At 34.4% G+C, this 288,358-nt stretch overlaps 1 protein-coding gene across 1 annotated transcript; it reads right to left on the bottom strand.

Annotated features, from left to right (window-relative positions):
- Window positions 1-124,429: 124,429 nt before the first annotated feature.
- Window positions 124,430-244,864, bottom strand: LOC127230448 (transcription factor IIIB 50 kDa subunit-like). Its single transcript, XM_051195757.1, has 2 exons — window positions 244,795-244,864; window positions 124,430-124,941 (listed from the first exon to the last, which is right to left on the bottom strand). The coding sequence occupies exons 1-2, from the start codon at window positions 244,862-244,864 to the stop codon at window positions 124,430-124,432; spliced, it is 582 nt and encodes a 193-aa protein (XP_051051714.1).
- Window positions 244,865-288,358: the final 43,494 nt, after the last annotated feature.

Genomic DNA, 288,358 nt, shown 5'->3' with positions numbered 1-288,358 from the left:
CAGGACCCGGCAATCCTCCTCTTAGGCATATATCCAAATGATCCACATCCATGCAACATAGACATGTGCTAAACTATGTTCATAGTAGCATTATTTGTAATAGCAAGAACCTTGTCAGATTTTCTTGATCCCTCCTCGAAGGCATCACCCTCCCTGTGGAGTGGGGGGTGAGGGGATGGGATGGGAGGTAGGGTCGGACTGCATGACAGGGAGGGAGAGAGGGAGAGTGTACGAGGATCTATACATAAAATAAGAAAAAAAAAGATTATTTTTTTGAAACAACCTTGTTTTGCTTCTGTGACAATGGACATGTCTGTCTTTCAATCTCTGCAAAATCATGGCCATCATCTGTCTTCTTAGCAGCTTTTGAGTTTCTTAAGTTAAACAAAGACCCCATTCTTGTTATTCTATGGACAACTTCATCGACTCAAATGGCTTCATTAACAGATACTCACAAAATTTGTCTCTGATTACACTTCTGTCCCACAGACACCCCATAATGCCAGTCCCAGAATTTAACATCTTCTCTGCCTTATTATCTAGGGGTAGGTCAAACACAAGTCTCTGAAAAATAGCCCATGAATTTTCTGTCAAACCAAACTCCTCAACATCTTGACATTGATGTAATTCTTATAAATAAATATGTAATGTCTTACACAGGTTCCTGTGTTTGACCCTTTTCTCCCCAATTAGTGACACTGTACTGGGAAGTTGATGAAGTCACACTGAACCTGGTTGGATGGTGTTGGTTACTAGTGACAAGATTTGAGGTTCTGTAGTCCTTCTGTTTTCATCTTGCTCCATGATGACAAAGGTAATGTGACCAACTACTCCATACTGCTGCTGGTAAGACTTCTCTACCCTAATGAGGTATAATCCTTCAAACTGTGGGTTAAAATAGATATTATGTCTTTTGAGTATTTTTTTAACTTGAAATTTAGTCACAGCAACAAAATAATCGACTAATAAAAATAGATAACATGTTAATGTGTCATATCAATATTTAACATAAATGGCAATAGGATATAGCCAGTAAATATTGAGAATACTTCTGGAAAAACACTTTTATGTATGGCTGTTTTAGGTGAATATGTATTGTGGTCACAATGTACAAATTTTGAAAATGCAGAGATTTTAAATATTCCTAGTTTAATAGGTATAAAGTTAATGTGATAAAGTATTGACCCAAGTTAAGCTTCCTGAGCTCTTGCTAAATTTCCCTTTGTTACATATCATTAGTACACACGACAAAGCAATTGTCTAGGCCTGTGGCTTATATATTGTATTCATTAAATATCAATGTCATTGACATTATTTATAATGTTGTAACAAATGGTCTCTTGATGAAATAAACACTGATTAATGAGAAGAATGTGGGGGTAAATATGCCCTACCTACATTCTTGAGTTATTTCGGATACCAGGTCATACTGTAGCTCCTCAAATAATATTCCTCAGACCTCATTCCATAGACTGAACCCAACTGAAAAAAAGAGCTGTAGACTACATCTTTTTCAACACAGTTTTTTTATATATCACTGTGTTTATTTTTCACATATAGACTACTATCTTGTCTGTTTCCACTTTTGCCTAAATTTTTCATTTTATCTTCTCCTTTTGACACGATTTGATATGGTCAAATTGCCTAAACATCATCTGTATTACTTGTGAGAAAAACTAAAAGCTACATAAGTGTTCAGTCTCATCACAATTAATGACCCCTTTTCAGAGTGTCAAGCATTCTGACTATCCTCCAATTTTCCAAATGCATTCCATCCAGACATATGCTGGCTTACCTCCCTGGCAGGCCATCTCTTTTCTCTTTCTGGGTAATTTTGATATTGATTATACCTAAGGACTAATACATGTTAAGCTCATGCTGTATCATGAGCTCTGCAATCAGCTCCTCTTATATAAATTTCTGAGCTGTGTTCATTATATGTGCAGCTCATGTTTATGGAGTGTTTGGATTGTTCAAATGCAGTAAGTAAATGACCCCTATGAAGAGCACATAAACATATTTACAATTAATAAACCTATGAAGACCATGTAAGTTTTCTAGTTCTTTTGAACAAGAAAAGTGTTTTAAGTATTACCTAAAAGTTCATATATAAGATATCCTTATTTTAGGAGGCAATTGATACTTTCCTTCATAAATTTAAGACATTCTTGAGTATCCTTTATTAAGTATTTATGGCATACTAAGAAGTTTTAAAGGTTATTTATATAGTACAAAATGCAATTTTGTAATAAAATGATTGACACTACTTTATGAGAAAAGTAGAGAGAAGTTGAATAACCACCCAGAATACATAGAGTTACTTATTCCATAATCCAGTGTTCTAAGGAATTCCCTGGTGTACACATTCCAAGGATATCTCCTCCTTGAATTGAATAACTATATGATTCACTTTCTATGAATGGCAAAATCAATGGAACTGAAACCATGTATCATTAATATCAGAAGACATCATCATCCACATTTTTTTTTCTTTCTTCCCCCTTGCCATAAAGTGAGTGACAAAATGACTCTGACTTGGTTGGAATCTAACCCTAAGACACCCGAGAAATTCAAATTCAAATTCTTATCTGAGTGTTGCAACACCTTCATGAATGAATTCTGGCAGCTCATATGAAATAATCAGTCCCCAGCAAGATCCTGATGAAATCCTTTGGATCTAAATGATGTGCCCATGAGAAAAAAAGGGAAAGACACTTGGTTGAATTTTGTTTGTTTGTTTGTTGTTAGTGGTTCTTACTTGACCTTGTAAAAGACAAGAAATTTTACAGTGCACCTAAAAGTTCATGTCCACTTTGGCAATGAAGATACTGAAATATCTGTGGTACAAGGACAACGTTGGATGTGATCTTTACTTTAAAAATATAAGATAAAGGAAAGAAACTACTCCATATGAATGTATTTTGTATACCAATATTCAAAACATAGGGTGTTGCTAACACCATTACCATGACATAAACAAGACTCAGTACAGCCTACAATATGTCTGATGTGTGCATGGTTCTTACTTTGAATCTTAGTTAAGTTAATCATATGGTTTATGCAAATAAACATGTTTTCCTTATTTGTCTTATTTATTTTGCAATCTACTAACATATAAACTGAGTACATGATTGTGAAATGCATATAGGATGGCAAGATGTCTGTAATCTCTGACTCCTCAATTAGCACTCTTTCTCATTAGGACATTTCCAGAGATAGAAAGCAAATGTAGAAGAAAAGTCTTCTAATTTTCATGTCAAAATAATTTCTGTAAATACCCAAAGCATTAATCCATGTCTCTTTCCTATTAAATTCTGAGCTTCCAAAAGATGCTCAAACTCCAGAAATTAAAATGATAAACTCGATGCCTTTCAACTGCATTTCTTAGCAAGTAGGAGAACCACTTTGCAAAAGTGGGGATTTTTCATATGACTAAAGGTGAAAGTGACTGTAGAAGAAAGTCCCAAGCAGTTGTTGAAGGATGAGATGAACTCAGAAAGCCACAGGCATTTGGACAGAAGGTGCTCCTAGCACAACACAAAACAATTTCACATAGTCACGGGTGTTTGGAAAGTGAAAGCAGCAGACAGACCACCCTGTGTGTGATCATCTGAAATGCATTGGCTCAATTTCAGCAAAACTGCCATGCTGCCTCAGGGAAAGATCCATAAAAGTGGAGGCTGAAAGTAGGAGATAGGTTATAGCTAACCAAATCCTGTCTGGAAAGCAGGAGAAAAACATGGACAAAGTCATACATATGTCGGTACAAGGGGTTGTCTAATGGGCTTGTTAAAACAGGTATAAAAATGAGTGTGACATCTTTTAAGAAAAGCTATCGTTAAATCAGTTTTGACAGAGAACGGTGCTGACCATTTGTCTTTTAATCTTGCTCAAAGCTTGTTGCCAATTGCGCAACTGATAAAGCAGGGACATGGATGTTTTGAGTTGACATTGTTCTAGAATGAATGTCACTAATTTTTTCAGTGGTCTTCAAACACCTTTCTGGCTTTTCCCCATCATAGAACAATGAAATACTCTGTTGCTGGGCCATAGCTCCCAGCCTTCAGTGGACTTTTTTAAACTTCTATTTCCCAAGTCACTTTGTCAGTTTTAATTTAACAATGTCTTGTAAGTGCTCTGAAACCATATGAGGCTGTGTGTGAGCTTGTACACCTATGTGTGTCTGTGATGTGTGTGTGTATGTGTCTTTGTCTGTGTGAGTGTGTGCCTGTGTGTATTCTTGCATGCATGCACAATATTTGGTATCCGAGTAAGAGAATAAGTAAATTATGAATTTAAAATGTATGTGCATATATATGAATATGTTCAATATAATTATTGCATTTTATGATTTACATATTTGTATTTATGTTTTTAAGTCCACCTCATGCCTACAGTGTGCAGTACCATGAGAAGGTAGCAGAAGTTAGTGGTACCTGTTACGAGTATGTTTTTTCCCCCACCAGTCTGGTCCCACCGCCTCACTAGTCCCAGTTAACACACACAGACTGCATTTGATATTATGCTATTGGCCAGTTATTTGTTTCTTATCAGCTAGCTCTGTGTTAAGTATTAACCCAATTCTATTAATCTAAGTACTTCCACGTGGTTTATGAAGCAGGAACTGTGTAGCAATGCACATCCTGAATCAGCAGTCACTTTTCTGTGGGTCCTGCATGTTCAGTTTATACAGCATGAAGTCAAAGAGTCTGGACAAGAGCAGTATCTTGCTCAGATAGCTAGTCTTGCCATATTGAAAGCAAACTCCATAACGAGTTTCTTCGATGTTCATCTTCCATTCTGATGCAGGTGGTATTTTCAGGAGCAGTTATGTCTCACTATAAAGAAAATCCCTAAACCATTTTAAATGGCATATCCTGTAGGTCTTTGAATGGTTTGAAGAATGCCTATTCAACTCATATACATCTTTGTATATCTATAAATCCTAAGTAATTTAAATATAAGACTATTATAGGTAACTATAATCTGTACTAAGTTATACATTTTTAAATGAGCTACATAAACACAATACCTAAACATATCACAAAATTGACTTTAAATTTGTATCAACAAATAAATTCCATTCCAAAACGAAGTATTCATATCTATACCGTAGTTCCCTTTTTACCTTTAAAAAGAATTGGTTGTGATCATTAACCATTTATAACCAAACCCATATAAATGAGAACAAACATTTATAGACAATATTGGGAATTTGGGTGTCGTTCTTTCCAAACTGCTTCCTGCTGGTAGGGGGAGCTGTCATGGGATCCTAAGAAGATAAAGAAATCTTGGTTGTAGTCTGCAAGGCTAGCTTCGCCCAACTCTTTTGAATGTTGTATCACCTGGGACGCTGTTTCAGGGGGTCTTGCTTGACAAACCATATTATTCTGGAAAGAATCCACAGCTTTAAATTTTCTATGGAAACAAAAATAGAAATCCTTTTCCCCAGCATGGACTTAAATTTTGAAATCAAGGCATTTTTAAAATATATATGTTGAATTAATCCAGCAGCATTTCTTTTAACAGTTGTTATTTTCTCAGCAGTCAAATAATTTAAAGATAACAGAACAGCATATAATATCCAAAGTTTCTCTGTACTTTCCATCTTTATGTGGCTTTTTTATTACTCTATTTCTTCTACTTCTGTTTTTACATATTTTGAGACAGGGTTCTCTGTATATCTTTTATCTGTCCTGGAATTCATGCTGCATACCAGGTTTACTTTGAAATCACAGAGATCTGCTTTCCTCTGTGTCCCAAGTGTTGGGATTAAAGGTGTGTGCCATCACACCCAGCTCCTCTCTGTCTTTTTAAAACCATTTTATTCTTTTTCTCTCCCAAGCTTATGTATATTCCAAAACACACTGTAAACTTTTTGTGGTTTTTCTTAATGTGAATCTATCTTTACTGCAAATCTTTATCTTTTTCTGTCCAAGAGTCTTTTATCTGCTAAACAACAACATTGCTAAAATGAAATCCACAGCTGTATTAGCCACGGTCTATCCAAGATGGTGGAGGGTACTTTTACTGTCTGCACTGAGAGCTGTGCTCACTACCTTGGTCTAAGCTGCCATCAGGCAGCATGCTGCCAGCTTGGAGATGTGGTCACTGCCATTGCCAGCTCTCCTACACACCAGTAAGTTGTTAGCAGAGCTCTTTAAAAGCCTTGTGGTCTTTGCTGCTTATGCTGAGTCAGGAAATCTCCCTTAAAGGAGCCTCACAAGTCTCATCTTCTCACTCACAAAACAGAGTCCAAACCAGAAAAATGCTGTTAGCAAGCAGCCTTGTTTGTCTTTGTTCTTTTATTTCTAAAACCCTTTTTTTAAGCTTTTATTAAGTTTTAAATGAAAGTTCTTTGGTCCACATTGGTGCCATTATGTTATGAGTAAGGTTTTTCCTGCTGGTCTGGGCCCATTGCCAGGCCAGCCACAGGACAAGAGGAGAGCATCCGGTGGAACTTGCTGGTGTTCATCTGTCTAGGTTGTAAGTTATTTCTCCCTGAATAAACACCTATTCAGCCTATTTGTTTATCCTGATTCTTATTAAACTGCAATAGGTACCCTACCATGAGGGTGCATGAAATCAAACATAACTCCTCTCAAGGAGGTATGTACTTTTAACTGTTGAGCCAACTCTCCCATCGATAACTAAATTATTTTAATTTAATTTTTTATTTTTAATTTGTGTGTGCATGTGTTAGAAGTAGGAAGGCAGAGAGAGAGAGAGAGAGAGAGAGAGAGAGAGAGAGAGAGAGAGAGAGAGAGAGAGAAGGGGGAAGCAACAGTGTGGGGTTCTTACATGTAGGACTCTGTATGAATCCCCAAGGCACCTTGAGCAAGCCTGAAGCTGTTGGCTGGAACATCTTGGTACTCTACTTAATTTGCCTGAGAACTTCCATGCTTGACTCTTGATTGTTTTCCACTGTGAGTCAGTACTCAAGCCTAATCCTTCCTCTCAATAAATGGCATTCAGCATCTGGCTCTCCAGCATTCCTGATGCATGAATGACCTTTAGTCTTATCTTTTATTTGAACCTCCTTTAATGGAAAAATGAATAGAAAAGATGACATAAAGGAAGGGAAGATATAAAGATGAGCAGCCAGGTGGTGGTGGCACATGCATTTAATCCCAGCAGGCAGATCTCTAGTCTATAAGAGCTAGTTCCAGGACAGACTCCAAAGCCACAGAGAAACCCTTTCTCGAGAAAACAAAAAAAAAGATATAAAGATGAGAGAAAGAAAATGTTTTTTTCTTTCTTTTTTTTTTAATAAATTAATTTTCAGAGATGCACTGCCAAGTCCCTAGCTAAATAGAATTATGGAGGCCTACTTGGTCCCAAGAAGAATTACCCCAGTTTTCCTTCCAAGTATAAAAGCACCCAATCACATCTCTTCTTTTCAACACAAATGTTGCTTTCACAAGATTCATGGGATTAAAGGATGAAACCTAGAAGGTATGTGCTTCAGTGGTCTAAAGAACCATTTCTTACTTTCAATGAGGGTAGGCCTTTCAAGGTTCTGGAACTCCTAAAGACAAAACTCTAGCACATATATTTTAAGAGAAGCATTTCAGTCCTTTGGGGATATACAGCCTAAGTCTCCTTGAGCTCAGATAACAGTAAAGTGCTACTGTTCTAAGTGATATTCCTCAACGAGAGGAAAGATCTCCCAGATGCAAAATGTTGCTTATATTCAAATATCAACTTAAAGTAAAAATTTTAAGAAGTTGATTTTTCAATAAGAGGAATTAGTGATATGTCAGTATGATTTCATATGTATATATGAACATTATGACTGATAAATTTTGTAAGAAAATGTCCTTATTATCTTAACCATATAGTGTCTATTTAACTAATGGCACTTACATTTGGATCACAATGAACTTTGATTGACTGACAAAATCATACTAGATTTTTTTGTATAAAGTACTTTGATATATGTATAACTAGTAGGACATACAAATTCAAGATATTTATCATGTGAGTGACATCAAATAATTACTTTTGATTTTTATTATATGTACATGGCACTTTGCCATGGGTGTCAGATCCCCAGGAACTGGAATTACAGACAGTTGTGAGCTACCATGTGGGTACTGGGAATTGAAGTCAGGTGCTCTGGAAGAACAGTAAGTGCTCTTAACCACTGAGCCATCTCTGCAGCCCAAAATAATTATTTTTGGTGAAAGCATTGAAACTATTGCAATATTGAAAGTATTATCACAGAAACTGGCATAGAATTAATTTATTAATATTATTTTAAGCAAATTGATGAAAAGCAATCTATAATCTACAAAACGTGAAATCCAGAAGAAATTTTACATACCATCTCCAAAATTTTATAAAGTGTTCTGTATATTTTTTCAGCATATATCTCTTCAATTACATTTCTTATCTAACCACTCGTGTAATTTATTTTATCGAATATAAAAAGCATGTGCCTGGTGTGACAATACCATTTGTAATCCTAACAAGCCAAGAAGAACAATACATGTACAAAGGCTGCCTTGCTGTGCAGTAGAGGACCCAGTGAGACCTTGTATCAAAAATGTATCATAATTTCCAGAAAAAGAAATGAGTGGCATAAGAGTTACTTTTGTTACTTTCCCAATTACAAATTTTAAAATATAGTTGTTCACAAATACATGCACAGTTTATACATTCAGTATTTTATCTCTATACTACTGAGTGTTATTTTTGTATTGATATCCTAAAAGTTGTTTATCTATTTGCCTATTTATGGACATATGGGCTATAGTCAGTGTTTGGGTAGTACAAAATCCTTGCTGGACAATTTTATGCAAATCTTGTTATGGACATATGCTTTTATTAATCTTGGATGGATTATAGATGCAGAATGCCAAGATTTGTTTTCCAACGTGATTCTATCATTTGAAATCACAACAGAAATCTGTGAAAATTCAAGCATTCATCTGCCTCCCATGCCGTTTGCAACAGTAGCCATTTTACTTTCCATAATTCCAATGTGTGTAGGTAGTAATGTTTCTTTGTGCTTTTCTTTTTTCTTTTCTTTCTTTTTTGGGGTGTTATATTTATCTTGTGACTTCTGAAGTTAAAATTCTTCATATATGATAATTATTGATGTATTTTTTTCTAAGCAAAATATTTTCTCATAGCATTTTTTGATATTATTGATTAAATTTTATAATAAAATGTACATTTAAAGTGTTTAACATAAATACACATGTATCTTGAAATGAATACCTTGTTTAAGCTAATGAACAAGTTAATCTCTCTTGCTGATTATTTTTTTGATGATGTTGTTCATTTGGCCTCTTACTGTAAATTATCTTTCCATGCTGTACACTTCAGTGTCTTGTACATACACATCCTACATAGCTAAATCATCTTAGCCTTGAACAATCATCTTCTCAGTTACTCTATGCTCAATCTCTTAGTATCTATCATTTTATATTTAAGGTCTGTTCATTTTACAATGTAGGATATGTACACACACACACATGTTTATATATTTATGATGGTATACTTCCTTTTCAAGTTTATTTACTTGAAGTTTGTGCATAGTAGTGATTTCCCTTTGTGTTTGTGTGTTTGTACATGTGTGCGTGCGTGCGTGCGTGCATGCGTGTGTGTGTGTGTGTGTGTGTGTGTGTGTGTGTGTGCGTGTGTGTGTGTGTATCATGTGTGTATGTCATGCTTGTAGAAACCAGAGAGAATATCAGATTACCTGAACTGGAACATAGAGGTGGATGTAAACAGTCAAGTGAGTTCTGGGAACTGAACACAGATCCTTTGCAAAAACAGCAAGTGCACTTATCCTATGAGCTATCGTTCTAGCTAACATTCTTCCTAGATATGGATTACTTCGTTTTACATAATTTTAATGACATAAATCTGTGTTATTAATGATTTGATAAGGACCTATTACACATTATATGTATCACCTTTTTGTTCAAAATATTTTCAGAGTGGCCACAGCCTGCCCTTTGTCCTTCTCCTTTGTATGCAATTCTTATACTTTTGAAAAATATTTAATTTTTTGACTTGTCTAAGCAAAAAATGAGTAAGATTTCCTGGTAAGTTTTCTACTTCATTTTGTTCTTCTTTGGTAAGTGTTATACAATTATGATTAGCATTTCAATGTGTTATAAAATGCTGGCACTACAATTATTGTATGTGTGGTTTTAAATCTTTTCCAGCCTAATTGACAAATCTCTAATTGCTTTAACATATATTTTTAAGTAGTTGTTTTGTCACATATCTGCTGGGATATATATTTGTTCACAGCATCTTTGAATTTTTGTAAGGTGCATGCAGGTATTATCAATATAGTTTGCAGTACTTGTAAAACTTTATTATCCTTTTTCAAAATTTTTTACTTCATTTACATGACTTTTCCATAAAACCTTTTGAATTAACTTTGTAAGAAGCATAGGTAAGTGTGTGCTGTTTAGTTTGGAATTAAGTTAAAAATGTCCTTCAGTTTGAATGCTAATGACATCTAGATCATTTGAGTAATCTGACCCACTTGCATTTATGATGTTCAATGTTTAATTTCCTGAGGAATTTTGAGTATGTTCAATATGCAAGATTGGAGTGCCCTTTGTCAATATACCTCTCTATATTTATTTAATATAACCTAAGAAATTACAAAGCTCTCATTGATAGTTTATTTCCTTTCAATTTTCAACTCAATTTTCTCCCACAAAATGGTATTCATTTTAAGTTCTTTTCATTGTGACAAAAGAGTAAGTTGCTAAAGTTTGCACTCTGTGTAGTCAGCTCTTTAATCAGAGCCTCAAAGCCTGATTATATAATTTAAATCCTGTTTCCTCTGTAGTGCTGATATCTCAGAGGTTTGCAAAAAATTCAGGCTCCCTTACTTATGTTGACACTATTTTTTAACAAACATTTTTTTTTTTGATGTAAAATTTTCCATGACCTTGTTCTACATTTTTTTCTTGTTTCTGCTCAGAATCTCAAGTAACTTTACTTGTTCCTACATCACTAAGTGATGAGGATGATATTTTTGCCGTCCACTGCTGTAGCTGAAGCATTATGCATTTGAATTTTAGAGGTTGTGCTGTTCACATTGTATTTTTGAGAGATGTTTCCCTCTGGATATAGTATTTCAAATTCATAGTTCTACTAAATTGAAATTTTGATTCATTGTCTTCTGATACATGTTTTTGAAAATTTAAATTATTTAACTCATTTTGATCCTGTAAATTGTCTAATTCAAAATTATTTCCTATCAATATAATTCTTCATTTTTTTCTCCAAACTTCTATTCAACATGTTCTCTCTCTTACACATTTTTAAAAATGTAATACTTTGAAATGCCTTAGTCATCATTTCATCTATTTCCTACACTCTATACAGTAATTTAAAACCAACGTTTTGTCCCACCATTTGATGTAGATCTGTAATCATGCCTACCTATGAGCTTGAAAGAGCAGCATTGTTAAAGGCTAAGCTGGGCTAATGGATGCATTCAAGGCAAATATGGAAAACTGAGATGATGATTGAAAATAAAGTGGAACTTTGCCATTGCATGATACCTTGAGTTCAATTAACAGAACCTCCAAATAACTGTATTTTTTATGTTGTTAATTAAATGTTTAATTCATTACCATTCCACTTCTGGATTACGTATTGCTGTTCAGATCTACAGCTGTGAAGTAGCATTATTTGTCCTTTAAACTAGCTGCCTTATGGTATTCTGTTTAAGGTTTCTTATTAGTTACGGTATTCTTTCATTTTGGATTGAATAATATGTGTTTTCAACATTGTATACTCGATCATTTTTTACTTCTTCTATATATGGTGTTGAATATCAGTTGAATGATAATCAAATAAACTAAAAGAACTTATTTTGGCCAGGCTACCTTATACATTGGACCAAGAGAAGCATGATTGCCCTTAAATCTGAGACAAATTTCCCTCTACTGTGGCAATATATTTTGAAGTATACTATCTGATGCCCTGTGAATTTTTAAATTTTTTCACTAAGCTTGAAATTAGTATTAACAATATATTTTCTTCAATGAAATTTCAATATTTTTCTATTTAAAAGATTATTTTTCTAGATCTGTGTAATTTCCCCTCATGCATATGCTAAGCAATGTAAGAGACTCGGTAGGCTCCAAATGAGTATTGTGTATATATATGTTATTTATATATTAATTACTTACTATAATATATTATATATATTATTTTTAATTTAAATTTGAAACATTTCTCTAAAATAAGCAAGCTATATTCTTCTAGACAAGTATTAAATATGATATTTATGCAATACAATACATTGTATTGAGTACATTTACACATTTGGTGGGACTAACCCTATACATATGTTCTATAATTCTATAATTACAGTTCTATAATTACAGAGCTCCTGCAATTATCAAATCAAAAAGGTAAATGGGAATGTTTTGATTTTTGTCTAGAATCTATAGGTTGATGTCTTTTATATATGACAGTGATAATACATTGTTAAATCTTGATGTATGATGAGATTATAAGAAATGGATACAAACTGAAAACAAATGAAATGTAATGGCATGACTTTTGTAAAACTAAAGTATACAGGTGCCAATTAGGAAGTGAATCATGTAAAAAAAAAAATAGAATGAGATAATGTTTCTAAAGTTTTATTTTATTATTGAATTAAGTAAAGAAAATTGAAAGTCATTCTACTAAAGTAGAATAAGAAAAGGAAATGACAGATCTTTGATGTCATGAAATATTTAAGGGGTTTAGCTCAGTCTAGACAATGACTAAATTTAATAGCTAATAATCAAATACCTTTTATAATGTAGTCACTGTTCTAAAGACTAAGATATATCAGTGAATAAAGAAAAACAGTATCTCTAAACTGATTTTTGGAATAAACTTTAATTCCAAAGACTTAATGAAAATATCGAATTTGTGTATTAAAAATGCCAATACAATGGCAGTATATCATTAAAATAAGCAATTGCACATGCTTTTATTTGTTTATGTAAATATTAGAAATTCATACGTGAGTACAATGTATTTTGAGTATCTCTATCCTTGTCACCTACTCTTGCAAGAACTGTTTGGTCACCCACATGCATCTCTCCTCTCAAATTCTTCCTTTCTGCCTTTTCTTATGTAATCTATGGAGTTCAATTAATGAAGCCATCATGCCTATTGAGTCAGGGCTAATAATGCATGAGGAAGGCTCTAGGATAGCATTTCAGGTAGTCATCAATCTCATTACCAAGAAGGGCATTTAAGGTAGCATCTCCAGCATTGCTTAAATTGTTAGTTAGGGGTAATCTTTGTAGGTGTCTGGACATTTCCTTGGTGCCAGATTTCTCCTTAAATTTATAATAGCTCACTCTATTATGGTATGTCTTTTCTTGTTTCTCTCTATTCTTCCCCAGACTCAATCTTCCTGGTCCCTCATGTTCTCTTTCCCCTCATTTTTTCCCCTTCTCTTTCTCCTAACTTCTCACTGGTCAATATTTTAACTTTAAGAATTTACAGTAAACGACTACTGATAACTATCCTCTCTGACACTGCATAACACCTTTCAATACTCTAAGAGGTAGACTTTAGAAAGGATTCCAGAACAGTAGCAGCTTGATTCCTCCAATTTCTAACCAATGTTTTTTTTCAATGTCTTCAGCAATATCTCAAATAGTGGCAGGAGTAAAGAATGATGACCATAGCCTCCTTTTGTGTGTTTGTTCATTTGTTTGTTTGTTTGGATCTACAGACCCTTCCTTACAAGCATGTCAAAGAAAGACTTCTATGACTGACACATTTTGTCTGATAGCTATTAGACCTCTGTAGAAAGCATTAGATTAGCAAGTGAGATAATCAGAATTAATGTGTGTGTGTGTGTGTGTGTGTTAAATTGTTCATAAAACAGGTTTCTACATAGCTATAGCTATGTTAAATGTACTTTGTGCTATTTTATCACTATCCAAAATTCTATCCAGATTATACTATCCCCTTCCCTTCTCCATTGAGATTGTTTTTCTCTTTGCCACATTTGTTCATTAACATCACTTGTCTATCTTAACAAAGTACACCAAATCTCTACTTGTATAGGACTGATGCTTCTGAAAACAGCTTAGTTTGCAATGCTATTGTGAACTCTTTGACCTTAAGTCATGATGAAGCAGAACCATTTTTATGGGTCCTGACACATAAGCTGTCACTGTGAAGTATAATGTGGTACAAAGACTCAACACTCTGTAATGGTCATACAATTCACACATCAGAAATATTTCTGATTTTTTACATATATAATTTTTAAATACTAATTAATTGTTTTAGGTGCAGAAAACCTCTTTACTGATAATAAATCTTTACCTGTAACTATTCAATTGAAAAAGCTGAATATGTATGTACTACCCACCTCTACTGCCCCCACCATCCAAGTCCAATATTAGAAAGCCTGGAGGTTCTACAGAGACTCATTGGAATAGAGGATCATTGAGAGGCTAAATTAGTAATTCCAGTGATATCATTATATGACAGCATCGGAAAAAAAAAAAAAAAACCAGCATGCAGCAGTTATGTTGACCTATTGGTAGTTACCAAATAACCGGAGAGCTTCAGCTTTAAGTTAATAAGAAAACATCCTGACAGAACAACTCTGAGGTGCATTTATTTCCTAGGAGATTCTAAATTTAGGCAAGTTGACAATCAAAACCAACTTTGACAAATTTCCTTTGCATACAATTATACATTTAAAAGGTTTTAGGACTCTTTCATATTTTCATTGTATATAATCGGTAATTTCCTTAATATTGAAGAAGCTAATACTTATGATGGGCCACTTAATTTAGGTTTTGCTACTTTCAAACTGCAGGTTCTCCATATTAAGTTTGAACTTCCACATTTTCATTGTGAAGAGAATATGATATAAAATAGTTTAATCCCAGTACTTGCCATATACAGCTGATTATAGATTAAACATACATATGCACATATATATGTATCCATATATATGCATGTGTGTATGTTTTTATAAAATATTTTTCTCACATATCAGACTCAACTCACATGCATGATTCCCTAAACCTATTTTCTGAGTAGTGGCATACAACTTGAACCATCACCCACAGCTTGCTTAGGTTTGGCTGAGAAACTGTAACAATTGTATTCCTGGTGCACTAGAAATGTACTGTTTTCCATTCATTTGCTTTGTTATTCTTTCCTCAACTTTATGCATACTGTGCTGTGATTTCAACTGTGACAAAAGATGTCTCATTAAAGGAGAAAATTGAAAACGCAGAAGATAGTACTATCTTCTCTCCCTGTTTGACAGCTCTCAAGACTGAATCTTTCATGCTATTGAATTGTGAACCTTTTACAAAGAAAGACATTGTTCTAGTGAATCTGGAATGAAAAGATTGGCAGAATAAATACTTAAACTCACTGAACTCAAGTCTTATTGCCAGTGATCTGAATTACACAACAATCGGGAATTAAAATGTAAAGTGTTTAAAACAACTCGTACATATTCTAGACAACAAAGTAAGGCAAAAAAGTCAGTAACACTATTTCTGAAAGACCTTGAAATCATTACCTATCTTGACAGAAAAATAAGTCTCTGAAATGATAAAAATTTATTACAATAAAGAGAGAAGTGTAAGAATTATTGAATCTTATAAGTAAGACTGACACTAGATAAAAAGGAGGTAGCTGTAGTGTCCCAAAATAAGTTAAGGAAAATAAAAGGAAGCTAAATCATAATATTAACAGTGTTAATAGTTAATTTAAGATATGAACTGAGAACTAGTAGGTTTAGTATATTCTGGTCTTGAGAAGAGTTTGAGTGGAGTCTGAGAAAATGTGTGTACAGAGCATTACTAACAGAGGGCTGATTTCTAAAATATACAAAGAATTTAAAAAGCTAGTAACCAAATCAATGAATAATTCAGTTAAAAATGGGGTACAGAATTAAACAGAGAATTTTCAATAGAGGAATCTAAAATGGCTAAAAGAATCTTAAATTGTTCAACATCCTTAGGGAAATTCAAATCAAAACACATCTGAGCTACCATAGTACATCCATCAGAATGAAAAAAAAAAAACAAAGAAACACCAATGTTGCTGGAGAGGATATAAAGGGGGACACTCTTCCATTGCTGGTGGGAGTGCAAATTTGTACAACCACTATGGAAATCAATATGGCCATTTCTCAGGATAATGGGAATTATCTACCTCAAGACCCAATAATTCCATTCTTAGCCATATGTCCAAAAAATGCACATTCATTCTACAAGGTCTTCAGTTCAACTATGGTCATAGTAGCATTATTTGTAATATCCTGAACCTGGACGCAAACTAGATGCCCCTAAATCAAAGAATAGATGAAGAAAATGTGGTGTACTACTCAGAGGTACTTTAAATCTTGGAATTTGCAGGCAAATGGATGTGACTATAAGAAACCATCCTGAGTGAGGTAACCCAGGTATGTACTCACTCATATATGGATATTAGACATGGGGCAAAGGATTACTAGACTACAATCCATACCTCCAGAGAAGCTAGGAAACAAGGAGGGCCTTAAGAGAGTCATAAATGGTCCCCTGGTGGAGGGGAAAGGGACAAGAGCACCTGAGCAAATTGGGAGCATGGGAAGAGGGGGAAAGAGGTTGGAGAAAGAGGAAGGCAGAATAAGAGTGGGAAGAAGAACATGAGGTAGCAGGAAGATTGAGTAGTATGAAGAATAGAGGAGGGCAAAAAAATAGAGATACCTTAGTAGAGAGAGCCATTATAGATTTAAAAATAAATCTGACACTAGGAAAATGTACAGAGATCAACAAGAATGAAATGAATAAGAATCTAAGCAATAATAGAGAGGCTACCTTAAATGCCCTTCCTCCATAATGAGATTGATGACTACCTTAAGTGCCATCCCAGAGCCTTCATCCAGTAGCTGAAGGAAGAAGAATCAGACATGCACAGCTAATCACTGAACCTAACTCCTGGAATCTACTGTTAAAAAAGGGAGGAGAGATGAGCAAAGGATTCAAGACCATGTTGGGGAAATCCACAAAAACACCTGACCTGAAGAGGTGGGAGCTCACAGACCACAATCAGACAGCAGAGGGGCCAGCATAGGACGGAACCAAGCCTGATGAATGTGGATGTCAGGTAGGAGGCAGGGACAGTCTATGGGAACTCTGACAGTGGAACCAGTGTTGTCCCTAGTGCACAACTGGATTTTCAGAGCCCATTCCTCTTGGATGAATATTCTCTAAGCCTACATAAAAAAGAGAGTTCCTAGGTCCTGTCCCAAGATGTTACATTACACAATTTGATGATCCCCCATTGAAGGCCTCACCCTCCCTGAAGAGTGGATAGTGGCTGGGATAGGGAGGTCAGTGGGAACATGGGAGAAAGGGAGGGAGATTGTATCTAAATTAAATAAAAATATATAATTAAATCTATGAAGAATAGATTTTTAATGCATAATGGAGTATGTACAGAAAGGATGCAACATTGAGACTGTAAGTCATATAATTATAGATTTGTGCATTGGTCATAAGTGGGGGATGGAAATCAGTTTGCCACTGAAAATCCAAGCCTTCATTGGGGAGATGTTTGATAATTACTTTTCACGTGTAGTGGAGATCTGAATTTATTTTCCAGAATCCATGTGAAAAGTCCAAGTGGTCTTCTAGAGAATTGATAAATGTTTATGTTTATTCATGGGACATCTTCAAAGTAAGGTAAAGCATGGGATAGGTCACATTTTTCCAGGTGTTGGTGCCACCTACCTTTAATCCCAACATTCAGGAGGCAGAGGTAGGTGGATCTCCCCTTTTCATTTGACACAGAATGCAAATAATTCTTTCAAAAAAAATTTTTTTTTCACATCATGTCCAAATCCTAGTGTATTCTGCTTCTCATTAGAATCAGTAGTGAGTATTAAAGATTCCTATTGGGCCTCTCATGCAAGCATTTTCTGATCAGTACAAAACCAATACTAGACTCTAAGGGCAGTTCACACATGTAAATCATCTTGAATCAACTCCAGTGGCAGAAATGCTATGGAAATATATTTTCAGTTGTCAATGAGGAAAGAATATTACTTAAAAAAGCAGTCTTAAGTATACTAGTGTTAATGCTTATACACATAACCAATAGGAGAACAAAGAGGTAAACATGTTGATGGTAATGCTGGATTATAATCTGAAAGTAGTTTGGAATAGAGTCAAAATATAATGAGTTGAAAATGAAATTGTTAACAGGCTTTGAGATGATGCTGACAGAGTTTTAAAAAATAGAATAAGGAGTCGTGAAAGTGAGCAATTAAATAAAAGACCTGGATTAAATGAATGAGATAGGCTAAGTAATAAGAACACTAATGGATAGTTCATGTAACTCAAAGATGAGAGTTTGGAACAGATTATCCAAACTCTCATACACACCACAGTCACAAAATATTTTTAGACTGGACAGGACTGGATAATTAATGGTAGGACAGGGTCAACACTGAACATGAAGAAAAGCAGTTAAGATCACTCACCTGATACATAACTATATTGGTTATTCCTCTAGTGTTACTATGTGTGTTTGGATTTTAATTATAAGCCAGAAGAGACCAGTGATATAGAATAGAAGCACAGACATTGAAAAAAGATGCAGAGAAAATACACAGTTTTTTATTTTAGTCCTTTACATTCATTAGCAATAATATAATTGACATTGCATGACATAAGAAAAGATAAACACTATGTTAAATAATTTACTACATGAACAGTAAGTGAGCATGACTGTCAAATAGCAAGTCTTTCACATATCACTAATTAATAGTCCTGCTTCCATTTATTCAAGTGCTTTGTATATATATTTAAAATTAATAAAGAATTTATATGTATATATCATCAATTAAAGTTGATTCAATGTATTTTTTTAATTAATGTCTCTTTTCAATATTTCTGATGCAAATTCATTTAACACCTGCATTATTTTCCCTTTGGAAGATTTTTTTAATTTTGCCTACATAGATAAAGGCAACACTAAAAATATTTGATGTGATCTTTGATTCTTATCCACTTTATATTAATTCTTGGATCAAATACTAGTGTGAAGATCATCAATATATAGTGTACTTTGCTTATAGTATAAAAACATTAGAAGGTACATAAACACTGCTCATCTGGTAGAAACTGAGGAAAGTTTCAGGGAAAGCAGTTGATTCCTAATGATATCATTTTTAACTGTTCCTCTGCCTTCTTTTGAGATTGTAGTGATGATCAGTGGTAGTTATGAAGGAAGAGGGAGAAGGAGGGAATGGGACGTGTAAGGAGTAAGGTTTTTCCCTGCTGGCCGTGACACACCATGGCGCCAGCCCCAATTAACACACCGAGACTCTGTATTAGATATAATTGTGTTGTACAGTTACTTGTTTCTTATCGGCTAGCTCTGTCTTATTTATCAACCCATTTCTATTTATCTAAGTATTTCCACATGGTCTCATGTTGCTGAGTAATGCTCACATATATACATAAACAATATTGACTTAAACAACTTGTTAGAATAGTGAAAACATATGTGTAAGTACCATTGTTTCATTAATGCACTTTGGAACTATGTGCTTGTGTGTTAAAAAGCATTTACTCAATAATGCTATTACTATGGTTCATCCTCATTAGCATAGTGAGGCGTATACCTGCCTGTAAATAATGCTATTACATGTGTGTGGATGTATATAAACACCATTAATACTGTTTTGAGCTTTATGTTCATGTGTATGAATACCAATGGCTTAGTATTGTAGTTATAGAGTTTGTACATAAAATTAGCTAACAGTTTTAGTCTTTAAAAATTATCAATAACAATAGATGACAAATATATATTGTCTTTTTTTACACATAGAACTATTTTGGAAGGAAACATAAGTGAAAAATTAGTATTTAAGTTTAAATAGAAAATACCTATGGATGTCCAAAGGATTCCTTCCTGTTTTATGTAGAGGAAATCAAACGCTCTAAAAAAAAAAAAAAAAGTGTACTGCATTTGTTCATAGAATAAGAAACTAACTATTTCAAACAATGGAACATTTTAAAAAAGAAAAAAACAAAAGAAATCTCCAAAACAATCTCAAAAATCAGATTTATGCTTTCTTAAGCTCTTCCATTGTTCAAATTAAATTTATTTTACTTTCATATTTCAATTTACATGAATGTATAAAAATCACAAGAATGAGTATAATTTAAGAACATTATAACACTGTTAATACTTTAAACTAAACAAAACTTACTTTTCTATTCTACATATTATCAAAAATAAATTTAACATACCAAATATAAAGAACAACAATCAATTAAAACTCTATACAATGAGCTTCCAGTAATTAATTATAATGGTAATGAGACTATACATTAATCACAGTTAAAATGTAATTTTTTGTCATTTTTTTAATAGTTGGATGTGGTTCAAGATTTCCTTATAATTCATATTGTAATATTAATAATATACATGTGCACATATCTTTTTCAAAAAGTAGAAATCACATAAAAGTTATAAGATTACATAGAGGCTATGAAGAGCAAAAGTAAATACTTTTCAAAATGATATGAAGATGTTATAATGAGTAATTGAGGAATCAGAAGGCATTACTGAGTCATACATCTCAAGAGTTGACTTTCATTATTTCAACTTTTAAAAATTATTATGCAAAAAGATCATGCAGTAGAAAAGAATACAATGTCAGTCAGAAGAGTTGAAAATGTTGACGTAAATCACATTATGGAGAAAGAAATTAAGACAGAACATCTAAGTAAATTTCTGAAAGATAGTAAATGGAGATTCAGAAGAGAACAATCACATTTCAACCAGTTTTCAGATTCAACAAATGACTTTCCTTCTATGCAAAAATCTTATGAAGGCAAAACTATGCTGAACATTTTTGGAGCTCCATTTGGAATACAGGATGAATCTGTAGTTATCCATATCAGAAAATAGAAGTGAGAAATGATGTAATATTATAATCATTAAAATTTAAAATATTATTTCAAATTTCCTAATTCTTTTTATATATACTTTTGATTTAAATTAGAAACAAGTTTTTATTTTTATATAAATCCCAGTTCCTGCACCCTCTCATGCTCTCCTATTCCCCCCACTGACTCCCATCCCATTCCCTTCTGTTCCCCAAGGAGGGTGAGGCCTTCCATGAGGGGTGTTCAAAGCCTGTCATATCATTTGGAGCAGGACCCAAGCTCTCCCCCCAACCATGTGTCTAGGCTGAGAAATTATCCATGTGGAATGGGCTCCATAAATACTGATCCATTACTAGAGGACCAATAGAATGCCCACTCCTCCCAACTAATATCACATTCAGGGAATTTGGGTCGGTCCTTGCTGGTTTCCCAGCTACCAGATGGGAGTCCATGAGCACCCCCTTATTCATGTCAGCAGTCAGCAGTTTCTATGGATTTCTCCAGCCAGGTCTTGTCCCCTTTGTTCATCACTCCTCCCTCCCTGCAACTGTATTCTATGAGTTCACCTCAATGTTTAGCTGTGGGTGTCTGTTTCTGCTTCTGTCAGCTACTAGATTAAGGCTTTAAGATGGCATATAAGGTAGTCATCAATCTCATTATCAGGGAAGGGCATTTAAGGTAGCCTCTCCACTGTTGCTTAGAGTGTTAGATGGGGTGATTATTGTACATCTCTGGACATTTCCCTAGTGCCAGATTTCTCTTAAAACCTGTAATGGCTCCCTCTATTATATCTCTTTTATTGTTCTCTTCTATTCTTTCCCTGACTCAATCTTACTACCCAACTCTCCCTTCATTTTCATTCTGACTCCCCCCCCCCAATGCTTCTAATTTGCTTGGGAGATATTGACCCTTTCCTCTTCTCCAAAGGACCATGTATATCTCTCTGAGCATCCTCCTTGTTTCCTAGCTTTTCTAGCAGTATGGATTGTAAGCTGGTAATCCTTTACTAAAAGTCTAAAAGGTATATACGAGTAAGTACCTAACCTTTTTATCTTTTTTGTGACTGGGTTATCTCACTCAGGATGGTTTTTCTAATGTTCCATCCATTTCATTGTTTTTGTCCACTGAGTAGTAAGTACTCCATTATGTAAATGTACCACATTTTCTCTATCCATTCTTCATTTGAGGGGCATTTAGGTTGCTTCTAGTTTCTGGCTATTACAAATAATGCTGCTATGAACATAGTTGAAAAGATATTCTTGTATGAATGGGCATCGTTTTGATATATACCTAAGAGTGGAATTATTGGATCATAATTCTTATATAAATATTGCATGATATGCATTGAACTTTTTCTTTAAACCTTCCCATATATCCTACCTTGCTCTTTTAAGTACCTTTTCTCTTTTATTATTAAGATTTTTATATCTATACATGAAAACACATATATATTCATAAAATCATGCTACTCAGATTTTATAGCCACACATACACTATACAATTTTAATCAGGTATTTAATGATATCTGAAGTAAAAATCCATTCAATCAAGCACTGTCCTTCACCATACTAAGACTAGAATTTCTAAATTTGAAATTCTTTACAAAACATTAGCCATAGAAAAATTTCAATCCTGCTTTCATGGATCCCGCTGTATAGAGCCCACTGATCTCAAATTCACTATATATATATATATATATATATATATATATATATATATATATGCCCTCTGGAAACACATTCACTGCAATGTGCTAAGTGCAAAGATTCTATTGCATGTGCTAATACATTAGCAGAAACTAATGATGATATATCAACAACCTGAGATTACTGGAAATAATGATAAAAATGTGCCAATGCTTATGGACTCAGTATGACAGCATCTGTTGGGAATGAGTAAATGTAATAATAATTAAATCCTTACTTGTGTGTGTGTATGTTTATCATCAACGAATCGGCAATAAGAGATTGTTACCAGATAAAAGAAGACTTAGGTTAAACATAGAAGTAGATCTGGTGAAAGAATTGGTCTACATAAATGGGGTGGTTTGAAGAGGTATGCGTGTGGCGCTCACAGACTCATGCAGGTTTTGAGGTTTTATAAGCTCATCTGGCCGGTGTGACACAGAGGTTCCTTCTTCTGCCTATGGAACAAGATATAGAATTCTCATCTCCTCCAGTACCATATCCACCTGTACATTGTCATGCTTCCCATTGTCATAACATTGGAATAAAACTCTAAAACTGTAAGTCAGGCCCAATGAAATATTTTTCCTTTATAAGAGTTTCTATGCTTATGTTGTCTCTTCACAGCAAAAACTCACACAACCAGTCAACATTTCACCTGAGTTCTCATTGTTTTTGAATTTTCAACTGATAGGTTTGTTCACCTCATCATACATTTGTTCATCTCAGGCAGTCAGACATTATTTTGTCTTCTCTCTGAGGGCTGAACTGAGCCATCACAATAGATGCCTGACCACTAAAATACTCATTGAGTATAATGTCTTTATTAGGTTAATGATCTGTGACCAGAAATGTCATCTAAACCTATGTTGACAACCTTGAGCACTATTTTCTTGTCATGATAAAGAACAGAAGAAAATGCAACATCTTTTCAAAGCTTTACTTATACTGTAATTATTGGATAGGCTATAAAATAAAAAATTACTCATTTACTGAAAGTCATTAGGTCATAATGATACACCAATTAATTTCAGGTCACGGAGTACACCAAACTGGTAATTTCCTAGATTTTCAGTACAATATAACTGCTTAGAAGTACATACACAAAGACATTGTGTAATGATTGAGAGAATTCCAAGTAAATCAAATTTTATGACAGTTTATTCAGGTTTGTGGAGCTGTGCCTTTATTCTAAAGCAGGGTACATGAGGAAATATTGAGAAAAGGCATCATGACATACTTCAGTTTTTATTCTTCTAAACTTCTTCAGTGCTGAAGATCAGATAGGAAAATACTAGTCAATTTACTGCTGAGTAAAGAAAGGCCTTTTAATTAGGTTATTTCAAAATCTATTTTTGAAAATAGCACATATTTTTGACATTGCACATAATGTGATTTGAGCAATTTTTAATGAAAAATATAGATTCTAAATGCTTGGTATAGGTAAACACTGAATCAGAATGTAATAAAGTACTACCCAGAGATAGTAGAGTATAAACTTGAATATCTTGAGTTCTTCTTGAGGAAAATATGGATGTGTTTATCCATATCATTTTTGTGTGAGAGTTTACACATATATCAAATATGGATGAGAGTTTAGGAACAGAGTTCAGTTAGTGAAACTGATGCTTAAATAAGACCTCACCTCACATTCCATAACGCATGTGAAAAAAAAAAAAAAAAAAAAAAAAAAGGCAGTTACAGTAGTGTTTGCTTGTAACCCAAATGCAAGGGAATTGAATATGGGAGAATCCCTAGGCCAGGCAGCTATCCATTTTAAATTCCTAGTTGAGTTTCAAGTTACTGAGAGACACTGGCTCCAAAAATAATGGAGGACAACACATGAGAAATGATAGTTGAATATGTATATCAAAAACATTATGGTTTGTCCACAAATCTTTCACTCAGAATTTGAAAAGAGATAATTGTAGGATATAAGCCTGAGGGCTAAGGAAAATAATATTCTCACACACTTTCTTTCTATAAATCTGCTTTTTATTGTTCTCTCTTTACTGTTCTGTATGGAAAACTTTTGTCCTAATTTTCTATAACTTCATAGATCTAGTTCTTTGTCTCAATTCCAATTCCAATTTTTCTTTCAATCTTTATTCTTCATTTTCCTACTTACAAATACTTCCTACATTCTTATCCTTTTACATTTCTGCTAATTTCTTCCAGATTCTCCCTCAAGCTCTTACCTCTCTAGTCTCTTCTTCCCAAATCTCTCTGTCGCCAGTAGCTTGAAGCAAAAGATATAGAGTTAGCTTTCCATTGGTCAGCAGCACATTCCTAGCCTAAGTGCTAAAGGCAGAGCCATTGCCATGGCAATATATGGTCCCAAAGCCATAGCAGCAAAACTAAGACCAGGCAGGAAGGGCGCATTGCCCACTGAAAACCTTAAGACACAGATCTATTGTTAGAAGACTGGCAATAGAAGGATATGCATGCTTTAAGATTAATATGAGATTAGCTTGAGAAGTACTTTCCCATCTGCTGGCAGAGTGAATTTAGGACACTCTTGTCTTCTCTCTCTCTGAGAGCTATGGCTCAACAACTTTATATATACCATAATTCTTGCCCTTGGGCATCTGTGAATGTGTCAATAGTGGTCTCTTTATTGGGAAGCTAACACTGACCAACTGTTTACCCAGGAAGATACCTGCAGCTTGGCAGACTTCTAAGTTTATACAAAGATTTGAGAGAGTAATAATATTAACTCTGATTATTTTCTTGCAAGAATGACACATTGCTGGGGGAGTCATCCAATATATGAAAAGCATAACGGAAAATGTGCCTAATAAACAATGAATACAGTGCTCGAGTTTTGGGGATAAATCTAACATAGAAAGGAAGTGCTATGGCTTAAACTGAATTTACAGAAAAGCAGTGGCTATTCATAAACAAATACTCCCACTGCCCTCCATGTCGGCCTCTTCCATCATACTATGTAATTCTAGTGGGTAGGCTTGGTGATTTGTCAGCTGGGCTCTCACTGCATAACTCTGTAGTAAATGGTACACATATATTCATTAACCAGAACATATTTTTCACCATGTACATGAATACACAATTCACATGTTAAAAGATAATATTTTGTTGTTTATTTTCAAGACAAGACTTCTCTGTGTATCCCTGGCTTACATAGAACTCACTTTGTAGGCAAGGTTGGTCTTGAACTCAGAGATGCACCTGGGTGATGGTATTTAGTAGATATCACCTAATTACAGGTGTAAATTATGGCACTGTTGAATATGCTGTATTACAAGACAGAAGAAACGTTCTTCATATAAATCGCAAGGTTTTCTCTATGTAATCCTGGCTTTCTGAGAATGCACTTTGCTAGCCTCTAACTCAGAGAACTGCCTGCCCCTGACTCTCTAGTGCTGCACTTAAATCTGTGCACCACCACTACTAAGCTTATCAAATAATCTATATTTAAAGTAATTTATTTAGTTATATATTCATTTAATTTTATGTGTATTGGCAGTTGGCCTGCATGTGTATCTGTGTAATTTAGTTGCATCTACTAGAAGTTGAGTTACAGACAGTTGTGGGATGCCATAATCACATGAATTCTTAAAAGGAAATGTTGAGACAGAATCAAAACTGTACTCATGCTGGCTAAAACATAAAGGAGCATATGGAGTGAAATGGATAGTTTCAAAACCTGAAAATAATCCCTGAATGGTGTGGTAATCTTATTATTATCATCACACTAAATAGAATTACGATAATAGATGAAAATGAGTAAAAAATAGATACTTCCACTTCAGGACACAGATCACTCCTGATACTCCATCTAACCATGACTTTGGCATTATTCAGAGACTCAAAGCACATACCAGAGAGCCCCACACTATTGATCTAAAGAGATTCAAGGTGAAAAGCAAATAGTATTTTGACCAAAAGCTTGGGAGTAGAATTACTCTTTAGTAAGAGGGATGATAGTAGCAACAAGGGAAAAAAGTAGAATTACTCTTTAGTAAGAGGGATGATAGTATCAACAAGGGAAAAAAACATGGAGTTAGAGTGAATAGGATCAGAGTATATTATATTTGTTAAAATACAATAAAAGCCATCAGTGCATAAAAATGCAGTAATAATTTATCAAAGTGGGTTTTTTTGAGTAATTAGAGTTTTGGGAAATTCATGCAGTAGTGTAATATAAACAGTAGTACATTAAACTTGAAATGATATTACATATAAATGTACACATTTAGGAAAAATCTCAGAAACCTCACGATTAAATACAGTTAAATTTAACTATGCAAATTAGCACATTAATATTAAATATTACTATTGTAACTATGACCAGAGATAAAGAACATATCAGTGCTTCTGTCTAATGGGCACTATTTCATATCCATACTTGTAGTCAGATGACCATTCATAAAAACTAGAAGTACTCCCAAAGGAAATGATTCATTCTCATTAATAAAACTTAAGCTTTTTCAAAATAGCACACTTTGGTTTTCATGTTTCACATAAACATCATAATAAGTGGTACATATAAAATCAGATGCTTTATACAATGAATCAAATGAACATGGCTGTAATGTCATCTCGCTGTCCCTTGTCCTGTGTCAAGGAGAACTACAATGTAAGTATTGGTAAGCATTCTGAACATGAATCACATATATCAACTATGATCCTTGAGTAGTAGGGTAAACTTTTCAACTCTTGAACACTGTATATTTGTAAATTTTTGTTATGTGACTCACATTTCTCCATTTATCATCAAACCCTGACTCTAATAAGGAAATATTTTTATATTTAATTACATGAGTATTCTGTAGATATATTTTCCACCCTTGATTCTGTCTTAAATTTATAGCCTCTTCTTATTCAATTATTATTATTATTATTATTATTACACATATACATACAGCGATTTGCATATAAAAACCACCTGACCTGATTAGTACATTTGGTGTTTTTCCTATTTGTTTAGTCTTGACATTCTTTAACTGGGTAACTTATCAGGGTAGGAGATGATCTTTTCTGAAGAAAGATCCTCTTCCCTTTTTTAAAAATTAGTTTTTATTTAAATTCAATCTTATTTTAAATACCAGTCCCCGCTCCCTCTCCCTCCAGTCCTCCCATTTGCCAACCCCATCTTCTTCTCAGTGAGAGTGAAGCCTCTGATGGGGGATCATCAAAGTCAGTCACATCATTTAGGGCAGGACCTAGGCCCTCCCCCATGTGCCTAAGCTAAGAGAGTGTCCCTCTATATGGAATAGGCTCCCAAAGTCCAATGGTGCATTAGGGATAAATACTGGTTCCACCCCAGAGGCCCCATAAGTCTGCATTTTGCTCATTTCTCAGAATTCCTTCACCACTACTCACTGTTAGAGGTCATTTGTTTTCTTGCATCATTATACCTCTTTAATAGCCATTAATTGATTTGTAGCTTTTGCTTTATGCGTGGAAGCCCCATGTGAGAATTTCTTCACTCACTATGGTATGCAACTAGTTGTATAAGTACATAGGCATTGTTTATGCGCCTACATTGTTAAGACGTCATGACATGAGTGCAATCCCTTGTTATATATAAAAGGCATTAACTCTAGGAGATTTCATGGTCCTTTGGATCTTCCCTTCTTTTCACAGATTTTTCACAGATACAGTTGTATTTTTGACCTCTGTGTACTTAGTTTCTTTTTCAGATTCCAAATCTAAGTGAGAGCATGCACTGTTTTTCTTTCTGTGTCAGCCTTACATGTCTCAGAATAATATCTTTCTATAGGAACATGCTTACAGCATCAAGAAACAAAATTTTGAGAAGAAAATCTTTCTCTACCGTGCTTTCAGACAGTTGTCTACACTTAACTTCATTAAAGGTCTTTATTGCTATGAATTGGCTTTCCAGCCTGTGTAATAAGCTTGAAATGTGAGAGCTTAGGCTGTATAACAACCCATAACAAGGACTGTAAAATTTTTCTAAAGCATCTTTCATTTTGTTTGTCAGAAAATTGCATCAAGTTTCTGGGATGTGTTTTAAAGGATAGTACAAATGTTCACAGTAAAGAAAACAATTGTCTGTGCTATTACCTTCATTATAATGTTAAATGAAGAACTTTCATTGGCAAAGCAGAGTGATTAGTTGTTGAAAGTTCTGCCATTATTTGGGTACTAGAGTTAAGGTCAAGAGGGAAATGCAAATCAAAACAACTCTGAGATACCATCTTACCCCTATCAGAATGGCTAAAATCAAAATCAACAAAATCAGATTATGATGCAGAGGATGTGAAGAAAGGGGCACACTTCTCTACCTCTGGTGGGAATGCAAGCTCTTACAGTCACTATGGAAATCAGTATGGTGGTTCCTCAGGAAAATGGAAATGAGTCTACCTCAAGATTCAATAATTCCACTCAGGCATATACCCAAAATGTGCGCATTTATACAACAAGGCCATCTGTTCAACTATGCTCATAGTAGCATTATTTATACTAGCCAGAGCCTGAAAGCAAACTAGATGACCCTTGATTAAAGAATGGATAGAGAAAATGTAGTACATTTACACAATGGAGTACTACTCAGCATAAAAACACAGTGGAATCCTGTAATTCACAGGGAAATGGATGGAACTAGAAGAAACCATACTGAACGAGATAAACCAGTCACAAAAAGACAAACACAAATATTATGTACTCACTCATAAATGGATTTTAGACATAGAGCAAAGGATTACCAGCCTATGATTCATATTGCCAGAAAAGTTAGAAAACGAGGAGGACCCTACGAGAGAGAGACGTACATGGTGCCCTGGAGATGAAGAAAGGGACAAGATATCCCTAGCAAATTGGGCACATGGAGGGAGGAGAGAGGGATTTAGGTGAAAGAGAAGGGGAGAAGAGGAGGTGAGAGGTGGGCATAATGGAAAAGGAAGATTGAGACAGGGAAAGAATAGAGGGAGAAAAGCAGATACCACAATAGAAGGAGTCATTATAAATTTAAAGAGAAATCTGCCACTATGGAAATGCACAGAGATCTACAAGGATGAATGCATCTAGCAACCTAAGCAATAGTGAAGAGGCTACCTTTAATGTCCATCCACAATAATGAGATTGATGACTAGCTTATATGCCATCTGAGAGCCTTCATCAAATAGCTAATGGAAGAAGTTTCAGGCACCCAGAGCTAAACATTAGTCAATCCAGTTACAGAGAAGAAAGAGTGATGCTCAAAGAGGTCAAGACCAGGCTGAAGAAACCTGCAGTTTCAGCTCACCTGAAAAAGGGGGAGGTCATGCATCCCAGTCTGATAGCTAGGAAACCAGCATAGGACTGAAACAGATCCCCTGAATGTGGGTGTTAATTAGGAGGACTGGGAAGTCTATGAGGCCTCTAGTAATGGAACAGTATTTATCCCTAGTAAATGAGTGGACTTTGGGTGCACATTTCACATAGAGAGATACTTTATCAGCCTAGACATATGGGGTTGGGCCTGAGCCCTGCTCCAAATGATCTGACAGAATTTGAAGACTTCCCATGAAAGGAAGGCCTCCTCCATGGAGAGCAGAAAGGAGATGAGCTGGGGTTTAGTGGGGGGTGATAGGAGAGGAGGGTGAGGGAATGGGGATTGGCTTGTAAATCAACCATGTTTCAAATTTAAATACAAAAAGGAAAAAAAAACAAAAAAGAAAGATTACATCTTTCAAATCTTTTACTTCACATCTTTCACTAAGGTGAGAACTCATGGTGAGCAGTGTGATTTAAGTTTCCAAAACAAAAAGGTTTTTCCTGTAATATTATCAGTATCAATGATAGATATAAATATATACATTATGCTATTACAAAATATTTATTTGTCAATTCTTAAGCATTCAACAATAATTAGTTTTCTTTGGGAAAAATGAAAGACTAGCTTTTCAGATCTCTGATAATTTTAACTAATTTAAAAAATCTTTTATAATTTTAATTCAAGAAAATTGAAAATATAATTAAAGTGATAATTAGTTTAGCTAGTAAGTATTCAGCTAGGGAATGACTTCTAAATCTAAAATTTATTTGTCTGGAAATTGGTGGTTAATATTATAAACCATAGTAATATATAAAAGTATACCTAATATTTCTGTCCACCAGAAAATTTAGTAGAGAAAGTAAATAAAAATTAGTTTTTATTACCATTTGGATTATTTTCATGAAAAATAACTATATTCATTTAGAAAACAATTAGAATAGATTAGGAAAGAGTATTCAAAGAGGCTCCATATAAACAATGAATTCTAAACTCCTTAGTGTATTCTCTAATTTTTTTGTGTGCCTACATTTTTGTTATATGTATTGTTTGTTTGTTTGCTTGTGCTTTTGTTGTATGTATTATGCTGCTGCATTGTTTTGATCTGAAATTGTGGGATGTGCTAGCTATCTATGGAAAATTGTTTTTAAGACATTAAAATAAATAATAGAGCATAAAAAGGAATCACAGGCTTTAGAACAAAGCAAACTTAGGTGGAAATCTTGACTATCCCACTTAGTAGTAACAGTAGTTAGGCAAATAAATTACTCAAAAAGAGGCACAGTGATGAACAATTTACCAGATCTTAAAAGTGAATCTTGAAGTTTACCTATAATGCAATAAGACTAAGAAAAATATATAATGTATTAGAGCACAGAAGAATATATAATGAATTAGAGCACAGTAGAATGAATATTCTACTATATGTGAGTTTTCATTCCTGATGTATTAGTTGTTAATGTTAGCAACATGATGATTATGAAGGCCAATGTTTCTTGTCTTGTTCAATATAAATAGCAATTACATAGAATATTAGACAAACCCATAGATGATCAGTTTCTAATACACTGACTATTTCAGACATGATGTCTATCACCATGGTTATGGACATTTATGTGCTTTGTTTTTACTTTGTTTCCATGGAATGTAAGAATGTAACTAGAATAAAGGAATGTGGATGAATATGTCAGAAAGTACAAAATTCTGCAAAGCAGAGATGTTCAATTGGAAAACTTATTAACAAGAAGAGAGTAGAGCTGTGATTCAGAAACTCTCACAAATTCACAGTTTCTCATTAAGCTTTCTTGAAGTATGAAAAGTTTGGGTTTTCATTAAGAGAAGCCTCAGAAATTATATATAGTACACTAACTTGTATGTAGTATATTCAATTGTGTAATATTGTGTAAAGTCTCAGCAGGGCAGTGATGGCACATTCCTTTAATCCCAGCACTCAGGAGGCAGAGGTGACAAAATCTCTGAGTTGAAGGTCAGCCTTGTCTACAGAGTGTGTTCCAGGAGAACCAGGGCTACCCAGAGAAACATTGTCTCAAAAAAGAAAAAGAGAAACAGAGAAAGAACAAAACCAATAAGTATTAATGTTCATATAATTCTACATTATTATGGCTAGTTACATTAAACATTTCACACATACATACATACATACATATTCTACATATATTCTTCAGTGATAATTTATTAGTGACCAATGAGTCACTTATTTTTGGTAACTCTATTTGTAAGACTAAGTAGAACATGAATCAGCATCAAGGGAAGATCACCTGAGCTATATCAAAGAGTACAGAGCATTTTATCTTTCACTTCATCATCTTCTTCTAACTGAATATTTTTTAAAAAAGGGAACAGATACAATTAAAAGTTTACTGTGGATAATATCACAATACTTATATTTAAAACACCACATATGATCATGAGGTCAAACATTAATTTATATTCCTATTGATTCAATTTTACTATAAATCTATATATCTTGTTAACATACAGATATATCCTGACATCAAGTATACCAAAGTAGCTTTTCTTTAAAATTTAATCTTAAGCTGTGTCAATTAGAAACTTCCTAAATAATTACCATTATAGTAGAGTAAATGACAATAAACATGGTAGTTTTGGCAATTAATTGATATCCAATCAACTCACTAATAGTTTTTGGTTAAATACCAGTTAATTGCCTGAAATCTTTTCAAGTTTAACATATTAACTAGGGCAATAAAACACATTTATTGTGTCCTTGTTGACATAATTATATGACAACTAAATGAACTCATTTTTATTCATTTAAGTTTATTACAATATCATGTATTTAGTGTACAATAACTGTGTAATCTAATTAAAATACTGAAAATGTGTTAGTGTTTGTTATTCTAGAGTAGATAAGAATAGTCACATTAAAAACTTTCCTAGAAAGAATGCTGTATTTTTTCATTGCTTACTTAGTTCAATTCATCTATACGTAGATAAATTCAAATTAATGTTTTATATTATCTCAGATTTTAAATTGATTTTAATTTTTTAATCATAAAATTGAAAATATCATCCCAATCTATGAATAACTTTAGGAAAGCAACCATGAAATAGATATCCTTAGCTTCCTCATAACATTCTCTTACATAAATGAACTTCAATTAGCTATGCGTTGTTCTACAGTTTCAATCTAAATGGTGAATAAAGTTTAAAAGCCAGGCATAGTTGCATGTATCTGTAATCCCAGCATAGTTGCATGTGTCTGTAATTCCAGCAGTGAGGGTGGAGACAGACACATTTCCAGAGTTTACTCATCAGCCAGTCAAGCTGAGTCAGTGAGGTCTAGTTTCACTGAAGGATTTCATATCAAGAAAATGAGAAAGTAATATAGAAAAGCTGGTCTTAGTCTCTGGCCTCTACTCATAAAGACACTGTTATGAATGCATACACACATATGCATCATATATAAAAAAAGCCTTAGCTGACAAATAAATAACCAGTATTAAAGGAATATTTTCTTATTTAATTTCTAAATATATATTTGGAAATACTTTTAGAAAAGGTTTTTTGTTGCATCATCTTTATTTTTTAAATTTCTAAACATTTATCCCTAATATCAAATAGGCTAGTAAGGATTTTAGGTTTTTTTTCAATTTTATGTAGAAATGTTTATTTTAAAATTATAAAATATAAAAATGGATCATGAATTCAAATGTGAAAATCTTGTTTCTGTTATTTTTTCTTTTCTTCATAGTTTTTTAATTTAAATTTGAAACAAGCTTGTTTTTCATGTCAATCCCAGTTTCTGCACCCTCCTGTCCTCCCCTGTTCCCCCCAACAACCCCAATCCCATCCCCTTTCTGCTCCCAGAGAGGGTGTAGCCTTCCATGGGAAGTCTTCAAAGTCTTGTTATATCATTTGTAGCAGGGTCTAGACCCTCCCCCATGTGTCTAGGCTGAGGAGTATCCCTCCATGTGGAAAGGGCTCCCAAAGTCCATTCCTATATTAGGGATAAATACAGATCAATTACTGGAGGCCCCATAGAAAGCCTAATCATCCCAACTAACACCCACATTCAGGGAATCTTAGCCAACAGTAAATGCAAATCAATACAACTCTGTGATACCATCTTATTCCATCAGAAAGGTTAAAATCAAAAACTCCAATGGCAATTCATGCTGGAGAGGATGTGGAGAAAATGGTACACTCCTCCACTGCTGGTAGGAGTGCAAATCTTACAGCCACTTTGGAAATCAGTATGGCATTTCCCCAAGAAAATGGGAATCAGTCCACTTCAAGATCCTGTAATTCCATTCTCAGGCATATACCCAAAGGATGTACACTCATACAACAAGGCCATCTGTTCAACTATGTTCTCGGAAGCATTATTTGTAATAGCCAGAACTCAGAAGATGCTCCTCACCAGAAGGATGGAAGAAGAAAATGTGGTACATTTACACAATGGAGTACTACTCAGAGGAAAAACAAAAAAACAAACAAACAATAAATAAATAAATAAAATGTTATTTTGAAATTTGCAGGGGAAAGGATGGAACTACAAGACACCATCCAGAGTGAGGTAACCCAGTCACAAAAAAGATAAACAGGATATGTACTCACTCATATATGTATTTTAGACATAGAGCTAAGGTTTATCAGCCTACAATCTACACTGCTGGAAAAGCTAGGATACAAGGAGGACCCTAAGAGAGAGAGAGACATACATGGTTTCCCTCGAGAAGTGGATAGGGTCTCCCAAGCAAATTGGGAGCATAGGGGGAGGGAAGAGGGAGTTAAAGATTTTGGAATGATTGCTTTTGAAGTATTAGTTCATTTATGCCTGCAACTGTCCCCAAGCGCCAATGTACGTGGTTAGTGCAACAGGTGAGGTTGGGATGGATATCTCACTACAAAGGCCCTAACAATGACACAGCCCCTTCAATGTCATTCTGTGTTAATATCATTTAATCAATGAAAGCCCATATAATTTGTATCATAAATTTTAAAGAAAAAATATTAATTTTACAAATTTAAAAGTTTATCTGAATTTACTAAGAGTCCACATCAGTAGCTGCAAAGATAGCTAAGCAGTTTAAAACAAGTACTACTCTTAAAGATCATAGTTACGTTCCTATCACTAGCTTTTACCATTCACAATCACCTTCATTCCAGCTTCAGGAGATTTGACATCCTCTTCTGGCCTCTGGAGACAAAGCACTGATGTAAAGCTGCCAGAGAGAGATGAGAAGCAGGAAAAGCACAAATGCATCCTTCTTCCATGTCCTTTTCTTTGGACTGGGAGTAGAAAGTGCAGCTCAGATTTAAGGTAGATCTTCCTGCCTCAATGATCCTGTCAAGAAAAATCCCTCACAGATGCGTCTAGCTGCTCAGATTTTAGTCAACTCCTGAGCAGTCAAGTTGATTAATCACACAATACCTTGTGAATTAAAACAAAATTCTTTATTTATTGGATGAATATATACATTTTATTGATTTCCTTTACTGCCATTGGCTATTGTTGTGCTTTGATTTCTTTTGCTGTGTTAAACTACCGTGACCAAACCCACCTAAGTAGGAAAGTATTTATTTCATTTTACAGATTATAGTTCACCACAGAAAGAAATTAGGGCAGGAACTCAAGACAGGAATATCAAATCTGGAATCTGAAAGCAGGAACTGAAGCAAAGACAACAGCAGGATGTTTTTTGCAATGTTGTTTGCTCATATCATCCAGGGTCACTTGATTACTTGTGGCACTTACTCCAAACATCCTGATATTCTTAGAATTGTCTTCAATGGTAGAGTCTTTCATTCCAGGAGTTACTAAAGAATGAATGCTGAACTTTTCTACACAAGTGATCTGGGGATCTGTTACGAGCACTTTCCCAACAGCCAGGTCCCACAGCCACATCAGCCTCAACTAACACACAGAGATGCTATATAATCATAAAACTGTTGGTGTTTCTTATTGAAGAGCTCTGTCTTAAATAGTATCCATTTCCGTCAAGCTATGTGTTTCCACATTGTCTTAGCTTACCAGAGAGAGGGTATGGATATCTTACTTTTCTCAGGGCCTACATCTAGATTTCTTCCTATTCTATCTCCCAGAATCCTCCCTGTCTCCTAGCCCAGCCTATCTTGCTTTCCTACAGTCCAACAGGGCTTTATTCATTAACCTTGAAGAAATGAAGAATGACGAAAACAAGAACCTCAGTAACATTAAACCTTTGTCACTGGCCAGTTCCTGGGAACAAATAGGAACACAAGAACATAAATTATTAATAAGACATGACCACACTATGTATTAAAATACACTATCTATGTGGTTACAGGAGAGAATAAAAAGGGTGCACTTGGCATATTTCAATTCTAATGTTAAACCAAGACAGGAAACTCATGCATGTGTTGATTTAGACATAAAATTGAAAAATATTGATTGAGAGAAAATCATATTGTGATATATTGATATTAACTCTTAGAACTGTGATATAGAGACTTGCTTCATTTAAATCTTGATTGTGTTTTCTCATGAAGATTATTTTAACTATTATATACAATAAGCTAACAATCTATCAAAAACAAGTTAATAGCTGACCCTTTAAAATAAGTTATTTGGAATATTTAGGAAAATTTAACTGTAGTGGAGCTAGATTGACTGCTCTTAAAACATGAAGCTGGGGTATGAAAATTGTACAGTCCTAAAATTTTACAATGAACCTGAATCACTCATTCAACTGTCTGAAGATGTGAAGCATTTTGGAAGGTGATTACATGCAGGAAATATGGGTATCTGCAATGGATTTAAAATAGCAAATACATGCAAGTGCTATCAGTTAAATTTAGAGCTTCCTTGCTTACCTACTTTCTTTAATATGAAAATAAAGGCAAAAGTAGCATGGGCATATACAAAGCTTCATTCATAGGTAATCTTAACTATTTCCATTAAGTATTGCTTTCTACAAAATTCAGCTCACAATTACTTACAAAGTAAAATAGCTATATGAACAATATAACAATTGTATTCTGGTTTCTCTTCTACCTCAAAAGTCTCAGTATATATACATTCTTTTAAAAATCAATTACTAAAAAGATATTCTTTCTGAATTAGTTTCTTACTTATCTTGTTATTTTATGGTGTAATTCCTAGAATATGACAGTAGATTGACAACTGTGCATTAATGCCATTAATTACCTAATACTTAAGTGTATGTATTAAGTGCATAATTAAGTGTAAGAACAAAGTTCTGTGTGTGTGGGGGGGTGAAATTATTTTACACTTTAATTTGTGGAAGCACTAAGATTGTTAACGCAACCTAGTGCAAAGATCAACTGTCAAATGTTTTAACACTCAACCCAAAAACAGAAACATGAAACCAGAATTTGTAATTATACCTGATTTTATTCACCTAATTCAAAATTGTCATTATATTTTCCTTTAATTGAAAACATTAAATGTACTTAGTTAAGAAAAAACAGCACTATAAGTAAAATTCAAATAAAAATTTCAGTGCTATATAGCTGAAAAAATTAGCTATAACACAAAGCAAACACTCATAGACCTGTTAGGATTGCTGGTGCCTATAAAATACTAAATCCCAAACCAAATCATTTAAAATTAAATAAGAGGGGAAATAACTATATGAACATTAGATAGTTTATTAACTCATCACAAAAGTATTGGGTTTATAGTATTGATCTAATTAGGAAAGCCTTCCTTAGAAAATGCTGGATACATTTTTTAAAATATAAATTCTGTTATAATTTTTAATTGAGAATAGTATCTTAATAATATATTCAATATGCTAATATTTCAGGAAGAAACACAAATTTGCAATAAGATAAAAATTTGGGCATAAATTATATATATATATATATATATACTATAAAAAATCAATAAAATTACTAATTGTGTAAAGAGTTAATAGAGAAACAGATGTCAAATTATCAACTTAATGCATCTGTGTGAACTACATTACCACTATCATATTTAGTAAATTGATGGGAGATGTCATTCTATAAATATGTTTCTCATACTGGTTAATGAATAAAGCACTTTTGGCCAATAGGAAAGCAAGATAGGCAGGGCTAGGAGACAAGGAGGATTTGAGGAAGTACTAGGGAGGAGTCAGCATGTAGAGACTGGAGAACAGAAGTGTGGGCCCACTCTCCAGTAAGATGAGACCACGTGGAAATACTTAGATTAATAGAAATGGGTTAATAATTAAGACAGAGCTAGACAATAAGAAACTAGTAACTAGCCAACAGCATTATATCAAATACCTATTTGTATTTACCTATTTGTATTATTAACTTATTTAAATACACAAATTAAAAAAAGTAGAAAAAAAGATGAACAGAATCAAAGAAAGCTGTACTTTAATACATGAAATAATGACATTTTGTCATTTTTTAATCTGTACATTGTACTATTTATTTTCATTTTTTTAAAAAAAAGTCTTCATTGTGACATTTCATATGATTTTCATACACATTGTTATAGCCCAGTTTTCTCAGCCATGCCCCCTCCATCCAAATAGTGTTCTTTCTTTCTTTCTTTCTTTCTTCCTTCCTTCCTTCCTTCCTTCCTTCCTTCCTTCCTTTCTTTCTTTCCTTTTTCTCTTTCTTCCTTGCTTTCTCTTTCTCTTTCTTTCTGTTTCTTATTTTACATATTGATCCTAGTTCCCTCCTGCCCTCTCTCTCTCTCACCCTCCCATGCCCCCCGACCACCCTCTCATCCCATTCTCTTCCTTCCCACTCCACAGGGTAGGTAATGCCTTCCAGGAGGAGTCAACAAAATCTGTCATGTCATTTGGAGTAGGAACAAGGCCCCCATCCTATCTCTAGGTTAAGGGAATATCTCTCCATGGGGAATATATTCCCAAAGTGCACCAGGGATACATCCTGGTTGCACTGTCAGTGATCTCTTAGACATCTTAGGCCCTCTAACTGAGACCCATGTTTAGGGGTCTGAGTCATTCCAATGCTGGATTTCCAGCTATCATTCTGTGGGCCCATTAGCTCCCCTTTGTTCAGGTCAGCTGATTCTGTGGGTTTCTGTAGCCTGTTCTTGTCCTCCTTCTCTGCATCTGAATTCCAGTTCAGCTCCATGTTTAGCTGTGGGTGTCGGCTTCAGTTTCCATCAGATACTAAATGAGGGCTCTATGATGGTGGATAAGTTAGTCACTAATTTCATTATCAGGGGATGGCATTTAAGGTAGCCTTTCCACTGTTGCTCAAGTTGTTAGTTGGGGTCAGTTTATAGGTCTCTGAACATTTCACTAGAGTCAGTTTTCTCTTCAAACCTATAATGGCTCCCTCTTGTATGGTCTCTCTCTCTCTCTCTCCTCCTACCCTGACTCAATATTCCTAGTCCCACTAGCTTTCCTCTCCTCCTCTTCTCTTTCTCCTAGCTCCCTCTCCATTCACTGCCCCCTCCTCCACATTTGCTCAGGAGATCATTTACCTTTCCCCTTCTGTGTGGGACCTTTTATGAATCTCTTAGATTCCTCCTTGTATCCTAGTCTAGTTTCTCTGGAGGTGTGAATTATAGGCTGGTGATCCTTTGCTGTAAGTCTAAACTCCATGTGTGAGTGAAAGTGAGTATACACCATGTTCCTCTTTTTGTGACTGGGTTAGCTCACTCAGGATGTTTTTTTTCCATCTGTTTGCCTGAGAATTTCAAGATTCCATCTTTTATTATTATTATTATTATTATTATTATTATTATTATTATTATTTCATTGAGGAAGTATGGCACATCTTCTTTATCTATTCTTCAGATGAGGGGCATCTGGGTTGCTTCCAGGTTCTTGCTATTACAAATAATGCTATGAACATAGTTGAACAGATGTCTTTGTTGCATGGATGTGGATCATTTGGGTATATGCCTACGAGAGTGATTGCCCCGTCCTGTGGTATACTGATTCCCATTTTCCTGAGAAATAGCCATACTGATCTCCAAAATGGCTGTACAAGTTTGCCTTCCTACCCGCAGTGAAGTAATGTTCCTCTTTCTCCTCATCCTCTTCAGTATGTGGATATTATTTGTGAAGTAGTAAGGAATAATATTGTTCTAACATATACCAGTAGTAGAATATTGCTAATGTCCATGTGCTCACTAATGCTAGGAAGTTGGTTAGGTTTTCAGTATCAGGCAGGGTTTCCCTACTGTTGAGAGTTACTTACAGCTTTGCTTGTTAACAACAAGTGAGTACAAATTATGGCTCATCTATAGCTCTCTAATATAGAATGGTCATTCCCTAAAATCACATATAAAAACAACTAGAACACATTTTGCAGATTGTACTTATATATTTGCTCATGTGCATGTGCTTGTGCATGTGTGTGTGCGTGTATGTGTGTGTTGTGTGTGTGCGTGTGTGTGTAAACAATCAAAGGAAAAGAAACTATCAACTTTAGAATAGGGAGATAAGGAGGGGTTAGAGGAACAGTAACTGGGAAGGGTTGGAGGCTGAAATGGAGAGGGGGAGATGCTGTAACTCTATTTCAATTAAAAACACATTTAAAAACATGTTGCAAAGTACCCCAATGAATTTTGATTCTGAAAGCATGAAATAATTTTTACGGTGCTATGTTCCTCTAGTGCTCATTGTTGTAATTTAGGAAGAGCAGCAGTGAAAGAAGGACATCAAGTGACTGGGTTCAAGCAGAGGGGTTTTTATTAGAGTAAATTGCTGAAGAACTCAATATATTACCAAATATTAAGCCAATATTTAAACATATATGTAAAAATAAAATAAATATTCATATAATTACTAAAATTTATCTTTCTTAATTAATAAAGAAAAAAGCATTTATTTATCAATGTTTTAAAATTGTCATATTTATTATCAGTAATATGTAATCTATATTCCAATTTCATATAAGAGAAGTTTCTTAAAGTATTCTTGGGTATAAAACATTCATATTTGAAAATATTTTAAGCATTTGATCTAGAAATGCTGCATTGTCAAAATAGTGGTAAGATCGTTGTGATATTTAAATTACTGTTATTCAAATTTCCTCATAAAAATACCTCTATAACATGTTTCATTTATTTTTCACAGATAAAAATACAGTAATATATGTTAATTTAATAACTTGTCATGAAGGAATTTTAGTGTTGCTTTTTCTCAGCAGCCAAAAATAAACAGATCCAAATTCTAAAGTGATGTACATCATACAAAAAAGCCTCAGAGTCACATTCCCTGCATTACCTAGAGTTTAATTCACTCTCCTCTTTCCTTCATATTTTTTTCTAGAGATATGTTCTTTCTATATAGCTCAAGTGGACGTTGAGCTTGATCACTGCAACTCTTTCGCTAGGACCATTTCTTGGAGAGAGAGAGACAGAGAGAGAGAGAGAGAGAGAGAGAGAGAGAGAGAGAGAGAGAGAGAGAGAGGTTAGAGGCAGAGCAGAACCTCCAAAGAGCAGGGCCTCCTAACAGGGGATGTCAGTGCCTCAATGCCTGTATCTGTATCTCTGTCAACTTCCACCACTGTCTGTAAAATCTATATCTTTCTATCTTTGGAAGTCAATATGTTTTCCTTACTTAGAGAAATGGAAAATTCTTTAAGGAATAACACCTATAGAAAAGCCATCCATAGTATGCAATCTATAGGAATGAATTCTTAAATTTTAGAAATGTAGATAATGGCAACCAGTGATGAAGGACAGGGTGACATGTTAGTAAGCACAAGAGAGAATGAAGCTAATGCTAAGCACATTGAGTTTATTTAAGGCAATTTTTTGATTGCTGTTATTGTATAAATTTGTTTTGAGAACACACATGAAAATAATAAACTTTCAGAAATTAGACTTAAAACAATAAAGATCATTCTCTTTTATTTTCTACTTCAGTTTGTATAAATTCTTGCCTGCATCACTAATTAGGAAACACATTTGAAAATGGCATATCAAAATTAAGCCTAACTTTGGGAACAATGACAGTATAATTGCTTACAAGCATATCTAAAAGCACATATTCTTAAATAGAATTCCCTATGTCATGCCTGTTAACTTTTCTATCTTTGAACTGTCTCTGATGAATTATTTCTCATATATCTCATATATTTTCTCATATACTTATATGAGAAAATATATTTCTCATATATTTATAATAATAAAAAAATCTTTCTGACACTATAAAATGTACAAAGGTAAACACAGTATAATGACTGTAACACTTAATGAACTGTAGCAGTGTTACCATATTTCTTTTAATGCTCTGCACATGTCACTGCTAGCACATTCACAGCTGAATCCAATTTACTTTAAGATATCATTTTACTAGAATCTTTCTTGTCATTTTTCTGAGTTGATTGTCTCTCTTCCACAATATTCCCTATCCCCTTTCTTCTCCTACATTTATGGCAGTTAATTTTCAGTTGAGCCCCTTTTGATGTATCATAAACTGAAACTTGGTGCTCTTTCAGGGTTGTTCATACGGCTCTTAGATATTTTTTCTCCCAACATCCAATATTCTTTCTAAGATATTTTATTATATATTTCCTTGATCATGTCTCAAAATTTTTCAGAATCTTTTCTGCCTTAAACATATGATAAATTTGTTTTTTTCTTTGTTAATATCAATGAAGTGATTACAAATTATATCCTGCTCTACTCATAAGTGTTGCTTGACCCAATTGTCATCAGAGACACTACTAGGTGAATCCTATGGAAGGTGGGGAGGGAGGATTGTAGGAGCCAGAGAGGTAAAGTTCTCTGAAAACCCAGAGAATCAACCAACCAGGGCTCACCACGGGGCCTCTCAGAGACTGAACCTCCAACAAGAGAGCTTGAACTGGACTGACCTAGGTACTCTGCTCATTTGTGTAGCTTGGTCTTTCTGTGGGACTCCTAAAAGTAGGATAGGGGCTTTCTCTGTGACTGTTACGTTCTTTGGGGGACTGTTTCCTTCTACTGAGTAGCCTTGTCCAGCCGTCATAGGAAAGAAGGTGCCTAGTCTTACTGCCACATGATATGCCATGGCTGACTGGTATATAGGGGAGTTTTGCCCTTTTCTGAAGAGAAAGGAGGAGAAATGGATGGAGGGGGCTGTGGGAGGGACAGAGAAAAGGAGGGAGGGGGAAACTGTGATTATCCTAGAATAAAATAAGTCAATAACAATAAAGAAATATTTATCAGACAGAGGAGAAAAATCAAGCCTTCTCAAAGACTGAACCTAGTTTTACCTGTCTGTATTACAAGTCTAGGTCCTAAAGCAGATAAAAACAAACAAACAAAAAATAATAAAAACAACAATAACAAAAACAGTTGCATTAGAAAAAAATCAAACATCATTTGTACTTTCTAATATAAAAATGATGCATATTGCTTTCCCACTTTAATTTTACAGCATCTTATATTACCAGGATTGAAAATGATCCATGCAAGATAGTTATGGAACCATGGGTGATTAAACCAGTTAAAAATACATAAGTCCTCTTGTAAGAAGGCCACCTGGTTCATGACCCAGAGTCAGGACACAGCATCTTCTTGATACTGAAGGTCGGATACAGGATTTTAAAAGACAAAACCACAACTATAATACTGTATGAATTGGGGTAGTGTTAGAACTTAGAATTTTGTCAGGATACAACATGACAATTACTTTTGATTTATACTTCCTTTTTTTTTTGGTTTTGCTTTATTCTTTACCCTGAACAATCATCACTTATTTATATATGTTTTTAATGTCTGGACCAATGTCAGGGTCATGGACAGTCCCAAAACTCTTGTTCAGGCAGATGATGCTGTTGGGGGGGTTAGGGAGACACTGGAGTATCTAGCTAGATATGAAATAAAATCAGGACAAAATCAAGATTTCAGAAATTGCTATGCCTTGATGTCTAAGGATGTCTTAAGGCCCTTCTGTTATTTCACTCAAGACTGTATTTCTGCCTTAACTTCCCTTTCTATCCAATTCCCCTCTCAGCAACTGCACTGAATGACTCTTACCAAATAGGAAAATGTCTGTCATGTTTTGGTCATCACTTGCATAAAGTGAATGACCCGGAAAGTTCTTATAATGTGGCTAGGACTACTGAGAAACTGAATCTCTCATGCTATTATATTTAACTTTTTACAAGTTTACAAGTATTGAATAGTGTTACACATCTTTAATGCCAGGACTGGGGGTTGAGGGGACAGGGGCAGGCAGCTTTCTTGCTAGACAATCCTATCAAGATACAGGCTAGTCAGGTCTGTTTAAGTGATATCCCATGTCCAAAGAATTTTTAAATAGAACAGTTCTAAAACTTCCATTCAGTAGAGAGTAAAGAATAACAAGGAGATTATACATATGTGATAAAGGTGTTTTTTCTATATATATTAACTTTCCCCCCCAAGTATTTTTGTGTTTATTTTGTTATAGCACAGAGAGTAAAGGATACTACAATTATAATTCAATTAAAACCCCTCCTCATGCCATTTCTAAAGCAACCCAATTTATCTTCAGTATTTGCACATTTCTGAACTCACTAGATTTTTTTTTAACACCTGAATAACCATTTAAACTTTGGCTGCTTGAACATTAATTTATCTTTAGAGACACATATCAGTGGTCACTTATTTTATACATGTGTCTTAAGGACACCTTAAGTAAAGACACCTTAAGTATCATTTTAAAACATGTGAGATTTTCTTCAACATCCCTTGCTTCTCTGCAATTGCAACTATGTATTCCACTAAAATCACACTGTATTCTCTCCATTTCAATATTATAATTTCCTTTAGTTAACTCGGATAATTATGTTATTATAGTTATTTTAGGAAAAAATGAATGTTAATCACTTCTGTAAAATTATTTCATAATGGTTGTTCCAAATACATGAAAACAATTTGCTATCCAACATCTTGAATGTCTCCTCCAAGAAAATGTTTTGTTTCTAATTTCTGAAATTGCCCATATTGTTTTATGTCACTTCATAGAAAGAATGCTGACCCATAAGAAATATGATAAGTTGAAACATATAAAAATTAACAGTTTTATATGTAAGAATTTCATGGTATCATATAATTTATTTTCATTAATGATTATTAAGCCCAATCCAAGAGTTTTTGCTTAGTTTTACATGTACAGTTTTTACAAGGGCTTAGAGAATGACAATATTTACATGAATTAATTGCTCTGCAATTGCTAGCTAAATTTGTGCTGTTTTATTTTCATGTTTTCTATATGTCAGTTTGCCTTCGATTTTCATCATCCCATTCTTTAAGCTACATTTGAACTAGGATATCTTTCTTGTCCTTACTTAAATATTGTAAAATTAATATTTATTCTCTCAAGAATAGTTTCAATGTACATCCCACATCTGTAACCTCCTTCATTAGTAAGATCTTCATACTAAACATGTGGGTGACTTTGGGAGAGATCTAAATTAAAGAAGGTCATACTGTTCTGTCCTTGAAAGACTTTGGCAGCAGAATTTTGCATTTTCTCCTTGTTCTTCCTGTACTTCATCCAACTATTTTTCAAAATGCATAACTACATTACTGAGTCTAGGATGGTATCCATGGAAGCAATTTTGCCCTACTTTTCAATGACTTTTCATTTATTTCTTCTTAAAGGGCATCTATTTCTTTGTTGATGAAGCTAATGAGCTACTGGTATCAGAGCCCTTGTTCCTAGGTGCCAAAAACAGCATTTTGCAAAGCTGCAAGACATATGACCTTGAGGGGGGTTGTCTCCTTGAATAATTTTGTATTTGAAATATATCTAATAATGTCCTGTATTAACATTTTCTAAAAAATCATATACTGAAGTGAATTTCTACTGAATATATCATTATTAAAACAAAATATATGCTTCTTTTATTCTATCAATATTTTAACAATTATGTAATTTTTGAAAAGTCATGTATGTATAGCATCACCTGGATAGAGGATGCTGATGAGAACTCATATTTATGGTCAAGAAGATTGTGACAATTTACTAAATTCCAATGTGATTTCATAGCCTTTGGTAAGTGTAATCTCCAATAATGATGAGTAAATAATAAGCTTATAAAATTCAGTATTTCTACAGGGGAAATTAATTTTTGAAATGTTTGAAGTGAGCTAGGAGTCCTGGGCAGTCTATGGGACCTCTGGCAGTGGAACCAGGATGTACCCCCTACTGCAGGAACAGACTTCAAGAGCCCATTCCCCATGGAGGGATACTCTATTAGCATTGAGACAAAGGGGAGGGCCTAGGCCCTATGCCAAATGACTTGATAGATTTTGATGATCCTTCATGGAAGATCTCCCCCTCCCTGGGGAGTGGATGGGAGATGAGATGAGGGGGTTGGTGGGGGGTATTGGAGGATGGGAGGGAGAAAGAACTGGGGTTGATACATAAAATAAAGATTGTTTCTAATTTAAATAAAATGTATTAATAAAAATTCACAAGCTGACTCTCATGGAAATGCACAGGACATGAGAAGCTTAAATAAAAAGTTAAAATCTAAAACTAAAAAAGAAAATAAAATTGAAGTAGCAATAAATATCATTAGTTACCAAAAAGGAGACATGGTGAGTTGATGTTGTACCCTTAACTAAATTCTATTTACTAATAGTTAGCTTAGCTTCATGGCTTCATGTAAAAAAAAAAAAATGTAGCGATTTAATTCCCATTAGTTGTTCTCATGTTTCTTACAAACTAGAGAAAATAACCACAGTATCATTTTACCTTTAGAACAGAAATACTAACATAATGGTATACCTGAAAACTCTAGACTGAAAAAAAGAAATTATATGTTAAAAAAGTTAGATAATAAAAAAAAATTAAAATCAGGGCTCTGTATGATAGAAAGAAAAATAACTTAAATAATCAGTGAAATGAAGTATTGGTTCTTGAAGAAAATCAATGTCGACAAGCCCTTTGGCCAAGTTAACTAAAGATGGGGAGAAGATCTGAGTTAAATAGTTAGAGGCTTAAAGGGAGACATTATGACAGACACAAACATTTCAGAGATCCATGAACACATATTCAAAACCTATACTCAAATGGAATATATAAAAATGGATAATTACATTGATATATACTCGTACTAAAGTTAACTCACATTTAGCTAAACAATTTAAGCCAAGCTATGACCCCAGTGAAATACAAACAGTAAAAGTCTCCAAACCAAAAAAAAAAAAAAAAAAAAAAAAGGCTCAGGGACAGATGGTTTCAACATTTCAACAGAGACATCTAGACACCTACCTGAAATTCAAAAATTAATGCCAAAACACCTCAAATTATTCTATAAAGTTGAAGCAGAAGGAATATGGCTCAGTACTTTTTACAAAGCCCATTACCATGTAGCTAAACTACATAAAGATTAAAAATAAAAGACAATTGCAGGCTACTTTCTTTCATAAATAGGGATGCAAAAAATTCATAAGATAATATATGCAAACTGAACAAAAGACACAATAAATATATCATATACTTTGATTAACCTGGCTTTATTCCAGCTTGCAGAGCTGTTTCAACTTCTGTAACTCAATAAATGTTATCCAACACATAAAAAAATTGAAAGACCAAAACCACATGATCATCTCATTATATGAAGATAAGCCTTAACAAAACCCAACATCCCTTTAGTATGATAGTACTGAAGAGATTATAGATACAAGGGACAAAACCCAATAAAACCTAAATGGAGCCAAAGTCATAGCATTTCCACTGAATCCGGAGTAAGAAATGCTTGACCAGTCCCTGTATGTCTATTCAATATAATAAATTAATATTAGAGCAAAGAAATACAAATGGGAAGAGAATAATCAAAGTTTATTTGTAGATGTTTTGAATATATACATAAGAGACTTTTTAAAAGGCACACAAGGAAATACATACAGCTGACAAATACTTTCAGCAAATTAACAGGATACAAAATTGCTACACAAAATAAATAGCCTTACTAAATAAAAATTACAAATAGACTGAAAAAGAATCCAAAAGACAGTGTGTATCATACTAGTATATGTGTGTATACATGTATATGTTTATACATACTCATATAGATGGGTACCTCTAATCAAATAAGTGAAAAGCTTATAATACTTTAAGACACTGGAGAAAGCAATTGAAGGAGAAATCACAAGATGGAAATATCTCCCATGCTCATTGATCTGTAGGATTTAAATAATACAATGCCAACCATACCAAAATCAATTTACAGATTCAATGCAAACTCCATCAAAATTCCAACACGAATATTCATGGAACATGAAAAATTAATTTTGAGTATCATGTAGGAACACAAAAAGCCCAGGACAGTTAAAATAATTTTCACTATAAATGAATTGCTGGAGGCCTCACCATCCCTAACATCAAGTAGTACTACAATGCTCTGGTGATAAAAACAGAGTAGTATAACTGTAAAAACAAACATCTTTAATCCCTGGAATCAAACTGAAGACTCAAGCATAACTGCAGATAATTAAGGAGGCTGAGTAGTACTCCATTGTATAAATGTACCACATTTTCTCAATCCATTCTTTAGTTGAGGGGCATCTAGATTGCTTTTAGATTCTGGCTAATAAAAATAATGTTGCTATGAACATAGTTGTACAGATTTCCTTGTTGTATGAATGTGTATCTTTTGGGTAAATGCCTAAGAGTGAAAATATTGAACCTTGAGGTAGACTAATTCCCATTTTCCTGAAGAACCACGATACTGATTTCCAAAATGGCTGTAAGAGTTTGCACTCCCACCAGCAGTAGAGGAGTATGACCCTTTCTCCATATCCTGTTCACCATAAACTATCTTTGGTGTTTTATATTCTAGCCTTTCTGACAGGATTAAGATGGTATCTCAGAGTTGTTTTGATTTGCATTTCCGTGTTGGCTAAGGATGTTGAGCACAATGGAATGGATACTGAAATTCACAGGAAAATGGATGGATCTAGAAGAAACCATCCCGAATGAGGTAACCCAGTCACAAAAAGATAAACATGGTATGTACTCACTCATACATCGATTTGAGACATAGAGCAAAGGATTACCATCCTACAATCCACACCTCCAGAAAAGCAAGGAAACAAGGAGGACCCTAAGAGAGACATACATGGCCTTCCAGAGAAGGAGAAAGGGAGCAAATTGGAAGCATGGAGGGAGAAATCTAAGCAATAGTGGAGAGGCTATCTTTAATGCCTTTCCATGATAATGAGATTGATTATTGATGTTTATATGCCATCCTAAATCCTTCATGTAGTAACTGATGGAAGCATCAGCAGACAACCACAGCTAAACAGTAGCCAAACTCCTGGAATCCAGTTACAGAGAGGGAACAATGATGAGCAAAGGTGTCAAGACCAGGCTGGAGAAATCCACAGAATCAGTTGACCCGAACAAGGGGAACTCATTTATTCCAGTATGATAGATGAGAAACCAGCATAGGACCGACCCAGTCAGTGTCAGTATTAGTTTGCAGGACTGGGAAATATATAGGGCCTCTAGTAATGGATCAGTATTTATCCCTAGTATATGAATGGACTTTGGGAGCCCATTCCACATAGAGGGATACTTTCTAAGCTTAGACACATGGAGGAGGGCCTAGACCCTGACCTCAATGATATGACAGATTTGAAGACTCCCCATGGATCTATTTTCAGTCTGCTACATACAGCCATTAAGCTTGGCCAGGAATATAACTGAAGTTGCTGCATTTTAAATTCATTGCACATTTCCAACCTCTATCTTTTTTTTTATTCCTTTTTTTAATTGCAATTTTAAACAAGGTTGTTTTACATGTCAATCCCAGTTCCCTCACCCTCCCTTTCTCCCCTATCACTCCCTTCAAACCCTAGGCTATTCCCTTTCTGCTTCCCAGGGAGGGTGAGACCTTCTATGGCTAACTAGTGTGGCTGCTGGAATTAAAGCTGTATACCAATATTTCCTGGCCTCTATGGCTAGGACCGGCATTGCCTTCTGATCTTCAGGCTAGATTTATTATATCATAAACAAAATATCACCACATAGTAAGGCACTGCCACTGAATATAACATCAACACAACTCATTGAATATAAATCAGTTTAGCTGTTGTCTTCCTTGAGGATTCCTCCGAATATCTAGTGCTCATGGTACTGAAAGGTATACTACATAATACCAAAGGAGGAAGATTAACATCAATGCAACCTACACCCTCTTGATCTACAGTGGTAATGTACATACAAGATAAAATAGTGTAATAGTTTCACAAAACTTGTGGGAGTCACCAACCACTACCTCATTCAATTTAATGTTGACTGCATGATGTTTAACCCATTGGCAACACTAGTTGAGTGGGTAATAACCAGAGACAAGATAGCTCAGGGACTGATGGGAAAACTAAATACTACTGTTCTGCTATAGGAACTTAGAAATAAAATGATCTTTGATGACATTCTGCTATATTTACATATCAGTGTCTGATCAGCCAGCATCAGACCCTTCCTGCTGTTGTAGATGACATAAGTACAGAGATGCATAGCTGGACAATATTCAGAGAGGGATAAACATTGGAACTCTCAATCCTAAATGAATGGCTCTATCATTCTGCTAACTTGGATTTCAGGGAACTCTGCAGGAGGAAGAGAATAATTGCAAGAACCAGAGACCTTTAGGTACAGAATGAGTACAGTCATATGTTCTCAAAGAGACATTGTCAACATGCACAGGACTTGCACAGGTCTGGGCCAGATGGGCTTTAAGAGCTGATAATGATAGTCTCCTCAAGCACCCATTCTCATCCAGGAGTTAACTCCATTTGTTAGCCACTCATAAGTAAAAGTTAGTTTTCTCTAACAGAGTTACACTGGAGATATAAACCACTCTTATGGAAAGTCCCATGCCCAGCAGATGATGACCAACACAAAACAAACTTCATATCATTTTTGGAGTTTTGGATGCTTTAAAGGGGGTTAAAAAGTTATAGGCTTTGTGTATATATTATGGTTTCTGCTTTTGTGCTTTTATGGGATTTCTGTCTGTATGGACATGTATGTGGCTATGTCTATATGTGTTTGTTGGCCTTTTTCTATGTCTCTTTTCCTTCTGATTGTTTTGTCGTATTCTGGTGTGTTTGTTTTTATTTTATCATTATTATGCTTTAGATACCTTTTTACATTCTAATGAGGGAAAGAAAGAAATGGCAGGTTTTTTGTTGGGTAGGAAGTGGGAAGTATCTGGGTGGAGATTGGGGAGAAGAAATGATCATCAGATTAGATTAGATGAAAAAAAAAACATATTTTCCATACCAATTTTGACTCTAAAAAAGACACCATTTCCAATTTGCTCTCTCTGCTCTATTATTGGCAATGAAGATGATGCAACCTTGTAGTTTACATTTCCAGGTATTAAGCCTAGTAACTGTTAGGTCTCTGTGTGGCATTGTGGACTCTTAACAGTCTTGGAAAATAATAACTCAGTCCCTTCAATAATGATGTTATATGGTTTTTCAGATATTCAGTAATCTTCCAATATTTTTCAAGAGAAAAAATGTTACTAAAAACCTTATGTGCTTTACTTTGTAGTTAGGGATAAACACAAATAAGTAGAAGACAAAATATGTGTGCAAACATGAATTATGATGCCTTTATTTTAGTTTATCCATGGTAATTTTTATGAGATTTTCTTATGATATTCTAAAAAAAAGCCAAGGTGTTTAATAAATAAATGCCTTTTCTTCTACTAATACTATATATGTTTAATGACACAAAAATATTATATATAAAAAACATACTTTCTCATTATTTTTACCAAATAGAGTCTATATTTGACATTCTGGAAATCCAATATTGCCATAGCAATATTGTGCATATAGAAATTTTCTGAAATAATTGTTACTTACCATAGAGTATGGTATACTTGATAAGAACTGATATTTATTTTTAAGTGATAAAAAGAAGAGTTAAATATTTCATTCTTTTAAATACTCCCCAAAAGTAATATGAGATCAGAAAATATCAGTAAGTTAATTTTCTAGAATGAAAGCAACTTAAATTTTAGTGTGAATAAAATTTTCCTGATTTGAATGATATTTTTAAACCATAATCTCATCATTTCTATCAGGTAACGTGGAGGAAGCAAGTCTAGTACACTTAATAATGAGATTTGTCTCAAATGTAATAGGAGGGTAATATCTTTAGCAGAATAAATTTAAAGAGTATTTTTAGACTAATTATGCAATTGATGCATTAAAGCTAACTAGCAATCAAAGAAGGAAAAAAATAGTGATAAGAGAGAAAAGGAGTATATTCTGACATAAAGCTATGAAGAACTAAGTTTCAAAGAAAGTTAATTGTCGAGTTAAAGATAAAATACTTCATAAAACTTTGGACAAGATAGTTAAAATTATATCTGTAAAGTGAATGCATAAAACTGTAATTGTTAAGATAATTTCTAGGCGACAGGATGTGAACATGACAGGAATAATCCTGGAGCTGACATACTTCTATTCGTAGTATCAAACAGTAAACCTAGACTCCTTTGGTAAATATGTTTCAGGTAAGTTTTTAACCAATTAGATCAATTTGCAACTCAAATCTTGGCAGGTCCTTCTGTCTTTCAGGTGGGAAGTCACTAGGGACATCATGCATGTGAGCTTTCCCTGAACTCTCAAAGACAAAAGCAAGTGGACCATTCATTTAACTAGGGAACATCAACTTCTGTACGACTTCTGTAGCCACTTAAACTTCCTATTGTATGCAGGCTAGTTTTTAAATATTGTTCCTCCAAGTTAATTATTCTTCAATTTTGGAATTTATTTCTGGGTGCTTTCACTTTTTATTTTAAAGTAGACACTCACTTTTTAGCACAGTCTGTGCAGAAACTTACTAGCTAGCCCTGGGGCTTGAAATTCCACCTGCCTTGGACCCCTAATCCTAGGATTATTGGAATGAACAACCAAGCCTACCTTTTACATTAACTTTTAAAACTCATGCTATGTTGAGGAATAATATTTGAAATCCATGGTCTCATTTTTCCCATTACATGCACAAATGTCTATACATATATATCCCTAAGTATAACTTGTTGAGTCTGTACGTTACTTATATAAATGTTTTCAGGGTTGAGCACCAGTTGAAGTGCTTATCCCTGGGAAAAGGCTATTTATCCCAGAAAAGATACATAAAAGTAATACAAACACATTCCTACAATCCATATTCCCTTACACATGGCATCTTTTCATTTATATGTATATACACAAACATGAATATAACAAAAATTACTGAAAGGGGACCATGAATTTGAAAGATAGTAAGGGAGAACAGGAAGGAGCATGATTTAATAATGTTATGATATTAATAATAAAACAAAATAAAATTCTGATTAACTTTATTGGGTCACATACATAAGATAAAGAAGCCATGAACATAGAAGGCAAAATTCTTTTTCTTTCCCATATAATAGTTTTATTTATTCTTTGGGAATTTCACATCATGTACCCCAATCACACTTCCCAGTCATTCCATATCTGTCCCCCATCTCATGACCTTGCCCCCCAAGATTACAATTAAAATAAAAGACAAACAAGTCCAATTGTATCGTCTCCATACTCATTGGAGCAAATAAAACATATTCCTTCCTCTCCTGTAACACAATCAGAAGCAATCAATTGTAGAGGGCTACACTTCAGCCACAGTGGTCTTTAAGGTGGTCTGTCAGCCCTCTTTTACAACTAACACCAGTGTAACACCTACAGATCCATCTCTCAACAGTGCACGTACTGCTTTGTTTCTCTTTCCCACATCTCCATCACGTATACATTTATCTTACTGGTGACCAACTTTAGAGGCAGACTAGCCTGGCTGGCTTCTACTGCCCCTAGGGACATTTCATGAGAATTAAGAATAGGCCAGGAGGTAGTGTCATGCATCTTTATCCTAGCTCTCAGGAGGCAGAGGCTCCAAAGCTACACAGAGAAACCCTGTCTCAAAAATAAAATAAAATAAAATAAAATAAAATGAAATAAAAATTAAGAATGACAGGAGCAAGAAGTCAATAGAGGATGTGAAATAACCAAGTTTAGTCACTTGAATAAATACAAATATCAAATAATTAACATTCTATAAGAGAGCAGTTAAAACTCATTGGATATTCCAAAAAAGGGAGTCCCTTTTAAAAATAACTATTTCTTGAAATATAACTAAACAATTCAAGAAACAATTTTATGCCCTCTAAATCATTTAAATAATAAAAATATTTTAGATATATGTATTGATAATTCAAATATCTCTCTACAAGTGCAATTAAGTATTTCTATATCTACATGTATTTCCATTAACATAAAAAAGTTTATAGTCAATGCAGTTATATCTGTATTTGCATTATAAAATAATCAATCCCTTGCATTAACTTCCTAATCAGTCCCTAATACTCATTATGCTTAATTAGCACTGGATATTCTAAATACATGCTTATATAATTTCAAGCATCTAGTTAATTTTAAGTATTTTCATTAGACATTCTTAGATATGGAGATAGTCTTCTAACTTTTGTGTATGCCTCTTAATTTACAGCACTGATACATGAATACAAAACACTTAGGCTGATGTTTCTATAACTTTGTAATGCTTCTTTCTAGTTTCCATGGGCCTGCTTGTGATTCTTTATTAAATATTTCCAATAAAAGCAGTAAGGTCACAATAAAATCATGTAAAAGATAAAATTATAGGGATTGAGATGCCTAAAAATAATAAAAAGGTAAATAAAGTAAATCAAAATCTGTATGTTAAGTTTACTGACACAACCTATTTCAACATAGAAGCTGAAATAACTAAAGTTTAATGGAAAGCAACTACACACACACACACACACACACACATACACAATAGCCTTAGGATTATGTACAAGACTTAATTTTGTTCCTTTTGAAGTATTTCAACAATTATTTCTACTTTTGTTTAAATTAAAATTTTGATAATAAGCAATTTTGCTTAGTAGCTAACTACTCCTTTTGGTTTTATCTGAATTTTTGTATACAATTCTTCCTCATTTCACTTCTTCAATGTTTCATGCTATTATTTATTTAGTGATTCTTCTCTTAATGTGTTTTTTACATGTTTTCCTGACTGACACTTTGTTATTTATAGAGAACAAGAAAACTATGCCCCAGATGTGGTTTAATCCCACATTGTGATTTAAACTCATACCACTAGCAGTATATCTAACTGTTGAATTTTTCACCATGTAATGACAAAGTCTATCCTGTGTCCATAGCTCTTCTATGTTGTGGTTCTATCACTGCTGTTCATCTGGGTGCTTATCGCCCCTTTATCTCACTGCACATGCATACATCTCAAATAATAATGTGCCTAACTTCATGGTTCATTTATGCATATACACGCTGGATGTTTCTGGACGAGAACAAATGATTACAAATCTCTCCAATGCAAAAAGGAGTTTGCTTGAAATTCCAATTTAAGTTTGCTTCTACCTTTTCTAACAAATATGCTAACGCTGACTTAAGAAACCTTTTGCCCATTCTATTAATTTTCAGATCTTATTGATTTTTTAATCTTCAAACATTGTATTTGCTTTTCCTCCCAATTCTGAACCATCTGTTCTCAGTACTGTATCCAGATTGTTAATCAATATGTTAAATAACTAAAGGCCCGAGACTTATCCTAGAGGGCCTTACCCAATATGTTCTATTAATAACACCTATGCTTTTTAATAAGGTTCTCTTTGTGATATCCACCATAAAATTTTTAAAATATGAATGTTAATAAACTTTATACATACTCTACTTTAAAATTCGTATTAAGTCAGTTTCAAAACAATGGCAACAACATGCCCATATCAAATATAACGTATGAATGTAATCTTGCCTAAACCTATTTTACACAAATATAACAGGGGAAAAAAGTTACAGTGATATAAAATTATTGAGTAGGAAATCTTTTGATTATATACAGCAGATTACAAAATGGTTTGAGTTGTACTTGAGGTAGCTCACTTTGAATAAGAAGGGCTTTGAATGTTTAAATCTATTAAGTTGAGACTGAGTTTAGAGGCATCAGAGGGTGATTATATATATATATATATATATATATATATATATATATATATACACATATACATATATATATGTGTGTGTGTGTGTGTGTGTGTGTGTGTGTGTGTGTATGTGTGTGTGTAATTTCTTATCTCAAGAAAACCCACAGGGCTTAACACAAGCCATGCCACAAAGGGCACTCAAGAAAGAAATACTCTTAAAACATAGTTTCCTGTAGCAGAAAGTGCTGGATGTTTTAGAGGTAAACACCATGAAAAATCCTATCTGTGTATTGACATGATTTTTCTCTTACATCGTCATCTTTTTTTTTTTTTTTTTGTATTTTGAAAACATAAACAACCTTGATTTTTCAGTAATTGTCCTTTTTAATATACAGATATAATATATAACTATAAATTAGTCATTCTTTTCATGAAGAGACACAGATGAACAATTTGATGGAACAGAATACTCAAAAGACTTACACTCTGCAATAAAAAGGAATGTCTTTTTCTATTTTTAATTATTTTTGTTACTTTTTTGGGATTTCTATACTTGAAAACATAAAATATATGTAGTTGTAACACACTATATAGTCCAAAGTAAAAGCAGAATTACAAGAAAAATTTTATTACCAATGTTTGTTCATTTTCATTAATATATCTCTCAAGTACATAAATGCTAATAATCCAGTCATTATTTAATTGTAAAATAAAACACTTAAATCATTTTTCCTTAAAATATATTTCACGTCTTCATTCAAATCAAACATAACATAAACAGAGGGGCAGATTGAAGTCCTCATGACTTTCTCACCCCTCTTTATAAACCCTTTTCCACTTGGCTCCTCCTTACAGCTTCTAGTCAGCTAGTTGCTGACACAGCTTCCTGACTACAGGTGAATTTATTTAATCAAACACATCTTTGCATAATTAAACAAATATTCCAAAGCATAATAAAGAAACACATCTTAAAATGATATTCTGCAATAGTGATAAAATTTAGTTCTAAGTTTTCTGTATCACCTGTGTAAAACCAAAAATAAATATTCAAGCCAGTAACACTACATGGAGACAGTAATTACCATATAAGCAAATGCCCATTTTGAGTCACTTTTGGGCTTCAGAGACAGGAGTTGATAAGAAAACAAAAATATCTGTACATGAACTAAGAGGAAGCCTTTTAATTCCATCCATTTAAAAAAAAATGGAAGAGGCCAAGAAGAACTTTCCTGAAAGTTATTTCATTTTTGAGATTATAACATAATTAAAAAATTTCCCCCATCTCTTTACTACATCTATAATCTCTTATATTACTCTCCCCTCTCTCCTTCAAACTCATAATCTATCCTTTTTTCGCTAATTGTTATTGAATGCATATATTCCTAAATAAATTCGGTTTGAGTGATACCTGTTTGCCACTATACAACCAGTTGGTGTGTTAACACTGTGGAAGACCACCTCTACTTCTTCCAACATTCCTTCATTGTCTGTAGTTCTTTGTGTAAAGTTGAGGGCTGGTGGGTTTTTCCAAGTCTACTCTGCCATGTCCATTGGTGTAGTTCCTGTTCAACTAATGCATATTGTCATGTTACTGAGACTTTATTGTTGTAGATTCTGATATTACTAGGCCAACAAGAGGGAAAACATTCCTGTTACTGGAAAGTAGCTTCTGGGTGCCAGTGAAATCATGGTTATTGCAGGAGAATCTACAATCTCTAATTTACTTAGCCATCATAACCACCACTACCAATCTATAAATATTTGCCTTAAAGCCATAAGCAAATGCAGTCTTTTCTTCTCACAAATGGAACTCATAGAGACCAGAATAGGAAATCACAAACTGTCGAAAGGCAGAGGTGTGAAGCCCCAATTTCAAGGGACACATCTATAAAACATTCTAGCACCTGAGGCTCAGGGAACACTGTGGAAGAGGGGGCAAAAAGATTCTAAGAGCCAGGGAATCAGGGGGTTTGCTGTGAGATTCTGTCTCTTACTTCATTAAATAATTGCTGGATTCCTATCCAATTGATTATATATACCATAGCCCACATAACTATTTATTCATGATAGAAATGTGGGTTGTGTTTTTTGCCCTAGCTCATGTATATAATGGCACTATAAACAGTAATGTACACATGTGAACACATACTCTCATTCCGTTTGGGTGTACAGTAAGGGTAGATTTGCTGTTAGGTTTTGGGATAATTTGATTTATCTTTTGAAGGAATATATTATTTTCCATAGAAACACCACATTATAGAAACCATAAAATGTTTTTTTTGCCCAGTTTCTTAACATCAATTGCTTTCCATCTCCAAATCATTTTGGTGGATTTAAAGTGGCATCATATTCTTGATTTGGGGTTTGATTTCTTTAATGACAGATAATATTGTTCATTTTTAAAATGTTTGTTGTTCATTTAAATATTTTGCCAGAGAAATATTAGATTAATATTTTGCCTATGTTAAAATTAATTGTTCATCTTCTTTTTTATGTTATATGAATGAGATCTTTACATATTCTGGATATTAATACATTAAGCAAAACAAAAATAGATGAAAGAAGTAATGTACTAAAATATGTACCATAATGCAACAATATATTTTAACAAGGAAAACAGAATACAGTTTTAAAGAAATTAAGTTCACTTAGGAGTCTTCATGAAATAAATATAATGGCAGACTTATTAAAATTTTCTCACTCATCATGTCTTTTTAGCCTGATAAAAGTTTATGAAATTCTAGGCATATAGCATTCGAGGTAGGTATATTAAATGCAACATCTTATGATAATATATCTAAGTAAATTTATTTTTCAAGTATTTAGTATAAGCATAATCTCACAATTTTATAACTTATAAAAGATAATAATGAATATAAGTGTTAATAACATGTGTGTGATCATTTATTTCTACTTTAATAATTGAACACTTAATGAATAATTGATATTTTAGGACAGTGTTTTAGTAAGAGCTTCTGTTGCTATGATGAAACACCATGACAAATCAACTTAGGGAGGAAAAGGTTTATTTTCCTTTATTTTCTGAATCATAGACTGTTGAGTAAAGCTAAGACTGGAACTCAAACTTGTGGGGAAACTACGCAAAACTGAGATTGTTAGCTATTAGTAAGTATCATTAGTGTATTTTGCATTAACTCTTTCATTATGCCTTAGGTTACATTTATTTGTCCGTCATTAGTATGGCATCTTCAGTCTAGAACGCTGGTTCTCAACCTGTGGGTAACAATCCATTTGGCAAACTTCATTTCCAAAATATTTAATTTGATATAATTAGAAACAATCCATACTTATGAAGTAGCAATGAAAGTAATTTTATGGTAGGAGGTCTCTACAGTGTGAAAAACTGTTTTAAAGTATGAAAGCATTAGGAATGTTGAGAAGAACTGTTCTGAAAAAATAATACTGTACTTAGCACTATTTTCTATCCCTTTCTTTCAAAACAAATAATTTAAACATATGTACAGCTTAATGAAGCTGAATCATGAAACACCAATACCACATTGATCATATTATCTACATATCAATGTATTTGTATGCAAATGTTGTCACTTTGTTGTAGATTTAGTATTTGAAGGGTCAAAAGCCTCATTTAATTCATATATATAAATACTCTTCCAATTGTTTTCTCAACACAACAGAATAATATTAGCTAGACTTTTTTATATACAATCTTATTTTGCTTAGTTCATTTTCTGAGTTGGTATAAAAGAAAAATATAGTATTCATTATCCTTAAGTGGTCTTATTGGCATTTAACATATAGTTTTTTATCTATAGGTTAACAGATAAAAAAGATTCATTTTTCTTCATTAAATTTAGAGCTAAATACAATTCTAAAATAATTAGCTTATTTAACCTCTAAACCCACAGTTATTTATTATCTCCTTGAAGAGTGATAACATAAAGTGCTCTTGAACTGCAGGACATTGATATTTTTAAGGAAGAAATATGATAGATAAGATTTGAATGAACAAGGTTCCTCTTTATGCTTGACATAAAATATTTAAGAGTCTGCATTTTATTTAAAACATATGAAAAAAAATTCTTACCCCTTATTGATAGATTTTTTGTAAATTAATTTTGATATAAACCTTTTATAAACCTGTATTATAAAATCTTAAAGTTGTAAATGAAGACTTCAAATAATTGTAAAATTCTTTTATACCAAAATAATAAAATATGAAGGGGAAAATTTAATTCTAAGCTATTACAATTCTTATGATATACAAATTTACATTTTATATGTGAATGTGAACTAATGAAAGTTATGCATCACTCACTTTTTTTATCATTTTACATATCCAACATTTGCAAATCAAAATTCTACCCTTATTACAGCAATTTTAATGTCTTTGAAATTTTTGAATTGGTCAGTTTCATTAGGCCATTAGTGTATTTCTGGGCAATAATACTTGTCATTGGTAGTGTTGTATATATAAACCGACAAGATAAGTGTATACTTTTCACAATTTCAATATTCAAACTTCTAGTTGGCAAGAAAAGCATTTTAAATAATGGCTTTCAAATCTGTAAAGGAAAAAAGAAAACCATAAAATGTGTGTGGAAATAGCCACTTAGAAGACAAGAATAAATAGATTAATAATGGGTATTTTAAAGTTATTAACATTAATAATGTTTGCAATGATTACAAATAAGTATGCATCAGTGTAATGTGAACATATACTTGTAACACAAATGAGAGATTAGTAGTTTCCAGGTATATGCTTCAACCCATTAAAAGATTTAGACTCGTAGATGACATAAAAATAAATAAATAAATAAATAAATAAATAAATAAATAAATAAAAATCAGGGCCATGGGAAAAAAAAAAAGACATTGTATTCAATTGTGTTAAGCCATAGCATGCAAAAGACGTGAACTCTACTTCAGATACAGAAAATGGGAGAGGAAAATTAGTTTTTATTCAAATTAATATTCTTTATTGAGATTTGAAAGTCTTCATCATGGTTTAAAAGAAGATTTCTTGAAAAAAAAAAAACCTTGCCCTGAGGTTTGTAAAAATAACACTTGACAGAAAGTATGATGTGATTATTATGGACATTTTTGTGTATTTTATTTTTCCTACAAAATTTATGTCCAAATTTGCTATTCTGTTAGACATTATGCTTTACAGTAAAGCAGAAGTGTATGGTTTGGTGGCTGTTGAAATATGTTCTGTGAATATACAAAGATGGATTAAAATTGAAATGATAGAAGGTAGAACAGTACAAGTCATTGATTTGTAGCTCAGCTTTGCAGAATGTTAACCAATATTCATCAGAGGAAAATATCAAAATTTTAGTTATTTTGCTCACTTGTGAGTTTTTGTTGCAATAATTTCTGCTCTTTTCAAGTTACACTTATCTTTGCAGCAAAAAATTTCAATATCTGTTATAAACAAAAGGTATATATTCAAGCAGTTGCATATTGTTCCTGTCATTAAACTTACTTCATTAATAACTGAGTTAGTATTATGGCATAAGGGAGATTTAAATGTATTAACTAAGGCACTTATATATGTACAGAATTTCAGTTAATCAAGGTATATATACTATCCTGAGCTGTGATTTACATAAAAACAACTTACTGGAATAACAGATACCTATATTTATAGGTAATATTGATTGATTGCTTGCTTTATTGATGGGTGGATGGATTGATGGAAGGATCAGTTATATACATTTTGTTAAAGGGATCTAGGTTGTTTAAGAATCATCATTATTCTCTGGGATCCTGCAGGCCATTCAGGCTAGGCAAGAAGATAGGCTAACTACAGATCTTCACCTGTCCCACCCATCTTCTAGACTCTAGTCTCATCTCTAGCTTGGTAGAAAACCACCTCCTGTGACCTTTCCTCCATTTCTGCTCAATTTCCAGGGAACTAAGAAGATTCTAGTGGCACATCCAACTTTTCTCCCACCTTTGGTCATTCTCAGTTGCCCCTTTTTAACCACTGCAAATTCTATGTGTTAGCTCCAAATTCCCAGAAACAGATTCTATCCAGAAACTTCCATGGCCACACTTGACAGGAAGCATTCTGAAGTATTCCATACCTTGCAGCCTCGAGCCACTACATTGTCCTAAGAACCAGAGAGGGTAACAAAAACTAAAGAATATAATACCCACCTAACAAAGACCAGGCCAGAATGTCACATACAGCCTTACAATCATCCCAAAGCTAAATGTCTAGATACCAATGTAAAACACAATCAGTAATCCCACACAACTAATTGAATACGAAGAACCTTTGTCTCCCTAGTTCCTTTACCACAAAGGGCTATTGTTCTTGATACCAGAAGGTACTCTGCATGCCACCAAAAGAAAAAGGTAAATAACTAGCAGGTAGAAATCCTTCAATCTATAGTAGTTTCCTATTTACAAGATATGTTAGTGTACTGGTAACAAAATCTAGAGGAAATAACTGTGGTAGTTTGAATAAGAGTGGCCATTATAGATTCATACATGTGAATATTTTGTCATGAAAGAATGTTGCTACTTGACAGGGACTAGGATCTGTGAACTTATTAGAGGAAATGTTTCAATGGAGGTGGACCTTGGCATTTCAAATGTTCAATTCATGGCTATTATCTTTCTTGCTCTATTCCTTCACCTACCCGTCCAAATAAAGAAATCTTAACTACCTCTCAGATCCTGTGTCTGTCTGCATGGCGCCATGTTACCTACCATGAAGATTATGGAGTATGCCTCTGAAAACAACATATATATATATATATATATATATATATATATATATATATATATATGGCCCATAGCTAAGATAAAATTTGATACTATGTACTAGAATATTGCAATATTGCTATGAAAGGCCAGACCATGCTCTTGTCTGGAATTCCTCTTGTAGAGGAATATAGTAGAGTTTGGGATTTTGGAGTAGAAATGTGATTAGATGTTTTACGAGGGGCTTCATGAGGGAAGGGGCTTAACTGTCAGGGAAGGCAGTGGTACTGAAAGCAATGTATATTAAAGATGCTTCAGAGGAAAAAACTATTAGTAGCCTAAAGATCAGTTTAGGGTATTTTTGCAAAAATGTAGCTGATTTTCGCTCTTTTCTGAAAATTCTGCCTAATTCTGGATTGAAAGTTTTTAGATTAATTGAGTTGGCAGAGGATATTTTAGAACAGTCTAATACTGAATTTGTTGCTCACTTATAGGTAACCAGTCTAATGCAGTTCTATTATGAAAAGAAGCAAGCTGAGCAGGGAAAATATATATAATGTATAGTTTGAGGAGAAAGGGGGCACCAGGAAGTAAAATGGAGCTAAATCCAATGTTCTGTGATATGAACAGATTAAAGCAGTAGTTCTCAATCTGTGGTTCACTACCTTTTGGAGGTCATGTATTACATGTCTTTCATTTCAGATATTTATGTTATGGTTCATAATAGTAACCAAACTACAGTTATGAAGTAATAGTGAAATAATTTTATGGTTGGGGGTTACCAAAACAAGAGGAACTGTATTAAAGGGTCTCAGCATTGGGAAGGTTCAGAACCAATGGATGAAAGAAAAGCCTCATGCTAAATTGATTAAAGGTTGAAATGCATGAAAATGCAGAATTTAAAGTTTGCCCTAAAAGTTTTTGATCTTGATTTGCTCCCATATTTCCTCACTATGCTCCCTCTCTACCTTTTTCAAATGAAAAGTATATTATGTATCATTAAATTTTGAAAGTGCATGATCCACTGATTTAGATTTTACAGAGATTACATTTAAGGGATTGCCACGAGTCTCAAAAAAGAAATTGAACTTTTGACATTTAAACAGTGTTAAGGCTGTGGTAAACTATGGTGACTTTTAAAGTTGGACTGAATGCATGAATGTACTTTTGCATTATGATATGGCTACAAACTTATCGGGGAGCCAGGGGGTAAAATGTCATGGTTTGAATAAGAATGCTTCCTATAGGTTCATATATTTTAATTCTTGGTCATTAGAGAGTAGCAGATTTAGGAGGCCTCTTTTAGAGTGAATGTGGCCTTGTTGTGGAAGTGTTTTACTAGGGATGTGCTTAGGATTTCAAATGTTCAAACTGGTAAAGTCTCTCTCTCTCTCTCTCTCTCAAATATGTATGTAGAACTCTCAGCTATTTCTACACCTCCATGTTTAACTTGGTATCACCATGCTTTCTTCCATGAAGGTAGTGAATGAAACCTCTAAAAACCTCTGAAATTGTAAACCAGACCAAGTAAAATGTTTTCATTTGTTAGACTTGCTGTAATGGTCATGCTGTTTCATCATGGCAACAGTAACCCTAACTAAACAGAAACCAAATATTTCCTCATTTGATTTAAAGCCCACTCCATGAAATGGAACCCATACCCAATGCTCCATTGGTACCAAGGACTTGATACAAGACAGGCCAGGAATTTAACAGAAAACCAAATGCTACTCTTTAAAACAAACAAACAAAAAATATGTTCTCATATATAAGTGCCTTGCCAGCCCATCACCAGAAACAACTCTCTCTGTGGTAGATGGAAACATACAGAGATCCATAGCAAGAGAATATGCTGAGAATGAGAGATTCAGGAATACTCAGATCCAAAATGATGTCACAATCAAATTCCTCCTGTCTGAAGAGTCAGAATGGATGGAAGCCTAAGGAAATGCCTCCTAAAGACATCAAGAGTGATGTATTCATGCTGGGTATTGGTGGTGCATGCCTTTAATCCAAGCACTCAGGAGGAAGAGGCAGGTGGATCTCTGGGGTTTTGAGGCCAGCCCCGTCTACAGAGTGAGTTCCAGTCTACATCCTGGTTCCCATTAAGATGACCACTTGAAATGCAATTTTGGTTTTCTACAAAGGAGTCTCACTGGGGAAAGTAATTATTCTAAAGGGTAATCTGTATGTCCAGAAGTATATGACTAATTGAGCATCTTTGCAGGTACTTTGTCTTTAGCTTTGTATGGGGTTTTGTTTGTTTGTTTGTTTTGTTTTTAAACTTTTTAGGGCATTTGCATTGAAAGTGTTGCTTCTAGTTTTGTGGTTTTATGGGTTTTTCTGTATGTGGACATATGTGTTTCTGTACCTATATGTGTTTCTTGTCCTTTTTCTTTGGATCTTTTCATTCCTTTTGTTTGTTTGTGCCATTTGGATTCCTTCTTTTGTTTGTTTGATTTACTTGTATTATTGTTTCCCAGAAACCTGTTTGTTTTCAGATGAGAGACAGAATGGGAAGTTACCAAGATTGGGAGATAAGTGGGGAGGGAAGAACTGGGAGGAGGAGAAGGCAGAAGAAACTATGATTTGAATGTACTGTGTTTAAAAGAATACTATTTTCAATATTAAAAAAAAAATACTAACACATTTACAGAAACATGCCAGACAATAAAAGGTGACTGAAAGCACACTAAAATTTATCTTCCATTTGAAAAACCAATAATCACTTACCTTTATGCAACATTCAAAATCTTACTTTGCAGTGGTGATTACACTGAGAGGAAAGCTTCCCTGAACCTATACATTTGAGAGTAAAAGGAATTCCAGATGAGAACCTTGCTCAGAAAATAGTAGTTTAATTACAAAAATAACACTGGAAAGAAGTGATGCGGCAATGGTGTTCTTTTCACATCATCAAGTTAAGGGAAATAGTACACAAACTCATACCAAACCCAGTGATACCATTTTAACATTTCCTTTTAAAAGTATGAGTACATTTCCCTTAAAGCACCAAAATGATCTTTCCAAGCTTACTTCTTAGTGCAATTTGTTTCATCTTTTTAGCAAAACAGAATATGAGTCATTACACTTTGTTTTGCTACTATTTGTTCGTGTCTCTTTATTCTACAGGTCTCAGTAATTTCTCCAAAGAATTTTAAGAAAGCAGTATAGAGCATAGGAGATCTGATGAAGAGGATGAAGAGGATGCCTGATGGATGCACAGCATCCATCCATTAAATACCAAGGTCCATTAAATACCAAGGTCAGACTTGTAAGATACTAACCACAATTGTTGTTTTGCAGTATTCAGAAGTTTATAGCAAAAAAAATCAATATATTAGTCAATCTTGAGATCTTATAACTGATGGATAATGCTCTACCTATTATTTATACAAGTTTTCTTTATGTGTTCTAAGGAATTAATACTTACTTGCTGGCTTTTAAAATGGAAATTCAAAACTTTGTAGTTTCTATTAAAAATATAAAAAAATTCTTTGGAAATTTTCTTGCAAGGTAACTTTAATCCTTCAATAAATATCAGGTAACAAAAAGGACTATTCCATGTGTTCTTCCTTTCTCCCCTTATTCAAATCAAATTTTACTGTGTGAACAGCAATGTTTTTGGAATAATTCAAGATCCATTTGCAAATTTATATTATATTTTCCAAACTAACAAACAACTATAAAATAAGCATGTACTGCCAAGCTTCAGAGATACTTAGGAAAAGTTCAAACAGGCAAAAACAATGGAATTGACTGGAACTGGCTGCATCTACCTGGCTTCTACTTAACATGGATTGTTGGAGATATTTTAATGGTACATGGGCTCAAGTCAACAATCTGTCCTGGAATAAAAGCCTTATTGACTGCTTTTACTATAATTTCACGTGAAATATGTATACAATCCATACATATATAACTATCCTCAGATATTATGTTGACACACTCTACTGATGTCTGTAGCTATGGGCTGGATTTGTTTCTAGAATGGCATCTGTAGTCAAATTTTCAAGTTTAGTTGCTTGCCCAGAACTACTTGTTTATTTAATTTCAAATTTATACTCATACTGCTTTATACTTAGATTTCCATATGTTGTGCCATTCTGTTACTGAGTACAGTATGTTGAGTACAAGGTGTCATATATTTATCACATTTCCATAATTTTCTCATATTTTATTAGACTGAATGCCTAAAGTTTGGGACTTTCTGTATAATTAAAACTGCAATAATTTGATACATTATAAAACAAATTTAGAACAATTAAAAAAGTGTTTTCACTCCTAACTTTTAAAACAGTTAAGTCTTTCAAAAGGACACTGTTCAGAAATAAGGTATTTGCAACTCAATAGAGCAGATATAAGTGATTATTACTTCCAACTAAAGAAGTTTAGATCAGGCTACAGAAACCTACACAGACAGCTGACCTGGACAAAGAGGAGCTAAATGGGCCCCGGACTGAGAATCCAGCAATGGACCAACTCAGACCCCCTGAACATGGGTCTCAATTAGAAGGCCTGGGTCTAAGGAACCTCTGATAGTGCAACCAGGATATATCCCTGGTACATAAAAGGACTTTGGGGGCACATTCCCCATGGAAGGATACTCCCTTAGCCTAGAGGTAAGGGTAAGTGCCTAGTCTCTACTGCAAATGACTTGACAGATTTTGTGGACCCCTCCTGGAAGGCATCACCTTCCCTGTCGAGTGGGAGGGGATGGGACGTGAGGGTCTTGGGGGGACATGGGCTTGAAATAGAGAAGGAAGAAGGGATGGAGAGGGAACTGGGATCTATATGTAAAATAAATTTTAAAAAGTAAATACAAAAATTAAAAAGATGTTTAGAACTCAGTGTGATTGATTGAAGAACATTTTATAATTTAAAACATATGTATATGTAGAACTATGTCATTATTATGCATGCAAAAGAATAAAATAAGGAAATAAACATTAAAATGTATATAGTATGTTAAAAAATATTTTTATCATTGTCAAATTTCATTAATGCATCTTTTCTATTGTATAATCTGCATTCTAGACATTGTGTCCTCCTATGTGGTGTGGATACTTTAATTTTAACCTATACCAACATTCCTCCTAATTTTGTTTTTAAAACTTTAAACACAAGCTCTCATAAAAATATTTCACAGAATTCCCTCAAATGAACAGAAATACCTATCATTTTGGTTTGAAAGTAAGCAAAGTTATCTATGGAAAACTGATCATTTAAATTAATTATCTGTCACTAATTATATCATCTATAATTATTAAGGGGTAATAAAAGAATGAAGCTTACTGGAGATTCATAGCGAGGAAAAATAAGAAAAAAATCAGAGTTGCTTAATGGAAGGATGTGTAATTAGGGAGTGAAGGCATGGGTTTATTCCAGACCCGAGAAAAAGAAACATTTAACAAATTCTAAATTAATAACAACAAATGTCAAAAAATTAAATCCATCAGGAGGATTCCAGTACAAAAAATATTTTCTTAACTGCAAAAAAATCCATATGAATATCAGTTTCAAGGGCTTTTTTTTTTCTTTTTACCATTTCAAACAGGGTTTCCTTGTGTAACAGTCCTAGCTTTCCTAGAACTATTTATCTAAACCAAGGTAACCTTGAACTCAAAAATTCCACCTGCCTCTGCTTTCTGATTGCTGGGAATCAAGGCATGTGCCACCACAACCTAGATGAAAAGCTGTTTAGACACCACTTTTCCAATAATCTGCATATCCAAATTGTGAATAGCATTACAAAGACTCATCAGAAGCCTGGAAGGAACCTGAGTTAACAAATGATTTCTTCCACAAAAGAAGATAGAATATGTGAGGTGATTTGGACATAATATTCAGAAGAGGCAGCAAGAAAGTCAATGGGAATTACCAAATGAGACCAGATCTCAGAGGAACTGTTTGTTCAGTCTGGTTTTGTTCAGCTTATAAAGAGAGTACCCATCCCATTTAATCTAACTCTACTAGGAGTGTCAGGATGTGCATCTTTATGGATTGATGAACATAATTTAGGTCTAAAGCCTTTAAGCCTTCTGTCCAAAGTCACAAAGAGATTAAGATGTGTGGAAGAAAACCGAGATTTGTGTATGGTTTTACTAATCTTACAAAGACTTTTTTTTCCCTACCTTTCACAATTTCATTGGCGATCTCTCCTTAAATTTACCCCAGTGATATAGGTATACATAGGTACTTATTAATCAAAACTTGCCTTATTTTCTTGAGGGGAAAAAATCCTTACCCTTTATGGCAAAGTTTGCCTGATTTGTCTCTACTTTGATCATGGTATAATGGAAATGCATAATATTACAGTGGTTTGTGACTGATGAACTGTGGAAATTCCTTTTTATGCCTCAGTAGTTTTTAATTTCACTATTTCAATTTCCCAAATTGTATTTGGTTTAGTAATATACCATATTGTTTACTGTTCTATGGCCTCTATTAGTTTCTTCAATGTTGTAACATTTGATTGTTTCCACACTTCTCATTTGGCCACTCTCACCCTTGAATAAAGAGAATGGATTTCATACGAATACTGCTTTATAGACCGTAAAAGACTAAAACTTCAGTTCCTATAAATGCTGGCTTACAGATAATAATGGGCTAAAACTTAGCATGTACACATACACTTACTATGTTAGGAGACAATATTTAAGAAATAATAAAGGCGAATATCAGTGATTAAATTGATCATCCTAGATTACATATTTAATTACATGAGTTGCTGCTGCAAGTACTATAAACTTAAAATATACTATATAGTTATATCTTAATGGTCTTGGGAACCAGTTACCTAACAAGGCCTGTGTATATTCCAGTGAGATATTTAAAAATAAACAAATACATAGATAAAAGAGAGGAACTGAGCAACTGAAGAACAATAACCACAGCAGAAAAAAATATCCAGGGACTCAACATTGAAATTGTATCCTAGAATTATCAAAAGCTACACCTGTAAAATATCAACAAAATGGCTACCTAAACATTATTTGAACAAGGACTAATTATGGACTATGAACAGGGATATCTCAGGAGACCTCTTACATATAACTATGGAATGCTGAGAGCAGAAAATCCAATCAATTGGTTATTCAACATGAAATGGTCAGCCCTGAAAATAAATATGCTTATAATATTATATAGATAAAGCAGCTTGGGACTGATAAATTGAGGAAATGTGAAAGTGTGTGTGTGTGTATGAGTGTATGTGTGTGTGTTGTGTCTAAGTTACTTTTCTACTGCTGTTACATAACACCATGTCCAAAGATTTAATTTGTGGGATCATGGTCCCATTGTGGATGTATGATTGGTAACATGGTGGTTGACAGGCAGGCATGATGCTGAAGAAATAGCTAAGAGCTTTCTTCTGATCCACAAGCAAAGATAACTGGGAGTAGCATGTTTTTTTTTTTTTTTTTTTTTTTTTTTTTTGACACTTCAAAGCCAACCACCAGTGATATACTTCTTCCAGCTAAGTTAAACCTCCTATTCTTGTCCAGTTTCACCAACTGGGGACCAAGTATTCCAGTATAAGGGCCTATGGCATGGAGCATTTCGTTTAAACCACCACAACATGTAATAATAACTAAAGAAATAGAGGGCATGAATTTGAAAGAGAACAAATAGTTACTTGGGAGTGTTTGGAGAAAGGAAATAGAAGATGGGAAATGGTGTGATTATATTACAATCTAAAAGTATATATTTTTAAATCTTTAAATTCATTATTTAAGGACCCATTGAAACACAGTAACATGGCTCCAGGACACTTTTCATACAGAACATAGAGAAATCTACTTACACTAACCACAAAATTCTCTCCTTGTTGTCTGTCTTTAATAGTGCTAAGCAGGCTCTAAGGAGCCAAAATACATCAATGATCTGATCAAGCTTTGAACCCTGCATACTAATACCCCAAGCAACCAGTGGACATGTACCCACTAGTGTAATGGTGGCTAGGAGTAGCTAATTCATCTGTTTATTGAATTTGAAACTTGTTCTACAAATAAAATTCATGGCTGGTACTATGAAAATGGTAAAAACTCAGAACATAGTCCCAAAGAGAGCACCTCTTGATATTGTTTCTCTAAATGACCATCCTCTCATTCTGGGTGCATAGGAGTGGGGTGGGGGGATTGTGGGGATAGCTGAAGGATGGAAGGGGCAGGGAACTGGGATCAGTATGTAAAATAAGATTGTTTTAAAAAATAATAATAGTAACAAAAAAACAAACACACAAAAAATTGTTGCTGTCACAAGACCTGCAGTATATCCGACCAGTAACAAATCTCAAGCATGGAGGTTGAAGGGGCTTCAGATGCCCCAGCTCTGGCAGAAAAATATTAACAGGTTTTTGACAGTCACTTTTCTTTACATTAGTGGTCTCTATCAGGTTTCCCATTCTCAATCCCACTCTCATCCACTGAAGGTATGAAGCACTACTTAGACTCAGTGATCCATTTAAGCCAAGGAAAGCAACAACAAAACATGACATGAAATTGAAAGGGAAATATATAGCAGTAGGACTTGGAAGGATGGAATGGGTACAGTTGTAATTGTTAGTTTTCAGGCATCTGGACTGGCCTGTCCTTTTAGTTCTCACAGGATGCGCCGCCAGCTATAGACAGTAAGAACACCACCTGTGCACATTCATTATGTTCCCTTCTAAAAGGGCGCTGCCCGCCTCCCATCCTTCTCTCGCTCTATTTTTCTCTCTCTCCCTCTCCCTCTATCCCCATTTCCCCCTCCCTTCCCCTCTTTCCTCTCTCCTGCTGCTCCTGTCCCCAGAGGCCAGTCTCCCCACTCCCTTTTCGCCTTTACATGATCCCTTTACCTAATAAGAAGTCTCTCTGCTTGAACCATGTCACATGGTATCTTTGCCAAGCGGCTTTTCTTAAAGTACAACAGTAATTAAGATGTATTTATGGGTTAATATTGAAGACAGAGCTAGACAATAAGTAATGCTAATAACAGGCCAACAGCATTACATCTAAAAAAAAAATGTACTTATGAAATTTCAAAGAATAAATGAAGAAAAAGAATAGCACAGAATAAATCTTTATGTCTGTTTCCAACCTATAGATTGTTTTCAATGAATATTAAAATTTTGTAGGTACTCCAATAATGGTTTGCAGTTGAGAAATCTCTCCCAGTAATTTTTGAAGATCATTAAGAGTCGGGTAGCGATCTCTCCTGATCTGTACTTTTTGTGGTCTAATTTTCTGTAGACCTAGTTTATATTCTAAGTAGTCGATAGACTCTCCTTTTTGCATTTTTTAGGTGCAATTTGTAATCCCCAGTGAGGTAAAACTTTCTTTACTTTCTCAAATATTTTTTTTAATATTTTCCCTTTAGAGTCAACAAACAATATGTCATCCATGTAATGATAGATTATGGACTGTGGAAACTGTTTACAAATTATTTCTAGTGGTTTTTGTACAAAATATTGGCACAGGATGGGGCTATTTAGCATTCCCTGTGGCAAAAACCTTCCATTGATATCTCTTCACCGGTTGAGAATTATTGTAATTAGGTACCATGAAAGCAAATTTCTCTTTATCTTGTTCTTGTAAAGTTGTAGTGAAGAAGCAATCCTTTAAATCGATAACTATAATAGGACATTCTTTGGGTATCAAAGAAGGCAAGTGCATTCCAGGCTGTAGAGAGCCCATTGGCTGGATAACTTTATTGATGGCTCTCAGGTTTGTAAGTATTTTCCATTTACCAGATTTCTTTTAGATAACAAATACAGGAGAATTCCAAGGGCTGGTTGATTCCTTGATATGTCCAGCATTTAGCTATTCCTGAACCAGGCTTTCTAAAGCTTCTAACTTCTCAGAGGTCATAGGCCATTGTCCTACCCAGACAGATTCCTCTGTTAGACATTTTAAAGGTAGGGCTTTTGGTTCCTCTGTTTGTTTAGCACATGTATTCTGTTTTTGTACAGCCTGGATATTTGGTATCTGTCTTGTATAGTACTTTATAATATTTTTTCCACAATCATGAGGTCGTTTATGGTTCCTATTTAATACTGGGGGAATATTAATCTGTATAATTCATTTCTATAATAGATAATGATGTAATTTATCATTATATCAGCCATATATGTTCTCAACCTTCTTCTCTGTCCTTTTGGTCATATACATTCAATCCATCTCGTGCTCTGTTTTACCTAAGACAGGGTTCCAATCCCTAAGAATTGAACATTTACCTCATGCAGGGGACATCATCAGGGCCAAGATTTATTAGTTATGATAGTTATGTCCACCCCTGTGCCAAGTATCCCATCAAACAGTCTGTTATTTATCTCAACTCTCAATCTAGGCCTTTGACTATTTATAGAGGTTTGCCAAAATACACATATTTGATTTCTGTCATGTTTGATTCAACTTTCCTCATTAGTTTGTTATCCAGAACGGTATGATTTTTTTCATAATAGGCACAGAACTTTCTAATTGTCTTGTGGGAGATTGTCCTCTACTGTGACTGGAAATGTTCAGACCACCTGTGATGTGGGGGCCTTCAAGAGGGCCCCCAAGGAGTTTCCTGATGGTAAAGGGTTTCCTTTCTTGTCTCTGGTCAATCTACACTCATTTGTCCAGTGTCTGCCTTTGCCACACCTACATAACCCAGGAGGCTGAGGCCTTCTGGTGGTTTCATTTCTGGGAGTGTTATTTCTAGGAATGCTTTACCTACAATTTCATTTTAGATGTCCTATCTTACCACAGTTATAACATCTGACATGTTGATATCTCTTTAAACCTTTAGAGATGGCTTCTCTTACCCAAGCTTCTATGTCACCATAGTTAAGAACTTTGTTATCTTGATGTCTTCTCAGACCTTTAGATATGGCTTCTCATACCCATGCTTCAGTGGTATTGTCATTATACTCAATGCTGGCTGTATATAGGAACCATTCATCCAAGGGTGCTGATAACATTTTTAAAGGTCAAAGCACCTATTTGCATTGAGGATTAGCATTCTCATAAGCTAAAGATTCTATGACATTTTGCCTGGAGTCTATGTCTGTTACCACTAATTGCACTGCCCTAGATAATCTTTCTAGAAACACACTAGTGTCCTCTAGGTTCTTGCCTTATCTTGGTATAGGATTCTATCCTCTCCCCTAATTCATGAACCTTATCCCAAGCACTCAGAGCTGCTGTACTGCAAAGAGACAAGATATGTCCATCATAGGCAGCTTGGGTTTCTGGGTCAGCATAAAGACACTCACCAAGAATTTTATCTTGGGGAGCTTTATAACCTTTCTTTAAGCCCTGAAGTTCAAGAGCTTTTGCTTCCTCTCTCCATAAAGCCCTCCAGTCTAATTGAGAGGAGTTTTCAAGGACAGCTGATATTAATTGATCCCAATCCTTAGGGTTTACCTTGTTATTTCTTGCCCATGATTCTACTAATTGCTTCACATATGGTGAGTGCATGCCGTAAGAAACTACTGCTTCCTTTATACCTTTTAAATCTTTCATACATATTGGTTCCCACTGATATGCAACGCCACCTTTTGGGTGTTTTTTGGTGCTGGTTTTTCATTAATAGATACAGGAAAAACTCCCCTGACCCTAAATGGTCTGGAAAATTTTAAGTCTTTCTCATTCTCTGTTACCTGTAGTTCTTCATGTGATGTATCAGACTGAAGGTCTTCTAATGCCTGAAATCTATACACTATTGTTTCTTTGAGTGCCTGAACTTCTTGAATCAAATAACTTTCTAGAGACTTTATTGCATCAGTCAGTTTCTTTCTCCAACTACAAATTATTCCATGTTTTTAATAAGCTCATCCTTAGATATTATCTGAATGGCATGTAAACTACATTCCAGAAACAATGTTCTATCTGCTAGCTTGCCATGATCCTCAGACATGGAAGAGATTCTATCATCTAGTCTTTCTATCTGATGTTCTAGTTTTTTAAACTTATTAGTAGCTTCCTCTGACCAGGAATGAGCAGTTTCTGCTAGCATGTTAATGCATTGCATTGTTTCTGTTCTGGTTATTGAGGCATTGGACATGGAACAAATTTTGTTTTCTATTTGGTTATTTTTATGTTCCATGTTTTTTATTCTACTTGTTAGTTCTCTATTGCCATCTTTAATATTTTGAATCTTTGTTACTAAGTCTCCTATAGTTTGTACAAGTTCCTTTTTGTTTGCTGTAATCTCAAACCATTTTTTAAGAATATCATGTTAATGATGAAACTCATTGTTATTACAAAATAAATGTACATGTTGGTCCAGTCATAATTTTCTTCTGCTAAAATTCCTTCTATATATGAAATAAAAGAACTCCTAAATCCCTGCATTGTAAAATTATCTGCCATAGGTATTGAACAACTGATCTCAGATATTATATCAGCTTAAATTGTAAAGGATGTTACAATCACCTTAGGTGTAATTCTGCTGTCCTGGAACTTTGATGCTTTTAGTTGAAGATCTCAGCTGGTGGTAGTTACGCCTGGAGGTGTACCACCAAATAGTGTCTGGAAGTGTACCGCCAAATAGCGTCTGGCAGCAGACCATTCTTCTGATCCAGGTCCCTGTAGAATACCTCTTAACAAACAATGGCAAGCTAAATTTTGTTAGACAAATGAGTAAAAGGAGCCTTGTGGGAATTGCTGGGACTGCAGGGCTAACCGTGGGAAAAGCACAAGCAAGGCGGGCACCAAGCAGCTCTGAGTGAATGCAAAGTGGAGAAATGGGAAAAAAAATGAGAATCAATGAGTGCCATCTCAGGCCTGTTGTGGAGGCAAAGGAGTTGTAGGGCAGAGACAGATGTTCCAAAGCTGTGATGAGTTAGGCAAGGTACCCTGCCCATTGGGGAATGATGTTTGCCACCTGGGTGAAACACAGGTCCAGTGAAAATCCTGATTCTGCTTCTGACACCAGATATTGTGGTTAAATAAGGATCAGGATAAACAATAGATGTTTATTCAGGGAGAAATAACTTACAACCTAGACAGATGAACACCAGCAAGTTCCACGGGTTGCCCTCCTCTCCATGACTGCCAGCAAGAGAGCTCCTCCCCACACCTCCTTCCACAGGTCATTTCCGCCCCTGGCTCCACCTCCAATGAGCGTGGTCAGTGCCACAGAAGGAGACAAAGTGAATATCCCACTACAGTGAAAGATTTATACAATCTGAAAGTTAATGGAAGCAGAAGCAAACAACCATAGCTAAACATTGAGCTGAACTCCTGGAATCCAGCTGCAGAGAGGGAGGAGTGATGTGCAAAGGGGTCAAGACCAGGCTGGAAAAACCCACAGAGACAGCTGAGCTGAACAAGAGGGAGCTCATGGTCTCTTGTCTGATATCTGGGAAACCAGCATAGGACCGACCCAGACCCCCTGAACATGGGTCTCTATTAGAAGGCCTGGACAGTCTAAGTACCTCTGACAATGGAACCAGGATGTTTCCCTGGTGCATGAAAGGACTGCTGGAGCACATTCCCTATGGAGAGATACTCCCTCAGCCTAGAGGCAGAAGGGAGGGCCTAGGTCCTACCCCAAATGACTTGACAGATTTTGATGATCCCTCCTGGAAGACCTCACCCTCCCTGGGCACTGGACGAGGAATGGGAGAGCATCAGGGGGGCATGGTAGCGTGGGAGGGAGAGGGAACTGGGATCAAAATGTAAAATAAGAAAAAAATATTTAACATGAAACATTTAGAACAATGATATATAAATAGTAAATACTAAGTAATTTCTTTTTCTTTTGCTATGTTATAAGATGATTTCTATGTGTAAATTTATTTAACACTCTATATATTATTGGAGAAATATGTATAAAACTAAAATGAGGAAAATACAAAGAACAAAGTTGTAAAAGTTAGGTCAACATCAAATCATTAAATTAAATTGAATTAAATCAGGATGCTATTGTAACCTGTAGCTAAAAGTATGTCAGAAAATAACTCTACACCGATACTCTCTCCCAGCCTCCATCAGGCTTGACCCTGGACCTGTTGCTTATGTCTTGGAGGATGGTCATCACATGCATTTTTCTGCATCAAGTCAGGAATTTCAATATCAAATCTATCAACACAAGCACTTGTAGAAATAAAAACCAAGCTACTCTCATATGTACAGGATGTCATGGACATGTAAAGAAATGTAAAGGCAGGAGGATTTCTGAAAGTCTTACAACAGCTGCATGGAAAGGTCTAGGATACGAGAAGTATACAGTAAAACTTTGTCTCAATACATAACAAAAACAACGAATAAAGAAATAACATGGCACCCAGATTCAGACTTTATTTTAGTTTATGAACTACACATATTTGCTAACAGTTGAATTATATAATTATGGACAGTGATTGTATTCGTTGCACTTTTTATTTTCCCATTCAAATGCAATTCCTTTGAAGAGATACAGAGTTAAAGCAAATTTCTGATTTTAATAAATTCTTAAACTTTTATAAAGAATATAATACTTCATTATGCCCTATGTTAAAGTACATTATATATACACTGAAATTATTAACAAGATGAAAATGACAATAAAAATGCTTCAGGTAAAATTTTGATTAATTAATTTTTAGAAATATCTATTACTGTCAAGTCTCATGTGTTATATTTTACCATATCTTTCTAAAAATTGCAACGAATTCATAAAAATGTTTACAATCATTATATTTGTTTAATATAGTTCTAAATGGAATATTAGGTGTTGATTTTTAACTTTTAGTTACTTCTAGGAACTAATTATGTCAATTATAACTAACAAAGAGGCATTTATCTTTGTACTTAAGCATGTGTTTATAATTACTCTACAACACAATCATTTGTATGTATGTCTGAGATACATATACACATGTAAAACATAGAAAATCAATTTTCTCATCCAATATTTTTCATAGAGACAGAGTTTCTGTCACCATTTGACATCTGATTTATATATAAGAGTCTTTACTTTCAATCTATGTATGATTTTTAATTATAATTTTACCACTCAATGAACTTCACAATGGCAACATTTTAGCATCTATCTACCACAGCAGATGGCAAACTAATGAGGCTTGTTCTACTTGCATACTGATATCATTTCTGGAGAGCTTTTCTCTGATCCATGGGAAGGTCAAAGAGCAGTATTTATTTATCTTCTTTGTTTTTTTTTTTTTTGGCCCTTAAAATTATAAAAATGATGATCAGAGAATATACATGTTACACTTCTTAATTATACACAGTCTGTTTTATACTGATACAATTGAAAAAATAAATTAGTCAGCACTTGAAATGTATGTTAACAATTTGAAATGCAAAATACAGGGCTAACTTCAGTCACTTTTTGCAAACTAAAATTATGTCTTATTTCTGTAAAAGAGAAGCCAATTAAATTTGTACACACACACACACACACACACACACACACACACGTATATAGACTTGAGTTTATGTGTGAAGAGATAAGCACATTTAAATGCATACATATGAAAATTTTCATAATGGCTTATTGAAAATATATTTTATTAATAACTTGTAAGTGCCTAAGATCTTCCCTGAGGTCTATGCAAGCTCTCTCACATTTTAAAGACCAATCCATTAGGACTCATTTTAGTCTGAAGATAGTCTAAAATTTATCTCTATAGTTAGTGAATATCCATTCTCAGGGGCAAGTCATCATTAAATGAAATGAATTACTTGTGAGGAAAAGCCTTATCAGAGTTGTCTATCACTAATCTTTACAATGGTTGCCATAGAGCAGCTGTTCATTATGTAATGAAATAAAGTAATCGCCTTAATATTCACTTTATCTTGATTCAGTTTCATTTCTTTCAAATGTTGGTCAAAGGAATAATTTTGTACAATGAAAGGTCATAAGAAGGGTTCAATATTACTTTTAAAGATTTTAAAGCTTTGGAATGAGCATAATTTAAGTCAGAATTACAGATGCTAAATAAATCTGAATAGTTTAAACACTGTGTATCAAATCACGTTTGATTTTATAGCACAATTAAATATGATAATCCATATAAGATTGCAATTTCAAGCCCCAGACTTTTAGCTTGTTGATAAGTCATTAACACACATTATTTCTAAATATATATTTGCTCAATAAATTTTCCCATTAATTTTCTGCTACCTGTTTTCTATACTCATGCCTATTATTCTCTTTATAATAGTTGAGATATATGAACTATTTGCTTGGATTTCTTATCTGTCTGCATTCTATATGTTCAAGCACATATCACTGGATAAACAAAATGCTGCCTAAAATTAGTCACCATTGAACAAGACATTCATAAACCTAATGCAGTTTATCACAGCTATACCATAAACAATGCTTCCAACACCTCAAGTGTGTAGGGTGTAAGTTCTAATATTCAATTACTAAAATAAATTATGGTTACCTCAACCTAATCTACCTATTATTTCTCTACTAGGCAATAACAAACTTGCATAATATCTACACAATATACTGATACAAAAAATGACCTTAATATTCACAAACATTTTGAAAAGTTGGCTGGATATTCCTGAAGATATTTCATTTACTCTCCCTCTTTTTAATTTCTTTATTTGAAACTTATTTCATTCAATATTTTGTTATGTTTTCCACATCTGCTCTACTTGAGGTCCTATACATCTTCATACACAGCTAACTTTATGTCCCTCTCTCTTCAAAATAAAAAGACAAAATATTAAAACAAATACACAAAACATAAAATTACCAAAACAACAACAGGAAAAGCCCCATTACACAATTACACACTTACACGCACGCACACACACACGCACACACACACACACACACACACACACACACACACACACACACGATGGAGTTTATTTTTTATTGGATAAGGCTTTTTTGGTTTGTGGGCTGCTCTGGGTTATGTTTGATATAATTAGTAATATTTCATTGGAGAAAACTGTTTTTCCCTTCCATAGCAGGTATCATTTGCAATCAGATTCTTGGCTAGTAGCACTTTGTGTCTATACATACTTCTCTTTGCTGGAGGATTTTCTTTTTTGAACATGTAAAGGGATTATTGTCTTGTGTGTGTAGTCTGTTGAAGTTTGTATACATTCATGTGTGAACTCATCCGGTTTTGCCTGGAAGACACTGTTTTCTTGGAGTTGCCTACCACCTTAGGTTTTTTGCAATCTTTCCTCCTCCCTTCTTCATAGCTGCACAAGCCTTGAACTGACAGGTTTGATGACAACAGCATACCTAGAACTGAGAGCTGCAGTGCCTCTCATTCTTTGTACAGTGTCCAGTTGTGGGTATACATGCTAGTTACCATCTTCTACAAGAATCTTGTCTAATAAAGGTTCAGGAAATAAGAGTTCACTTTTCTTCATGACAAGATAGTGTAAACATAAGAATTTTGAACCTACTTCTGTGATTAGGCAAACATCATTAGGAAAAATCCATAGAAAAGACAATGAACTTATAAGGTTAACAGAATAACGATAAGATAAAAGGTTATATTAACAGATTTTTATTGAGAAAAGGAAATTCAGATGGGACATAGGGATAAATGATGGCTGAAGAATTTTTAATACAAAGAGAACAAATCACACTGTAGCTTCTACTAAAAAAACTAATTGTCTATTAAGTTGTTCCAATATTAACCTCAAATAACTGCAGTTGTCTTCAGGTAAACAACTCTGTATTTCATGAGGCTGAATATAATAAATGCCATTGAGATGGCTTATCAAATTTATCTGTCTCCTTAGTCTGTAAATATTGTGATTTATTCATAAGTATAAATACAAACTGTATAGTATAATTGACATGCAATTATGATTTGTCATTATGTGATTAAAGAAAGATACTAATGAAAACTTGGTGACTATATATAGTAAAATAAGATGTACAAGTACATTTTTGCCATCTAAGTATTTGCTTGTATATGCATTAACCAATTCTGAAGAAAATATGACTGTGCATCAAATTAATTTTTAAAAGTTATATAAGATTTCATACTTTTCTCAATAAAAGGTATATTATGATTTTCCAGAGAAACTTTTAGTTTTGTAATAGTATCAGTGTCATTAAAATAAGTAGAATCTAGGGAAAATTACATCAAATATAAGAAAAAACTTATACTTCAATACAGCAATTTTCAAATTCCTGAAATCCCTTGTGTTCTAGAAAATCTAAAAAGCTGTTTTAATAATTATGCCTATCATCATTTTACTGAACTTAGTAAATCAATGTAACTCATATCTTTTATTATTTTGGTGGAATGAAATCAAATATATTAACACCTATTTCACATTAAGACTTGGAGAAAAAATATGTAGAATATTGTACATAGGCATATATAAAGAAATTTACAATGAAGATCTGCTTATTAAATTTACTAATTATAAGTGAATCCAATTTGGAAGTGGATATAAAGGTCAAGGAAATATTATCCTGGTGAAAATGTTTGGAATCACAAGAAAATTTTTAAATGTTTCCAGTAATGAAACATCTAATTCATGAATTATAGAGGCAGCATTTTTTTAATCTACTCATTAGAATGAAAAAGTTTGTTGTAAAATAAAACCTACAATAAGTCTATAATCTGGCAACATAGCAGAACAAAAAGAGGAAATGAGGAAAAGATGTCTTTATTGTGAGATATCTCTCTAAAATGAATACATATCAGGTTTACTTTTCACTCAACTCATTTCTTTTAGACATAGCCTGTGACAATGGGAAGCAAGCTGCCATGGGGATCTATTTCCTAGTTCTGCTAAGCTAGGGGCTTGTAAAAGGCTCTAGTGACCTGAGATACTTGAAGGTAAGCTTACATTTGAAATGAACAGAAGCTTAATGGAGACCCTGGCTGGTTTGCAGAGCACTACCTCTCCAAGTTCAGTCTAACATCGTCTGAGGCTGGCCTTCAGTTTAAAGGCTAAAACATCAGCTTTGCCAGCAAATATCCTTGGAGTGAAAAATCTGAGAGATGGATTCTTGTTAGCTAACATTACATAAAGTAGGGAAATTGAGAAATATAGTTGAACCTGGAAAAGAGGAGTAGTCTAAGTGGAGTTTTCACTTGAAATACTACAGGAAGGATGGCCTAAATAGAATGCAGCATGGTGTGATGAGTGGTTTACTGTATTATTTAATTTAACTACCCAGTAATTGTATGAGGAATATATTGTTGGTTCTCCATTTCACACATGACAAATCTAAAATGTTTCTGTACACTTTGCTCCAGACAAGTTCAATAACTTAGGAGGATGGTCATATGAAGTTGGTACCAGAAGAAATTGTGACCACCTCTTCTTATTCAAAAAAATGGCCTCAGGTAGCCTTGGCTGTTTTAATTTATTTACAATCAGTTTTTACTTTGTAAGATTCTAAAAATGCCTACAATAATTATCAGTTTGTTCATTGCATCTTTCCCTCTTTGTCCCCCAGCTTTCCCACCAGTACTCATTACCTTTTTTTAATCTATAACATTACTGTTAGAAACACAAGAAGTCATTCAAGCTACAAGGGAAGAATAGCATCATACAGGGTGAAAAACAGTTTTGTCTCTAGTGGTTAATATTTATATCTTGTAGGGTCTGGGTCCTCACAATCAACTTGCCAGCTGAAACTGAATAAATCCATTCTACATGCTGTTATCCTCTGGGGATATACCAAGTTTTTTCCATTTATCTTGTAGGCAACATAAATTGGAAACTTCTTAATAGTTGGCACTGTTTATCTCTAGTCCTTATTTGTCCATCTCTCTTAACTTCATAGAGTATTGGTACAATTACTAGAAATGAGGGAACCGTGGGTTTCTATGATGCTATTTCATCCTCTATCTCTAGAAAATTCACATTAACTCCTGCTATTATCTATTTAATAAGATTTCTCAAAGACTATCATGGTTAAAATCATTTCCCCAAAACAGTTATGCAAATATACAATATAATACATCATGAGCTATGGTGATTAATTCAGGCCAGCTGTATCGCTAGCATGGTGAAAGCAGGAAGAGCAGGTAGCAATATGATCCCAGAATTATGCCAAGAATTATATACCAAACTATCCAACAGTTCTTGCCAAATTGGTCAGAGATCCCAGGGCCTTGCTACAGGGAGAGCTATTCCTGCTTTCCAGGCCTTGTTCCCCAAAGAAGTCAGATGGCTCCCACAAAAAAGGTAACGAGGTTAAGTCACTACCAATCAAACAGTTGAATAGAGAAGTCAGAATTTAAATCTAAACTAATCCAGTCAGTAATAAAGACTTTATGTAATATATTATACTGGTTGTGTTGTAAATAAGTGTGATTTGACATCTTTATATCTGGCTTGATGTTAATTTGTTAATATGAATGATACATGTGCAACCAGATACATCCAACATCAAAATCTGAAATCTTTTTTCCTTGTCAAAATTCTGAGTTAGTGCTATGAATGCCTATGGTAGTGACTCTGTATTTTATGACTTTTCATCAGCATTATATAGTCCCTTTAATTATATAAGTATAATAATCAACTTCTAGTCCAAGTCTAATTTTAAAAGCTTCAGAAACAATACCTTGTTCGCTTTTATATCATTTCTTTGACTAATGTAATGCTATTTTTGTGGTTTAACTTTTAGACAGTTCTATTCATTGTAAATTATTTGGAAAACAATCCTGAAATTTTCCTTTTACTCCTAAGTCAAGATCTTTAGGGGCTTCTTCTCAGCAAGGAAAAATAAGTAACTTGCCATTTCTCTCCATCTATAATAAAAAAGATGAGTAAAAGAGCATTTTCCCTGGGACTTTTCAATATTCTATAGTGACAGTAAAACCAATATGATAAACAATCAGAGTTCCAGACTTACTCATTACTATAGCCTCTAAGGGAAATTCTGTTTGAGGATTTTCAATTCATAATTGGCAAAGTACAATTTGACCTTGTCTGGAATCATGTCTAATTGCATAAAATTCTAATTTAAAACACATCCTCTAGGGGTCTGTCTGAATACCAGACGTCACCACCCTGCTGTGCACATATACACATCCACTCCACACACAGACACACACACACACACACACACACACACACACACACACACACAGTAGTTCTTACTGCTATTGTGACCTCAATTTCATTATATTTTAAGAATAGGTTCAGGAAAAATCCTGTATCTACATGGACTATATCTATCACACCAAGAGCTATATTATTCTTTTTATCTATAAATAGACCATATCATTCTTAAACTAAAAGATGAACAAAGAAACCATAGAGGAGTAGAATTATGTAATAAATTCACAATTTTAGAGCTTTAAAATTCTGTGTATCTTATCTTTTGGTCCAAAATTTAATTGGATAAATTTTACTGTCATTTGACATGAATATATAGGTCACATGTTATTTTTCAATAAATGTATATAAAATCTGATTTATTAAAATGTATCAAAATGATGAGTGATTGAGATTTTTCTGTCTTTCTAATTTTCTATTTATTAACTCGTGTTCATACATAGTTCAATGGCATCACCAGTAAGAATACTAAGAGTAAGCAAAATTATAAATATCAAGTAACACCTGTATTAGATTTTCTCTGTTTCTGTAAGTGTATTGTTATGACAAATATGTTTGTTAAAACATTGTACATCATGCTACAGAATAAAAATCTACAAAGATTTAAATACTCAGATTCAACATTGCATTTTTATAAAATTTTCACATATTTCTGGCTGTTTGATGCCCTTAGTGTTGTTTGAATATTCTGAAAGTAATGACAGTCTAGAAGTGTAAAACTTACCAAGGAAAGTGCTATCTTTTAAATAGATGTTAGCTAGATCCTGAGTATGTAGTAACTGAAGGAGTTATAAGAAAAATTGTCTAAAATTCTGGGTTACATTAGAAAAAATTCCTTAATATGACAGTATAATATCTTCCTATATAATTTTGATGAGAGAAAAACCAGTTAAGGTATTTTTGTGAATAACACAGATAGGTCTATATTTAGTGGAGCCTATGAAAAGAACATGATGGTGTTGGAGAACCTTGGTGCAGCAGTGTATTAGACTCATGCATCTCCTGTGGTCAGGTGTACACATTTATAAAAGTTACTTCTCTCTTTTGTATCTACATCCTATCAAGGAGAGAAGGTATATTCCCCAAAGTGTTTTCCTAGGGACAGTTATTCTTTTAGGTACTCCAATGTGACTACATAATCTATAGAACTATGTGCACCGATTCAAGGCTTGATTCCCAAGACCAAGATAATTTGAGGGACCTTCAATCTATTTAATTTTCCACTGTAACAATTTAGATTTTAATAATACATTTTTGTTATCAATAATTACAATATGAATTGTAAATTGTAAATATGAAAAATAAATTAGAGGTTCAGTTGCTAACCTCTCTTTTATAGGTTGGCATGATATAAAAAAATTCAGCAGCTTTCAGAAAACCCAGTAATTCTAACACTCTCAATTTGTGTGATGGTTTTTTTAGAGTGTTTAATTTTATGTATTCCTTAGGACTTTGTTCTCATCAGTAATGAAAATTGAAAATAAACTAACTTAAAAGCCAGATATATTTAGATTAGATTCACATGTCTCTTATTTCAATAGCTTAATTTACATATTTATGAAAGAAGAACTTATTTCATCTTTTTAAATTTATAAGAGGCAATATCTAAGACAAAGTAGATACACATAAATTGGTGACCAAAAAACTATCAGCTCATATTGTCATCTATAATCCTAAGTAAAAACGAGCACTACTTGAGCAATTTTGGAAACAAAAGCAAGTTTTAAAAAAAATCTTGAAATGTCAAAATTAGATAAATATTGTTTTGCTTGGACCAAAGTCTATTACGTTGAAGATAATACTTTTAAATGTCAACATTTTTCACTTAGTAATTTACATGAGATAAACATGTGATCATCTATGTTTCCATTAACCATGAAAAAATAGCAATATCATAGTTCATCACATCGATCAGAAATCAAGTTGTTTAGATAATCAGTGAAATAAATTAATTACAACTCCTTAATTTTCTATCACAAGGTGTTATTTACATTCACTCACTTAGACTATACTTCTATATTTAGTTAGCAAAATATATATTCATATGTGATAATGAATTTAAAGCTTCAGGAGATTCTTCATTTCTATTTTGTTTTCTATATATTTTATGATTATAAGGGTAGAATTTTATGTGTTTTTTCATTTTATCCACTCAACATAAGAGTTTTTATGAATATGATTAAATATACTATAATCAATTCATTATCTTAATTATTTGCACAGAATGCAAATTATAGTTTGAAGCTATTCAATCAATGTATTTTTGGAAGAGTCATGCAAAGAATCAACATTAAACATGTATTTGCTTTCAATTAGGAACTTGTGACTGTCTTAGAGCCAATCATTTGAAAAACCAATCTGCAAACTAATTGTAAATTGCAAAGTCATCTGCCAGCTACATAGCATTTTGGTATTTTTTTTTAAATGTTAATTGTAGCTTTTCATCTCTAGATGGTGCTCTAAGTACCTGCATCACCAAGAGCCCAATTCACTTTAGTGTGAAAGAGGAAAAGCAAAGTGGAAAACAGAAAATACAAGAGAACTAACTATAATTTAAGGAAAACAAACTAACCAAAACTCAGCCATGCACAAAAACAAACAAACAAACAAAAAAAGAATTAATAAGGGTTAAATGAAATACTTTATAGAATTTTTCTGTAAATGACTATTTACCCAGAACCAAAGTAATATATCAAAATTTTCAAAATTCAACCAAAGTCATCATAGGCCAGACAACAGCATTGCCAACCCAATAGAATTTTCAGTTATAAATGGATTATATGGATCTTGCATGTAGACTAAATTGTATCCTATTTTTACCCAGTGTGACACTTGTGCATTATTGAGAATTATTTCCCTCTGAACTATATTAGTTTTCATTAACTGTTCCCAAAACAGCATTGTGTGAAAAGAATTAGAGCAGATTGCTGTTGCTGGTGTGTGTTTCAGTCTTGTGACTGGCCTTTAGAATCTCCATGACCTTGTCATAATTGTGCTATCTGTATCTTGTTTGCAAGAGAGAGAAATACAAGTTGAAAACTAAGCCTGGCTGGGGTTGGGAGAAATAGAGGTAGAAGTAGCAGAGGAAGGAAGCAGGAGTGGCGTCCAGAGGGGAGGTGAGAGGCAAGAAAGAAAAGACAAAGGAATTCTTAAACTGCAGTGAGCGCTTTTGTAATGCAGGTTAGAAGTCTCTATGTGGTGCAATACTGATAAATACATTTTAGGAGTTGCTTAAGCTACAAGGAGCACACAGAAGAAAAAGGTCCTAAAGCAAAGGATGCTCCATTCCCAACCTCTCCACTAAAGTCTCTGTGCCACCCTGGATAGTGAGGTTCTCATACAAGTTACAGACATGTCATATTTACTAATGACACAAGTTTTCACTCCCTTTGCTAACACCAATTTTCATGTTGGGATTGAAACAGTCAAAATTACAGAAGTGTTATGCATTATCTCAACAAAATTACAAGAAGATATGATTGAATCAAAACAGACTAGGAAACTTCACATTAGATTTTTTGGCCTCCAGTGATTTTATCTGACTTCAGTGCGAAGTACTAATTTAAATACACCTTAAAAGTTAACATGTACTACTAGTTGACATATACTAGAATTCTACTCTATGTAGAAATCCTACTTTCATTAACAGGAAGTCTAATGCATCTTGTATAAATGTATCACAATATATTGCCTTTATTGACACCACCTACTTCTACATAAAATAACAGAAACAGAGAATATCTGTTCAACACATTCCTTTGGCTAAGCGGCTATTTGGTTTGCCCCACAGTCAATATGATTGACTGAGTTGTAATTAATTGACAATTAACATGGACTCTACAAAAATAACTATGAACTATTTGATGGTTAAATACTGAAAGGACCAAAGATTTTAAAACAATGCTGCCCAGGAGAAATGCATACTTGTCCTGTAAAGATTCTGCTAATCTATACTCACAAGGAATGCAGCAGCAAAAGACCAATCCACTTGCCTTCATATTGTGCTTTAGAAATTATTTTTGATTCAATTTCTCATTATCCAAGTATAATTCATATCTTTATATATATTTAAAGCAACATTTCTACAAGTTCTAGCTAAGATAATTCTATACTTCCCCCTTTCTTTCCCGCATTCTAAGTCCTTGATCTAGGTCAAGTCCAATTATACCATGATTTTTTTTAATTTCTGATTATGTACTGTTCAAATGCTGTTTTACAGCCTTCTCTACCTGTCTGCCAAAGATAAAAGTACAGATAAGCTGACATATCTCCTCCTAATAGGAACACAGTCCTATTGTTACATTTGACAGATACAATAGAGATTCTACCACTTATGTAGTGGCAAATTCCAAAAACTTTGTGTCTCATTTAGTAGCACCATGACAAGTTTGCGAGTGTGGTATAGATAGGTTGTCCATTTCTTGTACATTATTCTGTTTACAATGTTTGTTTTGAATACTGGTAAAAGGCTTAAAAAAGGTTGCATACTTTACATAGCCATAATGATTTCAAACCATATTAAAACCACTGTAATTACTTAAACATTAGTCATAAAAACTGTAATAGTTAGCTATACTGTTGCTATGATAAGACACTATGACCAAAACAACTTGTGAGTTTATTTGTAAAAACTTCAATATCACTGTTCATCATTTAAGGAAGCCAGAACAGGAAGTTAAACTGGGCAGGAGCCTGGAGGCTGTAGCAGATGCAGAGGTTATAGAGAAGTGCTGCTTACTGGCTTGCTCCTCAAGATTGCTCAGCTGGCTCTCTAGTAGACACTAGGACCACCATCCAAGAGAAGGTACATCCATAATGTGCTGAGCCTCCCACAACAAATGCTAATCAAGAAAATGCCCTACAGGTCTGTGTATTAGTTGCTATCATAAAGGTGTTTCCTCAACTGTGGCTCCATTCTTGTAAAGACTCTAACTTGTGTCAAGTTGACATAAAATTAGCCTTTGAAGAAATAGAAATCAAATAAAGATCTTGGATGCTTTCCTGACATCAAACTCAAAATTTAAGTCAAATTCTATTTCATATTTAAATCTTAGACCTGGAAAATAAATATAAAATCATATCAAAAAAAATGTGTTTTGTGTGTATGTGTGTGTGTGTGTGTGTGTGTGTGTATTTAAGTATTTTAATTTGTTTTGATTAGTTTTGAGATAGGGTGAAGCTTTGAAGACCAAGTTGGTCTGGAAATTAATATATAGCCCAGGTCAATTTCAAATTTACAAGCCTCTAGATGTTAGTTTTCTAATGATTTCTTCTTGACACAAGTGTGTTTTATTTGTGTTTTTTGGTTTTTGGTTTTTGTTGTTGTTGTTATTCATTTTTAATGATTTTGGTTACTTATTGTAAAAGTACAATCCATTAAAGTGAAAAAGATACACAATGGAGATGATATTAAAATATTTTCTGCAGAACAAAGGGACAGTAATCAGTGTATAAAGACAGATTCTAGCTGAAATAAAATGTGTCCAACTCATGTATATGACAAGGAGATAATTTCAAAACACATAAAATGTTGTCACATCTAGTAGAAACAATAATAGTTGGAAAAGGTTGTAAACAAACATTTCCATAAAAAAGACATATGCCTACAACAGGCAAATTAACTGGGCTCAATTTCATGCAATCAGGGAAAGTCAAACACATCTGGAAGGTGAACATTATCAAAAATATGGAAAATAAATTAAATATGAACAAGGCTGTGAAGAGCCTTATGTGTAATGTGATATTCACCTTGTCTGCATCTGTGGCACTGACTACGACCATCATGGTTTATTAAGAATCAGGATAATTTTGTCCTTATATACCAATGGTGGGAAAGAAATTTGTATAGACAGACACTATGGAAAATAAGTGAAGTTCGCTCCAAACCTGAAAAGTAGAGCTGATACAATTCCAGACAATTCCATTTCTGCGCATCTACATGAAAGAATTAATATAGAAACTGTTTTATCCCCCAACTATGTCCATATCAATGTCATTTACAATAGTAGCAAATATGTTTTATGGAGGAAAATTAGGTGTACATATTGCCAATGGACTATTGTGAAGCCTTAAAGATGAAGAAAGTTCTGATAATGTGTTGCAACATAGATAAATCTAAAATATTTTACTGATTGAAAACATATTCTCAAAGAAGGGTAAATTGAGCATGAAAAAACATCACATGACCTCCTGAATGTGATCTATAACAGAGAAGCAGCAAGTTGAAGAGGTAGCCAACAGTAGTGGAGTGGACCCTGGGGATATGCTATTCAAAAAATAGAGTTTCATTCATTTAGCATTAAAGCTTTGCGGAAATCTGCATCCTAACAAAGAATAGATCACATTATGTGTCTTTCCTCATAATTTAAATAAGCCATTAAATAAACAATGGTATGTTAAGTATTAGAGAGGACAAGTCAGATAGTTTTTAATATTAAATAGTCTAATTGTAGTAAAAATAAAATGATTTAAGCATTAATCATTCCAACTTCGTGGGAAGCTATCTATCAGTTTGTTTACAGAGTTCACATATTAAACAAACCTAAAGAATATTGCTTTCTTGCTGCTTGGCAGTTAATATCTGTTTCTACACATTCATAAATGTTCACTCTTCTGTATTTGAAAAGCTTCCATTTCAACTCTGAATACCATTTCATCTTACTCTTTCAGTGTAGTCTCCTCCTGTTCTCTCCTGCTCCTTCTCTACCCCATCTCTCTGTCTCTCTCTGTCTCTCTCTCTCTGTGAATATGTATATGTTCCTTGGTGTTTATTCCTGTTAAGTGTACATTTCTATGCAAATATTAAAGTTACAGATCCAGTATCTTCCTCAGATGTTTTCAAACTTATTTTTGAGACTGGTTACATTATGGATCCTGGGGCTCACCTGTTCAGTTAAGCTGGCCAATTACTGGTCTCTCATTACTTACTGGTCTCTACCTATCAAGTTCTTGGGCGGGTCTTTACATGGGTGCAAGATATCTGAACCTAGGTCCTTATGCTTGCATGATAACCATTTTGCTGACTGAGCAATCAGACCAGATCCGATCATCTTTTATGTGCCTCTGTGATATGTCTAGAAATGCCAATTCTATAATAGCTTTTCTAAGACAAACTCTGATCAGGGGCAAGGATAAAATGACAGTTGAGCAACATTCTTCACCTACCTTATGTGAACAAATGTAAAAGGCTTGGATTAGTACCCACCTGGCATCAATAAGTGTTAACAATGGAGTGAGTCCTAAAAACAATTCATCACTCTTTTAAAAATAAATGTCTATAATACTTTTCAAAGATACCATTTCAAAATATGGTCACTTTTAATGGAGAAACTGTCTAATAATGGACAATGTGATGCTTCAAAGAGATCTTTCATGGTCTCTAAAGCTTGGTTCCCACTGACTGAGAATTCTGGTGTGCTCTTCACAATTCAGTTTTCCTGGCAGGCTTTTATTAAATATTATGTCATTGTTTCACACAGAGAAGAAGCTAGCTGTTACCATTTACATAAAACATATATATGTCTTTGCACATATCTTAATGTTTAACCTCAAGTTGGTCAGATCCCACATACATAATTATAGAAAGAAGCAAAAATATTTCTGGTTTTTTGTTTTATTTTTATATCACTGAAAATTCCACTTCAAATCAAGCGTATCATATACCAGGATTAAGATAAATACAACATTTAAAATATAAGTTCCTAATGTCAGTCAAACAAATGCATAGCAATCCTGTAATTTTATTTTTTTTATTAAAAAAGTGTTGAGATATTTATTAATTATTGGCTGGTGGGAATATATATGGCAGATTTTATCCCCAAAAGATTTAATCCTGAACCTAGATCTGGTCACCATTACCCAAATAATACATTAAAAAAGAAGATGAAAAGAAAAGGAAAAAAACACTCAAATTCCCCAATAGTCTTGTTCTGAATAAAAGACATCATGCCCCTTTAGGATAATGCTATGGTTTAGTGTATTCTCAAAATGAATTAGAATAATTAGACTAATTCTAATGCCAAAGCTTTCCTAGAAGTGACTCTGTGCTTCAGTCTGCATTTCCCAAATGCTGGTTTATTTTGGTCACTTTACTTCAGATTAAATATCAGAATTCATCCAGAATAGTAAAAGCATTAAAACCATTCACATGTTGTTATAAAAGTTGAAAGCTGAAAGCAAAAACCTGTGCTGGAAAGGAAGGCTGTTTGTTTTTCATTTAATAAAGTTAATGGAATACCTTGTAAATTCAATGCCTGTAAAATGAAAATTAATTCCTTGTCTTCAGGGGTTTGACTAAGTTATTTAATGCAAAAGTTTGTATTGCATGAAGTTTCTTTAGTTTTGTAGTACCTAATAGTATACGTTCTTTCTTTCATATATTTTAGTACCAGACCTCCACAATTGTACACATCTGGGAATGGGAAAGAAAATGAGGGGGAAAGTGAATGTGGACTGATGTTTTACAAACATTCTAGCAAGAAGCAAGGCTCAAGCTAAGAAAAGCATGTTTCCAACTCTCTTCTACTCATCAGGAAAAAAAATGGGTTAGAGAAATAGACTTGCCAAGAGTACCATAAAATAATGAAGAGAGTTTGATATATATGAATATACAATTATTTCCAAATGTACTGTTTTTATTTATACAGAGTCCTAACCAGGTCAGTTGTCAGTTACACAAGTGTCTATCTTCAATCCAGGAGCCTCAATGATGTCGGTTTGTTGTTGTCAAACTCAGGCAAATCATACATTTTAAAAAATTTGTAATATAGGAAAAAATAACAAAATTCTATTTCCATTTAAAATGGTACAAATTGTTTTTTGCAGAAGGATGAAGCTTTGAAACAATTAATATATTTCTTAAGGCACAGATCTAACATATCATAGAAGCTGAATTTGCTCTTTAAAAATCAGTGTTTCCACAAATTGTTATTCTGACTGAAGAGAAATAATGATGTACTTTTTGAGGTGCATGACCAAAAATTTGAAATACTGTCAGTGACCATCATTTTCACCTCACATCAAAACAGTCTACACAGTGATTTTGACTGGCATTTGGAAATGTGCTTGTGAATAAAACAGAGAGAAAATGGCAAGTCTCACATTCAAATGCCCACACAGAGATAATAATGGAAGCAATGTTTTATGGGTCATTGGGGAAGGCAATCCCATCTGAATGTTTGTTCCCGAGGATGATAAGAGTGAGTGAATATTCTTCTGCATCATATCACTCAGACTAGAGCAAAGACTGATGGATGATGATTGATTTAATACAGAAAGCCTGAGCAACAGAGGGTGGAGAAAATAGGAAACAAAAAAAAAAAAAAAAAAAAAAAAAATGAACAGGAGTTATTCTAGATTCTTTGATACTGTGATAAATTCAAAGCCCCAGAGTCCTGAACCGACCCCCGAGAGTGCATATCTAGCTTTGTCCTCTCCAATGCCCTTGGGTGTAAAAGGATAATGGAATTAGAGAGCAGAGGCAGAAAAGATTTGATGACACATTGTGTTTCGTTTTGTTTCCCGTGACTAGAATGAGCTCTTCCTCTTGAACTTTCCAAACAGATGGTTTTCTGTTCTGGGATGAAAGATTAGCAGTGAAGGAAATACCTCATCCTCACTGAGGAGCAGACAGTCTGTGCTGACAGGCGGTAATCATAAAGAAAATGTCCCACTTGAAGCAAAGATTTCAGGAATTCTTGGATTTAAGACATTATGTGGTAGGAGGATTATACTTTTTTTTTTTTTTTTTTTTTTTTTTTTTTTTTGCTGAGTACTGGAGTTACGAAGCTAATGTGTGTTTCACCTGAGTTTTCAATGAGTTCTGAGGCTCCAAACTCAGGTCACATGTTTGTGCAGTAAAAACCACGCTGGTAGCCATTTTGTCAGTCCCTTCATGTTCTCTAATTAATGGATAGTTTTATTATATTGTGGTACAGGTGCACCTTTAGATCTGTTATGTATGTAGGCTCATTGAGATGGTTGTGTGCCAGAAAATAAGTTGTTTTTTTTTTTTTTTCTTAGGAACATAAATCCAGGCTGGGATTTATGAAGGATGTGAGGCTCACTGTCCCGCCCATGCTAACTGTTAAGTACACACTTTGACAGAATGATGTCATTCTGGTTTATTTTATTTCTCCTGTTTTAGTGTACTCACAACTATTAGAATGATAAGTCTCACAAAGTGAATCAACTAGATGGCAGGACTATCACAACTACCTTCTGAAAGGTCGCACAATGGTTTGGAAATGTCAGATTTTGCTTCATTCCCAGACGTAGCTTTCACTGTTGTTTTGTAAAGTGGGTAATAATGAAATGATATGTGTGTTTATAAAGCTTTTAAAGACACAGAGACCTTTTTCTAACTTTATGTTAAATAAGTAGGAGCTGTGCTGTTTAACACTCATTTTCTACTATTTAATTTATATCCAGTGTTTAGTAATCCTGCAGGTTCTTAAAGAAATAGAAAAGCTTGGGTCTTCCAGAGACATACCTTAAATGATGCATTTTATTGAGACATTTTGCAATTGAGAAAAGGTTGAATATACTAAGGATTTGTTGTCATCCATTTTGAATAATTGCTTGGGTGACAGAAGACAGCCCAGCAGACAATGCCTCTTTGAGTAAAGGGTTTTGCTGCCATGCATGATCTGAGTCTAGTCCCCAGAACCCCATATGGAAGAAGAAAAAAAACATATGTAATACAGGAACACACTGGCACAATATCACAAATAAAAAAGTAATAAAATGTAATACAGTTTTTAAAAAGTACAAAACTAAGTATTTGCACTATTTTAATAAAATTCTTTTATTATATGCTGAATAATAACTACTTCTTATTGATCATATCTAACCATATCTTATTTTATATCATACCTATAAAAATGAAAGCAGAAAAACGATTGGTTAAGAGTTAGTGTTTCAGAAAATTCAAGATTAAATTAAGAGTGGCAAAACATAATCAAGTCACCAATTCAAAAGCTCTAAAGTTGAGAGGTCATGTATCATTAAATTTCCTTCCTACACAAAACACAATGAGAAGGTAAATCCATACTTTTATCAGTCTCAAACTTGAGGAAACTTGCTGACTAGGCCTTGATATGCATTTATTACCATTGTTCATTTACATAAATCATATGATACAAAAAGGTCAACACAGTGACAGCTTCTCCTGATGAAAATGGAAATCACCAGAAAGGAATTCCTCCTGCTGCATGCTTAAGTACCTCGTTGAAACACGTTTGGAAAAAAAAATGTTACACCTCCCTCCTTCATAACAATGGAGTAGTTCATTTAATAACGTAATATTAGATCAAGCACAACAAGACACATAAAGAATCCCTACACTACCAGTTTGACAGCCTGGAGGGAAATATAGATTTAAAAAAATGAAAGAAATAATGGCAAAGAAACAATAGTAATAAAGATGCAGGTGCCATACTCAAAGATGAAAGAACTGTAAAGGCTGTGCAGGAGCATAAAGCTCTAAGGAAGACTAAAAGACTCTGGCTTTGCCTGAATGTTTCTGGCTCTGATGCAGGTTTGCTCTCTCAGAGCAGGACTGCCTGCTGAATGAGCTCTGAGAGCAAATTATGTTAAGACCCTAGGAAAATAACATGGAGATTGTTTGAAAAGGCCCATGGCATCATTTACAGAGGAGGCCAGGAGGACAGTAAATAAAAGAGTTTATATCAACCAGCCACAGGCTTTGAACTGACTTGGGAAATGGGGATGTTTCCCTTTGCTTTTAATTGTTGTTTCTGACTGGAATAGTTAAACATTTTTGGAATTTCCTACTGATAAAGGTGTTTAAGATAAAGAACGTTATTATTTTCTTCTTTATGTTACTTAATTCAACATCATGAAAACAAACCCTCGAATTCACATTCTTCCTGCTCTTCTTCGAATTAGCTGAGCAGATCTCACTACATGTGAGTTTGCACAGCTAGCACAGAATGCTGTGTGGCTGTTTCTCTTGAATCGTGGTGTGTGATTCCTTGCCATTTTAATGGAATAGGTGCTAGCAGAATAAGACTGGGAGACAATCAAATTCTGTAACTTCTTTTCTTCTTTTCTTTGGATGCTACAGCATTTGGTCTTGAAGTTCAAACCTCACATTTTGAGGAAAATGCTACCACACTCCATGAAGAGAGTACATGTACAGGTCGTGGGGCCACATAGAGAAAAAATGTTGTCATCCAACCCAAAAGCGGCCTTGGCCTTCAGTTCCAATGCTCGACTCATTGAACTCTTGTCCTGTTTGCCTTCAGCAGATTCCAGAGTTGACATTTTGCAAAATGGTTGAGCTATGAGTTGTTATGCTTCTAAGTTCCTTCCGATTCATTCTGTTTTTTTTTTTTTTTTTTATTTTAAAACAATCTTTACTCATTTTGCATAAAAATCCCAGATCCCATTCCCTTCCCTCCTCCTGCTCTTCCAACCTTCCCAAGCCCAATTCTGTGCTTTAGACAGGGTAAGGATTCCCAGTTAAAAAAAGTCTGGCACATCACTTTGAGGCAGGACCAAGCCCCTCCCATATCTAGGCAGAACAAGGTATCCCTCCAAAGAAATGGGCTCCAAAAAGCCAGCGCAAGCATTAGAGATAAAACCTGGTCCTACTGCCAATGGCCCCACAGGTTGCCCATACCACACTACTCTCATCCTCATTCAGAGTAGCTAGTTGAGTCTTATACAGGTTTCCCTCCTGTCAGTCAGTGGCCAGTGAGCTCCCACTAGCTCAGGTTAGCTATTTCTGTGGGTTCCCCCCAAAATGGTCTTGAACGCTTTGCTTATACTATCTCCCTTCCCTCCTTTCCCTGGCCTCTGCTCAGCCAGTACTTAGCTGTGGATCTCTGCATCTGCTTCCATCAGTTGCTGAAGGCTGTATGATGATGATTATGATAGGCATCTACTTGATTACAGGACGCTAGTTCAGGCACCCTCTCCACTAATGTTTAGGGTCTTAGCTGGGGTCATCTCATAGATTTCTGGGAATTTCTTTAGTGCCAGGTTTCTCACTATCCCCATAATGGCAATGTCATCTAAGATACAGCTGTCCTTACTCTCCATCTCTGTCATTCCCTCAGGCATTATATACATAATTTCTTCATTGATTCTTTGGGAATTTCACAAGGACCCCAATTCTGCTCAATTCCCAGTGCCCCATATCCCTCTTTCAACGTTGCACTATCCCTTCACCAAAAAATAAGTTAAGAAAATTAAATCCACATAAGACAAACAACAAAAAACTGTTTTATAAACAGACATATAAATTTGTGATATCAATAATTATGTTAATCCTTAAAAGAGTTGAGAAGTCTAATTCTTCTAAAATATTAAATGGGTATGAAATATTGATTTATCCTTTTAGTTTAGCATTACAATTTATTTAGCTTTTATTTGCCCACATGTTTATCTGACACAACTTAAAATTAGGTTTATTTTTAATTTAAAGAATGACTTTGAAGTATGTTTGTTCACTGACTACATAATTTTCTTACTTATTCAGGCCAGTACATAGGTGTGGAAATGCATCAAACTTGCTATAATAATGTGCCATTTATTCAAAAGTTAAATAAGATGAACATTGACAGTGTGGTTGTCACTTTTATCCACATTGTGTGTATGTGTTCAAAAGGTGAATAAGATAAACAGAAAGAGTAGATGTCATATTGTTTTACTCACAGTGTGTGTGTGTGTGTGTTTGTGTGTGTGTATTTGTCCATGAACATGTGTGCAAGTGTAAGTATCATTGAGTACATGAAGGAAACTTGTATGACTCATTACTGTCTATCATATGAGTTCCATGATTGAAATCAGGCTGTGGTGCTCAGTGTCTCTTCTTGCTGAGTTCTTGCTGGCCCCACAATACCAGGTCTGGTATTATGGTATAAGAACATATTGTTGATGCATTCATGCATAAACTTCATAGTCACTCAGTTCCAAGAAGAGAGATAAAACAATGTATGTGCATATATATATATATATATATATATATATATATGTGCTTGCATATGGTATATATGTAGGATTAGATTATGTAGGATAATCTAAATATATAAAACAAATGAGATATGTTCATAATATATGTATGTGTAGACACAAACATTTTCTTTAAATTATATTTGTATTAAGTGATAAATGTAATATATGTATTCCAAGTTAGGTAACCTTTCATTTAGAAAACTAAGGAAAAAGAAGTTTGTCATTTTGAGGGACCTAGTGAAGAATCTGGAAGAAACACCGAAGTTCATACGAATGAATAAAGTTATTGGAGCCTTGATAATATATTTTATATACCCTGACAGTTATTCCAGTTTTCAACCCTGTATCCCTGATAGATTGATTATGGTGCTAAATTATCATATTATATCTAGTTGCCATGAATATGCATTGATATATCTGGTTTGTCTTTACCAAGATAAACCAGGCACAACTAACTTTGTATTTATTTTCATTCAAGACCACAGAAGCTTCCAAATTGAATGGAACATGGGTACACTTTAGCCAACTACTTAGGGTTCACAAGTTTTTGAAAAGCTTTGTCATATTTTACAAAGAAAAGTGAAGATAAACTCAAGTGAAATCACAGAATCCCATGAATTCTGAGGAATTTGCAGTAAACCTCAGTGGTTCAACTAAATTGAAATAGTGAACAAAGGTCTCAGCTAATCTAGAAACAATGAAATATTTCATTTCAAATCCTGACCAGGGTCTAGACAAACTCGACTCCTTCTAAAATTGAACTCCCAAATGGTTGAGTTCTCATGCACTTACGTTTGCAGGAAATTTGATTACAATTTCTTTTTATAGTTTTTTGTTCAAATAGGGGTTATGTTTCAACTTGCTTAAAAAAGCACCTATCTTATGACTTATGAATGCTACATATTGAAATTAATATTTGTCAATTTGTTGAGACTGTTTCTTACAATGTCTGGCTACATATTGAAATTAATGTTTGTTAATTTGTTCAGACTGATTCTTCCAATGTCTGGCAAGCCCTGAGTCCTGGATTTTAGAACATTTGTGATTAAACCCTTGATTCATCACATGAAAAACACATGGAAGATATGGACCATTAAAATTGTAGAAGGAAATTCTCAGTGAAGAAGCTTTACAAATATTCCTGCCAAGGTTCCTGAAATCAGAGAAAAGAGTGATCAGAACTAATTGGAATTTAAATCATTTGCTCTAATGATAATGCAAACCCTTGTCAGACATAAATTCCTTATGATTTCCATTTCACAAAATTTGGGAGTGCATTATAACAAATGCAACAAGCTATGTACCTGAATCAATCTACTTCTTCTAAAATGAAGTATATATTTTATTACCTTGTAATTTCAACAGTTTTATGTAGTTGAACTGGAAGCCACTTTCTTTAAACAGAATGCTTATGAAGCTAACCAATTTCCTAGTTTTCAAATCAATCCACCCTAAAGAGTAGCACTGTCTTTTTCTTTCTACTTTGTGTTTTTAATTTTTATAAGGTACATGTGAGTAAGGGAGGACAAATCACAGAGAAGTGTGTTCGATGATAAAGGAAATCTCATGTATCTGAATTCTTTCCTTCCATCAAATATGTCCTGAGAATGACTCTCAGGCTTTATGGTACATCCTTTACTGACTAAAATATCTCATCTCAGTGATTCCCATCTTATAGCCTCCAAATATAACCTCATATGTTTAAATATTTAAAATAAGAAAGAATAACTTAAAATACCTAAAGGTCTAAAGTACATAAGTAGTTGTTTGAATTGTTTTTTAGAGTATATTCAAATGAGCTGTCTTAATCTTTTATGAATTCCCTCAAAAGACTAATAGCTTTAACATCAGGTGTGTTTCAATTGTACCTGACTTTTGCAATATAAATGGCCAGTTTTCACACCATTCATTCAACTTGTCACATAGTCAAAACACACTAGAGAAAACTGTGAAGAACAGTTTTTAAAAATGTTTTAAATTAAATCATGAAAGCAACTTGCTTATTCCATGAACAGTATCAATTTTTATCTTTTTATTAAACCACCAAGCTTTATGATGTCAGTGTCTTCAGGACTAATGAACATTATATAAAGCAACATTAATATAAAACAAATAAATAAAAGGCTGTAGCAAATATATTAAAAACACCAAAAATAATAAAGTATTAAATGAAATGTCCTTCTTTGCTCTCTGGTGTGATAAAATACTGACCAAAAGTGACTTGAGAGTGAAAGGGGTTATTTTAGATTGTATTTCCACATCACAGTCCATCATTTGTAGACGTCAAGGCAAGTTCCTGAAGCAAAGATGACGAAGGAATGATGCCTGCTAGCATGTATTTCAGCTCTCTCTTAGCCACTCAAACGTTTTCCTGACACAACTCATGTTGCCTGGGCTCTTCTAAATGTATTATTCATCAAGAAAACATCCCATAGACATGCCTCCAGACTAGTCTGAATAAGATGATTCCTCAATACAGTTTCCCTCTTCTTAAGTGCCTTTAGTGTTTTGTCATGTTGACAAAAGCTAATGAGCATATTAAATAAAGTAAAATCAATTTTTCTGAGTCTAACTCAGAAAACTTGGTACATTACACATTTAAAAACTTGCAGTGGAGTATGGTGAGATATTTAAGTCATTCTGTTTAATATTGTGCTTGCCATCTATAAGATACAATGACAACTACTGGTCACATGGTCTAAAGGCTATTAGATTTTCAGATTTCAATACTTTAGTGTATTTTTTTTTCTTTTTGAGAATACATTTTCCTCTTATAATACATCCTGATTTACAGTTTCCCCTCCGTCTACTCCGCCAAATTCCTTCCCACTTTGCCTTCTATCTAGCTCCATCCCTGTCTGTTACTTATTAGAAAACAAATAGGCCCCTCGAGAATAAATTTAAAATAATGTAAGAAAAGAAAGATCTATTTAGGCCAAAATAAATACACAGAAGGGAAGAGCCCAAGAGAAGGCATAAGAATAAGACACAAAAGATCCCTTTATAAACACAAACCTGAAATCCATAATATATAATATGCAGAGAACCCATAAGGTTAAAAAGAGAGAAAGAAATTAAAGGGTGATCTTTTAAAAAAGAAAAAAAAAATTAAAGACCTGATGAAACATTGAGAAATAGAACTTTCAAAAAAAGGTAGGTTTCTTATTTTGATTTAGAGATTTTGTTTGTTTGTCTTTTTTCCATTACTCACAAACTATCCAGATGGAATACTTTTGTACTTTTCATTTTATCCTATAGTCCATACATCAGTCCCTTTTATAATTGCCAAGGAAAGGCAGTGAGGGGATACTTAATCTAATCCTTAATCCCTGAAGCCGTTCTTTAGACAGCTCTGAAATCAAATATGTATTCTTTACTAAATTTTGAAGAAATGCAATTATTTTTCACTTGCATCCCTTGGTATTTTAGTCCTGGCATATATGGACATTTTCTTCATCTTTCTGGCTTCATTTCTTTAAGACAATCATATTTACCACTCGACAAAGCATAAAACAGTGCACCATCATATGTCTCTTTTAAATTTCTTCTTGAAGCTGATGGACCATAATTAAGGATAATATATTATAATATATAAATAGTCTTTATTATATAAGAATTATATGTTTTATCATTTAATTAGACAATGAGCATTTTTCAAATCTTGAAATTACTACCTATTGTCCTAATGATAGAAAATGAATGTGAATATATCAGAAACTTGACTCATAAAAAGGATATATATAGTACATATGGCACTGTATAAATGTGGGTAGGATGCTATAGGATCAAAGCAAAAACAGAAGTAGGGGTATGAACAAAGGAGGTGGTATGAATATATTTGTAGAAAAAGTTTTCTTAAAAGTTCTCTAAAATATGAAGGTTGTTGAAAACTAGATAATGACAACCATTTGAAAAGATTAGCATGTTATTCTAGACAATCTGTGTTATTGTTTAATTTTTATTTTGTAATTAATCAATAATCATATATTTTCAGGTATATTTATGTGGTGTTGTCTTTTATGATTTGTTATTTATATACTGTGTGAGATGACCAAATTATTTTAACTGAATTTCTCTTTCTTTAAGTACTTATCACTTATTTGCTTTGAGAAGATTCAAAGACTTTTTTTCTTGAATTTTATGTAGTAAGTTGCCATGAATAATAGTCTCTTAATATCAGTAGAGCATAAGAATTTATCATATATTATATTTTAATATTGTATAATGCATATATTGCTGTTTCTATGTTATAGTTTTTAATATTTTCCCTTTGTTTCTTCTTTTTTTTTAACCTTTCTTTAGTTGGTTTTTATCTTTATATACTGTCAGATACAATTTAAAATTTCTGTCAGAGTTTTGTCATTTCTAAATTTTGTGCTGGCCATTATTTCTTTTTTATCCTTATCTATACTAATTCTGATTTATGGAATAAGAAAATATAAAATCTCTACTGCTTATCAAATGTGTTATAATGCTTTTTCTATATAGGAAAAGTCATTTTAGTAGATTTTTAATGTTTTTAAAGATGTATTTTTTTTTAACTTTATTTTATTGTGTGACTGCTTTCATGGGAACTTGGTGAGTACACACTTAAAATAGGGCATAAGAGGAAATTAGGTGTCCTGGAACTGGCATTAACAGCTGGTTATAAATTTCCTAGCTATGTTGGTGCTCAGTATCAAACTCAGATCCTCTACAGGGAAAAATATTACATAGAGTTCTCTAAATGGATATCTAAGTATATAAATTTGTTGTACTGGCTTACAGGGTTCAGTACAGGTTATCAAACAATGTCTGTATTGGCAAGGCCTAGAATCTTGTAGTTGCTCAACCCTTGAAGCTGGATGTCTCAACAGCTTGAATGTGGTGAGCTATTGATCTTCCATGCATGTTCAAATCCCGCAAAAGCTGCTTCTAAAATCTGAAGAAATTCCATAGCAAGATGTTAGTTAGATAGACTTGCAGACACTCAGTGGTTGATACATCTAATTATCCAGTTGTTGATTATTCAAAAGACACAAGGTCTCTATTGCACAATTAGGAATATCTTGCCAGAATGAATATTATGATTTGTAGAGTTTAGCAGCTGGGTAAGAATATTTCTCGCTTGGCAGATTCCATGATACCTCTGACTGCTCTGAGAGCTAATCACTATAGAAATGGTTTCCAAGTAGGTTCAAGTTGATTTTCTCTAAGCACTTTGTCCAAAGTATGTTTTATATTCAGCAATGGTTCTTACCTTCAAGGTCCTGAAAAAATCAAGGATCATGGACAGTGGGAGAAAGTCATATTATTTGGGTGCCTCTTGGATTTTTGTGACTACAAACTTCAAGTGAAGATTCTTATTCCTTGGAGTTTTTGTTATGTTGGATAATATGTGTCTCTTGAGTAATAAATAATATATATGTAGAGTAATTTTACTTAAATGATTTAACTATTTCCATATTCATATATATATATATGTGTGTGTGTATGTGTGTGTGTGTATGTGTGTATGTGTGTGTATGTATACACATATATGTATATGTGTGTGTGTTTTAAATAAATATGTGTGTGTGTGTGTGCATTTTAAGTAAACATAGAATGATGTTTTCCTACGACTATTTCAAACATCCTAATTATCCATTATCCCTGTCCTTTTGTATTGCCCTCACATTTCTCTCCTAGTTAAAATGTTCCCCCACTATTTTTCATATTTGTTTTTATAGTAATTCATAAAACCACATTCCATCTAGAATTTCTACCAAAATCAATGGTCCATTTTACTTTACTGGTACCTTTGATTACTCTGTGTTATAGAATCACTTCTAAATTCAGAACTAGGATTCATAAGCAAGAGTGAACATGTGGATTTATCTTTCTGAGTCTCAGTTACTTCACTTATTATAATATTATCTAGTTCTATTCATTTACCTTCAAATGTGTATATGGACCACACTTTCTTTATTCAGTCATCGTTTGAAGGACTTTTAACTTGTTTCTATCATTAGCTATTGTGGATAGGGTGGAAATTAAAATAGCTGAGAAGTATCTGTGGAATAGAATAATCAATCCTAGGCTTAATCCTTAAACCACTGTTACGACCTTCGTATATGATGCCTAGAAAACTTTGCTCCCAGAAGCACTCCACTCTTCAATTTTGTGGTATGTAATATATGACATAGAACTGAGCATACCAAAACATTTATCTAGCTAAACATATGACAAAAACTTGATCTTACATAAATGTAAGCTTACATGAGTATACATGTGTATTATGAAACATGCACATACATATGCACGTATATGAGACATACATATGTCTCGATAAAATCTCACTTTCTTTGTTCATGAAGACATTACATGTGAATTATAATATATCCATTGCATACCTTACTTCCTGAAAATGAAAAGTAATAAACATTTTCTCTTGCTTTATGGTGTGCCAGAACTTATCAATTTGAGTTTTGTCAAGTGTGAACCCAGTGATTTTGCTCAACAGATGTCATTGGAGACCATTGTTTTTTTAATTGTGTGTATACTAGATTAGTTTACACAGATTGTGAATATTTTATGAGTGATAAAACATTTGCTGTGTCAATTCTGCTTAAATAATCCTGATCAGAACGATCTTGCACAGACAGACTCCTTACTTTGTTGCTCTGTGGAAATCTAACTACAGGGGCTTGTTTTAAAAAAAATAGTGAGCTTTAAGAACAAGTGCTCTACAGTATTTTTGGCAATGACTGATAGGTGCTGAAGAAGCCAGTTTTGAGAACAAAAGCTCATATAATTCAAATACGGTATGTTACAAATGGTATCAAAGCATCTAAGGTGCCCTATCTGCTCAACAACATTGCTTAGAGCTACCCTGTTTACATCCTATTTTGACAAGGAAGGATTTTTCAGTATGATGGAAAACAATCTCATCTGTTGTGAAAGTCCTGCAAGATGAACTGAGTCTGTGAACCCAGCAGTGCTGATAACCAAAAATGAATGAGTGGCTTTGAGAAGCTATTAATCTTGGCTAACTTAATGAGGTTATGTATTATTGTTCTCTTCTTATTTACATACATAAATTTGTCATTGGGTGGTATCTATATTTTATTTTTTCTTTGATCCTGTAGACCCCTTAAAGTTTCCAATGCTTCTCATTTTAATTATTAAGCACAGTATTTATGTATTCACTATTGTAGTTCAGAACTTTTTAAACAAATTACAATCCAACTATAAATGATGTAAGTTAATGTCGTCATCTTGCTATGTTATTGCCATGATACACTGGCATTTAAGATATAGATAGGGACAACAGTTTTATAGGTTCAAAATGTTAATGTTACTTCTCCCCTTCAAGGTTTACATTCCATATGGAGGAGTGAGTATATGGTTGAAAAGACACATCACACCATGGGCACACTTCCTAACCACACTAATAAACTCATAAAATAAGTTGTCTGAGAAGTAAATAGGAGGAATGGGTGAAATGTCAGCTTTCCTTACAGAGCTGCCATGCTCCTCAGAACCTTAATCTCACTGTTTCTTTACTCAGAGTAAAATAAAATTTACTAAATATGTTTTAATTATTCTTCTGCAGGCCATGATTGGGAATATTTTAAGGCTGGAACATTTATCTTGTATTATCAAAGAATAAAAATGTATAAACAGATATACACACTGTTACAAATTTAAACATATATGTAATCTTGGAAATGAAAAAAAGTAAAAGTTTTTAGAGAGAAAATATTTAAGAAAATACTGTGTTAGCACTCCCAAATGAAAAAAAAATCCTTATACTGAGAATCCTAAATCAGAATATGGAATGTTGAAAGTATTGTTTATTATTTTGCAGCAAATTTCTGCAATTTTCATTCACCTATACAATTTCAGTTTGTGCTACAAAAGAAGGGATGAAAGGGAAAACTGGTTAAGACTCTGGGTCCTGGAAATAATTATGGGCACTACAAAACAAGTAACAGAAATAAGAAAACAAATAGAAATGGACAAAGTCCAGAAAAAAATATGTCAGAAACATAAAGAAGATTTATTTTTCAAAAATCTCCCATTTTAAATAAACTCTATTTGAATTGAAAGGAATTATGCTGAAGCAAATTTGAGAGGAAATAATAATTAATGAATACCTTCAGGAAATATATGTAGTTGAACCTATGCAAAAGGGTTAAGATGTAGGCTTTAGACTAGGCTAGCAAAGCTGTCACTGAAATGAACTGCTTTTGAATTTGAGTTTTTGTGACAAGGTGAATTGAGTGCCAAGAAAAGGACCAAAGGGTTCAGAAAATGAGAAGTATGATCTAGGAGAACTTTTTAGACTGAAAACAGAAAAACAGAGAACTGGTAAGGGAGGAAAATTCATTATTGATGCTGAACTTGATGCACAAGACCAGATTCTTGGATCAATTCTGAATTAAGAAAAATTTCCTAAAATCTTATCATCATACAATATTTTTTCTGTTTTATAACAAGTGAGGTGTTGATTGTTTGACATCTAGAATATCATATAGTTTGTGCTTTTGAACTTTTTGAAAGGATCAGCAGCACAAACAGTGAAAGTAAGTGTCTTGACCCTCACAGATGCACTTATTTATACAAACAATTCAATGGCTTCAGAGTAGGCTTCTTAGGAGCAGTGTCAATAAAATTCAAGACTTTGTCAGTCATTTTAATGTGATTTTTAAAAATTTATTATTTTTGTATTTTACATGTGGATCCCAGTTCCCTCTCCCTCTCTCCCTCTTTCCCTCCCTCACTCCCTCCCTCTCTGTCCCCTCACATGCACCCTGACCACCCTCCCCTCCCATCCCCCACTCCAATTCCACATGTAGGGCAATGCCATCCAGGTGGGGTCATGTGGATCTGTCAAGTCACTTGAAGCAGGGACTAGGACTTATCTCCGATCTCTAGGTTAAGGCAGTATCTCTCCATGAGGGATGTGTCCACAAGGTCATTTTCTGCACCAGGAATACATCCTGGTTCCACTGTCTGAGGTCCTGTAGACTGCTCAGTCTTCCTGGCTGAGACCCATATTCAGGGGGGGGCCTGAATCAGTCCCATGAAAACTAACATCTTTATATTCTGCTCCTTGAAATTATATCTTAGGATTTAATTAATCTTCTCAAATCCATTTGTAAGTTTAAAAATATCTTGATTATTTTTAGCAGGAAAATTCAAAGAAACTTGATGTTTATAAGTTCAATATAGATTTTCCTTATCATTTAAAGTCAAGAAAATACAGTTAAGTATGCACCCAAAATTGTGTAGAAATATACCAGTGTCTTTTTATTCCCCATTCCTTGTTTATATTTTGTCCTATTAAAAAATGACTTAATAGCAACCTTTTAGTGCCAAATTCACATACACACTCACACACACACACACACACACGAAATGTAAAGGTCACTGGAACCTTCAAATTGAGATTTCAGAGTATTTATTGCATATATTTTCATGGCATGTTGCCTAATGGGAATCAACAATTAGTATGGACTCAATGATAAGTTTCATCTTTTGATAATGAAACATTCTCTTTGATAAAATTTTTCCTGGAAATAAAATGCTCATAGATTGTCTATACTTGAAAATATAGCGATATTTTTGAAAATTACTACCACTCTCCTCCCATTTATTTTGTAAGGAGCAAATACCAAGTAGAATTAAAAGGTAGCTTCATTAGCTATTTATCATTGTTGACTTTCTGACAATCAAACAGTTTTCTTCCAACAGGCCCTAGATGAAGGCTCCATGGTGGTGGATAAGTTAGTTGTTGATCTCACTATCAAGAAAGGGCATTTATTGTAGCCTTTCCACAGTTACAAGTGTAAAAGGGAGGAAGGGATGAAGGGAGAGGGAACTGGGATCGACATGTAAAATAAAATAATAATAATAATAATGATAATAAAGTTTTCTTAAGATACTTAATTTTTTTCCTCCAATGCCTTGCATAAATAAATCATTTAATATATATCTGCTTTAGGAGAGAAGTCTGTGTGTTACATACTCTGGTAGAACTTGTGTAAGGCATTAGATTGAAATTATCGTTTGCAATAATAATCACAACAGAGGTTTCTGTTATATGTGAAGGTCACTAATGCTTCCAAAGTCAAGATGAAATTAGTCTAAACCAAGAAAGCCATGGTATTATGAACCAGAGGAATGGAAGCTGGTGGGGACTGGTCAGTCATCTCAGGACTCCCTGACATTTTGTAATTGTTAGAAATGCATAGTAATATCGTTGCTCTCTTCCAGAACACAAACTCTAATGTTGCTTTGATTTTTCACTCTGTCTCTACCCTGTCTCCCTCTTTCTTCCTTTGAGTGGCAATAGAAAATGAATACAGAATTGTATGAGTATCAAGGTGGTGAAGACCTAGGAGGAGAAAGTGTGATCAAAATTGTATTGTCTGAAAAGAAGTTAAAATGGAGGGAAAATTAGACAAGATTCAGCATGTGTTTTTGGTGGTGTAACCTGAAACTTGAGTTCACATCATTCCTATTCTCCATAAAAATGCAAGGATATACCCAAATTCCCAATCACTTATTAGGAACATCTTCTGTCACATTTTCATATGAGGAGTTTTGAAAAAAAAATATATAATCAAGATATATTGCCAAGAGCATATATATTTGTAGACTAAAGAGCAAACAGGATTTTTCATATAATAACCCATATGGTTAGCATGCCATTGTACGCTTAACTTCATCTCAGCACTTTGGAAGTGGAAGCAGGGGGACTGTCATAGCAAGTCTGGACTACTTAGCAGGATTTCAGTACAGAGAGTTTTACATAGCAAAAGTCAGAACAAATAAACAAACAGAAAGAACTGGTTGGCACATGACATGGCTTGGAAGATAAATACATTTGCTGAGAAGCCTTGCTCTCTGGATTTAATCCCTGAGTATCATTTTCTAGGGGAGAACCAACTCACCAACTCCCATGTTATATTCTGACCCACTCACCCACACTGTGACATATGTATTCATATACATCAGTACTAAATGAATGGATAAATATGAATACAAAATATTTTTAAATTAAAATCATTTAAGTGCAAAATAAACCTCAACCCAGGTACATTAGTACACACCTGCTATTCAAGGATTTGGGAGCTTGAAGAAGGAGGATGAAGAGATTGATGATATCTTTTTACCACAAAAATTCATGGACAGGCTAATTTATAAGGTATAATCTTCAAACATAAAAAATGAAAAAAAATATAGATTTGAAAATAATATAACAAAACCTCAGGATTTGATTAGGTTTTAAAGCTGTAAGTGATAAACGGAAGCATACCACATGGTCAGGTACCAAATAGCAAAGCTGAGAAGTACATCATTATCTGCATGATGAAAAGATTTGATTCTACATAAGATAGAAAATTACTATAGATTTTATTTGTCATGTCACAGAAGCTCATTTGCTTTTAGGGTAGTTATGGCAAACAGCTCTGTGATGAAAAGAATATGAGTAAAAATAAAGAAAATTGACTTATGGCATTAAAGTACAACAAAGTAAATGCACTAGTTTAACACAGAGGGAAGATTGATGAGAATACCATGAAATCGAAAGACTTATTGAAATTCATTGACTGTAACGGATGTAAAAATAGGAAGAACCTAAGTGTTATGACAGGTTCTCCTTTGAATTACTTGGATAATGGAGATATCTCCAGTCAAAACACATAGCAGGAAGATTCTCTAAAGGGCTATTAGAAGAGATCCATCATGTTACGGTGAGTGCAAACTTGTACTGCCACTTAGGAAGTCAGCAAGTATGTATTTTTTTGGGTATTTTTTTTTTTCCAGAAAACTGGGAACCAACCTAAAAGGCGAAGCTACACCATTTTTGGACACATACTAAAAGGATGTCAAACATTAAGTAGAGTTTGGGAATCCTAAGGAAGACAAGAAGAAAGGAATGAAGGAGCCATGGGGGTCAAGGGCATCAAAGAAAGGTTCACAAATCAACTAAACTGGGCTCATAGGGGTTCACAGACACTAGACAACCAGAGAACCTACATTAGAGGGACCAACGCATTCTACATATATGTTACAGTTGTGTAGCATGGTCTTCTTGTGGAACACCAAACAGTGGGAGTAGGGGCTATCTCTGGCTCTTCTACTGGTTTTTGGGACCATACTTCAGGTATTGGGTCATCTTGCTCTGCCTTAATACATGCGGAAGTGCTTAGTCTTACTGCAAATTGATATCCCATGTTCTATAGGTATTCATAGGAGACCTATGGAAGAGGTAGAGATTGAGGGTAGGAGGAAGGTGCTGGAGGATTGGGAGGGGAAGATGAGGGAGGCTGCAGTTGGGATGTAATAGATGAATTTAATGAAAGGATCATCAGGGGTTAGAAATGCAGCCTAGTTTTAAAGTACACACCGGATGGACAGAGCTATGGTATCAATCCTCATATCCCCCAAATGAGGATGTAAATGGCTATTTTAACTATTGATTTTATAGCTCCTGCAAAATTTCAAATGTAGATAGCTATACACTAATAAAACCACTAGTGTAGCTTTGGTACTAAATTGCTTTAGGAGGCCAAAATGCCATTCTAAGTTATTTTCAGCCATTTTAAAAATTATAATTAATATAAACTAGATAAACAGGAATGTTAAATTTATATTTATAGACATGTATGTGGGGGCCCTGAAGAAAAAATCCAAGGCAAGAAGCCTGTTTTGTCTTTTAATCAAAGAAACATTGCATATGTGTTAAAACAAGCTGGTTTGGCTTAGGTACCATGAATTTAATGACAGTGGAAGACACAGATGTCTATCATAAAGTTTGTGGAGGGTAATATTTGTTGGGTATGATCATTTCTACAAATCAATTCATTTCCATTTTTGGTGAGAAGAATTAATTTCTCATTTTAATGTAGGAAGTGTCTCTTCTCAGTTGATTTTCATTGCTTATTATTAACAGACGAGAACAATCTAACCAATTTCAAAAGGTATTGTTATTCAAGTGCCCTCAGCTCAAAGTAATCAATCTACAGTTTTCATATATGTTTGGGATGATGGATTCTTAGCATTTTTAAATGAGACAAGAATAGACACAAAGCATATGAAAGCCTAATGGATAGAAGTATAAATCCCAAATAAAAATACCACTAAGTTGTTGCAGAATAAACTCATAAAGATGTAATAAAATGTAGCTAATCTCAGCCAGTCTTTCTTTGTTCCAAATCACAACATAGAGCCTCATTATTAGTTATGAAATCTCAGTCGAAAGCTTGGGCTTATTTCTCCCTAGCTCTTACAATTTATATTATCCCATTTCTACTAATCTATGTGTTTCCAGGTGTCTACAGGCATTTATCTGTGCTCCTGCATGTGTGGCCCTCATTTCAGTCTGGTGACTCTGCTCTTCTTCCAAGCAACCTCTCTGCCTCCAAAATTCCTGTCTAGCTATTGGCCATTCAGCTTTTTATTAAATGAATTCAAGTGACACGGTGTACAAAAAATAGTATTACACAACAATAACATCGGAGTAATATATAAGAGAGAAGAAGTGTGGTATCACTCTACCTGCCAAGGGCAGATACTTTATAAAGTGATCATTGCTTAGCAGAGATCAATAAGAAAGATGGGACAAACAATATATTTAGTAGCTTAGGGTGCACTATTACTGATAATATTGAAAGAAATACATTGAATTGTAAGATGAGTTACTTGAACAGCAAATAAAGGGATGAATAAAAGGAAGTTTAGAGGAGAATTAAATATACTTAGAAAGGTTTAAGACTAATAAAGAAGTGTGAGTACAGGATATTTTCATAGGATTTCTAAAAACAAAGATAAATATATGTCTCGTCATATATAGTTAAATATATTTTCCTTAACTGTTTATAATAGCAGTAGCCATGTAACACACTTTAGAGGAAAATAAATTGTTATATATTTATTCAAGGTACAATTTGGGTCAATAAATCTGACGTTCAGAAACACAGTAGAATAAATAACTATTTTAGTTACAACAATTTCTAAAAAAAAAAATTCTTAAGTGTGTAAAGGAAGAAAAATTAAAAAAAAAAATCCTCGAGTGGAAATACCTTTTGGGGAACAAGATGATAATATAGTAATTCATGTAGACAGCAGCTGACTAATGTAACCCACTCAGGTTTGACAGCAGCTTAACATCCTTCCTTCTCTCCACTCCTGACTGCACTAACACCTGCTTTACTCAATCCTGAAATAAAATGCACATCAGATTTTCTTAGAGAATTGTAAACATGTTCAAAGACAGTCCAGGGCAAGGATGTGTTTCTGGTGCAAATTGCTTTTTAATATTCCTAGGCATAAAAGCCTCCCCTCAGCTGTCCCCATCACACAACTTCAGATTAACCTAATGATCTGACTATAACAAATTGTCGAACTGCATTTTGCTGCCAAGATGTTTTACAGTTAAGCTGTTGCTTTCTGCTTGCCCCTTTTTGTTTAGCCAAATGATGTGCTGCTCAGTTCCATGGCGCAGTAAAACATGATACACAGGGATTTGGAATGAACGTAATCATGTACACAGCAAGACAAACACCATTAATTTATTTCAAGTGCAATCTACAGTGCATATGTAGTGTTTACTAGTAGAATTACATCTTTATTGAGAAAACATAACTGGAGAGATTTATTTTATTGGTGCTTACCATTCTCAAAATAATATTTGTTAGTATATTGTGATAATTTCCAATAATAAATATTGGATAGTGTTTCTGTAATCAAGAAGTGTTTTGTATCTCCTAATTTCACTGTTAGATGAACAACTTATAATTATGTGGTAGTAATATTTGTCTTCTATGTACCTCAAATACAATTTTTAACTAAGATTTAAGTGGCATTTGATTATTACAAGGATATAATATTAGTTTCCTAAGAAGGAGAAGCAAAGCTCCAGGCATATTGCTACAGTGCCAGTAAAGCACCAATAATGATAGTCATTTGCCATTTTTTTTTTTTTGCAGTCTTTATTTTAAGAGCTATTCATTTTCAGGATCACTACAACCATGTAATTATACAATGTTTCATTCAGTAGGTAATATATAATATTGAATTTGTAACCTTGCACCTTTTACCACATGGGCTTAAATTTTACAGTTCTTGAATTATGTTTAAATTCATTATCAATACACATCCCCATAATATGAGGAATTCAGATTTAAAAGCATATCCAGTTTTTAATTTATTAAAAATTAATAAAAATCTACTGTTTCTGAAAATCAAGAAGACTGTAAAGACTGGTTAGAAGTTCCTGGTATAGGTTATTTTCAGTGCAGCCTAAGACTAGATATGAAATAGTTTTTTTTTTTTTGAGGAGATAAGTATTATATTATTTAATTTCATGTGAATAAATTTAAACTAAAATATATAATTTGTTTTAGTACCGTTCACTGATCTAATGGAGATAAAATATAAAAACAAATGCAAAGAAAAATATGAGATAACAGTAATAATAAAACTATTTCAAATGTCATATTTCCCATATGAATTAATGAAAAAATCATCTATCATAACCATAATAATAAAATTCTACTGTCCCTATACATCATAGTTTTTATCTATTTATCCATTTATTGACATTCATGTTTTATTTTTCATTTATCAGGAGATATGTAAATTGTACTCTCTGTCTCAATCATTATGTCAATATGCACTTAAGAAGAAATAATCATATATAAGAGCAAACTATAGAAAGCACTGACATATATGACAACCTAACAACATCATTAATTAAACTTAATAACAAATAAGTGAAAAGAAGAACAAAATATACTCAGAAATAAAGTTCACTTCAAATACATAAAAAGAAACTAAAAAAAAAAAAAAATACTTTTAAAACTTCCTGTATTTATTCATTGGTAAATGCCAACCACTTGAACTTGCCATGTCATCTCAAGCTTTTATCCCAACTTCTTAGCACATGCAAATACTGTTGTTTATTTCTTAAATGAAAATATCTGATAACATGATAAATTAATGCCCAATGACGTTTTTGAATTACTAGATTCCTTTACATTTTCCCCTTGTGTCTTCCTTCCTCTCTTCTTCCATTGTTTTTTTTTTTTACCATTCTCTTTGTGATGCTAGATTTATCAGAGCTTTGCATATGTGAGGCAAGTATTCAAGTATTGAGTCAAATGCCGATCCTCAAGAATTTTGTCTTCTAAAATGATATTAAACTTCATTATCAATGATGTCTTCTTAACATTTCTGCTCTATTGTGCTATCAAGCAGTTCTCCCCATAGCTCTAAAAAGGAATTGTCATGCACATCAGATTTCCCTCTTCTTTTTCCTACCTCCCTTTTCCCTCCCCCCATGCTCCCATTTTGTTCAGTGACTCTTGTCCCTTTCCCCTTTACTGGGGAGGAGTTTTAGACCTGACATAGATGGCAATGAGAATTATTTGGGAAATAGGTTGCTTGTAGAATTTGAGGTTCCTGAATATCTATAAAAATATAAAATCTAGGCTACATAGCTGTCTTTAGTTTGATTTAGTGTTTGTGTTACAGATGCAATGTAAGACCTCATATTGCTGGATATGTGCTCTATCATGTAGCTGGATCCCCAGCCAGTATATAATGATCTGCATCAAAAAGAGTACTTGGAATGAGGCAGTAGTTAAGCAGTATGCATTAATAATAAAGCTTACATTTCCATTTTAATATGCATGCTCTAAATTTATGTATTAGATTTTCATGGTAGAGATGTTACTAAGGATTTCAGAAACTTCACATGGTGACATGACAAATTGTGAAGTTTTGAATATGTAATTTATACTTCAAAGAAAAATATAAACAGAGACATTCTGAATTCTTGTTCAGAGATTTCAATCCTATTAATATTTCATTCTATTAATATCTTTTAAAGAAAATAGCTGATATGATGAGACTTTGAGAATTTTGATGGCATTGGCAGAAAATTCTTAACACCAGGGATTGATAAAAATCATTGTAATATATAAAATGATATAGGCACCATTCAGTTTGGTAAATAGGCAGCAGTACAGTAAAATCTGTACTATGTAATTCACTTGTTTGACGTCATTGAAATAGATGGCTTCTTTGAGACTATGTTACAGTGATTAAAGTAGTTGAAAAGATGTTGGAAAAGGAACAACAACACTTACACCAAAACCTTCTATTTAGAGATTACTATAATGTTAAGTCATTTAAATACTACAAAAATAATTGTGTTTTGTAGATGATTTATGATCTAAAGTGAACAATATAGAATTTTTCGTACTAAAAATATGTGAAAATGGTACTTTCTAATTATAGAAGATATTCTACATGATCCCATAAGTATTATTAAATCTGATATATTTCCTTGGGATGCAGTACAGAATTACTCATTGTTAGCAACTAGATTATGAAAAAGCATAATATGAACTTAATCATTTTTTATTGAGTCATATTTTAGTTTTGCATGTAAATGAGATGATGAAATCATTCATGATTATCCTTAGGAGAATAAAATTATCTTGAATTTACTTTTTAAGTAATGCTATTTCTGATGATACAATGGGAAGGTTGGAGTTCTTTGCTGTTGCATAGAAAGACTTCAGTTTGTTTGAACATGCAACTCAGCTCAAGTCTAGCAATCTTTCCTTAATGCACTGTCCTTCCACTCGAGAGTCATCGTGCAATGAAAGTGAATATGAGGAGGCCAAGGTATCTCATGTACATATTTATACATGCTTAGTTGTTATAAAACTGTTTCCTGGAGATTTTTCTGATATCTTTGCAGGGCAGTGAATAATGGGTTAGAATAGGAGGTGCATAAAAATTGAATACCAAATAGGAGAGTTATTTTTATGTTTCAATTGTAAAAACTTGCACTTTTTATTTAGATTAGAATGGGAAAAATAAAGATTGACTCACCAACATGATTCATTCTAGATATTTCATCAGAAATTGAAAATGTACATTTTTTTTGTAAACTAAGAGAAAATCTTTCATCTAACTTTCCATTAGAAACAGAATGCTGAATTGTTTTCAAGAACAAAGACAAAATCAAAATGAAAATTTCATAAACATTGTCACATTATCTTATACAGAGAAAAGATGGGAAAATTACTTTCTTATTTTACAGCTTTGCTAGTTTGAAGATTAAAAAGTAGCAACTTATTGAGGAAGCAAGAAAAAAGTCTTTGTGAACCAGAGAGAAAGGAAAATGCTAAAATGCCCTCATTTATTACTATGAGGGTAAGGTGTCTCCTACTGTTATTAAATGTTTAATGTAGCTGTTGGCAGGTGTGTATAATGAGCTATGTTTCATGTCTGGGAGGCTGCTAATGGAACTGTTTCTTATTCACCTATTGCACAATGTGGAAGTCATCCCTGCACTTCTGAAAATTCATTACCATCCTGTTCCCTTTAAGTAAAGATTGTCCCTGGCATACAATGGTTTGAAATTTCATTCAATTTTATTTGCTTTGAATAAAATGGACATTTTTGCTTGTTAAGGAAACATAAAGCTGAGACACCAGGAGATTTTACTGTGTAAAAAATTGTTTGATTATCAAAGGTCAAGTGTGGTGGAAAGTACTAGTTGTGTAAAAACATTTTGCAGGACTTACTTAAGCTAAGAATCCCTTCTAATGATATAGCCTGCTGCTTTGTAACATACTGAATTAACAAATTTGTTTTGGGTCTTCAAGTTTAACAATTGATTTAATTGTTTTAAATTGTGGTATAACAACACACATTGTACTTGATGAAAATTTGTAAAATATTTAAATTGAAATAGAAAAAACTAATACACACTAATAAATTGAATAATCTCCATGTCTAACATGTAAATACAGAAACAATGCCTATTGTGAAAAAAATCAGAGCAATAATTCTAGAAGATTTATTCCTGATAATAAATATAACATGTAGTTTATAAAGCATGTTAAATGAATTTGATGCACATGATAGACCATCTGAAGAGAGAGACACAGCTAAAAAATGAACCTAAAGAATTAAAAGCAGATATTGAGAACATGCTTAAAAATGTCTCTGTGAGTAAAAGAGATTAATATTTCTGTATAAGATATAAACTCCCTAAAAGGAGAGTTTATATTATAATATAGATGCTACAGGTTTCTACTCTTTTTTTTTCTGTAAAAAAGAACAGTCTGCTTTCAATGAAAAAGTATATTATTTGGACATTTGAAATATGGATATTACATCAGATATTCATTGCCATCATTTTCAAAGATGTGTGTTTATGTTAAAAGTTATTTATAGCCGCCTATGTCAACTTTTTAGGTTCCCTATTTAAAATATTTAGTGTTGGAGAGGAGAATGAATGTAATGTAGATATAGATTATATATAAATATATCTTTGTTGTAATGATTCTGATAAAACACAAGAAGCTTGCTTTCTAATAATTATATAAAATTTCCTTAACACAACTTATTTTGTATCACTTCTTAAGAACATTGATTATGGAAACAAGATTCTAAATGATAAAAATTACCAAATATGGAGGCATTTTAATCTTTTTTAATATTGCAATAGGATGGTAACTACCTACAGTCCTCATGTATACATTCTTCAATAGATACTCAGTTTCTCATTGCATATCCTATAAGATGTTTTATCTGAATCTCAGATGTATTTATATGTATATATGTATGTAAGTATGTATGTATGCATGTGTGTATGTGAATGATGGGGAGAAACATGCTATGATGTGCTGTGGAGTTTAAGAGACAATGCTGAGAAGTTTGGTCACTGCTCCCAACCTTACCTGTGCTTCAATGATTGACCTCAGCACATCTGGCTTGCTCATGAACACCCTTTACTCAGTGAGTCATCTCACCGATGCCTCAGATATATTTAAATGACTATTCAGCGATCATTAAAGCCCATCTACTATAGAAATTTCAGATCAACTTGCAGCCAGGTAACCACTGTAGATCATAGGGTTTGTTCTGGAAATGGGAATTACTTTTTTCCTGCTGTATTATGCAGAATAACAGGAACATGACAGTAGACGGGAAGGTTCTAGGTAGACCACAAATTAATTTCTTCCTTTTTTTGATGAGATGTGTATGTGGTGTCTTCATCAATAGGACCTCACCATCAATTCAAGGTAAGCAACCAATAGCCTTGGCAATAGCCTGGGTTATTTGTGTTATCACATGGCATCCATATGTTTACTAGCTGGATTAGATGTAACTTGTTCCTAGAAAAACAGGTTTCATTTGGTGATGAAAGATATTCAGTTGGAGCTTCACCTACCCCAGTATTTGATGACATAATTGAGATCACTTTTAGATATGCCTATATTTTGTGCATTATTAGGTTTACATATGACCCCTCAAATGTCCCTGAGTTTTAGATCTCCTCTCACATATTCACTCACGTAACTCATCTTTCCCCATATACTCATTCACCCACTTCCAAATATAACTATATTTTTCTATTTACCCTCCCTAGGGTGGTTCAACTCTCCTACCTGGTACTTTACTCTATACATAACTACTGTGGTTATCTGGATTGTAGGTTACTAATCTGAGACTTAACTTGTAAGTTTCCATGTAAGAGAAGACACACATATAAGTGAATACATACATAATTTAGGTTTGGGGGGATCTGAATTACTTCATTTAGGGTTATTTTTTTTTTCTAGCTATAACTATTTACCTATGAATTTCATTATTTCATTTGTTTAACACGTGAGTACAATTGCATTGTGTAATGGCACAAAGCTTATAAGATTAACCAACTAATATTTGACTGAATTTAAAACCCACTGCAAGAGATGGAAGACACCCCCATCAGAGCTCTGATGGCCAAGAACTTGAAACCAAATAGGCCATAGGGGAAAAGCAAACACTATTGTTTTGCTAAAGGAATATAGCAATAGAATGACTCCTAATGACATTCTTCTCTTTTCATATATTTGTGTTTTGCTCAGCACCATTTGGGAAGGTTTTTCTTGAAGTAGATGAGACCAAAGTGATAGACCCACAACTGGACAATGTGTAGAGAGCGAGAGACATTGGAATATTAAGTCCTAAATGGGAATCTCTATCAATAAATCCTTTCCTTTAGGGATTAGGAAACTCTGAGAAGAGAAAGAATACAAATTTTAAGAACCAGACAGAATAGAGGGCACCAACAGTTAAAGGTCTTATAAACAAAGCAAGATTGATGGGTATAAAAACTCATAAACTATGGAAGCATGCATGGGTCTGGACCTGATAATGTCCTAGCACCAAGAGCAGTGGACTAACCTAGAAACTATCTCCTGTTGATAATGGCTTGCAAATCAAATCTAGTTTTCCAAATTCAATTGTATGACTCGATTTTAGCTAGTCAAAACAAGTCTTCAGTATTTTCTAAACCACTGTGACTTCTTCTGTGAGTACAGAGTGACAGAAGAAAGGCAAACATGATTTCAAGTGACTCTTCATTGTTGGAGAGACACTGACTGTTCCATCACCTGCTAGTACTCTGCCATATTCAGAAAACATCCCAGAATATGACACCATATTAGTATTTTGAGGAAGAAGCTGATTGTTACAAAAGTATCTTTCTAACTGGAATGAAGGGTGACTATGTTTCCATTTAAAAATATTTTTCTACAAATAATATCATAAGTAAAATATCAGGCATAGGATAAAAAATCAAAAGTTAGTCATTGAGATCCAGCAGATTATTTTAAAGACCAGCAAAGGAAAATTACAGGAAATCATACCCTCAAATTACCTGTATGGTGCCTATTAATAACATTCATGATCAAAGAGTTAGACAAAAATCTGAGAATGTTTATAAATTAAATACCAGTATGTTTAACAAAAGGAAAAGAAAGATTTAGAAAGTTGAAGACTCAAATTACAGTTATCAGTGAATTATCTTTCTGGTTTTTGTTGTTGTTGTTTGGCACATTGAAGTATCTTATGTTATAATATGATGCATTTCTCCAACTGTGCCAAATTTATTTCAAAACTCAATTTTGTATATTCATAAAGTTCAGTTAGTTGTGTTGATAACATACTAATTTTTAATTATTGAATTTATTTTGTAAAACTTAATGAACAGTCTTTTTTGTTTACTGGGTATCAAGAGGAAATTGCAAGTATTCAGTTTAGTATTTTTGTATTTATTATTTCAGATTTACAGATTCCACTGTGTATTATTATTAATATTAAATCAATTTTGTAAATTTGGAAAAATTTAGTTGCCACACAATAACTTGTACAGTTAATCTTGGGCTTAGACTTCAACCATACACATAGGATCTATGGAAAATTTTATAATTCTATATTTTTCTCTTTGTTTTATCTTTAAAAATGTTTTTTAAATAGGTAACAAGAGGAATCTATATTTATAAGTCACTATGAGTATTGGATGAAATAATTTCAACCCAGAAACATATATGTCAAGGTCATCCTCCTCTCTAAGCCTGGGAGTACAATGCCTGAATATAAATGTTCAATTAATTTCTGAACTCAGTTTCTTTTAAAAAATGTAAGCACACTGGTAAGCTTCTTATATTTATTCTTTGCTTGAAATTCCTTCTGTCCAGGATAAGCTCCCGTTTCCTTATCAGGCTTTATAGATAAGTCTCAAAACTGTGTTCTCCCACAAGTCATGACCCTCCAAGCTGCCTCTGAATGTCCTTTCCCTCCCCTCAACTCTCAAATGCTCTCTGCAGCTGAATTGCTCCTTCCTTTCTCTTCTGTTTCATAAATGCCTGGTCATCATTTCTCACGCACCTGATATCCTCTTCTCTCCATACTTTTGCTTTTATACTCCCTTCCATATTCTATAAGACATTAAGCTATGAATTTTAGTAAGAATAAGTAAAACCTAGAAACAGATATTAGGGTTCAAGCTGAAGATCAGAAAAGCAAAGCAGCCAAGCAACCAAAGATCTCTTACTTCTATCAAGGCTAGAGCGATCCTGTCCTCAACATGTCTGGAGACTAATTTGCCTGGTCTGAGACCTTGCTCCTGGTTTATATAGCTCTCCAGTGCTAGGATAAAAGGCATAAACCACCACCACCCAGCTTCTATGGCTATCTAGTTTGGCTCCTGGAATTAAAGGTGTGTGTACCACCACTTCCTGGCATCTATGGCTGTAGCTAGCTTTGCATTCTGATATCCTGGCAAGCTTTATTAGATCATAAATAATGTATCACCACATTGAATTTGTTTTGTATTTCATAGACATCTTTGTATAAGTCTGGAGGAAATGTTGCATTTTACGTTCATTGGTGCTTAGATTGTTTACTATTCAAGTTGTAGAAATCTCTTACATTTCCATAGGAATGATATTATTCTTTTCTTGACAGTCCAAGAAAGTATAGAGAAGAAATAGAAAATGCAATGACTACAAGTTTATGTTCTTTATATTCCATACTTATTTCCACCATAATGTACACATTGTGGTAACTCTCTCAAGCATCTCCTTGTCTGTAAGGGGTGACACACCCAAGAGTTACAGTTGTGTCAATGGGTTTTCAGGAGAAATAATGAAGAAGAAGAGGAGGACAAGGAGGAGGAACTGGGATTTCTATCACTGAACTTGAAGGCATCTAATGATATTTTCTGATAGAAAAGAAAGGAAACAGATCAGAGAGAAGTAGGGAGGTGTCTCCATCACATTGCCCATCTCTCAGTTACCATGAAAGTACATTCTTCAAGAGTCAATCCTAATGTCTACTGCTTCTATCTCTCTGCCCTCCACTCCCTTCTGAATTTCACTATTGCTTACTAGAAAAGTCCTTTCATCCTATTATATGATACTAGAAGTTTTAACTGTCTTTGAAACCTGCCTGCTGAGCAGTCCCTCAGGAGAACTGAAGAGATATTTCCCATGATTAATCTTCTCCCAGTACAAACAGCCCATGCATTTATTATAAAAATGAAGTGCCATTACAAACTATGATTTTGTGAGTGAAATTTGGAAACCTTTTTAGATATGTAAAGTATTTTATGAATCTAATCATTAACATGCCTGAAGCATTTCTCTCAAACGTTGCATTCCCATAGACTTTTTTTTTTTAATTGAAGTTCAGTTTCAGCTAATTTACAAGATGATTGCTTATCTCATATAAATACACACCTGGGACACACAATTGAAATGTGGATTCCTTGTATCATCAAAAAAAATTATATATATATATATATATATATATATATATATATATATATATATATCCCACATCATTCTACAATTTCAAGAAAGCACAAAAAGTCATTTTTAGACTCTTTCTTTTACAATTCTTTTAAGCTTTACTTATTTTATATGAACAGATGTTTTGCTGCATGAGTCTGTGAATCACATTCCTGTACTGAGACCAAAGATGGTGATGGTCAGTATATAACTACAATTACTGACAGCTGTGTGTTGCCTTCTTGTATATGAGAATTGAAACAAGATCCTCTGGAAGAGCATCCAGTCATCTTAACGACCTCATCAGTTCTCTAGTATATACACTTTTGCATCATATTAGATTCAGGTCTTTTAGCTAGATTTTCCTTATTTGAGAATCTGATAATATCTACCATTTGTGAAACTTATTATTATTTTGAAAACTGGCACAAAGGAGGGAGATGTCGTATATTTTTGAAAGATTTTTTTTCCTGAGATCTTGTTGGCCTGCTAGTGCTACCATATCAAAAATAGGTGACTTGTAAAAACTAGTCTTCTTTATATAAACCTGTAATGTGTTTCCTCACAGTTTTTTGTGTTAACAAGTACAAGGCAAATATGCTGGAAACTAAACTAGACGCTCTGAATGTGGGTAACAGTTGTGTGACTTAGGCATTCTCTGAGGCAACTCACAGTGGGACCAGGACTTATCCCTAGTGCTTGAACTGGCTATTTGAAGCCTGTTCTCTTTAGAAGGATACTTTGCTCAGTCTAGATCTTGGAGGGAGGGGAGGAGTTCTGATCCTGCCTCAAAGAGATGTGCCTGATTTCATTGACTTCCATACAAAACTTTATCCTCTCTGGAGTGAATGGGGTAGAATGAGCTTCAGGTGGGGAGAGCTCTAGGATGGGAGATACTGGGAACTGGGAATGATATGTAAAGTATGTAAAATGAGAAAAAGATTTAATAAAATAAAAGACACATGTTTACATGACACAATGTTGTCTTTGTGCAATACATAAATAAATTTAGGAGATGGAGAAAGACATAGAGACTGATATGGACAAACAGGGAAACATAGACAGGAAGACAGAGAAAGATGGACAGAGATACACAAAGTGACAGCCTACCAGAGAAAAGACAGAGAAAGAGGATCTGATGTTTTTATTTTATCTTGTAACGCCTCACAATTATCATCCTTTAATTAATTCACTAAAATTTTATCATTAAATATAGATATGAATTATTGTGAATTTTTCTAGCCCATATTTTAGAACATTAAATACACTTTCCATTCCTTACCAAATTATTACTTATCTAAAAGATTAACTTTGTAGACTATTATACTTAACTAGTACATGTGTTTTGTGTTTAGTTCATCAAGAAACACTGATAATTGAAGTAAATGTCAAAGTATTTTTTCTTCCTCAACAATTTAACACCCTAGAGTTAACATTATGTAAGAAAAAAAAAAAAAAAAAGCTAAGTTCCTCATTGGTAGTTATCCTCTACTTCTGAAAGTATTATTATTTTTGTTTATCATTATGTTTTAAAAGTATATTGTTTGAATTTCAGGTTTACATTATTCATCCTTCTCCAGATTAATCTGTGGTTATCGGGAGCAATTCTTTAATTAATACTTGTAATATATCAATTATGTGTGAGCTAATATGTCTCAATGGGGAAAAGTGCTTCATTTTAAGCTTAATAAAATGAGCTCAACAAACTGATACTAAAGAGTGGCAAGAGATTGCTCACACCTGAGAATTGTCCTCTGTCTACCTGATATATGTTTTGCCATGCATGGGTCTTCAAACGCACACTATTTTCTTTTTTTTAAGTATGTCCTATTCTTGCTATCATCAATGACATAAAATTATATCATATGTAATATAAAATTTACACAAATTAATGAACATTTAATAATTTCTATATTTGGACCACAAATTGATTAGCCTTACTAGGATATGGGAATTTTATTTGAGGAAAATTATCTTCATCTCATTACATTATCATATATACTGCAACAAGATTGGCACATCCTTAGCAGATGTTTCTATCTCATGAGTTTAATTTAACAAGTCCTACTTTAAGCTCTTAAAAGCTTCTAAACACAAAAGGAATGATCATTAAAACATTACCAGTCCAATGAGGTGGGGGGGGAGGTATCTCATTGGATAACTTTAATGACTTGTTTACAATTCTCGAGAGGCACTGGAGAAGGCAAGTAAAATCAAATAGAGCCTGGACACATGCAAACATAAATTCTCTAAATAGCAAAGTTCTTAAGTTGTTTTCCAAGAAATGCTTCCCAAATCCAGTTAAAAAACTCTTTGAGAAATGTCAGAGAAAGGATGGGCATGAGAGCAAATTGCCAGTAAAACCAGCCAATGCTACCTGGATCTAAATCTTACCTGGGTATGAAAAACTTACTACACAGTTTGGGAGTAATACAATCACTGAGCTAGCAGAAATAAGGATGTCTGCAAGTGCTGTATTTGAAGTCCAGAGCTATAACATGACAAGGGAGAAATTAAAGAAGCAGAGAACAGTAACTGAGAATTATGTTCAAGAATGTATGAAACAGAATATATTGAGAGGGCATTCCTGTTTGCGCACACCTTTCAGTTTTTCCAATTCACATGATTGAGGTCCCTTACATTTTACACGTGTCAATATGTTAGTCTGTGTTAAATAACTAGTATCACTGTATTTTTTTTTATTTTTAGAATTAAGCAAATGTGTAATGATAATTTCCTATGGTACTTGTGTTCATCCGTAAGAAATCATTGAAACTAATTTATATTACATTTTATTAAGAGACTTTAAGCCTGATAATACTGGACCCAAATATACATGTTAGAGCATCTATTTTTTCCATTGTTACATTTCTATATAACAATTGTTTTGAGGTATGAAGATTAATTCCAACGCCTCCTCCTGCAGACGAGAGGCGGCTGGGTAGGGCAGGTCCACATTGGCCAATTTACAAAACTGGGCAAGAGAGCATGTCAGTCGGTCAGAAGGCAGCAGAGACTGCCATGCCAGGAAGGTGGCAGCAGTGATGACAGGCAAGGGATGCCGCCCAGTCACTAGCCAAGTCTCATTTGCCAGCTCCACCAGCAGCAAGGTGCGGGAAAGCATCTTGTCTTTGTCTTCCACATATTTAACCGGTATAGATGGGGAAGCTTGGAACAGTGCGAAGCTGCTGCAGTAAGACTTCACCAGGTCTGCCAGGCACAGAGCGGGCACATCCAGCCCCAGAAGCTTCACTAGCTGCATGTAGGTGCCTGAAAACACATCCAGATCCGCATACAACAGGGTGCAGATGGTTCCCATGGTGAGGGGCCAGTTATGTTGTCGGCAGGTGATTAGAACACAGCATCCAACTAACACTTCGGGTGACCAGGCAGTGAGTTGTTTCTGTCATTTCTAGAGTTTATATATTATCCTTCTGTGGTCTTTGAAGGAGTTAAAGACAGATAGTTATGGTTATAGTTTTCATTAGTTAAGATTAAAGATAAGTTACTTAGACTTTAGACACACAAAGATAAAATAAATGATAAAATATTTTCTTCAAATCTTGCTAAATGTTAATGGACTAAATATTGTTAACTGTGATTCTTACTTGATAACTGTTGTATAATATATTTTGCTATGTTAAGGTTAAAACCCTTCTTTTTATTTAGACAGAAAAGAGGAGATGATGGGAGATGTCATTCTGTATATGTTTCTCATACTGGTTAATAATAAAGCACTGTTGGCCAATAGAAAAGGAAGATAGGAGGAACTAGGAGACAAGGAGAAAATAGAAAGTAGTAAGGAGGAGTCAAGATGGAGAGTCTGAAGAAAGCAGTATGCCGCCGGCTCCCCGGTAAGAGAAATATGTAGATCAACGGAAATGGGTTAATAATTTAGGCAGAGCTAGCCAATAAGAAACAAGTACCTGGCCAACAATATAATATCAAATACAGAGTCTCTGTGTGTTATTTGGGGCTGGCGCAATGGCAGGACAAGACCAGGTGGCGGCAGGCGGAAAAAACTGTACTCCTTACAGCCTCCTACATGGTCAGCAAGCATCAGACCACGACACTACACCCGAAACCTCTTTTCTTTTTTCTAGGCTCAGTTTCTCACTAAATGTTCTTAGTCTAGGCTGACCTTAAACATACACTTCCTAACACAGCCTCTCAAACATTGGGAATATAGGCAAGTGTCACCAAGTTCAGAAGGATATAGATATGTTCCAAAGTTTATGCTTCATCATTTCTGAAATATTACTTAATATGTGATTACAACAGTGCTTATGTTGTAATGTCTAACACTCAGATTCTTTGCCTCTGTATGGCTATATGGAATCTATCTTTATTTCATTGGGTTCAATGTACTAACACTACTATTTTCTTTGTCAGTCATCTTTCAGACTTGCTGTGCCTTTCTTGACAGTATTTTATAGTTTTCATTACTTTCCAGAAATGCATCACTACTACTTATTCAAGTACCCTTTTCTTCTTCAAAAATTTTACCCAGCATAGTATCAATAGCTTTTCTTAGAGATAAATATCAGTTACTTTCATTTTGTATGTTGATCATCTTTCTTTATTGCAGCCAAAATATTAGACAAAGTATAAAAAGACCTATTTTGCCTTGTGGCTTCTCAAAGTCTTAGTTGGTTGAGGAAGAAAGGCTGAGCGTCAGAAGAATCATGGTTTCAACACAACATAGCAAACTAGGAAGCAAATAGCAGACATCAAACCACTGCCAGTATAACACAAACATAAAGGTATGTCCTTTCCATCTTCTTCTGCTAACTGCGTGTTTCCTCCTGAAGGTTCCACAACCTCCCTAACACCACTCCCTAGAAACAAGCATTGGAAGGTGAGAGAATGAAAGAAACATCAGGTAAGTCATAAATTTCCTTAGCAAAAGAAAGGCCCAAAGGAGAAAGGCATAACAAATAGGTTTAGTCAAACTATTGCTTTAAAAAGAATACTTTGGAAGTAAAAACAAAAGACCCAGAAGAAATCTTGTTACATTTCGATTCCAGGGAACATGGGCTGCCAAAACAAAGTGAGATTCAACAAAAGGAACTAATGTAAGAATAAAAGAATAAGTGGATTACTTCATATTTCCATTCTAAAGCAGGGCACCTTTGTATAAGGATGTCATGGTGTGCTGTGAGAACACAGTGCAGTGTTGTGATATAATCTGGAATGTTCTCAGAAAACTCAATGAATTTGCATTGGGTTCTAATTCCTACATATAGCTACAACCTCCCAAATTATGACAAAATAAATCATTCTGCTTTTTTAAATTTACTCTGTGTGTGCATGCATATGCCCGTGCGCGCACGCACTTGTGGTGTGTGTGTATGTGTGTGTGTGTGTGTGTGTGTGTGTGTGTGTGTGTGTGTGTACACAGGTGTGCATGAGTTTCCACTAACAAAAGCTGTCCCATACATAAAAGTTCATTATGGCAGTTTTATTTTTCATGGACAGGTTCTGGAGATAGAGGAAATGTAATGATATTTCTTTAGGAATTCTAGTTTCCATACAATTATATCCATACAATTATGGATCTCTTAGAAAACTCTGTTTTTGAGTCTTCCTTCCCTAGAAGAAATATCACATAGAGCATAAAAGGGACCTAACCCCCAAACTCATGATCTTGGAGCCTTGAGAGAACTTATTTCTGAGATTGTCTTCTCTGCTGGGGCATAGGACCACAGTAATGCACGTGACATATATCCCAGAATTTGCTCTGTCCTTCAATAACTTACAACACTGGCATGAGACAGATGGGAAGAAAAGTATCTCTCTGCAGCTTTATTCAAATAATCAATCAACCCATTTTCCCAATATATATTGGAAATATATGATACTAATTAAATATATTTCCCAGATTATATAAAATGGTTTTTTGTATTGTTAATGCAGACAAACATAGAGTCAGGCCTTACAGCTAGGTGATACTGTAACTGAATTTGGCAGATATATTCCAATACCTCATGTTGTTATTTGGGACTGAGGCAGTTACTCTAAAGCTTGCTAGCTCTGGGTGAATGGGGAGAATGGATGGATTTCTTGCATCAGATACATTTAATTGCACTTCCACATACTCCTTTTCTTTCCCTGATAGCCAGCCTTCATAGTCCTTGTTCTACCTGTGATGAAGAAAAACAAAATGGATACTTTGGAATCTGTATACCTAAAGTTGTTTCTTTGGTGAGTGAACATTGGTAATGCACAATGAACCTTGTTATTTGTTTCCTTTTTTTGTTTGTGAATTTTAGCCAACTAATAGTGTCTTACCAGCCTTCTGGTGATCTTTCTTAACCAAAATTATGTTTCCTGTTGAACAATTTGTTAGACAAGGAAGGTTAGTCATTTGTTTTTGTTTTTGGCTCCAGTTTGTAGAAACATTAGCAGGCACAGAAAAACAGGCATATTTGAAGGCCACTCATTCCTTTTATCTGAATGGAAAAAGATAATTCTGCTTTGCTTTGGAACTCCCTAGTGAAAATTTTATTGTGAATTAAATAATGGTGATTTGGGAGGGGGAGGAGGAGCAAACTGCATGAGATGTAGAAAAAAAAAATCCACTACTCTGATTAGATTCAATGATTTTCCTTGAAGTAACTACCTAGAATAACTGCATACCGTGAAATTTTGGGGGTAGTATTTTCTTTCGGGTAAGCTAAATTGTCATCTCTCTCTCTCTCTCTCTCTCTCTCTCTTTCTGTGTGTGTGTGTGTGTGTGTGTATGTGTGTGTGTGTGTGAGTGTGTGTGTTCGTTCAAAACAGGGTTTAGCCTGCTCAGTCCTTCTGGCTGAGACCCATATTCAGGGGGGCCTGAGTCAGTACCATGCTGGCTTCCCAGCTATCAGTCTAGTGGCCATTAGCTCCTTCTTGTTCAGGTAAGTTGTCTATATGTGTTTCTGCTGCCTGGTCTTGTCCTCTCCATCTGCATCTGGGTTCTACTTCAACTCAGTTTATGTATGGGTGTTTGCTCCTGTTTCCAACAGGCATTAATTGAGGGCTCCATGGATAAGCCAGGATGTATCCCTGGTGCACAAAAGGACTTTGTGAACACATCCCCCATGGAGGGATAACTGCCTTAATCTAGAGACAGGAGATAAGCCCTAGTCCCTACTTCACATGACCTGTCAGATCTACATGACCCCAATTGGATGGCATTCCCCTACATAGGGAATTGGGGTGGGGGTATGGGAGGGGAGGGTGGTTAGAGTGCATGTGAGAGGGCAGAGAGGGTAAAAGGGAGGGAAAGAAGGAGAGCGGGAAGGAGGGAGGGAGAGAGAGAGGGAGAGGGAACTGGGATCGACATGTAATATAATAAATTAAATTAAAAAAAATGCTTTGACTCCAAAATTTAAGTGTTCAAGGACAAGTTACTGGGGAAAAGGATTTCTATTTTTTTTCCACAGAAAATGAAAAGATGTGGATTCCTTCCAGACTAATGTGGTTTGATCAAACCAGACTGCCTAAAACAGAGTAAGAGGTGATCCTACATCCAAAACAGCTGGACAAAGCAGCCTTACTACAGCCAAGATTTCTGAATCTTCTTCGAATCCCCCATGACAGTGCCCCTTACCAGCAGGAAGTAGTTTGGAAAGAACAATGCCCAAATTCCCAAAAATTGTCTATAAATGTTTGTTTTCCTTTAAATGGACTTTGTTATATAAAATAAATTTTAAAAAAATTAAAAAGAAAAAAAAAACAGGGCTTAGCTCTCATTTCTGCTAAAGTATCCAATTCATGGTGATTTGAATGAGAAAGGCTCACAGTAGGCTCATGTACTTGAACACTCTGCTCCCAGTTGGTGGTGATGTTTTGGGATATTATGGAAAGCTTAGGAGGGAAAGTCTTGCTATAGGAAACATATCACAGGAGGTGAGCTTTGAGAGTTCATAGCTTAGTCACATTTCTCCTTAACTCTCTGCTAGCTGTATGGGTAGAGTGTCATCTTGAAGCTTCCTGCTAAATTTTATAGACCATGATAGTACAACAAAATCATGTCTGGCTGCTTGACAGACATGAGTTTCTCATCATGGTAGCTTTCCTCTCTGACAAAATTAACCAAACACAGTATTTTGGTCTACAAGATGCTCCTGGTCATAACTCATACATCTTGATTCAGAATTTCTTTGAGGATTGTGTTTTTTCTTTTGTTATGTTTTTTGTTTTATAATTATTATTATTATTATTTATTATTATTATTATTATCATCATCATGGTCAGGCATGTGTAGGATGTAGTCATCAGAAAATTATTTTGTAATAAGGCAAAATTGTATTTATTACATCTAAAGCAATTGTTTTATAAAATTTGGATCCAAAGTTTGTAATACTTAAGAATCTTATGACATAGACATGCAACTAAGTGATCTACTTATTTCAGGTAGTCTTATTCATATACATAATTTGGAATTCATTATCTATATATGGACCTGATAAATTCTCATATCATTTTTTTAAGATAATAGGTAAGGGAATTTATGTCTTATTCTCTTTTGTTTTTCAATAGAGGATTTGTCTGTGGGACAGTCTTGGATGCACTGGAACTCACTTTGTAGACCAGGCTGGTCTCAAACTCACAGAGTCCAACTGTCTCTTTCTTCATTGTGTGATATAATTGGTATGTGAGACAGAGAAAGAAAAGATGTTTAAAAAACTATTAATACTACTAGCAGAGAAAATTAAACCATAGTCTTGGCCAGATGTGAGCCAGGTAAGCGACAACAATTACAAGTCTGGCAAGACATGACCACTGATTCAATAGCAGCACAAATATTTTTGAGAAGCTATTTCTTGTTTTAAAGCTTGCTCCATAATGTAAAACCCATATCTCACACTGTTAATTCAGCCAAGGTTCTGTGGCTAAACAGACCATCTAGGGGAGAACCTAGTATTTTTAAGGATAAATGGACATAGAATCAAATTATCTTTTAAAGACTTAGTGTTATATCCATAGATTGTTATATGAGTTGTCCCTCATGATAGAAGCTTCTTTTTGCTGCTTTAGGTAACAATTAATACAGAGATCAAGTTTATAGAATAAATGACTGCAGAATGATTTGTGCTAAATGGGGAATCTATATAACAACCTCCTCCCCTCAAAGCTTGGTAATTATGGCAGAAGAAGGGACAGAAAGAATATAGAAACCATAGGTAGTGACTGCAAGAAAGTAGTGTTTTCTAGACATTATAAGGCAGTTGCACATAAAAATACACAGTGGTTCATGCAATATGAACAAGACCTCTATCCAATCATGCCAGACAAAATTCCAGCATGGAATTGGGAAATATATATCAACTCCCATGCCTAGCTAAGGGTCAAATGAAAATTGAAATTGCTGTTGTGAGTGGGATAGTCATTTTCCTTAAAGGTGTGGTCTCTGTTGAGTGAACCACATAACAATGAAGACCATATAACCAGGAGCATATGAGAAGCATAAACTATACTTGAAGGATTTAAAAATATATGACACAAGTTTGAGGGGGGCAGCTGAGAAACAAGGATAAATCTGGGAGGAGTAGGGAAAAAGGTGTATATGAACAAAATACATTGTACAGAATTATCTAAAAACTTATAACAATGAGGGAAAAACTAAGTTATATAGCCTGCCCATGTTAAATAGCAAATCTGATTATTTTACGTTCCATTTCACAAGGACAGTAATTTTGGGTGCTTTTGCCAAATAAATGTTGAGGTTTTGGTGTACTTTTCTTAGTGCATTCTAATTTGTTATTAATCTAAAACCAATTTGAATAATTACAGCCATTCATCATCTTAAAATTGTGTTACTCAAAGCTTATCTTTCTAAATAATTGGTCTAAATTATATGATGTTTTACTTTACCTAAGATCATTACTTTCAGATACTTGTCTCTTCACAACAGTTGTTCTTACATTTATTAAAAGATGACATATTTCTTGATGATGCATTATGATTCCTTAAATTAATTAACAACTTTTAAACCTTATTATGTTGTCATACCATAGATCTTAAGATGCGAAATGTTCTTAAACCTGTATGAGGTTAATGCTTTAGTAGTCTAACTATACCTTACATATTGCAACTGCTTCATATAAGTTATAGAAACATATATTTGTAGTTTGCTGTAAAGAATGACTAAAAATTCATTTTAGGTATTGTTAATAACTATAGTTTATATAATCTGTTAGTTAAATATGTTTCCTAATGTAATCAGTTACCTATAGTACTAGGACAGCCTCAAAAATTTTCATCCCCTACAGGAGGGGAAACGTTTAATCATTTATGAGATTACATTTTAGAAATGTAATCTAGGGAACTGAAACTGATATACGTATACAAGTATATTTAACCCCCCCCCACCCACACACACACAGAATACCAATTTCCATGCTCAGGTACACACTGTGTTTTGCTTGATCAAACCATATTAGTTGGGAAGGAATACACAGCTTTTCATTTTCTGTGGAAACAAAAACATATTTTTTTTTCCTCAGTAACATGTCCTTAGACTTAAATTTTGAAGTCAAGGCATTGTTAAAATAAGTAAGTTGGATTAATTCATCAGCATTGATAATCAAATGAAGTTGTTTCTTCCTTAGACATTAAGCAATTTAAAGACAATACAATAGCATACAGTATCCAGAGTGTCTGTTTATTTTCCATCTTTATGTGGCTGGCTTATTACTCTATTTCTTCTACTTCTATTTTTTCACTTTTTTTGAGACAGGGTTTCTCTGTGTGATTTTGCCTTCCTGGAATTCACTCTGTACACCAAGCTGGCCTTGAAATCATAGAGATCTGCTTGCCTCTGCCTCCTTTGTGCTGGGATTAAAGGCATATGCCAACCTTCCCTGCTACTTTATTTCTACTTTTTTAAAACCACTTTATCCTGTTTCTTTTTCTCTCCCATGCCATGTCTATATATATTTTAAACACACTGTACACCTTTAGAGGTTTTTATTTATCTTTTTTTTTCACAGCCAAATGTTACATTTATTATATATTAATTTTCTTCACACACATTTCCTGTTAATTAACACAGTTCTTTCTCAGCAGATGAGCTGGCTGGACCTGCTGAGTCAGTGTATCTGAGGTTTTTCTTTATCTTAATCTGTCTTTTCTGTATCTTTATCTTTTTCTAGTCATGAGTCATGAGACTGGGTATGGGGCCATCAGTGATACCTCGTTGACGTACTAGTTGCCATAACCTTAAAAAAGATCCAATCTCCTTCTCCCAAAGCGCTAAACTAGAACAGGGGTTTGTGAGACACTCTTAAAGAGCCATGTGCTTTTTGTTTTGTTTTGTTTTTTGCCTCTTATGCCAAGTTAGGAAACCTCAGTTAAAGCTAACCTTGGAAGTCTCTAGCAAAACAGAGCCTACCTGAGAAAAATGCTACTACCATGAAGCCTTCTTTGTCTCTGTTCTTTTGTTTCTAAAATCCCTTGTATAGCTTTTGTCAAGTTTTAAGTGGAAGTTCTTAGTACCCATGTCGCAGGCGCCATTTTGTTATGATTACTTACCCCCCCCCAGCCTGGTCGAGAGCATCATCAGTCCCAAATAACACAGAGAGATGCTGTATTAGATATAAAGCTGTTGGCCTGTTACTAGTGTTTCTTATTGGCTAACTCTGCCTTAAATATTAACCCATTTCTGTCAAACAAAGTCTTTCCACGTGGTTTTATCTTACCGGAGAAAGGGTCTGAACATCTTACTTCTCTCAAGTCCTTCGTCTTGAATTGTGATGGAACTTTTGAACAAATATGAAACTACACACATCACTTTATTAATTGAAATGTATTGACTCCTATTTCAGAATGCTCACAGAATAATCTCTTATAGACTATGAGAATGGAAAGGCTGATAATTATTCACTGGGACTCAGACCTTTCCTTGTCCCTTATCGTAATGCTTATCTGTCCATTTATATACTCAAACTCTTACATTGTTTTACAGTGACAGAGAAATATTCTTCCTTTCTGAAAGTTTGTATGACACCTTATATAATAAAGCCTTACAAATTACTCATTTTGTTTCTTTTTTCAGATTAAATTTTCAACAGCCTTTGTACATATGTGTTAATGGAAGCTTTATCTTATAATTTTCTACTTTAATTTTCTTTACCTGTAGCATTTTATACTTTCATTTGGATAAGTGTGTGTGTGTGTGTGTGTGTGTGTGTGTGTGTGTGTGTGTGTATGTGTTTATGTGGAGAAATGCATTAAGGTAATGCATCTGACTTTCCATGCATAAATTAAAGACATATAAAAGAAATGGCACTCTCCTACCATTATCAGTCCTATTTTAGGCACAAAAGTTTAATGCCAGATTTATTTAATTTTTAGAAAGTATCTAGACTATATCACTTGAGATGTAGTGCTTAATATGAAAACATATGTCCAGAGTGATGGCATATGAATATTCTAACAACTTCACCTGCAGGATATATGAAACTGGAGATGGAGAATTTAGACAGAATGGAATCAGAGCTGAACAGGTTATAAAACCCAATATCAAACCATTTCCTAACTTCCAGGTTTGCAAATGTTTTACCACTATTTTTAGTGATATTTATAATGGATGTCAGTCCATTAGCACCTCCAATATGTTATGTATATTAATAAATACACTTCATGGCTGAGTAGGAAAATGTTTGCAGTAGAAAAATCGCCTAACATATAGTAAGCAATACGTTAAGTTCTAGTAGTACAAAAGTAAAAGATAAAAGTATCCTCAAAATTTACAAATATTCTTAGTTTAAAATTATAGTCAACAAATATGTTTTCCTCTTGCTGCATGCAAGGCAGTAAGTTTTCAATAGCAGAGAAACAGTGAAGACGTTTCCAATCTGCAGTGAGTAATGAGAAATGGGAGAGTGTAAATCTTTGAGAGTTAAATTGTCTGTGATGATAAATCTTCATCTGCAACTTGATTTTGTTTAGTCTTTCTCAATGCTTCTGTTGTTTTCCTTTTAAATTTTATACCCTTCACGTGCTCCCCAACAGCTCATGCCCTTCTCAATCTTTGCTAGGGTTCCACACCTGAGTTTCCTGAATGCTATGTCAGCAGTTTATCAATTTTAGCCAATCAAATTACACCTGCAGTTCAGGGTTGTTTTTAAAAAGTCCTAAGAAAATTTCTCTGGGATCCACGCTAAGCACCGAGCCAACCTGGAATCCAGTTGTAGAGAGGGAGGAGAGTTGAACAAAAGGGTTAAGATCACGCTGGGGAAACCCACAGAAACAGCTGACCCAAACAAGTGGGAGCTCATAGACCCGAGTCTGACAGCTGAGAAACCAACATAGAATCAAACCAGGCCCCCTGAAAGCATGTGTTAGTTAGGATGCCTGTGCAGTCTATAGGACCTCTGACAGTGGAACCAGGATTTATTCCTAGTGCATGACTGGACTTTTGGGAGACCATTCCCCATGAAGAGATACTCTCTTAACCTAGATACACAGGGAGAGGGCTTAGGCACTGCCCCAAATTACTGGACAGACATTGATAATCCCCCATGGAAGGCCTCACTTTCCCTGGGAAGTGGATGAGGGATGGAATGGAGGGAGGTACAGTGGGGGGGGGGGGAAGGGCGGATGGGAGGTAGAGGGAACTGAGGTTGCTATGCAAAATGTAATGGTTTCTAATTTAAATAAAATTCGTAAAAAGGACTGAATACATAAATAAAATATAAAAGCTAAAAAAGAAAAAAATATTTATCTGGATTTTTAGTGAGATCATATCTAGACAGGTTTAACAGAATAATAGGAAGTTATTCTAGATCTTTGCTGTGCATGTTTATGAATAAAAGGTAAATATGGATTAAGGCATTTCTAGGATCAATTCTGCCTCTTCCCTGGTCTTGGATGCAATGTAAGCAGCTACTATGCCTTTTGTGTACAAAGAACTGTACATTCTCTTAATCAATGCATCCAAATACATTCTTCTTCAAGAATTGTTTATTTTTAGAAACACTTTTCACTCCAGTAAAGGAAGCTATTTAATACATTGCCCATTACAAACTACCTCCCTTCGCTCTTCCCCCCTCCATTGTCTGTACTTCTAAAGCTTTAAACATTACTATTTTTTTAGATTTAAAAATAAAGTATGTTTTGTAATCACCATCACATGATAATGTATGACAAACAAAAACACTTTCATTCTTCTGTTAGGACAAGAGCAAGTCTATCCTGTACATCTCTGTTCAAATCCATACTTGTTAAAAGTTACTGTATCACTTTCATACTCACATGATAGCAAGATGCCTTATTAAAACTGTGCCTTTAGCATTTAAACTCTTCGTGCTCACAGTGAAGCTCTTTAACCTTTGCCTGTCAACCTACTGATTTTGTAGAGTGGTGAACCAGGGATGAGAATGTATTAGGTAAACTCATACATATTCACACAACAAGGAGTCATTGTCACTTATATAGGTGGACACATTCCTGAGCATCCTCCATGAAAGTTTATATATTCAATTTTAAAAAAATAGCCAAGTGAAAGGCCTTGGGTAGAAAGTTTAGAATTATACAGGCACAATTTTTTTGTTTGTTTTTTTTTTTTGTTTGTTTTTTTTAGGTCATCTATTAAAAGTGATTCTGGATGAGTTCATTATTTGGATGCTTCCTTGTAATTTTGCCTGAAAGACTTTATCTAAAACAAATGAAAACAAAACAACAAAAATAAAAGTGACTTGTAATGTCCACTGGCTCTTTTAAAGGAAAAGCCACTTCCTAACACCCATAGTACAAGACAACCCTTTTCTTGCAACATTACAGTACTTTCTTTCCATGTGCATGTTGTAATAATTTTCTAATTCATATGTATGAATTTTGTAATCTTTAAAATTCCCAAAATTACTACTTTTAATGCAAGTAGCAAAATATGTATCCTTGTGCTTAATATGCTTTTCCTTTGCAAAAGAAAGATTCTAAAATTGTTTATTGTATATTGATCTGTATTTAAAATTTGAAGTTACCGAATGTCCACCATGGACAATTATTCATTACTATGTAATAACTGTCATTGGAATCTCAGTCTGGATTCCCCACAGTTTTTTTTGTCCATTTGCTTTCTACCAAAAATGTTCAGTCATGACAAATAAAACATAAAGAACATGAGGGAATAACAGAATGGGTTAGGATAAACTCTTCAGCGGTACTGTTGGATGATGGAGAAGAAGGTCTATTGTATTGATTTACAGCCCCAGTGAAGTATTTCTAAAGCCCCAGAACAATCAACTTTACCTTAGAGAGTTTAGTCTGTCTAGGATATTGATTCTTATAGGAAGTGAAAATGCCTATCTTTGTAGTTTATCAGCAGGCCTTCTGTTATATAATAATTTTACAAGATTGAGTCTTCTAGAAGTGATATTGTGTAGTTAACTGTTCACTAATATCTGGGCAATTTAGGACTTCTATTATCCTTATTGGATGAGAAATTAAATCCTCTTCCTCTTCTTCACACCAGTAGTTCTGCATCATACTTGGTTTTATCAGATGTTAATTATGTGGGAAGTATCCATTCCCTCTGGAATCTCAAGTATATAGGATGTGAATTTTGTAAATCATAATGAGATTCTCCTTCCTGCATTTAAAGCTTTGATAAGTTATTAGTCACAGATGAAACCATATATAAACTCATCAACAGAAAAAAAAGACTCTTATAGAATGAGTTGGGAGATGTCAGTTTGCATGATTACTCACCCTTATTGTTTCTGAAGTTGCATACCTCTTTTTCTCTTGAGGTAGAAGAGAAGAGTATACACAATATTGAGGGCTTGAAATAATTCTGGACGGAGTGAAGGGTCCTAGAGACATTCTCTTTTGGAATATTTATGAGCTCAAAAGATGGACTCTATTCTCTAAGGAAATATGATGCAGGTGTAGTTGTATTCCTTAGTAGCATTACTGAAATAAATAACATTATTTATGAGTGAGGATGGATGATGAAGTTGGCTCTTGATGCAAACAAGGCGCTAAAGTCCCTGGTCCTTGCACATGGAGACAAAGTAGCAAGAAAGATAGAAGAATTCTGATGGCATTGAGTTTGTTTTATAACCAATTTACCGAAAATAAAATTGATCAACATGCCAAAGTGGTACATTTTTAATTCTGACACTGGTTGAACATCAACAATACTTATTTACATATGAAAAAGTGTATGACAAAACTAATTAGCAATATTATTTTTACCTTTCCACTACATTATCAAAACTGGATTGCAAAGGTCTACAAATATTATTCTTACTAAATCTTACCTACAGTTAGGCCAAGTAAATTCTTTCAACTGAACTTAAAGGGAGAAATATTTCAAAGTCACACATAGTGTTTAAAATGTTCATGGCTCTCCACCATTAAAAAGGAGACTGCCTCACTTTAACAGAACACTTTCTAGTGAAATAAGATTTTAAAGCAGAGTATAGCTTGAGTAGTTATTAAAAGACGTTGAAGCAAAACCAAATAGGATGAATTCATGCTCCTAAGTGCTTTGCGGAAGTTTTTTCATTCATGTTGAAGCAAGATTGAATCTGTGCTTTTTCAGTTTTGTATGTCAGGTAAAACATAGCAGGGGGTGAAATGAATTCATCTTTCTGTCTTCAAGTAAACTAAAAGCAATTTTTGTCTTCCCATGTGGTCACTTGAGGTGCTTGTCATGTTCAAGCTAATGATATCAGGCACCCTCAGGTTGTTTAAGTATTCATGAAGTAATTAAATTCTCATTAACATATAAATAAAAGAATACTGAAAACAAGTTTAGCAGGCACCTAACATCTGTTCTAATGCTTTTAAGTATTAAAATTTGCCACACAGAGAAGGAAAAGTGCATTCTGTTCAGGGAAGTATTTTGCATAGATTATTTATAGAAACTGTAATTAAACTGATTTGGCATATTAAAGCAAGTTAACAGCAGAGCATTATTTAGATACTTTGTTGCTATCTTTCACCTAAATAAGAAATTAAAACAGATATGGAAAAAGGAAAGTTACATTGTGTTTATAATTCAGAAAAATTTACAAAGGTCTTTGAAATTAATTTCTCTCTCATATAAGATTGTTGAACTTTATACTTAAAAGCATATATGCAGCTTAACATTGAGTGCTTCTGTCATACATTATAAAGCATTATAAAGTACCTTTGGTGCTTGTCAAAACCTTTCACTTTAGCCCATCCATTTATAATATTCACAAGTAGGGATAATTTCCTGCATAGTGTTTTGTAAATAATGATTTAGCCAAAGGTGACGTGGATGGCATTGAAGAGACTGTTGCAATTCATTGTTGTACTCTTGTTTCCTACAACTTCCTACTCATATTTGAGTAATCCTTTATATATATGTGTGTGTGTTTCCTGAATTGTTTTCATTATATTGTCTGATATTAATTTTCATTGATTTATTCTACAATTCAGTGATAAAATACTTGCCTGACATACATGAGTTCTGGGTTCAAACTTCAGTGTTAAAAAAATATTTATTTCATACAAGTTATTCAATGGAAAAGAAAAAATAATGTGACTTAAGTATTCAAAGTTCTTAGTTACAGCAGATTTTTATAAGAAAAGACAGGTCAAGAAGAAAAACACAGAGAGTATATTGAAATCATTGAAGCCCAGAGATACCATCTTAAATTATAGTTCTGAGGTGAGATGGAAAGAAATCTGAATATCAAGAATACTTGGGACAGAAGAGTGCTTCACACTCTAGTCTTATTGAAGCCTCTTACTGAGAGTCGAGAATTTTGGCACAATAAACAGCAATTTCCCTGAAGACTGCCTACATAATACAATGTTCTTTCTCCAAACATGTAGTTATTATGAATGTTAAAATAACAATTAACAATGTTTAAAGACATAGTGCTTATAAATTGAGTGTAAATCAAATCCTTTTCAAGAAGAAAAATTTGAATTACTTTTCCCAGAATCTTACAAATGAAATTATGAACTTTGTTCACTACTACCCAGATAAGGACTCATTCATTAAGGAAATTATATCTTAGCTCAAAAATGTTTCTTTTATTCTGGAAGTCTGTATTTGCCTCGAATCAACTTAAAATTTATAAATATTTTAAACATTATGTCAGAAACCACCAAAATTCTAGGGTTAGAGATTATTCTGAAATACAAGCAAGACCCTCTTTTGAAATTCATATTGAGAGCTTCAGTGTGTTCTCACATATTCTTAAGTTTATTGTGCTTTCTTAATGCTGTTACTTAAATGATATTTAATCTTCTTATTAAACTCCAACTCTACTTCATACTGCCTCTTCCTGAAATATTCCCCTATAGGAAAGTCAAAGATTCTTAGTAGAGATAAATGATAATAAGGCTTCTGGCCATCATGGCCACCAGTGTGGATGTGTGTCTTCTCCTTCTGTCAGTTATTTGCTGTGTTTAAGACTTCAAACTAAAGGGAATTAGAAGGGCATCAGAAGCAATGTCTGCCACTTTACTCTCAACCCATGTCTTCTGCTATTGTAATCAATCTCAAGGGAATCAGAACTCCTCTTGAGATGAGGTAGGGAGTGAACTAGCTATTACTTTTGAAGTCTGTAATTCCAGTACATTTGTCTCACATCCTTGAAGTATGCTTTATAGAGAATTCAGGAGTCTGAAAAGACAGGCTTTGCTGAGATACTCCACTTTATTGCTTAGTCATTCTTTAGCAAATCTAAGAAATTCCCTTTGTCATTATTTGTGAAGTTATTTCATCATATGACATTTGAATCAATGAATTTGTTATGATTTACTTTTTAACCTTGTTTGAAATTATAATGCTAACCATGCCCTTATTATTAATAAATTAAACTCTCCTGTGCTGGCTGGTTTTGTGTTAAAACACAAGCTACACTCATCAGAGAAGAAGGTGCCTTATTTGAGGAAATGCTTTCATGAGACCCAGCTGTAAGGCATTTTCTCGATTAGTGATCATTGAGGGAGGGCCCAACCTAATGTAGGTGTTGCCATCCCTGGGCTGGTTGTCCTGGGTTCTACAAGAAAGTAGTCTGAGTATGCCAGGGAAAATATGCTAGTAAGCAGCATCCTTCCATGGCATCTGCATCAGCTCTGGTCTCCAGGTTTTTGTCCCTTTTGAATTCCTGTCTCAACTTCCTTTGCTGATGAATAGCAATGTGGAAGTATACCCTTATTAAACCCTTTCCTACCTAACTTCCTTTTTGGTCAGATGTTTGGTTGCAGCAATAGAAACCCTAACAATGACATCACCCCTCCCAAATTTTTGTATTATTCTATTTTCATATTTGCATGCAAGATAACAGGGAGCACAGTGGATTTAAACTTGTATGCCATCTCAAGCTTAGTTCTTCAATAGTATACTCCAAGAGAACTACAGAAAGTGGTTCTTCTGAAAACCATTAGGTGCTCCCTTTAAGCTACATACAGACAAGTTAATTGTCTAAGGAGTTTTGGCATACAAGCTGGCAAGACCTAAATTACCATCACCCTTCAAGATGAAAGTTACATTCCAAAGAAATTGTGTAATACTAATATTAATATTAGTATTAGCATTGCAGTTTGGCCAGAGAGAATTTGATAACTTTCCTCCTCCTCTGCCTGTAGCCTTTTAAGAATTTCTATAAAACCATTTAGCTATCTTAATATTCAACAGAATAGAATTCAAACTAAAATTAATCAAAAGAGTTAAAGAAAGGTATTTCATATTAATCACAGGAACAGTCCAACAAGAAGTCTCAATTCTGACCACATATGCAGTAAATACAAAGGCATCCCATCCTAAAAGAAACATTACTAAAACTCAAATCACATATAAAACCAAGGAGACTTCAACACTCTACTCTCACCACTGGATAGGGCTACCAGACAGAAACTTAACAAAGAAACAGAGGAACTAACAGAAACAGTGGTTATGAACCAGTTGAGTTTAACAGACATTAATAGAACATTCTATCCAAACACAAAAGAATATACCTTCTTCTCAGGACCACACAGAACCTTCTCTAAAATGAACCACCTACTCAGCAACAAAATGAACCCCAACAGATTAAAAAAGAAGAAGAAGAAAAATAAAAAGAAATAAAGAAATAATCCCCTGTATTTTATCAGATCACCATGGCTTAAAATTAGAATTAAACAACAACACAAATGTAGAAAACATGAAAACATACAATCTCTTGGAAATTGAACAATGCCCAATTCCATAATCTACATGCAGAGGGCCTAGTTCAGTTATGAAACTTCAGGGACTGTGGACTTATAGTCAGGGAGCCTGGTCAGCTGTCTCTTGTAGGTTTCCCTGTATCTCTCTAATCCCATAAGGTTCTCCTTATCAAGGTATTTTTCATTGCTCTTCCTGTCTGTCACTCCCCCAACTTCCTCATGTTTTCATCCCACATTTAAGGAGACCCCACCTTAAACTGATTACCTGGTCATGATTTAGTTTTGGCATGTGGTACCTATCCAGAAAATTTTCATTATTTTTTAGATTTTCCAATTTGGTGAGTACAGGTTTTTGAAATCTGATCCAGTGATTCTCTGGATTTCCTCAGTGTCTATTGTTATATCCCCCTGTTTATTTCTGATTTTTTAAATTTACATATTCTCTCTCTGCCTTTTGATTAGATAATGGTCTGTCTATATTGTTGATTTTCCTGAAGAACCAACTCTTAGTTTCATTATTTTTTGTGTTGTTCTCATTTTTTCTATTTTATTGATTTTTGCTCTCCATTTGAATATTTTGTCATCTACTCATCTTGAGTTTACCTAGTTTTGTTACAGAGCTTTCATGTGTGGTATTAATTCACTAGTGGGAGATTTCTCCAAATTCTTTATATAGGTACTTAGTGCTACAAGCTTTCCATCGTGTCATGACTTTTATACTGTCCCATAAATTTGGTTATGTTGTGCATTCATTTTCATTGAATTCAAAGGAAGTCTTTAATTTCTTTCTTTATTGCTTTCTTGAGCCAATGGTGATTCAATGGAACATTATTCAGCTTCCATGAGTTTACAGGCTTTCTGTAATTAATGTTGGTGTTGAATTCTAAGTTTAAGTCATGGTGGTCTGATAAAATACAGGGGGTTATCACTGTTTTGGTATCTATTGAGATTTACATTGTCACTGATTATGTGATCAATTTTAGATAAGGTTCTATGGGGTGATGAGAAAATGCTACATTCTTTTGTGTTTGGGTGGAATGTCCTTTAGATGTCTGTTAAGTCAATTTGAGTCATGACATCCATTAGTTCACTTATTTCTCTGGTAATTTCTGTCTGGCAGACCCGTCCAATGGTGTGAGTGAGGTATTAAAGTCTCTTACTATTAATGTATGTCATATAATGATACTTAAGCTTTAGTAATGTTTCTTTTACAAATGTGTATGTCTGTGTTTTGAGCATCAATTTTCAGAATTGATAATTTATCTTGATAGATTTTTCTTGTGATAAATATCAAATAACTTAGGAGAGCTATACCAGCTAATTTCTTAAGTAATTTGATTGGAAACACTTTTCCTAACCCTTTTCTCTGAGGTAATATCTATCTTTGAAATTGAGTTCTGTGTCTTGTATGCAGCAGAAGTATGAAGCCGAAGTGGAAATTCTCTTTCTAGTACTTTCTCTTGGGCTGGGTTTATGGATAAGTATTGCATAAATCTGTTTTTGTCACAGAATATCGTCTTTCTCCACCTGTGGTTGCTGAAAGTTTTGCTGGGTTAGTAGTCTTGGCTAGCATCTGTGGTCTCTTAGTGTCTTCATAATGTTTGTACAGAATCTTCGGTTTTTCAGCACATCCCTTGTGAAGTCAGATGTTATTTTGATGAGTCTGCCTTCATGTTTTATTTCATTTTTCCTGTTCAGCTCTTAAAATGTATTTTCTGTTGTGTATGCTTAGTGTTTTCATTATTATGTGGTGAGAGTACCTATTTATTTATTTGGTACAGTCTATTTGGTATTCTGTGAGCATCTTATTTACTCATAGGCATGTCCTTCTTTAGGTTGGGAAAGTTTACTTCTATGAGTTTGTTGAATAAATTTCCTTTGCCTTTGAGCTGGGGTTCTCTTCTTTCTTCTATCCCTATTATTCATAGTATTGGTCTTTTCATTGTATTCTAGTTTTCCTAGAAGTGTTGTTGAAGACTTTGTTGGATTTAACATTGTGTTTTATTAGCAAATGCATTTTTCTATCAGATCTTCAATCCATCTCTTGCATTCTGATGGTTATGCTCACATCTGTATACATTGTACATTTATCCAGATTTTCCATTTCCAGAATAAACTTCAGTTTGTGTTTTCTTTATTAACTCTATTTCAATTTTTAAGTCTTGTACTGTTTCCTTCATCTGTTTGATCTTTTTTCTTGTCTTTCTTTAACAGATTTATTGATTTCTGTTTTTTTTTTTTTCCTCAATTTCCCTAATGGAATTTTTCATTTCATCTTTAAGGGCTTCTGTCATGTTCATAAAGTTATTTTTAAGGTCTCTTTCTTCTGTATCATCTTCATTGGGATTTTCAGATGTTGCTATTTTAGAAACACTAGGTTCTGGTGGTGCCAAATTTTTTCTTATGTTGTTGAATTTATTCCTCTACTGCTGTCTATGCTTCACAGTGTCTCTGTCTCTGGGGCTGCCATTGTTATGTGGAGGGGGGAAAGATGATAGGTTCAGTGTCTTTGTGGGGTGGGTTGGAACTTTATTTGGGGGAGTCTAATAGGTGGCCTTAGTGGTAGAGGGGCCTACTCACAGGAGTCTTACTGCTGGCTGGCTGCTGGGGCTGAGACAAAAGTGAACATTGAACAGTCTTGATTGCTGGTCCCATGGATTTTCTCTTTATAAAAGAGAACAAAGAACCTTCCTATCATTCCTGTCTCCTAGGAGCAAAAAAATCAATGAATGCTTGTGAATACATAAGCTGTCCCTCACCAAAAAGAGTCCATCTATGCATTTTCCTTTGGATTTTACAGATTGCTGAACTCAGTATCATAAATACATGTTATGTATAAGCTATCCCACTAATATCTAAGAGTAGCACATGAGATACAAAGTATAAAGAAAAGATTTTGTCATCATTGTAAAACTATGTTAGTATTACAAAACTCTCATGACAAAATACTGTAATAAAATTATTATGTTTTCTAATGAGAACTGAAAGTATGATATAATAAAAGTTAAATCATCATTTTAATAATATATGTTTTTCCTTTATATTCTGTGGCCAATTATTATGACACTTATATGAAAATCATGTTAACTTTGGCTTCTTTTAATTTCAAACTGATTAATAAGTCATGTTTAAACATAGATTGCTTTAAAATCCCAAATTTATCTTTTTCTAGTTAAAGAAAAGAGAGTATGAAATATTTAAAATTTCAAGTTTTATAGGACAATAAATAAGGCTTTCCCTCCTCTCAATATCTAAATAGGTTATAACTATATTTAACATAAAGGAGAATTATATTCACATTACATTAAATTTTGGTATTTATCATTTTATTCTAGAATAAAATTATCTTTAATTTAGTTTACAAACATCACTGATTTATTGTGTAATTATAATTTATGAGGTACTGGGCAACAAGATTTACAGCTGATATTGCAGTGAACAACACAAAAAATAAATCTAACAAAGTTGTTTTCAATGCAGATGAATAGGTATATGTGTGTAAATATTTGTAGTCATACATATTTATATTTGTGCTATATATATATATACATATATATATATTTATGTTTATATGTAGTTATCTGAATGCTATTCAAAAATAAAGATAGAAAACAGAGAAGGAAAGAATTCTAAAATTGTGAACACTGGCAATTTAAAATACAATTTGGAAATAAATATAACAAGGTATAGCTAATACAGAATACAATATTTGATCCAAACCACAGAGTCATATGTGTCTTACGAGGAGAGACTACAATTCAAGAACAGCAAATACAGAGACTGAGTCCAGTCCGTTATTGTCCTATTCTCAGTAGTTTTAATAATAGTAATTAGAGCAAACTTATAACCTGAAATAGTTGTGGTCAATGAGATGAGGATTTTATTGAAGTTTAGGGCATTTAGTATTTGTACTATGTATGGTGGAATTGTGTCATTTTTATTCAGGCAATTAAACAAAAAAATGAAACATCACTAATCATCAATCTGTTTTTCTTCCTTGTTGAAAAGATATTAGAAGATCGGCTCGAAACAAAGTATCCACTATGGAAACCAGAACAATAATTCTTCATGAAATGGTAGCCTGCCTCTAGTGGTGGTAAGGATAAGTGAGACATATAATTTTAAAAATATTTTGAAAATGAAGCCAACAATCGGACATGAAAAAAGAAGAGTGGTGGTAAATTAAATGTGTTTATTATTATGAACTAATGAATAGAGCTGAAACATTCTGCGATATAGCCTTTGCTATTTTACAGCCATTGAAGGAAGGGTCAGTTTTGAATGTCTAACTTTGGAAATTGTTCTTACCAAACACAGTGCATCTTCAAATAGGCAGCTGAATACTTGAAATTGTATTAATGAGGTAGAATTTAACTTGGGAAGGAACAAAAAGGTAACAGTATGTAAGGTAGTATAAAGATCACAAGAATTAAGTAGAAATCCCATAGGATCAAAGAGTGAACTATAAGAACACAACAAATCTTTGGATGAAACAAAATAAAAAACACCAAAGCAGGAGCAACAAACAAACAGAAAATACCAGCAAATGATTCAAAATACAAAAGTTTCCAAAGGAATGTCTTGCACGATCAGAGAAACCTAGAGGAATGTCATTTCATGGAAACCTCAAGAAAAAAAATTGGAAAAATAATAAGTAATTTCAAAGTTTTCATAAGTTGAGAATGGAAATTTACTATTTCATTAATGTTTTGGACTACAATGTATTGAAGAAGTATAGCTGAAACAGACTTAGTGGGAATATTTCAAACAGAATTCAGACAGCTGTGAATTATGTTCTAATGTCAAGCACAACACTTGTTGTAGTGATCTATCATTTATTAAAGCTTGCCTGAGTATTCAAAAGCAAAGTTAGCCACAAGCAAAGAAGCCAGTCACACACCTTTACTCACAGCAGCCATAAGTTAAGGGGTCTCGGTACATGTCTTTAATCCAAGGACCCAAGATTAAGAGGTAGGCAGATCTCTGTGAGTTCAAGCCCACCCAGATCTACAAGATAGATCATATCCTAAAGAGCAATAGGTCACACAAGGATGATCTCAGATCTGGGATCACATGCCTTCCCAGCATTAGGGAAGTATACAGGACAGGAGCAGGGCTCACTATCAGAATTCATTCTCCAGCCACGATGAAAATAGGAACAGCCCCCAGCCATGTTAGAGGTATGAGCTCTCTGGTAGCTTGGCTTCTTTGCTTCCCTGATCTCCAGCTTGAACCCCAATATCTGTTTCTGGGTCATTTACGTTTTGTGTTACATTTTGTATTACTTGGAAGTCTATAATATTCTTAGAGAAATATGTATATTTAAAGTGGGGAGTATATGTGAGCAGAGTGTGTAGACCAATGACATTTTCAAAGCAAAACTAAACAAGAGCTCTGCACAGCAAAACTGACCTGAATTTCACTCTTCTCTAAGCTACCAGGTTCCTTGCCAAAATAGTTCGACTGTATGATAGATTAAAAGAATGCTAGACTAACAGAAACTCCAAACAATAGATTTTCCTGCATTACAACTTGGGCCATATCAAGTGTGGCATATTACTTACTATTTTCTCAATACACATATACTTGATGTCTGTAAACTATTTTTCTGTTCCACTGCAAAGTCTTTATCTATTTAACAGGAAGACATAAAAAACGGTTAATGTTGCTGTTAACAGTGGCTAGAGGTTTTCATTAGGCCATTCTATGTGTGTAGAGTGATGTTCCCAATAGAGGAAAGTGGGATTCATTCAGTTCCTCCACCTTTGGCAGGAACAATCCATCAGGTAATCCTTGATTTTAGCTGAGCCAGCTTCACCAATTGCAGCTCCAGCAGAGGAAAACGTATGCAATCAATACCCTGTGTATAAGTGACTTTATATTGTCCATACATAATATAATAATTATATGTAAGTAACTTATTAGCAGTTTCTTCTAGGACATTCCATGATAATTCTTCTCATGCAAAGAGAAGTAGCCATGGCAAGTATTAAGAAATCTTACGGGGACTGAACAGAGAATTATGATCTTATCAGTAAACCATCTTCTATATCAGCCTTGGTCTCCACTTTGTTCTGAGCTGTTCTTAGGCTCTTAGTCACCAAAAGCTCTTTCTTTAAGGCATGCTCACCCTATACCTAAGTCTAACTAGTTCTATTTTACCACGTTTCTCTTATTTCTTTTTCCTTAAATTTTCCATATATATATATGGAAATATATATATATATATATATATATATATATATATATATATATTTGTTATTTTTTCATTGAACACATATATTCAATCTTTTACTTATGGTCCAGGATTTATAGGTAAAATTCCTTTCTATTATTAGTAATCTATCTTTTTTCTGGTAAGTTTCTTTAATACTCAAAGTAGGTTATTCAACATACATTTTATGAAGCAATACAGCACACACATCTCCTAATCCCAGGTAGACCCAAGTAGAAAAGCCACAACAGACACCAGGAAAAGTACAGATACCACCAAATTACAACTTGGCAAACTGTTAGTGGTACTGGGGTGACTTACAAAAATATGAATTTACCTATAGGAGCAGAAATGACTCAAAGACAGATGCATTGTCACAGCCTACCACAGCAATAGTGACAATTCACAAAGCTGGAAACATGGAGAATACTACACAGCCACTAGGCAATTAAACATGGTGAAGAATGTCCTTTAAAAGTGCCTCTGTTGCTTGAAACCTTCACACAGCTCAGAGAGTTTCTGCCTCTTCTACTAGGTAGCTATTCTGGTCTCAGTCTTCATTGTAGATTAGCCTGCCTGAGCATCTTCGCAGCTGTTTTCTGCTATTCTCTGAGGAACTCCCAGCTTTTATTGCTTACCCTTCTGTGGGTGGAGGTAGGGGTAGTGAATCTGATTAGGTTCAGAGACTTCCTGAAGCTAATTTGAGTTTTTTACTTTCGTGTTTTTAAGGAGCTTTCCTGTAGAATGGAATGCTTCAATCTTGGAACAGTTACTTAACAATAGGTTAACATACAAATTGTATGTTCCCTGTAGTATATTTGAGTATAAATATGGACAGCCCTATTTCCCCTTGCATTTTTATTTTTCTTAGGAAAAACATCCCCATTTTCTGTATGTGATAAGCTTAAGGGAAATTTTTGTGGTCAAACAGTATTGAACAATCACGCTTTTTCCTAGTACAATGATTCTCAAGCACAGAAAATTTTGCTCCCTGAAGATACTTTGCAATGTTTAAGTTATTTTGATTGTCACAATTTGAAAAACATTACATACCTAGGTTTCTCATCACCCTTCAATCCACAGAACTTTACAAAGATTTATTAAGAACAAAGAATCAGTGCTCTTCAGTTTGAAAAAACCAATTTGTATAGAATCAACACTGTTACAATACATCACCCACACATTTTATATTGTATTTTTACAATAGTTCTATGAATAAAACACTATTATGATTTGTTTATTCATTAATTTATTTATGAGAACATCATTATATATCTGTATTACTATGCTTTTCTATTTCATGCAGCTAAAATGTTGATGTATTGGAGTAATTACAATGTACTTGTTTTTGCAGGAGTCTTTCTGGAGAATCAGGGCCTTAATTTGCAATACAAATTAGTAGACATTTACTGTACATCTATTATAAGTAAGCATTCATGGGGGTTGCAAATATGTCTAGATGAAAATTTCTTTCATGCCAGGGGCTTAACTATTGAGATCTTTTCCAATTAAATGCTGCAATTAAAGTGAAGAATAACTCTCTTAGGAGGGCATACATGATGAACACCTGAGGGGAAATTGATGGAAGGCGTTATTCCAGTTACTAAACACTTTGGAAAATAATGTGAAAGTGTTCAGAAAAAGGAAACAGTTGATAGATGTTATATCCTACTATAAATTTGATCGTTGAAAATCATTTAATAAGATTTATATGGAAAGTTCACATCAATAATAGATTTTAGGGTTTAGGAGATGAAGTACTTGCTATGAAAACATGAGATTCTCATATTGGATCCCCAAGACCCATATTAAAAACAAAGTCAGGTTTTCATGCACAGCAATAGGAGGCAGACACAAGTGATCTCAGATATTCCTTGGCTAGCCAGTCTATAAGATTGTCCTAAAAGTCAACCTAAAAGTCACAGATTCATTCTCAGAGAAAATGGGTTAAAGGAATTATTGAGGACAGGTACACCCACCCCTACAGGTACCTTTGCTTAAAACTGGTTAGGGGCTGATATAGGGCAGATTTTAAAGATTTCTTTTAATTTTTTTATTTGGGTATTGGGGACATTATTTTTAAATAGTTCCTAGTGGAAATAAATGGGAAATTTAAACACTGTTGGACACCATAGTTTGTCCTAAGATTTATTTTGCATTTTCTTTAGAAGTGGAAATATAAGTTTAAATCTTATTCAGGCAAATATTAATGAGAATATTGTATTTTATCTGTATTTTATGATTCTACAGGTTTTCAGAAATAACATGCCAAAGGGACCTTGCTTTATATATACAATTGTAAGATATAGATACACTCACACACATATACATACAAGTGTGCGCGCACGTGCATGCCAATTAGTTTTATGTAAGCCATGGCTTCCTATTGGAATGGGAAAGGAAAATGCTCCCCCTTTGTGTCCTTCAATGTGAGAAGAATTCTCTCAGCAACTTATTGATAAATCAAGATACTATCTACAAATGACTTCTCCCACAAAAAGTTAATTTTTAAGAAATAATATTTTTTATTAATTTTTCATTTAAATTAAAAACAATCTTATTTTACTTACCAATCCCAGTTGCCACTCCCTTCCGTCCTCCCATCACCCCCACCATCTCCCATAACATCCCCCCATCCACTCTTCAGAGAGGGTGAAGACTCCTATGGGGTCCCAGGCAACATTTTAACTAGAACACTTTAATAAAGTGTTGCCTTTTCACTAACGAAATACACACCAGTCCTTTTCTCCTCATAAGCCAGACAATGTAAAAAACAATACAGAAATTATTATATGCTCGAAAATGCATTTTGTAGTTATTTATTAATTCTACAGAGGAGTTGCATGAAGTACAAGCCCCACTCCTAGGGGAAAACAAGAAAACAAACAAAACCCCCAAATCTATGGGAAGAGATTAAGTTTATAATAGGAAACAAATTCTATTCTGAGCAAACATTTTGCAGATTCAAAGATGAGGTAGCAAACAGTTTAATAATAAAACTCAGTTATTTAAAACCATTAGCTTTGTGCCAAATGATGACTGAAGCCTTGGAAGTAGAAGACTAAACTGAATGGATTATTCAAAACTGTGCACTATTTTAGCACTAGAATCAAATAATAAAATTTATCTTAATACAAATTAGATAAAAAGGTTCACACTTCCAGGCTTACTGGCTCTCTGAGCACTTCATTCCTCTACCAAACCTGCAAGAATGAGATTCTGAAGATTTAACATTGCCCCTTATAAGGTCATTTTGTTTGTGAGAATGTGATGGAAATGTCTTTCCAGATTAAATTTTTCTTTTCATTTGAAGACATAATTTAAAACAGTCTGCATAGCATATTGGAGCAAAAACATTTTTTAAATATTCATGCATATGCAGGGTATTAGTGTTGTCAAGTGGAACCTCACAAACAGAATGAATATGTATGTAAATATACATACACAGATACATGCACATATACATAAAGAATGAGCAACAGCTGACTCATACCTGAGAAGCTGAAAACCCAGTTGTCATGCACTCCATTGGCTGGCTGGCTCAGCAAGCCCAATGCTGAGCCAAAGACATGGTTTCTGAATAGCTGCTCCTCTCAGACTAAGACAGGAGCCTTGAACCGCAGGTTCTGTCAGCAACAGTAGGGTGGAGTATCAGTAGAAAAAGGGAAAGCTGAGTTAGCTGGACCTGGGATCAGAGGAACAGAAAGAATGGAACAGATTATAGTCTAAAGCATAGACAACTATACATCTGTTTCAATGGAATTTTATATGTGAATGTAACAAAGAAATTGATGGTCCAAGGAATGCTGTTTGTGTGAATTCTGGAAAACATCATTAAAAAACCATGTAAAGCAATGCCAGTAAACATATACTAAGCACTGTAAAAAAGTAATTCCTTCCCAGAACTTTCTCAGGACAGACCAATTTAAAAACAATTGCCTGGAATTTGCTATAGACTATATCTCAGAAGGAATGAAAGCAAGGTAGAAGGCTATATACAGATCCAGAGTATACTAACCAAACTGGGTTCTGTAGCTATGTTCTGACACCCAACAAAAATAAATATATCTTCCAAATAGAATTTATATGGTTGTAACAGAAGTCACATAATCACATCCAACAATAATACAGGAAACAAAATGCACCTGTGGTAAAAGGTCATCTGCCTTTTTCCCTGTGGATACTCACCCACTGTTCTCAAAGCACTGTTCACCATAAATCATTCATTTGGCCACATGCCAACAATAATTAATCAGAAGTATAAATGCAGAAAGAATAAAAAAAAACATATTTCCCCAAATGATAATGACTCTCAAATGTTAATCACATCTACTAGATTTTAGTGTTTGAAAGGTATATTGGGTAATGTTGTCAAGTTGAAGGATCTAGAAAAACTTGGAAAAGGTACTTCTTAGCTGCAGGTGATTATCATGATGATGCTAACTGAGGTGTCAGTACCCACACATTGGGAATGGTGCAATTTATTCCCTGTGACCTTGGACTGGGTGAAAGGAGAAGGAGAGCCAAGCAGCATGCATTTATCCCAGTCTCCTCACTGATTTTGGATGATGCTTGACTGGCTGCTTCAATTGCTTATTGTCTTGACCTGCCTACATTTTTTGTATCCTGTGAACAGTAAGCTGAAGCAAATCTTTCCCTTCCCAGCATGTTTTTCCTTTTTCTTTTCTCCACCCCCTTTTGGTGATAGTATTTTCTTACAGTAATAAAAATGTATCTCAGACAATGGACTAGTGTGAGAGTGGGATATTGGCTGGATTCACCTTATATAACATTTGATGACCGTGTTAAAGGGTGATAAATGCAAGTAAAACTTAAAGACATTGAAGACATTGAATCTTCATTTGTGAATGGAATGTTTGACTTTAAAATTTCAGACATTGTCTACATAACTTTTTAGAGAAGTTATTGACAGACCTTAAGCCATACTTCAAACAAAGGAAAGACTGTGAAAACCAGCTCCCAATTAATGGCAATTGGGAGCTCCATGAATTGTATGCTCCATGAAGGGCATACAAGTCTTTGTCAAAATGGCCTCAGGTGAGAAACTTTTTGTTTACCGAGTGGTAGTCTTTATCTGCTGGCTACTGATTTGGCATTTATTTTTTCACCACATCAAAATTTCATTATTCTGGTTTCTTCTGAGTACCAGCGTTGATCATTGGTAGCTGAGACAGGACAGGCTAACAAACTGCTATAGGCTTTAACTCACAGTAAGTTTTATCACAGTTAAATAAGGATCAGGATAAACAAATAGGCCAAATAGATGTTTATTCAGGGAGAAATAACTTACAACCTAGACAGATGAATACCAGGAAATTCTGCCTGATCCTCTCCTGTCCTAGTCACGCCAGCCAGAGAGCTTTTCCCGGCTCTCCCTCCGACTTCCTTCCACAGGTCACTTCTGACCATGGCTCCACCCCCAATGGGCGTGGTCAGTGCCACAGAAGGACTATCTCACTACAATTCCCCTTTTAGTCTAAAGAAAAGATTTAGGCTTAATACAAAACTATATACAAAACAGTGAATAACAACTGTGCTCTAAGAAAAGGAAAATCGAGAACAAAATGAACTACATATCTAGTCCTAGGGTGAAGGCAGTCTTCCCTCCTTCCTTCCTTCCTTCCTTCCTTCCTTCCTTCCTTCCTTCCTTCCTTCCTTTCTTGTCTACTTTTCTTACCCCTCCCCCCCCCAGGCTTTTCATGCACAGAGGTAAAACCCTCTTTAGTTCAGGCTCTCAGGATGGAATGTGGGTTACACTTGGTAAGATTTTAACCCCGGTAAGGTGTACTGTTTTTCCTCCCGCCGCCTAGTCTTGTCCTTGAACTAGAGCATGAGACTCTTAATCTCAGGGTCGTGGGTTCGTGCCCCACTTTGGGCGCCATCTGTAAGAGTATGGCTTTTTTGCCTGCAGCTGCTGGTCTTCCCCAAATAATGCACTGAGACTCTGTATTAGATATAATTCTGTTGGCCCGGTTACTTGTTTCTTATCGGCTAGCTCTGCCTTAATTATTAACCCATTTCTATGTATTTCTACGTGGTCTTACCAAGAGCGGAGGAATGGTGGTTCTATTCTCTCTGGTTACTGTATGATATTATATTGTTTGACTGCTGAGGAAACAACTGATAAAACAAATGCTGCTGAATTAACTCAATTTATATATTTTAAAAATGCTCTGACTTCAAAATTTAAGTCTAAGGACAAGTTACTAGGGAAAAGGATTTCTATTTTTGTTTCCACAGAAAATAAAAAAGCTGTGGATTCCATCCAGACTAATGTGGTTTGATCAAGCCAGGCCCCCTGAAACAGAGTCGCTGGTGATCCAACATTCAAAACAGCTTGGACAAAGCAGCCTTGCAGACTACAGCCAGGATTTCTGCGTCTTCTCAGGATTCCCCATGACAGCGCCCCCTATCAGCAGAAAGTAGGACGCCCAAATTCCCAAATATTGTTTATAAATGTTTGTTTTCATTTAAATGGTGTTGGTTATAAATGGTTAATGATGACAACCAATATCTTTTTAAAGGTAAAAAGGGAATTATGGTATAGATATGAATACTTTGTTTTGGAATGGATTTTCATTTATTGATACAATTTAAGGTCAATTTTGTGATATGTATATTTCTCTTGTTTAGGTATTATGTTTATATAGCTCATTTAGAAATGTAATATATAATGTAGTACATACAGATTATAGATAATTACCTATGATAGTCAAGATACACAGAGATGTATTTGAGATAGATAGGAATTCTTCAAACCTTTCAAAGACCTACAGAATATGGCATTTAAAATGGTTTAGGGTTTTTCTTGACAGTGAGACATAAATGCTCCTGGCAACACCACCTGAACCAGAAAGGAAGATGGAAAATGGACATCGAAGAAATGTGTTATAAAGTTACTTCCAATATGGCAAGACTAGCCATTTGGACAAGATACTGCTCATGTATGGCCTGTTTGACTTTGTGCTGTAAAAACTGGACATGCAGGACCCACAGGAAAGTGACTGGGGATTCAAGATGGACATTGTTATAGAATTCCTGCTTCATGGAAGAATCTGCCAGACAGTCTGCAGGACACAGAGAAAAATGACTGACAAACTGCCAATACAAGAAGACAGTTTAATGTTTCCTACTTTACTAAAGAGTCTGCCAGACACACTATGGCCTATGGGCTGAAGATGGAAGATTACAAAAGAACTTCAGGTGACCAGGCAGTGAGTTGTCTCTGTCATTTCTAGAGCTTATATATTATCCTTCTGTGGTCTTTGAAGGAGTTGAAGACAGATAGTTATGGTTATAGTTTTCATTAGTTAGGATTAAAAATAAGTTACTTAGACTTTAGACACACAAAGATAAAATAGATGATGGAATATTTTCTTCAAATATTGCTAAATGTTAATGGACTAAATATTGTTAACTGTGATTCTTATTTGATAACTGTTGTGTTATATATTTTGCTATTTTAAGGTTAAAACCCTTCTTTTTATTTAGACAAAAAAGAGGAGATGATGGGAGATGTCATTATGTATATATGTTTCTCATTCTGGTTAATGAATAAAGACTGTTGGCCAATCGGAAAGGAAGATAGGAGGGACTAGGAGACAAGGAGGAAAGAAGAAGTAGGAAGGAGGAGTCAGGATGGAGAGCCTGGAGAGAACAGAACCGCCATTCCTCTGCTCTAGGTAAGACCACGTAGAAATACATAGAAATGGGTTAATAATTAAGGCAGAGCTAGCCGATAAGAAACAAGTAACCAGGCCAACAGAATTATGTCTAATACAGAGCCTCAGTGCATTATTTGGGGCTGGCGCGGCGGCGGGACAAAACCAGCAGTAGCAGGTGAGAAAACAATACTCCTTTACAAAGTATCATGAGGTTGACATATAACTCTGATTGGTGATTATGTTTTTATTCTTTTTATTATGTTATGTTTTTATTATTTTATAATATCTGACTAAGAATACACTGTATTTATACAATATTTTCATTATTCTTTGACCTGTTGCTGGTTACATAATATAATACTATAATTTGTAAATTTGAATATTCCTGGAAAAAGCATGAATATGAAGGTTTCTCATGCTCACTTTCAAATCTCATAGTAATGGGACTAGTATTGGAGTAGCATGATCATATATATTGATTATATATTTGTTATTTATTTATTAAAGGATATTACTATTGTTTTCCTATGTGAGTGTACTAATTTGAATTCTTGAAGCAAAATATAAAGGCTTTATTAATAACTACTTCACCTGCAATATTTTTTTGTCTTGTGTTTTGATAGTGTCTGATTAGACTGGACTGAGATTGAATTTTTAAAAATAAGATTCATTTTATTATTTATTTTAATAATGTGTTTATGTGTGTCAGAGTGTTATGCACATGTAAATTTGGATGTTCCTGGAGTCTGGAATATGGTGTTGGATGCTCTTGATGGGAGTTATAAGCTCTTCTTAACAAGTCTGAAAATGAATGTTGAGAACTCAACACAGTGCCTGTGCAAGAATAACTCATTACTTTCTTTCTCTCTCTCTCTTTCTCTTCCTCCTCTTTCTCTTTCTCTCTTTCTCTTCCTCTTTCTCTTTCTTTATCTTTCTCTCTCTCTTTCTTTTTTCTCTTTCTCCGCTTTCTCTTTCTCTTTCTCTTTCTCTTTCTCTTTCTTTTTCTCTTTCTTTCTCTTTCTCTTTCTCTCTTGTTCTTTCTCTTCCTATTTTTTCCTTTCTCTCCATTCAGTTATAATTGTACTTGTAACAAGTATGGTTTTTTCTGCCCCCCACCGCTGGTCATGTCCCGCCGCCACGCCATCCCCAAATAACACACAGAGACTCTGTATTTGATATTATCCTGTTGGCCAGTTACTAGTTTCTTATCGGCTAGCTCTGCCTTAATTATTAATCCATTTCTGCTGATCTATGTATTTCTCTTACCGGGGAGCCGGCGGCATACTGCTTTCTCCAGACTCTCCATCTTGACTCCTCCTTACTACTTCCTATTTCCTCCTTGTCTCCTAGTCCCTCCTATCTTCCTTTCCTATTGGCCAACAGTGCTTTATTATTAACCAGTATGAGAAACATATACAGAATGACATCTCCCATCATCTCCTCTTTTCTGTCTAAATAAAAAGAAGGGTTTTAACCTTAACATAGCAAAATATATCACATAACAGTTATCAAATAAGAATCACAGTTAACACTATTTAGTCCATTAACATTTAGCAAGATTTGAAGAAAATATTCCATCATCTATCATATCTTTGTGTGTCTAAAGTCTAAGTAACTTATCTTTAATACTAAGGAAAACTGTAACCATAACTCTCTGTCTTCAAGTCCCTCAAAGACCACAGAAGGATAGTATAAACTCTAGAAATGACAGGGACAACTCACTGCCTGGTCACCCGAAGTTCTTTTGTAATCTTCCATCTTCAGCCCATAGGCCATAGTGTGTCTGGCAGACTCTTCAGCAACACAGGAAACTTTAAACTGTCTTCTTGTATTGGCAGTTTGTCAGTCACTTTTCTCTGTGTCCTGCATACTGTCTCGAAGACACTTCCATGAAGCAGGATCTCTGTAGCAATGTCCATCTTGAATCAGCAGTCACTTTTCTGTGGGTCCTGCATGTCCAGTATATACAGCATAAAGTCAAACAGTCCAGACAAGAGCAGTATCTTGTCCAAATGGCTAGTCTTGCCATATTGGAAGTAAACTCCATAATGAGTTTCTTCAATGTCCATCTTCATCTTCCTTTCTGACGCAGGTGGTGTTGCCAGGAACAATTATGTCTCATTGTCAAGAAAAACCCTAAACCATTTTAGATGCCATATTCTGTAGGTCTTTGAAAGGTTTGAAGAATGCCTATCCATCTCAAATATATGTCTGTATATCTAGAAAACCTAACTCACCTAGCTATGTTTTGACTATTATAGGTAACTATCTAAAATCTGTACTAAATTATACATTACATTTTTAAATGAGCTATATAAACACAATACATAAACAAGAAGAGAAATATACATATACAACATTGACCTTAAATTGTATCAATAAATGAAAATCCATTCCAAAACAAAGTATTCATATCTATACCATAATTCCCTTTTTACCTTTAAAAAGAATTGGCTATGATCATTAACCATTTATAACCAAGTCCATTTAAATGAAAACAAACATTTATAAACAATATTTGGGAATTTGGGCGTCGTTCTTTCCAAACTACTTCCTGCTGACAGGGGGCGCTGTCATGGGGGATCCTGAGAAGATGTAGAAATCCTGGCTGTAGTCTGCAAGGCTGCTTTGTCCAAGCTGTTTTGAATGTTGGATCACCAGCGACTCTGTTCCAGGGGGTCTGGCTTGCTCAAACCACATTAGTCTGGAAGGAATCCATAGCTTTTTATTTTCTGTGGAAACAAAAATAGAAATCCTTTTCCCCAGTAACTTGTCCTTGAACTTAAATTTTGGAGTCAAAGCATTTTCAAAATATATACATTGAATTAATTCAGCAGCATTTGTTTTAACAGTTGTTGTTTCCTCAGCAGTCAAACAATACAAAGACAATATAATACCGTACAGTATACAAATTTTCTCCATCTGTGGCTTTTTATTATTCTGTTTCTTTTCTATTTTTTTGAGACAGGGTTTCTCCTTGTAACTCTTATCTGTCCTGGAATTTACTCTGCATACCAGGTTTACTTTGCAAATCACAGAGATCTGCTTGCCTCTGTCTCCTGAGTGCTGGGATTAAAGGCGTGTGCTACAACACCCAGTTCCTCTTTAAAACCATTTTTTTTTCATGTCTACGTATATTTTAAAACACACTGTAAACCTTTAGAGGTTTTTCTTAATATGAATCTGTCTTTACTGTAAATCTTTATCTTCGTCTGGCCATGAGTCTTTATCTGTTAAACAACAACATTGTTAAAATGAAAGTCTTTGTTTCTGCCGCGGTTTACCAAAGATGGTGGCGGGTACTTTTACCGCCAGCACTGAAAGCTGCGCTCACTGCCTTGATCTGCATGCTGCCGGCTTGGAGATGTGGTCACTGCCATTGCCATCTCTCATACACACCAATAAATTGTTAGCAGAGTTATTTAAAAGCTGTGCGTTTCCCTCCCCCCCCCCTTATTCAAAGTAAGGAATCTTCCCTTAAAGGAGCCGCGCGAATATCTGCATGTCTCTAGCAAAGCAGAGTTCAACTGAGAAAAATGCTGCTACCAAGAAACCTTGCTTGTCTCTGTTCTTTTGTTTCTAAAACCTGTTTTTAAGCTTTTGTTAAATTTTAAGTGGAAGTTCTTATTAACCACGTGGGCGCCATTTGTAAGGAGTTCGGTTTTTCTGCCCACCGCCTGGTATTGTCCCGCCGCCACGCCATCCCCAAATAACACACAGAGACTCTGTATTTGATATTATCCTGTTGGCCAGTTACTAGTTTCTTATCGGCTAGCTCTGCCTTAATTATTAATCCATTTCTGCTGATCTATGTATTTCTCTTACCGGGGAGCCGGCGGCATACTGCTTTCTCCAGACTCTCCATCTTGACTCCTCCTTACTACTTCCTATTTCCTCCTTGTCTCCTAGTCCCTCCTATCTTCCTTTCCTATTGGCCAACAGTGCTTTATTATTAACCAGTATGAGAAACATATACAGAATGACATCTCCCATCATATGTGTTTCATTTTGCAGAATTTGGAAAATTAAAATATGTACATCACACTATAGATACATTTTCAGGGTTTCAGTGGGCTACTGCTCTGAGCTCTGAAAAGGCTGATTCTGTTATAACGCACCTTTTAGAGGTAATGGCCATTATGGGCATACCTGCACAAATAAAAACTGATAATGCTCCAGCATATGTCTCCAGCAAATTGAAAGAGTTTTTTGAGTATTACAAGATAAAGCACATAACTGGTATACCACACAATCCTACAGGACAAGCAGTGGTTGAGAGATCCAATCGTACTTTAAAAGAAATGCTCCATAAACAGGCAGGAGGAACCAAAACACCCAAACACAGATTACATAATGCTTTATTAACATTAAACTTTCTTAATGCTGATGAAAAAGGAAAAACAGCTGCAGAAAGACACTGGACAATAGAAAAAACTTCTGAACTAAATCAGCCAGTGTATTTCAAGGATGTACTGACCTCAGAATGGAAAGCAGGATATGTGTTACGTTGGGGTAGGGGTTTTGCATTTGTATCTACAGGAGAAGAAAAACTATGGATACCATCTAAGTTAATCAAGATCCGAGTTGAACAAGAGAAACATCTTAATGAAGAGAAATGACAAGTCATCCAACAAACTAGGTCCTATGAGGTGTGCGGAGGCCTCTCAAAGGTAGGGGAAGTGTTCTGTTCTTGTTTTTACAGGAAAACAGAGAAAACCTATCATCAAACAGCCAAAAGACACTGAACATGTAGGTGCCTACAGAAGAGAAGACAGCTCTTCAGAAACAATCACTTAAGGAAGCAGAATCTGATATATGGTAAAAAAAAAAAAAAAAAAAAAAAATATTTAATTGTAGTAAACTATTTCTATATAGAAATCTATTTCTCTCTATTATCTAGTATTCCTGAAGTCCCAAATTTTGTAAACCAATGCTGGCTTTGGAGTTGGATTTGGCTTTCCTTCTCTAAATTCAAGCATGTTGTTAAGATTAAATTCATGGTTTCTGCCTTAAATCAAGAAGCCAATTGGTGTAAGGCAGAAGAAACAAAATCTGGGGACTCATATCTTATGCAATTTTCTCTCTGAAATCCTAATTTTCTCACATACTTTTAATGCTTATTGTTGTCTTTCCCTAATGCATACCTTAAAACTTGAAAATTTTACTTTAATATTGATGTGTAACTTTTCCACAAGGAATAATAACGATTCCTAACAGCAGTCTTTGAACTTTCCGGAAAGAAGATGGGGCCCCACATCATCATTTCCACTTGACTCAACCTGATGCATCGGAACTACAAACATCACCCTAAAACCGGTTTGAGACTGTTTTGCTCGAGACAACTCATGACTAGCTAGCTGTAATGGTGCACCTTTTTATTACACCTTGGCCAGTTTCAAATAGAACTACAGTCAAGAATTTTCTGCCACACAGTGACTAACTACATATGTCACAGCCAGTTCTGTTGAGAAATTTGGTTGCTAAAAATTTTCTTCCTACAGGATCCATTGGAGCAATCATCGTCCCATTTCAGCAGGAAGTAATCTTAATATGACTACGCCCCCTTTCCCTACCCTTGGAATTTTGGGATAATAGTCATCGTCTTTGGGTTGGCTTTAGTTATTTGGGATTGGGTGATGCTTACACTCGGGTTTATCTTTTAGACAGGAATAGGGAATGGTGGGTAAAGGTATGGTTTAGATGGGATATAAGTAGATTAGCCTATTTCCTTGAGAATTTGAGTATGAATGAGATAGTATTTTACAGCTTACATTGTTGTGTATTCCTATGTGGTAAGCTATGTAAAATTAAGTTTATATTTTGTTATATTGTGTTAAATGTTTCCACTTATAATATTTTATGCACATTATTTTTTACCATATTCTATGTATGTATACTTTTCCTTATCCAAGACGTTTTGTATATTGATACAATTTGGGATATTTATCTTGCTGCCCTTTATAGTTCTACCTCTTGTCTTGACACTTATACTCTACCTCTATTTTAGGGATTTACATGTAGGTATATGTAAATAGTTATATTGTTTAAGTATTTGTTCCTGCTTTACTCAGGAAAGTTTTAATCAGTCTTTTAGCTAAGTTCCCGAGTATTACAGATTATCTTCACTCACATTTCCTGTACCTATGAGATTAGTCAGATATAGATGCTTAATCTTCAATCCTTCATAGACATGCAGAACATGGCATTTAAATGTTTTAATATTAGTACTCCATTGACATGAGACACTGTTGCTCCTGACAGCACCGTGCATTTTCCCGAAAATATGTTGGACACTGTTATTGCTCCTGCTGGAGTTCAATCTCGCCTCAGCTAATGGCCTGTTGGGCATAGAATTGCCCCCACCTTGACCACTGATTTGGACATGTAGTCCTATGTGCTTGCAGGAGACAAATATAGAAGACTGCTTGACCTTGCCAAGTCAGGGTAAGACAGCCATTCTATTTCCCTGTTGTTGTTGTGGTCTGTCAAGTTCTCTTGGCCTTAGCCAAATCTGGGTGTACCAACGTCGCTGTGAGACCTAGGGTGACTGTTCAGGTGGCTTGCTGTTTCTGTCCTTGCTGCACCGTTTTGGAAGTTGTCCATCCGCATTTCCTGTCTACTCTAGTATTGTTATTTTCCTTCTCAGGTCTTGATGAGGTTGAAGATTAAACTATCACAACTATTATTCTCTCTTCCTAGTTAGATATATTAGGTACTAGACTTACGTTTTCCAGCTTAGGACAACTCTATTGTAAACTCCATTATGCCCTCACCCTAGGACTAGATATGTAGGTCATTTTGTTCTCGATTTTCCTTTTCTTAGAGCACACTTGTTATTCACTGTTTTGTATATAGTTTTGTATTAAGCCTAAATCTTTTCTTTAGACTAAAAGGGGAATTGTAGTGAGGTAGTCCTTCTGTAGCACTGACCACGCCCATTGGGGGGTGGAGCTATGGGCGGAGGTGACCTGAGGAAGGAGGTCGGAGGGGGCCAGGAAGGCTCTCTTTCTGGCGTGACTCGGACAGGAGAGTATCGGGTTGAATTTCCTGGTGTTCATCTGTCTAGGTTGTAAGTTATTTCTCCCCGAATAAACATCTATTCGGCTTATTTGTTTATCCTGATCCTTATTTACCGCAATATGTACTGCTAGTTTAGAATATTCATATAGTGTTAGCTCAACCTGTGAGGTAATGTGCCCATAGAAGTTTGCACAAATATGAACTAAACAAGAATGATACTCATGACAGAGAAAAGTTGTTGAGCACTTAATACTATACAAAGTATTACAGACAAATGAGGAAAACTAGCAGAAATAGAGATGGTCTTCACCAGGAAAAAGCAAATTATTTGTCCAATGCTAAATGATCAGCCCTAAAATATACATATAAGTAACATTATATGGATTTAAATATTATAATTAGTATTATATATATATATGTAGATATACATTTGCATATATAATATTTTGATTTTTTTATTTATTTTTATTATTTAACATAGCAATACCAGTTCACTATCCCTCCCTCCATCCTTCCCTCTCTCCCTCCCTCCCATGCCCCCCAACCACCCTCCCATCCCATCCTCCTCCCACACTCCACAGGGAGGGTGATGCCTTCCAGGAGGGATCAACAAATTCTGTCCAGTCATTTGGAGTAGTGACTAGGCCCTCCCTCCTACTTCTAGGTTAAGGGAATATCCCTCCATAGGGAATGTGCTCTCAAAGTCTTTTTGTGCACCAGGGATATATCTTGGTTCCATTTTCAGAGGTTCCTTAGACTGCCCAGGCCTTCTATCTGAGACCCATGTTCAGGGGCTTTGATTTGGTCCAATGCTGGTTTCCCAGCTATCCGTCTGCATCCCATTAGCTCCTCCTAGTTCAGGTCAGCTGTCTGTGTGGGTTTCTGTAGCCTGGTCTTGTCCTTCCACTGCATCTATGGGTATTTATTTCTGTTTCCATCAGCAACTAGACGAGGGCTCTATGATAGTGGATAAGTTAGTCATCATTCTCATTATCAGGGAAGGGCATTTATGACAGCTTTTCCACTGTTGCTCAAATTGTTACTTGGGATCAGTCTTGTGGGTCTCTGGTCATTTCTCTAGAGTCAGCTTTTTCTTCAAACCTATAATGGCTCCCTCTTTTATGGTATCACTCTCCACTCACTGCCCCCCTCACTCTCAATATACTCAGGAGATCTTGTTCCTTTCCCCTTAGGTGAGGGACCTTGTATGAATATCTTACATTCCCCCTTGTATCCTAGTTTCTCTGTCAGTGTGAATTATAGGCTGGCTATCCTTTGCTCTTCCATGAGAATGAGATTGACATCTACCTTATATGTCATCCTAGAGCCTTCATATAGTAGCTGATAGAAGCAGAAACAAACACCCACAGGTAGACACAAGCCAAACTCCTGGAATCCAGTTACATAGAGGAAAGAGTGATGAGCAAAGGCTGAAGAAACCCATAAAAGCAGCTGACCTGTACAAGGGTGAGTTCCTGCAACCCAGTCTAATAGCTGGGAAACCAGCATAAAACCCAACCCGACTCCCTGTATGTGGGTGTTAGTTAGGAGGACTGGGCAGTCTATGGGGTCTATAGGAATGGACTAATATTTATCTATAGTATATGAATGGATGTTGGGAACCCATCCCACATAGAGGGATACTTTCTCAGCCTAGACACATTGGGGAGGGCCCAGGCATTGTCCCAAATGATATGACACAGTTTGAAGACTCCCCATGGAAGGCCTCACTCTCTCTGGGGAGCAGAAAGTGTATGGGCTGGGCTTGATGGGGGTGATTGGGGAGGATGAGAGGGTGAGGCAAGTGGGATTGACATGTAAATCCACTTTGTTTCAAATTTAAATAAAAAAGGATATTTACTAGAAATCTAGAGTTAGCCTATGTTTGCAAACTCAATCAATGAATGTATCCTCATCCCTTCCTGAATAAAAATGTAGAGTTACTGATCACTGGATCCTATAGAAACCGTAGTCCCTCTTGATTTAATTTCTTGCTGGTTTCCACAAATCCTGTCCATACCTGTGCTGACACTTATGACTACCTCTCATATACATTGTGTCAGGGTTCTCACTTAGCTATGGTTATTCCATATTTTCTTATCTGCAGAGAAACTCAACCCTTTGTAGTAAGTCTCCTTATTTGGCAGTAGTTCTCCAAGCTATGATGAAGTGCATTTCTACTCCGAACTTAGCCAATGGTGCAGATTTCTTGAAGAATAAATGCTGGTGTAGTTGATAGTTTGAAAATACCTTGGTCTTCTCACATAACTGGTAATACTGTTTCATTTATTTTCCTGATCCAGCCAATTCATCCCAACTCATCTTGTGTCTGTAGCCTCAGATTCCCTGACAACTGCTTGGAAACCATGGTTTGAGTTGTATGTTCTGTATATTCTTTCTTATTTCCTCTCCTCTCTCTCTCTCTCTCTCTCTCTCTCTCTGTTTCTTATCTCTCTCTCTCTTCCCCTCTCCCTCTCCCCCCTCTCTCTGTCTGTCTCTCATGTTTGTGCATTGCAAATTCTATTTGGTTTTGTAACCTCTGTTTCTTGATTCTAGGATTTGTTCCTCTCTTGTTCCAGGAACACAGTTTCCTCTTCATGATTCTTACTTAATTCACATAGCCATAAAAAAAGGATAATTTATATCATCATGTAACCCAGAACAAAATGTTTTGTAGATTATTGACTTCTTTGAAGTATACTTGTGTCTATACTATGTATTATTTATAAAATAAATCTGTCTGAAGATAATATATACTTTAATATATACTTCTGTTAAATGATGCAAATATTATTTTATAAATATGATCATTGTAAATGTACTTTATGTTGAGACTGTCTTAATATACATACAAATATTTTTTATGCCTTAATTGACCATTTTACCCATTATTTTTAATAAATTATATAGGAAAGCTCTCCTGAAGGATTGAAATGTGACCTATATACAGTCTAGCTTTATTTACTAGGATAAAATCATATATTTAAGTTACAATAATTTGCAAGTATTGTTATAAACTACAAATACACTCACTTTTAAAAATTTAATATGAATATATAACAAATATGTAGCTGAATACACACACACACATATATATATACGTACATATGAACACAGATATATATGCATATAGCATGTACACATTTCATTTTAGATTTCTTTATTCTTGAATGTGTGCATATGCTGTTGAAATTTTGCTTTGAAATGCTGTCTTTACCTAATCAGGCAGAATTAATTACTTCTTCTATTTTCCATGCTATGGATAATTTGAGTTTTAAGATGTTCACACGCATTCAAATTTATTTCTTGTACTGCTGAGGATTGAGGTCATAATTTCATTGCCACACAATCAATAAAATGTATATATTTCTTGATACAGCACAACATTCTGGATGTAAAGAGACTCCAGCAGACACTTTGTACTTATTGCTGTTTGTTCACTAATGTTTGGTTTGTTGATTTATTCATGCAGGCTCTCATATAGCCCAGGTATTCCTCAAATTTAACATGTAGACTGAGATAATATTGAAATCCAGAACATCTCATTCTCAAATCCTGAGGTTATAGACCATCCAGCCTGGAACTAAGAACAAGTTTACATAATTATATCAGAAAGTTAAAAATATTAAAAAGAATATGAAGTTCATGTATAAAGAAAAGAGAGGCTTGAATTCTTGGGAGTTAAGATGATAACAAAAATTCTAAGGTTTAAAAATTTTGAACAAAGTTTTTGTGGATGACAACAACTAACTAGTATGTATGAGAAATGACATTTTTCATATGTTTACTTGTCAGTTTAATTGACAAAATGAGACTAATATTTACACCCAGAGTCTAATACAGTCACTTTTATTGTTTTAATCTTTGACTGATATTCTAATACAGAACAACAATATCCAGTGTGTAAAAAATATAGAACAGTATATAGTATACTGTAAAATGCTAAAGGCCAATTGCAAAGCTATGTTCATTATGAATACACAGTCTTAAAACTCACTCCTAAAAAGAGGAAGACATTTACACATCTGTTAAAAGCTATTTCAACTGTGTGAAATGAGTTTTCTTTAATACAAATTCTTTTGTTCTTGAAAAGCATATATAACCTGCCTAAAGAGAACAAACTCAAGAATTTGCTTTTAATAACATGGAATATCAAGATTTACTAACTAATATTTCTTAAAAGGCATTTTCCCTGCAGTGGTTCTTGTCAAATGATGTCTCTTTCTTTTTCAGAAAATAGCAGTTTACTGATTTTTATATTGCATTTTTTCCCAATAACCATCTAAGAAACTACCTTGGTTCAGAGAGAAATAGTGGTGTACATGCTGTGACTGCCTCAGGGAAACTGGTAAATTCAGTTAGTTAGTATTAGAAGACTAATACAGCTCCATTTTCCTTTGTTAGAAACCCAGCGTAATAACTCACATAGCTGAGAAATCAAATACCTCTGAAAATTATATAAACAAGACAAGCCATAGTGTGCTATGTTAAGTTTCCTGTGGTTGGTACTGTATAATGTGATGCCACCTGACATTGGAGAGATCAGCTTCTTTTTGTTTGATGCTGTTTTTAAAATGCTGTATAACAAGTCATCATGCAATGTGGGCATTTATCTTCACATTGCAGTAACAATATATTTGTAAATCACTGAGGGTACTGCATTTTATTTGCATTCATTTCTCTTGGCAAAACAATAGTTACATCTTGCCTCCTTATAATTTCTACAACGTTATTCATGCATGCACTAACAACAACATTGAAAAAAAATTCTAGACAGCTTTGTGGAAGCACAAAGTCGTAAACTCTGGAAGAAAACATTTGATAACTGAATGCTAATGATTATCAATGAAACTACTCCTGGGATATATTCTCAATAGCTCATATTTTTAGAAGTAAATTTTGATTCTATAAGTCTAAATTAATGGCTGTCAGATCAAAAAAGAAATCCTTATTTAGTCATTACAAAGTTCATTAAAAATGTATGTTTTGAATTCCTACTATGTGACATGCTGACCTATGTGATTTGGAATACGACATTAATGGAGAATATTGTTTGAGTGGAGTTTTGTTTTTGTAGAATAAGGCAAGTAAGGAACTAGGAAAATATCAAGTGTATAATGTGTCAGAATCTAGAGTGCTATAAGGAAAAAAAAATCACTGCCAAGAAAACAAGAATATTTACTTATGAAAGCAAATTTCTCTCCTTTATTGGGAAGAGAGAACTTCACTAAACAGATGACATTTCAGCAAAGAAAGAATCTTGTGTTTATTTAGGTAAAGAGCAATTACACAGCCCTTCAAGTGAGAATGTTCTCAGAGCCAACAGCAAACATGTTATGCTCCTGCTACCTGAATGTAAAGCACAGGACTAGAAAATGCTTGTTTCTTAAAATTTGCAATACTCTGAAATTGACAATTTTTGTAGGGACTTAAAAACATAAGAAAACACAGAGGTGTCATTATTTTGAGGATGAGTTACTGACATTACTCTATGACATTTACACATTCATTGAAATATTTTAAATATGATTTGTAGAGTCCATGAAAAAAATATCTCTAATTCAATTTACTAGGAATTAGTATGTATGTTACAATAAATAGAGATATTGTGATTATTATTCAAGGTTGCCCAAGAAGACTCCATCTGAATTACTGAACACACAATACATGTAACTAATTTTTGTATTCTGTTTATTTTAGCATATTTGAGCCCATTTTGTTTTGGTTAGACAGCCCTGTATTTTCCTTTTGTCTTATATTTTAAAAGCAACAATGATAGAATTATTCTGTTGCGTTTTCAGTATTGTTTGTTTTGGTTTGGTTTGGTTTTAGTTTTCTTGTTTTTGAAACAAAGTTTCTCTGTGTAGCCTTGGAGTTTGTCCTGGCACTAGCTCTGTAGACCATGCTAGCCTAGAACTCACAGAGACCCTCCTGCTTCTGCCTCCTAAGTGCGGGGATTAAAGGCATGTGGCACCATTGCCCTGCTAGTACTAAGTATTCTTAAGGTGAAATTGAAAGCTTAAAAAATAAACAATCTACAAAGACTATTAAAAGTAAAAAAAAAATTCATTATTTTATAATCACTTTGAAAAGATTAATATATATATATATGTATATATATATATATATATAAATTAATAAGTTGTGGAAGTGTTCAAAATTTTTATGTGACCTAGTTTACTAATTAAATTATTATTTATTAATATTAGTTGATTGTATATTTCCTCTGCTTACAAAATGATAAAAAATACATTACTATAATAAAATTTGTGATTGTTTTCATTTAAATTTAATAATTTATAAAGATTAAAGAACCTGTTTTAACTATACAACACATAAACATGTTAAAATGAATTATAGGTATAACATGACATTTTACTCATGGGTTACGTCTTTGTGATCAAGATTTTGTGATCAAGTAATGTTGACCATTTCTAATAAAATTGTCACTGTGTACATGATTTGAATTGTCTCTATAGCTACAAGAATTCCCCCTACACAGGTTCTCTAATCCTTGCTTATCTAATTCTTAGGATAGTATCTGCTATATCTTCATGTTCCCTGACTAGCTTTCATGCTTTCCCTTGATATATATCTATATTAATAAGAAAGTAGTAGGCAGTTAGAACAGGAAAAAAACGTATGGATTTAAATGACCTATACAAAAAAGAAAAAAATACAAATGAAAAATTTAAAACACTACATAACCTGTATTCACCTGAGTGGGCAAGTACTTGCAAGTTTATGTAATATAACAACCAAATTTATAGTATTAAGGATTTATATTTCCCCTTTCTATTGTACATTATTTTAATTATATCAGTTATTTCTAGACAGATTACAAACTAACTGTTACTGCTTCTATAAGCCTATGAAGGCACACTTATTTCAACTACAAATATGAGTGTTAAGTGTGTGGGCATGCCTGTGTTTGTGTGTGGTGCAATTACCATAAACCCAGAGACAGATACTCGGGGTCAAGCTAAGATCAGAAAAACAAAGCAGCCAACCCCCGGAGAGTTTCTACCTCTACCAAGGCTTGGCTAGGAAGACTGAGTCTTGGCTAGAGAATATAGCATGAGACACTAGGCTCCTGTCATATATATCTCTCTAGTGCTGGGATTAAAGGCATGAGATCTCTTTATCTTTTACACTGATTCACTCTCATATAGCCCGTATTTTTGTTTTGTTTTGTTTTGTGTGTGTGTGTGTGTGTGTGTGTGCAGAGGCCAAAATGACATTAATAAACATCTTTTGAAAGGTTATGCTCTTTAAAAATTATTTGCAATAGTAGTATAAATAAAACTATCATCTAGCATTGAACAATGATAAGCATACAGTATAAGATTTTACTTTTTCCTCTTTAAAGTGAAGTTATTTTTTATTTACTTTAATTTTTTTAAAATTTCCATCTGAATCAAGATTGATTTACATGTCAATCCCAGTTCCCTCAACATACCCTCCTACTCTATCCTTTTACCACCCTCCATCTCATCCCTTTTCTGCTTCCCAGGGAGGGTGAGGGCTTCCATGGGGAATCCCCGAATTTTGTCTTATCAATTGGAGAAGGGCCTAGGTCCTCCCCCATGTGTCTAGGCTGAGAGAGTATTCCTCTATATGGAATAGGCTCCTATAGTCTATTCATATACTAGGGATGAATACTGATCCACTACCAGAGACCCCAATAGACTGCCCAGTCCTCCTAACTACCAACTGCATTCAGAGGGTCTTTGACGGTCCTATGCTGGTTTCCTAGTTATCAGACTGGTGACCATGAGCTCCCCCTTATTCAGGTCATCTGTTTCTATTGGTTCCTCTAGCCTGGTTTAATCAAATTCAGAGTTTTCTGAATTTGCAAAGAGAATAGGATAGTGATAGATTTTATAAAATATCAGTTACAAACCAGTAATAGGGAAGTCTCATAATACTGTACAACATTTGTTTGTTCCTGGTTGGCTCCACTACTTCTGAGTTCTCCAATGCAGAGTGGTTTTTCCCTTACAACTGCAGCCAGCTAACCACCATGGAAAACTAAACTATGGTTTACAAGTTACCAGTCATGGTTCAGTACCATTTTTATAATCATTGCATTGACCATATATTTCTCAGGATCTCATGCTAAACTTGATATAACTCAGAGGAGTTTTTTTTTTATTTACTTTTTTTTTAAATAATCATATCCTAAATAACAATCCAAGTTCCCTTTCTCTCCCATAAACCCACTTCGTGCACCATATGCCCACCCCAACCCCATTCACTCCTCAGAGAGGGTGAGGCCTCCCATGGGGAATCAACAAAGTCTATCAAATTACCTGAGGCAGGACCATGTCCCTCCCCCATGTGTCTATGCTCAGCAAGATTTTTCACTATAGGGAGTCATGCATGAACGTGGAGCAGTCTTAAAGTAAATCAATGAGTTTGAACAACCCATAAGAAAATGCACTGAAGAACTTTTAAAAACCAAACAAAAAACTTACCCCAAATACCACACATGAAAATGAATATGCCTCTTATATTTTCTTGTGTCAATAAATTGTGTCAAATAATTTAGATCGTCAGCCTTTAATTTTCAGCATATTGAAATTTCTTGATCATAGCATCTTTTACTAGTACCTGGGGCACTTAGTCTCCTATATATTTCAGGTGAGAATAAACAAAAGAATAACCAGAACACAGTTGTAACTTCATTCCTTCTTTGCATAATTCTACAGATCATACTTCAATTTCATCAGGAAAAATAAGCTTCTAGAACACAAGTAATTTTGCCCAGAGGATATCATTTTTACCCATTAATATATATGACACTTGATATTGTTTCAAAATCTTATTTTCATTAAAGGATTCTTCTTGTCAATTATATCAAAAGGACCATTTAATTTCTGTGTTCTCCCCATTCCCAAAAGATCATCTTAATCTTCAAGAACCTTCTAAATCTCACCTCTAACTGGGAAACTTTGAAATTTCAATCCTCCTTAATCTGCCATTTATTATCTGACTTGGGGACCAATTGTCAGAGGATCATTAGGGAAAAGTGCTTCATTATATGCTTCTAGAATGGTCTGGTCAGTAAATTATGGTTTGCATTTTATTTGCCAGAGAAAATTTCTGGTGACTTACAACATAGCTGAGACTTCAATAACTTTATATTACAGTATATGCCTGAAAATAAATAGTACTAGAAAAGGAAAATGTCTATTTCTTGTATCTTTTGAAAAATACATTGGAAGTAATTTTTTCCTCTAATCCTGCCACTTAGTACAGAAAGAAGTCAACAGGATATTTCACTGGAAATTATATTCTATGAATATATGCCATCATGTAATAGGATAGTAGGTGGTAAATTGTAACAAACTATTTACTGTCATGTCTTGGTCACCCTTTGCTTGTTGCATATTCCAGTGGAATACAAGCTCTTCTGGCCATAGAGAAAATATGTTAGCCTAAAGCGGTCTATTCTAACTTTTGAAATTTCATGATTAATGCTTGATGAAAGCTCAAAAGACTCAAGGAAAAACATAGTAATCTTTTGGAATAAGCCATGAACAAACAGAATGCATGCAATGAATCTTTACACTAGGTTTAAATGTTTAAATTCAAACACTAGGTTTGAATGTTTAAATCAAAGATAAGAAAAGGTCAAGAGCATATGGAGGCAACATGATTTGGGGCACATGGAGATGATTTTCTGTGAATGAAGTCTTGTTTCTCCTGTCCCCAGAATGATTAAAAAAGGATTAAAAATATATATATAAAAAAACTTCCAGCAAGTTTGCCACCGTCTAATGCAAAGAAAACACTTTGTTTTTTCTTCAGATAGAACTAATTGATGAGGGAGATGAAAGCAGGAAAGTTAAAGAAAGAGAAATCAAGGACACAATGAAGAATCTTAGTAGACAGTTGTAGATAATTTGATGCAGTTTCCACAGAAAGAACAGAAGAATGAATTCCTCCTGGGGGACTATGAGAATGGAAATGAAGAATGATTCAGTTGCAACACATATGCACTGACAACTAAGGACAGGACAGGATGATGAATGTGTCCCTGAATACCATCATGGATGGATGATGATGAGAACCAGATGGCATCCCTTCAGCAGCAAGTAACAAACAGCCCAACTCACAATGACTTAAACAGTGAAGAGCTTCTATACCCTACCTAAGGAGAACATTGGAAGGTCTATTAATCCAATAGAAAGTGGTATCATTGAGACCCTGTGATGTTGTACATTCTACTCAGCTAAGGTCATCTGTTTTGTTCTGGTTGAGTCTTTTCCCCAAGGATAATTGGATGCTACCATAGATCTTGTCAACATGCCTCTAAAAACAGAGAGTACTTTATCCTTGAAAATCTCCCATTATGGAGAATATGAACTTGCTTATGATACCTAATGCAGGATTTGAGGTTGTATTTCAGAGTATTTACTTTTGCATAGCACCTAACAGATTTTCTGTAAAGTATTTGTATTTATTTTGCCATATAATCATATGTGGCTATACAGAGAGACATAGGAATGACTAAGGAAAACAAAGCTTACTGTACTCATATTTCTCAGCAAAAAGTGATAAAAGGTGTTATGAGGGTCATGTGGAGAAGACTGAATGATGGTCAAGGATCAAAAGACAGTGCAGAATGTGAGAATGATTAGATCACAGGGGATGATAAGTCAAGAAAAGGATGTGCTCACTTAGGGGTGATTGAATTTATCAATTTCAATAAGCTTGTGAGCTTTGTGGATAGAATCTTGCTTCATGTGCCATGCCTTGGGGATTATTACAGAAGATAAGAAAAAAAACATTTAAAAGATATATGCCTTTGAAAAGATTAGTTTATACATACAAATCATGCTATTTGCCAGATGTGTATGTTGTCAAAATTCAGGTATTCTGAAGATTTCTTGTATAGGCTTAATTCTGAGAACATTTGAAGCCACTAGAAGTACTGCAGAGTATTTCAGTAACTTCTAGTTATGTTTCAATAAAAATCAAGCTTCATAAGCATGGAAATGCTTAAATTGCTGACTAAGCAGAATTAGGTATAAATCTTCATATTTCAAACCATAAAACTCCCTTCAAAACAATTTCTCAAAATGCAGGATATAACTGTCAGTTGTTATTACACACAATTTTCCCAAACAGATTATGCAAATGTCCAATCTGAAGATTTTTTTTAAGTTATTTTCAAAACGCAGTATAAGTGTTGTAAATGCTTTCAGGTAATAGGCCATCCACAACGAGTAGTGAATATTCTATATTTTGACAAAGGTATATACAAGAAGTCATTTGGTAGTAATTACTTTAGGTACACAAGCAGATTCACTTTAAATGTAAGTGAAATACCAATATGTTTCACCTAATTGTAAGAGAGAACTCACATAAGATTAAGCATGGTCACTTAATAACAATCCTAATATCTTAACAAAAGACATTACAAGCAGTGGAGTCTAGTCAGCAGGCAATTGTAAGGACAAAATCATATTCCACAGGTCATTTTACAGATCTGTATTTTGAGAATTGTATTATGTTATAAATTATATGATGTTATAAAAAGTATATGACTTGTGAAAGTGTTGGTAGCAATTATGACAGACACCAGGAAAAAGTCTTTCAGTGACATTCGAGAAAATATTTTTCTTTTAGTTTTAAAGTCCACATATGTACAGGAATAATTCAAATTTACTCATCTCTTGTGTATTTTTTAAATGTTCATCTCAGTTCTGATACAATAATAATGGCATGACTACTTTCCTATACTGTTAGGAAAGACTGTAATCAAATTAAATTTAAGTCAGTAAAAGTATATTTCTAGTTTTGTATTAGGATTAAAAAACACGACAAATGTTTCATCCTAATTATGTGTATAGAGTTTGGTAGTATATTTTCTATTTTCATTGATGTGAATTATATTGTTAGATTATTTCATTTTGGAACTCTATGCCCTTTATGAATGATATAGATATTTTCATTTATTCTTAAAACTTTAGGCACAAAGTTCTTTTTTAGGTTTATATAAATCTAACCACTTTAGATACTTCATCTAAGAACAATCATGTAATTTTGGAATAGTTTATTACACTTAACATCATTTAATTAACAATGTTTCGTGAACTATGAAACAATTAAGAAGCGGTCTCCTATACCAATTTGTTCAAGGGTACCTCCTACTTTCTCTTCTAAGAGGTTCAATGTGGCTGGATTGATGTTGAGGTCTTTGATCCATTTGGACTTGAGTTTTGTGCATGGCGACAGACATGGGTCTATCTGCAGTCTTCTACACAGCCTCATCCAATTGTGCCAGCACCATTTGTTGAAGATGCTGTCTTTGCCCCATTGTATAATTTTAGCTGTTTTGTCGAAAATCAGGTGTTCATAGGTGCGTGGATTAATATCAGGATTTTCAATTCGATTCCATTGGTCTACCTGTCTATTTTTATGCCAATACCAGGCTGCTTTCAGAACTATAGCTCTGTAGTAGAGCTTAAAGTCAGGAATGGTGATGCCTCCTGATGTTCTTTTATTGTATAGGGTTGTTTTGGCTATCCTGGGTCTTTTGTTTTTCCATATAAAGTTGATTATTATCCTTTCAAGGTCGGTGAAGAATTGTGGTGGGATTTTAATGGGGATTGCATTGAATCTGTAGATTGCTTTTGGTAAGATTGCCATTTTTACTATGTTTATCCTACCTATCCAAGAGCATGGGAGGTCTTTCCATTTTCTGGTATCTTCTTTAATTTCTTTCTTTAGAGTCACAAAGTTCTTATTATATAGATCTTTTACTTGTTTGGTAAGCGTTACACCAAGATACTTTATGTTGCTTGTGGCTATTGTAAAGGGTGATGTTTCTCTGATTTCTTTCTCTGCCTCTTTGTCGTCTGAAAAAAATAGGGCTACTGATTTTTTTGAGTTTATCTTGTATCCTGCTAGTTTGCTGAAGGTGTTTATCAGCTGTAGGAGTTCCCTGGTAGAGTTTATTGGGTCGCTTATGTAAACTATCATATCATCTGCAAATAGAGACAGTTTGACTTCTTCCTTTCCAATTTGGATGCCCTTGATCTCCTTTTGTTGTCTTATAGCATTAGCTAGAACTTCTAGTACGATATTGAAGAGATATGGAGAGAGAGGACAGCCTTGTCTTGTTCCTGATTTTAGAGGAATTGGCTTAAGTTTCTCTCCATTCAGTTTGATGTTGGCAGTTGGTTTGCTGTATATTGCTCTTATTATGTTTAGGTATGTTCCTGTTATCCCTGACCTCTCTAATACCTTTATCATGAAAGGGTGTTGAATTTTATCGAAGGCTTTTTCTGCATCTAGGGAGATAATCATATGGTTTTTCTTTTTCAGTTTGTTTATATGGTGGATCCCTTCAATTGAAGAATGGTTAATGAAGATGTGGCACATCTACACAATGGAATACTACTCTGCAGAAAAAAATAATGGTATCTTGAAATTCGCAGGCAAGTGGATGGCACTTGAAGAAACCATCCTGAATGAGGTAACCCAGTCACAAAAAGAGGAACACAGTATGTACTCACTCATATATGGATTTTAGACCTAGATCAAATGATCACCAGCCTATAATTCTCATCACCAGAGGAACTAGGATACAAGTTGTATTCTAAGAGATTCATATAAAGTCCCTCACAGAACTGGGAAGGGACAAGTCCCCCAGACCTCAGGTATAGTGGGGGAGGACAGCTAATGGAGAGAGAAGTAGGAGAAAATGAGAGGGAGGAGAGGAAGGCATGTGCAACCAGGAGGATTGAGCCTGGTTAGGAATGGAAAATAGGAAAGAGAGAGAGAGACAGAGACAGAGAGAGAGAACATAAAAGAGGGAGCCAATATTGGTTTGAAGATAAAGTTGAACACAAAGAAAGGTCGAGGGAACTACAAGACTGCTCCCAACTAACAATCTCAGCTTCCGTGGAAAGGCTATCATAAATGCCCTTCCCGGAGAGTGAGATCAACAACTAACTTCTCCATGGAGTCCTCAACTAATGCCTGTTGAAAACAGGAGCAAACACCCATACATAAACACTGAGTCAAACTAGAACCCAGAAGCAGATGGAGAGGACAAGACCATGCGGTAGAAGTACACAGAGACAGCTTACCTGTACAAGGAGGAGCTAAAGGCCACTAGACTGATAGCTGGGAAGCCAACAGGGGTCTGACTCGGACCCCCCTGAATATGGGTCTCAGCCAGAAGGTCTGAGCAGTCTAAGAGACCTCAGACAGTGGAGCCAGGATGTATCCCTGGTGCACAAAAGGACTTTGCAAACATATCCCCCATGGAGGGATAACTGCCTTATTCTAGAGATAGGAGAGAAGCCCTTGTCCCTACTTCACAGGACCTGTCAGATCTACATGACCCCAACTGGATGGCATTCCCCTACATATTGTATTGTGGTGGGGGGTTGGGAGGGGAGGGTGTTTAGAGTGCATGGGAGAGGGTAGAGAGGGCAAAAGGGAGGGAAGGAGGGAGGGAGGGCTTGGGGGGAGGGAGGGAGGGAGAGGGAACTGGGATCGACATGTAAAATAATAATAATAAAAAAAAAAACGCTTTGACTCCAAAATTTAAGTTGAAGAACAAGTTACTGGGGAAAAGTATTTCTATTTTTGTTTCCACAGAAAATGAAAAGATGTGGATTCCTTCCAGACTAATGTGGTTTGATCACACCAGACCGCCTGAAACAGAGTACAAGCTGATCCTACATTCCAAACAGCTGGACAAAACAGCCCTACAGACTACAGCTAGGATATCTGAATCTTCTTCGAATCCCCCAAGACAGCGCCCCCTTACCAGCAGGAAGTAGTTTGGAAAGAACGACGCCCAAATTCCCAAATATTGTGTATAAATGTTTGTTTTCATTTAATTGGACTTTGTTATATAAAATTAAATAAAAAATACTCTATATGCAAAAAAAAAAAAAAAAAGAAAAGAAACAATTAAGTATATTGGCTGTTGTGTGTATATGGTTCTTCTTTGTGAGTGTGTTCCCAATGCCTATAAAACCCTTGATGCTTTCTTAACATCAATGATTGCACTACTTGGTATTAATACACAAAATGAATAGTTTTCTCATTTTCATCACTGTGCACTGGGTGATAAGAAACTTTAGACCAAAAAATATGTTTTAGCTAGCAATTTGAGGCTGTGGAATGCACAAGAGTAGTTCTGTGCTGCAATTTCTCTGCCCCTCATGTGATCACAAAATAGGAACCACAAGTGGGACAGCAAATAGGAACAGGCTGTGAGCCTCAAGAACAAGGCTTCAGATATATATTCTTCTATGTCGGCCTGACAACCCAAAGTTAGACTAATTCATAAAGGAGTACCACCTAGAAGGGACAAATTAATTAATGTATGAGCCCATCAGAGACATTTTCTATCCAAAGCTCCAACAGTAAACAATGGCTTAACATTTATTGTATATGTATGAAAATAAAAATTAAAAATACATAAAACATAAAATAAAGATATATAAAAACAGTTCTTTTATAAGTGCACAAAAGAAATGAACAGAAACACCCCAAAACTGACAAGCAAAATATCTAAGAAATATATGAAAAACATGCATAATTTCATGAATCATTAGATAACTGCAATACAAAGCAAACTCAAATATCATCTTACACCATTAAGACATCTGCCATTAAAAGATGAGAAGTAACAAACACTGACAATGATACAGAGAAGAGATAGTAGAAATAGTACACACTTTGGAATGGTGTGTAAATTACTATAGCCATTATAGAAAGCAGTATAGCCAATTGATTTCTTCTTTTCAAAAAAAAAAAAAAAAAATGAAAGCTAAGGTCAGAACTAACATATAATTCAACTACAATAAAATAAAATAAATTGCTGTTTGAAAATGTATATACTAATTAAACAAAAAATGTGTTCTTTGTTTACTTGGTGCATGCATTTTTATTTCTATGGGAATTTTCTATATTCTACTAGACTTTTAAGAAATTTTTGAGGAAAGAATTTTTATTGCACCTCTATAAATCTTATTTAAGCCTGACAATGTACTTTGAAATAGTCTACCCTGTGAGTAGAAGTCATCACTCAGTTTAGTGTTGTGCTTTCAGATCAACAAAGAACTCAATGGGTCAAATGCATTAATATGTCTTATATGAGTAATTAGTTACAAGAGTACATTTTGAAAATATTTGTATTATATTTTTTAAAACTCTTTTTCATTAATGAATGGATTGTGTTATTGTCAAGGTAAAGCAATTTCTATAAAATATGTGCTTATTGATATATTCTTGTGAAACACATTTTCTGACATTATTAGCAGATTTTAACCAGATTCCTTAAAACACAAAATGAAATGATGAGAAAGTATATAGTATTTAAACTAATACAGAAAAAAGGTAGTTCCTCTTTAATATGATTCTAATTTTTAGCTATTTTAGAATTCCTTATCTTTTTTTTTTTTTTTTTTTTTTTTTTTTTTTTTGCTATTGAGCCAATCTGATATAAATCAAAGACATTTTATTGAGAAATAATGGATATGGCATTTTTGTGCAGGAACATTTGTTTCCATGGAAACGTATAGCAAATACCATTTGTACCACTTCTTTTAACAGAATGTGTTATGAATTATTTTAAAGTTACTTTGTGTGACTTAGATATTATATTACTAATAGAAATATACTACTGGACTTTAGAATAGATAAGTATAGTGGGAAATAATGGAATCCTTTCTTATAGAGAGTCTTTCAAGCTCAGAAATGTGCCTTTAATTTAAGTTCTTTCTTTTCCCTTGAACTTCAGCAAGAGAATAATTTTTAACAAGGAAATTCTGCTCTGTTCTTCAGCTAACTCTTTAAGGCTGACTAAGACCACATTCAGTAGAGTGAGAAATCACCTCGTGACTCTTGAACTTTCATAAGCTAAATAAAATTGTTTGTAGTGATCCCTTGAAAACTTTATCTGACACTCAATACTAGTTGAAGTGGAAAAATCATGGCTCAAAATTCCATAATGCTGTAAGGAGAAATTGGGTCACATTGGCCGGGGTTAGTGAGGGCTTGATTGAAAAGCTGAACAGGAGCGAGGTTTGACTCTGCTGAGATCGCGGTAAGCTGTTAGGTCAGAGTTGTGCTGACAAGGAGCTATACTCTAGAGCCAGGGAGGATTCAGCAACCATGCTGCCTGTGGATTTGCACAGAGAATATTTCTCATACCTGCTAATAGGAAATAGTGCATCTAGGCACATACAAATGCTGCAAAGGTATATAGCATTTGTTAGCAATTAAAAGATGGTTGGGTCAAGTTGATACTTTTCTTGTATAAAACAAATGCCAAGAAATTGGGGAAATAAAATATGCTTAAATAAACCAGTTCTATAAAATAATATATATATATATATATATGAGAGAGAGAGAGAGACTGGTAACCTGAGCTTATTCTTCACAAAACTCCTACAATATATAATCAGCATGATAATCAGAGGTAAGGTCCTTTGTGTGTGGGCAGAAAATCACCAAGACCTTTCCTGTTTGTTTTTAACTTTTTGAAATTTTGTTGTTCTAGTATTTAGTGAATACAAGTGATAATGTGATAAATGTTTGCTATGTGTGCTATCCATTTTAAATAGACTTGTTGATTACTTACTCACGTGTGCACGCATATGAGAGACTTTAGGCCTTGGAAATTGACAATCCTACACACTAAGGAAATCATGGTAACCAGATTATTAAACATGTGCTTTCCCTCCCAAAGTTTCCTCAGTCTACCTTTAGTCCCAGTGAAGTGCCAACCTATTTCTCTTATGTTTAACATCTATGATTTTAACTTTGATCTATTTCAAGGCAATTCTTTTTTTTTTTTTTTTTTGCACAGTGTGAACCAAGGGATGAAGTTTATTTTTTAAATGTCAGCCGGTTCATGTTTTTCAGTAAACCACCTAGGTGAGTTTTTCAGAAATTCAATTATATACATGTATCTATTTCAACTTCTATTTGCTTTCAATGACTATGTCATGCCAATTTTTTGGTGGTTTTTTTTATTGTAGATTTCAATTAAATGACAGATAAAATAGCTTAAGTGTTCTGGCCTTCCCCTAGTCTTCTACAAGAGTGAGCTATACAAACTTATACATTTTACATATTGAAAAAAAATTCACAGAATTCTAAATTTGGCAATATGATTTGTAAATCTCCAAGAGAAAATATTCAATATATATCTCTCAAAATTATTCTAACCAACTTATTTTTCTCCTAAGAATAAACTAAAAGCATTTCTATGTAAAGGAATTATGGCATTTTCTGGAGATCAGAAGATGGACATATAGTGACCAAGAGCAATAGCTTCATTAGAACCTAGTGATTGATGAGAGTTTACATTTAGGATTAAGAGCACAGTGTCTCAGTCTATGTAAAGTGATCCAAACTGGTAAGGAGCATCATTTATATATTTACCATGTTCAAATTTAATTATCACTGTCTGGCAAAAGGGACAGAAAAATAATGTCTGAAGGTACAAAATAAATATTGAAATATTGCAGTAGATTCACTCTTATGGTGAGCCTCCAATGTAAACATTGCCTGGGAGACATCTGTTCCTGCATGAAGATCTAGACCAACTACACTGAGCTTACTGTGATGCAATATGTTTCAAAGTACACTTTATGAATGACTGAAGGGATTATTTATAGATGAGTTTAGATATTTGCAAATGTGTTTCTGTCCACCGACTTTAATATATTACTGTGATGTTATATATATATATATATATGCTTCTTTAAAAGAGACCTCTCTACTCCAAAAGGCATGATGAGAAAATCATGGTTGACAAAAATGCCTTACACAGGATAGAGTTTTTGATTATTTTGTAGGAATTAAAGAATTTAAAAGTGTTTGCTGAATGTCAAATCATTGGGATACTCTTTAACTATCCAAAGTACTGTCTTAGTTTTAGCTTTATATAATATTGAGACCCATTCAAATTCTGTTTGTTATTTATTTACTGCCTATTTGTTTGTTTGCTTAACTGTTCACTTGTTTTGTAGACATAGGATCCATCCATGTAACCCTGGCCAGACTCAATTCATGATCTTCCTGCCTTACCTTTCCTAATACATGATTGCAAAAGTATGCCACTATGCCTAGTTTGACAAGACTTTAATAATTATTTTATGAGTCATGTGTTGAGGATTTTTTCCCAATTCATTATGAATGTCTGATTGCTGCAAAGAATGTACTTGCACCATTAAATTTTCATTTTATCTGTCCCAAAAATCATTTTTTCTCAATAATATAGGCCCATTTTTAGCCTCTCTAATTTCTTGGCCTGTGCTGTAATGCCTTCACTGCAATTCTGTATACTGTTCCTTATTTTGGCATTAAAAATGTCATAAAGTTCCACTGCATCTGTCATCAGGAGTGTTCTTTTTCCAAATTGCTTTGACTAATTTATTATTGTTTTGCATTTTTATCATATATTTATGATCTGCTTAAATATTTCTAAAAGCAACTCTTTTTCTAATTATTACCATTAGATGAATTTTGGAGAATGGAAACTTGCCAATATACAATTTCTAGCCCATAAACTATATCTCTCAGGTCACTTAGGATTTTATTTACCATTGCAATGTTTTCCCCTTTTAGTACATAACACCTATATACATGATTTTCTAGTAACAAGCCTATATAGAGTATACATATGAACACATTTATTTTAATTAATAAATTTATATTTGTGTGTATTAGAGGTTGTTCATGTAATTCAGTGTACATGTTAAGGTCAGAGAACAGCTTGTGTGCATCAGTGTTTTTTATTATGAAAAGGTGTGCTTTGAGAATTAAATTTGCATCATCAGGTTTGCCAGCAACTACCCTTATGGACTATGAGCCATTTCAATGGGCCAGAATTCATGTCTTTGAATGCTAACCTTTAAATTAAAATTGTAATTTTTAAGTGATATTACCTAGAAATATTTCTGATGTTTTGTGTCCCTCTTGTAAGTTTCTAACTTTGCTGAATGGATTTTTAGATATAGCAAGTTTTTTGTAGTCTTTAAATAATTTTTTCAATATAGGTCAATATATTTGCACAATAATACAGTGTATGTCTTTCTTTATAATCTCAAAACATTTTCTTAGTTTATTATATGATCTAGGGTATCAAACATTTCCACTGAGAGCAATTATATATATATATATATATATATATATATGTATGTATATCCATAACCTTTCACTTGTTTCCAAATATAGGGAGATTGTTAGTTTTTAACAATAAAATGCTTTTAACTATCCAATTTTATTTTTTATTGTTGTTAGTTATACAGGAGGTAAGTATATTGGATCCCAGAAAGATAATGTCATCAGTAATTTGGGAAATTGGAGCACCTCAAAAGTGAAAACATATTTTCTAAAGGAATGAAATATCACAGGGTATGAAAAGTATTTGCAAATGAGTAATGAAGGTGAATATTATCCTTCTCTATAAGGAATTATTATAAAAACATCAAATAACAGTAAAATATTGTCTGTTAAAGTCCAATCAAATGGCATATACAGAGGGCAGAATGGTTGAATAATGTACTAAATAATAATAGCAATATATAAATGAAGAAATAAACTACATAAATATGTTTGTTCTGGTTCCCTCACATGGTCTTTCCAATTTTTTAAAAATAATCTCTCACATTATTGGCATTATTATTATTATTATTATCATCATCATCATTATTATCATTCAGAACTGAAGAGATGGCTAGGAAGTTCAAAGCACTAGCTACTCTTCCAGAGGATCAACTTTGTTTTTCATCACCAGATGATAGTTAACAATGATCTGATCCATTTTATGGTCTACTAGGTTACTGGAAACACAGATTACACAAAATTAAAAAAAAATATATACATACATACATATATATATATATATATATATATATATATATATAGGCAAAGCATGCATGTACTCAAAATAAAACATTTTAAAAGTATATAGTTCAATATAAAAAAACAACCCATGTAATATCTGAATATCATGTATTTTGTTTTACATAAGAATCTCCAATTCCATCCAAGTCATGTAAAAGTAATATAATTTAATGTTGTCTCTATGGTTAAATCTTATTTCATATATCACACATTTTCTTTCTTTTCATCCTCTGATATAAGATAGACTTGTTATTTATCTTGAATATTACAATAAAAATGAAATTGGATGATGAACCTTTCATTAGATGCTTCTTGGTCATTTGAGATTCCTCTGTTGAGAATTCTCTCTTTAGATATGCACCCTATTTTTAATTGAGATTACATAGTTTCTTGTGTTCTTTACATGTTTTAGATATTATCCCTCTGTTAGATTATAGAGTTGGAAAAATATTTTGCCATTCTGTAGGCTGCTATTTTGTCCTATTGATGGTGTCCTTTGCCTTATACAATACTTTCTGTTTTATGAGGTTCAATTTATTAATATTTTATCATAGTGCCTATGCTATTTGTGTTCTGTCCCAAAATTTCTCTACTGTGACAATTTGTTCACGGCTATTTACTAATTTCTCTTTTATCAGCTTCAGTGTACCTGGTTTTAGTATGAAGTATTTTATTCACTCAGAATTGAGTTTTGTGCAGGGTGACAGATATGGATCTATTTTCATTCTTTTACATACCAACATTCAGTTAGACAAACAATCATCATTTAATGAAGATGATTTCCTTTTTGCATTGTATAGTTCTGTCTTCTTCATCATAAACCTAAACCAGGTATACAAATGTATGTGCCTTCAATTTCATTGATCAACCTTTTTTTTTTTTTTTTAATGCCAACCCCATGTGATTTTTATTACTGTAGTAGAGCTTGAAATCAGGGATGATGATACATCCAGACACTTTTATATGTTATTTTATTAGTCCTTGCGGTTTTTCGTTGTTGTTGTTTTTCATATGAATTTGAGTATTTTACATATGAAAATGAGTATTGTTTTACTTTCAAAGTCTGTAAATAATTGTGTTGGAATTTTGATGGAGACTTCATTTAATCTGAAAAGTGCTTTTGGTAGGATGGCTATTTTTACTATATTAATTCTACTGTTCCATGAGTATGGGATATCTTTCTATCTTCTTATGTCGTCTTCAATTTTCTTCTTCAAATATTTGAAGTTGTTATCATATATTATTTTTTTCTATTTGCTTGGTTAAAGTTATCCCCAAATATCACTCTTAGCCATTAGAGAAATGCAAATCTAAATGATTTTGAAATTCCTGTGGAAATAGCTAAGATCGAAACTACAAGTGACAGCTCATGCTGTAGGGAACACTCCTCCACTGCTGGGAGTCTGGTGGGGTACAAAATTATAGAGCCTCTTTGGAAATAAAAATGGCATTTTATCATAAAATTAGAACTCAATCTAACATGAGGCCACTCCTGCGTATATACCCAAAGGTTGTTCTACCATACCTCAAGGACTGTTGAGCTATGGTAAGTGTGTCAATCTAACATGAGGCCACTCCTGCGTATATACCCAAAGGTTGTTCTACCATACCTCAAGGACTGTTGAGCTATGGTAAGTGTAGCTTCATTCATGATAACAAGAAACTGGAAACAATCTATATGTCCCTCAACAGAAGAATGAGAAACATGTGGTACATTTGCACAATGGAATATTATGCAACTGTTAAAGACAATGACATCATGAAGGTTTTAAGAAAATGAATGGAGCAAGGTAACCCAGTCATACGTTCTCACTTCTAAGTTGTAAAGTAAAAAATATTTTTGGTAAGGTCCAAAGGCCCACTGAGGCAAAGTAACAAGAAGGGATTAAAGAGGTATGCAAGGATATGCAGGAGACTGATAAACAAAATAGAGTTTACAGTTGGGAGCAGGTGAAAATGGGAATAGGTGGGGCTGGAAGGGAGAAAATACTGAAAGAAATAACAGGAATTGGGGACCATTTTGAGGACATAGTGGAAACCTAGAACAGTGGACACTCCATGGAATCATTGAGAGTAATCCTAGAAAAGACTCCTAATAATAGGTGGACATGGAGCCTGAACTAGTCATCATCTATAACCAGACAAGGTGTTAAGAGGAGAGATTGGGATGCTAACTCTACTGGATGGCTTTGTGTGTCAAGAAGCTATGGAATCATCCAAGGAAGAAGACTCAGCTGAGGAAATGCCTCCTTAAGATCCGGCTCTAAGGCATTTTCTTATGGAGTAATTAATGGGGGTGGGCCCAGCCCATGGTGGATGGTACCATCCATAAGCTGCTTGTCCTAGATTCAATAAGAAGGTAGGCTGGGCAAGCCATGGAAACAAGCCAGTAAGCAGTTCACCTCCACTGCCTCTGAAACAATTCTTGCCTCTGATATCCTGTCTAGTTTGAGATCCTGCCCTGATTTCCTTCAATGATGACCAGCCATGCAAAAACAAAAGCCTAATAAACCCTTTCCTCTGGAACTTGCTTTATAGTCATGGTGTTTCAACACAGCAATAGAAGCTCTACCTAGGACACCAACACAGCAGAGACATCTTTGACTTACAGTTTGTCATGCCTTCAGACTGGGACTGGAGGTTAGCAAAATCATTATTAAAGACCATGGATATTTCATCCAGCAATTGATGGAAGCACATGCAGAGTCCCTCATCAAAATTTATGGGGAACTTTTGGAGTCCTGCAGAGGAAGATGAGGAATTACATGAGGAACAAAAGTAGTCAGGAACAAAACTACTCTGCCCACAGTCAAGTCACTGGGACTCATGGGGGCTAACAGAAAAATCAGAAGCCTATAAAGTCTGACCTATGTCCTCTGCATATTTTTTTTATGTTTTCTTTCTTTCTTTCTTATTTTATATATCTATCCCAGTTCCCTCTCTCTTCCTCCCATGCCTCCCAAACACCCTCCCATCCCACCCCTCCAGCTCCACATGAAGGGTGTAGCTTAGTGTTCTGTGGGATTCCTGTTAGTGAGAATGTGGACTTTCTCTGTCTCTTGCCTTTTCTGTGGGAACACTTTTATCCTACTGGATTGACTTGTCCAGCCTTGATATGATTGTCTATACCAGGTCTTATTTTAGCATATTATGCTGTGTTTGGTATAGAGTCAAGGGAGCGAGGATGTGGGAGGGGAAAGACCAGAAGAGAGGACAGAGGGCAAACTGTAATCTGTTCTGGATATAATGTGAGAGAAGACAAACACAAAAGAAAAAATAAGTATGGGTTACATATACCTCTATTTCCTACAGACATTAATTCCTTTCAATATACAGTGAGGAAAACAATGTTGACATGAGACCTATCTTACTGTTTTTTGTGGAGGAGTGTGTATGTGGTGTGTGTATGTGTGTGTGAGTTCACCTGGAAGTGGGTAGTGACTACTCTAAACTGCAGGGAACCTTTTCCTTTTTTAATTGCCAGACTTCTTGTTTGCTTTCTTCACAATGACCATCTAATTACAATGAGACAGGATGTCTTCAGTTTTAATTTATGTTTTATATATTGGCAAGGAAATCTGCACAATTTTGGGGTATATTTGAACCATTTGTATTTGTGAGAATTGTTTGTTCCAATCATTGTAACTATATAGAAATTGAGAATAAAATGGTTCTTAAAAAGTGCCTGGGGCAGTCTGAGAAATAGGGGACATGGGGTTAATAAGTATTACTAAATTGCATAATAGGAGAAAAAATTCTGGTCTTTTACTGTACAGTCATTATAGATAATGAAATATACTGTTTGTTTCAGAATACCAGTTAAGAGGTTAATGCTACATTATAAGGAAATAACTAAGTTAGTGATGTGGCTTAATGATGAGACATTTGTACAGTTCATTTGGTGTGATACGCAGGACTAGGAAAAAGTTGTATATGTTTAAGAATTGTCCACCATCTGAATATTTTACAATATATGAATTAATGAAAACACCACACAGCACCCAAAAATATCTTTAAAATTTACATAATGAAGAAAAATTTTAAAAATTGCATTCTTACATCTGTCTCCACCTAGTTATGCAAGAAGCAATTATTGAATATGTTTTCCTTTTTTTATTTTATATTTTTGGCTTCTTTGTCAAAAATCAAGTGTTCATAGGTGGGTGAATTTATGTTAGATATTACAATTTGATTCCATTGATTTAAGTTACTTTTTATTATAATAACAAAGTTTATATTATTATAGCGCTATAGTATGTTTTGAAGTCAGGCATAGTGATACTTCCAGAAATTTCTGTATTGTACAGGATTGTTTTAGCTACCCTGGGTTTCTTGATTTTCTACATGAAGTTGAGTATTATACTTTCCATGTCTGTGAGGAATTGTGTTGGGATTTTGATGGAGATTACATTGAATCTGTAGATTTTTTTTTGTTTTTTTTTTTATAAACATTGCCATTTTTGCTACTTTAATCCTATTGATCCATGAACAAGGGGAATTTTGCATTTTCTGATCTCTTCCCAACTTCTTTCTTCAAAGACTTAAAATTCTTGTCATTAGGTCTTTCATTCATTTGCTTAGAGTTACTCCAAGATATTTTATAAAATTTGTGGCTATTGGAAAGTGTCTTGTTTCTCTGATTTCTTTATCACCCATTTTTCAATTGTATATAGGAAAGCTATTGATTTCTTTTTAGTTAATCTTATATCTATCAATATTATTGAAGGTGTTTATCAGCTGTACAAGTTCCTTGGTAAAATTTTTGTTTAACTTATGTATACTATCATATCATCTGTAAATAGTGTTTAACTTCTTCCTTTCCAATTTGTGTCCCCTTGATCTCCTTTTGTTTTTTTTTTTTTTTTTTAGTTGTTTTAGCTGGACCTTTGACTACTGTAATGAATAGATATTTAAGAGAGGACAGTCTTCTCTTATCACTGATTTTAGTGGAATCACTTTGAGGTTCTCTCCATTTAGTTTGATGTTGGCTGTTGGCTTGCTGTGTATGGCCTTTTTTATGTTTAGGTGTGTTCCTTGTATTACTGTTCTCTCAGAACCTTTATCATGAAGGGGTATTGATTTTTTCATCATCTAATGATCATGTTTTGTTTGTGTGTTTATTTCATTTCAGTTTGTTTATATTGTAGTTTACATATCTCTGGAATGAAGCCTAATGAATTATGCGGCATGATTTTGTTTTAAAATGTGTTCTTGGATTCAGGATGCCAGTATTTGCCCAGTATTTTTGCTTCAATGTTCATGAGGGAATTGGTCTGCAATTCTATTTATATGTTTCATCTTTGCTTGGTTTGGGTATCAGGATAACTGTGACCTCATAAAAAGAATTCGTCAATATCCCTTCTGTTTCTATAGTGTGGAATTATTTGAGGAGCATTGGTATTAGCACTTCTCTGTAATTGTGATTGAATTCTGTGCTGAAGCCATCTGGCCCGAGGATGTTTTTGGTTGGGACACTTTTAATGACTATTGCTATTTCCTCAGCAGTTATATCAATTAAAATATTATTTACTCTTCATATCATCACCAATCTAAATATTGTTGCATGTAATCATTTTTATAGACTAAACAAAAAGCTCTTGGAAAACAGAAAATAACCCATGTGAACTATTTTTTCCTCAAATAAATATCATATTTCCCTCATTCTTACAAATTAAAATTTATCAAATTCTATGGATACATAATCACAGCGTTACATAATCTTCATTATAGTTATATTTTTGAAAAGTTGATTTAACATTATTGTTGATAAAATTTTTTCTTTGTCATATTTTATCCTATTTTTAACCTTCTGTAAAACTGACTTGTCATTACTGAATTTGACTTCTTCCGTTTATCTGGAAGCATGATTGCTATGTCAGTTTTCCTAATTTTTATGTAGCTATAATTTATTGTGAACTTTAAATTCATAATTTACCTAGGCATTATATATGTATGATAGATAAAAAAGACAATTTAAGAAGAGTAAATTAATAACGTATGATTACCCCACCAAAAAAAGTTATAGGGTTTTTAGGCTAGGGAGAATATGTTGCCTTAGAAAGTCATATAGGAATATAGTTTCTTTTGCCGGATTGAAGAAGTAGAGAATTGTGAGTTTTAGGCAGTAATTTGATATACCACAAGTGATAGATTTTTAATATTTTCCTTTGATGGTAAATTCTTAATACATAAAATGATTTCTACATGTTCCTCTTCCTAAGAGCATACAGGGAAATAATTTCAAATGATCACAAAACACAATAGCATAAAATCTACAAAATTTATGATATTGATAAAACTTCCATTTATTACATATGAAATAAATTTTCAGTGCATTTTAGTTAGATCACTTGATAATATAATCAAATAATAAATTTAGCTAGATGCATTTATTTTATACATAGAAAAAGAGATTTTAATCTTTAACTTAATCCATACTGTGAATGACATTTTCTGAAAAGAAGGCTGTGTCCGTCTATGAATAAAATCTCCAGGAGGAGTTACTGTGTCTACAGAGACTGAGGGACAGATTAAAATTTCTGTGTTCTATAGAGGTTAGAATTTTGTAGGCACAGAGGCTAATTACTGTATCCTGTTCAGAAACAGCCATTCCTCTTCCTGTTCCATATTTGAATCAGCAACTCATAATAAGAAATATACCTCTTAGAAGCTGTTAACTTAAAATAATAGTATCTTCTTCTATTCTAAGACCTGAGAAGGCTATAAGATAACATTTTATGTCTACAGAAAAGATTGGATGTACCTGCCTTTCTGGTTTCCCACCAGGGAATTTTAAACTTGGCTGGATTTATTACTTTTTTTTTTTTTTTTGCAAACCTATAAATTCCTGGGAAACAGCTTCTAAATTGACACATTTGATTTCCAGTAACCTTACTCTATGTTCCCAGGCCATGGTCACTCAGAATGGCTTGAGAATAAACTGTCTGCTATGTTCTTTCATTATGTTTTTTATGTCCATACTACATATTAAAATGTGTAATAATTATTAAGGAATTGTCTATTTCATGAAGTTGATTTGGAATTACTAATTATGCTTTGGGAAGTACTTATTTCATTTACAGATTCCTTGTGCTCATAATTATTCTGACATTTTTTCTATTTCTTGACATAAATGTATAAATTTAGCACAGATGATAAAATAGTTTATCCATTTTTTTATTTCCATCTTCTGAGCATTTTAATATTGTGTATTTTGTTAAAATTAATGCCAAATCATTTTCAGCATTACTTGGTAATTGCATGTTATTTGGCTTCTCACACATAAGAATTTAACAATAAATCTTTCTGTAACTAGTGCTAATAATTCAGTCTTTGGTGTTTGATTTTTATATTGATACATGCAGTCATATATGAATATGTTTTAAAATAAAGTAATGCTAAGGAAATGTAGGCATTCTATTGTCCTTTATAATTCAGTATAGAGATACTAGATAGGTTTGAAAGAATATCATTCAAAGATAATTTACCATAAGTATTATAGTACTTTTTACATCAAAACATATAAGAATCATTACTTCTATCAAATATGCTGAAGTGGTTTCAAAAACCTGTAGTAATCTTGTTGACGGTACATTTCCGAATTTTAATTATTGCTCTTAAGACTTTACTGTATTCAGCTTACCTACTCAAGTTCTAATGGCTCACTGATTTGGAAAGTTATAGTTATTTAGTTCATTTTTTATTTTAGTTTTCTTTGAAGATAGTAGGTCAGATAATAAAAATTGGAAGTATCTTAAGGATGCATTCAAATTTGAATATATATATAGCATATTTTCTAAAATGGCCTTTGAACTTCCATCTTAACCTTTGATGGATAGTTTCCTAATCAATGTCACTGCTTCCTGACAAAGCTGAAGTCTTTGGCTACCATGTTATATAACAGACTTCTCTCTATCTTCCAGTCCCAGAATTATAGAATAATTGCAGCATTCATCTGGTACTTGTATGGGTTCTGGGGTTCCCTTCTCTAGTCCTCTTGCTTGTACAACATAGATGTTAACAATGCAGCGTCACCGCCATTTTAAAGTCTAGATTTCATTTATGATAGAAAAGTGATGTTTGTTTTCATCATTTCCCACTTTTCTTGTTTTCCTGCATCTTCCTTTCTTTTTGATCTTCTGCATTCTGCTTCATAGTCTCTTAATATTTTTGAAAGTCTAGATTCTAAATATGAAAAAAACATAGTAATGTAATTTTTTTCTGGATTTAGTTCATTTCACTTACAGCTTTGGAGAAACACCATGAACATAGCACCTTTTATAAAGGAAAACATTTCATTAGGGCTAGCTTACATTTCAGAGGTTTGGAGCATTATAATCATAGCAGGAAGCATGAAGACAGAAAAGATGCTGGTCAAAAACTGAGAATTCTATATCCAGTTCCATTAGAAGGAGGAAGATAAAGACATCAAAGCTGCCTTGAGGTCTTGAAATCTCAAAACCATCCCCAGTGAAACATTTCCTCCATCAAGGCCACATATAGTCCCACAAGGGCACACCTACTAAATGCCACTCCTAAGGCATTCAAATATGAATCTTTGGGGGGTCATTCTTATTCAAGTCACCACATTCTATTCCATGACCCCCATAGGCTTATAGCTATATCATAATACAAAAATACATTCAGTCCATCTTCAAAATCTCACTGCCACAGGAGTATCTGCAGTCTCATTTTACTCTTTGATCTTCTTTCCATTTTTTATCTCCTTAACATTTTATTCTATCAAATGACTTCCATTATTTATTGATTTCATTTTTACATGGGGAAAATATCACACACACACACACACACACACACACACACACACACACACACAACACACACACAAAGACTTTTAGTAGCTTAGTCCTTTATAACCATGGAAGGAAGCATGGTGGCAGGCATACTGCTAGAGAAGTAGTTGAGGTCTACATCCTGATCCACAGATGGAGAGAGTGAGGGACTGGGAGCTTCATGGACAATTGAAAATTCAAGGCTATCCACAGTGATGCACTTCTTCCGCTAGTATTACATTTTCTAATCCTCAAATAGTGCCACTTTCTGGTAACTGAACATTCAAATATATGAACATCCTGGGACCATTCTTGGATAAACCACTACAGACAGGTAAAGTTCTTATAAATGGGAAATGTGTACATAAGCTTTCTGCTACTATTGAACTGATAATAGAATCTAAGCCCATGATAAATCAAGAAATATCTGGTGAAAAATGAAAAGAAGAAAGAATAACTATACACTATGTTCTAAATATCTTTAAAAATGTTAAATTTCTGAAAGAAATGCAGATTCAATTTAAGATGACTATTATTAATGAATCTATTCTTATAAATAAATACTTAGGTTTTAATAGTAAAGTAAGATTCCTTTAACTATTCAGATTTGTGAGAAAGAAAGCTAAGAAATCATTTAAACTTGATAACTCTCTTGACTGCCTGAGTTGTAGAAACTATGTTCTGTTGTACAAATAGATTAAATTCAAAGTTTTACCCTTGTTGCTGAGGTGCAGTTTATTTGTGACAGACATTTCTAAAGGAAAGCTATGTCTAACAGCACATTAGGTTAATACACTTCACAAGTAAGCCCAATATCATTTTGCAAGCATTAGGTGATATAGAGAGAAACTATACCTTGGTAAAGAGTGGAAGAATACCTTTAGGAAATGCATTCTCTGGTTTGATGTGATAATTAGCACCATTCTAATCTTTAGAGAACTTGCAAAAATTAATAATACATACATTTAAAAATAATCATTTGGATAGAATCTCAGGTAGGGACTACACACATCCATGCATGACCTGTAAATGGACACACACACAAACACACACACACACACACACACACATACACACACACATACAAACAAGCACACACAAGAAAGACTCATAGTGATGGAATGGAGGGATTTAAAATCCAAGCATTCTTCTTTGCTTTTTATTGAACAGTATCTTTTTGTCTACTGTCAGTTGTAGCTAGCTTAATTCCTTATCTTGTTGGGAATAAAAATGTCTCTTTGTGATTTTCTTGATTTTCTCAGGAAAATGTAAAGATTTTCTTTAGACTTACAGGAAAACAAACAAACAAAGCCAGTAGAAAAGAAAGTATGTGCTCAATGGTACTCCTACGTCCTTGTGATCTACTTTAAACAGTCACCACCAGGTAACATACAATAAAAATGTAATTTTAGAGTGAAAAGACCAACACAACTCTGCATATATTATGCATGCTCTCTTTGTATTTTCAGTGATTTCATAATATAATGCTTATTAAATTAATTTCAAATTCACTTATCATTTTCTGTGGGTAATCATTTTGAAATGTTTAATTGAGGCAAAGTCTTATAAAGTTTTAATGCAGTTTGAACTGAGAAGGGGAGTTGGGTAATTAATGACCCATATGTACTGCCTATGCGGACTTATACAGATTATCTATACTTGTCATCCAAACCAAATTATGATGCATGTATTTAGTGAAAACTCCATATAGGAATAGTTCTTGTTGAGACAGGAAGGCACACTTTTCATTTTAATTTAAAATACACTTAATGGCTATCAAACAGAGCTTATCTTTAAAGATTAGATTTATCTAATTGATAGGAGTGCTGCGTCTTACATTCGCCACAGTATGATTCAATTTACTAGTGAATGCAGGATGCCTTTATGAAGAATTTCACAGCAGGGTTGAAGACTTATTCACAAACCGTAAGTATCTATTTTTACACCTGAGTGGGAACCTACAAAAACACCCTATGTTTTAAAATACCCCCAAAATAGAAAATAAAGTGGAAAATAGTGAATACACATTACATTTAAGGGGTAAAGGTACTGAAATTGAAAAAATATTAATGGTGTTAAAAATGGTAATGTTTGAAGTTGAATTCTATTTTGAATTATAATATTTGACTTATAGTATTTGGTAGCTCATATAATAGATTGTAAATTATAAAGTAATAGATACACACTTTACATTTCATCATCTAGAATTAAAGTTGTTTCATTAGAACTAATCCTTCCAGTGTTGGTTTTGTCAACTTGACATAAGGTAGGGTCATCCAGAAAGAGGGAGCTTCAACTGAGAAAATTACCCCTTAAGGTTTGCCTGCAGGCAAACCCGAGAGCCATTTTGTTGATTAATGTTTGATATAAGTGAGACTAGCTTTCTGTGCTTAGTCTAACTTCTTTCAGAACTGATGGTCTTGGGTTGTGTAACAAAGCAAACTAAGCAAGCACGGAGGAATAAACAAATAAGCAGCTTCTGCTTCAGGTCTGTACTCAAACTTAGGCAACAAATATAGCCTTTCCTTCTCAAGTTATTTTTGGTCGAGTTATCTATCACAGCAATAGAACCTGTGAATGAATTCCCTGGAAAGAAGTTGTGTCTGGCTGTGAGAAAAAAATTCTGGAAAGTTTTCTCTATCTATAGATACAGATGGACCTCTGGGTATTTCAGTACTGGTGAGAGATTGGGATTTTGTTGGCTTACAGGCTACTGCTACTGTATCTTGAGCTAGTTTTAGTCTTCTGAATCCTGTATTGGAAGTAACATGTTGTAATGACAAACAAAAGCTCTTAAAAGATATTTACTTAGCAGAGTGAGGGCTTCTACTAATGCAAGAGCTAAGAATGATGTCAGACTACATGTTAGGAAAAAGGAAAATTCATTTTCATTCTGTATGTCCATACTTCCATTTCAATGCGTCAGCTTCTGTCATTTATTTCATTCCTTGTTCTGTAGAACTATAAAAACCCCAGGCAACTGCTTCCCCATTTTGAGCATGGAATTAAACGTAACTTGGAAATGTGTTTCTCATCTATGGTCACTTAAAATGGCTTCCGGAAAACTACCTCTTATTCCCTTTAAGATGAGAGCTGTGATTATTAATTTGAAAAAAAAATTAAGACAGGAGTTGGTACATGGGTTGTGGGATATTGTTCTAAACTGCAGGCTGACCCTGTAGAACACTTTAGGAATTTGGACTAAAAAAAGTGATTTACTACTGAATGCAGTCCTTCATGCTCCATAAGAGTAAGAGTTTGGAAGATAGTATTCAAAGAGCTAAGCAAACTATAGAGGCCTAGCTTAAGAGATGTCAGAAGGAAACAACAGGAGCAACTGGAATTTTGGGGAAAAAAAGTCTTCTTTCTACCATTCTTTAAAAACTTGCTGTACACAAATTTAAAAATAAGGGATTCATTTCTTTGTTGGAGATATCCAGATAGTCTAACACTGACTACTATAATAACATAGGGTTTGCAGTTACCAGACTTATAAAAATCTACATTGAAAATGAGGAAGTAGAGTGGAATAGAGAAACAAACAAAAATGAATGTTTGAAGAGCAAAGAGTCACAAAGAAACTTAATGATTGGACCATGGCTTTTGGCTTATTGGGAAAGAGATAATTTTCCTATGTGTAAAAGAAATCAACAACAAAATCAAGTTACAGCAAATACCATTCAGTTGGCCAACAATCTTACAAAGCTTGCAATGGATGTTGAAGTATCTGTCATTCACCTGGTTCCAGCTTTAGAGGCATGAAATATACATGAGAAAGTGGTTATGGAAAGTCCCTTGCTCGTTTTGGAATGCTACTAGGGTTGTGGCAGCAGATTGCATCGAGCTGTGGGAATGAAGGCTGGATTGCACTGGTGAACCCAAAATGACGCAGATACAGGGGATATTTGCCAGGGAGAGATTCATGTGGGAAGCTGAGTACCATCTAAGCCCATTTATACTAGATCTGAAGCTAGAGGTTTTGCTGTTGGTCCTGAGAGGTCACAGTCATTATTTGTGTGGTATTTTCTACTATGCGACCATTCACTCCCTTTGGAATAGTAATGTGTCATTATATGTTTGTAGTATACAATTTGCTTTTTTTATTTCACAAAGAGTTGCAATTAAGAAATTGCTTTGAATCTTGGAAAAGACGAGAATTTTAAAAAGTGTTGATTCTGAGAGACTGAGAGCAAATCAGGAAGTATGACTAAACATGTTTTGTGTTAGACATGGCCAAGAGCTTTCATGGCTGTGGAGTAAAATGCTCTACATAGGCTCTTGAATTTGAATTCATGATCTGCAGTTAGTGGCACCCTTTGTGGAAATTGAAAAGGTATGGCCTTACTGGAGAAGCATGACTGTGGAGACATGCTTTGACAGTGTGTGTGTATACATACATACATACATACATACATACATACATACATACATACACATTCTTATTTTACATATTGATCCCAGTCACCTCTTCTGCCCTCCCTCTCTGCCTCCCTCCCTTCCTCCATTTTATGTTCCCTTTCTCTGTTTGCTGGCTTTGCTTCTATATATGAAACCTGCTCTCAACTTCCAATTCTAGCTGTCATGACAGCCTATTACAGTGCTTCCTGCAAGGATGGTATTAGACATAGCCCTTTGGAATTGTAGCCCCTAGTAAACCTTCCTTACTAAGTTGATTTAGTCACAGTGTTTAGAACAGCACCAGAAGATTAGTTAATGCATATTTTAATTTTTCCCCATCTAGGAAAATGTATGAAAATAGTTAGCTTTCAAATTCAAGATAAAACCAGTTACTCTGTCCTTTATCTGAATAACATTATTTTAAAACAATACTGCATAAACATATTACAAAAGCATTTTTTATGTCCTAAGATACTTTTGAGTTTGTATTTTATCTTTATATCCAATTATAGAAACTATGCAAGGAGAACAGAGGGTAATATGCAAATATCAACAGTGATATAGACAAACCATAAGAGAATACTATCATTTTCCATTAAACATTTTTAATTTATTACAAAGAAAACTGAAATTGTTTTAAAATTCAGGTTCACCATGTATATTAGGATGATCTCTCATTGACTGTAACAGACCACAGATTGTGAATAAATGCTTTTCTCCATAACGAAGGGCATAATACAACAACAACAACAACAATACTACTACTACTACTACTAATAATAATAATAATAAGTCTCATTAAGGTGGAGCATTTGAAAATCAAGTCGAACTGGCCAACATAGTCAAAATGATCCCGTGCAAGCCTCAAAAGCAATAATGTACTATGACAGAATCTGAAAGAATTTCCATAAGTATTATATTTCTTCTTCTTTCGAAAGTACAAATGTGTTCATGAAGAGTAAATGCTATGATATGTAACTAGGATTTTTCACATAATATATAATTTGATGGTTTTAACTTAGATATTTAAATAAGGCAATAGAGATCACTTGCTTTAATTTCTTTCAAAAATACCCTTTGATATTGATAACAAGGCTTTGTAAACATGTCTTTTGTTGCTATTAACACTTTATATGTATGACTTTGCCATAGAGAATAGATTTGAACCTTGTCTTTAGAAGGATTTCAGTTTGAAAAGGAATAGGCGGTTGAAAATTTAATGGAGTAAGATTCAACAAGCAAATGCATGTTGCAATAATTCTACGCCTTCTTTCATGGCTATAAAAGATGCAGCAGGGGATAGCAGTGGTACATTCTGAGCACTGTTTTGACATCAAAGAGCAACACATTCAGCTACAACATATTAATGTGTTTCCATGTCTCCTTCTTTGTTGCTTGCCTAAGTTTAAAACGATTGACTTATCTTCAACTTGTGAAATTACTGAATATGCTTTCCTTATATTTGTAAAGAAAGCATTTTTCAGCTTGAATGCACATTACTACTGATATTGTAGCTAAAATGTAATTCTATGTACAGGCACCATTACATAAACAATTAATTTTCAATTTAAATTGCCCTTTTGGTGTCTTTAAATGCTTTCATAGCAGAGAAAATACAGAACTTTGCCACCAAATGTTTAACGACACTGAACTGTGTGAATGAAGTTATTTCAATGTCAAATGACTGTTCTCTTTATCATATGTAAATGGTTACTTTGTATCTGTTAGAATTTTCATGATCAACTAGGGAAATGGGATTGTGTTAAACTCATCGAGAAGAAAATTTTAACTTTGCATGTCATTACCATTAGCAATTAAGAAATCGATTCAGTTCTTACTTGTAAAGGTACAAGTCTTTCCCTGTCCCTTGGTTTTAAGAATTAGGTCACACTAATAATCATAAATGTAAATTTTGCCTTTGTATGAATACATATTACCTTCCATTTACTAAGAAAGAAAATTGTCTAAATTACTTAGCAAAGCTCCTGCTAAATGAATCAGTATCACTGGGTAACATTTGCTTTGAACAATGGTGCTTAGTAATGGAATTGCTCAGATGACAGTATAAAATTATTGGATCAAATCTCTAGATACCTTATAACCAGAATGCCATAAAAACAGTGATGTTATTTTCTTCTGTCATTAGTATTTTAATATAACTTGTAATCGGGCAATGTGGTAGAAAAGACTAAAATAGAAGGTATAGAAGATAGTGTGTGATCAAAAGACCCATTTAAAACACCAAAGACTCTTCTGAATTAGAAATTTAGAACAGGTGGGTATGTTTTGGAACACATTGTTAATGCCTGCATGTGTAAACCTCAGCATAAAGTTTTCTACTTTGAAGCTAGAATGTTTGAAGCTAATATGTAGTGATTCCCATGACCTTATAAACTGCACTGAGAGGCCCTCTTTTAAAATAAAAAGTACAATTATACATCTCTCCTTTAATTATAAACACTTTTTGTAAAGATGTAGTTGAATTCACCCTTGCTTTTTGTTCAAAATATTAACAAAATCAATACTTTCATATATGACACTTCACTCGCATATTAAAGAAACAGGTAGTGGCTGTTTATATCTGGGAAAAACAGATGTTATGAAAGTGCTGAATTACAAACAGAAGACAAAATAAATAGCAAGACAAACCAGTTAAATGTTAAGAAACCCTATTAAAACAGAGCTACATGTGACTCCTTTGTTGAAGAGTCTTTTGCTAAAAATTACATAATGAGATTGGATCCTGACAGCTTTGAAAAGGCTTGTGAGAACATATCCATAACACCTTCGCCAAAAGGCTGCATTTTGGGCAATCCCTAGATCTCTTTGACAGGCTAACCTAGCTTAATCAGTAAAAATTTAGGGGGAATGAGACACCCTGTCTACAAAGATCAAACGGGAAAAACAGAGAGTTATAGTAGAACCTCAACACTAACCACTGAGGACCCCATTTACTTACATACAGAGACATGCACATACCCACATAAATGCGCAACTTCATGTACACATAAACACAAATGATACATCATGGCTTCCTATAAACAATATATAATCTTTATTGACTAGAAGGAAAAGAAATTACAATGATAAAATCCTAAGATAGTCTCTATATAAAAAGAAACGTAACTTAAAACTACAAGAAAATGTCAATTTGCATCCTGTTCTCCTGAGCAAATGTGGTAAACATGGGTTTATCTAATAAAACATTTTTTGTGCTTACCTATGTCAATGAAACCATGGTTTATTAACCCAATAAAATCTCTTAGCTAAGAGTGTGCTAAAAGTCATTTTCAAAATCAACTATAAACGTACAGCATGATTTAAAATTAACAATTACATTTTAGAAAGGGAAGTGATATAATTAAATGTAACCTAACTAAACAATTAGTTAAAATCATAGAGCTATATGAAGAGTGAAATTGAAAACATGAGTCAAGAGGGCAAGAGACAACTCATGAAATATTTAACAGCAGGATAGGTAGCTGTAGCTCTATGTAATGGACTATGATTCTGCCTCCCACCGGTCTGGAGTCTTTTCATTTCTGGTTGTAAATGTTTTCAACCTACTCTGTAGCAATCTGCAGCTTTGGTGATTGTGTAAAATGCTGCCACCCACCTCACCCAAGTTAATGCTTTTTTTGTAGCAACGTGCTAACTGAAGCAAATATGAGAATAACAGATGTGCAGACATGAAATGAAATATTTTACCTTTAGGACAATCCCACCTTTGGCTAATATAGAGTAGGATGACACTTCTTTTGGAAAAGATATTCTTCTGAAAATCTGTAAGAGATAACTTTGATTATTGGCATGACACAATGTAAGAAAATCCTGTAAAGAGAATATGCATAGGCCAGAGGTTAAAAGGTTATAGGGAAACCTTGTTTTCTGGACACAATGTTCATTACACTAACAAACTCCCAATAGCTGTGGTTGCCTATGCATTGTGATAGAAGTTCAAGGCTGTCATATTTCCAGCATAGATGGAAGAAGGAATTACAACATCCTGATTCTAGCTGAGGAGATTTGGCAGTTGATGCCTTCTAGGATAAGGAGAACCAATTTTCTTTGGAGAAGTGGCCACTGTTAAGATGCTCATGCTTTATTAGATAGACCAACATGCTGGCAAGCCTATCATGCCTTTATTTCAGTAAACTATTTAAAAATTATGGTGTTTGGATAGAGATTTAGTGGGGAAATCTAGCAGATGTTAGATAGTGAGTGAATGACTAAAACAAGAGGTATAGCTATACAAAATTCTCAAGAAATGGATAAAAATTTTCAAAAATAGATTGTATTAAGCAACTGTAATATTGAGTCATTACCAAAACTGGTTTTCTTTACTTACATACATTTTATAAACTTCCTAAAATGTTTTTGAATAGATTAAAGAAGGTAAGGAAAGAAATCTTATTTCCAAAACAGTTAATAATCAAAAGCAATTTCTATGGTAGATAAAATATATTCAGTAACATATTCTAAGCATTACATCAAAAACTATGCATTCAAAGCATAGTTGATTTTTCTCAATTTTCAAACATAGTTAATCTAATACTTAAAAAGTTATAGGATATTCAGAAATAAACAGAGATTAAGTTGTACATTTATCCATTAACACACATTAGAGAAGAAATCACAAGGGAATTAATTGAAGGCACACAATTATGAACATAAACCTGAGGAAGATAATTACTCAGTGAGGGCCAGAAAAGCTGCATCTTCTGAAAGGTATACAACTTTTCATGCCACTCCCTGCGGAAGTTATATTAATACTGTTCAATACATCTTATTTTCTCCTATTGTCACTATACCTCTGCTTTATATCATGAAAAACTTTGTTTTCCAACATGGTTACTAAATAGAAGATAATGGTCTATTTTTTGTATTACTTAACGGATAGAGATGTTCAAGTACCTAATAAAATTCCAAAGACATATTATTGTTTGCTACATTTTGTACTTAATACAGTAATAGTCTCTTTTCAGCAAGAATATAGTAGTTTTGTCTATATATTTTAAGCCCTTTTAAGTAACTCAGTGGTAGACCTATTTACCTCCCATCCCCCTAAAGCACAGTAAGTTACAGTGGAGTAATGACATGTCATAAATCTGAAATTGTAATTATATCCTAGTTTACTAATCATTTTTATTTTACTTATTAAAAGGTTTTAAAAGACATATATCACATCTTATCATTACTTAGATTTTTCATAATTGCAAGATATTAAAATAGATATTTGTTCTGATAATTTCATCATGCTATTTTTTTAGTAAAAGATATAATTACCACATACCTTTTTCCTCTCCAAGGAAAATAGTTTTAAAGAGAAAAGTATATAATTTATCAAAAAGTCATCTTAAACTTTGTTTTTATTGAGACATTGAGGTTGATACATTTATTGAGATAGCTTTAGTATTTTGAATATTGGCAGCAATTTAAATATTGTCATAAAATAGTAAATGAAAACATGAATTATTTTAAAATATCAATATCTTTAAAGATAAACTTTTTCATTTTTGCTCCTATAATTGTGATATTAGATGAAGAAACCATGCTTTGTTTCTTATGTGTGCGATTGATAGTGAGAATATTTGTGAATTGTAATAAGGTCACAGGGATATAAAAAATCTTGAGGTCTCTGTTTGTCTTTCACTGTTAAAGTTATTGAAGAAACCACAGTAAACATTTCAAATTGAGAAAGTGCTATTGTTTGCCCTGTGGGTGGATTTAGCAGCAACTGAAATGTTCAGACAACTCCAAAAGAACCACTGTATCTCATCCCGGGTTTGTCTGCAGGAGAATACAGGCTATCATGATAGCCTCCTGTTAGAGGAATTATAAACAAAAGGGCTAGAGGAAACCAATATTTTTGCAGAGGTTTGACAGGCATCCCATGGTGGAGCACATGTACATTGCTTTATACCTGTCAGACGCCAGCCAGGTGAGATCTTTTATCACAAAATAATACACACTGATAACTGAGAACCAACCGTTTTCTGAAATATGATAAACACTGTATTTGTGAAAGAAATCTCAGTAGTGGACACATTGTGGGAACTCGTTTACCTGGGGGATAATAAGAGATTATCTTGAAGTTTTCAATGAGAAGAAGCCTTCCTGCGCTCTCTGAAACACAATGAATTGTTTCAGTTTGTCTGTTATACAGGGACTATACTGGAGATACAAAATGTGAAAATACATATACTACTACTGGCTCACTCAGACAAAACAATGGCTTTAAAAATGACTGGTAAATGATATCATATGTCTTACTTCTAGAAAAAGTTTACATGAGACAAGAATTTGTTTTATGTCAAGAAACAAATTTAAATATAAGAATAGTGTTCTTTTTCACTTGTGCATTTTTCAAGAAAAAAGCCACATGTACCATTATCTAGCAATCTTTTTCATATAACATCAGGCAGTTACCATTTTTCACTGTAAAATAAAAGTTGGAAGAAAGTATAATAAAACATTGCCTTTCCAGGTGGATTATAGGAAGTTCATCTGTGAGGCTAGATGTACATCAAATAAATTCTACCTAGGATTTCATAGAAGTGATATAATTGAGCAAGAGGGATGATTGGATAAATTATTTTTAAGTAGCTCCTGAATGGCAGCTTGAGTGCACTATTGTGATGGAAGTCAGCTAGACACTGATGAATGGGATTTTGGAAAAATACTTGCCTTTAGTCAGTTTTTAAAGACTCTAACTTTATCATTCTGGGGAAGTGGAAGATTGAATCTCATTCAGAAGCTTGCAATCTTCATCATCATAGGAGAGCTGTTTGATTTCAAGTGCTTAATTGAAGAAAGACATTGGTCTTATCTATAAACTGCCTCATTTGCAAAAGCCTAAGAACTAATGTTTAAAGTGTAGATAAAACCATGTCACAGTAATAATTTTTATGAAGATAAACATATATCATGGAATTAGTTTTATTCAAATCAACAATTGTAATGTATATCTCTACATTTCACATTCTCTGGTTTCTTTTAAGAGGGGCTCAGATTGTTTCCATTAACACATGTATATGTTTTAGAAAGTTGAGCCTGAAAGTGCTACTACTCATTCTCAGGAATATACTTTGCAAGGTCAACAAAAATCTATCCATGTACTATAAACATATTTAAAAAATATTTATTTAAAGTTAATATGCTGTAAATTATTAACTAAAAATAGTCAATCACATATTCATCAAGAACAAGCAAACATGTTTCCATCTTCAATTTCTGTAGGTTTTAGAATACATAGTGCATTTTATTTCCCAAAGTTCAAGGGTTCAGTACAACCACTGTGAGTATATTTGAAGAAAGAATGTTTTTCTATTTTACATAATGCTTTCTTAACTGTTTAACAGTTTCATACATTCTTATGTAAATAACATTCAGACCCTTGTCTTTTTCTTATATAAATATAATAATTTTTCTAATTTTTGTTACATGTACACAGTACGAGTACAATGTTTTATTTCATATCATTTATAAACCACTAGGCATATCACCATGTCCCAAAATTATTATTTTGAGATGGAATACAAAGTGAAAAAAACATGTCATTCAAAATGTAACTAAATGCAATTTAAATGTAAAGCCTTAGAAATTAGTTATTTGTAGAATATTACTTTACAAGGAAATCGGTTTTCATGCTTTGTTGTTGGCTTTGTATTTGCTTGATTATAATACTTTGAAATAAAGTAAACATAAAATGGATATTATGTTCTAGTAGTGATGTAAATTTATGAAAAAGAAAACCCTGATATATTTAGGTTAGTTTCATCATAGGATTTGTTTAACAACAAATATTTAGTTTCTGTGTGTGTGTTCATGTGTGTCTGTGGATAGAAATACTTGCACATACATATGTAAAAGCCAGAGGTCAACACTGGGGTTTTTTGACTAACCATCTCTACCTTTTATTTATAGAGTAAGCAAATAGCTGTATGATTTTCTAAACAGGACATGCCTCTTTTTTTCCACATCTTTTCAGTCATTGGGGAACAAATGTACTCATCCCTGATTATTTAGTGCTGTCTTATTATTGGGATTATGGTTCATGTTTGCACATTTAGCGATTTACCTACTGTGCTATATATAACATCCAAGGACTTACACCCTTGTAAGAGCAAACTCTTTTTATATATCATGTTATCATGAAATGTATATGATTGCTAGTGCAATCATAGACGGACCAATAGCAAAAGAAGACAAACATAAATAAAAGTACAAGTATCTTTACAGTACAAAAATGTTATTCTTAGAACATAGATTACTGTGCTTAGGAACATTTTGCATATAAATCTAAACATCCATTTTTGACAATAAAATAGATACAGAGGTAAAAATGATGGTGCAATTGACTAAGATAGAAATTTGTTAGACCAAAAGAAGCATTTGACTATGTAGGATGAGGGAAAGGTGAGCAAGGGGGTAAGGACAGGGCCATCCCAATAGGAAACAAAGGGAAGTGGTTAGGAGAAAACTAGAAAACAACATAGAAATGCCATGAAGAAAACTATTCTTTTGTATTGGAATTTAAAACACATTATTAAAATACATGTAATTTACATTTTAAGCGATATAAATACTTTAAGCTCTCTCTTGTTCTATTGTTTACCTTTCTTACAGCACTATATATTCTTTGTAATAGTAGATCTAGTGGATCAGTGGGGATGTCTGTTTCATACAAACATAGAAGAGCCTCCAAAAAAAGGTTCTTGCGGTTTTATGTACTCTACAGTCTCAGATGAAAAGTTGCAGCAAGGACTAGTAGTTCTGAGTCAGTAGGGGAAGAGTGTCCTCGAGCAATTCTCCCTTCCCTCCTACAATTTTCCTAGGAAATGAAGCTCTGTTTGCTACTTGACTTGTCAATTGTGTATTCACAATTAAGACAGTAATTGAAGCGAGGTTTGTTTTACTTGCTCTTTGCTGACAATAATGGATATATGCTATTTTTCATCTACTTTTTTGTTAATATTTATTTTTAATATTTTCAATTACATAAGTGTAACAGAGAATCTTAATGTAAATCAAGGAGCCTGAATTGCAGGCTTTGGATCACTTGGAGCTGGTGTTACAGGCAGTCGTGATTTACCTGAAATGAATTCTTTGATGCTCATAGCAGCACTATTTGTAATAGCAAGAACCTGGAAGCAACCTAGATGCCCCTCAATGAAAGAATGGTTCAAGAAGATGTGGCACATCTACACAATGGAATACTCCTCTGCAGAAAAAATAATGGTATCTTGAAATTCGCAGGCAAGTGGATGACACTTGAAGAAACCATCCTAAATGAGGTGACCCAGTCACAAAAAGAGAAACACAGTATGTACTCACTCATATATGGATTTTAGACCTAGATCAAAGATCACTAGTCTATAATTCACACCACCAGAGGAACTAGTATAAAGGTGTATTCTTAGAGATTCATAAAGTCCCTCACAGAACTGGGAAGGGACAAGTCCCCCAGAGCTCAGGGGAAGTGTGGGGGCAGCCAATGGAGAGAGAAGTAGGAGAAAATGAGGGGGAGGAAAGGAAAACATGTGCAACCAGGAAGATTGAGCCTGGTTAGGAATAGAAGACAGGAGAGAGAGAAAGAGAGAGAGAGAGAGAGAGAGAGAGAGAGAGAGAGAGAGAACATAAAAGAGGGAACCAATATTGGTTTGAAGATAAAATTGAACACAAAGAAAGGTCTAGAGAACTACAAGACTGCTGCCAACTAACAATTTGAGCTTCTGTGGAAAGGCTACCATAAATGCCCTTCCCAGAAAGTTAGATCAGCAACTAACTTATCCATGGAGCCCTCAACTAATACCTATTGGAAACAGGAGCAAACACCCATACATTAATACTGAGTCGAAGTAGAATATGGGTCTCAGCCAGAAGGACTGAGCAGTCTAGGGGACCTCAGACAGTGGAGCCTGGATGTATCCCTGGTGCACAAAATGACTCTGTGAGCACATCCCACATGGAGGGATAGCTGCCTTGATGTAGAGACAGGAGAGAGGCCCTGGTCCCTGATTCACATGACCTGTCAAATCTGCATGACCTCAACTGGATGACATTGCCCTACATATGGAATTGGGGTGGGGGTAGGAGGGGAGGGTGGTTATAGTGCATGTGAGAGGGCAGAGAGAGTAAAAGGGAGGGATGAAGGGTGGGAGGAAGGGAGGGAGGGAGAGGGAACTGGGATCGACATGTAAAATAATAAATTAAATAAAAAAAATGCTTTGACTCCAAAATTTAAGTTCAAGGACAAGTTACTGGGTAAAATGATTTCTATTTTTGTTTGCACAGAAAATGAAAATATGTGGATTCCTTCCAGACTAATGTGGTTTGATCACGCCAAACCGCCTGAAAGAGAGTACCAGGTGATTCTACATTCAAAACAGCTGAACAAAGCAGCCTTACAGACTACAGCCAGGATTTCTGAATCTTCTTCGAATCCCCCATGACAGTGCCCCTTACCAGCAGGAAGCAGTTTGGAAAGAACGATGCCCAACATCCCAAATATTGTCTGTAAATATTTGTTTTCATTTAAATGGACTTGGTTATATAAAATAAATTTTAAAAAATATAAAGAAAAGATTCAAGCCAGGAGTCACATGCCTTTCGTTGCATGTCTTTCGTCCCAGCACTCAGGAGACAGAGGCAGGCAGATCTCTGTCAATTTGAGTTCCCGGACAGCCTCCAAAGTTACACAAAGAAACCCAGTCTCGAAGAAACAAACAAACAAACAAAAACAAAAAACAAAACAAAACAAAACCAAAGAAAAGAGAAGAGATTCAAGTGTCAAGTGGTCATAATTACTATCTCTCTGTATAGATTTGTAGCCTGTTCTGGATCATTCTCTAGGTCAGGCTGGCTTGGAACTTACAGAGATCCACCTGCTTCTGCCTCCCCATTGCTGGTATTAAGGACATGTGCCATCATCACCTAGATGCTAATTCATTTATTTTTTAAAGAGCTTCATCCACAAGCACTGAATGTACTTCACTTCTGCCCATCATTTTGCCAAACCATATCCCAAGACATCTCTCACTCTCCCAAGTTAAAGACTTCTTTCAGTGTGTGTGTGTGTATGTGTGGGTGTGTGTATGTATGCGTGTGTGTGTATGCATGTCCAGAAATGATCTCCATCCCCACAGTTACTGACTTACTATAGCTCTTCATCTATGGGATGGGGAGCTTGAGGAGTTGACACATTAACATTGGCATGCTGGTGGTTGGTGTCATTAGTCAGATCTTGTTAAAACATACTGTTAAGATTTCTGAGACTTTATAGGTACAGCTTCCATGACATAACAATTTAACATTAGCCCTCACAGTTCTGCAGCTTAAATGTGCTTTTCCATTCCATAAACAGCTTGGCGATTTAACTGCACAAATTACCAAAGCCCCAAAATTTCTATGAAAAGGCAATTTTTAAGATATAACCCAAATCTTGTGATCACAAGAGCATGTACTTTTATTGTGGGACTGTAGATGATAAATGAGTATGTAGCTTCCAGAAATTAATTATCTGAAAAGACTATCTACCTATCTCAGTGATTTCCTGTGGAAAGTGTCCATTTTATTTTATGCTGAAACCTTTTATAGATGCTAGTAATTTTATAGCATTTTATATATATAAAAAGGGAATAAAGAGATTCAGTAAGCCACACAAAAATGTAATTGATATTATTTGAGTAAAATATCATTTGAGAGCATTTTTTGAGGCTAGAGATTTGTTTATGTGTATTTTTTTATTCTGAGTTTATTCCACTTGAAAATAACACGAAATTAAGAATGTTTTAAGTTTACATTTTTTTTATTTTCCATACCAACAACAATTTCCCTCATTTCCTTGCCTCCCTTGTAACCCACTTCCTTTGTATCCCCCCAACATAAACACTTTCAAAAAGGTAAGACCTTCCATGGGAAGTCAACAAAGTCTGGCATATCAAGTTCAGGTAAGACCAAACTACTCCTCCCTGCATCAATGATGAGCAAGGCATCCTATCATAGGGAATGGCTTCTAAAAAGGTGGTTCATGAGCTAGGGACAGATCCTGGTCTCACTGCCTGGGGCCCCATGAACAGACCGTGCAACACTACTGTCATCCACATGTATAGGGTCTAAGTGAGTCCCATGCAGGATCCCTAGCTGGTGTTCTAGTGTCCATGAGCTCCCTGGAACTCAGGTCTTTTGACTCTGTGGGCTTCCCTGTTATGACCTTAAACTCTTCTTTCTCAGTGTCAGAACCAGACTCCTATTCTTTATATTTATTGAAATAATGTATAAAATATTTTCATGCAAGGTTTAAAATGTCTGTTTACTTCTCACGTCCTATAGTTTACCAGATTTTCACACATACTATGTGTGTGTGTATATATATATATATATATATATATATATATATATATATATATATAGTATATATGTGTGTATGTATTATGTTGTATACATATTTATTGATAAAATATTTAAGTTTTATCAAATGCACTCTCTAGTTAAGATATTGGAGCTCACTTGTCACTTCCAAATGAACATACCTAGTAACAAATACTTTTGGCATTGATCATATCCCATCAACTTTAATCAACTTTAATGAATTATTTCATTTTGTTCCCCCAGCTCAGGTTTCTTTTGGTTTTTGGGTTTTTTTGTTTGTTTGTTTGGTTAGTTGGTTTGTTTGTTTTTTGAAAATAGATTCCTCTCCCACACAATACATCCCAACCATATTTCAGTTCCATCCAATCCTCTTAGCTCCCCCAACCTTCTCTTCTTCCAGAGATCCACCACCCCTCTGTTTCCTTTTTCGAAAAGAATAGGCCTCCAAAATGGGACACAACAAGATACAAGACAAGGCAAAAGCCCTCAGATAGAAGCTGACAAGGCAAGCCAATAAGAAGAAATGGGTCACAAGAGCCGGCAAAAGAATCAGACACACCAACTCCCAATGTTAGGAGTCAATTAAGAGCAACAAGATAACCACCCTAACATGTATGCAGAAGATCTGGTACACACCCATGCTCGTCTGGTGATTGCCTTTCTAGGCTCTGAGAGTCCATGTGTTCCTTGCTGGATTCTTTCAGTGATTCATGCTCTTCTGGTATCCTCCAGCCCCCTGACTCCTACAGTCTTTCTTGCACCTTTTCTGTGGAGTTCCTCAATTTCTGAGGTGTATGTACATGCACCGGTGAGGAGTTTTGTGAAGGTCAGGGGACAAGTTTTAGGAGATGTTTTGTTTTTTTTTTTTTTTAATTTTACCATGTAGATCCCAGAATCAAACTACTTACCTGGTCACCCATCTTTTTGGCACAAGTTTCAATTTGCTTTCATTTTTTAGGCCTTGAATTATTTTTCCTTTAAATTATTATTCTCCCATATATTACATACCTACCACAGTTTCTCCTCCTTCCCTTCCCCTGAGTTTCTCCTCTAGATACATGAACCCTCAGTCTCCCCTCACAAAATATCTGGCCAATCAGGGATATCACTAAATACAGCATAATATGCTACAATAGGACAATATAGATAGCATCACATAAACTCTGGACCAGGCAACCCAGTAGAAGGAAAGTATACTGTAAGCAGACAAGACACTCAGGCACTGCCTCTACTTCTACTTTTAAGAATTCCACAAGAACACCAAGGTACTTAGACATAATATATATACAGGGACCTAGGTCAGAATTGTACAGGCTCCATGATCTACAAGAGTCCCTATGAGTCTTGGTCAATTTAGTCTATGTGCCCTGTTCACTTGGTATCCCTGACCACACTTATTCATCTTATTCTTCATTCCCCTCCTTCACAGGACTCCTTACTGACGGCCAAATTTTTGTCTGGAAGACTACATCTGGTTTTGTCTCTTGCTAGATAAGGTGTCCCTGCTCTCTTTGATGGGGATTCTGCTATCCTCTGGTCCCAGATCATTCTGCAGGTAGGAAAACCTGTAGATTTTGTGGCTGGGGTGATGTCCTAATCCTTCTCCTTGAGTCCTTGTGTGGTCACACATTGTGTTACACTCTTTAACGGAACTTAATCATCTTCATTTAGTTGTTCTCAAGGTCATTCTCTCATGTTTAATCTTAAATGGAATATTCAGGTCTTTCTGTTGCCCTATTGTCCTACCTGCTGTTTATTGTATTCTTGCCCTGGCATTTGGGTATCTCAGTTAAGGATCGTTATAGGTCTAGTTACTGATTTCTGAGCTTGTCTTTGTTGGATAGGTATCTGTTCCTTGGTTTCTGTTGTCTTCTTGTCTCAGGTACCTGGGTTTCTGATGGTTGTATGACCTCTAATTTAAGTTGAGAGCTGGCCTTCTTTGTGCTTCTGACTGGTGTGAATTATACCTCATCTTCTGATGGATACCATTTGTTCTTATGGTTGGTGTGGCTTGCACTTATTCTTCTGCATGGAGTGACCTACACCTAAGAGTTGATATCCTCCATGGTTGGGAGCAGGGCCGGCATGGCAGTGGATGATTTCTGGGGGAGTCTGAGCTGTGAAATGGACCACTAAGAACAGAATAGTGGGAATGTTATGGTTCAGTTGGCCAAAGGATCTGCCTCCTTTTCTTCTGAATGGTGTTCCTGTAGCACACTTATAGTTTTTGAAATTCATTAATTTAGTCCTTTGAAAATTTCACACTTGAAAATATTATATATTGGTTGCCCTCACCATATTCTATTCATTTTGTTTTGTTACCCCTAAATTTCTCTGGAGCTGTATGTCTAACTCTGGGTTTGGAACTTTCCTTGAGAGCTTAATGGGATTTGCAGTGGGTACATAACTGAAGACTTCGATTCCTCCTCTCTAAGCAATAATCAATAGCTCAGTTTTAAAACATATATTCCTGTGAGCTCCCTCTCCTTCCATCACAGATAATTAGTAGGCCCAATCTGGTAACTACAGCAGTTCTAAGACAATTGAATTAATCAATTTCTTTTACATTAAATTTTTATTGAGGTATGGAATGGCAATCCTTCCAAAAATTCATTTTGCTTGGAATTACTTTTGCTATCTGGGATCTTTTCTGTATACATATGAATTTTAGTTTTTTTTTTTTCTATTGTTGTGGAGTATATCATGGGGATCATGATTGGGATGGTATTGAATTTTTAAATTAATTTTTGTAAAATATATTTTTAACTTTATAAACTTTACCACTCCATGAACATGGGAGTTCTACCCATTTTCTAGTGGAAATCCCAAGTTTTCAATATAGAGGTTTGTCCTCGTTTGTTAGGTTCATATCTATGTATTTAATTGTTCCTGAGAATGTTGTGAATTATATGTGTTCATGATCTCCTCTTCAGTGTCTTTGCTGGGTACATTGAAAGGCTATTGATTTTTATAAATTGATTTTGTATTTCACCACTTTGCTGAAAGTAAGGATCTGCGCAATGGCAAGGACAAGTCTAGAGTGCTCTATAAGCACATTTAGATCTTGTAGCAACTATCAAAAGCACAGAAGTGCAAATCAGTGGCTTTGAATATGTAACCGAACACAAGTCCAACTTTGTCACAACCTGTTGGTGAATGATTCTTCAAATAATATTTGCACAATTTTCATTATTTTTTGTGATTAAACTATATGTCAAATAGAGGTATTAACAACATCAATAATAGTGATAGCAAGAAAAGTACAGCTTCACACAAAAATAGAAGCAGATTTTAAATTTTGCTCAAAAGTTTCAGTATGCATAATACATCTTAAACATAAAATGTAATACTTAAATGTTTTACCAAAATACAAGTTGAATTCTTAGTGATTGCCTTTGATCACTTTTTAGATCAAAAGTCAAAAAAATTCTAGGGAAAACTATAAAATCTTATTTTATTTAATTATCATTGGGGAAAAGTACTATTCACATAGTGAACAGAGTGAAGAATGTTTTTGTAAAACACATATGTTGTACAAAACTAGTTTGCAAAATATACATTTTTTTTATAAAGTGAAAAGTAAGAAAGTATAGAATTGGTAATAAATTTGCAGAGATGTGGCATTAAAGAATTAGATGGAAATGTGCATGTGAAAAAAATCAACATCTTATCTCAGTTAATTCTATACCAAACAGTAAGATGTTAATAAATATCTTATAGAATATCCAACATTTAGAAAGCTGACATCTAAAATGTTGCTAGAAAATAGCACACCTAGTTTAGAGGACAGTTTAGCCGTTTCTCACTTTAAGAAATATAATCTCACTACATAATCCAGAAAAATGTGTGCTTGATATTTACCCAAATGATGTGAAACCCTGGTATTTACACAATACTAAATGCCACCATCCATAGTAATTTTAATCATAAGCCTTCTCTTCAAAATGGTAAACAATCAAGTTTTCCTTCAAGACATGAAAGAATAAACAAACATGAGTAAACTGCCTGATATTGAAAAAAAAGATGCAATGAAGGAGACAAGGGCAAGATCATGATTTTGTAGAGGGAAAAACAATGGGGGTGGTAAAAGTGAGTATTAAATTTGTTTCGTGACCATCTGTTTGCTATGAGTATGTACATGAATAAATTACAGGAAAGGATGCTTAGGTTCCTTATGTAGTGTCATGTAAGTTCACCAAAAGGCATGAATTTGATATGGTCTTAGAATATGCCTAGGAGTAATTGTGACTACATGTAAATTAATAAATCTAATGACAGATATTTAAGTACATCAGAAAATATTCATTGATTTCCTAAATATAAAAAATAATTGTATATTTTTCTACCTTTTCAGTAAAAAACTATAGTGTCTCAATTCATGAACTAAACTATTGCTATTAGTAACTACTATTTAAATATGCATAAATGGGGCTATTTACATAAATAACCACAAAATAGTTAAACAGATTAACAGAATTTATTTGTAAATTATATTCTCTGGATCCTATGTATTCAGAAATATTAATTAAGTTCCCCAGAATTTTACCCAATATTTTATCACATATTATAGGGTAGCACATGATAGAAATATTTAATTGTAGTTTTATAAAATTTAGTTATACAATTTTTTTGGCTACTGAAAATTAAATTGCCATAGAAAATTTGTCTCTATATAATTTATTTTATGCCAATGTAGGTTTCAAAGTATGTTTAACAAACCCATACTTCATTTTCAAGATGTCCTTATTACGTATAAATTTTTGAGTAATCATTGACTTGTTATAGTATTTATTATCTGAGCTGAATGTCATCAGTCTCTACTGTTTGGACTTTCACTTTGAGCAAATGGTAGCAATCTCTGATAACTATGATAAATGACAGGGGAATCATAGGTGATTGATGGATGCCCAGAGGTCTGACAGTGACATAATTTTCAATGAAATTATACTTTACCTTAAGTGAAAAATATCACTATCTCTAGAGCTTCCTGAGCACCAATGTGGAGCTTAATAGGAAGTATCAGTAGTTTTCAAAGTTGAAGTTCAACATCGTTAAAGTAAGTCTTTGAGGCACAATTTATTACCAGCATAAGTATTTTTTAAAAATAGTATCCATAAGCAGAATTCATGTTCATCCAAGGGAGTCAAAACTTATAAGTTACTATATCAACTTCTAAAAGTTAACGAGGAGCCTGGGGACTTATGATTTACTGTCAGCCCATCAAGAAATGTCAGTGCCCTCGAATAGGAGGAGGCAAGTGTCATCTGGCTGGATTTGTGAACTTTTCACTTTGCCATGCAGTAGACAGCAAACAGAAAATTAGTCTATAAATAATTGAAGTTGAATTTTTTTAGAAATCTAACACAGCATGTTAAAAGAAACCTTGTTCTTAAGTTAGTTCTCTACAAGTAGTAAATATGTCAAATGGTCTTTAAATAATGGGTTATATAGAGCAACAGATAAGAGGGAGAAGTAGGAGAAGGAGGAGGGGGAGGAGGGGGAGGAGGAGGAGAAGAAGAGAATACAAGACATTAGGAAAATATATAAGATGGACGACTACGTTGCTTGTATTTCCTTTCTGAGAAAATTGGAATATAAATCTAGACAGAAATCAACAATTCAAAGAAACCCCTTGCAAAATGATATAACAATAGTCTCAGAAATTAATACAATTTTCTAAATAAGCAATTGTAATGTGGCATAAAAATTATCCTAGCTTTTCTCCTTTTGTAATGTTTCTTTTATTGAAAATGGATTCATATCTCATAAAATAAATCCAAACTACAGTTCTCTTTCCCATCACTCCTTCTAGATTCCCCTCCTCACCCTGTTTCCTCATCAAAAAGGTGCAGGTCTTCAGGAGACTATTGCCAGGCAGGCCAAAACAAGAAACAGCAAGACAAGGCACAGACACTTATACTGAGGCTGTACAAGACAACCCAGTAAGAGGAATTGAATCTCAATACAAGCAAAAAAGTCAGAAATCCAGCCAGTCCTACTGTTTGTGGTCTCACGAGAACCCAAAGCAACGCAATCATTACATACATGCAGAGGATCTGGTGCAGACCCATGCAGGTACCATGCTTGTCCTTTAAGATGCTGTGAGCCCATGTGAGCCCTGCGTATTTGATATGGAGTGCCATGTTCTACGGATGTAGTCCATCTTCTATGACTGCTCCAATCTTTACTCATCCACTTCCTAGGGGGTTGCGATCTTAGAGGTGAGGGACCTCATGTGCACCTCCAGATTCGACTATTTCTCTCTATAAACTCTGGCTGTGGATCACTGCAACCTCTCTAATCTGCCGCCACAGGAAGCCTCTTGGATGACAATAGGAAAAGACACTGTTGTACATGTACAGCAGAATATCATTAGGAATCATTTCATTGACTTATTTTTCCACTTGTGTTTGTTTCTTCCGTAGGGGTCTGATCTACCCACTCTCCAGTTCATGGATATTTATGACGTGTAGGTCATTCACTCTCTTTCCTAGGATAAACCTGAAGTTGAAATGAACATTGGTTAGCCACTCCCACATGTTCTGTGCTACCTACCATTCCCCAGTACACCTTTCAGGCAAGACAGATTGACGGTTGTGTTGGTGTGTAGTATTCTCTTTTGTTAGTCTACAGAGTACCTTATTATGCCAAAAAGAATAGACGTTGGGGGAGGGTGGGGCTCCGAACCCACACTTGCTTGATATCTCAACAATCAATGAGCTATGTTGAAGTTTTACTCTGTAATGAGCCTTGCTCTCAGTTTGCAGAACCCATGCTACAGCTGAAAGTCTTGCCTAGAAACAAAAGATTACTAATTCAGACTCTGTAGCCTCCATTACTGAGTCCTTACTAGTGTCACCCTCATAGATTCTAGGAAATTTCTATTGTGCTAGTTTTCCACAACACCCCCCCCAAATTGTCCCACAATTTTCACAATCTGCATTCATGAACGATTCACCTTTTATGGCAATACCATGTGGCTTTTATTACTACAGCTCTGCGATACAGCTTGAACTCAGAGATGGTTGTACTTCCAGCAATTCTTTTGTTACTCAGGATTGCTTTAGCCACCCTGTTTTCTGATTTATTCATTTGTTTGTTTGTTTTTGTTTTTTCATATGAATTTGAATTGTCTTTTCAGGGTCTGTCAGAAATTGTATTGCAATGTTGATGGGGATTTCACTGAACATGGAAATTACATTTAGTAGGATGGCCATTTTTCCTATGTTAATTCCACCAATGTGTAAATGTGGGAGATCTTTCTAATTTCTGATACTTTCTTCAATTTCTTTTTCCAAACACTTGAGGTTTTTTTGTTATACAAGTCATTTACTTTTTTTGTTATACACATCATTTACTCTTTTTGTTCAGAGTTAAACCAAGATATGTTATGAAATCTGAGGCTACTCTAAAGAATATTTTCCCCCTGATTTCTTGCTTAGTCTATTTGTTATTTGAATATAGGAGGTTAATCAATTTTTTGAGTTAATATTCTTGGTGATTTAAATGAAAATGGCCTCAAGGGCTCCTAGGGATTGGCATTATTGGAAGGTGTGGCTTGTTGGAGATAATGCATGGCATTGTAAGAGAAAGTATGTCACTGAAGGTAGCCTTTGCTGTCTCAGAAGCTGAAGCTAGGCGTGGTATGTCTTATTCACTTCCTGCTGCCTGAGGTTCCAGATGTTTACCTCTCAGCTTCCTCTCCAGAACCATATCTGCCTGCATGCCACTAGGAATTTTGCCAAGAGGATAATGGACTTAACCTCTGTACTGCAAGCCCCAATTAAATATTCTCATTTAATAGAGCTGCTATGTTCATAGGGGGATGGGAGATGTCATTCTGTAAATATGTTTCTCTTATTGGTTAATGAATAAAGCCCTGTTGACAAATACAAAGCAAGATAGGCAGGACTAGGAGACAAGGAAGATTCTGGGAGATGTAGTAGAAGAGAGTCAATATGTAAGGACTTGGGAGGAAGAGGCACAGACCCTCTCTCATGTAAGATAAGACCAGATGGAAATACTTAGATTGATAGAAGGCTGTTAATATTTAAGACAGAGCTATTCAATAATAAATGCTAGTAACAGGCCAATAGCTTTATAACATAGAGTCTCTGTGAGTTATTTGGGGCTGACAAGGTTCTGGGACCAGGCTGTTGGGGGAAAGCTTCTTTTAACAATGGGGTCTCTTTAGAGCAATTAAACCCTAACTTATAAAATCCTGCATCCATCCACTTTGCTGAGAGTTAACAACCTTGTCTTGGTCCTGATTTTAGTCAAATTTCCTTGAGTTTTTTAATTTGATAATGTCTATAACCTTGCTTTAAAGTTCAATTGTTCTGATTAGATAAGCCCCTAGGATCCCTAATATCTTTAGAAAAAAACAGTTGTTAACACTCATTCTTCACTGATATATCTCAATATCAATGGTTTTAATTAGCCATGCCTTCAACATTGTTGAAAATGTCTTCAACATTGTTGAAAAAAAGAAGTGCTAGAGTTTTAAGTGACTCAAATACTTCCTAAAACTTTTGGAAAATATGAAGTGTATATTGGTATTTCCCTAACATCAACTCTGCAATTTTTATGGAAATACTCAGAATCAGAATATATAAATATACATATATATATATATACATATATATATATGTATATATATATATATGTATATGGTTTTAAATAGATTAAAGAAAATACACTTAAAGTATCAAAACATTTTTGTGTTATTTGTCTTGATATTTACAGTATATTAAAAAGTTAAGATCTTTATATAAATTTCAGGAAGATATGTCATTGACTTATGTACCTGGTATAAAATCAGCAATATTGTCTTTAATAATTATGAATAATGAAGAAGCTCCAAAACAAGATATTTCATGTTGAGCAGCAACAATCTATATCAAAGTTTCATCAGTGGGTAGGATTAAATGTATTTTTGTTTTCTTTTCATGTTAATTTCAATTTTAAAGATACTTCTTGTAGTAATACAAGTAAGTTTATTGTTCCTGTACTAATTGTGATTAAGATGTTGACGTGGTACCTTAAGAAGCCAAGAACTTTGGGGAAAGAAATAATTTAAGTCTGAAATCATTTAATTCTTATTCAGCAGTAAACATTTTTTCATAAGTATTTTCCCCACACGTGCTTATTTATTGCCCATGTTCTTGAATAATCATTAATTATTTGGGAGTAGAAATATCTCAAGTACATTCATTGAATGTTTACTTAAGATAGATGTTAGTTATTACTTTGACATGGTTGTCTTATGTACACCTCTATTCAACTCCCTCCTTCCTAATGAATTCTTTCCTAACTTAGAGGGGATAATTTTTCAAAGAAGCCTGATGGAGGAGAGTGGTATTTATACATTTTTTTTCTAGAGATGTATGTTGCTTTCCTTACTTCATTATGTCTTTTTACTTTTTCTTAGGGACAAAGTGAGGAAATATGCCCCTGCATAGGAACAAATGCACAAATTTGTAGATATGTACATATGCATAAATACTTACTAAGAATATATATTTATACATTTATAAACTAATATTTATACTTATAAATATAATTGTATCTATTACATATTATTATAAAATTTAAAACTAAATCAACTTGAAAAACGATATTTTTCAGCTCTTAACTTATTTATAGCTTTTTTCTGTTGGTGATAAAACTATATAATTTTATCAGACATTTGATTCTAATCAAAAAATTGTGCATACTAATTCCCTTATTGCTATTATTACTGTCTATGTTTCATGCCAAAAGTCTTCCTCAAACTATCATGTAAATTTGATGGTATTTTAAATCAAACTTTGTGATCATATTCTTTGTATTATCAATCTATTTTTTTAAAATATGATCACTTCCATGTATAGGCTCAAAATCTGAAAGCTATAATTCAAAAAAATATTTAATATTGTTGTTTTTATAAAATTTATTTCCCATACAAAATGTCACTGAATATTAAAATATGAAAAGGAAGAAGATTATGTGGATTTTTATCACATTATTTCTTCAGGAATATATAATCATCTAATCCCTGTTTCCAGTGTGTGCTGTCTTCAGAAACAGGTCCTACAACAGGCTCTGGAAAGCAATCAAAGGTAATGGCAACAGCCAACAGCCCATATTGTTTTGCGTGTTCCTCATATTCTCATGATCAACAAATAGAGAAGAATTTTTCCATGCATGGCCCTGAGGTGAGGAAAGAGTAAAAAAAAAAAATAAAATAAACTTAAATTTAAAAGTAAGAATAACTTAAAAGTTAGAAATTTTTCAGCCAAGCTAGATTATAAAGAATGAGAAATATGTTCAAGAAAGATTACCAAGACTGTGACAGAATAAATGTTTGATAAGAGGATTACGATGGATAGAAGAAAGTTTGAGTGAATTCATGAAAACAATAACTCTAAAGGCATTTCAGAGCTATATATAAGGCTCAAACTCATAGATTCAACATGCCCTAAAAAAGAGGAGCAGAATGACTTTCAAGATGTTACCCAAAGTCCCTTCAGTGTTCAACTCTAAAGTTTTTTGTTTTTTTTTTTTTTTTTTTTTTTTTTTTTTTTTGTTTTTGGACACATCCCGTGTTGCACAAGTAGGCTCCTGTGCAATAGGCTCCAAGTGGTAGACATGAGAACTTAGTATTAACCATATGGTGACAACTCAGTACAATTTTAAAATGAAGAAGCGGGACAGAAATAAATGCCCTATGCAGAATAACAAGGATGCTCTGGATAGGATGCCGACACAGGCATAGATGTTGGAAAACCACCAGAATCCTCTACCAGGAGGTACCTGGAGTGCATGAGGTTGGTGCCACTACAGGTATTATGCCCAATAATACTATAATAGTACTGTACATATCTTCTTTTGGGATTTTGAAGGCTCCAAAGTCACAGCAGTAGAGTCCACAATCACTGTCCATCTTTAATATTGACTGTTGTTTGCCCTGTTAGGCTTTGAACTTCCCATCTTCTTTTCTTTCTCTACTTTAAAATGTGAATGTACATTAATAAGTTTTTCTACATTACATATTAGCAACATATCCAAAGAATAATTTTAACAGGCTTTTCTAACTCTTTTGTATCTGTCTGTATTTGTCAAAATCACCTATCTTTATCTTTTCGTATTCTTCTTTGTTCTTCCATAAATATGCAACATAGGCTGAAATTCAAAATAATCCCTGAGTGTCTTCCTAGTACATATAAAATATACATGCTAAAATCTTCAATATGTTTTTTTTCGTTATATATTTTCATTTGTAGCAAATGTCTGTTTCAACCTACAATTCAGGTTTTACATTTTTTCCCCTCAAGTTTACAATATTTCCTTCTGTAGGTAACAATTATGATCTACTGATTGCATCTCTGTTTTGTTAGCCTGGTAATTTAATTCTATATTAGGAAAAGGTTATTAGTATAGACAAAAACCAAACCCTTAAAATTACTAAATCTGAAGTAATATTGATAATCCTGGAAGACCATTATAAAACATGTCCATATAAAAACGACTAACTTGCTTAAATATATACTTTCAGATTGTTTAAAATATTTTTATTCTCAGATAATTGTGTGCCCACACTTGGAAAAGAGAAACAATATAACCTTTGTAATTACTGATCCCTTTGTTTAATCTTTCACTCTAAAGATAATTTTTAAAATATGTGTTAAAAGATCAACTTTGCAATACCTGGATAAGAAAAGGTTACTTTTCATGGCAGGATTACAGCAGAGAGTGATCGTTCATTTGCTTACTGACTTGGAGAATAACTGGCACTTTCTGTAATTTCCTTTGGTGAAAGGTATAGTAAGTGGCTGCTTCTGCCAGCAAGTTTGCCTCCTGGCCAGTCAACAGGGGAATTACTACAGTCCATTTTGTAGAAGTAATTTACCCCTGGAATTAGTTAATAATGGCAATGGCTTTGTAAAGTTCAAGTCCTTTCAAGCAGATTCAAACTTGATTGATCAAGGGGACGCAGGAAGAGCAATCTCTCTTGACATGAGCAATGATGTTGGAGTTACCTCACAGGAAATAATTCTGGATAAATCGAAATACAAGTTCTCTATGAATCTTGAGTGACTGTATTATTTTTTTGTTTTATTTGTTCAGGCTCATCATAATAAATATCCAGTGTATTCTACACAGTACAACCATAATAAAATCAGTGGTAAGGACCATTTAGGGAAAAGGCAGAAATTATTTCTTTGTGTGGATTAAATTCTAAATGTTCTTATTAGTTATTGTCACTTATACTTCAGGTCACAATACATGCCAGCATGTGACTTGCAAAAGGACACCCAAGCAGATATATTCATCCCAGATGGTGCCGAAAAGAACAAAAGGTCAAAGCAATAATTTCACACAAGCCTAGCATGTTGAACCCATAATGGTTGTATTGTATTACTTAGAGGAATGTCTACCTTTCAATCATGTGTGCAGATCCACTGAAACTGCCCACCTGGAGTTCCCTGGAAAACAGTTCCGCTGCAACTCTTCTTTTTACTGCTGTTGGGAGGGATTAAGTGAATGATACAACTTACAGACAAGTAATGCTTTGTGAGTAAATGTCCTTAGCTTCCTGAGTCATCTGAATTTCTCTAGGCACACCAGAACGATGTGTTTGAATCTGTAGGGAATGATTACAGAAGCTGTAAAAATGCAATGCTTTATGATAATTCTAAGGTGTTGCTATTATCAGGAGGCTAAATTCATTTCTGTTTGTGACAAAGACACAGGTGAAATTTCTATGAGAACCTAAACTAAATATCTATATCCAAATCATCACTTTCTAATATGTAGTTTTTAAGTCTGATTTTTGTTTTCCTTTATTAAAAGAATAGAATGCTGCAATTCATTGGGAAGGCTAGGCAAGCCATATCCCCATCACAACATTTGAATATTGCTAATTGAAATATACACATAAATATAAATTGTTTTGAATTCTATGAAAAATGGCCAAAAAAGATTCAAATTCTACAGATTTATTTATTAATTTATTTTTTATTTTACATGTCAATCCCAGTTCCCTCTCCCTCCATCCCTTCCTCTCTCCCTCCTTCTTTTTCTCTCTCCCTGCCATCCCATGGGTTATGGTGAAGTGGGATTATCTATTGCTTATGTTTTTCTGAGCATAGTTAAATTACTAGGGTTGGAATTCTTCTCCAGAACTTTCTGTAGGGATGGATTGTAGATATGTATTAGGAAAATCTAGCTTTGTGATTAAATATCTTGTTTTCTCCATCTATAGTAATTCAGAGTTTTGCTGGGTATACCAGCCTGGGCTGGAATCTATGGACTTTTAGTACTTGTAGAACATCTATCTTGGACCTTGTGGCCTTGAGAGTTTCCATGGAGATGTCAGGTGTAATTTTGATAGGTCTGCCTTTATATATTACCTGTCCCTTTTCCTTCACTTGCTTTATTCTGTATGTTAGATGTTTTGATTATTATGTGTTGAGTGTTCTTTATTATTTGGCCCAGATTATTTGGTGTTTGGTATGTTTCTTGTAAATTCATGGGCATGTCCTTCTTCAGATTTGGAAAGTTTTCCTCGATGATTTTGTTGAATATGTTTTCTGTACCTTTGAGCTGGGTTTCTTCGCCTTCCTCTTATGCCTATTATTATTAGGTTTTGCCTTTTCACGATGTCCCACATTTCCTGGGTGTTTTTTGTTAAGGATTTGTTGGATTTATGATTTTCTTTGGTCAATAAATCTATTTCTTCTAATTTTTCTTCAGCGCCTGAGATTCTCTCTTACATCTCTTGTATTCTGTTGGTTATGATTGTGTCTGTAGTTTCTGATCATTTACCCAGTTTTTCTATTTCTAGCATTCATTCAGTTTGTGTTTTCTTTATTTTCTCTATTTCAGTTTTCAAGTCTTGAACCATTTCTATCACCTGTTTGTTTTTTCTTGGCTTTCCATACCTTCTTTAAGAAATTTGTTCATTTCCTCCAATTTTTGTTTGTTTTTTCTTCCATTTCTTTAAGGGATTTTCTCACATCTTTTTTGAGGGCCTCTATCATTTTTATGATGATAATTTTTTTAAGTCATTCTCTTCTGCTTCATCTGATTTGGGGTGTTTAGGTCTAGTTGGTATAGAGTCCCTAGATTATGCTTGTCTTTCTTTTGTTGGATGTTTTCTTGTATTGCTGTATTCCAATTACTTCTTCTAGTAGGTGTAGTTGGGGTCTCTTCCCCTCTCTCTCTCCCTCTCTCTATGGCACTCCCCAGGAGGGCTTCAGTGGGTAAGAGGTTCGAAGTCTGTAGCTCTGGGTGGTCCAAGCTCTCTAGGAGGTCTCTCCTCAGGCAGCGTCCCAACAATAGGTGTCAAAGATCACGCTATAGCAGAAGACAGGCAGTGGTGGTTAAAGATCCTGAAGGCTGGAACTCAGGATGTTTCTGCATTGAAAGGCAGATCTAGCTGGGGCCTGGCCCTCTCTGGCTGAGGCCTTGTGTGGCAGAGACATGGTGATGGGGGTCAAAGATCCAGCCCACTGGGACTCAGAGTTACCATGTGGGGATAGGCAAATATCTGGGAGGGGACCGCAACTCCAGTAAAGGACCAGAGGTTGGGGTCAGAGACCAGGCAGGTGGGGATTCCCGGTGGTCCCCAGTGTATAGTCAGGTCTAGTGTGCTCAGAACAGCTCCCAAAGATTTTTTAATATAATTTTTATTTAAATTTGAAGCAAGCTTGATTTACATATCAATCCCCAACCTTGTTCCCCCTACTAACTCCCCATGCTATCCTCTGTCTTCTCCCCAGGGAGGGTGATGCTCTCCATGGGGAGTCTTGAAAGTCTGTCATATCATTGGGAGCAGGCTCCAGGCCCTCCCTTTAGTGTCATTGCTGAGGGAGTATCTGTCTATGTGGAATGGGCTCCCAAAGTCCATTTGTATACTACGGATAAATAGTGATCCACTACCAGAGGCCCCACAGACTGCCCAGTCCTCCCAACTAACACCTACATTCAGGGAATCTGGGTTGGTCCTATGCTGGTTTCCCAGCTCTCAGACTGGGGTACATGAGCTTCCCTTTGTTCAGGTCACCAGTTTCTATGGGTTTGTAGAGCCTGGTCTTGACCCCTTTGCTCATCAGTCCTCCCTCTGTGCAACTGGATTCCAGGAATTTGGCTCAGTGTTTAGCTGGGGGTGTGGCTGCTTCCATTAGCTACTAGATAAAGGCTCTAGAATGGCATATAAGGTAGTCATAATCTCATAATTGGGGAAGGACATTTTCAGTAGTGTCTCCACTATTGCTTAGACTGTTAGTAGGGGCCATCCTTGTAGATCTCTGGACAATTCCCTAGTGACTGATTTCTCTTAAAAGCTATAATGGTATTATGGTATCTGTTTTCTTGCTCTCCCTAACAAGGAGAATCCTGAGACACTCATGGTCCCCTGGAGAAGGGGAAAGGGACAAGATCTCCCTAGCAAATTTGTAGTATGTGGGAATAAAGAGGGAGTTAGAGGAGATAGCAAGTGAGAGGTGGGCATGTCTCAAAACCCTTTAGAAAAGGAGATCTCTTCATAGGTTTAAACTTAGTACCTTTTTTTCCTTTTCATCTGCTTCCGCCTTACCCCTTTGTTTCTAATCCTGCTCCTTGGTCGTCAGAGTTTCACTTTGATTCAGTCCCTGACTTAGATTTTTCTACAGCTGAAAGGGGCTTTTTTTCTTTCTTGTGTCTTACTGAGTATATAAGAGGGTTATTTATAAATACTACATTACATTCTATGATAGAATTGGATAAATACAAATATTGCAGTTTTATATATGCCAGGAATCTGGGAACTATTACTCCATGGATCCTCTAGGTTGGGTTTGAGTTTATCGAAGCATTCATACATATATTCAAGTTCATAAATAATGTAGTTAAAGTTACTTCCATATATGTTTAAATATATACATATAACTCATATAGTTTTGAAGTAGAAACTTTAAGTATGAAGCGTTAAATACTTGCTTAAAGTGTATATTTAGTGTATAGATGTTAATCATTTCACCTACTTAAATTTACATTTAAGTCTTTTTCTAATTCCGTAGAATTTAACTAGTGCACAATGTAACTATACATACATTGTTAGGACTATAAGGAAAACACTTTCACATAATCTTTACAAGATGTGGGTATAGCTTCAAGTAAGGCATAGAAGAAGAAGCCTAGAGATAAAGTCGAGGAGAGGAAAAGGATATACTGTGGACGTAAAGTATATTATGTAAACTCTTCATGAGGTGAGAATCTCCATTCCAATTTACTTCATGTAATCTACAAAAAGGACACCTTTTTGTGCTCATGATACTATTTTCACAATAGTGTAAGTGAATGTTGCTTTATGCTTTCTCCAATATTAGTATTAATGATTTTAACTCATATACATAATAATAAATACATAATATATATTTTGGCCTAATTATTAGTTATGTGGTGATATATTGTTTAGGATTTATTAAAGCCACTGGAGATGAGAATAGCAAAGCAGCCACACTCGTTAGCTACAGAAATTAGGCATTGATGGTAAACTTCTTTAATCTCAGGAATCAGGATTAAGACATAGATAAGTCTCTGTTTCTTCAAGGCCACAATAATGACTACACGAAATGAATCCGGTCATAAAAGAAACAGCTCATAAGAAAATGATCTCACTACCTGGAATCACATGCCTTTAATCCCAGCAGTAGGGGTGTAGAGACAGGAAGGCTATGGCTGGTTGAGGAAAGGAATAAAAGGAGGAGGAGACAGGAACTCAGAGACTTTTGCCTCTGAAGATTCATGGAGACAAGATTGCCATTTCAAATAGGTAGACGTAAGATCTATTGGCTTGCCTGCTTTGCTTCTCTGGTCTGCAGTGTGAAGCTTGAACCCCAATATCTATCTCTGGTTCTTTCACTTTTTTGTGCTACAAAGTTAGTCTATTTTGAGATATGGGATTTTATGTGCTATATGATTCTTCTTAACTTCAATGATCTAATGGGATTGATTCTACTCAATGGAAAATTTAATGTCACTGTACATTTCCTGCTAAATGCCTTGTAAGCTTTTTGCATATATAAACTTTTAGAAAGAATTTAACAGTTTTGTCATATATTTGTATAAATATATGCTTTTTTTCTGGATTGATTTTTTTCTATTTTTATACAAATATAGACATTAAAGAAATCAAACCTGGCAAATTAACACCATGCCAAGTACCTTTACTCAAAGACAGCATACTTAGTCATCAACTTAAAAAAGTAAATAAAATAATCATACATAATAATAATCATAATCACAACTTTACTTCAGCTCTTGAGTTTCTTCCTGTGAACTATCAATAGGGCTTGCTGGATAAAGGTTTTCATTGACAAACCTTACAATCTGCGTTCAATTAGGGAGGCTCTTGTGGTACAAGGAAAGAACTAACTCCCACCAGTTTTCCTCTGTCTTCCATTCATGTGACAACAACCCAAAACTCATACATACATGCACACACTAAATACATATAATGTATTAAAATTTATCTTACCTGGGATAATTGCATAATTCCATAGTTTATTATTTAAGATAACACTGTTTTCAATATTGTTGAAAGTTCAATATCAAGAGTTTTTAAAGAATTGATTAAATTATAACTTGGTTCATAAATTGTTTAATAATCCTGTAAATTTACAGTTACTACTGAAAACAAGGAAATTATATTAAATTATACAAACTTATAAAAATATCCACAATTGAAGTTTGCCTTGTTTTTAATACAATATTAATAAAGAAATATGCATATACTTTGACTCTGACTTTTTTTCAGAAGACTTTTTTCTTTGTTTTGATGTGTCAGTTAAGTAACTCAACAGAAAATAAGTGGAAGAAATCCACACAGACTGCTTTTTGTGGATGCCTTGCTTTTGGGGCACCTTTAAAATGCAGCAATTCTCCACATTTGTCTGAACTATCATTTCAGAAATTTCTGTGCAGTAAATAGGCTTTGAATATACAGTAAATGTCTGCTCACTTGAAGTAAATAATAGGCTTGGTTTGGGACATAGAATATAAAGATTGCAACTTTTTCTGAAGAATATTGCCTAGATGCTTACTCTCTGGTAATGTTTCCTTTCAAAGGAAAGAGGTAGCATATTCTATAGGCTGAGGCTATCCATCTGCCTTGTGCTTTCAAGGAATATGAAACCCGGTGGCAAATAACATGTTAATATTCATCATAATTGTTGTGCTGCAACTATAATGGTCTCACCCTGCGATGCAGAACCTTATGTCTTTCAACCAGCATCCATAAATGTATGGATGACGGCCTGATTGGCTCATAGGCAAGATAAAACTGCAGAACATTCTCAATTGTTGACAGTTTCATTCTAAAGAGATTCATGATTACTCATACTTCTAAGAAGAAAAGGGACGAAGATTTTGGGGAACAATTGATAGTATGACTAATAAAGTTTAGCAATGATCATATAAATAAATTATATAGATCAGTTATAAAATTAACACTGTCCATTTAGATGAATCATATGGCAAATTGACCATAAATATTGTAGCTTGTGTTGACTTTTAGTGAAGAAAAATTGAAATATTGCCTCTTTATTTGGACTAGGAAATGGCTCAAAAATCAATGGTATGAATGTAGTATATGTTATTTCTAACTATTTTCTCAGCAGAAGTACTTACTTGCCACTTGTATTTCAGCTTTTGTCTGTTCCACTGTGATAAGTAGACCTGTGATTTGTCCTAAACACACAAGTCTTTGCGTTATCATTTTACAGTGCTGGGAGATGTGTTATATTTACTAATGAAAGGATAACATCCTTAATCTCTGTAAGATGATTCCTGCTGCCCCCAAAATAAAAACATTTTAAATCATTGGGTTATAGAGAATTGAACATATACTGGTTGCAAAGAATGCTAATATCTGGTCCACTTGAATTCCCATTTCCTTGCAAAGTATATTACAACAATCTTAGATTATCTCAAAGGAAGTCTTAACATTTTAAAAAGTGACTGTATGCTATTATTATGTAAAATTTGCACTATTCCAGAAATTTCTCTAAGAAGAAAAATTGTGAAAGAATTATTATTTGGATTATATTTTTCTTCAGCTGTGACTTAAACATTAATTAAATTACATTAAAGGAGAATATGTAATTTTTAAAAATAATCTCAATGCATTGTTTGGGACATAGTCCTTCTAACAAGAAAGACTTCTTTTATTAAGTTAAGATATATGTCCATGAGAAGAGAACAAAACCTGACTTGGATGAATATGAACTTATTTTTAGAGGGTACAATTTTATCCATCATGCTACAGTAAAACAAGGAGCATGTAACCTATACTTCCAATGGGAAAGCAAGATTATATAGCTTGGCATGAAATCCAGAAAGCATAGTTGTTTATTTGAGTAATAATAACTCACTAGTCACTTTTTTGAAGTGTCTTTCCCTCACTTTTTTCATCATATAACTGTATCTACTGTTCATTGTGTTTTCATATATTTGGATATGGTGACTTGTAAGTTTCTCAACTCCAATAGATGGTCCTACATATATGAAAATATGGATAACCCTAAGAACACTTATTGGGATTATAAAATAGAACGATAAGCCATTGATTTGGAAGGGGTTTTGTGGGGATATTTGTAGAAAATTTGAAGGAGATATATGGGGAGTAGAAATGATCACATTTTCCTATATTCATGTATAAAATTCTTGGAAGAAAATTATAAAAATATTTTAAGAAAATGATTTATGATTACATGTGAATATACATTCTTATTAAGAAATATTACTTTTTACTTGGAAAATTTTGTACATACCTGTACATGTAAAAGTCATAATAAAAGAAAATGATGCTATCAATTTGAGTGTAGAGAGGCATGTGAGGGGTTGAAGGGAAGGTATCTGGGAGGGGCTGAAGGGAGCAAGTGGAAAGATAAAAAGAACCAAACCCCTATTTTAATTAAAATATATTTTAAAAGTAGAGAGTTGTCATACTCATTGTTCTGTTGCTATGAAGAGACACCGTGTTCAAGGCAACTCAGAAAATAAAGCATAATTGGGGGCTTGCTTACAGTTTTGGACGGTTAGTCCATTATCAACATGGTAGGGAGAATCTTGTCATTCAGTTAGATTCTAGAAAAGTAGTTAAGAGATTTACATCCTGCTCTGCAGGCAGAGAAAGAAGGAAAGACAGCTAGCATGGGCTTTTGAAAAGCCAAAGGCCTTTCCCAGTGAAATAATTCTTTAACAAGACCAATCTCCTCCAACAAGGGTCTAATTGAGACTGTGGGTTGGATATGCAGATTCTTGTATTTTTGTGGCTCCACTCTGCTAATTATATATTTAGGTAAAGTATTCATTCTAATATTTGATCATTAGTGATTACATCAAATGGAAGCATACTCTTTGGAGTTTGCTATTTTGTTTGTTTAATAATTTTTATGACTAGTTCAGTAAATTCATTTTCTTTCCTATGTAAATCAGCAAATGCTTTGAAGAGTTTGGCCTTAGGACTGCAGGCAATCACCCTGTGACTACTGTCACTTGCGCATAGCTTTATTAAACCATCCTTCTTGACATTTCTGTTAGCCTGTAATCTGTTAGCAATACCAAATTAGTACAGTCTAGCAATTGCCATATTATTACTATATTGTTTTTGACAGTTTCCAGACACAGAACATTTCATAGTCTTATATCATTAAAATTTGAACCTAGGAGCAGTGTTTTGTTTCCTTATGCCACACTGCTGTTCTTTAAATTTTCTGGCTGGGTTCACCAGGTTACTTATTACCTACAGTTACTCTCTTGTGAGGTTTCTGGAGATTCCTCAATAGTTTGAAACCAAATCTCCTTCAGTTTGACTCAGTGGATGAGCCTTGACTCCAATCAATGGTATTAGGAAGACCTGAGGAACTATCTCTCTGTGGAATGCTTTGTCCACCAAAAACTTTTGTGCACAGTCTGCTTAGAGTAGTAACAAAGGCATGAATCCTCAGAGAGAGTGATAAAATAAAGTAATGCAATATAGAACACAGAAAAACAATATCCAAGGGTTTAACAACTTTTCTTCTCAGAGTATCATTCCCAGTGCATAAAATGCATACTCAGCTAGCTGAGTAATAGGCTTCCTTTCCTGAATTGAGATACAAGTTTCTAAGTGATGTTGAATTTGGAAAGAAAGCATTTTTTTTTCTCATGTAGAATATAGCATTGGCCACATGACAATTGAATACATGCAAAAACAAAAACAAAACAAAACCCCTGTAGTATACTTTCCTTAAAGTGATAGTTGCAAGTCGGCAAGTCTTTTTTTTTTTTTTTTTTTTTTTTTTTTAATAAACTTAAAATAGTTTCTACTTTTCTGCACCCTGACACAGGTTCCCCTTGTGTTACTCCACACCTCTTCTTTTTTTTTTTTTTCCTTTTCTTTATTATTTAATTTGTAACAAGGTTGATTTACATGTCAATTCCATTTCCCTTACCCTCCCATCCTCCCCTTTTTAGCCCACCAAACCCAAACCCATCTTCTTTCTGCTCCCCAGGGAGGGTGAAGCCTACTATGGGAGTCTTCAAAGTCTGTCATATCATGGAGCAGGGCCTAGGCCCTGCCAATGTGTCTAGGCTGTGAAAGTGTCCCTCTATGTAAGATGGGCTCCCAAAGTCCATTCACATACTAGGGATAAATACTGATCGATTACTAGAGGCCGCATAGACTGCCCAGCCCCCCTAACTAACACCACATTTAGTGGGGCTGGGTGAGTCCTATGTTGATTTCCCAGCTATCAGACTAGAATCCATGAGCTCCCACTTGTTAAGGTAGCTGTTTCTATGTGTTCCTCCAGCCTGGTCTTGACCCCTTTGTTCATCACTCATCACTCCTCCCTCTCTACTACTGGATTTGGTAGAGCAAAGGAGACATTAACAGTTCTTTTTAAAAGTGCTGGTGTTTTGTTTTCTTTTTTTCTTTTTTTCAATGTGGTCACTTACTTAGTGAAGAGATCATTGAAGTTCATCATCCAGGAATAATTCTTTCTTCATTATAATATATTACAAATTTCTGTACTCCTTCTAATTTTGATAATTAATCTCCAAGTTGAAACTGCACATACCATATTGAAGACACTGCTTTTAATATTTGTGACAGCTGAAATAAATGTGTGCTATTTATCAAAATAGTTCCCTAGAGCTAGGGCCTTATGATACCATCTGCATGTTTTGTTATAAGAGCTCAGATACAGCCTCTATCAAACATCCTACAGCATCTACCTGCAAAAGTATATTCACCAATATTAACTGGTCAGAAAGTCCTAGTTTCGTAGTACCAAAAATATTGTAGAAATGACTAGACAGCAAAAGACCCTGATCTTGCAATGAAAAATAATTGTCAAACATTATAAATACTTTTGGTACACATATTTCTATAGCTATTTCTCAATTATATCATATGGAAGAATATTACATCTACTATGAGAGGATAAACAGAAGAACTCCATAGACCATTACCAGTTCAAATTGAGAAAACAGACTGAAAGTAAATTTTCTCTGGATGCCAAAATGGTCGCATTCAATATATTGCTTCAATATATTGCCAGGGCTATAATTTATTGTTAAACCAAGGCACCTCCTAACTTATATTTTGATTGTGTGAAATCTTTTTTTTAATTTAAAAATATTTTAATTGTTTAGGTATTTATCCAATGTAACTTATAATATATGAATGTAATCATTTTTTTTCCAGTTAACCATAGAGGCTTATGGATTTATAAGCAATAGCCATTAAGCAGATACAGTTAGCTATTATTTGTTACTTACAAAGCTTCTTCTTATGAAGTGTCCATTTTCATTTTATAACACCTTTAGCACATGTTTTATACATGTATTACAAAACAGCATACAGCTATTGTAGATAATGTATTTTTTTATTATGTTTTTAGATTTTTTTATTTATTTTATATAACCAAGTCCATTTACATGAAAACAAACATTTACAGACAATATTTAGGAATTTGGGCATTGTTCTTTCCAAACTGCTTCCTGCTGGTATGGGGCAATGACATGGGGGATTTGAAAAAGATTCAGAAATCCTGGCTGTAGTCTGTCAGGCTGCTTTGTCCAGCTGTTTTGAATGTAGGATTACCTGGTACTCTGTTTCAGGTGGTGTGGCTTGATCAAACCACATTAATCTGGAAGGAATCCACATCTTTTCATTTTCTGTGGAAACAAAAATAGAAATCCTTTTCCCAAGTAACTTGTCCTTGAACTTAAATTTTGGAGTCAAATCATATTTTTTTTAATTTAATTTATTATTTTACATGTCGATCCCAGTTCCCTCTCCCTCCCTCCCTACCCCATCCCTTCCTCCCTCCTTCCCTCTCTTTTACCCTCTTTGCCCTCTCACATGCACTCTAACCACCCTCCCCTCCCATACCCCAATTCCATATGTAGGGCAATGCCATCCAGTTGGGGTCATGTAGGTCGACAGGTCATGTGAAGTAGGGACTAGGGCTTCTCTCCTGTCTCTAGATTAAGGCAGTTATCACTCCATGGGAGATGTGTTCCCAAAGACCTTTTGTGTACCAGGGATACATCCTGGCTCCACTGTCTGAGGTCCCTTAGACTGCTCAGTCCTTCTGGCTGAGACCCATATTCAGGGGCCCTGAGTCAGTCCCATGCTGGCTTCACAGGTATCTGTCTGTTGGCCTGTTGGCTCCTCCTTGTTCAGGTAAGCTGTCTCTATGTGTTTCTGCTGCCTGGTCTTGTCCTCTCCATCTGCATCTGAGTTCTACTTTGACTCAGTTTACATATAGGTGTTTGCTCCTGTTTCTAACAGGCATTACTTGAGGGCTGCATGGAGAAGTTAGTTGTTGATCTCACTCTCCGGGAAGGGCATTTATGGTAGCCTTTCCATGGAAGCTCAAATTGTTATTTGGCAGCAGTCTTGTAGTCACCCAAAAAGTGACTGCAAAAAAAGCTTTCATCAGAGTGTTGTAGCATCACAGAGCAATTAAGAGCACTGTTGCTCTTTTAGAAGATCTGGATTAGTTTCTAGAGCAAACATGGTAGTTTACAACTATCTGTAACTTAAGTCCTTTAAGTCGTTATTTTTTAAAATTAAATATATTTGATTATATTCTTCCTGTCCCCTAAAGTCCTGCTAAAGCCTCTTCACCACTCCTTAATCAACTTTAACTTCTTTCTCATAAACAAGCAAAGTATTTCAAGAATCAAATAAAGAAAACTCCTAAATAAGTAAAGTAAAATAAAATGACACCCAAAATGAAAAATACAATAAACACTAAGCTGTATCCAAATAAAAGTGTGCACGCTTGTGCATGCATGCGCACATACACACACACACACACAAACACACAAACAAAACAAAAACTGTTGAGTTCATTATATACTGCTCAACTATTCCTAACAATTGGCACTTATCTAGAGTGCTGTATATACTCTTTCAGTCCACTGGCAAAAAATGATTTTCCCTCTCAGCAGATATGAGAATTTATCCGGATGGGTTGGTTTTTATTTGTTCATTCAATCATTCATTTATGAAATCAAATATAATAAGGTAAAATGAGAACTGCCATATGAAACTTAGACATCATAAACCAACAAAAAGAAAAAATCACAAAATACTGGACATGAATAGAAATCAGACCTACATGATTGCATACTCAGGTGTCCAATAAAAACATTCAACTAGAAGCCATAAAATATATACAGAGGGTCTGGTGCACACCCATGCAGGGCCTTTTTATGCTGAGTCTGCCTGTGAGTTCATAGGATCTTTCCTCATGTTGATTTAGAGAGACTTGTTTTGGAGTTTCTTTCTTTCTTTCTTTCTTTTCTTTTCTTTTTTAAGAGCCTTCCATCCTTTCTGGCTTGTATACTTTTTCCACCTCCTAGTCCAGGAGATTTCTTGAGGTGTAAGGGGGAAGGATGACATGAAAATATACTATTTAAATCTGAATGTTCTAAGGTCTCTCCCTCTCTGAAAAATGACTAGCTATATATGTGGAGGAGGATATGGGTGGAGAGAAGAAAGGAGGAGGTGAAGTCAGAATATAAATTAAACAAATTCATTTAATAATAGTTCTTAACTCTGTTTCCTTAATTATTATCATTGATTTTCAATGGTATGGACATCCATATGTCTGTTTTATTATTTTGGTTACCAAAAAAGTTTATGTTGCTTGGTACTGATGATATTTTGCTATTTTACATTGTTTTTCTTTTCCAGTTTTACCAATAGAATCATTGTTCTCTAAAGAGTATTCTGGCTCATTTTTCCTCTAAATAATGAAGATTGGGACACATACTGTGATACTTCATGCTTGAGTGTCATCCACAACTTGTCAACTATTGAAAATAGAGAAGTTCTTCAATGATTTCAATGACAGAAACTCAGAAGGAATTTGCAATAGAAAAGCAATTTATGCAGCAGAAATATATCAGATCTTGCTCAGGTTTTATTCAGTTATTTTAATTTTTAATCACCTTGAAAATTTAATGTGAAGCCATTGTTTTTTGCTATATTAATTATCATTGTGGAAATGAGCAATGTTACAGAATGAATATTCAAGAAAAAGTTCCTAGTTTCAAAACCTTATTGATGACTGTGACAAGCAAGATGAAAATATGATGACAGAATGTGTGGAGTAGAATGGGTGGGAACAACAAGAGGATGTGGAAGAGGGTGCTAAGGTGAAACCTATTAGAATGTATTTTACTGAAACATTATTTTCCATAAAATATTTTAAAACTGACAATATGCATTCAGGATATGCATTCTGTGATATCAAATAACGATGCTACATCCTGAACTTACATCAGGAACTTACATCCTTTAAGACATGATTTCACAGCTAGTTCTGAAAGCTTTCCAGGACAACTTTGTATCTGATTCCAGATGTGATTATACTATTGATCTTTATGAGTTATCTTCTCTAATTAAAATGCTGATGGTCATAGATTAATACTCTACACCTAACACATGCTTAAAATTGAAGAACAGTACTTGAGTCCACGAAAAATTATTATTGGGGAAACATGATGTTTAACATATTATAGAAATTTGTGTGTAAATTTAAATGAATTAAGAACACAAGGATCAATTTTGAAATGATGAATGAATGTAATACATATTAATCTATTATCAATCTAAAAGTCTTTCATGGAGGATCAGATGTGAAAGCTTCTGGAGCTCTCCATGGGATAAGATGTATAGATGTCAGTGATTATTATCATGATTTCTAATACCATAATCCTGAAAATTTACTCATTTTATGTTTATCTTTATTCAAAATTGACCACTGTTAGCTTTCACTATTCCTTTCAGTAGTTTCACTCAGTTGAGTAAATTTACCATGTAATCCTACTCATGTTATCTCTTTAATCAAAGATCAAGCAGTCATAATTTCAAATGTCTTTGACTCTTTACATAGTAAATTTTCAGTATTTTCAGTCTCTTAAAACCTAAGTCATAATGTTTATGTGTCTGAGACATTATCCAGAGTGAACATGCTGGGGAAGTATGCAAATTCTAATGGTTTTTGAAAATTATATTTGGCATTTACATAAACACAGAATCTAACCATCCCTTTTTAATATAATTACCCTTTAAAGACTTTGTGTTTTTCCTTTCAATTTGCTTCAGGTTAGTTTTCCAAAAAAGTTTTGTCATGACTTATCCAAGGTATCAATATGTTGGTGTCTCACAGTAGGCTGTCCTTATGACAAGTGCTCAATAAGAGCCTCTCTTTATCTTGTTACATGTTATTTTATCAATTACCCCATGCTGCTAAGGCACTTACATATTTCTCATACATTTCTTGAACAAACAATTCATTTTTATGTCACAAAATTGCATCGTGTGAGGAATCTGAAACTCAATAACAAAAGTGAAAATTTCTATGTTTTACTTCTTTAAAAGAGATTCAATTTAATGGGATTTACCTGGAAATCCTTACAAATTTCATCCTAGTTTCACTTCTGATTTCATGAAAAAATACATTACCAAGAAAAAGCATCATAGTGAAAAAATAGCTTATTTGAAATTACAATTCCATATTTCAGTGATCTAGAAGGGACTTTAAGGTATTGAGGCTTCCCTGGAGAAATGTTGCCATGTTGGTAATCAATTACTAAGTGGCTAGCCTTGAAATAATTTACATACAATTATAATTTAAAAAATGCTATTTCTACAATATCCAAGTCTATAGCAGAGAGAACTAAATATACATGTAGACACATGCTTACATGCTTGCTTGCCTGTAGTCAGCTTGATTTCTCCATTCTTCAACAACTCAGCTCAGGAACTACAGCCTAAGGAATGTAAATAATCCCCACACATATTATTTTCTTTGGGTGGTTCCTGGTTGCATCACATTGAAAATTAAAGCTAAACATCACTGACCCTTTTTGAGCTTGGCACACAAAAGCTTCATCTTAAAGTCTAACCTATCACTCAATGATATGAAAACATTATTCTTTTTATAAACCTTATAAAACACATTTCAACGTTCAAAGCCTACAGTTCCTTAAGTGTGGGCATCAAATAAAAATAAATAATTTATACAATTTCGTATACAATTGCACAGGATACCAGTCTTGTTTCAAGATTGAAGAATTGAGATAGAAAATGGAAAAAATCTAAAATATATCAGGACAAAAGCCCAATCATGCTCTTCCATTGTTCAGGATCTAGAGCTCATAATGGAATGTTAGCACCAACATGCTTGGATTGCTACAATTTTCCAGCTTTGTCACCAGAAATATGAAGAGCTCTTTGGCTTAGAATAAATCCACTCTAGTCTAGCAGCTATCTCTTGTAGATACCCCATGGTCATGGCATCTCTAGTGTCTTGGGCTTGGTGCAATCAACTTTAACTAAGGATTCACCTCCACTAATGAATTCCAAGACTGGAACATTATGTCCAAGGATCAGTATTTCTGCATGGCTCCCTAAATCTTTTGTGTTTCATGACTACAATGCCTGTATCTTGGTGACAATGATAACTTTGATAAGTTCTACTACTAGTTTGCACTACAGCCTGGCCCCATGCATCATAGCTGCTTCTGTGAATTTACCCTGAGAGTACATGTTCCAATTTAAGTACAGGAAATTTCACTCCAATGGTCCTGATCTCTTTGATAGTCACATCTGCTTTTCTACCTCCAATCTGAGCAGCAAGCACAAATTCTTAACACAAACAGCTCACGATTTTCCCCTACACATGTTCTATATAGTCTTAGTCTCTGTAATCCCATGAGCCATACTTCAACTGCTCATAATCTCTTACCATTCTTATCATCAAGATCCCACTGAAACAACCAAATTATGCTTCTCTTCTTACTTTCAGTAGCATTCCCAATCCAATAGCAAATCTTCAGTATTTCTCCCATAACCAGTCCAATGCATGAGAGTTCCATATTTACAGTATTTCACGGGCAACACTCTCACCTTGTTAGTATTTCCTATCTAGATTGTAGTAAAATACCTTGGTAAAAAGCAATTTATGGACAAGGTAGGTTTATTTTGGTTTGCAAATCCTGTAAGGGGGACAATCAAATAAAAACAAACTCTAAAGGGTAAATGAACGTTACTAAATTAATGTTTTCATTTCCTTCAAGCCTTCATTTACAATTCATTAAGTATGGGCATTTCAAAGAGAACAGAGTGTCGACTAGGAAATGAGGCTCAAAATTTAGATCTCCATTTTGGAACGCTTTAGGATGTGAGACTTTGCTGAAAGAAGTAGAACATAAAGACAAGGCTTGTGAAGATTACATTTTACCTGCATCCAGTCTGCTCTCACTGCTTCTTGGTTGACTACTGTGGTGCCTGTGCTTACTTGCATACTCATTTCCAGTTCCTTCAGGTATGTGTGTGACAACCTGAGAGATTAAACTTTCTTTTAAACTGTTTGCAGTTTAAACCTTCACAAAGTAAATATTCTCACGTATTTTGTCAGAGAAACAATGACAAAATATGATTTAAATACCTCTCCTGAGAAATGTTGTAATGTTGATAATAACTTTTATACATAAGGTCTCTGCTCCACAGATGTTGGCAGAAAAATTTCTTTCCCATAAGTTCTCTCAAATAAATACTCAGAGTATTAATATTAATTACAATCGGATGGCCAATAGCTCAGGCATATTATTAAGTAGCTCTTACATTTAAATTAACCCATATTCTTTGTTTATCATTTGGCATATATCACAGTTCTTTTCGTACTATGGAGTGCCCATCTTGCTGTCTCTGCATCTGGCTGTTGTCTCCTCCAACTCCACCCTTCTTCCCAGAATTCACTCTATGTCAGGCTGTCTTGCCCAATTTCTTCCTTCCCAGCTATAAGCCAGTCAGTTTCTATTAACAAAGAGAGTAATGAACATTTTCAGTGTACAAAGATTATGCCATAGTAGTTTGATATAGGGCATTTTTTTCTACTTGACTCCATAATCATCAATTCTTTGTCACAAATCAAAATTATATTTCATAGACCAAAGCGCATCAACTGAAAAAATAATTATGGAAGGGGAAAAGCAACTGACATGAAACAAGAAGTCTCCACAGTGTATTCTTATAAATTGAGTTTCACAGTGTTTCATGTGTCAATGAAAAAATCAAATTGAATTCAAACTTCTTTTTAATATGTGTATTCACATAAATAAAGTATGTGTAAGAGAGTAATATGTGACTTTAAATGGAAGATTTAAAACCATAGGAAATGAGGAATGTTTAAAATTATATGCATTTTAATCTGACAAATGAGATTCAGTTATCATTTACCCAACTTTTTTCAAGCAATCCAAGCTCATATGGAAAATTTGGCCAAATCCTAAATCATAACAAAGTGGAAAGTTGTTTTCTCTTTGATTGTTTGTTTGGTTTTTTGTTTGTTTGTTTTATTTCATAAGCATGCTAACATTGAGAAAATTTTACTTTAATGTCAAGATGTGAAAATTTCAAAATCATTAAAGATGACAAATGATATTCTTATCTGTTTAGCTTAATTAAGTTAATGCCTTAGACCTAACACATAATAAATAATATGTAATTGATATTTAATAACTTCTCTCATTTCATAAGTAAGCAATACATTTATTTAGGATGTCTCAATTAAATCCCTTCCCTTCAAGCTTAGGATACCCCATGAAAAAGGAGAAGGAGTAGAGGAGACAGAGAGGCTGATATGGATAACAACAGGAGAATACGGCCCTCTTAGTCAACTGAGAAAAGTTCATTGAACTCACAGAGACTGACACAGTAGGCACAGTGTTTATATGGGTTTGCATTGGGTCCTCTGCATATATAGAGCTTTCAGTTGAGTCCATTTATGGGACTCCTGAATATGTGAATGAAGGGGTCGTTGGTTCTTGTGCCTTTTCTTGGAGATCTTTTATTTTTCTTTTGGTTTGTATTCCTTAACTTCAATATGATGGTTTTTTATTTAACTTAGGTTTTATTTTGTTAAGCGCTGTTGCTATCACCTAGAGGCTGGTTCTTTTCTAGTGAGGTTCAGAAATGGAGTGAATCCAGATGGCAGACACAATAAGGAAGAAAAGAGAGGAGTAGAGGGAGAAGCCACCATTCTGATTATATTGTATGAGAAAATAATCTATTTAATATAACAAAAACTAAAACTAATGCTTTTACTGATTTTTGAATGGTGCACAAATGCTGGCTGTATTTCATATGCAATAATTTGATAATGTATCAATGAGCATTTTATAGAAGCTTAATATTATTTCTTAGCTACTCAGTGTAACTTCTATGATATTTGCATGTACTAGATGACTTCAGTTAGTTCCTAATTTGATTCATACAGAAAGTTTTACTAAGCTGTAATTTTTAGAAATTTTGTTACATGATAAGCTTCTGAAATAAGAAATATTACTTCGATTGCATTAGGCTGTGTTAACTTAAGAAATGTGAGCAGACACTCTGTGCCTCAACCATTAATTTATATCATGTGGTTGATGATTATATTGGGGCAATGTGTGCTAGAGATTAAAAATTTAATTCATATTAAATGCTCTAAAAAATGCTGCCTCAGGCCGGCCACATGGACCTGCAGGCTAAACATATTTGTCATGCAAGCATGAAATTGTGTATTTAATCCATAGTACCCACATGGTGGATGGAGATAATGGAATTACAATATTTAAAACTGTCTCTGACTTCACAGAATGAAGCATACTGTGGCATATGTATGCTGGCAAGGATATACAAATAAATGTACACATGCATGTGAACAAACAAATAAAAAATGGAACTACATGGTCTTTAAGTACTGCCTGTTTCCATTATTTTAAAGTTGATGCAGGGCATAACCTTTTTGTTTATTTTTAGTATAACACTTCATTAAATATGTTTTCATTAGAACGAGGTCATCCTATAAAAACATTGACATCTGAATTTTGCTTAAATATTTTCTACTTTTAGGGAAATGTTGCCATTTTCTGAAATCATGTCTGTCTCACAGTGAGAAAAGGTAGTGTTTTTCTCTAGTGCATTGTGACATTCATGCTATCAGTTGTTGGAGGAAGTAAGTGGTAAACATTCAATGGTGAGGTGCTTAAGCTAGCTCTGCCCCAAGCAATATCGTCCATGCAGTGTTTCTACAGCAAATGTGGGTTTCTCTAGTGAAAAACAAAATGAAACAAAAACACAAAAACAAAACAAAATAAAAACACGTTTATGATGTCATTTAGAAATGTTATCTCTTGCTTGGCAATGGTGGTGCAAGCCTTTATTCCCAGCACTCAGGAGGCAGAGGCAGTCAGATCTCTAGGAGTTTGAGACCAGCATGGTCTACAAGAGGTAGTTGCAGGACAGTATCCAAAACTACAGAGAAACCCTGTCTCAAAAAGTAAATAATAAATAAATAAATAATAAAAAAATTGTTAACTCTTTACAATGCTAATTTACCTCTCTAATAAGAAGGCAATATTTTTTGAAAACTATTAGCACCAATTTCTTAACACAGAGAAGAAACCATAACCATTATATATTTTATAGTTATATTTAGTTATAATTATATATATAGTTATATATATATATAGTTATAGTTATATAGATAAAAAATTATATATTTTATAGTTATAACTTTTGTATTGGTCTATTGTTTTGTTCATCATCAACATATCAAAATATGTCTTTAGAATATTTTCATTCATCATTACCCATCCCTCACTAGTATTATCATAATATGTAAAAATTCATGTAAGTAATTTGATCAGTTAATAATCTAACTAATGAATATATTTCTCTGATTTCTAAAAATCACAAACATACATTGATACACATACATGATACAATACATTATTTAGGTTATGTATCCAACAACAGTTAAGAGACTTAACTTATGAATCAACTTTACAATTTTTTTGAATCCTCTCTATTTGCTATTATCCTTACTACTGAATGTTAATTCATCATTCTATTTCTGTCAGCTGCCTGCACTGTTGTTCAGACTTTCCAAAATGCCTGAAGGGTACACTGTCAGCTGTAGATATTCAAGTCAGCATGGTAATGTCAGCTGATTTCTTCCCATACAACACACACACACACACACACACACACACACACACTTGCATACATTACAACTTGTGGAACTATTTGTCACATTTTTAAAGCATAACCTTTGGTCGCTCTTTTATGTGACAGAAGTAGTGTAGAATTTCCATACTATTTATGTCCCTAAATTATGTTTTATGCTATAAAAATTTGGGAATGGGTATTTATATGAAAGTATATTAAATCACATAATTCTTATCATGAAAAAATATAAAAAATAAGTGTCACTCAACTTTCTCCATAAGTGAATGAAGGTGGTGATTGTTTTCTAGGAGCATGTAACCAGGGGAAACATGCCATCTTATTAATATATTGTTATTTTTAAATATGGAGTACAGCAGCTAGATTTTATTTCTTTAAAACATAAACACACAGACAATGAATTAGACACAGATACTGCAAACAAGAAAATTCCTAGATTCAAATTAAGGTAAAATATTTCACTATGTTCTTAGACACATACCGAACTGTTTTCTTTGACACATCCTCCCATACTTTGATACCTTTTTCAGATATATATGCCAACTTTTAATGTACATATTTGCAATGATAGTCAAACTGTGATTGACTGTCTTGAATATGTATCAAAATATTGTGCAATTTAAAGAAAGCTAGAACCTACTTCACAAAAGAAAGCAAACTTGTTAAATGCTTTTACTGTGCATGGACATATAGAAACATATGTGAGAATATGAGTGTATACAACTGCATATATTATATGTAATGTGTGTGTGTGTGTGTGTGTGTAGATTTAATGGATCATCATTCCATGAATAAGTGTTTATGTGTGTTTGTATGTATTCACAGCCTTGAGAGCACAGTCACTTTAGACTCCATATTTATAATTTGTCTCTCTGATTGACCACTGTCATCAGAAACCATTAGATAAGAATGTATTTTGAACACTAAAAAATAACCGTTAGTTGCCAACAGTGGAAATGACAGCAGGTCAACTCAGGTTGCAAAATCTCTGCCTCGCAGGAGGGATCATCAAAATCTGTCAAGTTATTTGGAGTAGGGACTAGGCCCCCTCTCCTGGCTCCTGGTTAAGGGAGTGTCCCTCCATGGGTAATGCGCTCCCAAAGTCCTTTCATGTAGCAAAGATACATGCTGGGTCCACTGTCAGAGGCCCTTTAGACTGCCCAGGCCTTGTAACTGAGACCCGTGTTTAGGGGGGGTCTGAGTCAGTCCAATGCTGTTTCCCAGCTATCAGTCTGGGGGGCCATGAGCTTGTTCAGGTCAGCTGTCTCTGTGGGTTTCTGTAGCTTGGTCTTGTTCCCATTTTCTTATCACTCCTCCATTTCTGTGTCTTGATTCCAGTTTGGTTCAGTGTTTATATGTGGGTGTCTGCTTCTGTTTCCATCAGCTACTAGATGAGGGCTCTATGATGGTGGATAAATTAGTCATCAATCGCATTATCAGGTAAAGGCATTTAAAGGTAGCCTTTTCACTGTTGCTTGGGTTATTAGTTGGGATCACCCTTGTACGTCTCTGGACATTTCTCTAAACTCAGTTTTCCCTTCAAACCTATAATGGCTCCCTCTTTTATGGCATCTCTCTCTCCTTTCTCTCGTATATTCCTCCCCTATCTCAGTCTTCCTAGTCCTACATTCTTTCCTCTCCTCCACTTCTCCTTCTCCTAGCTCCTTCTCCCTTCACTGACCCCCTCCACTTCCCATATGCTCAGGAGATCTTGTTTCTTTTCCCTTCTGTGAGGGACCTTGAATAAATCTCTCGGTTGCTCCTTGTATACTAGTTTCTCTGTCGGTGTGAATTATAGGCTGGTGATCCTTTGCTCTATGTCAAAATCCATATATGAGTGAGTACATACCATGTTTCTCTTTTTGTGACTGTGTTACCTCATTCAGGATGGTTTCTTCAAATTCCATCCATTTGCCTGCAAATTTCAAGATTTTTCATTTGAATGTTATTCCATTGTGTAAATGTGCCACATTTTCTTTATTCATTCTTCAGTTGAGGGGCATCTAGGTTGCTTCCAGGTTCTTTCTATTACAAATAATGCTGCTATGAACATAGTTGAACAGATGTCCTTGTTGCATGAATGTGGATTATTTGGGTATATGCCTAAGAGAGGAATCGCTTAGTACTGTGGTAGACTGATTCCCCTTTTCCTGAGGAACTGCCATACTGATCTCCAAAATGGCTGTACAAGTTTGCACTCCCACGAGCAGTTGAGGAGTGTTCCCATTTCTCCAAATCCTCTCCAACATAAGTTGTCATTGGTGTTTCTAATTTTAGCTATTCTGGCAGGAGTAAGATGGTGTCTCATACTCGTTTTTATTTGCATTTTCCTGATAGCTAAGGATGTTCGGCACTTTCTTAAGTGCTGGAGGACCTTAATTAATTTTTTTTAAATTGTGCATTGTTCTATTACTTGTGGTGTAGGTATTTGTTTTCAAAATCTGAGATGAACTACACCTGCAAATGTCTTACCATACAATATCTGTAACAAGAATGTACTTGGTGCAATTCCTTTCTTAAATTAATTTATCAGAGTCCCAGGGATCTCACTGGTTCAGCAGATAGCCACGCATGGGCAAGTCTAATAACCTGAACTCAATCCTAGTATCCGGAGGCAAAAGGAAAGAACCAACTCTAGATTGTATTTCTGAAACCTCCATAATCATGTCTGCATGCTCACTCATATACGCCTGTACACACACTCACGCACACACAGATACACACACCTTGAGTAAATATTTTTTTAATTGACAAGAAATGTCTAGAGTATTTAAAATAATTAATGTAAATATTTTAGTGTTCATCAGTGTAGTGCTCTGCTGACAAATGAGAGAGTACCCTTTATATGAATATGAACTTGCACAAACCTATATATGTGAAATCCAGATGTGCTTTATCATTTGGGAATATTAAAGTTTCATTATACAGTCTGATAAGCATGTTACATTTTTATCAAAATTAATCATGCGCTTTGGAAATAGCATTTTCAGCAATAAATCTTACGTGTTAAAATGTCCATTTGGTCATAACATACAGAAAAATGTTTTGATTTGTTTTAAAATGTAGTCTACCTCAGGATACAGCTCAGAAGTTTTAATAACACTTTAGTCTTACTTCTGCACTTCTACAAGTATGTTCCTTCATTTTCATTCAATTTCTTCCTTACAAAAACTTCCCTACTTTTCCTCTCAAGGTCGTAGAGCCCTGTGTAAGACAGCAGCAGAGCTTCAGTAATAACTACAACTGCCATCTTTGATTAATGTAAGTGAATGCTGCTTTACAATTTTCATAGCCTCTCTGCATTGCACCCATTTTGACAAGGAGCATTGTTGGGTTCACTACTGGATGCCCTAGAGGTGCCCAGGAGTGATTTGAATGAATTCAATTTGCTCGGCTTTTCATGTAAGTATAGCTTTCATTCTTATACATTTTTGAAATACAGGAGAAACTATTGCTTACATAAAATATTTTTTTTAACTTTAAGAAGTAAATAAGTCTTCATTATCGAGACATTAGATTGGACATTCCAATGATTTTTCAAGACCACAAAAATCTGTTTACCATCCAAGTCTCTTATGTGCTCCTTCAGGAATATAACCATTCTCTCTCGTTCTTCTCAGGCCTTCTACAGGTCAATAACAAAAGAATAAAAAAGCTAGTTGACTTTTTACACATATACTATGAAATATAAACACCATCATAGTTTAGTCTCTCACTTTACAAATAAAGATTCAAAGCTCTAGAAAAGTTTGATTAATTGCAAATGAAACTACAGGCTGGCACAAGGAGATACATGTCCTAAACACTGAAATGGATCAAAAATTGAAGGAAAAGTCTGTGGCTGGGTTGGTGTTTCAATCCCTCATAGGCCTTCTGGATATATGTGATACTTGATCTTCTTGTGGGACTCATAACAGTGGGATCAGGGGCCATCTATGAATCCTTCAATGCCTTTTAGGGACCTGTTTATTTCATACTGGGTCATGTTGCCCAGCCTTAATAAAAGGCAAGATGATTAGTCTTTCTAAAATTTGATATGCTGGGTTTTGTGTATGTATCTGGGATGCCTGCCTTTTTTTCTGAGTAGAAAAGAAGGAGTGAGGCAGAAGATAGATGGGAGGGAGATACTGGAAGGAGATGAGGGAAGGGAAAATATTAAAAAATAAAAGAAAGGAAGAATTTAGTCTTTGAATCCTAAATCTGCTTGTCAAATTTCATTAAACTCTTATCCTGTATAAAAAGTCAATAGAAAGTAGAGTAAAAACCTCAATGTAGTACCTAAAATGCAGTAACTTATTTAAGATGATATAAACATTGGCAAAAGCTAACAGTATTATCCTAAAAACATGGTATGGCTGCTAGAATTAACTCATGTGATTGTATGTAATTTTTAAAAAGAAATACCTTTCTTCTAAGTAAGGAATCTACAGAGTAGAAAAAAAAATCCTACTGAATAGGAGAAAATGTTTACCAGCTATAATTTAGTAGAGGGATTAATATCTAGAATACTGAAAGAACTACAAAATTAAACATGGAAAAATAAACCAAGTGATTTTTTTTTTTAAGAGGAAAATTAATGCCATTTGGTCGTGATGCAGTGAGGTAGGAGCAGGATAATATTTGAATTCCATTCAAATCTTGTTTACAGAATAACGTAGTGAGAGCCTGTGTTGACAAGACAAAAACCAAGAGAAGAAAATTAACTGAATAGACCGGTTTTAAAGGAATAAACACATTTGATACAGTTATATAATTTTTAAAGTTCAGCATCCATAGACATATGTGAAATTTACAAATTTGCCACTGAGATTTTGTCTCACTCCACTTTTTGTTCAGATATAAAAGGATGACAAATGACAACAAATGCTGGAAAACATGTGAAGGAAAGAGCAACGCTTCCTTATTATTGGGAAAAAATTAATTTAATTTTGCAACTGATAGATCTTAGGTTATTTTTCTTGATTATTTTGTAGTAAGATGCTCTAACACTGTCACACTTTTGTGAATAATTACATTGCAGCAGTTGGTAATTTTCAGTGCATTAGAACAACACAATCTACAGCATTGCTTGAGCAATCATAGCATAGTGGAATCTCTCAACTAATGGCATTTGAAGAGATTATTACAATTATTTATAACATTTCCACTTTTCTTATAATACTTACAATAAAGGCCTTTAAGAAAGAAAATGTATGTGGAAAAGATAATGAATTGGGAAAACTATAAAAATGAATAGTTTATAAGGTTATAATCCCAAAGATTGCTTTTTATCTTTGTTGTTTACTAGTTGTCCATCAAAAGTTACTTTAATGTAAAAGTCTAAGTGTCTTGGCTAGGTTCTTGTCACAGAGTAATGAAGTGTAATAAATTAGAAACTTTGAGACCTGCCTCTAGGTAGGAGTTTGTTGAGAACAGTAGAATAGGGTAGATTATAGCCTGTAGCAGGCATCTGATTCATACATGTTTATGGGCAACTAGCAATTAACAATTGCTGTTTTATAAATCATGGTTTATTGGTTTATAGATTTTTGAGTTAATAAAGAGAATGACGGAGTAAAAAAAGAATGAAAAGAAAAAAATTCTGTATCACATTGATATAATATTTTAGAAGACCATTAGAATTCAAAATAAACTCAAAACAATCTATAGATTTGTGATATCAAAATGAAAACATATTAAGAATGAATTCCCATAAGTGACAAAATTAATAGTAATATAAGAAAATCAAAATATCTTGGAATAAATCTAAGTAACAGAGTGAAAGCCTCATACAATGACAACTTTGAAATACTGTAAAGTATGTGGAAAATCATGTCACAGATAGAAAGGCCTCATATGTACATGTAGGTCTAACATTATTTACATGATAATCCTACTGAAAGAAATTGACACAATCTGAGGTATCTGTATCAATAGTTCAATTAAATTCTTCCCAGAAATTGAAAAACAATAGTATTAAATTTTGTATGTAATATAAAAGATCCACGACAGCCCAAAACAACTATTAATAATAAAATCATTTGGAGTCATCACCATCCCAGGTTTCAAGTTACAGTGCAGAGCTTACAGTCAAAGCATCATTTAAGTGGAATAAAACCAGAAGAATTTATCTAAGAACTGTCTGAAAATATTGCCATAATCCATAGACAAATAGCCACCTGATTTGACAAAGAGATAAATAAAACACAACAGAGAAAGGATAGCATTTTCAACCAGTGGCACTGTTCAAAATGGATGGCTCCATGCAGTAGAATGAAAGGAGATCCTTACCTTAAGTCTGCACAGACATCAAGTCCTAGATAGTTAGAGACTTAAGCCTAAGGCATTACACCCCAAATCTGAGGGAAGAGAAGGTAGGATGATCTGTTTGTCACAGGGATTCCTAGCAGGACACCAATAACATAAACTTTATGAGCAAAAATTATTAAATGCAACCACATAAAATTAAAATGCACTTGTGAAACTAAAAATAGCATCAATGAAGGAAAGATATGGGCCATCTATTAAATGGGCACACGTTTTTTACCTGTTGCACATGTGACAAGAGTCACTATCATCAGATTATCCTAAGAACTTCAAAACTAAATGTAAGGAAAACACCAAAGTAAAAATTATAACATGGTACTTAAAAGAGAGTTCTAAAAGGATAAAGTGTACTGGTAAAAAAATTTAACATATGCAAAATATTTAGCCATTAGAGAAATGCAAACTAAAACGGCTTTGAGATCTTTTTTTTATCCCATTCTGAATGGCTAAGATTAAAAAAAATAAAGTAAAAAGACAATGATATGCTGGCATGGAGGTACAGGGAAAGAACACATGATCATTGCAGATGGGAGTGCAAACTTGAGCAGCCCCTATATAAATTGATGAAAGGTCCTGAAAATACTAGAAACAGATCTACTACATGACTGCACATAAAGGAATCTACACTCGACTACTGGTTTATTTTCTCATCCATGTTCATCATTGCTTTGTTCACAGTAGCAAGGAAATGGAAAAATTCGGAATGTCTATCAAGTGACACATGAATAATAAAATTGTGGAGACTTTACACTTTGAAATAATACAATTTTTTTTTTTAACAAATGAAATCCTGACATCCACAGTAAGTATGTGGAGCTGGAAAATATCATTCTGCTTGAGGCAACCAAGGTAGTGCAAGGCCAATATCACATTTCTTTTCACATGTGAATGTTAACTTTCTCTTCATATGTGTGTTTCATTTAGAATACTGCTATCCATATATAGCACAAAAAATGTGGGCTAGTCAGGTAATAGTCCCTAGGAGAGAACGTAGCCCTATGACTCTGTTATGAGTATATAGCACTGAAGATCTCTTTATCATCATACATATAAATTAATGAATCTATCAGGCCTCATGCAAATGGCTTCTCAATGCAGTAGATGGTTGTTAAAATATAGACTCAACAAATGAACAACAACAACAACAAAAAAAAAAAAACAGATTGTAGAATGTGCAGCCTTAATTGGGATATTTGTATCACACCTGTCCTCCCAGTGTTCAGTGGAAGAATAGCCAGAAAGTTTGTAAGAGCAAGATTCAATGAAATGGAAAGAGAATCTTCTAAATACAGGACAGTTGTACACATGAAGTCATAGCAGTTGTGATGGTATGAACAAGACCTGTGCAAGCTCATGAAGTCATAGCATTAGTTAATGAAGTATTGGCTTCTGAAAATTGCTAGGAAAGGGACACTCAGTTTTATTTTTTAAGGGTGCATACCTTTTTATGTCTGTCATGCTCTGTAGGGTGGTTACACAAGTAAAAGCATATGCAAAGCACAATTGTTCTCACTGGATTTAACATCAATCAAACAAACAAGAAGAAAGCTTGGTGAGTAGGGAGAGGGTTTGAATCTGGAAGAATTAGAAAACATGGTAAACCTGATCAGGCAACATTATATAAAATTACAGAAAACTAGCAAAAATGAAAAAAACATATTTAAAATAAGAACTTTACTGTTTGGCTCCTTTAATCCATTTCTGAAATTAACAAATATACGAACTGTAACATATAATCCTCTAACCACACTTTAGGAGATTAATTTTGTATATATCATGCATTTTATATTTAAATATAGTTAAAGACCAGCATGTAAATAGAAAACTTCATTTATATGCTGATATATTATGCTTTTAAAAATACAGTCATAATCTTTAACCTATATATTAATTTGGGTTTTACAAACAATGAGCACATGCACCAAGTGTGATGGCCTTGAGGCTCTTTTATTTCATTGGCTCTTTCTAGATTGTGTCACAGTTAAATATTTTCAAAATTTATCCACACCAAAGTAAACTATTACAACACAAAATGAATGTGGTAAAGTTGACTTGAATAGTTTTCTCGTTTCTCCAAACATTTTTCTCACAATTTCTAACCTTATTTCTTCTATTTCAAGCAAGATTGTTATGTATATGATAAATTAAAACTTAAAAATTATTTTCATTTATGTTTATGCTCATGTGTGTGATAATGTATGGCACATGCAACAAAAAACCCAGGAGGCCAGAAGAGAGCATTTGATCTCCTGCAGCTGTAATTACAGGTCATTAAAGTTAATCAGTGTGAGTGCTGGGAACCAAGCTTGACTTTTCCAGAAGAACAGCAAAAGCACTTAACTGGTGCACTATCTTCCCATCCCCAATGTGATAAATATTTTTCCATTATATTTTTTTTTCTCTTGTGTTTTTAACTTTTGTGTCTCCAATTTCATCTCTCATTATGAGGAATAATTAAGTCACTTACAAATTAAATTATGTGGTGGTGCTTTCATTTAAACTAAAAGTATAAAAATGAATAGACACTCTTTAAATCATAATTATGGGCATCATTAAAGAATTCTAATTACATCTATAGATGAAGAACTGTACCAATGTACTATTTCACAACATATTTATTATCATTATGATTATTGATACTGCTATTACAATTTAAATAGCCTCATCCATTTCCTATTGTCTTTCTGCAAGACTGTAAATGAAAATAAATTACATTTTGTTGAAAGTACCAACACTATTCTCTTTGGATTCCATAATTTCATGAATGAGAATCATAACTTGACATTAAAATCTCTTATCTGTTAAACAAGTGCTTTATTATGTTTTATCTGGATATTTGCCTATTTATTTGAGCCTGACTTTTAATATCTTCCATCTTTTTTTTTTAAATGAACGGCCTAAATTAGAGTACTAACATTGGTCTTAATAAATATAGATAACAGTTTAGTTAAAATTATACTGAATTAGTTACATGTTAAGAAATGAAAATTTATAGTTTTAAAATGTTCCACTTTTTCATTCATTCAATAATTATTCACTTGTTAAGGTGCTTCTGATCCATGGAATAATGTTTGTGGTTTAGACATAAAATATTCCTAAAATTGCTTATGGGATGTCTTTTTCTCCCAATTGGGAATGTCCAGTTATTGAGAAATTCCTGAATCATCAGGCCTTTAAAGTGATCATTGAACATTTTACCTCATGGATTAGTTATAAAATATAATGTAATTATTTATGATTAGATATTATTTGAGTACATAGGTTACCAGATATGTGCCCAGAAAATATTCTTATGCCTAACTTACTTGTGTCTTTTCATCTCGTCTTTCTGGCCTCTTTGAAGTGAGCAATGATGCTTCACTTGGGTCTCACCACCATGACACTCTACTTAAGTTCAGAACCATGGGAAGGTAGGACACTTGACCATGAACTACAAACTGAGAAACACAGAGTGAACATGAATCTTCCTTCTATTCAACTGTTTATGTCAAGTATCTGTCATAGTAGCATGCCACTGAAATATACAGTTATTTTTTTATTCTTTTTTTTTGTCCTTTAAGTTTTTTATTCTTTGAGATTGCATTTTCAATATCTCCCAAACATTTTCATCCCTCAAAATGCTTTAAATCATTAATTGTTGATTATATATATATATATATATATATATATATATATGTGTGTGTGTGTGTGTGTGTGTGTGTGTGTGTGTGTTTGTGTGTATGTGTATTCTTTATAATTCTGATTAAATGTATGTTTACATAACCTAATATATGTATCAGATAACCAGTCAGTGTGCTGTTCCCTGGGGAAGACTATTAGTCATGCTCTCAGAATCTCTTCGATGTCTTATGTTCTTTGTGTAGGCCTTAGGCCTCCTGCTCTTTCCTCTTTCTAGTTTGACATGTCTATGGTTATGTTTGTTTAGCTCTTGTTTATGTAGTTTCTCTTCTAACATTGCTAAGAGATACAGCCTTGGAGCTGACTCACTGTTATTCTGTATCATAAAATGTTTCTATCCACTTTTCTATGCCTTTCCCTGAAACTTCTTTTTAAAACTTTCTTTTTTAGATGTATCCACTAGCATTGTGCCACACAAGTATACATTTTTAATGGTTGTTGATTTCTATAATGGCCTCTGCTTTATGGTGCAAAAAAATTTTCCATGATATTAATGAGGACTACAATCACATGTTTGTATGAGGATAAATTTTTACAATGTAGTTTAGTTAGTTTAGTACAGTGGTGGCTGTGGGTTCTTATTCAAGATCTATGACTTTAGTAGCCATGGGTAGTTAGCTAATATTTCAGTACCAGATTTTGTTTCCTTCTATTGAACATGTTTTCTCTTTAGGATAGTTGAAAATAATTTTCTGAAAATTACAACTGTAAAAGTGAATATAGATAAAACTCTATGATAATAAATATTTTGTAATAAGGATTCATTTCAATGGCTCTGGTAATAAAGATGATAGTAATCTTTAAGAATATAATGGTATGATATCACAGTTAAATAAGGATCAGGATAAACAAATAGGCCGAATAGATGTTTATTCAGGGAGAAATTACTTAAAACCTAGACAGATGAACACCAGGAAATTCCACCTGATGTTCTCCCCAGCTCTCTCTCTGACCTCCCTCCACAGGTCACTTCTGTCCATGGCTCTACCCCCAATGGGCATGGTCAGTGCCACAGAAGGACTATCTCACTACAGTATGATATTTACTTTTGAAATCATTTTATTGTGTATGTACTCTATCATGTATTATATGATTAATATCATAGATATGTTTATATCTAATATAGAGATTCTTATATATTTCCTAGGATATATAAGTAATTAGAATTTTTTTATCTGAGTCTTCTCCATAGCCTATAAAATAGATAGAAGAAATAATTAAAGACAATTATTTAAAGTATAAAGTGTCTAGTTGTTTAGATGTATACCTATTCCTTGAAAATATATAGAATCCTAATTGTCAGCAGGGCATGAGTTCTAAATTGAGGCACCTTGTATGTATTTGTATGTTACCTTATCAACATGGGCTATCTTCAGTATGACTTCTAAGGAAAATAAAACTAACTGCTTCAGGAATATCTTCCATTCATTTATTGTGCACTTGTCATTTCTGGTCATTTTTGTTTTGTTTGCTTTTTATCACTCTAAATGAAAACCATCTGATATAAGATTTTAATTTTCATCATACAACTGATACAATGAGCTATATCTGATAGTTATCAATTCACAACCCTAGATACTAGAAATCTTGACTAAGAGCATCACAATTTCAAAGTCTCATTGGGCTATAATGTAAGTTCAGGGTCAACCTGAGCCCCTTAGTAATACATTGTCTGTAATAAATTGGTAAATGAAGAGAACTTTGATTATAGTTCTATGATAAAATGTTGGCATTTATGAAGCCCTTGCCCTAATCTTGAGAGAAAAATTGAAAATAAAAACAAAAAATACATAGAATGTAATTCTGGCTCCCATTACATGTCTCCTCCACGTATAGCTTATCTATTCCATGAAGTTGATAGGAATGGCTGAAATAGCAATAGAAATTGTCAATACAAAGAGACAAATGAAGACAGAAACTCACGAACAAAAAGTGACCTGGGTCTTCTGCATCTATGTTGCAGTTGTCAGTTTGGTGTTCTTGAGGGACTAATAAAAATTGGAGCAGGGGCTAATTCTAACTCTTTTTCATCTTCATGAGAACCCTTTACCTCCTATTGAGTTTCCTTACCCAGTTTTGATATTGAGTATGTGCCTACTCTTATAACAATTTTCTATGCTGTGTTTGGTTAACAACCCCTGAGGCCTGCTCTGTCCAAAGGGGAAATGGAAGTGTATCTAGAAAAGAGAGAACATCGGGCTGAAGGGTTTGGAGAAGAGGAGAGAGGGGAACTGTTATTAGGATGTAATATATAAGAGAGTAAAATAAAACAAAAATAGCAAAATCCACTAAACAATATTTCAAATTTTTAATTTTCTCCTATTTGTTCTCACTGTTTTTAAAAAGACTTATATTCTTACTGAATACTACTGTACACGAGTGTTCTGTATATTTAGACTTTGCATAACTTTTTCACTCTATGGTTTTCAACTGAATGCTACATTTTCAACTTAATGCTACATATATTGTCCTTTCTTTTTGCTCTTCTTCTAACAATAGTACTATCTAATACTTGGAACGTCTTAATAGGAAAGTGTCTCAGATTTAGCGTAATACCAAGAGATTACAAATTATAGTACAGTTTGAAAATTATGCAATTTTATATACACATACTACATGGAAGCACTTACAATTTGGAACTCTAAAATTTAAAGGCTGGGCAGCTAGTACATGAGATAATTTTTGACTGTGTCATTTAGAAGATATGGTAGAGGATTCTGAATAAGCTGAGATCAACAGCTACTATAGTTATGTTAGTTATTTACTGAGACAGCAACATTTTTTCAAGCTACATATATATATTTCTCTGAGCTTCCTAGCACTACGAAACAGAGTATCATGAGTTTGAAGCAACTCAGAGAAATAAAGTAATACTGACTCAAATAATAAAGTAAATAACATCGAATGCTAAACAATTAAGTAATTAAAATTCTAATTAGTAAAATACAATAAAATTGTATACATAGAAAATAAATTGAAGAAATTATACAGCAATAAAGAAATCTTAATTATTTCCACTTATTACCAATATGACATAGGTTAAGGAAGTGTTGTCTTTGCTTAGTATGTTATAATACAGAAAAAAAAAAAACTTTTTCTTGCAAATATTGTTGGTAGTTTATACTGCATGATTTTTATTTACTCTCCCTTAATGTTGAATGTGTTTAAAAGGATACACATAACTTAAAAAAGAAAATGTATTTATTTACATTACCAAATTGTTGAAAATAAATTGAGAAAAGAGAAGCATGCTGAGAAAGTCAGAAGGCTAATTCATTTTTTTTTCAGTTCTTTTTTATTTTCATGAAACACTAGAGGACCCAGTGTTTCTTTCATCAGAGTAAAGTCAACAATGTAAGGACAAATTTGAATTACTCTGTAATCAATTCATGATTGCCACAAACAAGTGAAATAATCAATAGCAGGCCAGATTAGATCTCAGCCACTGGAGAACTTTTAACATCCACTAATATTTTGAGATCTCTAAGTCTAGAAGGACACTTGGAGACTAACATGACAAACTGAAGGGATTGTAAATTGAAAGAGGAGGCCATGGGCTTTAAATGTTTTCATTAATGTCCTTATCAGAAGAGGGGAAATGGAAATGACTGGAAAACCATGTTCTTGCAGTGCTGTTATTTTGGTTTGGTTTCTTTTCCCCTAACACAATAATTTTAAAACAACTTGTGTCATAAAATTCCAATAACAATAACCAGAAAGTCAGTGCAGTCTATATTGGCTATATATTGAGAATGAAAACAACAAGAAAACCAAGAAGGAAAAAAAATAAGATTAAAATAAGTTTGACTAAAATGTGTATTTTGTACATATTGGAAAGGTTATAAGAACTTTATTTTTTAAAGATAGATTTTTAAATCAAGAATTATAAACAGTATGTGATATGGATAAATAATTGTCTTTTTTTTTCTTTAATTTTAAGATGGACTCTCTGAATAGCTCTGGTTGTCCTGGACCTCACTAAGTAAACCAAGTGGATCCCCAATGCACGCATCTTCCTGCGTCATCACTGGGAAAAATGACATGCTCTAGCACACCTACTTTTTAGGCCCATCTTCACGAAATATGGCATTGTTATGATTTTATGATATATAATAATGTATCTAAACATTTGCTCTTATACTAACATATAACCATATAAAATCAGAGTTTTTAATAACCTCTTAAGTCATTAGTAACAGTAAGCTTATTAAAATTCTCAAGATTATGTCAATAGTCTGTTAAAAACTTTGAAACCACATAATGATAAGAGATAATTAAATTTTTAAACATTTGTTAAATGTCTCCTCTCTGTATCTCTCTGTCTCTTTCTCTCTCTCATCTTAGTAAAGATTCTCTCATGATTCTAAGAGGACACTACTCATTTTTTCTACACATTCTGACATCAGTGAAAACTTTTAAATTGTAAAGGAAATCAGCTTTAACTAATGGTGATATTTATTTTGTCTTTTCATGGATCTTAAATTATTTTATTTTTATGAAAAACATTTTTTTTTACATATCAATCCCAATTCCTGCTCCCTCCCATTCTACAGCCTACCCCCCTCCTTGCTTCCCTCTGTCCACCTATTCCTCATAGTGGTAAAAACTTCTTGTGAAGTCAACAAAATCTGGCCCAACAAGTTGAAGCAGGACCAACCCCCACCCCTTGCATCAGGGTTGAACAAGGCATCCCACTATAGTGAATGGGCTCCAAAAAGCCACTTATGCCACTGAAATAGGTCCTGCTGCCACTGTCAGCCTCCCCCAACTACAACAGATCAAGTCACACCACTGTCACTCACATTCAGAGGGCCTAGTTTGGTTTGATTCCCTAGCTGTCAGTCTATAGGCCATGAACTCCATTAGCTAGTGTCAGCTGTCTCTGTGGTTTAACCCATCAAGTTTTTGATGTCCCTTGTTCATATGATCCTCTGTCTTCAACTGTACTCCAGTAGATCACTCCAGTGCTTAATTCCACTCTTTTTCAAATTGAAAAGTAGTGTTCAAGATATGAGTGAGGTGTTTCTGAAATACTATGTATTTTATTTCTGAATGTTGAAATGAAACCATACACTATCAAATCAAAGAAAGCAATACTTTCATTAATTCTTAACAAGTTCATTATACTTACTATGTCATCAAGGTAGTTCTCATAGGCTTACCAAATAAGCTAGGTGTGCTAGGACCAGTAATTTTCCCAAGTCCAAGAATCTTAACTGGATTATTATAATTGAAACACAACAAGCACAAGAGAATTAACCAATTTTACTTTTAATTATTTATTAAAGAAATGTATGCTAAAATACAAGCATTTCATTCTATAACCTTGAGTCATGCATTTCAATATAATGATTGCATCAAGCAAGTAAATTCAAAGAAAACAGTGAAGAAAACAGCACTAACTATTTTAAACTTGATTCAATGTGTTTACATGTAGAAACATAGAAAAGATACTAGCTAAACTAAACACTACCACATGGTTATGAATTATTTCCATAAGTACTTTTGGAACTCAGAGATTTCAGGATTATGATAGTATGGTTAATAAATAAATTTGACTCATTCAAAATATGTTCTTTTTACATAAAATGTATTTTGATCATACTCTTTTTCCTAACCCAACACCTCCCAGATCCTCTGTATCACCTTACCCATGCAACTACATATTCTTTCTTTCTTTCAACCAAGAAAAAAAATCAAAACAATAACTCAAACTAAAGAAGGACACAATATCACTAAAAAAAAAATAAAACAAATTCATACACCTACATAAAGAAAAGGAGTATGATTTCTCGTGGGAGTGAAGCCTGTTCTGGAGTGTGGTTGATATATCCAGTGTGACTCCATTTGAGAAAACTGGATTTTGTTTTTGGTTTTTATTTCCCAGTATGTATCAATTGAAAACATCTTCTTGGTTATGGTTGAGACTTTGTGCACAGTTATGTTTCTCCCTGTTGGCATATTGTATTATTTCAACCTGTGCAGGACCTCTGCATGCTGTCTCAACATCTTACAGTTCATATCTATATTAGGCCTGCTGTGTGTTGCTGATGTTTCCTTGGATTCTTTCCCTCCCTATGGCTCTTACTAGCTTTCAGTCTTGTCTTCTCTGTAGATACCTGATCATTAAGAGAAGGTGTTTGATTATAAAAAGTCAAATCCATGCCTTATTTCTCAGAAGTCTTTCCATCCCTGTACATTTTTAGTTGTGGAACTCTGTGATAAATACTACACGTTTCAAGAAGGAGCTTCTCTAATGAGACTGAGTAATGCTCTACTCCAAGGGTATAGTGATATTTCATGAGGAGTTATTTTATTTCTCATTCCGCATTCCTTTAGCAAAAATTAAAAAAGTAGATTTTTTTTTTCTTTTAGAAAAATAACCAATCTAATCTCTGTTTATTGTATACTTTAGCAATTTCAGGGATAGGTACCACCTCATTGACTGGCAATTGATGAAATATACCAGAGGTTAATTACTTTCATAATATTTGTGCTACTATTGGATCCGTATGTCTTGGGGGAAGATCACTGTTGTAGGTCATAGGGGTTTTAGCTGTGTGATGTTGATGGTCACTTTTCTCCTACAGTGGTGTACACAATACATTCTGAAACCATGAAAGCAAAAGTTAGTCAGTGTGGGAGAAGCTTCTAGTTGGGGATCAGTTTAATATCTACATATTCAATGACTTTAGTTAATGTATGTACAGTAAACAGACCTTACTATTAAGTTATGAGTTCTGTGGAGAAACCAACATCCTTTGACAATTGTCTGTTATGTTTGGGCTGCTCATTGAACCCTTTTGACTAATTACTCAACAGCTATAATCAATCCCTGGTATTGGAGATTTTACTTGGTGTTATAAAATGTCTAGCTGGGCTTTGTCTATCTATCTGTCTGTCTGTCTGTCTTTCTATCTATCAACTATCTATCATCTGTCTATCTGTCTGTCTATGTATATATGGGTGTGCATATATACATATATATATATAAAATGGGAGATTCTACAGTAAAAATCATATGAATATTACAAAGGTATTTAATGTTAGTTGTCCTGACCCATTTTCTTTTCTTCCCCTGCCATTTTATTTCTATCCTCACTTCTTTCTCTTCATCAAATTGTATGATTTATAAGATGACGTTAAATATTCCTATATCCTATTTTGTAAGCACCTAACATATTTTACACATCTATGAATTTTTAATATTTACAGGGTCATAAAATATATTCTAAAATGAATTTCTGAAATTCTCATATAAAACGTGATCAATCAAATGTTAATGTATAAGAAAACAGTCTTTAAAATATCCAGTTTCAGAGAACTATCATTTGATTTGTATGTGACTATAGTCAAGATCACTGTATAAAACACATCTGCAAAACATGATTCCACTTGCTAACTCTACAAATATTTCAACAGAGTTTCATGCCTCTAGCTTGAGTTTAGGCATAAATAAATGCCCAATGCATTTCTTTCCTACACCTGTCCCTTAAAGGACACAAACAAACTTGACATAAGTACCAGGAGTATTTTTAGTTTCTACATTCAGTTTTCCTTTTCAAAGAAAACTTTCCCTGTCATGAGCTGTACTAGATAATTTTTCTTTACATTTTAGCTATAATTCATTATACACTTGTGATTTCTTTATAACACATTATTTTCTTGATTTTCAGAAAACTATTCAAAAGTAGACTATCAATCACTGAATGTACATAAAACAAATGACTTTCAGGTCTGGACTCTTTGTTCTGCGTAGTTTTACTTTCCTTGAAAAAAGTTTTCAAACCAGTCTGTATTTGTTCAGTTTCTTGTTTCAGTTTTGCTATAGATTTATGATTGGAGATAGAAAGATACCTTGCTTGTGAATTTCTTTATGAATGGCATATTTATGATTACAAATGTACAAATTTCACAGATATACAAAAAATGAGCAAACTATACAACACACACACACACACTTTAAGCAGTAATAACTTAGTTTCTTGCTACTTTTTTCTTTATTTCCGTCTCTGAGTGAGTAGCAGATTGGGATGAAGAAAAGAATCTTGCAATAATTATAAACTATTTATGTTTGTACATTTATTTTACAAATGTTTTCATGTTTTAAATATAAAATTATATAATCTTATGTGACTCCTTAATTATTTGAATTAACAATATTAAAAATACCCTCATAAATAGTAGAAAGTGAACATCTAAAAAGACTTTGAATTAGTTTTATTTTTACCGTTTACATTTTTTAACATGTTAAGAATACATTTCTGAGTACATTTTTACCTGAAGGTAGTCTGTACCCATTAGGTTTAGCCAAAATTTGTAGTTTAGACTCTTCATGCTAGTTTACTGTGTATTATCTAACTATTGTATTTCGTAGTATCATCATATGAGAGTGTTTTAGTACTAATAAAATAAACTTAGCAAAGTCTCATATGTACTTTTCATAGTCAGTTTTAGTCACCTTCAGAGGGAGACCTAGCATCCAACCAAGTCAAACTTCCAGATATCTGTTCTCCTTGTTTGAAGTGATGAGTGTCCGGTTACAAGTTAGGTGAACAGAGAGGAAAGGACACATCTATCTTTACTTCAAACACCCAGAAATCGTTAAGTTTGTTTTGTAGGGCTAGTCACATAACACAGTTTGCTTTCCAGGAAGTGAGTAAGTACAGCTCATTGATCTGTTAGGAAGGACAAACAAAATAACTGGTGAGATTATGATGTGCTTAGTTTGTAACAAACCTTCCTTATTTCATATATCCAGATTCTAAACACCTGACCATTGAACTAATTTTTTAAATTTTAACCATTATTATGAGTGAATGTTTCCTTATGATTAAATCATTTAATGAAATCCTATCTTGTTTGTCTCTTTACATCATTGTAGTTGATATTGATGATTTCAGTATGCAGTAACTGACTGACTTCTCTTTAGAATGTATGTCTTCCTAAATTATATGTTAGAATTCTATGATTATCTTGCAGGTATTTTAGCATAAGGAAATTTAAGAAAAATTTAAAACATATTTTACTGAAAAACACATATCATTAAATTGTCATAACGTTTAAAGAGTCACTTGTAATCATTCTTAATCATAAGTTTGTTCATAAGAATTTACTTTTTAAATCAATAACATGTTCCAATATACTTATTTTATAAATAGCTTAAATACTCTGTCATAAATTCTTCGCTGTTATTATGGTTATTTTAATATCTGCTGCATCAATGTCACTTTGGAACAACTAAGAGACAGATCTTATTATGTTCATTCTTAGCCACAGGTCATTTTTCCAATTTATATAGAGCACTTGTAAGTGTTTAACTTGAATAGTAGAGTCAACACTTTTCAAAGTGCCTATTATGATTCAAATAGCATTATATGTTCATCAAGTACTAGGATCCACTTGTTGAACATAACATAGTCAGAGTTGAACCATTTAAATATGTATTTCTTTTATTGTTTTATAGCTTAGCAGAGTTGATTTTCAAAAATGCATACTAAAAAGAATTATTCTCAGAAAGATGAATAAATCTCTTTTATATATGCATGGATTTGTTGATATAGATAATTCTGAAGAAACAGTCAATTAAAATGATTTATTTAAAGTATTAAACTTGAAAACTAGAGTTGTCTGGTAGGTGGATTTTATAGATTAGGACAATGATGGTCTTTGTCTAGGGATTGGGAAAATCAGGCAAAGATTAAAAATTCAGTATCTGATAGTCCAAAAATGAATAATTGTATGTGATGAGTAGATATTTCCTCAAATTTTCAGTTTAACTGAAGAAAAGACGAATTCTCAACACGTCTTATGTAGATGGACTGATAAAATAAATGCTGGAAGCCCATTGCTAAATGCCAATTCTTAGATTGAATCCCCTAATTTCCATTTGCCATTAGGTTTGCACTATTTATCAAAAGTCTGTTTTCAGTTACAAAGCTCTCGTATATAAGAAAGCTACACCCTGGTCCATTTCTAAATCTAATCCCACAAAGTAATATACTTTCCAAAGACTTAACTGCTTTACATATTTATGAATTTCTCCACAGGCCCCCTAAGGGATTCATTTCTCAATTGTGTCATAAGACACCACAGTGCATGCTTGGCTTATTTTTCCATCAAGTATTGTTTCACAGCTACATGGTGTTTTCTATTTGTCGTTGTCTAGAGCAAGCTGAGGATGTAGCATTGACCCAGGCTGCTCACCATGCAAGCTGCATGCCTGCAAGCCCTGGGATCTGTAAGACTTAACTCTGTACGTTTCTCTGTCATATCAGCAAGCTCATCTGCAGAAACACATTCTGACTGAGTAACCCTGAGGTAGAAAGTGTTTAATTCTCCATTTCAAAATCTTCCAGGAATGGAAAAATGATTCAGCTGGAAGGCATCTGCCCTGTCAGCACCCTATTATCCTAACACAGTGTTTACTCTGTTACTGGCTTCAGTTATCCTTACACAGTTTGATAATCATTCTGAAACTGGCCTAGTGTATAACTTAACACAGGCTCACAGACAGTGCGGGTATGCTTGGTTTTAACATGATTACCTATGGATTTCCATCTATTTCTCTTCCTTCTGTCTCTGGTCTTTCCATTTGGCACAATATACTAACAAAAATGTAACACAGAAGGAAATGGTTTTCAAAGATTGAATAGACACTTGTTAAAAATATTTAATGCTATTTTAATCAGCGATTAGTACTGAATTGAGTTCAGTGTTCCATATACCTACACAAAGTTAAAATTGTGTTGCAATATGTATATAAATATAAATAAAATTATTAAAGTAAATCAGATTGTTTCTTACAAATGAGATAATCTTCCTCCACAACTATTTAGCATTCTTAATTTTCATATACATGTAATGTATTCTCTAAAATAAGATATCAATTGTAATAAGAACAATATGGATTTCAAAAGTAGATTTTCCTAGATTGTTTGCTATGTTATTAAACACAAAAAATAAATAAAATTGCTGATTGCAATCTTAAATACATTTTTCATAAACTAATATATATATATATACACACACAGATACACACACACACATATATATATATATATATATATATATATATATATATATATATATGCATAATTCCATCCACACTGTGAGAGTTAACATGCCATTTTATTCTTTATTCTTCAGGGTCATGATTAACATGATCAGTTTAGTTTTAAGTAAAATGTTTCATGGAATTCCTTCTCCATTTTTAAATATTAAATAATAAATATTTTTGAGTTGATTTGATGCCATTTTCTACAACATGTTATACTTTGAATACTTATATAAATAATACCAAATCATGACTATATTTTCTTTAGGATCTTTCAAACAACTTTATCAAAAACTATTCCACAATGTATGAAATATTTAAAATTCAGTTGAAATAAAGTACTTAGGATTTTCTTTTTAAAGTTACTTTTTAACTACATATTTTGGTAAAGGATTTCATGTTAGATTTGAGAACTTTTTTGAAATTTATGCATTTGAAGGATCAAAACCTTGGTTTAATTATATACTTATGTTGCTACAAGCTTTTGATTTTTCTTTTTAACTTCATTTTCATTTCAATGAACCACATTTTTATAATATGCATATCTACACTACATGTCTACATGAATAAGCAGAGTTCATATCATTCTACATTATACTTTTCTCCATTATATATTACATGTATATGTTCATGTACTTTTATACTTATATACAAAATAAATGCTTGTATATATATTGTTATGTGTGCATTCATGCATGTATGAGTATATGTATATAAGTATGTATTAACCATGTATATTTGTTCATACATTGTGGACAGTTCTGTGTCATGTGTGGGTGTTTGTGAATTATGTTTTGGGTGTTCTTATGTATGTGTGCTAAGTGTCTTGATGTGTGTTTGTGTGTGTGTATGTTTGTATGTTTGCATGTTATGTTTGTATGTGGTATTCGAATGTTTGGTATTTGGATAGGTTTGTGGGTGAAAGGATGTATGTGTATGTGGCATCTGAGGATCACCATAGAAGTCTACCATTATCTCTGTAAGTTGGTCAAAAGCTTCATAATCAACTATAGAAGTCAAGACTTCAGCATGGCATGTTTACTATGAAGGTTCTGATGGAGAATTCTTACATATTCAGTCCCTAGTTACAGATGGCTGCAACAATCTTTTGTTTGCTTTGGCAAACAATATTACCCCATATTTGTCTCTGTCTGGGCTGAACCAAAGAAAAAAGGGGGGGGGACAAGCCTTATCAAGGAAAAATATACAATATTCATTTACCATAAGGTTTCAGCATATGTCCCTAGCCTGGAGAGTGTTAACTTGCACTATGTGAGGAGCGTCATAACGTGTGTGAAAGCTTGATTCACTAATTTAGTGCAAAGAAAATTTTGTTCTTTCTCAACAAAATTTGGGTCACACTGTCTTGTTCCCTTTCTCCACAGCAGGATGTAACACTAGCCCCTGAGACTTCTTGTCCATACATCAGTGGTTTGTGCTGGATGGAAATTTTAAGTAAACACAAAAGGCAGTATCACACCACTGAGAGAAAGTCTGTCCTGAGAGGGAGCAGGTAGGTGGAATTTGTCACACACACACACACACACACATACACACACTCTCACACACACTCACACACACACACACAAAGGCATACATATACATGCACAATAAATATTACATTTAAGTTTTGTTAAAGGATAAATATTTTAGGGTAGTGATATAGTAGGCCTGATTTGAAGTATACAAACATGGAATCACATTACAACATAATGTAAACAATTTTTTTTATATATCCATATGTCTTCTAAAGTAAATTTAAAGTCTGAAAAAAAGTGAACATTTATAGAGAATTTGCACAGCATTTAGGAGTCTTGCTTGCATTTAGGAGTTTAGTGCCATCCCTATAAAATTTTTTAATTAAAAAATAGCTATTTATTACACACAAACACATATACACCTTACACAAAAATAAGTTTCAATAGTTTTCTAAAAGAATTAAAACTATATGTACCAACCTTGAAAATTTGGTTTTAGTATTTCTTTGAAATCCTACATATTATTAACTCTAAAATGCTATCTACAAAATATTTCAGACTAAGACTAGCATCCCAGTCATGAAATAATGCATGCAAAGTGATTTATCTCAATTTATATTTAAAATAATAATTATACATTTCTTTTTATTTAATTTACTTACCTTTGACTATCAATATATGGTTTCTAGTACTTTATTTAAAAGTAGCACACTAAATATATTATAATGGAAAGCTCATTATTTAGTCCATTTTTATGTAGTGTAGAGGAATTTTAATTTATTTGTTTATACTTGTTTTAATTACTTGATAAACTCTAACTGGGCCCCTCAGTTTAATGGTTAGTTTTAAATTTATTTACTCCAATCCTTGAAAGCAAATATTTCACCCTTTTTGCATGTACAAATGCATTTAATAGTTTGAAGCTAAGGTGTCACATTTGAAAGCTCTTGTCATGTAGCATCAGTCATATTCTCTTCAGTGAGACATAATCTGATTTTATTTCATTTGTAATACTAAGAACATTTACACAAGATCAAAGAATAAAAGGGTAATGCAAATATATTATATTTTAACATAATCAAAAGTACTTGCTACTGAATAATTATATTGAAAATATAAAGGCATTTTTACTAGTCTCCTTATAGTCTAAGTTTTAATAATAAGTGAATATATAATTTGAAAATGGAAATTTGAAATAAAGGTATTTACATGTATAAATGTTTATAGTTATATCCTCAGAGTTCCTTGACAGTTTCAAAACAGGTTTTAAGTGATGATACTTGTTTAAATTGGCTTGTTTAATATTTCATGTAAACATGAAAATAATTATCTCTTTGAGGTGATAGTTACAGTATTTATTTAATTGATTCAGTTATGTTTTCTTAATTCTTTCATTTGTGGCATGATTTTGCTATGTAGTAAATGCTTGCCTTATGTAGCCTGCCCTAGTCTCCCTTCAGCTGAGTTCATTGGCATGACCCAGGTAGTCCATATAAGCTGCAGTTTACTTTGTATAATACTTTGATGTTTATTGTTTAATGTAGGAAACAAAAATGTTCCTTCAAGTCAACTGTTTTCTCATAAGCATTGTAGGATAGCTTTTTCCCCAGTCAGAGTTTTTCTTCCTATTACTTGCTAATGGGTAAAATTTCCATTTTTTTTTTGTTTTGTTTTGTTTACAATTTATCCTTTTAAATTTCATTTTACATTACAACCATAGTCTTCCCTCCCACCCCATCTGCCCTCCCTCCTTCTGTGTCACTGCCAGTGCACCCCTAGTCCACTGGTCCTCATGAGTAAGAAGAGCTCTCATGAGGAGTCAACAAAGTCTGACACAATAGGTAGGGGCAGGACCAACCCCTCTCTATGTCCTGAGGCTGAGCATGATAGCCTACCATAGGGAAAGGGCTCCAACAAGCTAGCTCTTATACCAGGTTCCTCTTGGGTCCTACCACCTGGGCCCTTCTGATAGTCAAAGCTTCACAATTGCCTCACAAAATGGCGGGCCTAGTTCAGTACACTGGAGTCTCTACCACTGTCTGTCTAGAGATATGAGTTTCCACCAGCTTGGTTCAACTATGTCTACAGATTTCTCCAACATGATCTCGACCTCCCTTGCTCGTCTATTCCCTCCTCCCTCTTTGTGACTGGATTCCTGGGGCTCAGCCTGGTTCTGATTTGTGTATACCTGTGTCTGGTTCTATCAGTTACTGAATGTAGCCTATGACCATAGTTGGAGTATTTACCAATCTGAATACAGGGTAAGGCCAGTTTTAGCACCCTCTTCCCTATTGCTAGCAGTCTTAGCAGGGGTCATTGTTGTGGATTCTTGGGAGTTATCCTAGCACCGAGGTTTCTTCCAAACCCATAGTGGCTCTCTCCTTTAAAATATCCCTTCCTTGCTCTACTACAGCACCCCCACTCGAAAATTTATAGTTATTAAGTAATTCATTCTTTCAGATAACACAATAAACGATACTATTGTTAAATAATATACAAACAGTTGCTATGATGGATTAAATTATTCATTAATTCTGAATCTGTTCTTGTCCAATAGAACTATTAAACTAATTGAGACTATTTGAGTAACAAAATGAAAGAAACTCATTCTCTATAGTTCTATAATCTGGGACATCCAAGGTAAAGAAAAATTCCTATTTAATACCTGGAGTTGGTCTTGAATTTGGGTTCAAGGATAGAATCTTCTGACTGAAAAAAAAAAAGGATGATTTTAATAATATCAGACCCTAATGCTCCTATAATCCTTTATCCTTTTCTACAGAAGGAATCTCTGAACTCAACATAATGTTTGACTGTGGATCTCTGCATCTGTTTCCACCTGTTGCTGGATGAAGCCTCTCTGATAACTAATAGACTAGGTACCAACCAATGAGTAAAGCAGAATATTGCTAGGCTTCATTTAATTAATTTTTTTCCTTCAATCAGGATTGGTTCTCCTAGGTATCTGTGTCTTGATATTCCATGCATTATTAGCAGTGGGTTCACTCTAGATGAATGGGTTTCACCTTGGACCAGTCATAGAAACTCTGCACCATTCACTAATAGGCAGAGCAGATTGTAGGTTGGAGGTTATATGGATGGAAAGGTGTCACAATCCTTTGAATGGAAAGTTTGTCAGATCACAAGGCATGACCAGTTCAGGTTACATATCTGCAATTGCTAGAAGTGTTAGCTCAGGTTATCCTTGTGTATTCTTGAGAGTTTCCTTTGTACTAGGTAACCCAAAAGACTCCCCATCCCCTTTACAGGTAGCTCTTTCTGTACTCTCCTCTCCACCACCCACCTTATTCCCCCATGTTTCCATCTCCAGCCACCCCTAGTCCTCCAACAAAATTTCTTCTATTTCCTCTCAGGGAAGATTCAAGTGTCCCCTTTGGACCAACCTTGCTACCTAGCCTATTTGGGTCTGTGGATTGTAGCATGATTTTCCTTTACAGCTAATATCCACATATAAGTGAGTACATGCTGTGCTTTTATTTCCAGATCTGAGTTACCTCACTAGGTGCAATTTATTTCTAGTTCCAATCCTTTGACTACAAATTTTATGTTGTCATCATTTTTAATAGCTGAGCAGCAATACAAGGTGCAAATGTAGTACTTCTTTATCCATTATTTAGTTGACGTGTTGGAGCCTGCAGATTTGACTCCATTCCATCTTGACTGAAGGTTAGAGTTCAAATCTGTTCTTGATCCTACAGGACAGATAACAGGTGTTTGATATAAAGTCTGGTTACTAGATGGTTTACTCAAAGACAAATGGCAGGATGTTTAGCCAAAGTGGTGATTACTGGATGTTTCAAAATTAAGAAATAAATTACACTTGATTGTTCCTTGTATCATGGCAAGAGAGTTTTTGGCCTTGTTCTTCGCCTTTGAGTAGAAAAGGCTATGTTTAATGAAAGGTGAGGCAGCTGCTGTGTTTACTGAGTGCCCTCCTGCTCTATCTTCTGTCTCCTGTCCTCAATCCTCACTCCCCCTTTCAGGCATGTTTGAAAATTTGGCTGGTTTCCAACATTAAGGGACATATAGGTTGCTTCCAGCTTCCAGCAACTATATACTATATGAACATAATTTACCAAGTGTCTTTGTGTTATGATTGAGGAATTTTTGACTGTATGCCCAAGAGTCATATTGCTGAGTCTTGAGGTAGACAGAATCCCAATTTTCTGAGAAACTTCCATGTTTATTTCCAAAGTGGCTATAGATTTTTGCAATGCCACCTGATGGGAGATGTCATTCTGTATATGTTTCTCATACTGGTTAATAATAAAGCATTGTTGGCCAATAGGAAAGGAAGATAGGAGGGACTAGGAGACAAGGAGGAAATAGGAAGTAGGAAGGAGGAGTCAAGATGGAGAGTCTGAAGAAAGCAGTATGCTGCTGGCTCCCCGGTAAGAGAAAAACATAGATCAGCAGAAATGGGTTAATACTTAAGACAGAGCTAGCCGATAAGAAACAAGTAGCCGGGCCAACAGTGTTGTATCAAATACAGAGTCTCTGTGTATTATTTGGGGCTGGCGGCGCAGCAGCAGGACAAGACCAGCGGTGGCGGGCGGAAAAAACCATACTCTTACAGCCACCAGCAATGGAGGGGTGTTCCCTTCACTCTACATGCTCTCCAGCATGAGTTGTCACTTGTGTTTCTGATCTTAGTCATATATAGAGGTGTAAGATCATATCTTACAGTCATTTTGATTTTCATTTCTCTGATGACTGAGGATGTTGAAGATTTTCTTTTTTCTCTTCCCTTTGAGATTCTTCTTTTGAGAATTCTCTGTTTATATATGTACCCAGTTTATAATTGGTTTATTTTGTTTGTTGATGTATAGTTTTTCAGTTCTATGTATGTTTTTGAAATCACTCTGCTGTCAGATGTGGTGAAGTTGCAGATTTTTTCCCATTATCTATGCTGCCATTTTGTTAATTGATGGAGTCTTTCGCCTTACAAAAGTTTTTCAGTTTCATGACATCTCTTTTATTAATTGTTGGTCTTAGTGTATGTGTTATTTTTGCTCACTTCAGGAAGCTGTATGTCATGCCAATTCATTCAAGGTTATTTTCTACTTTCTCTTCTATCAAGTTAAGTGTAACAGGAAATACACTGAGGTTTTTAATCCACTTGGACTTGAGTGCATGATGATTGATATGGATCTATTTACATTCTTCTACCTGTAAACATCCAGCTATACCTGCAATATTTGTGAATGATATTTTCATTTTTATGTTGTATAATTATTTATTACTGCTTTCAATTTTATTTTTTTTCTCCCTATCATTGTTGTTTTTGATATCTCATATTCAAGTGTCACTTTAGAATCTGTTGAGGAGCCTTCTATTGCCACAAGTTTTGCATGATTTTCATCTACTTTCTTTTGTTTAGTTCCTGTCTACTCCTAATGTTTTTGGAGTAATTATCATTAAATATCCACCTGGTAGCAAAAGAAAGAATGTCAGTTTATGAGATAATTCATAATCCATAATCTCTTTTTCTAATCTTTGCTTCCAAGTTTCACATAGTAGACCAATTCTTTTAATACACTGTTCCTTTTACATAACCTGAGCTCATAGGTTCCTATCATGTTAATACAGGAAGAAAAGGGCAATATAATGGTCTCTTCTATAATGTCTACAACAATTGCAATGCCAATTAAAGAGTAGGAACCTCAGTAAATTGTTGACATGATAAATGGGTGTATAGAAATTGGAGCATGTGAGAAAGAACACAATATTTATATAAAATGAGTGTATTTATGTATATTTACAATTATTTCAGTATTTGCTCTTAAAGCTCATCTTCCACCAGCTGTCTGGTATATTGTGGATTAAATTTACACAAATCCAGTTAAGGTCACTTTTGTAATGCAGCAACAATGATTTTACCAATATATTCTGAAACAAATTGAGGTCAGTGAGCATTTTCTCATAGCCTTGCTCTTAGCTTTCTTCCATGAACTGCAGAAGGTTTCAATTTACTGAAGCACCGAGGTAGGTAAGATCCAATCAACGTAAAAGGAAAATCAATACATGCTAACCTCGAAGGGCTAAATAGTAGTGACATCAGTCAACAAGAAAACTTGTTTGCAGGTTTGAAATACTATTGTTCATTGAAGATATGGGATATGGGAATGAAACTGTGACTATGATGTGTTATAAATTATTTTCCTTTAAAATACTGAAAATCTCCACAAAAGAAAATGAAATATATTAAACTCTATGAGTATACCAGTGCATGTCAGTGAGAGAAAAATATATTCTAATCATATTAGGGAAATGTTTTGTGACTGATATTTACTTAATATAGCCTATACTTTTTAATGGTTGTGATTGCATTTACAGAAATAATCATTTATACTTTCAGGAATGATTTTATTGTCCACATCAAAACATTTTTCAAAATTTAAATAAAACAAAGAATAACAAAGGTAGAAAATATATGGCTAAAATGTGTGATGAAAATTTATATTTCAGCCCATTACAACTATATGAAATGACTTATCATTAATTCTGTTTTATGTTTGAAATACAATACCTATAAAATATGATAATTTAAGTAGATTAAAAGATCAAGGAAACATGAAGAATTAATTAAATATTTATTACCAGGGCTGGTATTCAAGGCCACTTGGGTAGCAAAAAGTCTCTGCCCCAAAGCAAGAAACCAAGAGATGGAGAGAGAAATAAGGAAGGAAAGAAGGAAGAATGGTGGAGAGAGGGATGGAGAGAGTGAGAAGATAAAGGAGGTGGAAGGGAGTGAGAGAGGGGAGAAGTAGGGAGAAGACCAAGGGAGGGCAGAAGAAAGGTTTTAGTTATCTACTAAAATAGTTAAATCACTAGATTAACAATTATCATTTTGAAATAGTGTATTCTGATTTTTATCAACCCTTATAGTCTTATCATTTTTCTTTTATTTATTTATTCATCACAAAATTAAACCTTTAGACAATAGCTTCATTTTGCCTCTATGTGTCACAAAATTCATTTTAGTAAATTCACTTCTCATGAACTTAAAAAAAATTGTAAAAGTTATCATCCTGTATTTCATTCCTCAGTCTATAAATAGTAGATAGGGGATACTTAAATAGTTGTAGAGAATATTATAAACCTGAATCCCTGTCAACATCTTAAACATTTTTCTCTTTTTTATTTGCTTACTTGCATTACTTGCATACTTTGTTATTCCACAGACAGTACAGAGTAAATTGAATTATCCTTTCATTTACATTTATGTTACTATTTTAGCATATCTATTTTGTCACTAGAATGTCCAATATTTGAATGCTCTAATATAATCAGAGACATAACTTCCAGATATGCCTCATATTACAGCTAAGCAGACTGGGTTTTGAAAAATGTCTGGTTTTCCCAGAGAAGATTATGATTCATCCAAAAAGGAAATGGGTTTTAAGACAGGATACTAGAACTCAGAAGGTGAAGATTACATATCATTGCTAAGGGGCAGACACATGTAAGGACATAGCCTATGATTAAAAAAGTCTTTGCCACATGAATCAGGTTGGGACCACATAGGTACTGGCTTTCTTACTTTTACCCTTTCTTTATTATCCATGTCCTCATAAATTTGATTTAATATCTTGCCTGATTTCATCTCTTCCAGGTGTGATGCATAATAGGGTCAAACATTTAGTGTATTAATGTGAAAGCAAAACTCCCTGAGAACTGTCTATTACTATGTTAACTGAATTGAGATCTCAAGGGGACTATAAACAAAGGGACACCATGACAATGTGTCCCAGTGAATTTTTGCTTTTTTTTTTTTAAACTAGAATACTGCCTCTTTTTAAATAACTGATCACTTAGTTTTGGCTTCACTATAGATTTTTGCTTTTAGATTACTTGAATTGAATTTGGAATCTTGTACAAGTGAGACAAGCACTGTAAGGAGAAAGGTTTTTCTGCCCGCTGCCTGGTCTTGTCCCACCGCCTCACCAGCACCAAATAACGCACAGAGACTCTGTATTTAATATTACGCTGTTGGCCAGTTACTTGTTTCTTATCGGCTAGCTCTGTCTTAAGTATTAACCCATTTCTATGTATTTCCAAGTGGCCTTACCAGAGAGAGGGCCAGGACCTCTGTTATATCAAATATCTGCATGTTGACTCCCCTCCTTACTTCTTCCTCTCTCCTCCTAATCTCCTAGTCGCTCCTATCTTCTTTTCCTATTGTCCAACAGTGCTTCATTCATTAATCAGTATAGGAAACATATACAGAATGACATCTCCCATCAGAGCACTATATTGCTGAGTTATTATTCAAGGACCATTTAAAGTTTTGAAAATAAAAGATATAAGTGGGGCATGATGGCACATGATTGTAATTGAATTAGTTGGGAGAATATACAGACTTATTTCTATGAGTACAAGACTTATCTGACCTGTATTTCAAGTTCCAGGGTAACCAATGATACCTAGTGAGGCCATGTTTCAAAAATAGAGCAAAATAGATAAATCTTCATATAGTGAAGAAATCATTTGGAAGACAAATACAAATTTTCTACAAATTAACAAGCATAATTTTTATTTGGGGGCCATGATATTGATTGATTTTGATCTGGAAAATACTTCAGTGTTGCAATCAATAATGCTTGTCTTGTGTGTCTGACTTATTACTATAATGAATTTAAATTGTACTCTCTGCCATAGGGAAACCTCAACATCTAATGACTGAACATCCTCGTATATGTGACATATGGCAGTCGCTTTTATATGGCTGTTGAAACCAGTAATAAAAGCCAATCGTGTTGTTTGCTTATTTATTTTTTATAAATGTATTTAATCATTGACAATTTCATACATGTATATATTCTGTTTCCTGTTATCCATATATATTTTCTATCCATCTCCCGTCTTCATTAAAAATCATCGTTCATGTAAGTCTCCATCCTTTGTCCTATCTTTGGTGTGTGTGTGTGTGTGTGTGTGAGTGTGTGTGGTCACACACATGTTTTTCTGTGTTTGTGTTTCCCACTGTATTAAAATAGCACTACTCATATGGGTATGGGCATGATGCTGTCCTTGAAACATGGATGATTCCCCAGTACCTACTATGCTAAAGGCAAAAAAATTGCTCTTCTGCAGCCACCCTGCTCTGTCATTAGTTGCCCACCATTAGTTCTTTGTCCATCTATGACTGAAAGTTCACAGATTCAGTCTTGTGTAAACCGTATACAGGCAAATGCAGATCGTGTGATTCCATGTGCTGCACCTATGCTGTGTTGATCAACTTTTCATGGTTTTCCACTTGGCTCTTATATTTTCTCTCTGCCCTTTCTTCAATAATGACAGTGGAATCTTGCAAACAATGTTTTGGGTATTCCTTATTAACAGACCACTAAGAGTCAATTGTTTCCAGAAACAATAAGCACCTCTTGTCTCACAAGTTAGTATGGAAGGGTCAAAGAATGGAAAGGCCATTAGACCTTTTTATCTCTCACTACTGCATTAGCAGATTCTGACAATATGGAAACTAGCCATATGATAAGCTGCCTGTCCCTTATATGATAGTGGCCCTGTATTCAGAAACAAAATATGTGGTGTTTCCAGCTACATGATAGCATCTTGTCATCATGCCACCTCTTAATTTAGATTGTTGTTAATGCTATAATAATAAAAAGAAAACTGAACATAAACAACTTTCAGAAGGGAAAGCTTTTCTTGGCATACAGCTTATAGTCTTTCATAGAGAGAAGTTGGGATAGGAACTCAAGACAAGCTCCTAAGCTCCCAGAAACAGGTACAGAAACAGAAACCATGCAGGTTATGTTGTTCTCTGGTTTACTCCTCCTGGATTTCTTAGCTATAGTTCTAATATAGTTCAGGCCTACCTGCCCAGGCATGGGACTGTTCACAGTGGGCTGGGACCTAGTAATTAAATTAAAGAAAGAAAATATCCTTCAGAAATGACCACAGGTCCACAGGCTACTCAGATGAAGGTAATTCTTCATTTCAAGTTGTCTTTCTAGAAGATTCAAGATTTGTGTGGTGTTTATATCTGAAATTCATTACAATATCCCATCTATTGGTGATCTGACATAAAAACATAAAATGTAAGTCATGTTTTTTTGTTTTTTCCATGTTCTAAAACTTTCATAATATTAATATCACAACATGAAATACAGATCAATTTTAAACATCCCGTATCTTTAAAAAGTTAATACCCTAAAAGTCTAGAACTTCTTAAAATTCTAAAAACTGTTAATTGTGGACTTCTGTAAAATCTAACATGAGTTATGTGCTTTCTTTTCCTGATGAGAGGAAGCAGGGGATAGTTGCAGCCAGTTTAAAGCTAAAATAAAGTATAAAGCAAATCCTGTAATGCAATGTCTGACATTTAAAACTCACTCACTATCCTCCAGATTCCTAAGATCTCTTATAATCCTACTTCTCAGACTGTCATGCACAAAGCTTCTCTCGTAAGGTCAGGCTGGCTTCACTTCACACCCACTACTATCCTCTGTAGAAATTTCATTTTCCTGCTGTCTTCAATATCCTAAAATTTCCCTTTCAAAAGACACTTCCCCTTCCACAGTTGCTTCCTCTGAGCTTTCTGGTTACTAAGCCTGAGGCTATCTCCATGAATGTCCTTTTCAGAACTGAGGTTCCAAATGAAACTGAGGTTCTTCATATACCAATGTCTTCTCATAGATTCTCACAATTTTAAGCCACAACTTGACTTCATGCCTTCAAACAAAGCTAGTACCATGTGGGGAGTGGGGACTCATATATTATGTCATTTGTTCTCAGACTTGAAATTCTACTTTGGATCCCCTGGATCAAAGTTGCTAATAGTTACCCAAAAACACTCACCTTAATGAGATTTGTCTCTTATTAAGCACAGCTGCTTTCTAACATGCCTAAAAAGTATTGATCACCTCACTTAAGCAAAGGTGTCACTTAAGTGGAGATGTTCTTCCATCAGGACAAATTTTGTATTTTTAGCTGACCTGAACCCACAGATTCTCAATTCAAAATATCACATGAATGACAATGAATAACTCCTTGAGGGATAATCAACCATCCCTCTGAATTGCCACAAGTTAGGGTCCCTTCATTTGTATTGCTCTCCGAGTTATCTTGAAAGTTATGAAAACAGAAAAGTTTTACTCTATCATCATAAAAAAGGGCAAAATATTAATTAAAGGCTAACTGGAGTTAGGAATTAAAGCAAAAACCATGGAGGAAGGCTCATTACTGACTTGCTCTCTTTGTAGTTCTCAGCTGTATTGATATTACATAAAAAGGAAAGTCTTCTGTAAGGGTCTTTGTTGTAAAAAGGAGTTTCTTTGTTAAGGATTAGGAGCTACACTTCTGATCAAATCTAGGTAAAAACTATTCATGCAGTTTCACGGACAATGGAGTATTTACATTTAAATAGAATAATAAGTTTTATTCAGTACAGTTTAGCCAAGACCATGACCAAATCCGAGTTCTCCTCTTATATCTCTATTTTTAGATATCAGGGCATAGAATAAACACACAAAAGTCGGGAAAGAGACCAAAACCTGACCTCAATAGATGCGATTATTTTTATTAGCACACACATAAAGGGATATGATACTTCAAATGAGATGGACATTCTGTGTGGGGAAAAAGCTGTCTGGAACTTATCAAGCTACACATTATAGTTCTACCTCTGGTCTAGACATTTCTACCCTACGTTTGTTTTAAGAGTTTACATGTATATATATGTACATAGTTGTATTTCTTAGGTATTTGTCCATGCTTTACTCAGGGATTTTTCAATTAGTGTTACAGCTAGGTTCCTGAGTATTACAGATTATCTTCATACATGTTGCCTATACCTTTGAGATTATTCAGTCAAAGAGGCTTAATCTTCAAACACTTCATAGATCTGCAGAACAGGGCATTAGACATTTTAATATTAGTTATTAGTACTCCATTGACAGAAGACACTGTTGCTCCTGATAGCACCGTGCACTTTCCCGAAAAAATGTTGAACACTGTTGTCACTCTTTCTGGAGTCCATCCTTGCTTCAGCTATGACATCTTGGGCAACAACTGCCCCCACCTCGATCACTGATTTGTACGAGTGGTCCTATTTGCTAAACCCTTCCTAGTCACGGTAAGACAGCCTTTCTACCTCCCTGCTTTTGTTGTGCTCTGTCAGGTACAATAGGCCTTAGCCAAAACTGGCTAAGAGACCTTGAGTGACTGTCTAGGTAGCATGCTGTTTCTGTCCTTGCTGCACCATTTGGAAGTTGCCCAAATGTACTTCCTGCTGACCCTAGTATTGTTATTTTTCTTCTCTGGTCTTTGATGAGGTTTAAGATTACACTACCACAACTATTATTCTCTCTTCCTAGTTAGATATATTAGGTACTAGATAGTTAGGTCTTAAGTTTGTATGTTCTTGATTTTCCTTTTCTTAGAGTAGATTTGTTATTCACTGTTTTGTATAGAGTTTTATATCAAGCCTAAATCTTTTCTTTAGACTGAAAGGGGAATTGGGGGTAGAGACAGGGGCAGATGTTACCTGGGGGAACTAAGTCTAAGGAGGGAGCTCTGAGAGCTCTCTTGTTTGCAGCATGGGGGCAGGAGTACATGCTTGGGACCAGGAACCTGCTGGTGTTCATCTGTCTATGTTATAAGTTATTTCTCCATGAATAAACATTTGGCCTATTTGTTTCTCCTGATCCTTATTAAACATCAATAGTTCTGTGCACAAAACAACCAAATTTGAAGGAATGAAAGTATGAAAACAGTAAGAAGAAAAGTAGCAATTCAATGGCAGATCAGTAGTGGAAGGAAACCAAGAGCCCATTTACAGGATGAGGCTTGTGGAAGAATTTTGTGTCTGCCCCTGTGTTTTGGGGCCCAATCTCAAAGCATGTTAGATTTAGTTGATGTGGAAGCAACGTTGTTCCTGGGGAAGGGCACAAATCCCATCTGGACAAGTAGACAGATATAATCTTCTTTAATTTGGATTACAGCATCAAAGAATCAAATTGACTGTGTAGGATGCTAAGTTGATCTGAAAGTACTGTAAAGTTTTCTGAAAACTGGTGAGAAAAAGAGGATAACTGAGGTGAAAAAGACTTTAGTCTTGCTGTTTTTGTTTTACATACTGAAAAAAAATGCCTAGAGTAGCAACAAGGATGAGTTGGATGGCCCATTAGTTCCCCATGTTGGAGGTTATACAAATGGTTTTTAGGAGATTGGCGTGCGGATCTCTCTTAATTGCTTGGAATCTCCAAAAGGGGTAATGTATAGAGGGCAGTAGCTAGAGTGCCTCAGATGAGGGTCTACCCAAGGGGAAACAATAAAACTTAACAGATGGCAATGATCCAAAAGTGAGACATTTGGTGAGAACATTTTTTTTTTTTTTTTTTTTTTTTGTATTATGTGAGGGAGAAAGTGAATGCACAACTCTGTAGGCAAACATTACAAAACAAAATTTGTGAGGAAAAATTTACATCAGGATTAAAAGTACTTTTGTTCACTAGGGTTAAATATAATTGTACAACAAACTCGAATATGTATCAGAGTTGTGTAATAGGATAAACTAACTCTAGTTAGCTGTTTGTTATGCCAGACTTCTATATTAGGAAGCTTTGTAGGAAAAGTCAGTTACATCTTGAAACTAATTGACAATTTAAAAGAGAAATATAATCCTATTGAGATATTCTTTTATAAATTTGCCTAGTAATGTTCCAAGGACATTGCTTGGATGCCCTGAATAATTTTCCAATGCTATGATTCTGATTACAGAATATCCAGCAGCCTCCTTTAATCAGGGAAAATGAGTGGTGAGGGTACAGTCCCTTGTATCAGCTTTAACTAAGATGAAGAATGAAAAGCTAGGGTAAATGGAATGGACAATTTAACCAGCCTGCAAGATTCATACAAGTTGGCTTGTAGGATTTTGTACAAGGTTCCCTTGTTCACAGGACCCTCGTTGAGGGCAGAGTAATTGCTATTTGCCTCTTTATTGCTTAGACATTTAGGATGTAGAATATACTCTCTAAGATTTTCCACTGAGCAAGAAAGATATCCCCCCTCTTAGGTGAAACATGAGGAGCTATTATTCATCTTTTGTATAGATAAGGAATATCTTGCCCTATTCAAGCCTACTTAGCCAGAGATAGGAGAAGCATAATTCTGGAAGATTTTATTTCCTTATCTATTCTTAGTCTTTAATGAGGCTACCAAGCAATTTACTCTGGTGGTATCTATGTTCCATACAAGTGTAAGGATATTACTTCAATTTCAACATCCTGCCAAGCAAGCATATTATGAATACCTTTGTGTGTGTGTGTGTGTGTGTGTGTGTGTGTGTGTGTGTGTGTGTGTGCATGTGTGCATGTGTGGCAAGTTTTAACTTTTTCTGTGAGAAAAATGTTTAGATTTCAATAAGATCTACATAGATCATGAATGGAGAAACATATCTGTAAACAAAAACCAAGGAGTATATTCAGAGAACTAACCATCTATTATTACAATTAGGCATTTTATTTTTATACATAAAACTCTCCTGATTAAAAAGAAATCATTAAATACCATGAGAAAGAACAGTAACAACTGATTTTTTGTAAGAAAAATTCTACGGGTGTGGGGTGTTAGGCTAGGACTGGAGCCATTGTTCACTATTCATAAGAACATTCTTATAGCTGAAAATTCTGGTGGCCCCTCTCCTTTATTTGTTTTGACGCTGTCTACCATAGTTTCTCTGTAATAACACAACCAACCGGGGTAAATGCTTTGCTACTGAGGTAAAGAGTTGATGACCTTACACATTTTTTTTTGTCTATGACTTTATAACATAAAAGAAGAAATAAAAACAAGAGTATCGAGGCTTACTGTGTCAGAAACAAAGGCAGACCATAGGCAAAAGACAAAGGAGCTCCAAGAACAGGAAGACTGTCCTATCTCGGGGGAGGCAGGCTTGGAAACCTAGTGGAATGATCATTAAGATGAACTATAGCTTCTATACCCACTCTCCCTCCTGGTCGAAACAGCCAAGGGGCTTTTCCTGCACAAAAAAAAAAAAAAAAAAAAAAAAAAAAAAGAAAGAAAGAAAGGAAAACATACCATACATAGAAAAAGCCCACTGGTCATTCGATGGCCACTCTGCAGTGGGGTCTGGACTCGTTTCTGGAAAGGCTTCTAAGATCCCTGAGGTCTCAACAGGGGAAAAAGCTTGGAAGGACTGTTCTATTCCCACTCTCATTGTACTTCTTCTTCCTTGGCTCCAGCTGCCACTATAATCCCATTTTTTATTGGCTGTCCTGGTAGGATCTAAATCTGCAGGACTTGGCTAGCAAGACTTTATGACGTATTTCCTACTGGCTGAGGCAGCTCTTTAAGAGAATGTGAGAGGAATTGTGGATAGCCAGGATGAGAAGGGTTGAGATGAGGCAGGGATGGGGGGTGGGAGTTGGCGAGTGGGGGTGGGGGGCAGTTTATAGAATAGGGAGGCCTGCACCGTTCTCAGTTCAGTTTTAGGAAGTAATCCAAATCAGTTAAGATATTAACATGAAAAATTGTAATTGCTGGCCAATGATTGTCATTGTCCAGTGTATATACTGGTCAGATTTGCCTTGAAAGGCAAAGCAATGTAGTGTGTTTTTCTTCTAATTGGTCTCCTTTAGATTATCTAACAGTGTTCTTTGGCACAGATAATTTGGAACCCGTGGTGTACAGGATCAACTAAAAATGAGATTCAAATCCCTTAAATTTTATATTAATCTAATACACCTGGAAAGAAAGAGGAAGTATCCACAGTTACACTTTCAGGACTCAAGAGATGGGGACAGGCATTGTGAAGTTCCAATTCAACCATATGGGACTTGTGTTAAGTACCAAGAATTGTCATGAGAGAGAGAGAGAGAGAGAGACAGAGACAGAGAGAGAGAACATAAAAGAGGGAGCCAATATTGGTTTGAAGATAAAGTTGAACACAAAGAAAGGTCGAGGGAACTACAAGACTGCTCCCAACTAACAATCTCAGCTTCCGTGGAAAGGCTATCATAAATGCCCTTCCCGGAGAGTGAGATCAACAACTAACTTCTCCATGGAGTCCTCAACTAATGCCTGTTGAAAACAGGAGCAAACACCCATACATAAACACTGAGTCGAACTAGAACCCAGAAGCAGATGGAGAGGACAAGACCATGCGGTAGAAGTACATAGAGACAGCTTACCTGAACAAGGAGGAGCTAAAGGCCACTAGACTGATAGCTGGGAAGCCAGCATGGGACTGACTCAGGCCCCCCTGAATATGGGTCTCAGCCAGAAGGTCTGAGCAGTCTAAGAGACCTCAGACAGTGGAGCCAGGATGTATCCCTGGTGCACAAAAGGACTTTGCAAACATATCCCCCATGGAGGGATAACTGCCTTATTCTAGAGATAGGAGAGAAGCCCTAGTCCCTACTTCACAGGACCTGTCAGATCTACATGACCCCAACTGGATGGCATTCCCCTACATATGGTTTTGTGGTCGGGGGTTGGGAGGGGAGGGTGTTTAGAGTGCATGGGAGAGGGTAGAGAGGGCAAAAGGGAGGGCTGGAGGGGAGTGAGGGAGGGAGAGGGAACTGGGATCGACATGTAAAATAATAAATTAAAAAAAAAAAAAAAAACGCTTTGACTCCAAAATTTAAGTTGAAGAACAAGTTACTGGGGAAAAGTATTTCTATTTTTGTTTCCACAGAAAATGAAAAGATGTGGATTCCTTCCAGACTAATGTGGTTTGATCACACCAGACCCCCTGAAACAGAGTACAAGCTGATCCTACATTCCAAACAGCTGGACAAAACAGCCCTACAGACTACAGCTAGGATATCTGAATCTTCTTCGAATCCCCCAAGACAGCGCCCCTTACCAGCAGGAAGTAGTTTGGAAAGAACGACGCCCAAATTCCCAAATATTGTGTATAAATGTTTGTTTTCATTTAATTGGACTTTGTTATATAAAATTAAATAAAAAAAAATAAAAAAAAAAGAATTGTCATGCAGTGAATCTGAGAGGACTGGTAGGAAGCTTTCCTTAATGCCCCAAGAAATAATCTGATTGCTCCAAGTTGGAGGTGATGAGCTACCATACATTGAATGCATGGTCTGTGTGAGATACAGAATGGCTTCCTATCTGGAGGTCTGACTGTGTCAGCCCAAAACAGAAAGAAGTGAGAAGAGAGACTAAGAATGCTGAAACAGCTGCTTGCGAGGCATGGGTATCATTGCCAGACCTCTTGAAAATTCCAAATTTGGTTCAGAAGAATTCACAATAAAATACTCAGAAAGAATTCTTGCATGGTGCATGAAGACAAAGACCACAAAAGACTAAGGGTCACAAAATACCATAGATCCAGACCCAGAACCAAACACACACACACACACACACACACACACACACACGCACACACACACACAAAAAAAAAAAAAAACACATGGGTGGGGGGAGAAAGAGGTGGGGGAGGATAATGATAGTATGTGGGTCCATGCATGAAGGATTACATTGTGCTAATCTTTAATTTAGGTTGTAAAGACTGGTTATAGGGGAAACAAGGAAAATCCAAGGTATTGGTAGCCTATATTCCTAAAGGAAAGTTAAGCAGGCTGACTAAAAAGCAGGAACACTTATTGAGTACACACGTGTAAGTGGTCTCAAGGTTTATTGTAAACTTAGTTCTTCAGTCATGTGAAAATTCACTTTCTGCAGGCTAGACTTTTTTAGCCTTCAGAGCAACAACCATAACAACAAAACAACTGTTCACAGACTCCATGTCTCTTTGTCCAGGAATGGCACTGCTTACATTAGGCTCAGACTCCCTACATCAATTAACAATCAAGAAAGTGGCCTGCATACATGTGGCCCACACATAAGATAAGTGGCCTGAGGCCAGTCAGATAGACTTAGTTTTGTACAGGCAATGCTTAAGTTCAGGTTTCCTCTTTTCTATATGACAATATGATAATATCAAGTTAACAGCTAAAGTGAAATCTGACTCCATTTTTTTCTTGTGGGCATCAGGAAAAATGACAAAAACATAGTTTTTGTGGATGCAGGTGCTCTTTTATCACCCTGTGCTAGGGAAGTGCCCCACACCTGACATTGGGATTTATTTGCTTTCATGTAATACCAGTTTAGCAAACTGAAAGAGCAAATTGACTCGAGTATGATTATGTCATTATCCACTACCTCATCTGAAAGTAGTAATCAAATGATCAGAATCAAAACAAATAACAATGAAATATATATATATATATACATATATATGTATATATATGTATATATATATATATATTCCAAGAAAGAAAAAAAAATGGCATAAGTCTTTAAAGGGTAGACTTATTTGCCTTATTTTTTTACTACCTATTTTCAAAGAATTCATGCATTATTTTGTTAAAGAATGTGTGGATAAACTAAAACAATATGGTAATATGTTGAGTTGGGACATTGCAGCTCAGCTCCTCTTAAACTGCTAAATAACTTACAGAAACAGCATCTACCCTTTATTTCAATTTCCATCCAATCTGGTAAATATTTTGGCAGTTTTTGTCACTTTATCTTTAAAACTGATGCCAAGAATGCCAATGATTTCCCCTGTTAGGTGTCAGTATGTGAAGTTGCTCATCTGGAATTTTTCTGCAAATGTATGCACAAAAAGAAGACTTTTTTTTTTTTTTTAAAAAAGGAGCTTTCTGAAGTGGACGCTAAACTAACATAATGTTGACATTTTGACATTTATGTAATTCAACTTTTACTGTTCCATCTGGTCTTTGAGGCTCCTTTGATCAGATTTCCTAGACTCAGACCTCATTGTGCTAATCCACAAGGTCATAGAATAATACACTTCTCAAATTCTTTCTGAATGTAATTAACTTCTTTTCTGGTTCAAATTTCTTGAGCTAAAGCAATTTTTCTAAGCATGAACGCTAAAAATTCATTCCCAATTGTCTGTGTGACCCCAGCACATCACTGATGTGGAGGTCAGCAGTTACGACAGTGGGCATGCCATGTGAGAAGAACTCTAGTTTTAGTGTAAAGAGTTCTGGTTCACTTGGTTTGCATATGTCAGTCCATTTTGGTTTAAAAATGATAATTTAGAACAGAAGAATGCAGAAAGTTTAATTTATGGAAAGGTCGTAGTAATTGGCAGAATGAAGTTTTCTATATGTTGCAGAAATACAGAAATTTTATACCATAATAATATACCAAAATTCCATCATATAGAAAATTATGTAGAATATAAATGATGACAATCCATATATGAATTCATAAGTTTAAACAAAAAATTTGGAAAAACTAAGAAAATTAGTCTAAAAAATAAATTTGCTAAGGTGTCCCAAGACCTGAAAAAATACTGCCAGGCAACATAATTAACTTTCCTGAGAATCAAGAGACAAAATGTACCAGTGATGATCATTTGAAGTTGTGATCCAGTTCCTCAAATATGGAGACTTGATGACAACAAAACTAAAACACTTTTATCAGGAACTCTCTCTGACTCCTTAAAATGAATTTGGTGATCTAATATTATTTAGATTTAGATGAAAGTGAGATAAATTTCACTACTTCTTACCATTCTTAAGAAGTAGAATTCCTTCTTGAAATTCACAGGAAATGGACGGAACCAGAAGAAACCATTCTGAGTAAGGTAACCCAGTCACAAAAGGACAAACACGGTATGTACTCATTCATACATAGAATGTAGACATAGAGCAAAGGATAACAATCCACAGGGCAAAAAAAGGTGGGAAACAAGAACACTCAGAGAGGCATTCATGTTCCCAGGTACAAGGAGAAAGGGACAAGATCTTCTGAGAAAATTAGGAACAGGCTGGGAGGGGAGAGGGAGTCAGGAGACAGAAAAGGGGAAAAAAGGAGGGGAGAGGAGGCATGAAGGACCAGGAAGATTGAGTCTGTGGAAGAAAAGGGGAGAACACGAAAAGAGATAACATAATAGAGGGAGCCAATATAGGTATAAAGAGAAATCTGGCACTAGAGAAAAGTCTAGAGATCTACAAGGATGACCCCAATTAACAATCTAAGTAATAGTAGAAAGGTTACCTTAAATGCCCTTACACAATATTGAGATTGATGACTACCTCATATGTTATCCTAGAACCTTCAACCAGTAGCTGATGAAAGCAGAAGCAGTCATCCACAGCTAAACACTGAGCTGAACTCCAGGAATCCAGTTGCAGAGAGGGAGAAGTGATGAGCATAGGGGTCAAGTCTAGGCTACAGAAACCCACAGAAACAGCTGGCCTGAACAAAATGGGAGCTCATGGACCCCAGATTGATGACTAGGAAACCAGAATAGGACTGACCCAGACCCCTTGAACATGTTTCTCAGATAGAAGGCCTGCACAGTTTATGGGACCTATGACTGTGGAACCAGGATGTGTCCATGGTGCAGGAAAGGACTTCAGGAGCACATTCACCATGGAGGGTTACTCCTTAGCCTAGAGAAATAGGGGAGGGCCTACACCATACCCCAAATGGCTTGACAGATTATGATGATCCCTCTTGAGAGGCCTCTCCTTCCCTGGGGTAAAGATGGCAAATGGGATAATTGGGGGTTTGGGAGGGGAATGGGAGGATGGGAGAGAGAGGGAACTGAGATTGATATGTAAAATAAGAAAAAAAAAGATAGCAGGTATCTCTTATGGGAGGCTATGGAATATTTTGAGTTTGTGGCCAAAAGTGGTAGAGCTGGATTATATGGTAGTTCTATATTTAACTTTTGGAGTAAACATAATATCACAATGATTTCCATATTAGTTTCACACATTTACACTCTGTACATCAGTGATAAATGTTTGACTTTCACCATATCTATTCTAGAATTCTTTTTTTTTTTAACTTTCCCTTAAAGTCTTAGTAACTATGATTGAAATAAGATGAACTTTCAAAGGAGTTTTAATTTGGATATATATCTGATGAATATGAACATTGAACACTTTAATGTTTCTCAAAAATTTGTGTTTTATCTTTTGAAAATTTTCTTCTAAATCCCACTGCCCATTTTTTAAGTCAGATCAATTGCTTTCTTGTTGCTAATTTTTTGTTCTTTGTGTATTTTAGATACTAACCCACTGTCAGATGTAATAAACCATATGTAGATTTTGAGAAAAAGAGTTATTAAATACTTCTATAAAAGAAAATGATGCAATAAGAATTAAATGAGGTAAGGGAAGAAAAGGCAGATGTAGAGAGATAACTGTAAGTAATGGCATTTTAAAAAGTCATGTGGAAACTTACTGCCACAGTATGTTAATAAAATAAATGCATTGAAGGATATGTGATCACCCAAAACTTGCATTACTTACTAGGAAAACTTGTTTCTAGTTGTGGTGTGACTCAGCACTAGCACATACTTTTAACCAAAGAACTTTCTACTTGAGTATTGTAAACAGGATTAAATAAATCAACCATAGGTCAACAGGCAGAGCAAGCAGCCAGGGATAGGAAGTGGACAGAGGATGATTAAGGACCAACAATAGTGAGAAAGCAGAAGTCAGGAGGATTATACAGACTCATACAGAAAGTAGAAAGGGACATTGACTTGTGGGAGACTTCTTTGAGGAGGTAGGAGTAAGAGAACAGCTGAAGAGGAAGGACAGATGCGTGCTTTCTCCACCTTTCTGAGCCAGCAGAATTGCACCTTAGCATCTGGCTCCAGAATCTTGATTGTTAAATTCTACTGATCGTGATTTTGTTAAAAACAACACATAGTAAAAGGAGTTCAGGTGAAGATAACCTACACAAAGACAACATTGGCCTTACATGTTATCATTCCCTAATAGTAAGCCAGTGCCAAAAATGTGGAATTTTTTTTTTTTTGCAGTTGATGGACAGTGAGGTTCTGTAGAATCACAAATTAATGATGTTACTTTCCAGAACTAAACTATATATTTTTTAAGTTTTTTTTATTTAATTTATATTTTACATGTCGATCCCAGTTGCCTCTTCCTTTCTCCCTCCTTTCTTCCCTCCCTCCTTCCCTTTTACCCTCTCTGCCCCCTCACATACACCCTGACCAACCTCCACTCCCATCCTCCCACCCTAATTCCACATGTAAGGCAATCCAGTTGGGGTCATGTAGGTCTTACAGGTCATTTGAAACAGGGACTAGGACTTCTCTCCTGTTTCTAGGTTAAGGCAGTATCCCTCCATGGGTGATGTGTTCACAAGGTCCTTTTGTGACCAGGGATACATCCTGGTTCCACGGTCTGAGGTCCCTCAGACTGCTCAGTCCTTCTGGCTGAGGCCCATATTCAGGGGGGCCTGAGTCAGTCCCATGCAGGCTTCCCAGCTATCAGTCTGGGGGCCCATTATCTCCTCATTATTTAGTTTAGCTGTCTCTATGTGTTTCTGCAACCTGGTCTCCTTCTCTCTGTCTGCATCTGGATTCTCATTCGACTCAGTGTTATTGACTATACATTTAAATGTATAAGGTACATAATTATCATCCTCATTCACTAGTAAATCTACAATAGCAACTTGCCTGGAAAAATACATTCTCTGATACAATAGTGGCATGAAACTCATAGGAATGATGAACCATATTTGATGCTGTTTAATAACAACTCCACAATTTTTAATCCCAGGTCTAATATAGGAGGTACTATTACTGGGTCCAAAGACCATTGGGTAGACAATATATATTAGGTAGCCTAATTAGTGGAGATTTTATTAAATAGACACCTGAAGACTTACTGTTATGCCCTTAGATAACTATGACTCTACCAAAACCAGAGATACTTCTTTAATGCAGAGACCAAAAACAGCCAATAGTCGAAAGTTATTAGCCAAAAAATAGTCATGCCTACATGAGCCATTTTTATTCTAACCATCTCCTATGGCTCACAGATAATTTCAGAAGTGGGTTGGAAAAATTGTAACACCCAAAAAGAGTGAGGAGTTCCAAGGAAATTGTTTTTCATGCAAAAGAGACATTTACCCATATGGACTCACAACAGTTGCTACAGCATGCATGAGACATGGACAAGATCAATCCAGACAAATTCCAAATGAAACATAATGATGGGTATGAAATTCTACCTGGTGCTGAGGTGTGTCACAACCCAATAGCTCATGGAAAATGGAGCCAATAAATGAAGTAAATAAAGTCTTATTCAATAGTCAACCCTATTCAGAGCCTCAGACAATTTGTACTCTGAAGGTTAAAGAAAGGTCACATAAGTGAGTTCATACTTTATCCAGTTACAAGAAAAATGTACATATGACTAAAATATGTTTTCTATAGAGGTATATAAAGGATAATTTAAACATTTGATGTATTAACAACAGAAAGCAATAAATAAAACCTGTAGTGAACTTACTCCTTTCTATTTAGCTTGGGAGAAGCAAGAAAATACATTGCAAAAACAATTCCATGTTTTGAAGAAACTGAGGTCACAAATAGCTTGTTTTGATTCTTGGAGTGTTCTCACAAGCAACTGGAATTCTCTTCATAGAAATATATTCCTGGACCATGTTCAAACAGAGTTGTTATTAACAGTTGATGGTAATGTTGGGTGATTAAGGAAGGAGGGTGAATCTGAAAGTGTGGGGCAAAATAATCTAAATACATTGAACAAAATTCTCAAAAAGCTAATAAGTGAGTGGGAAAGTTCAGATATTATGTAGCAAAAGTCCATCCCTTTAAAAGATAGGCACAACATCCTTACAATAGTATAAGGATGTAACATTCTGCAAGTGATGCAGTTAAGTACTGAGAAAGAGAACGCATCAATTTTACTGTAATTGCTTTAAAAATATCATCTAAAGTTTGTCAATAAATCTTATAATACATGCTGGAGAATATTATCCTATCCTCATTGTTCCATTCACCTCATGTGATACATTAAGAATTAGTTCAAGAACATTACGATATAGCTTGGCTCACAGTTATCTGCTACACATAAATCCCTGTGTAAAATTCCCAGCATCATATATTACCTGGACTTTTTGATGCAGACCATGAAACACATAACTTAAGAGGCCAAAGAATGAAGACCTCAAGTCAAAAATCATCTTCTAATACATAGTAAATTTGGTGACAGTTGGGAATCAAGATTATTTACTTGTTCATTGAAAAGTGATTTTGAACCTGCCTTGTGTATAAATATTTCTATCAATTGACTAATTGCTCTGTAGTTAATCATATTGCTAAAGTATGTTGAAAAGTTAGAAATTAAGAATTTAACACTTGCTAAATAGA

Source organism: Phodopus roborovskii, unplaced genomic scaffold (genome assembly GCF_943737965.1).
Source record: "Phodopus roborovskii unplaced genomic scaffold, PHOROB, whole genome shotgun sequence".
In the NCBI taxonomy this organism is placed as follows: domain Eukaryota; kingdom Metazoa; phylum Chordata; class Mammalia; order Rodentia; family Cricetidae; genus Phodopus; species Phodopus roborovskii.
Note: the sequence above shows the minus strand (reverse complement) of the source record. Positions and strands in the feature narration are given on the sequence as shown.

Excerpts from the sequence above, each read along its gene's own strand:
- LOC127230448 (XM_051195757.1), bottom strand. The coding sequence starts at position 244,864 with ATGGCAGTTGTAGTTATTACTGAAGCTCTGCTGCTGTCTTACACAGGG. Across the intron at positions 124,942-244,794 it reads CTACGACCTTGAGAGGAAAA|TGTTAGTTGGATGCTGTGTT; the intron begins GTAGGGAAGTTT and ends GGTCACCCGAAG.